The sequence below is a fragment of the Macaca mulatta genome, chromosome 5, assembly GCF_049350105.2.
Source record: "Macaca mulatta isolate MMU2019108-1 chromosome 5, T2T-MMU8v2.0, whole genome shotgun sequence".
NCBI lineage: Eukaryota > Metazoa > Chordata > Mammalia > Primates > Cercopithecidae > Macaca > Macaca mulatta.
The window spans coordinates 166,659,478-166,947,835 of NC_133410.1; the positions used below are offsets into that span (position 1 = coordinate 166,659,478).

The following is a 288,358-nucleotide window of genomic DNA, read 5'->3' on the forward strand; positions in this document are numbered from 1 at the left end:
GCCTGTGAAATGTCTGGCTAGAAGGTGTTCCCTGCTCATTCACAATTCAGCCCACTACTACTTTCAATTAGCAAAGCTGGAATTTTTACCCTGATTGAGTCAGCCTTTCCCCTTTAGGCTGGTTTTTGCATCCAGTCACAAGTTGTAAAACTAAGGTTACTGTCATCCAAGCAGGGACTGGGAATGTGAACAGTACCAAAGAGATGGCCAGAGATTCCTGCATTCCTTTTCAAAGCTCTAGCAGGTTTTTAGGAACTAATACTGCTCAAATTGTTCTCTGCTCTTGGTCAATTTCCAGTGTCATTAAATGATTGTCTTTGACAACTTTGTCAAGTTTTATGCACAATTTTTTGTGGAGATGAATCAGCATCCTATTCACACAAGTATTATCCCATTTATGTGTCAATCTGCGACATACAAAATCATAGAGACAAAAAATAGGTCACTGGTTTTCAGACCCTTGGGGTCACGAGAATTCCTCGACTACAAAGGAGGTGCAAGAGACCTTATCGAGATGATGGAAATGTTCTATATCTTCATTTTGGTGTTAGTTACATGACTATGTACGTTTGTCAAAACTCATACAATCACACACTCAAAAGGGTGAATTTTACTGTAGGTAATTGATATCTTAAGAAACCTAACTTTAAAATAACAATAATATAGTCCATTGAGTCAGACTACTCAGCTTCAATTACCAGTTCTGCCTGTGAACAACTATGTCACCTGGAACTAGTTACTTAACCCCTGTTTCCTATCCCAAGACTACCAAACAGGGATGATAATTGCATTAGTTTTCTGTTGCTGCTCCCACAAGTTACCATTAACTTAGTGTCTTATAACAACATCAATTTAATATCATATGGTTTTAGAGTTCAGAAGTCCAAAATGAATCTTGTTGGGCTACAATTAAGATGTCAGCAGGGCTGTGTCCTTTCTGGGACTCTAGAGGAGTGCTATGGTTCAAAAATATGCATTCCTTTGAAAATCATATGTTGGAATTTAAACTGCAAGGTGATGGTATTAAGAATTGGGGCCTTTTGAGAAGTGATTAGGTTATGCAATCTCTGCCCTTATGAGTAAAATTGATTTCCTTTTAAAAGAAGCTTCAGACAGCTGCCTTTTGCCCTTCTCTTCTGCCATGTGAGAAAACCAAGATAGTGCTATCTCTAAGGAACAAATCTTTACCAGACATCAAATTGGCAAGTACCTTGACCTTGGACTTACAGGCCTCTAGAATTATAAGAAATAAATTTCTGTTGTTTATAAATTGCTCAGTCTAAGAAAGTTTGTATGGTGGCAGAAATGGATCAAGACAAGCAGAATCTGCTTCTTTGTCTTTCTCAGCTTCTAAAGGCCACCAACATTCTTTGGCTTTAATCCCTTCCTTCATCCGCAAAGTGTACAGTGTAGCAGCATCTTCAAATACCTCTCTGACTCTGGCCTTCTGCCTCCCTCTTTCACATTTAAAGGACTGTTGTGATTACATTGGGCCCACCTAGATATTCCAAGATAATTTCTGTATTTAAGAGCTGATTAGCATCCTAATTCATCTGAAATTTTAATTCCCCTGTGCCATATATTATAACATTCACATTTTCCAGGGACTAGGGATGAGACATCTTTGAAAGGCTATCATCCTGTCTACCACAATAATAGTTCTGACTTCACTGGCTTGTTGTGAGGATTAAATGGGTTATAAATGTAGAACACTTAAAACAACACCAGCATATAACAAATAGCACATGAGCTTTTATCATTATTATTATCTACCTCCTCATCGTGCGGCCAGGCATGAAGTAAATAGAGAGAGGGAAAAGTAATGGGGAATGCATAGATCAACACAATCCTGTCATACATTCAATGAAACTGTGTGTGGTGGAAATGTCAAAACTAACAACTTTTACTCAAACAAGATCTGTCATGTAGCCCCGTATCCCTCTAGCTTTCTGTTTTATTGTCAAATCTCTATACAACAAAATCACAATACAAGGCAGTCAACTGAGTACACAGAAAATTTAAAATCCTACTTAACTTCCCAATCTTCAGGTTATCACCCAGGTGAATAAGGTGACCACATATCATAAAAATATAGGCTATTTTTTCTCATTCCTTTCAGAATTCCCACAAAATTCAATTTAACTACCTATTATGAATCCATAGACGTACATAGATTTCAAGTACCATGCAGTTCTAGTCATATCACAGTAGGAAACAGAATTCTCAAGCTTATGGACACGTGTGGACTGGAACAGGAACAAACCACTTGTATTTTCCAATTTTTAAGAGGTCAGTTAGACTAGAAGTTGTTATTCTCAGTCCACGGATATTCATGCTAGCCAAGCAAAAGAGAACAATAGTACATCAAACTTAGAACCTTGGTTTATTCGTTTTTATGTTATTACTGTTCCATGCAATAAAAATGCTTCCTTCTTTCAGATAGGGAAAAAAAATATTTCCCATGTATATATGTGGTACCCTACCACATTAGATGAGCACATTTTAATTTAGTAATTATATAGAGTCATTCCAAAGTAACTAAAGTACTTTAAGGCTAATTTGTTTCAGTAGAAATAATTATGCAAGTATATTTGGCATAAGGAAATAATTTCTAAAAGAAATTCAAGTTCATCATGGAGTAGCAAACTTTAAACAGACATATCGAATAAAACTGAAGCATTGCTTAGAAAATCCATAACTGTAATAAATAAAGAATTTAACTTGAGAGGTAATAAAAAATTAACAATCCTTTAGAAAATAAATGGAGTTAATAAACATAAAAACAGATTTTTATAGATTAAAAATTATTAAATTAACACAAATTTTAAATTTAAGAATTATTTGCTTTTAAATATAACAAAATAGATTAATCATTAAAAGTTAACCAAGTAAAAAGAGTAGAGGTGCAAATACAAAATATTGATATGTTTCTGTGCAAATAACTATGAACAGAAAAGAAATTACCAGAATTATGAGTAGATATTTTGCTCAACTCTGCTCAATGACAATGAGAACTTGTATAAAATAGGTTATTTTCTGGGAACATGAAAATTAAATCCAGAAACAGTCAAAAAAATTACTAACATTGATAATCTAAAAAATGTCACTATAAAATTATTTTTCCTGAAAATCCAAGTTTCAAACTATTTCTCAGGGTTTTCTACCAAACCTGAAAGGAAAAGATAACTACAATGAAATCTATGCTGTTTAAAAATACAGGGAAAAAAACATGAAAGAACTCACACAGTCTTTAGAAAATGATTATAATATGGATCCAGAACCCAAAAACAATAGCAGGAAAAAAGGCTAAGTAGAAGTCAGTCTTATTTCATATTATGAATATGAAAATAATAGTAAACAGAATCCAAGAGCACATTAAAATAATAATACAGCATGAGAAGTGTTATTTAGTCTAATGAGAGAATGGAAAAATGTTAGCATATCTATGTATATAATTTCAAATATTAATGAAGAAGTCATTTAAGAAAAATCATATACTAATTTTCATCTTATAGATACTGAAAGAGCATTTAACAGAAAGCTAACATAATTAGGAATATTGTCAATAATTTGGAAATAAGTTGACATCTCAGTTAGTTATGTAAATCATGCTTAATAGAGAAATATTAGCAACATTTTAATTGAAATAAAAAATAAGACAAGCATGTACTTTATTACTATTATAATTAACATTATTCTGGATGTATCCGTATAATTAGATTAGAAAAAAATATAAAATTTGAAAATTAGGAAAATAATATTATCATTATTTTTAAATTACATGGTTGGTTTTCAGGAAAAAAGAGTAAACAAATCACCTGGAAAATAACTACAAGTAGTAAGAATTTAATAAAGCTGTGTACATAATTGAATGTATAGAAATCAATAATCTTCACATCCCCAAAAACCTACCAGTTAGGAAGACTTAATCCATATTTCAGAAACAAAAGGAAATCAAATACCTAGAAATAAACTTAGAAAGTATGCTGGATGTACATACAGAAATACTTAAATGCCCCTGAAGGATGCAAAAAGAGATTTGAAAAATTGTGAAGGTACAATTTGTTATTGAAACTTCACATCATAACACGTAAATAGGAAGACTTCACATCATAGGATATTCATTCTATTTAGTCAACTTACAAATTTTTTAGAATTACAACCAAAAAAACCCACAAAATGATTTATTTTTGAAACAAAACACACTGACCCTAAGTTTCATTAAAAACATTATTAAGAGGGTTTTTCTTACACCTAGGGTTTAGAGAGCTATAAAGAAGGTTCTCTCATTCTAACATGAAAAAGCCAGATAAATACAAAATCATAAATTTCCTTGAACTTTTTGAAAAACTGATGCCACAGAGTAACCAAACAGCCTGAATATCCACTTTGGGGAGGGCTTCCACAAGGAGGGAGGGGAAGCATGAACTGTCTCATCTATGGCAGAATGCAGGGAAACAAACAGAGCCATCAAAGATGGTAAGAAGAAATCACCTAAAATTTTTATAAATAGCTAAAAATTTAATGCGGACCAGCACAACATTATATAGCAGCTGACAGCTCCAGATACAAAGGGAATTTAAATTTACTCGCAAGCTCTTTTCCATTGATCTCCAGTGGCTGTTCAAGAAAACAGCAGGATAAGAGACAGGAGGATCTCCCATGCTGGTGAAGGCATGGAGGAGGGAGTAGCTGCCATTGCAGAAAAAACAAAAACCCTCCTTCCCTGGCTAATCCCTTGTCTCATAAAGAAGTAAATGCTTCAAGGAGGAAAATAAAGCTGGTCAGCCCTAGGGCATAAGAAAAGATCCTTTGAAGAATTCCTTCAGCAGGTTCAACCATGGACTTGGCCTGGCTGAGGAAAGAATAATGAACTTGAAGATGGCTCAACAGACATCACCAAAGCTTAAACACAGAGGAAAAAGGAATGAATACAAACAGAACGGAGCATGAAAAAGCTACGTGACAATTTCAAATCATCTAAATACTTGTAACTGATGACCCAGAAGGAGAAGAGAGAGAGCACAAAATGAGAGAGATACTTGAAAAATATGAAAATAATGAAAGACATTTTAAAAAGATTCAAGAGGCTAAGTGATTGCAAAGAAAGATTGAAAAATACCATATACCTAGACATATCCTATTCAAAGGGCTGAAAGAGATAAAAAGACAATTTTGAAGGCAGCCAGTGAAAAAGACACATCACATTACAGAGAAACAAAGACAAAAATTATAGCCGCCTTCTCATCGGAAAGCATACAAATCAGAAGACATTGGAATCACAGCTTTACATTTTTGAAAGAAATAAAAAAGCCTGTCAACCCAGATCTCCATACCTAGAGAAAATATCTTTCAGCAATGAAGGTGAAATGCTTTTTCAGACAAATAAATGTAGTGGGAAATGATATCCTGAAGATTTCATTGCGATACTAACATTAAATACTTCTATTAAGACACTAGAGAAAGAAAAGCAAATTAAACCCAAAGTAAATAGAAGGAAGAAAATAATAAAGAATAGAAAATAAATCAATTATATTAAAAGTTTAAAAAATAGAATTGATGAAACTAAAAGCTGTTTTTTCAAAATTAATACAATTGATAACTTCTACCCAGATTGATAAATAATAAAGAAAAAGACATATGTAAATAACATCTACAGCCTACTGATATTAGGAAAAAAGAAAATATAATCATGTAGCTCAATAGTAAGGCACACAACATAGATATAAAATAAAAACTGTCCTCCAAATACAAACAGTAAAATTATGAAATGGGAAAAAGAGAATATTAAAAACTGACCCAGCTAGATAGCTTGTATGGTTACAGAGGGAGCCACAAAGCAGTGAGCAGAACAGTGATTGTTTAATAGTGGTGTTAAGAAAACTGCAACTTTATAGAGAAAGATAAATTTAAATTCTCATCTTGGGCCTTGCATAAATGAAATTTGGCATGTAAAGCATATAAAACTGTGAAATGTAATACCCTAAAGTTAATAAAAAATATAAAACATACAAAAATATTCAGCATAAAGTGAAATATTAATAGATATGAGTATATAAGAATTGAAGATATTTTGCTTTATAAAGAAGACTTGAGAGAAACATTAGGGGAGAACATTATGAGAAAAAAAACCAAGACAATGTTATCTAGGATATGAATATTTTTCAAATTTGGAAATCATTTGTATTTCGAGTTAAAACAATGGACCAAATATGTGAATAGGAAGGGAAATGTCGTATGTAAAATAATTATTTATTATTTTATATCTAGCAAATTAAAATAATTAGGAAGCTATATGATGCCAAGTTTTGGCAAGGATATGAAAAAATAGAAACCACTTCAGGTGAAAGCACAGCCTGATATAGTTGATATGTGGAACCATTTGCACTACATAATAATTATGAGAATGACCAGCAATGCTACACTTGGACGTAGAAACATCATGCATAGATCCATACAAGAGTATGTATTAATATGCTTATTACAGCATTATTTTGATCATGAAAGCTGGAAACATCCGATATGTATATTTCTGGGAAATAAATTTAGAGAAATTAATAAGCATGTGTGTTAAACTGGTTAAGTAAATAAACTATTGAAATAAACACATGATTTAAATCCAATAGACATGTATCATGGAGCAGTTCAGAAGCAGTGACCATCAAGTGTGGACTAGAGCAATAACATAATGCTATTAATATAATTTTAAAGACACACTCACAAAACAATATTTTACAGTTTACAAAAACACATACACATCCCAGAAAAAAAAATGATACATGTTAAAGTGATACTTACGGTGGAGGAAGAGTGAGGAAAAACTGGATTTAGGGATCAAAGGTGAAGGAAAAGGCAAATAAAATATAGCACTAGAGGTGACTCAGCGCAATAGGATAGTGTGACACAACCTGTGTAACACAGCCTCTGTATTTGAGCCCTCGAACACACACTCATACACACACACCACTCACACAAACACACAGATGCACAAAAAGTTAAAAAATTATGGTATATTTATACAATAAAATGTTATCAGGTATTAAAAATAATGAAGTGCTGGATAGACAAAAATCTTAAATGTATATTATTAAAGTAAAATATCAAAGTCCTGAACTGTGTGAAGAACATGGTATTATTTGCATTATTAAAAAGAACATATGAGAAAATGCTTGCATAACACAGTCTGACTCTGGAGGGACAGAGAAGAAAATGATAACAGTGATTACTTCCCGGAAAGATAACTAGATATCTGTCAGACAGCAGTGGGAGGCAAGATTTACATTGTACTGCATATTGTTTCTTTTAAATTTTGTGCTTCACTTGCCTAACCAATCAAACACATAAATAAAATGTGTTGTTAAAACTTACACCACTAAAGTAATTGTCTACTTGAAATCAGCAATGAGTTTATTCTAGGCTAAGTTACTTGCAGGACTAAAAAATATAAATACTTAAAAAGTATAGAAAATGCCCATGCTTTATTTCAAATTTATTTTGTGTTCAAATACAGCCCATTTTTATCTATGCCTACAACTCTACGTTTTATAATATTTACTATATTACAGTCCCTCGAAGTAAACCTTTGCCTTTGATGAGTCAGAATTTCACTTATAATTCAAAATAATTAGTAGGATAATAATCATTCCTTTTAAGATATACATCAGCATTTTCAATTTTAAATAGCCAAGGATCTCTAGATGCTAAGGTGCTCCAACAATTCCCCACGTCAATACCAAATGCATTGAAGTGCAGATGTGCAGGGAAGCTTACCAATGTGAGAACCAATTCCAATTACTGTCTCTCCCTGAAGTACTTTCATGCAGATATTCACTTTAATCTCAAAAGCCATTCACTTAAATTGTCTCTGATATGTCATTATTCATTGCTCTCTGTAACACTCTCAGATTTCCATCAACTTGTACTCAAAAAGCTCTAAGTCATTAAATTGGAGAAAAATTCTTTCTTAAGTCTCTCTATTCAACTCACTTCACTGATAGGGGCCATTTCTATCTTGGGACCAACTCACAAAAACTTCATTTTAGTCAGTATTTCTAGAGCAGAATCTATAATTAGTGGAGCCATCGAAGATTGCCTTTACTCAGGATTTGGACATTGATTTATTTTGATCATACCATCATTAGAAAAAGTGATTTCCCTATTTTACTCTTAAAGAAATGTACAAGAATAAGAAAAGAAAAATTGAGATCAATCCTAAAAGAGACTTATACTTTCCTAGATTTGCTTATCAGATTATTAAAATGATTAGAAAGATAAACTAAATTTTAGCTTAAAAAATAAAGTATTTTAACCTTTAGTATGTTAACAACTCCTTCCCATTGCTCTTAAATGCCTGTAATCCCAGCACTTTGGGAGGCCGAGGTGGGCAGATCACCCATCAGGAGTTCAAGACCAGCCTGGCCAACATGGCCAAACCCCATATCTACTAAAAATAAAAAATTAGCTGGGTGTGGTGGCAGGCACCTGTAGTCTCAGCTACTCGGGAGGCTGAGGCAGGAGAGTTGCTTGAACCCAGGAGGCAGAAGTTGCAGTGAGCCGAGATCGCACCACCGCACTCCAGCCTGGGTGACAGAGTGAGACTCTGTCTCAAAAAAAAAAAGAAAGAAAGAAAGAAAAAAAGACATTGATTACACAGTTGCGAATCAAACAAACAATACAATAGCTCATGTCATTTTCTTTCTTTGTGGAAGAAAATGCAATATGATTTATTCCAGGTTGTCTGTTTTGTTTAATTTTTATTGTTTTTATTATGTGAAAATTGGAAATAACATTGGGTTTCCAACTTATCTACTTCAACATATTTCCTTTTGAAAATATTACCAAAGTTAATGGTATTGAGTTTCTCTCCAAATTTTGTAAATAGCATAACAATCTCATTATAATCTAGTTATTATCTGTGTTAGCAATTGCCATTTCAATTATTAAGCAAAGAAATAGGCTGATATCTTTGTTAACATATTGCCAATTTCAAATATCAGCAAGTTTTCTCTATAAAAGGCCAGATATTAAATATTTCAGGTTTTGTAGGCCACTTGGTCTTTGTCATGACCACTCAACTCTGCCGCTATAGTGCAGAAGGAGCCACAGACAACAGGTGGACCAATAGGCATGGTTGGACTCCAGTGAAATTTTATCTGGAAAAACAGGAGGCAGGCTACATTGGCCTACTGGTGTATGGTAGTTTGCCTACTCTAATCTATTTGATAGGTTTAGCTACTTGATTAATCTATTTGACAGATCTTCTGAGGAGTGTTGGGCTCAGAAACCAATACCCCAAAATCTGGTGCTTTGACACCATAACTGAAGAAGCTTCAGGGTCTCTCTGATGACCCCCACCTCCAACCACTCTCCCAATCCTCTGTCTCTCCCAAAGCACAGGGCGAAGTTGTTCTCTGAAATTCCCTGATCTGCCTAAAGTTTGGACCTACCAAAGACAAACACAGTTACCTCTGGTCCCTTCCCTGAATTTTTATTAACTGAACTTACTGGAGGAAGAAAAATGGAAATCTGTCAACAAATCTGAACAGACTTTTGTCACAAACCATTGTCTGCGCTGAAAGTTCAACAGACTTTATCCCAGGCCACTGTATGTTGTTCAAGCCCGTCGAATTCCCCTAAAAATAATTTACTAGCTCCCTAAAAGAATCCATACATTCGCATCTCTATGTCCCCTAACTAGAAAGGTATATAACCATCTGGACCCCCATTGTGTGGTGGCTAATTACTCGATGATCCTCCTTTGTGCATGCTAATAAGTTTGTATGCCATTTCTCTTATTAATTTGCCTTTTGTGAGTTGATTTTTCAGTGACCTTTCAGAGGGTGAAGGGGAAGTTTTTCCCTTGGCCCCTACAAGAGCAAAATTATTCCAAAACTCCAAATCTTATTAGCAGTGTGCCTTCTGTAACTGAGATGCCCTTGATTCATGGGGGCAAAAGCACCCATCTGATATTCTGACATTATTTGTTTTATGTTTTATTCTTATGCATTAATCTTCCTCTCCTTTCAGATATACATCAGTTATAAGTGGTGGGTGAATAAATTTACTTTTTCATTTCACAATTTATTTTCTGATCTATTGTGAAGATTTCACAAAGAACACCATATGGTTAGAGCAAATATTCTACAACATTTCAGTTCTGTTTTTAAAATATCATATCATGAGGGGTAAATGTATGATAAAAATAACTGAAGGGAATTAGAGGAAAAGCGAAACTTTCATGGTTAAAGAAATATGTGCTAAATAAATTATGGAATTGGATTTAATTATATAAAATTCAATTAATAAACTAAATTGTTGCATTCTTGAATGAATAAATGAGTGATTGAATATTTAAAGAGAGCATGATAGAAAACATTAGAGTAAAAAAAGTCACACACAAAAAATAAAAATAAAGAGAGCATGCTTAAATTAAAAGGACTAGTAACAGCTGAAGGAAATTCAACACATTTTTCTGTTTTCCCTCTTTTACAACCTCTTTAGTTTTTTGGAAAACATACAGTGACTAAGTGTCATGAATGAGCAACAACCTTAAATCTATCTTTATTTCATTTGTTTTTACAGCCCTAGAAAAAAAAAATATATCAAGTAAATGAACGAAACCTCAGTGTCCACATTCTGTGTTTTGAATGTTCTTCTTAATGTCGTTTAATTCTGTTCTCTTTTGAGATTATGTGGAATACACAGAAATTGCCTAGATTGTAAATGGTACCTAACAGACACAAACACGTGTTAGTTTTATTTTACTCTTCCCGTTCCCTCTTCCTGGTACTTTCCCTGTTTATAACAAATAGCAATCTCCTTTGTTCTTATTATGCAGTTATGAATGTTTTCTCTACGCTCTATGTGACTAATAACCCTATTCAAATGGTTAAAGGATACAATGAGAGGAATTTAAATAACTCATATGTTGATTAATATTTTTGAGATATTAATCAGTTGATATTTTTGAAAATATCAACTATAGGAATAATTCTATGGCCCAGTACATTTTATTCAGGAATCTATCTATTCTAGACTAGGGCAAAATGATTGATTAGCAGTGGAAATTTTAATTGTATTTACATAGCATAATATTTCCAAATATCTTCATCATTATTGACACAATTTGTTTGTAAAATTTTTCTGAAGTAGAATAAGTAGTAATACATACATTTTGCAGATAAAGACATGGGGTCCCAGGTATTAAACGATGCATACAAAATCAGAAAATAGCTAATGATGGAACTTAGAGCCCAAATGTCCTTCATTTCTTATTGGATGTACAGTTTACTAAACCCCACAACAATTAATAGTCAAAGTGTACACATCATGATTCACATTATAAATGTGAATGCGAATTGAAACACTTCAAATTGAGGTATCTTCCAAAGTTGGGGAGAATGCTCAATTCAGAAGAGCTGGATTGGGACACAGCTTTAAAGACCAGGAGTGAAAATAAGGAAAACATAGGCAAGAAGAGGTCTTTTCAGGTGTTTTATCTAATAGCAACTCTAGGGAAAGAGAAAATAGGGCCTGACTCTTAAAATAAGGCTGGAAAGAATGAGAATGGTCCCAAACAGTAAATTGGGAGACAAACAGAGTTCTGTTGCCCCTGCTTCTATATACTCTAAAGAGAGCTATAGACAGTTCCCTGGATTCTCCAAAAACATATGTAATGAGAAGGCCCTACTTATTTTTTCTTCAATTTGGGCTTCAACTCTATAGTGGGAGAAAAGTCAAACTTATTTTCAGCTCCTACTGGCTATTTTTCAGCAAAGGGGAATGGCATTTATGTGTATATGCCATCCAACCTGATTTATTGAGTCCTGAAAAAAGGCAAGGCAGTTTGCAATTGTCTCAGGATTTATTCCTAACAATTAGGAAGGAGCTAGGATAGTGCTAAAAGAGAGAATGATGTTTATGAATGTAATTGTCAGTCTTTCATGAAAAGGGTTTTTTACTTTGAAATAGTCTTATCTAGTATATTCTGTGCCAAACACTCTAGCACCATTTGATTGATGAATTTATGAACATAGCAACTTCTTTAGAAGATCAGAAAAAATAGTTTTGAGCAAATATTAGGTCTAATTCTTAATCACTGTCCTAAATCATTTACATATATTATCTTATTTAATCCTCATGACAACCTTATGGTTCCCACGATTGTGTTACACATGAGGAAACTGAAGCTTCGAAATTATTAAGTGACTTCGAGATTGTACAGTTACGAAGCAGAAGAGCCAGGATTCAAAACTAAATCTATTTCCAAAGTCCAAGAGTTTGGTCATTATTCTATTGATGACATTTACTTTAAAAGTTAATGCTTAAACATAGAAAAATAAAACTAAGAGTATACAGCAGTATAGTTGTCAAATAAATAGCAGACTGTATACACAATTTCTAAGTAACAAAAGATGACACTGATGAAAAGGGGAGGGGAGTCATAGCAAAATATATTTCAGTTAAATCTTGAATTTTTTAAAAAAATGCATATAGGTCAGTCATGGTGGCTCACATTTGTAAGCACTTGGGAGGTTAAGGTGGGAGGAGTGCTTGAGGCCAGGAATTCAAGACCATCCTGGGCAACACAGCAAGACCCCATCTGTACAAAAAATAAAAATATCAGCCGGAATGGTGGTGAATGCCCACAGTCCTGGCTACAGAGGAGGCTGAGGCGATAGGATCTCTTGAGCTCAGAAAGTCGAGGCTGTAGTGAGCTATAATCATGCCACTGCACTCCAGCCTGGGTGACAAGCAAGAACTGGACTCTAAGAAAAAATATAAAAAATAAAAAATAAACCACCCAACTACTCCAAAACATGCAGATAGATGGAAGGAGTTGGGGCATTTACCATGGGGAAGTGTGAAGATGATGTGGAATGAATGCATGAAAGAAGGCAGAGATGTAGGAATGCCCAAAGCATGTTCAAGAACAGGAATTAGTCCAGTCCAATGGAAATAAAATCATAAAAATGTATGGACACACATATACAATGACAAGACACATATTAATGGATATAATCAAGGTTCCCATGTCACAGTTAAGATGCTTTATCTTGCTACACATAAAGCTTCTGTTACTCCTGTGAGTCCAGAAAATAATAAGCCCTTCTTAGGTGAGAAGAAAGATAATGGAAAGACATTGTGCTGAAATAATGGTTGCATTAGTGTAAGCATGAAAACAAATACTGTAATCATAATGAACTATGCTGGTGCATCACAGCTGGTCATCAATAGAGTCTAAATCAGGCTATAAGGTGAGAGGAAAAATGGCAAAGAGGTGTTAAAGGCAAGAGATCTGAACTGGTGTCAGGATGGCCAGATGGGCACAGGCCTTCCTGGGTCTCAGGTTCTACCAACTCCACTCCTTCTACTGGCCAAAGGGAAGATACCAGGGCTCTCATAAGAATGTGCTTTATCTTCATCAATGTACTTGAAACGGGAGATTATCATCACTATTTCTAATTCAATATCTTCTTCCTTCTGCCACATCTGGTGCTGTGATTCTTCTTAGGTATTCACAGCCAGCCATTTTAGGTATTGATCAGACATGAACACTGCAATCATGTCACTAAAAGTGGCCATAGAGGAAGAAAGGGGTATCAAAATCGGGGGACTGAGGATTCTTATATGAGCTGTCCTCTCTGCCAGGGAGCAAGGTTCCCTCCTCCCTTCCGAACATGGTTTCCCATTGTCCATGCATGTCTGTTTGCTAGAAACAAGAGAAAACATTTCCTCTCCTGGCATAACAGGAAACTATATGTAGAAAAAATTAAAATCTATTCTCCATGGAAAAACTGTTAACAACAACAGAGATTTGACATCTTTCCAGAAAACCATTGTGTGTGTGTGTGTTTCTCCAGGAACAAGGGTGGGAGTTGGATATTGAACTGTGTTCATGCCCACATATTATATCCTCAGATGTCATTCAGAACTTACAAGAAGAACATTTTTCAAAAAAACACCCAATATTCAGAGTTCTTACAGACACCACATGCATTATTATAAAATGCCTTTGGTGTATCATTACTTTTATAAAGACTAGATTTTTAAGTAGTTCTGTACAACTATGTAGAATATATAACCAAGACCATCATACATCAGCCTCACCTACTGGTTTAACCATGAAGGAGCATCTTCCTTTGTTCACTGCAGTCCTAGCTGTGCAGGTCCAGAGAGGAGAAGATGGTTCTGCATGAAAATAATGCAAATAAATTATCAAGCAAATCATTTCCTCAGCATCCAGTCTGTACAGCACCCTGTTTTTTCTCTGTATTGCTTTACATTATTACATTGTGCTCTAAACCTCTCTACATGGATATGATACCAATACCTGAAACTCAATAGATTTACAACCAAACCATTAATATTTCTCCCTAATCTATACCTTCCATTTCCTAGTTCAGATGATAACAATATCCTTCCAGCATCTTCACTTTCTTGCTCTTCTTCATTCTCCAAATTCAGATGATGGTCATCTTTTTCCGCTTTTTACTCCTCCTACTATGACCCTAATTCAAACTTTCAACATCTCTTACCTGAAAAATTACCATAACTTCATAATTGAGTCTCATAGCATCTACTGTCTCCTGTTTTATTGCCTCTTTCATACACTGCCACAGTCTGCTTTCTAAATCTTGGATTTGATCATATTAATTCCCGGTTTGGAAGCTCTCATAGATTCCTCATTGCTTAAAAGCACCATTTCCTGGGAAAATTAGGTTTGGTTTGTGCTAAGAGGTTTAAAACAGTTAGGAAAGAAGGAAGGCCAGAACATATAGGAAAGTATAAAAATATTTCAAAATGTACAAAAATATTTTTACATCATTTGACTTTGCAGGGTTTTTTTAATGGACTTATTGTATAAAACAATACTATGTAGGGAAGTAAGACAATATATCTATCTGCTTATGTTTTCAAAAACAATCAAGAAAGAATAAATCAGAAACGAATATAATTAGTTATGTGCAAGGGATAAAATGGAGATTAGATCAAAGTGTTAGCTTTCCTGAATTTGCTAACTGTACAGTGGTTATGTAAGAGAATATCCTTGTTCTTAGGAAATATATACTAAACTATTAATAGGTAAAGGAGCATGGTATACGTGATCTACTCTCAAATGGTTCCCATAAAAATAATAACTGTGTATGTATGTGTGTATGACTGAGAGAGAGAACAAAATAAAGCCAATTTGGCATGGTGTTAAAAACTGGTCAATGAAGGGTAAAAAGTCATTTTATTTTCCTTTACAGAACATCTATCACTTGCTGCTGAGGACAAACTAGAAGCCTTCATCCTCAATTCTAACCTTTTTTTTTTTTTAATTTTTATTTTTATTTTACCTTTTTTTTTTTTTTTTTTTTGAGACGGAGTTTTGCTCTTGTTGCCCAGGCTGAAGTGCAGTGGCGAGATCTCGGCTCACTGCAACCTCCGCCTCACAGGCTCAAGCGATTCTCCTATTTCATCGTCCTGAGTAGCTGGGATTACAGGTGCCTGCCACTACACCCAACTAATTTTCAGTATTTTTTTTTTTTTTTTTTTACTAGAGATGGGGTTTCACCATGTTGGCCAGGCTGGTCTCGAACTCCTGACCTCGGGTGATCCACCTGCCTCGGTCTCCCAAAGTGCTGGGATTACAGGTGTGAGCCACTGCGCCCAGCCTCTAATCTCTATTTCTAATCACTGATGAACTCGAACCCCTTTGAGTTTGGTAGTAATTCTGGAACAAGAAAGATTGGCAGTGCTTGAATAGAGTTCTTTATCTTTTGACCATAGGTTTGTGGCATATGTTTAGCAAGTGGTTATTTTTTGCATATTTTTCTTTTTGGTGGATGTGTTGCAGATAGTTAATTGTTACTGTAAGCTGTTTTCAGATTTATAGCCTGATTTCTCATGTATGTTCTTGTGAAATGAATGTTTCTGAGTTTAAATTTCCTCATCTGCAGAATAAAAGCAGTTGAGTAATCACTAGATTACATCTCTAAGGTCCTTTCTTCCAAAAAAAAATCCCTTCCATATTTTACTTTCTCAATCTTCTTTTTAATGCAGAGGAAATTTAGTTTTCTCACCCACAGCATATCTATATCATGAGGGGGAAAATGTTATTCGTTCATGACTGCGGTGAAGTAAGCTCTGTTGTTTTACTTGTTCCTTTCTGTATAATTTTAATTTCTTAATTGAGCCTAGAATTGAAAGAAGCTTATTACAACTAGGACTGTAAAAATAGTAACTCGTGCCTAAGATTGCTTGCATTCTTACAAGTAAAAGAAAATTGTTGAAATAATTGATCGGTTGCCAGTCAAATGCTTTTAATTTTTTATGATTTCTCAGCACTGGCCTGCATGGTCATTGTTACACAGGTTTGCTGAAGTGAAAATATGGCATTTGCTAAGAAAAAAAAGAATTCACTATCAGGCGTGATGTACAGAATAGATACTTTACACAATCTTTCCAATGATAATCAGCATTTGTTTTGTAAATTGTTGAGTAAATAACATAAAAGAATGAATAATTCAGAAATGAATATAATTTGTTATGTACAAGAGATAAAATGGAGATTAGATCAAAGTGTGAGCTTTGTATTTCCTTGTCCTTTTCTTTTCCTGGGAGAACGTGAATAGGACTGAACACACATGTAGCTGAGAAGTACCCATGGGGTAAGAATGTGACAGACACTTGGTCTTATTGGGATTCACAGGGTCTTGGGTTTAGATGACAGAAGCTCACAGAACACATCCCAATAACTGCAGGTCTCCCAGGAAAATCAGCAGACTAGCGTTTTATTTCCCTTTTCACCAGTTACTCTTACAGGTCCTGGGATCCTATGCTGTATCTAGAGAGGTTACCTCAGAAAAAAATTAAGACTTATTTTATATTTAATTCATTTATTCAATACCCATGTATTAAGTACTTATTATACTTAATACTATATACTTAAGTGTTTGTGTTTCTATGAATCACCAGACAGATTTCTCTTCTCAGGAAACTAATGATTATAAGAAACATTTTACACATTAATCATGATTTGTTTAAATAAAAAGAAGATAATCTGTAGTAATTAAAATTTTGTAATGTAGTATTTTTAGAATGAAAAGGATATGTATAAATGAGATAATGCCAAGAACATTTTTTTAAATTGTACTTTAGGTTCTAGGATATATGTGCAGAATGTGCCGATTTGTTACATAGGTGTACGTGTGCCATGGTGGTTTGCTGTACCCATCAACCTGTCATCTACAGTAAGTATTTCTCCTAATGCTATCCCTCCCCTAGCCCCCCACCCCTCAATAGGCCCCTTTGTGTGATGTTCCCCTCCCTGTGTCCACGTGTTCTCATTGTTCAGCTCCCACTTATGAGTGAGAACATGCGGTGTTTGGTTTTCTGTCCTTGTGATAGTTTGCTGAGAATGATGGTTTCCAGCTTCATCCATGTCCCTGCAAAGGACATGAACTCATCCTTTTTTATGGCTGCATAGTGTTCCATGGTGTATATGTGTCACATTTTCTTTATCCAGTTCTCATTGATGGGCATTTGGGTTGGTTCAAAGTCTTTGCTATTGTGAACAGTGCCACAATAAACATATGTGTGCATATGTCTTTATAGTAGAATGACTTATAATCTTTTGGGTATACACCCAGTAATGGGATTGCTGGGTCAAATGGTATTTCTAGTTCTAGATCCTCAAGGAATTGCCACACCATCTTCCACAATGGTTGAACTAATTTACATTTCCATCAACAGTGTAAAAGCATTCCTATTTCTCCACATCCTCTCCAGCATCTGTTGTTTCGTGACTTTTTAACAATCGCCATTCTAACTGGTGTGAGATGGTATCTCATTGTGGTTTTGATTTGCATTTCTCTAATGACCAGTGATGATGAGCTTTTTTTCATATGTTTGTTGGCTGCATAAAAGTCTTTTTTTGGGAAGTGTCTACATCTTCACCCACTTTTTGATGGTGTTGTTTGTTTTCTTCTTGTAAATTTGTTTAAGTTCTTTGTAGATTCTGGGTATTAGTCCTTTGTCAGATGGATAGATTGCAAAAATTTTTCCCATTCTGTAGGTTTCCTGTTCACTCTGATGATAGTTTCTTTTGCTATACAGAAGTTCTTTAGTTTAATTAGATCCCATTTGCCAATTTTGGCTTTTGTTGCCATTGCTTTTGGTGTTTAAATCATGAAGTCTTTGCCCTTACCTATGTCCTGAATGATATTTATGGGGAAATGTGTTTCTTCAAATCTGGTCTATTTTAATATTTTAATAAAGTTCTATGTAATATTCTCCAAAGTAGCATTTTATGGTTAATAAGTTTTAAGTCATTGCCTTTAGTTGACTCTTCTGTATGTCATAATATTTTAAATTAAGCACAATCTCACAACAGAAGTTGAGGCATCTGATAAACTCGGAACCCATAATATTAAAAGGAAATTTTTTTTGTATCAAAATGTGTAAATATTCAAGGTCATTTTTTTGCTTTCATTCTGAGTATATCTCATTAACGATTCTTTGTATGAGGCAAAATTTAAAGTATGTTTTATTTATTTACAACATTAATGTTTACCAAATATAAAAAGTAAATTAAAGATTTCCTAGGTCTGTAGCTGAAAGCAGGGAAGGATAATGAGCAACCACTAATGGGTACTGCATATGGTTTTATTTGGGGGTGACAAAAAAGTACTAAAATTGTTTGATTGCAAGGATGGTTACACAAGTCTATGACTCTACTAAAAGCCATTTAAGTTGTGCACTTTAAATGGGTGAACTCCATGGTGCGTGAAATTATATCTCAGTAAAACTTAAATATCTAAATTAGAGAACATTCAGAAAATACAGTTCTGTTATTTTAGTACATGTATTATCTCGAGAAAATTGGAAAAGTACTGTTAAATGAATAACCACTGAAGTTGCTTTAAATGTATAAGATTCACTTACAATCAATATACTCATTGAATAAAAATTATTCTATTGAAAAGCTAAAAATGATGTAATTTTATCCTTTAAAAAAGTTAAGCATTTTCTAAGACAGCACAGTATTAATTTGTTACCTACACTCTTTTCCCAGGATCATTAAATAATTATTAATTTAATGAATCTAATGAAGCCAGATTTAACACAAAATTTCATACAGTTTGTAGTATATAGTACTGGAGATCTATGGGAAAAAATTTCTAAATTCCTATTTAAATATTAAATTATTCATGTGCTTATTCTCTAAAGTTAATTTTACAGCATTGCAATTAGAATACTATTACCAAAAATATTAGAAACCCACCACATTCTCGGATAAAATTCTGAATACATGTCCTAGTAATTACAGATGTTAAAAATATTTTAAGAAAAATAAGTAATATGCTGCAGCCATAAACACATAATAAGGTCATATCCTTTGCAGTAACATGGATAGAACTGGAGGGCATTACTCTAAGCAAATTAATGCAGGAACAGAAAAATAAATACCACATGATCCACTTATAAATGGAGCTAAACATGGAGCACACATGAACACAAAGAAAGGAACAATAGATACTGGGACCCATTGAGGGTGGAGGCAGGGAGGAGAGTGAGGATGGAAAAACTATCTAGTACTATGCTGGTTACCTGGGTAACAAAGTTATCTATATACTAAATCTCTGTTACATGCAATTTACCTGTGTAAAAAACCTGCACATGTACTCCTTGAACCTAAAATAATAAAAAAAAAATACAAATAACTAGTGTGAATTAGATAAGTTAATATTCTAAAATACTTGATTTAAATACTTTGGTTATGTTTTATAAATAATAATGTTCTGCCAACTTAGCTTCATCTAAATTTTGCTATAAAAAAGAAAGAAAAATTAATTTCATGCCAAGAAGTTATTAGAAAAAGAGAAGCATCTTGGCTACATATGATGTTGAAAGGATCTTTGTCTATTTGCAATTCTGGGCTGAATAAATGTCAGATCAAGAATGGTCGCTTCAGAGACAGGCTGTGAAAACTGTTCAATGCTGTCACATGACTGCTTGAAAGGAAGCAGAGGAATTTGCAAAGGGTTAGTGAGATAGATAAAGCAAAAATTGAAAGCACATCAGTAACCAAATGAAAGAAACAAAAACTAAAAAAAAGGAAACTGGACACTGAATGTTAAGCGGAAAAAATTTCTACAGTTTTCACACACACGAAAAAATGGGGCTAGATGTAGTAGTGTGGGTCTGCAATCCCAGCTACTTGGGAGGCTGAGGCAGGAGGATTGCTTGAGTTCAGCCCCAGGAACATAGTGAAACCTTGTCTCTAAAAAACAAATAAATAAAAATAAATAAATAATTATAAACAAAATTCTTTTAAAAAAAAAGAAAAAATAGGTCATGAAGAGATTTATTTCATTCAAAGTTCGCTTCATCAAAGACTACAAATCATTCACAAACACTTAACTCACGGATAGTTTCCATAGTGACACAGAAAAACCAAAATGGAAACAGTTTTTATAAGTTCTTAACCCATATAATGAACAAAACTGTGTAGAACAGTGGTTACAATTCAGACTGTGGATGGCCACAAGCAATTCTATATGAAAAGTGATTGATAAGAAAATGATAACTCAGGATGTAGTGACTCATGCCTGTAATCCCAGCACATTGGAAGGCTGAGGAGGTGGATTGCTTGAGCCCAGGAGTTCAAGACCAGTCTGGGCAACATGGCAAAACCCTGTCCTTACAAAAAAAAAAAAAAAAAAAAGCCAGGCATAGTGGTGCATGCCTGTATTACCAGCTACTCAGGAGACTGAGGCACAAAGATCACTTAAGCCCGAGAAGTTGAGGCTGCAGTAAGCTGTGATTGCACCACTGCACTCCAGCCTGGGTGACAAAGTGAGACCCTGTCAGAAAGAAGGAAAGAGAGAAAAAGAGAAAGAGAGAGAGAGAAAGAGAGAAAAAGAGAGAGAGAGAGAAAGAGAGGAGGAAGGAAGGAAAGAAGGAAGGAAGGAAAGAAGGAAGGAAGGAAGGAAGGAAGGAAGGAAGGAAGGAAGGAAGGAAGGAAGGAAGGAAGGAAGGAAGGAAGGAAGGAAGGCTCACAATATTCTAAAGCAGTAGGCCACACATATTCATATATTGAAACATTCATGAATTACTATACAAAATAATACTTCTATATTTCTTAAAGTGTAGACGGTATTGAGGAAAATTGTTGATTCCACCGTCTTCCTCTAACAGGTTTAGTATGACCCGTTGTGGATGAATAATATCAACATAAGCTGTTGGTGCATTATTTATGTACACATTTCTAAAAAATAGCTTATGAAAATAAACGTATATGTAAACTTTATTTACATGTTTGTCTATACACACAAGGAATAAAAAGTATTATTACAGGGCACTGATGAAATGCTATTTGTCTCTAGTTGCTCTTAACCCTTATTAAATAATCACTACTGCTCTTTATACTTCACTCCTCTTTCATTTAGCAGAAAGAAAATTGCTGGGCTATTTTGTGCCACCAACATAGCCCTTACTAACTGGAGAACTGCTATAATTATGCTGCCTCATCTTTAGATTTCTCCAGCCTGTATCCCCTTTCTATACTGGAAAGCAAAGGCAGAACTCGAAGATTGGATTCTTTGAGTTGACGCACTGCACAGTTCTCTCTACTCTCCATCCCACCTTTAACAGCCTTGTGTGAGTTAAGAAGACTACGATTCTGATATTTCCTTACCGGAGTCCCAGTTACACTATCTATGAGCAGACAGGATTTTGTAGATTATTTCACTCTTTCATTAGCCACTGAAAATGAAAAGCTCCAAGGGTTAGAATTATGAAATAGCCTACATTTTCCCTGTTATTATTCTACAGCATCCAATGTAATCAGCAATCTCCTTATTATGCATTATTTTTATTAATTAAGGGGATAGTGAGTTTATTCCTATTATTACTTATTACATGCTAAATGTTAGGTTTCTTAATGTAAAAGCTGATCAATCATACAAGACACTTTAATAGAGGTTGTTGAAAGCAGAAACATTCTAATCGTCTGTTTAGCGATACACTTCTTCATCCAAAAGATATTTACTGGGTTGATTTTTTTAATCCAGAGACCATTACACTGCCTACTGCCCTCACTGACAAAGAAAGCTAATGGCAGCAAAAGAAGTGGATCTCCATGGCATTATGAATGCATTATTAGAATAACTACAAAAAGAGAAGTCAACAAAAAACTCATGGAAGGCAGAGAGTGAAAAACAAAACCACTGAAGATGAAAAGAAAGGTTCTATCTGTAAGTGAGTTGAAAAATTATAAAAACTTTGATGTGTGAAATAATTCAATTCAGATATTTTATTAATATTTAATAAGTATAAACATTTTTTACATGTTTTAGATTTTCCTGCACATACTTACATGCATTTAATCCTCACAACCCATACAGAGTGACATACGTATACGCCCACGAAGCTTATCACCACCATCAAAATATCGTATGTTTCCATCACTCATAAATGTGCAATTTCTTTCATAATCCCCCTACTCAGGTAAACATGAATTTCTTTTATGTTACTATGGATTAGTATGCATTCTGTAGAGTTATATGTAAATGGAATTATAAAGTATGTATTTATTTTCTGTCTGGTTTCTTCCCCTAATCCTAATTATCTTAAAATTCATCCATTTTGGTCTTTGTATTAATAGTTCATTACATTTTGTTGTTCAGTGATGTTACGTTGTATGGATATACTGCCACTTGTTTACCCATTCACATGTTGATAGGCATTTGGGTTGTTTCCAGTTTCTGGTTATTACAAATCAAGCTGCTATGACCTTTTGTGTACAAGTCTTTGAGTAATTCTCTTGTGCAGAAACCTAGGAACTAAATGGCTGGATCATCTGGTAGTTGCATATGTCACTTTCAAAGACACTGTCAAACTGTTTTCCAAAGTAGCTGTATCATTTCACAGTCCCACCATCAGCATGTGGGTATTCAGTTCCTCCACATCCTTGCCCATACTTTGTATGGTCAGTGTTTTAAACTTTAGCCATTTTTGCACAATCTGTAGTGACTTCTCATTGTGGTTTTAATTTGCATTTGCTTAATAATGAGTGAGTGAACATCTTTTTACATGTTTATTTGCCATTTGTAAATCTTCAAGCCTTTTGCCTATTTTTTTATTGGGTTGGTTCTTTATTATCATTCTTATTATTGAGTTTTGAGAGTTCTTTACATATCCCAGATACACATCCTTATATTTTCTTGTATTATTCTTTCACCGATTGTGCTTTTGCTGATATATTCTATCTAGGATTTCTTTGCCTAACATAAGATATAAGATTATCCTCTCTATTTATATCTAGAATTATTATCATTTTAGATTTGTCATTTAGGTCTGTGATTCATTTTGGTCTGTGATTCATTTTCAGTTAACTCCTTTGTATAATTAAATACAGTATGAACCAAAATATATGGGGTTTTGTGTATTTGTTTTTGCATATGAATATACACTTGTGCCAACATCAGTTGTAAAGAATATCTTTTCTCCATGGAATTTTTTCACCTACCTCAAAAATTTATTGTCCACATATGTGTGGGTCTATTTCTGGATGCTATTCTTTTCCATTGATCTGTTCATCTATCTTTATGGCCATGCAAAATGATTTGATTGCTGTAGCTTTATAAATGGTCTTGAAACTAGGTATTATAGCATTAGTCTTCCAAATTTGTTCCTTTTCTTCAGTTGTTTTGGCTATTCTAAGTCTTTTGTATTCCTATATGAGTTTTAGAATCAGCTTGTCAATTTCTACAAAAAAAAAAATATCTTACTGGGATTTTCATTAGGATTCCATTTAATCTATTTATGAATTTAAGGAGAACTGACATTTTACCCATATTGAATCTTCTGACCCATAAATAAGGTATTGGGGTATATACTGCCATTTATTTAGGTCTTCTTTGATTTTTCTCAACAATACTTTGTAGTTTTCAGTAAATGACTCTTTCACATCTTTTGTACTTTACGTTTTGATGCTATTGTAAATGGCACTTTTGTATCAACTTATGATTATTTATTGTTAGTATACAAATACAATAAATTATTGTCGACTATTAGCCTTATTTTCTGCAACATTACTAAATTTATTAGTTCTAGTCTTTTTTTTTTTTTTTTTGTAGATTCCATTGGAGTTCCTAAACAGATAATAATAGCATCTTCTAATGAAGACAGTTTTATTTCTTTTCCAATTTGAATGTCTTTTTTTTTCTTGCTAATGCACCGGCCACAATTTCCCATATAGTATTGGATAGAATTGGTAGGAGCAAACATTCTTTTTTATTCTCGATCTTAGGAGAAAATAGTTTATCAGTGTGAGGAAGTTCTCTTCTATTCCTCGTTTGCTGATAGTTTTTACCAGGAATGGATGACAAATACTGTTAAGTTCGTGTATTTATTTAGATGATTATATGGCTTTTTGGTAGTTTGTAATATAGTGATTACATTGACTGATTTTCAGGTATTAAGCAGATCCTGAATTCCTGCTATATACCCCACTTAATTATTTTGTATTATTCTCTTTATATATTGTTAGATTCAATTTGCTAACCCTTTGTTTAGAAATGTTGTGTCTATGTCAATAAAGGGTATGGTCTGTAATTTTCTTTCACTGGAATGCCTTTTTCTTGTATTTTTTTTTTCTTTCCTGTATTTGTACGAGAGTAATGATGACCTCAGTGACCTCCTGCTTTTCAATTACATGGAAGAGTTTGTGTAAGTTTATATTCTTCTTAAGTGCTAATGGAATTTATTATTGAAACCATTTGGGTCTACAGTTTTCTGTGTTGGAAAAAACCATTGGTATAAATTCTAATACTTTAATGGATATAGGGCTATTTAGTTTATGTCTTCTTGAGTAAGCATTAGTAGTTTGTGTCTGTCAAATAATCCTTTCATTTCATCAAAGCTCTAAAATTTGAATGTATAAAGTTTTTCCTAATATCTCCTTTCTATCCTTTTAATAGCTATTGGATACTCAGTGAAGTCAACTATTTCATTCCTGAGATTTCTGACTTCTGTCTCTTTTGCCTAATTAGTATGGCTAGAGTTTCATCCATTTTATTAGACTTCTCAGAAAATCAACTTTTGCTTTTATTGATTTTCTCTATTTAATTGTTTTTATTTCATTGATATCCACTTTGGTCTTTATTCTTTCTTTCTTACTTTGGGATTAATTTGTTCTTCTTTTTCTAATTTCTTAACATAGAAGCTGAGGTCACCAATTTGAGACCTTTCTTCTTTTCCACAGGTGTGACTGCCATTAATTTCTCATAAATACCACTTTCATGGCATCATGCAAATTTCAATATTCTGTTTTCATTTTGATTCGGTTCAAGCTACTTACTAATTTCCATTTTGATTTCTTATTTGACCCATGGCTCATTTACAAATATGTTATTTGGGTTCTCATTCAACATTTGGAGATTTTGCAGATAACTTTTCCTCTTGATTTCTAATATCAATCCATTGTAACCAGAGAAATATTTTGCTGACATGAGCCATTTTAAATAAATGAAAACTTGTGCTTTAGCTGATCATATGATTTTTCTTGGTAAATGTTTCATGTACAATTGAGACGAATGCATATTTTTCTGCTGTTGGGTAGAGTAGTCTATATATGTCAAATCAGTTGGTTGATAGTTCTTTTTATTTGGTTTGGTTTGGGGTTCTGTTGTTTTTGTTTTTGTTTTTGTTTTTGGAGACGAAGTTTCACTCTTGTCACCCAGGCTGGAGTGCAATGGCACAATCTCAGCTCATGGCAACCTCTGCCTCCCAGTTTCAAGCAATTCTCCTGCCTCAGCATCCTGAGTAGCTGGGATTACAGATGCCTGCCACCATGCCTGGAAAATTTTTTTGTATTTTTAGCAGAGATGGGGTTTCACCAGGTTGGCCAGGCTGTTCCGGAAGTCCTGACATCAGGTGTCCCACCCACCTTGGCCTCCCAAAGTGCTTGGATTACAGGCGTGAGCCACCGCACCCAGCTTGTTTGTTGTTGTTGTTGTTGTTGTTTTTATTGTGTCTTACTCTGTCACCCAAGCTGGAGTGCAATGGTGTGATCCTAGCTCAGTGTAGCCTCAAACTCCTGAGCTCAAGGGATCCTCCTGCCTCAGCCTCCCAAGTGGCTGAGACTACAGGTGCGCACAACCATGCCTGACGAATTATTTATTTATTTATTTATTTATTTATTTATTTATTTATTATTTTTGTAGAGATGGGATTATGCTATATTTCCTAGGCTGGTCTCAAACTCCTGGGCTCAAGGAATCCTCCCACCTGCACCTCACAGAGTTCTAGGATTATAGGCATGAGCCACCATGCCTGGCCAGTTGGTTGATGGTGTGTTAAGTATACTATATTCTTGCTACCTTTCTCTCTACTTGTTCTATAATTTACTGAGAAAAGAGTACTGAAATTTTTGACTGTCATTGAGGATTTTTTTTATTTCTCCTTGCAATTGTATCCGTTTTTGCTTCATGTATTTTGAAGCCCTGTTATTAGGAACATCAATGTCTAAATTCTTATATCCTTTTAATGAACTGACCTCTGTATTTGTGATTAAAATTTTCAGAAAGTTCGGAAAATTTTTTGCCATTATTTCTTCAAATATTCTTTTCTGCCCCTCCACTTCTCTCCTTCAGGAATTTGAATTACGTGTTCCTGAGATTGCTTGAAGTCTCCCCATAACTCACTGATACTTTTCACTATTTCAGTTTTTTTCTTTCTTTTTTTCATGTTGGATAATTTTTATTACTATATCTTCAAGTTCACTAACTTTTTTCTTCTGCAGTATGTAATCTGCTGTTAATTCCATCCAATATATGTGTTTTCACCTGTAAAACCTTGAATTAGGTCTTTTTCTATGTCCCTACTGAACACATTGAACATGTGGAATATGGTTATAATGATTGTTTTAATGCCCTTTTTGCTAATTATAACATCTGTAGCAGTTCTCGGTCAGTTTCAATTTTCTACATATTCTCTTGATGATGCATCATGTCTTCCTCCTTCTTTGCATGCCTTTTAATCTTCAATTTGATGAAAAACATTGTGAATTTTTTCTCCTTTGGTGCTTTATTCTGGGATGCAATTAGGTTACATGGACATAATTTAAGCTTTTTTTTTTTCTGCCTTTCTGATTTTTTTTTTTTTTTTTTTTTTTTTTTTGGAGAGCTGTTCAGTCTAGGGCTAATAATTTCCTACTTCTCAGACAGGACCTTCCTTGAATTATGAGTTTTTCCAGTCTGGCTGATGGAACTATTCTCAATCCTGTGTGAGTGCCAGGTACTGTTCCCTCTAATCCTTTTGGATGGTTGTTTTCTCAGCCTTGAAGTTTTTTCATCACACACATGTGCTGAATACTCAAGGGAGCCATCTTCAGCTCTCCAGGGATCTAACTCTGTGCAGCTGTTTTGTGTCCAGTACTCTGTCCTAAGGACACTAGCCTCCTCAGTCTCCCCAGTCCCTCAGATGCAACTCTTCAACTCAGGGAGTTTAATGAGCTTCCTTTGTATTCTCTCATCTTGTGCTGCAACCACTGGGCCATAAACTGGGGAAATGATAAGATAATCTTTACTTTTTTCTTTCAAGGATCATTATTCTTCAATGACTGAGGCCCAGTGTTTTGAAAACAGTTTTAATATATGTCTGATTTTTTATTTTGTTTTTTTGCCTTTTAAAATTTTATCAGGCAGGGGAGTGTTTTCAGTCCTTGTTACCATATCTTGGGCAAAAGAGGACGGCCTCTCCCACCTCTTATAAAACTAAAGGCCCAAAGGAAAAACCAAACAGACAGTTAAAGAAAACAGAGAAGAACTGAAAAATGTTCTCTTCTATCTTGCTGTGATGATGTTCAATAGCTGATGCATTAGCTTCCTGTTGCTGCTGTTACAAATTACCACAAATGTGGAGGCTAAAACAACATGCATTGATTATTTATAGTTATGTAGGTCAGAAGTCTGACACAGGTCTCAGTGGGCTAAAATCAAGATGACAGCAGGGATGCATTCCTTCCCTGAGGCTTCAGGAGAGAATCCACGTCCTCCCGTTTTCCAGCATCTACAGGCCACCCACATTTCTCAGTTTATGACCTCCTTGCTCCATCTTCCAAACCACCAACTTTGCATCTCTCTAACCATTTTTCTGTAGTCCTATCTCCCTCTGACCACAGCAGAGAAAGGTTTTCTGTTCTTAAAGAACTGTGTGATTCAATTATTTAAGTGTCCCCTTAGATAATCCAGAAAACAATCCCCATCTCAGGTTTTTAATCACATCTGCAAAGTTTCTTTTGCCTGGTGAGGTAACATATTCATAGGAGCTGGGGATTGGGATATGGATATCTTTAGGGGTCATTATTCTGCCCACCAAGGTTGACGTCTAATTGCTTAAATTTTACTGTTGTTTACTTTTAAGCAATGAAAATGACATTCGCAAAAAATCCTTTTGAAAACATTCATTCAAATACAAAGTTTTAAGAAAAGAAATATGCCAGTTTCTTCATCTAGTGGATAAAAAAATTAATTGGAGAGACTGCTTTCTCTATGCAACTCACTGGCAAGCTATTCTTTGTTAGCTCAGGATCTTAGTTCTTTCTCAGTTATCAAGACTAAAATAGTAAAGTCTAGCATGCAATGAGTTCTGTATGTTTCAGTGTTGTATCATGTGATTTTTAGCCTTTGCTCCTAAGGGTCTTCTCTAATTGTTTTTTATGTCGGTTAGTAATGTTTCTCAAACCAATTTTATAAGTAAAATACCAGTAAAATAATAATACCCAATATTTATCAAGCACTATTAATTCAAACAGTACATTTAACATTGTGATGTTTAGTTTTTTGTGTCAACTTGGGTAGGACACAGCATGTCCAGATAGTGGGTCAAATGTTATTCTGGGTGTTTCTCTGAGGTTTTCTTTGGATGATATTAACATTTAAATGGGTGGACTTTTGAGTAAATCAGATTGCCCTCCATTAAGTCAGTGGGCCTCATCCAATCATCTGACGGTCTAAATTAGAACAGCCTCCTCCAAGTAGGAGAGAGTTCTACCTCTGTAGCATTGGCACCTTCTGGTTCTATAAAAAGATGTCTACAGACTTCCTCTACAACAGTGGCTTCTGGACTGGAACTGCAGCATCACTGTCCCTGGGTCTCCTGGCTGCAGCTGCTCCTGCAGATATGGGTTTCTCAGCCTCCCTAATCATGTGACCTGATTCCTCATAATAAATAATAAATATAATCTCTTTATTTATAAAGCTATATATATTTATATATACTCTTTATAAATCTTCCTCTTAATATATAGTTATATTACATATGATATATCTATGCATCCCATTGATTCTATTTCTCTGGAGAATACTGTCTAATATAAACATGAATAGCTGCCTTGAGATATGAGATAGTTACTATCATCATCCCCATTTTTTATTAATAGAATTTTTAATCCTATAAATGCATGGGGTACAATATGATGATTTTATATGTGTATACAATATGGAAGCACTAAATCAAGCTAATTAATGTGTCCTATTACCTCATTTATCATGTTTTTGTGGTGAGACGTTTGAAATTTACTTTCTTAGTTATTTTGAAATATGCAATACATGATCATTGAGTACAGTCACCCTAGTATGCAAAACGTATTTGCCTTGTCTAACTGAATACCCTCTAACTGAGATATCCTAGTATCTCAAAACATATTGGTCTTGTGTAACCGAAACTTTGTACCTATTACCTTTATTTTATAAATGAAAAACGAAAGCAGGGAGAGAAGGTAATCTCCCCAGTGTTTTAGGGAGAATATGAGAAAAGGTAGGATTGAAGCCAGGAAAGCCTGACTTCAGGTCTACACTCTTGATCCCTCCTTTATATTGCATTTTAAATTCCTGAAAGACAGGGACTATGCCCTAATATTGTTTAATCCTTCAAAGAATCTGGCACAGAGCCGGCATATAGGCATGTAACACCTGGTTAACTAATGAATATTAATTGTTCTCACATCTTTATTAACCCATTTAGATAGACTCCATCCTCCAAAGACCCCCCCTGATTTGACTGGGGGGAGGTGAATATGGAAGAGGTAGTGGGCACATGTCACATAACTGCCATTACACGTTGGTATAATGGAAAAGTAGTGCCATATAATTGGAATGAAAGCTATTAACCCACCTGGGAGTCTTCCTTATAGCTCCCGGATGTTTGTAATTGTTTGCCCTACAAACACACACATACATATATAACGAAATTCAGAATACCAAGCATGATTTATGTCTTTTAATACTTAAATAATTAAACCTTATTTTTTTTCACCAAGAGACTAAAAGCCAGAATATCTTGCCATTTGAACAAATTGTTGATTGTGAGCTGCTGTGAAAAGCTTCTATATAAAAGGGGAAATAAGGACTCTCTTCCTATCATTGAGAATGCTGAGCTCAAGGCCACAATGCTCAGATTTCTCACAACTCTATCTCCCTCAATTTAGGAAGGAAAGTACCTGAGCTCTTTCCTATTACCTGAGCTCATTTCTATTACCAGAATGTGGTTTTGGTCCATCATCCAAGACAAAATGACTTATAAGAAGTTTTCTGCTTGTATTAGTTCCCTAGGGCTGCCATAACAAATCACCACAAACTAGGTGCCCCAAAACAGCAGAAATGTATTCCCTTACAGTTCAAGGGGTTGAAGTCTGAAATCAAGGCATCAACAGGATTGGTTTCTTCTGAGGGCTCTGAGGGAATATCTGCTCCACTCTCCTAGCTTCTGGTGATGGCCACCAATCCTTGGCATTCCTTGGCTTGCAGATGCATCATTTTAATCTCTGATTCCATCTTCTCCATGTTTTCCTCTGTGTGTGCATCTGTGTCCAAATTTCCCTCTTTTTGTAAGAATGCCAGTGACATTGGATTAATGTCCACACTCATCTTCACTTGATTAAATGTCCACAGATCCCTTTTCTAAGTGGGATCATATTCACAGGTGATGGTGGTGAAGATTTCAGTATATCTTTTTTGAAGGGAATGCAATTCATCCCAAGACACTACACCCCTCCCCTCATACACGCACCTGTTGAAGAACTTATTAGTTATGTTAAGAATCATTGAAGCAGAGATTCTACTTAGACCTGATTATCTGTATACTGTATAGAATTCTGTGATTCAGTTTCCCTCTGAAAACCATCATTTCAGGCATAAAAGTCTTGATAGAAATCAAGAAAAATGTTCAGACCAAGCATTGGCCATGAAATAAGAAATTTAGAATCCTTTCTTCCTCAATACCATTTACACATTATTCACCAACAATGTAAAGCTTATACAGTATCCCTTTTTCTTTCATACTATCTTGTTGAGTCCACATTCCCCTTTGTCTCATTCATCAGTCACTTAATCAGCAGCTATTTTATGGCCTCCTATGTGCCAAACACCTTACTAAGAGCTGTGAGGCCACCAAATATGCAATAAATATGATATCAGAAGAAATCAACAAATTCTATCTTTTCATTATGTTCAGAGGAGGAAACTAAGACCCACAGAGGTTAGTTTTTTCTCCAGTTAGTGACAGAGCCAAATAATCCTAAGTATTAATTGTAACTAACCTATTTTTATTTCTTAATTCACTATGACTTGGTGATGCCTGCATAACTGACAAAAATATACATGGTATAGTATCATTTCAATTTTAGCTCTCCATCCTTAATTATAGCTAAGTTCAAGGAGAGGGCTTCCAATTTTTTCTCCAGGTGAGGAATTCTCCCCTCTTCATGTCACTTTGAAGACCCAGAAGTACATTATAATATGTCAACTTGGCAAATGTTTGCAATTATTGCTCTTTACATAGTAAGTGAGAGTATAAGTGAAAGCAAAACCCTCTTCTAGGTTGTGTGCAGCAGCTTAACCATCGCAAATTTAACTTTCTTCAGACAACTCTCCTAGTTTTCAACATTCCAATTTGTGCAAATAAGTACTGAAGGGTTTGCTTGGGCAGCTGCTGATGCCTAGCTGTGAATATAAAATAGATAGCTACACATAGAACAATCATATTATTAATCAAATAAGGATTTATGCCCTCGTAATTGTGCAATAAAAATTCAGATGGACTTTTTTTGTAAGTTACACCTTTTTCACTGCAATTCATTCATCCTTTCTCCAATTCCCATTTTCTATACAATCAAATCTTAAGCACTATTGCAGCTTTATACTTGTAGAAACGAATTTCTAAAAGGAACATAACTGATTTTGCCTCAATCTGTTTTTTTAAAGATCAAAGGGGAAATATTTAAAGGATACAAGTATCTTTGCATCATTAAATACGTTCACTGTTTAAGTGAGGTATCCACAGTCAATGAAAAGAAAGGATTGAGGGACCATCTAGGGGAAGACAAAATGTAGTCAAACTAAAGGTAAAGCAATCCAGTTAAAAATATTTTAACTTAGTTACAAAGCCAAATATTCCTTAAGGATATTGCTAAATATTAATTCTGATAAGAATTAGATCAATAAATTTGCATAATATAATCAATCTACATAAAGTAGCGTGAAGCCCACAAATCATGTTTTTAACCAAAAAGAGTAGTAGCATTTTTTTTTCCTGGAAATAACCACATAATTTTATTTGCACTCTACATAAACTTTCCTGAGATACACTATAACATAACATTCAAATTAAGAGCTCTGAAGTCAGGTCCTGGATTCCAGGCCAGGCATTGCAATTTACTAGTGATATGACTTTGGACAAATTAATTAACCTTTCTAAACCTTTCCTAATTTTCTTGTCTATAGAAGAGAAATTATAAATAGTATCCACCTCACAGGTGCATTTGTGCCGATGTAAGGGGGTAATGCATGTAAACTATTTGGTGTAGTGAGTACTCCATAGATCATTGCTAATATCTGCTTGAAAATGCTCTGCTGTAGAAGTTATTTGGAGCACAAAATAATGGAAAATGAAAAATAATGGAAGGAAATGCAATAAAATGTTAACAGTGGTTAACTTCAAAGGAGTACAATTATGAGTGATTCTTTTCCTTTTTTTTCATTTTCCAAAAACTTTTAAATGCAACTGTACTGTATTTATCACAGAACAGTACTTTATGAAAGAAAGCTCAGGGCTAATACATTATTAAGTTGATGCAAAAGTAATTGTAGTCTCTGCCATTGACAATAATGACAAAGACCGCAATTACTTTTGCACCAAATGAACTTAAATTATTTTTATTATTTTCTCTGTGTATGGAAACTTCTAGTCATCAGAAACCAGCATTCATCCCCTTCACACATACCTCTTATCCCCAAATTAGGCTTTTTCCAAGTCTGAGTCCCACAGGGTGCATGCACAGAACTCACTGTATGACATTGATTCAACTAGTTCTTTACAATGAAAAGAATTCTGTTTAAAAGCATCCCTAACTGTAGAAACTCATATTCTGTAGAATTCAAACAAATAAAACTGATTCATTTGTGTAATATATGGTTTGGCGTTAATCTGTCAAAATGCTGGATATGCATTAAAATTTTTCTTGTAATATTTTGTCCTAATATGAGTTTATTAAATTACCTGGTATAGTTTGAATATTTTGTTCAGGAATTGGGAAAAATAGATATTTGTTTAATAGTTGCAATGATTTTTTTGACCATCAAGATTTTTCATGTCAAGTTCCATATCGTGGAATCCACATGGCTAACTAAAAAGGATGCCATGATTTTTGGTGGGGAAAATGTCACTTATTATTTGGTTCTTTTTGTTTGTTTATTTGTTTTTTGTTTGTTTGTTTGAGTTAGAGTCTCATTCTGTCACCCAGGCTGAAGTGCACTGGCAAGATCTCGGCTCTGCCCCCTGGGTTCAAGCGATTCTCCTGCCTCAGCCTCCCAAATAGCTGAGATTACAGGTGTGTGCCACCACACTCTGCAAATTTTTTTGTATTTTTAGCAGAGACAGGGTTGCACCATGTTGGTCAGTCTAGTCTGAAACTCCTGACCTCAAGTGATCTGCCCGCATCGGCCTCCCAAAGTGCTGGAATTATAAGCGTGAACCACTGTACCCAGCCAAATATCACTTATTTCTTAATAATAAGAAATTCAGTCCAGGCGCGGTGGCTCAAGCCTGTAATCCCAGAACTTTGGGAGGCCAAGACGGGCAGATCACAATGTCAGGAGATCGAGACCATCCTGGCTAAGACGGTGAAACCCCGTCTCTACTAAAAAATACAAAAAACTAGCCGGGCAAGGTGGCGGGTGCCTGTAGTCCCAGCTACTTGGGAGGCTGAGGCAGGAGAATGGCGTGAACCTGGGAGGCAGATCTTGCAGTGAGCTGAGATCCGGCCACTGCACTCCAGTCTGGGCGACTGAGCGAGACTCCTTCTCAAAAAAAAAAAAAAAAAAAATTCAGAAATGATTTAAAGTAACTTATATAAATACATTCAGTACAAAAACTATGTCCACATAAGGGAAACTTTTCTGACAACCCAACTGATAACTTACAATTAGTTAATTGGTTTACGAAGAACTCATTTTAAGAGTATGCAAAATCCATTCATAATCACCATGTTAAAGCGAGTTAAGATTTTTTATTCTATATAAATTTTAAGGCGACATCTTGTGAAAAGGAAAAAAATGTTTATAAAGAGGTAGGTAAGAAGCTTTTCATAAAATTTCATAATGAAGTTACAAAAGATGAGAAGTTGGCCATGATAACTAAAATTGAATCTGGGTTAATTTTATTTTTTTTCTTAGAAGCATTTCTAACAAAGCATCTCATGACTTCCCTGGAATTAAAAAGTATAAAATAACTGCATTTGGTTTGCATAACCCTCTCTGGAGATGTACGAGCAGGTAGGATACAAAGGACAATAGAGAGCACATCTGTGTCCCCTAACAACATTTCACAGGTGATGTCAGGTCAAAATAAGCATCAGAGATGTCAGGAAGTAAAAAAATAAATCATGAAAGAAATCAGGCTGCTGGGACTTCTTATACCTCATGCCAACCTCCTTCAATCTTTCAGAATCTGTATGGGAAAGAGGGGTGGCCATAGACACTTCTTAAAAATGGGAAGCGGAGATTTAAGCATTGGCTGCCCATAATGTTGACTTTTTTATCTCCTGAAAATATGGGCCATGTCCTTACCATCTTCCTGAAACATGTCACACCCAATAGTACCCACATCAGTACAAAATACAAATAACCCTGAAGGCCCATGTACTTAAGAGATACATTAAAATTAAGAACTATGAAAAAATAAGCTGCTGCTTACCTCTTTTGAAGATTTGCGTTACTATGCTAAATGAGAAATATTGTTTTGGCCATCATTCTGAAACTTCTTTTTTTTTCTATTTATTTTTTGAGATGGAGTTTCACTCTTGTTGCCCAGGCTGGACTGGAGTGCAACGGCGAGACCTTAGCTCGCTGCAACCTCCGCTTCCTGGGTTCGAGCAATTCTCCTGCCTCAGCCTCCCACGTAGCTGGGATTACAGGCATGCGTCACCAGGCCTGGCTAGTTTTGTATGTTTAGTAGAGACAGGGTTTCCCCATGTTGGTCAGGCTGGTCTCTAACTCCTGACCTCAGGTGATCTGCCCACCTCGGCCTCCCAAAGTGCTGGGATTACAGGCGTAAGCCACTGCGCCAGGCCCATTCTGAAACTTTTACGAGATCAAACGCAGACACCTCTGAGTAAGGAAAGTGAGAGGTGAGACAGGTAGAGATTTTGTGCCCATTCAAGAAGCAAATGTATAATTTATGAACATCTTCCATCTCCACAAATGGTGAACATGTTTTTCATTATTTTTTAACTGCAAAATATTCTCATTCTCATGAATTTGTTTAAGAGTCATTTACTTGCAAAATGTTAAGAAACCTGTGTTCTATTCTTGGCAAATAACCTCGGCATTAACAACTGCAGAAGCAGATGCTTGTCCACACTGTTATCCAGAAAGAAAAAAAAACAAAAAACACTCCAAGGTCAGAACTAGCTGAAAAAAATCCAGCAAACCACAGATGAAGAAAAATACAGAAAATGAATGATGAACAAGAAGGGTGGGAACCAGTGATTCTGCCTGAATTCCATTGAATTTAGTGGCGTGTATTACGCAGAGGAAGAAAGTACGGAGCACCCAGAAGCATTTATGATGATTAGCCTTTATCATGACAGTCTCACCTTGAATTGTAAAATTTCATTACACAGTTTTGTAATTACGCTAACGTCATCACACTAATGCCAGCTTTGTGAAATGTTGCAGAAGTTCTTCCTATTTTTCATTGAGATGAAATAATTTTTTGAAGTATGATTAAATCCAAGCTCCAATCAGAAAAGCCGACTATTGACCCTGATGATCAAGCAACAATAAAAATTTGTCCAACGTCAAAGAGCTGGAAACAAATAAGATACATCTGCTGTTATAAAAGAAATCTCTGAAAATTTTCATGTTTGTTTCATCTGCACAAAACGCATATCAAAAGAAATGCCACACAAATGCTGTACTTGTACAAGTTTGTTTCGGTATTTCTTCTTTCTACCTGTGTCAGAGGCATTGGAACTGGACTGACTCCAGGTTGAACAGGGGCTGGATAAAATGAGCTCAGACAAGCTGGGCTGCATTCCCGTGGGGTTAGGCATTCTTAGTCACAGGATTAGAAAGCAAGATACAGGTCAAAATGACCCTACTGATAAAAGAGAATGCAGTAAAGAAGCTGGCCAAAACCAAGATAGCAATGAAAGTGACCTGTGGTCATCCTCACTGCTCATTCTATGCTAATTATAATGCACCAACATGCTAAAAGACACTCCCACCAGCCCATGACAGTTTACAAATATCATGGCAATGTCTGGAAGTTACCCTAGATGATCTAGAAACATGGGAGGAACCCTCAGTTGGGGAAGCTCCCCACCTCTTTCTTAGAAAATTAATGAATAATTCACCCCTTATTTAACATATAATGAAGAATAACAACAAGTCTACAGACCAGAAGTCCATGCCACTGTTCTGTCTATGGAGTAACAATTCTTTAATTCCTTCACTTTCTTAATAAACTTGCTTTCACTTTATTCTGTGGACCTACTCTGAATTCTTTCTTGCACAAGATCCAAGAACCCTCTTCTTGGGGTCTGGATCAGGACCCCTTTCCACTAACACCTAGATTGATGGAATAGGTTAATCATTGGTAAAGGAAAAAAAAATGAGCATAATGTAAAGGTTATTCAGGATCAAAGCTGACATCTACCAAGTGATTAATTTGCTCTAGTTAGAATGAATTCTGTGGAAGCATTTGGAAATGTAATGGTCTGTAAAAGTAGTAAATAAATGCTTCCTGACCAACTATTACAGGTGATTGAACAGTGATTTGATTTCAGTACTTAGTAGTGCTTACTTCTGCCTATCTGACATTGCTTATGTCAGCTTGGTTACGAATATCCAAGTTAATTTCCAGGTTTCAGATGCAATCTCTGTGCTTGGAGATGGATTACAGAAAAGCATACATGGGGACCCACTGAACATGTCAATTAGCCTGAAAGGAAGCACAATTTTTATTCCCTCCTATCAAGTTCAGGCAGGCAAATATCCTGACAGAGATTTAAGAGTTCCAGGAGGTGGCTTCTGTCACAGGTCTCCCAGGCAAGGAAAGGTGCGAGTTTTCACAGCTAACTCAAATGCTCTGAAAGCTGACCCTGGGCTGTTTCTTAACGTCTCCTCCAGCAGAATGGGATTGGTGGGTGCTACCAGCACACAGGCCCAGGAGCAGAGGCAGGAGATGGTTATTGCTTCACTTCTTCACTTACCCAGACTGAAAGGAAAGCTCATTTTCTTCAGTTTGGATGATTGGAGATATTTTTTAAAAGATGAACGGCAATAAAATCTTCAATAAGGGGGCATTTCATAAAGTAAAATTTTAGATTCAAATTTTACTAATATTTTGGCTACAGATTACCCAGTTCCTGCAATAGCTATTCCCTAACTACTGTACTTTTATTAAGGAGCTGCTTGATGCTTGAATTCTACTTTTCACATGCCACCTAGTATGTACAAGATGCTAGACTTCTTAAGGGCGGACTTTATTTTATTCATCCATGTCATCTCCACAGCATCTGTTTAGCATAGAAACATAAACAATTGCTTGTTGCTGCTCTCGGGTCTCAGCACCACATCTCACTGATATTTCCTCACCTCTTGTGATGCGGAAATCAGATCCCATATTCCTCAGGATCCTATATTAGTTCCTATATTAGTTTATTCCATTAGTTTATTCCAGGATTTACTTATTTTCTTCCAGTCCCCATTTCCATCCATTTTCCCCAGTCCTATTTTTTTTCCTTTGGTCAGTCCTACTGCCTAATGATTAGACAGGTGACAGAAAGGATGCAAGTATGGAAGATCATCAATAAATATGCATCATTTGATAGACTGAAAGTCATCAGAGGAAGCAGAACAAGAAAAGTCAAGGATGGTATGACAGAAACGAAAAACTATATAGAACATAAGCCAAAGTGGTTCCTCAGGGATGTCTGATCATCCACTAAACACAGAACAAGAACTCCCTGTAAAATACAGTAATCTAAAATTTACCATACAATTTGGTCTTTGTGTTCTGTGAGTGGGAGACCTGCCATCATCTGTGATATTCACAGATTCTTGTCAGTGAAAAGAAAGAAGCCCCAGGCTTTCTGTTGGGAGCTTCACTAAAATATCCCACCAACACCACAGGCGCTTTCTCATTAAAGTCCCAGGAGTTTCTGTTTTTAAGGCCAGAAATCTTTTTTAAAGAAATTTTTTTTTTAAAGTTTACCTCTTCTCTTGACCAAATAAGAATATTCTCCCATAGGATAAACTGGAATATTGGCACGTTAGTCTCTGAGAAATGTATGAATCCTTCAGAATTAAGTCAAAAAGGCTAATGTAATTAAGTTAACCCCAAGTTGAGAAGGTTCATTAGGAAAATTATAAATTCATGTTGTTTATATTTTCGTTGTTAAATATGGCGCTTTATAATAATAAAATTCTGCACCATGGTGATAGGTATCATATAAAAGTACATAACTTATCTAATGGATCATTCCATAAAATATGATAGGAAATGAATTCAAGGAACTCTTGACTTTCTCATTGGTTTGGTCACAGAGCGTGTAAACAAGTCTTTAGGGTGTTAATTATTCTCCCTTGTCATGAATAGATCTTCCTCTAGGGCTGAGATAGGGAAAGATGCAGGGAAAAAGATATGGAGCATTGAAAATTGCTGTAAAAACCATCATTCTGAGCAAACTATCGCAAGGACGGAAAACCAAACACGGCATGTTCTCACTCATAGGTGGGAATTGAACAATGAGAACACTTGGACACAGGATGGGGAACATCACACACCAGGGCCTGTCGTGGGGTGGGGCGAGGGGGGATGGATAGCATTAAGAGATATACCTAATGTAAACGTAGAGTTCATGGGTGCAGCACACCAACATGGCACATGTATACATATGTAACAAATCTGCACGTTGTGCACATGTACCCTAGAACTTAAAGTATAATAAAAAATAGAAAAAGAAAATTACCGTAAAAATATTAGATTTTTCAGTTTAAGTGAATTTTAAAGTTAATTTCTTATCATCTTAAACCACATTTCAATATACAAAGTCATGTGGCAAATATGGACATTTTGCCAACACCAGACCACATACACAATGGTGGTCCCATAAGATTAAAATACCATGTTTTTACTATATTAAGGTCACTAATGAATAGTCATAGTCAATTCTCAGTCCTCAGACACAGCTTCCTCTGCTACGTTTTTTTTTTTTTTTCTTTTTCTTAAATTCCAGGATATTAAAGTATCTTGGTTTTCCACCTGTCTCATTGGCTACCCTTTTTTTTTTTTTTTTTCCAGATAGGGTCTCACTGTCTTGCCCAGGCTGGAGCACAGTGGTAGGATGACAGCTCACTGCACCCTTGACCTCCCAGGCTCAAGCAACCCTCCAACTCCAGCCTCCGGAGCAGCTGGAACTACAAGTGCATATCACCACACCAGGCTAATTTTTTTCTACTTTTTGTACAGACGGGGTCTCACTGTCTTGCCTAGGCTGGTCTCAAACACCTGAGCTCGAGTGATTCTCCTGCCTCAGTCTCCCAAAGTTCTGAGATTACAGGCATGAGACATTATGCTTGGCCAGTTACTCTTTTTCAGACTCCTCCATGACTAATAAACACCCCAAACTTAAAATGCCCAGAAGTAAACTTCTTCCCCCAACCCCTAGCCCCACAATACTTGCCTAACCTGTGTTATTTTCTGTCTTGGTCATTGTTGGCTCTTCTTTTTCTCCGAGGCCAACATACAATCTGTTAATTCCATCTTCAAAATGGATCTGGCATCTGACCACTTATGTTTACTGCCACTGCTCTCACTGTGGTCCAAACCACTGTCATCATTCACCTGGATCACCAAAACCGCTTCCTACCTGGCCTTTCTTGCTTCTGCTCTTGTTCCCTACAGTCTATTCAACACACATCAACCAAAGTGATCCTATTGAAAAAGAAGTTAGGTCCAGTCACCTCTTTGTTCAAAATCTATCAGAGTAAAAGCCCATTACAAGGAGACATAAGTCCCCACATGGCCTGTCCTTTGTCACTTCTCTGACACCATCCTTTGCAACTCTCACACTGGCTCCCTTTACTGCAGCCATGCTGACCTTTTGTTTTTTTCCAGAACAAAGCAGTGCACCTCAGGACATTTGCAGTGGATGTTCCCTCAGTTTGGAATGCTCTTCCCCCAAACGCATGTGTGGTTCACTTCCTCGCTGCTTTCCAGCATTTCCTAAATGTTCACCTTCTCACTGAGGTCTTCCAGAATCACCCAACTTACAATTAAATCCCTCCGCTGTAGCACTGCTGATCTTTCACTTCCTCACATTGTTTTATTTTTTTTCTCATTCCAGTTATGACCAGTTAACATTCTGTGTTATTATTTGTTCGGTTTATCATCTGCCTTTCTTCACAATAATGTAAGCTTTAGGCACATTTATAAGCTGTTATTTGTAAATTAGGCACTCATTAAATATATTTAATGAATAAGTGATTAGTGTGCAATAAGAACACAGTATTTTTCCACAAAAGGCTGAGAAAGGGTACTCTAAAATGTCCCTGATCTCTCTATATATTTGTTCTACTTTCTTGTCACCAGTTTTTCCCTTGCCTCAATTTTTCTTTCCCAGTGAGTGTCTGAGAGGGCATGCATCTTCAAGGCTTGGAAACTGCTGATCTACAGCCCAGCGTCAGATCCACTTCACCCATCTCACAAGGGATTTGGTCTCTTCTCGAGTGTCTTCAGAAGCAGAGAATTTATGTACACCTCTATTGTGAAAGGGTTTATAAAATTAACATGAAATTAGGATTACTATAACTTCCAAGTAACAGCTCTGTGTTTGTTTTTGAGGAAAGCTTTGAATAATTCTTTACCCTCTTCCACATGAAATCTCTTCAAGTATTAGAACAGAAAAATATTTTCCTTTTGATTCCAAAGTCTTCAAAGTAGCATCCATTCCTCATATTAATTGAATGATTTAAAATTTCAGAACATAAAATTTAATCTAGAGTAATTAGATCTCCCAATAAGATACAACTATAGAATTAGAAGAGGTGGAAGCTGTACTAACAGCTGTTCATGCAACATGAACAAAATAAAGCCTGCAGAAGTTGGGCTGACTTGCCCAAGGTCATCTGCAAATGGTCATGTTGACATCAGTTTCAGGTAAAGTGAATTTCCCCAACCCCCACCCCAAGCAGCGTTCTCTCCACTACACCATATTTCCTCTCACTTGATTACTTTAACCAAAGTTATTCTAATTTGTCAGTATAGCTAGTGGATTATAATAAAGACTGCTGTTTTTCTAGAAATATCTAAACCATCCTCTGCAAAGGCCAAGGTAATCCATCCATGGAAGCAGCATTGCCCCTCCCTTATTCTGAGGCATTGCTGAAATTCTTTCCATAAGCAGAAAGCTCAACTGATTAGAATTCTTCCGAGATTCAAGATCCAAACTAAAGTTATGAATAAAAATGCAGTATTATTCAAAGAAGAGGGCACATAGCAACCTTCTGAGTTAAACAAATTTTTTTTAAGGTTCAGGTTTTAATATTAATACAGTTAAAAACTACGTACATTTTCAGGAAAAATATTATAAAAGTTACTGATACATTGTCTTTGCATATACAAAATCTAAAACTAAATAAACACTCATGAAGAAAAGCCTGCAGAATCCAGGGACAAAAAGCTTAGAGGTAAAGAAATAATAAATAAACAAAGAACACATTTAAATCAAATACCAGGAGAATTTGATACCAATACTTGGTATCAAATACCAAGTACCTGATAATCAAATACCTATCAAATCTCACCAATATCCTGTGCATTCTCAGGATCTTAAATCTGAGCAAGAACCAAAGCTTTTCTTGAGTAGAAGAGATTCACCAGAGGGAAGCAATCAATAGAGGATAGGCGATGTGGAAGATGCTGGAGTACAGGAGTGTAGAAAATGCCTGCCTGAGGGGAGGACACGCTTCTATTTGTTTTTTAAAATTAACATTTATAGCGCTTTCTCTATGCTGCTGGCTGTGTTCTAGGTAATTTAAATGCATTATCCTATGTAATCATCACAACAATCCAATCAGCTAGGTATTGCTATTTTTATTCTCACTTTACAGATGAAGAACTTAGGGTTCAGTAGTTTGGCAACTTGTCCAAAGATACCAGGCAAGGAAGTGGCCTAACTGGGATTCAAACTCAGACCTTGTCTAGCCTCAGTATTGGATTCTTAACCACTATGCTTTGCTGTCTCTTGGTAAATTACTAAACAATTAAAACATCCACCTTCCCAATCATTTCCTAAGGAAACACTGAACCTCCAAATTTCCCAGTCATCCCTCAGGGACCAGATTCCCAGGCCTACTGCTCACTAGCTTTGTGAAACTGAGCAATGGCTGTAACTTCTCTGGGCACCATTTTCTTCATCTGTAAAATATAGTAACATCTCACAGAGTTATTATAAAAATTAGTTGCGTTAATATATGGGGGAGCGTAGCCTCCCAGTTAAGAACACTGGTTCTGGAGTCTGACATTTGTTTGAATCCAACTCTGCTTTCTACATTTTTTGTGATTTTAGGGGAGCTGCCTATTTTTCTCAGGCTTAGTCTACTTGCCCATACATCAGAGGCAATAATAGCACTTTCCTCACAGGTTGTTATATAAGGCTTAAAAGAGAAAATCTTTGCAAAGTATCTGGCACATAGAAAGTGCTCAATAAATTTTATTATATAAAAGTCATAGTTACCTGTCAACTACAAAGATTAGTTGTTATTAATATGAGTAAATAAAACATGGTTTACTAGGCAGATGATAAAATAGAAATGTGTAACCTAAAAAAAGTGACAGTATGAAATTAACATTATACCAAGGGCAATAATATTTATAATAAGATGACTAAAATGGATTTAATTAAAAGCAAAGACTCTCAAACTGAACTGCAAAACCAAATTTAGAGATTTGCTACTTATGGAGATGTATCTAAAGTCAAATGATACAGAAATATTAAAAATAATATGCTGACAATAAAATATGTGTCACGAGTAGAAGAGCATAGAAAAAGAATATAAAATAATGTCTATGTGAACTAAATTGGTAGTAATATTACTAAAGTGAAAAACATTAAAAATAAATCAGTCTATGGTCAGAAAAAAAATAAAATTTTAAAAGTCATTGGGAATTCTAAAAATAATTTTAAGAGATAACATTAACAGTTACATACAAAATTTTCTAAGATTCAGATAAAATATCAATTTCAACTACTCATGCAATATTTACCAAATGTAATAGCATGCAAAGAAAATAAAAATTACTATAAAGACCACATTTGATTTTTTCAGTTCTGATGCAGAGCAGGCAAGCCCCCAAATTGGGGCATAGCCTGGGAGGATTCTTGACTTCGCCCAGAAAAGAATTCAAGGGGGAGCCAGTGGTGTTGGACAGCAATTTTTACTGAGAGGGCAGTGCACAGCAGCAGCACAGATCCTGCTCCTTGTGGAGCAGGGTTACCCCACAGGCAGTGTGCTCAGTGTAGCACTCAGAGGCAGTTCTGCAGTCATATTTATACCAACTTTTAATTATATGCAAATTAAGGGGCAGATTATGCAGAAATTTCTAGAAAAGGGGTGGTAACTTCTAGGTTGTCAGGTCGTTGCCATGGAAAGGGGCAGTAACTCCTGCATGTTGCCGTGGCAATAGTAAACTGACATGACACTGGCAGTGCGTCTTATGAAAGGGTGTTTCTGCCCTATCCCTGTTTTAGCTAGTCCTCAATTTAGTGCAGTGTCCAAGCCCCTCCTCTAGAGTCACATTCCACCTATTACCTCAGTTCTATACATCTAAAAAATTATTTTTTTCACTTAACAGACTTGACACCTCGTCACTTTAATGGAATAAATCAAACTTAAAAATTAAGATAATGCATATTTCTTAACACTGAGTGAAATTTCTGGAGCTGAGGTTGAGTATCTTTGATTTGATCTGTGTTGTAATAGGGAGAGACAGAGGGTCCCAAGATCAAACTAATATATCAAGAAGCAGATTAGATTAGCTGTAACCCTCATGTTACATATACTGGGCATGTGCCCCAGAGAGAAAAAATTTTCTTTAGGTAGTTTGAGTTTTTTTCTTTTTCCACTTGCATGCAGTGAGTAGCAAAACGACATAGGAACAAATGTATTCACATATTAATTTCTATAATATTTTCATATGCTTAATTTGCCTTCTCTAATTGCTGGAAGTTTCTAGGAAATTGGTTTTAGATTCACTCCTCATCTGTCACTATTCTCTTTACTTAGAAAATCTCTCTTTTAAAAAACATTCTTAGTGTTCTGCAGTGTTTCTACACTGCACCTCTGCTGAATTATTTATCTTGATTGAAATTTTTGTTTTTTCTTCAATTTGAGAATGTACACCTTTGATCAATTTTGAAAATTCGTAGGTATTGTCTCTTCAATTACTGTCATTTCTCCCTTCATTCTATCCTATTTTTTTGGAATTCCTAATAGATTTGTATTAGTAATTCTCCTTCTTTCTCATAAAGAGATTAACTTTACGCTCTCTTTAATAATAGCCATCCATTTTTCTATAATCTGTGATATTTTCTTGGCTCTATCTTCCAGTTTCCTAAGTTTCTGCCTAGTAATAACCAATTGAGTTCCACTGTCTTTGTAATGCAACTTACTATAATTATTTCAAGAATTCCTTTTTTTTTTTTTTTTTTTGAGACGGAGTCTCGCTCTGTCGCCCGGGCTGGAGTGCAATGGCCGGATCTCAGCTCACTGCAAGCTCCGCCTCCTGGGTTTACGCCATTCTCCTGCCTCAGCCTCCAGAGTAGCTGGGACTACAGGCACCCACCACCTAGCCCGGCTAGTTTTTTGTATTTTTTCGTAGAGACGGGGTTTCACCGTGTTAGCCAGGATGGTCTCGATCTCCTGACCTCGTGATCCGCCCGTCTCGGCCTCCCAAAAGAATTTCATTTTCAATGGTCTGTTGTTGTTCTGTTACATATTAGTTTCTTTCAATATTTTTTATCATTTTCCATATTACCGTTAGAGTCTGCTTCAGATTATTTATTGGTTCAAATGATTACAGTGATAATTCTCCTGTTTATTGTGTCTGTAATCTTTGGTTCATGGCAAATGAATTCTTCACATGTTAATTTTTAATTATGTACTTCTTTCAGTGGGGCTTGTTTTTTTGCTGGTGTTTTCCATACCTAGCTGGTAGTGAGAATGACCATCCAGAGAAATTTGGCATTACTTCTATGTTTCCCAAGGGTATCCCAAGGGTCAACTTTTAAATTACTCTCTCAGTTGGAGGGTTCTGACCTTCTGGGGTATTGTAAATTTGTACTCCAAACCAAAATGACTTAGGTTCATTTGATTGCTTAGAGACTTTTTCCTAGACACTAGACAAATATGAGCTTCCATGTCAAATACTGGGTCAATGGGTGGATACTTAATGCCCACCTTTCACTGAAGCTTCAAATTACTATGGTACAGGCTTTATTGAAGTTTTTCATGAAGAGCTCTGAATATTTGCCTTGGACAGTCCATACATAGGTATTAAAATCCAAGCCTCATGGCTATTTCCAGGTGTAGTAACACTCCAACTCCATTACCAGGACTACAGAAGCATTCACTCCATGCTTACTAAATTTCATTCCTATATACACACACACACTAGGAAATATATATATATACATATATATATATGTAGAGAGAGAGAGAGAGATCCTGGGGATTTTCTTTCTTTCCTATGCTCTCAGCATTAGTTTTTTAATATTGTTATATTTTATCAATTATTTCAAAGGTAGTGAGGGACTTTCTGTGTTTATTTGAGATACCATTTTGATGTAACTGAAACTTCCTGAATGATTTCTTCCACTTTCACGAATTCTAAATTTCACCTATATTCCAACAACTTCCAAATTATATTTCTAAGCCAGTGGTTCTCAGCTGGTGGTGGTTTTTACCCCCAGTGGGTATCTGGCAGTGTCTGAAGATATCTTTGGTTGCCATAACACGAGTGGGTTACCTCTGGCTTCTAGTGGGTAGAGGCCAAGAATACTGCAAAACTTCCTAAAATGCCCAGGAGAGCACCCACACAAAGACTTATCTTGGCTCAAAATGCCAATAGTGACAAAGTTGAGAGGCTGTTTTTGAACCTCCATTTAACATATGTTAAACAGAGTTGTGTTTTTATTTTTATTCACCAAACCTGTTTCTCCCCTGACCTTTTCCCATCTCACTTAATGGCACCATGATGACGCTGACTGCTCAGGTCAGAAACCTGGTAGTTTTTCTTGAAACCTTGATAGCTTGTTCTAGTTGATTTTACCCCCTAATAACATCCCATTTTTTATCTCTACTACCTCTAGCATAGTCTACCATCTCTCACTAGGGCTACTGGATAGTCTTCTAGTCTGTCTCCACTTTTTCCAGTCTTGCCTGCCCCAGTTCATTTTCCACACAGACATCAAGCTGATCTTCTCATTGCACGTCTAATAAAATCCAAATTCTTTAGCAGGGTCTTCAGGGGAGGCATTCATGATGTGGGCCCCGCTGATCTCTTTAAACCCTTTTTGTGCTGTCATTCATTAAGCTTTAGAAAAGTTAGCAATTGTATTTTCTGGATGATATTGAACCTTCTTCCAGGCCCAGAATTTTTCACATGTTATTTCTTCTGTCTCTAATGCTCTTCCTGCACTTCAAGCTTCAGATCTCCTTTTAAATATGCCTGCCTCTGGGAAGCTTTGTTGACCTCTCAACCTGTAACACATCTGATATGGTTTGAATCTGTGTCACTACCCAAATCTCATGTCAAACTGTAATCCCCAATGTTGGAAGTGGGGCCTGGTGGGAGGTGATTGGATCATAAGGGCAGATGTTTCCCCCGGTATTGTCCTCGCAATAGTGAGCGAGTTTTCATGACATCTGGCTGTTTAAAGGTGTGTGCCACCTCCCTGCATCTTGCTCCTGCTCCCACCACGTAAGATGTGCCTGCTTCCCCTTTGCCTTCTGCCATGATTGTAAGTTTCCTGATGCTTCCCCAGCCATGCTTCCCATACAGCCTGCAGAACCATGAGCCAATTAAACCTCTTTTCCTTTTAAGTTACCCAGTCTCAACTAATACAACATCCTTTCTGTCAGCTTTTAGACTATACATTTTCTTTCCTAAATGTAAGCTTCAAAAAGTCAAGAACCATCTCTGTTTTGTTCACTACTTCTTATTGGGCCTGGAATATGTCAGGCATTCAGTAACAAACAACATTTGTTGAAGCAATTAGTTAACACCTATCAGAAGTTTTAACAGGAGTGATCACTAGGCTAACATCAGCTGAAAAGGTTCTCTTAGTCTTGAATTCATAAGGACTATAAGTTTAGATGCAGATGACTGAACATACACTATAGAATAACCTATATATAAAATTAAAAAATAGTTAATGCATGTATGCCTATAGTATACATACATATAAATGCATATATGTAAATTATATACATATTTATGCATATGTATATGCTCATATATATTTGATGAATTTATGTATATTATATATAGATATATGTATAACAATATATCTTATATAATGCATTAAAGCCATAGATATTATATCATGTAAACATATATATCATAATTTGATTCTAATATTCAAAAGTAATATTGGAACTGGTGAAACTTTTATGTAGCTGTGACACTGGAGACATCTTTCTTCTAGGTGCTTATCACATTTATTGTTGTGGTTCTGAGTGATTTGCTGGTTTTTCCACGTTTCAGTAGGTCCTTCATCCAATATGAAACTTCTTCAGAATAATCATTCTATGTCTTAGTCTCTTTTTTTCTATTGTCCAACATTCAAGTTTTTTGCTCATCATCAGTATTTTTATAGCTTAATATTTTGCTACTCTTAACTGGAAACTAGATGTTTCAAGTCTTTGGATTGAGATAGGGAAATACATTAATAAAAACAAATCAACTACGGTAGAAGTGCATATCTTGATAAATAGAATTTATGGAGGTTTGTTTTTCAGCAATAACATCTTGTAAAATGGCTTTTGTCCTAACCACTTCTTTGGGAACAGCTTCTCCCTCTCACTTCTATGTTATGTCAGTGGAATAGATTTAATAGATTATCTAGGCTTTATAAGAAAGAACACAGTATCCTGAAAAATCACCTCATTCTCTCAAAGAAAACTAGATTGAAGTCATGAATTTCCTATTACTTTGTGTGTCAAATTCTCAGATATCCCCTTGGCTACGAGCTTTGATGCTGCTTGATGTTCCTGATAAGATGGCAGCATGGAGAATCCCAGGATTCTTAGAAACAACTGTGCTTGCCCATAGAGAGAGACATTTATATTTTTAACTCTCAATCTTTTCCAATCCTCAGCATAAGAGTTCAAAACACTTATATAAGCCAAACAAATAGATATTGGGTTGTTGAATATATATTGGCGTGTTAGCGCTATTTTTAAGGATGTTGTCATCCCTACAACTGGTAACAAGAATGCAAAAAATAATATTCCAATCAAAGCAATGGTATTATATTTTATGAATTATCACTTTTTGTCATGAAAATAAACTTTTTTATATGACTCTGAATGAAAGTCAGGATTCTTTTCAGTACATAGCTGATTTTATATGAGTTTAAATCTGTTCTTTGTTTTTTCCAATCTCTTGCTTTAAAACACACTAACTAATCAGTTGACCAAGCTCTAGTGGCCATTATGTCTACTTGCAAACTAGCAAATTCAGTTTTCGACATAACAACACAAAGTAAAATGAAGTGGAATGCTGTGATTTTAAGGGGGCTTTGCCCGCCTTTGTTCTGTGAACTTTGCCAGCTTTCACATCATAGCAGTCTCACAGCCCTTTGTTCAAACTCACAACATCCAACATCGAATGTAAAGAATGGCTTTACATTGTCATTTTCTTACTGGAGGAATCCAAATGCATCAAGAAAAATGCTCATCAAGGCTTGGAACAAAAAGAGGTATTTATTTTACATGTGTCCTAGTTCTGTGTAACTCAGCATCATGACAAATGGGTTGGGACTGCAACTGAGAGTTGAAGTTCTGTTCACCGCCTATGAATCACGAAGCCCAAACGCATGGCCCAACATGATAACCCTTTTACATATTAGGTACTGATACTGGGGAACATTGATGATTACCACTATCTCATACACGTGAGTAAAGCCAGACCTGAGAGAGACATTGCAGACTTAGGCTGTTTGCTCTATCAGATGTCTATTAGTCAATCTTTCCACTTACACACCTGGCTATGGTTTCTATAATTTATCCGACTGTGGATAAGAAATACAAATGATTTCAGGGAAGCCAGTTTGACAGAGTAGAGAGAGCACTGGATGAACTTGGGAAGGTGGTGTGGCTCAGCTGTCATAAGCGTAAGTGGGGAAGTCCAGCAGATTTGGATCTGAATCCAAGGCAGTTTGGTCACTTCCTGGCAGTTTGACCTTGAGTAAATTATTAGCTTCTTTATCTTTCCATTTTCTCATTTTTCTGATAGAACTGTTGTGAGGAATAAAGTAGATGTTATTTTTGAAGTGAATTGTGCCATGCCTCTCTAACGGTAAGAACATGATACAAGTAGCTGTTATTAAGGTGGTACATCTGATACACGTTTTTCTGTCCACAACTCTAGAGCTCACATGCAATCATTTTCCCAATGTAAATGGAAAGTTTATACCAGATGAGTTCAAATAAACTGACCAAGTTTCCAGTTGTGTTGTTTTCTCTATTATTTGCCCCTTGCTCTTTTAGTTGATTTAATGGCATCCAATACTTACATAAGAAACATTTAAAGAGTTGAAAGATAAGATAGGCAAGAGGTTTGTGGAGGCAGTCAGCAAGGGTGACGCTATCATTTGCCTAGATAGTAGGAAAAAAGCTATGGAGTAACAATGAGGTAGAGGGAAGTGGGGAGGGCACTAAGGGGAGTGAGTGGGGAGCATGGGAAGGGTCAGAATATCAAAGGGTGTATCTCTGCATTCCAACCAAGAGCAGGAGAGGGTCAGCATCAGTGAGAAAGGGAAAGCTACACCAGTGACTTTACACAGATGATATGGCTGGACATTGCAGAAAAGTTACCTCAATAACTTGTAATAACTAGTCAGAACTTAGTTATTGCTAGTCAGAATAACTAGTCAGAAAGTGCCTTGAAAAGATTCCTAGAAAAAATAAATGAAGGTAACAATTTTGCAATACACTCAGAAATAAAGTGCAAAGAGAAGAAAAGAGGATTGCCAGTAATGGAGAAAGAGCTTGAGGATGCTGAAGGCCCTTGAAGGGGATTATTTTGCAACAAAGGAAAGCCAGCTCACAGGGGATGGCTTCTTGAACTTTCTCTCTGTTTCCCATTTCTCTTCCTCTTCAAAAAATGTCATCCGTTTTATTCAGGTCAGAACAATTTGCCAAATGTGCTATTTAAATATTGGTTTTAGAACATTTCCTTGATTTAAAAGTACACTACCAAGATGGGCAAAAATCCAAGCTATTTCTTTCTGTAGTCTTTGTCATGATTTATAGGGTAGTTTTTTTTTTTTTTTTCTACCAAGGATAAAATGGAAGAAGACCAGAATGTAAAATTGCACAAAATACACAATTGCTGACCAAAAAAAAAAATACATTGGCTAGAGCTATTGCAAAGGGTATTTTATATTATTCAAATGATTCTGATTATCTTTTCAAAGATGTCTGAAAACTACTGTTTCTTTTTTTAACAGGAACATTTGAAGAACAGAAGGGGAAGACTAAGGGAATTCTACATAAAATAAATTTCTCTCATGTATGAATAATATCTAGCTAATGTTTCTGATTCTGTTATATACACAGACATTAACTGTTACAGTTATGATTAAAGGCTTGAAGAAAGGAAGCTGCCACAGACGAATGCATTCAGATCTTGTTCCCTGAGCTATCCCAGGACCTAAAGCAATGCCTGCCATGTAGTTGGCACTCAATAAATATTTGTTACATGAAGGAAGAAATAAAGCCCTAGAGAAATCAAATTAGTAAGTGAATTCTTTAATCATCGCCAGCTGAGCGCTACTTGGGCCAAAAAAAATCCCAAAGTATAAATGGAATCTCACAGTTTGGGGTATCTCAGCCTGAGCTGAGAATCTTATCCTGGTCATCATAGTAGCTTGGTGTATAGGCAACTGTGAAAATAAATCAGTCTGCTCAATATGAAAAGAGAAAAAGAAAACAATCTAACTCCTTATATGGATTGGCTGTTCCGTGTGTGTGTGTGTGTGTGTGTGTGTGTGTGTGTGTCTAAATTTTTCTCAGTGATGTATCCTCAGGTGATCTTCTCTCTGGTTTACATCAGCCTCTTTAGAGAAGACTCCTGGTGTGGACTAAAGCTAAGAAAAGTATATCTAAAGCCTGAAGCACCTGTTTTGCATAGTGTTTCTAGAACGTAAAGCTGTTTCCCTTAGCAACGATATTTTTCTTAGAATGGTTAGTAAATTATCTTTGAATCTTAAAATATGTAATGGCCTACAATTATGTACAAAAACACTTCAAAATTAGAGCCATCCTACTTCATTCCCTGATTATCTCATACCTGTGTAACTCCTAAAGCTTCCTGAATTACTTCCCATGTCTTCCTTATTCCCTTCCACAACATACACACCAATCTACTCTAACAAATATCTTCATCACATGGCTGCCTTACTTAAGAATTTATAATAATCTCTCAATAAAACAAAATAGGAAAAAGCGCAGAACATTATTTGCTGCAAATCACTGAAATAAATAAAGAGGATGAAACTATGGGAAAGAATGCTGCATTTAGCATAAGACTAGTAAAATGACTACTACCAAAAATAGATCCTAGGAGAAACAGCAGATATATATAGTAGCATTTATGCCAATTGGATGAGAACCAAAAAAACTATGCATATTTCCCAGGTAATAAACAATGTGTAGCTTTTTTTTTTTAATTGGGTTCTAAGATATCCAAGAAGGATCTTTTATTGGTCCTTCCAAGACTGCAGATGGAAGGAAGGGGGTGCATATTTGTGGGGGCCTAGATCTGCAGCATGGAAAAGCACAGGAGGAGGGCTGACTTAGTGTTTCTAGAGATACTCTGTCTTGTTGTTCTGAGAACAAAGCCCTAACCTAGTATCTACAGATACTCTGTCTTATTATTGCAAGAACAAAGCCCTAACCTAGTATCTACAGATACTCTGTCTTATTATTGCAAGAACAAAGCCCTAACCTAGTAACTAGAGATACTCTGTCTTATTATTGCAAGAACAAAGCCTTAACCTAGTATCTAGAAATACTGTGTCCTATTATTCTGAAAACAAGGCCCTAACCTAGATATGCTTCTGGTAGGTAGGGAGGGAAGTTAGAACACAAGAACAAAACAGCAACTGCTGCTGAGCACAGAAAATGCATAGTATATCCCACACAAAAGTACGGAGCAATACCTGTGCTCTAGAGCGGCACTGGTCAACAGACATTCTACAGCGATGGACATCTGTATCTGTGCTGCTGATATGGTAATGCAGTATTCAATGTCAATTAATTTAAAATCAATTTTAATAGTTTCTGAAACTATTATCTACAATCTCCAAATAATTTAATTTCTCTGAAAACCTAGATCAAAACAAATATGAAAAATTTATAGCAAATAAAGCATTAAAAGATGAAAACTGAGCTGGAAAAGCAGAAAAGAAATTTGAAGATAATAAAGTAATTGGAGGAATTAAAACTAATTAGAAGCAGTAAGAACTAGAATAGATACTGCTGAAATAGAATGAGGTACATAAAGAAAACACTTGAGAAAATAGTACATATAATAAAGAAAAAAATAAAAGGAAGCAAAGAAGGAAAACACAATTGATTTGAAAGCAGATTCCATACACATATCCTAAGTTTTTCTTAACCTGAAAATAGAACAAACAAATAAAACCAAAAATATGTTCCAATACATATTGTAAAATCTTCCTAAAATAAAGTAAAACATAAATATGTTGATAGCATACTGTGTTTCAGGAAAATACAATACAAAATGACCAACTTTAAGACGAGTCCTGAGATTGTATTCTTCAAAGAAGATATGAAGGAAAAATAAAACTGAAAAAAAGGGGAAAAAAATCAAGAATAAAGAAAATTCGAAGAGCCTTAAAATTAGAAAGCAAGTGCCGGTCGGCAGAGAGCGCGGAGAGACGCAGAACGCAGCCAGCTCCTCCAAGGCCCTGCAGGCCCTCCGCCCCCGGGCCGGCGGGTGAACTGGGGGGCCCTGGGACAGGCCTACCCTGTGCCATGCAGATACCGGAGGCCTCTGCTGCGGCTGCCCACTGGCTGTGCCCAGGCCTTGAAGCCGCAGCGAACCTCTCTTCCCCACCCCACCTCGGTGACTGATGGCGGCGGCGGCCTCTCCCAGCCCGGACTCGGCCGGCCGCCGGGTCTTCCGGCCCAAGCCTGCCGGGCCTCAATGAAACCCCGGCAGAGCCGCCGGGACGCAGCGCCTTTGGGCGGCGGCGGGCGTGACGGGCCGGGAAGCATGGCGGCCGCTCGAACGCCGCGGGCGGAGACCATTAGGGCGTGTAGGGCCCTGGAAGGCGGCCTAAGGACGCAGGCAGGCTCGGCTGCCTCTTTAGGCCACAGAACCGCGCAGATCCGGTTCCCGGGTGACCACTCTGTCACCATTGGGCGAGACCTACCTAGTCCTGACGACAACGGACAAAGGGCTTAACGGGCCTGGGAGGTGAGCGAAGTCCCGAACGACGGCAGGTGGAACGATTAGCGGCCATCGGGCAGTTGGCCTTCGTTCTGCCAGACTTTGCTGTCTGGCAGAGAAGAGAGACATGGTAGAAGACAGGCCACGTTTGGCCCTTTGTAAATGCCCACCACCCTCTGGGAAGATTTACTGGTCGATTATGGAAGGCTTGCGTATATGATGTGAAAAAGCTGCTCTCAACTCCACCCCAACCTCTTAATAGAAAACATTTGTCACATCTAGCCCTTTTAGATGGAAAGAGGTTGCCGACGTATGATAGAGTTAGAAAGTCACACATCTTGTAAATTCTCATTTGTTTAAAAGAAATCATAGAAAATACATGTCTTCTGGAGATGAAGATCTTCTGGAGACGTGACTTTTGGAAATGAAGTTGTTAGACGGCCTCTGGAAGCGATACGTCCACGTTTGTTAAGTGGGTTAGATGACACGGAGCTGGAAGACGTGAGAAGGAAGAGAAGAAGGTTCTATGCTAGACTGGTCATATTTAGAAGACATTTTCATATTCTATCCATTGTTTTGTGTGCATTTTATTCCTCACTATTGTGTATATAGTTGACAATGCTAAGATTTTTTGAAATGTCTGTTCTTTTTAGATGTTCTGAAGTGCCTGATATATGTTAAAATTAGAGGTAGCAAAATAACATTTTGTAAATATCTTTTTGTTACAATTCATATTTTTGGGGGGGAATGACCGAATCACCTGTTGAGTAATACTCATTGTGTTTGTGCAGTGGTTCAGAGGAAGAGAGAGGAGGGGGAGGTGCAGAGAGTTCTATGCCATCCTGCTTACAGCGAGGCAAGATGAATTATTATCTCTGCATTTTGTTTTACTTATCTGTGTATATAGTGTACATAAAGGACAGACGAGTCCTAATTGACAACATCTAGTCTTTCTGGATGTTAAAGAGGTTGCCAGTGTGACAAAAGTAGAGTTTAAACTAATATATTTTGTACATTTTGTTTTACAAGTCCTAGGAAAGATTGTCTTCTGAAAATTCAATGTCTTCTGAGTTGATGGAGATGGGAAGGGTTCTAGGCCAGAATGTTCACATTTGGAAGACTCTTTCAAATTATAACTGTTGTTACATGTTTGCAGTTTATTCAAGACTGCTATGTACATAGTGGACAAATTAACTCCTTAATTGAAACATCTAGTCTGTCTAGATGTTTAGAAGTGCCCGTTGTATGTTAAATGTAGAGGTAGTAAAATACCACTTTGTAAAGATCTTTTTGCTAACATTCATAGGAAATACTTTTGGAAATTGAATTGCGAAGCTACCTTTGTAAGCAGTATAGTAATGTCTATACTTGTTCAGTGGTTTAGAGGAGGTGGGAGGGAAGAAATTGCAAAAGGTAATTTACCTTTTATATTTTATACTAGTGTGTTCATACTTGGACATTTTCAGACAACATTTTTCTGTATGTTTTGTGCATTTTGTTTTGCTCTGTATATAGTGTATATAATGGACAAATAGTCCTAATTTTTCAACATCTAGTCTCTAGATGTTAAAGAGGTTGCCAGTGTATGACAAAGTAGTAAAATTAGCATATTTTGTATGCTTTGTGTTGAAATTCATAGGAAGACTTGTCTTCTGTAAATGACTTTTGCATAGGAATTTGTTCAGCCATCTCTAAGCATTACATGTTCCTGTACTTGTCCCCTGGATTGAAGGCAGAGAAGGAAGGGAGGAGGGAATGATTCAAGGCCAAAATGGCCACATTTAGAAGATACCTTAGATGATAACCATTGTTATGTGTGTGCAATTTTATTTAACAGTGCTGTGTATGTGGTGGACAAGTTATATGAAATATCTAAGTCTTTCTAGATATTTGGAAGGAAGTGCTTGATGTATTTAAAAGTGGTAGTAGAATAACACTTTCTGTAAATAGCTTTTAAAAACTGATGGGAAATGTTGTTTGGAAGTGGAATTGTTGAACCACCTGGGAGGTGGGAGGGAAGAAATTGCAAAAGGTGTTTTGCCGTTGTTTATTAGAAAATTTCAGCTTAATCCATTGCCTGTATGTTACATGCATTTCATTTAACTTTGCTGTACTGTATATATTGTGTATATACTGGACAAATGAGTCCCGATTTTGTAATATCTAGTCTCTAGATATTAAAGAGGTTGCCAATGTAAAAACAAAACAAACAAACAAAAAAAATTGGAAAGCAAATCACCTAAACGTTAGAGGGAAAAAAACCAGAGTTGCCTAAGAAATCTTATCGCAGTGTTCAATGTCAGATGACAGTGCTAGAATGTGTCTATAGACTTTTGAGGGAAAAAAATACGAACTCCAGATTTTATATCAGCCAGATAATTTACATACATAAACATAGCAGAATGAGATTCACTAATGAACAAAAACTAAGTGAAGATGGAATTTATGAGTATGTGTGTAAAAATTGGTTGATAATGAAGCCAGTCAAAAAAATGAAATGCATGAAATAAAAACATCGGGAAGGAAGAAGCTGTAATTGATAGTGGGCATGAAATTCATTCAAATGTAGAACTAATGTACCTGAGACAGAGTAGGAAATAGAAGGTAAATATTAACGATAGTAACAATGTAAGAATGATGGTAAATATTTTAGAAGTTAATTTGTGAAGGAAGTAGGAAAAATTTAAGAGCACAAACTTTTTAATCTGTCATAGGAAGAAATAATGATATACTTTCTAAAATTCATAAATAAAAAACATTTCTTTAGAAATAAATTATAGATTCTCTGCTCATTGCAAGTATTAGAAGAATAATCCATTTAGATTAAGCATTAGCCAAAAGGTGAATTATAGAAAGGATTCTCAGTCATTTCACAGAAACCAAGAACTAGGAGGGAACTTTAGAACAACTAACAAAGAAATCAAAAGCCACAAGATTCCTTTCATATCAGATCCTCCTTGGGTATCTGTTTCCATATTTCTTCTCTCTCTGTCTCTACCTACAATTAAGTTTCTCCGGCTCACATAGAAGAAATCATGGCTAAAATCACTGGAAGATTATATATTATTACTTTAGTATTTGGTCCTGGTTTCTCTTCCTCATTTTCAGTTCTAATATTCTAAGGGAGTTATAGGTTATAACGTTAAGTGAAATAAGCCAGGCACAGAAAGACTATCACATGTTCTCACTCATATGCAGGACTTAAAAGTTATTTCATGGAGGTAGACAGTAGAATGATGATTACCAGATACTGGGAAGTATATGGGCGGGGAATGGGAGGGATGAAGAGAGGCTAATGAGTACAGACATACAGTTAGATAGAAGATGTAAGTTCTAATGTTCGATAGCAGAGTAAGGTGACTACAGTTATCAATATACTTTTAATTTATTATGTATTTCAAAATAGCTAGAGAGAAGATTTAAAATGTTTCCAACACAAAGGAATGATAAAAGTTTCCAGTCATGCATATCTTAGTAACTCTGATTTGATAATTACAGAGTCTGTATGTATCAAAATATACATACCTCACAAATATGCACAATTATTACATATCAATTTTTTAAAAGAGAAAATTACACCATTATAATAAAATTCTGAGGGAAGTATTCAGATTGGCCCACTTAGGTCAGGTGTTCAATTTTGAACCAATGAATTATGCCACGAGAAGGGCTGAAAAAGAAGATTGTGATTTGCCCAGCTTAAGTCACATGCACATCACTGGACCTATTCACTATGGCCTGGAATCCAGGGCAGAGGTGAGATGAGGGTGGATTGGGGTGGAAGGTTCCCAAAAGTAAAAGGTTATTGGAAAAACCATTATAAGTTTAAGTTGTGCTGTCTCAGATATAATGAGAGGCGCCATGTGTAACTTTCACCACACACTACAGTTAAACATCATTCACCAGATATTTCTAGTGTCCCTCCTTTCCTGGCTACTTTTGTCCGGTGAGTTGTGTGTGGAAGTGAAAGGCCCTTCAGAACTTTGTCCTGCTCAGGCACAGAGATGGAAGCATCCAGGCTGTTCCTTCAGCCCGGGTCTCTGGGAAAAGGGATCCTTGAGGAAGCCACATGAAGCTCAGGAGGAGGAAACACCTTCGACCATGAAATAAAATGTTTAGGTGAAGAATAAATGTTTGAGGTCATGGATATCTTAATAACCCTGATTTGTTCATTACAAATACATTACTTTGTATGTATGTATGAAAATATCACATGTACATCATCAATATGGAAAAGTATTAGGTATCAATAAAAAGAAAAAAGGCCACCATTTTAAGAAAATAGAGTGAAATTCTACAAAGCGTAAAAGTCTGCCAATCTGTGATGGATATGTGCTATGAGAAATCTTCCTTTGTGTTTGAAGCCACTGAGATTTAATGGCATTTTGTGACCATAGCTGTACTTAGTCTACCCTAACTGACACTGTGACTCTGCACTACTCCGTGGCTACTGACTATATCATGGCTAAAACAATTCCACTCTAGTGCATTTTGCTGTTCCTCCTCCTCTCCTGCCGGGAGGTAAACACCTAGTTTCCATTTCTTTGATCCTCTTTCAGAAGAGGCTCCCACAAGGTTCCTGAGGGGAATCAGCTTCTTTACAGTCCAGGTTATCTTCTTAAAGAATGCAGATACTGAGTCCTGGGACAGAGGATGGAACACACAGATTTGCAAGCACTCCTATCTGCAACAACAACCCATTAAAAATTTTTCACCCTGATACTTAATTTATCATATGCTCCCAGAGTTATGCTTCACCTCTACATTTTATTTCAGAACTCAAGATGCTTCTTCCTTCTGACTGTCATGTGGCTTTGCTCAAGGATCCGCTGGTTCAATCATCAGACCTCGTAGGGCTATTACCGACGTCATACAATGTGGCCATAAATTACAGTACAAGGAATTTGACAGAGAAAATCTTCATAAATGAAATGTGAGAGAACCAAAAAATGGTAAAAGTTTTACCCTTTATAAAGGACTATCGATGGGCTAAAGCAGCGGTTCTCAACTGGGAAATGATTGTGCCTCCCAGAGACATTTTGTAATGTCTAGAGAATTCTTTGCTGTCACACCTGTACAGGCTGCTACTGGCATCCAGTGGGTAGAGGCCAGGGATGCTACTGAACATCTTGCAGTCCACAGGACAGCTACCCGTGATAAAGAATTATCTGACTCAAAATGTCCCTAATTCGGGGATTCAGAAAACCCAGGCTAAAGTCAGGTTTTAATTAGAAATTTGTCCTTAATTAGGAATTTGCTTCTCTGGATGCTGCCACATCCCTCCTCTCTAAACATAGCATATCCTTTCTATCTGAGATAAAATTTTTGGTATTGCAAGCACTAAAGGAATACTAACAGTAATACACAATAAGAGCATTGCCATAGTAGCCACCAAAACTCTTGGGAAAGTCCTATCTTTTAGGACTTTCGTTTGTTACCTGATTAAAAGAGAAGAAAATTGACTCCCTCCTAGGAGAAGCTATAAATCATTTGCTCATTCTCTTTCAAAAGAACTGAATCTTGCAAGCTTAATCATAACGTATTCTCAGAAAGTTAGAGGGAATATCTGGATCAGAGTTGTTTCTTTTTTCTTTTCTTTTCATTATACTTTAAGTTCTGGGATACATGTGCAGAACATGCAGGTTTGTTACACACATGCCATGGTGGTTTGCTGCACCCAACAACCCGTCAGCTACTTTAGGTATTTCTCCTAATGCTATTCCTCCCCTAGCCCCTCACCCCTCGACAGGCCCTGGTGTGTGATGTTCCCCTCCCTGTGTCCATGTGTTCTCATTGTTCAACTCCCACTTATGAGTGAGAACATGTGGTGTTTGGTTTTCTGTTCTTGTGTTAGTTTGCTGAGAATGATGGGTTTTTTTAATACTCCTGAGAGCCTGAAATGAGTGTACAGAACACGATATCTTGTTCTTTTAAACAGAAGCAGAGCCAATAACATAGGGTACTTTATAAACCAAATAACGTCTGGTGTCCTGAAGCTAAAGACATTGTTGGCACATCTTGCAGAATCACAGCTGTTTCAGTCTCATTTAGTGACTTGTCCCACTCTCTCGCAGCCCAGTTTGCCTTTCGAAATATAGCACAGCTAGCTATTCTGCAGCAGTGATTAAAGCCACTGACAAGGAAGTTTTTTTATTTGTTAGCTCTTTGTCTCAAAAGCTTTAGAAATCTTGACAAGTACTCTTACAAAATACAGATAACTTTCTTAAAAGAAGAAGCATAGAGATTTCTTAATGTACACATGACTGTGCATATTTTTATCAACAAACTAAATACACTTTGGAATCATGAGAATAAAATGGTACCTTTCTAAGATGAAAAAAAAATATTGAACAAATTTAACCACATGCAATGTCGTTTTAAGAAAGGATTCCTGTGACTTCATTCGCTTACCATGTGCATTTTTAGTTTGCAAAACAGTCTGCCAGCAACCCTTCTTAGTCAGACCTTTCTTATGGCAAAGCCCTATCCCGGAGGACTAAAGAGCTTAAAAATTGGTGAATATGCCATATTTTGACATAAGACAGCTGTGTGTAAATTGGAAGTGGGGCAAAAGGTGACATGAGCATAGACACTTCAAACTCCTCTAACAGGCCAGAAGAACAGTAAGAAATGGTTACAGTTCTTTGCATAAATGTCAAGGAAATAATTCCTTTGGGAAAAATTCATTCATTTGTTTAGGAAGTTGTTTAATAAAAAGCAGGAGTATTATGGTAATGCCCAGAAAACCACTGGCAGGAAATCATTCAATAGCATACACTGACTGTATTTCTCCTATACTCCAAAACACAATTATTTTTTATTACACTTTAAGTTCTGGGATACATGTGCAGAACATGCAGGTTTCTTACATAGGTAAACGTGTGCCATGACGGGTTTGCTGCACCCATCAACCCATCATTTACATTAGGTATTTCTCCAAATGCTATCCCTCCCCTAGTTCCCTACCCCCAACAGGTTCCAGTGTGTGATGTTCTCCTCCCTGTATCCATGTGTTCTCATTGTTCAGCTACCACTTAGAGTGATAAAATGTGGTGTTTGTTTTTTTATTCCTGAGCAAAACACAATTTTAAAAGTGACTATCTGAGATCTTTTGTATTTCACAGCAAATAAAACAGGTAACTGGTAATTTTTAATAAATTAAAGATTGAAGTGAAAATAAACTCAAAGGTTTGTTTCTATAGTTGATTAAGTAAAGGGTAGTGAATTTAGAATTGATGGTATGGGCTGAAAATGTTTAAGAGTTGCTAAAGTAAATGGTCTCTCAACTTTCATTGGTAAATAATGTATCTCATTGAATATTCTTCACCAAAACCTAAGTTTTCACCTTTGCATAAAAACAAAGCTTTTAAAACATATTAGGTGAAGATCTTCTGAATGCAAATAATATAATTTCCCATCTTCTTAAGTACACTAGAAAGCAAACTTTCTTAACCTGGGAGACTATAGACCTGGGAGGGAAGAGCTCCATAAATAGGTATCTGCAGATCTGAGAGCCCCATGAAACTACACACAGAACTGTATAGACAGCTAAACTTTTAATCATCTTCTCAAAGAGATCCAGATCTCATAAAAGGTTAAATACCACTGGTACAACACAGAACATAAATTAATGCATTTTTGATTAATCAGTATATTCATTAAGTTGCAAAACAGTATTAATCTATTATTGTACCATAACACTAGAACATGGTGATGTCTGCAGAACATATTGAGGTGATTAGATCTATTCATTTAGCCACAATGTGACTATGAACTATCATTTCAAGCAGCAATCATTAACAATAAACTACAGATAGGCAAACTCTTACTGTGAGTACCGAATCCCCTCTCTAGTCTAATAAGAGTTCATTTCTGGACACTTCTCAAAAGAATTGTTTTCCTACGTTTTTGCTACTAAAGATATAACTTAAAGCCGAATTACAGGTTGATTGATGGTTAACACGTTAAAAATTTACTTATTAATTTGTGTATCTGCATTGTTTAACACAGTGTAACACTTGGTAAATTCTCAATCAACTTTGCAATGTAATTATCAAAAGTTTCATAATATAAGTAGCTTTCTTGTTCATTCTGCTCTCCAAATGTTCATAAAATAGTGCCCTAAAATTATTACTACATATGAATATGCCTATGTAAGATCTTCAAGGTGTATAAAGTGGGATTTCTTATTTTATCTTGGTAGATAATAAATCTCTGAGAAAATCTTGGCTTTCTAACTTTCTAAGTCAGTTTCAACATTGAAGATTCTCAGTCAACAGTTTGTATAGACTGGGGCAAGTCACTTTGCCTCACTAAGCCTTAGTTTCTCCATCAGGAGGATGAAGTTGTTGGACAGGATGCTGACTTCATGGTGCCATTCTATTATAAAATTGTGTGAGTCAGCCAAGCGCTGTGGCTCAAGCCTGTAATCCCAGCACTTGGGGAGGCCAAGGCGGGCAGATCACCTGAGGTCAGGAGTTCCAGACCAGCCTGTCCAACATGGTGAAACCCCATCTCTGCTAAAAATACAAAAACTATCAGGATATGATGGCAGGCACCTGTAATCCCAGCTACTCAGGAGGCTGAGGCAGGAAAATCCCTTGAACCCAGAAAGCAGAGGTTGCAATGAGCCAACATCATGCCACTGCACTCCAGCCTGGGTGACAGAGCAAGACTTCGTCTCAAAAAAGAAAAAAGAAAATTGTATAAGTCTGTATTTTGAAAGTTTATTAAAGTAAAATTTTCCAAAATGTAAAATCATGACTCTCAAGCAAATAAAATTATATGGCTCTATGGTCAAATGTTTATTAAAGCAAAATTTTCAACAGATGAAAAACTGATTCATATGAAAATGTTAAATGAATAGATTATAAAGATTTTATTCAAATAATCCATTAATGATGGAACCAGTGAGATGGTAAAAACCATTTAAAAGTGTATCTCAAAAGCTAAATATTTATAGGCAATATTGGGATAAGATTGTTGGACTAGATTAAAACTGGTTAATGCCCAACAAAGTAATAAATTGTAATCATTAAGTTTATCACTTCCACCAGAAAGAAATTATTTGCATCTCTACGGAACAAAAGTCTATAAGTCTTTGCCCTCCTGCATTGTTAAGTAGCCCGTGTAATAGAAAATTAAGCCCAGCATTGCACTGAAAAAACACACAAAACTCTTTTCTGGCTATTTCCAAGTTTCATTCTGACAAGTCAATTCTTTCTTTTTTTTCTTCTTTTTTAACATTTATTTTAGATTCAGGGGGTAAATGTGCAGGGCTGTTACCTAGGCATACTGCATGATACTGAAGTTTGGGATATGAATGATCCCATCACCTACGTACTGAGCATAACACCCAAGAATTAGTTTTTCAACACTTGTCCCCCTCTAGTAGTCCCAAGTGTCAATTGTTATCATCTTTATCTGACAAGTCAATTATAGTTCTTTCATGAATGAAAGTTCTTGATTATTGTTTATGATACTTAATTTTTTTAAAAAAGGTCTTTATCACCTTTATTTGACCCACGTTCGATTTCCATATAATTTTCAGATGAATGCTCTAAATGTGTGCTTGTTCTGTGCTGATATAAACATAAGAATTTCATAAGACAGTGTGTAAATAAATCTACATCTAGGTATTTTATTCATTATATATAAGGTAAAGTATATTTAATGGCACAATAGAATAAACAGGCTATGATTACAAGTCCAAAGATTACAAATATAATGATGATATCAAATATATGCACACACAAACACAATCCAACAAAATTCTTGACTCTATTTCTTTATTCAGGGCTAAAGGTAGCAAACATTCCTTTGTACCTAGCTTTTGAAAACACATCTACAAAAGCAAATGAACTCATCTGCAAAATAAAAAGCATGTATCTTTAATTTCTAATGTTTCATTATAGATTTTTAAGATACATATTTATTTTTATATTATTAGCTTAAAGAAAGTAAGTCACACAAGAATAAGTGTTTGCATGTCTGCTAAGGTAAATTATTACATTATAAATTTGTTATGAAGTTATAAATAAAACACATATTGTGCTTATGTGAATGAAACCGCAGCATAATCGGAGTGCATTTGAAATGCACAGAGTATTCTCATTGTTTCAATAAGACAAAAGAAGAGCATTACCTATTAGAATTAAAAGCCTGGCCTTCAGCTATCTATTAGTCAAAAATAATTCATCATGAATTACTCATTGGTTACAAAACAAAATTGTTAAAAAGCAAAGGTGACTAAAATAAACATGTTCCTGGGCCTTTCATTTAATAAGCATTTTGGAATAACTGGAGGCAAATAAACGAAGTTAAACCCTCACGTGGGAGGACCAGGCTACCCAACAGCATTGTAGCTTGAGACTCAAAAGTTAAAGCCAGCTTCTAAAAAGCCTGTTAGTCCTACCATCAATATGATAAATTTGGATAAAGATGGTAAAAAAAAAAATGTTTTAAGCAGTAAAAATGCAAATATGCCACCTTGGTAAGACAAGGTGTCAGGCAACTTGCCAAAAGAGTTATTTCAAATCAGTGGCTCAAAGTAGAATTCCAGTCTCCAAACTTTCGTTAGGCTAATTTTCATTAAGAGGATGATTTATAAGATACGAAAAGGATCTTAAAAATCCCAGAGACAGTGAGTAAAAGTGGAGACTCAAAAGAGCCAAGGAGTGCTGTAAATCTGTAGAAGCGAGGGAAGCACTCAGGTCAATAGAGGGAACATTGAAGAGGAAGATAGTCCAAAGCTCAACTGCCCAGGGGGCGAGCACAGCCCATAAGGGTGCTAAAAGTAGTACATGAATGTGAGCCTAGAAAAGCTACAATTAGATTTTCAAATGATCTCTCTCTCCTTGGTCCATCTTCTCTTATACTTAAAACATTATTTTGACATTTTGTTCTACACTTGTGTCAATTAGATCTACAGATTTTTTTTCAAATCTAGCGTCTATTGTAATGTTGTTAGTAGTTCTCTTTCACACAGATATTGAGTTACCCTTGAACAGAACAAAGAAAATGTGGTGTATTTTAGCAATAACAGACATAACTGTGAAAAGACAGGAGAGAATGTATTATAAACATTCTCAAATTGTATTTTTAAACTTTCAGGAAATGAAAAAGTCACAGATTGAGCTTTTAAATAAGAAGTAGGATGTGTAAGGGCAGGAGGGTAATGGTAATCTATTCTGAATTTGAAATTCTATGTGAGTATTTACCATATGTGACCATCTTGGGTATTGGCAAAGGACATAAAGATGCAACACACGAACCTCTTCCAAGCTAATTTAAGAAGTGTTGAGTTTGGAGAGGATTATTTGAGGCTTAATATTGTCCAAATTTACTGTGTTAGTTCTAGCCATGAGGAAAATTGATCAGAGGCAGGTTTTAACTTATTTTGTTCATATTACTCATGTTGAAATAAGCCAGATAATATATTGAAACACCCTCAATATCGGGACCAATTCTCAATATCTGGGCAGCAACCATTAAACCAAATTAAATATAATTACATAGAACAAATGTTAAGGAATTCACTACTATTAATAAAATATACATAAATTATATTACATTGTTTGTAAAAGTAACAAAATTTTTAAAGAGACATCCATTTTAAAATGATACTCTGTAAGTACATTTTCAGATAGGTAACTTCATACTTGAGAATTATTTAATTTCTCAGCCACTAGGCATGAATTGGACCGAAACAGAGAGAGTAAGACTCTTTAATATGTAAATTGTCAGATTTGAATGATTTCCATAGTGGCAACAAAAAAAATTTCTAAAAAGGAATGGAAAATATGATTCTTGCTACTTAAATGGCTGATTATTTATAGACACAATAGAAAATATACTGGTGATTTTGCAAATAAGTCAGCATTTCTGTTTAAATGTATGGTCAGTTCTGATGCTCTTGCAGGCTGTGAGCCTCAGTGTTCCAATGTAGAGTTGCCTCGGGGTAGTGTGGAGGCTGCTCTATGTTAACAATCAGCAACAGAAGAATGTCAAGAATCATTCCCATTAGTACTTGGTCAGAACAGTCAAAATGGCATAAAATATGCTTTATGAATGGAGTCAGTACCTCTGGCTTACACTTTTCTATTAAACAGCATGACAAATGTTTTCAAAACTTAGCTAGAATAATAACTGAAACTTCTGTTGTCAGATGTTCAGATTCACACATAGCATGATGTTACAGAAAAATATAAACAAATACTTCTTAAGTAGCTTGTTTTTAAAAACTTTTTTAAGTATGCATACAGTGCTCAGTTCCATTATAGCTACTTGGTTAAAGTCATTTATTTTATGTATTCATCTACACTGCCTCATTGCTAAACACGCTTGAGGTTGATGTGCTTGATTTAAAAACAAAACCAAAAATGCATATTTATATATAACATCCTAGCCAGAAAATTCTTTTGTCATTCATTCATAGGTAATACTTTGGCCCCGTGTGCATTGATATAGGTGATAAGAATTTTGGCTCTGTGTTCTATTACATCAATAAGCTTTTCAATTCCTTGTCTACCTCCTTGACTTTCCCAATACACTTTATCAAGAAACAGAGACTGAAGGAGTTTCTGCCGTAAGTGCTGGCTCTTCAAAACAGAAACTGCAGAAGCAGGAAACCTGAAAAGATAAAACATGGTATTTCAATCTTAGTAATTGCTTGGGAATAGTACTCCTTACCCAACTGTCCTGCCTTTCATTAACCTGTCATAAATCACACTATCAAATGGTATGTTTGAGAACCAAAACATTTTTGTCACTGCCAAGATGACACTTCTCTTAATAATAATATACTAGAAGAAAGTGTTTCCAGTGAACTGAATATTCTACACCATTCAGAACATGACAGACATCTTACTTAAGGTAATTCTGTACAGTCAAACAAAGGCATGGAATTGGAAAGGATTCTATTAGCCTGGCAGAAATACTTTTCTTAGTCTTAGGCTCATTTCAGCTGTGGAAACCCCTTTAATCTGTCAAGTAGAATGGTATCCTCTGACATATCAAGGTGGGATTTTATGCAAGAAAATATGAGAGACAAATTGATGATGACAACGTCAATAAAGTATTCTGCCTGAATACAAGTTACACAACTGAATTTATGTGAAATAATAAAAAATGTGTGTACTAAAATGAGACAAGAATCATTCAAACACATCAAATTAAAGAACGAATTGTCTTTGAGTCATATTATACCTCTGGAACTCTGAGGATTTAGGATCATTTTATTTAACTGGAGTACTAAGATGTTTTCAAATAAATTTAGCAAAACTCAAGTTTCAGAGAAAACTTTTAGTTCCACAATGAAAGTCTCTCTGGAAAACCTAAGACCAATTTAGAGGGGTCTTTGCTGAATTACCTTGAAAGAATGCATTGCGCTTGCTTTTCTTCATTTAGAAAGTAGAAAGCCAGGAGTCCAGCATATACATTATCTGAAGGACTTAGCAAAATTTCTAGGTCAAAAACGTAAGTAATATTTTGCTAAATCCCCAATCTGACGTTTCTCAGCTTTCATTACAATGCTGATAAAAGCACAGTAAAAATATTTTTTAAGAGTACATTTCTAATAAACTCAGTTATACCTCAAAAACTATAGTAAGAACATATATACTTGCTTAAAGAGTACACTTTGCCAGAAATTTCAGGCCTTCTAAGCACTTCTTCCAAATTTCAATGGAGCACAATGGAGATGGCACAGAGAGTGCCTGAAAGCAAGTATCAGGTGCTCTAGCAGTTCTGAGGCTGCAGCAAGTAAAAAGGCCACAGCGCTGGACAAGCTTACTGTATGTGAGGAAGTGTGGAATGAAAGAACGTTTATAAGATGCTCTTAGTTGCCTGAAGACATTACTATATAGTTGAGGGGCTAAACTTTAGGGGCTCTAGTATTAAGTAGGATTTTTGCTTTATGAAGTATTAATAGTTCATGAATTGTCAATTCTATAGCCTTTCAACTAATTTAGCTGGGGCAGGATGCATGAGATGAAATCATTAAAACCATTGGATCTCCTTAGTGGTTAATCCTTTTCATAAAGGAAAGCAAAAATATTACCTGTCTCTGCACTACACTGATATAATAGTCGGAATATTCAATGCATAAATCAGGGATTAGAAAAGTCTTCATTTTTGCTTTTCAATGTGTGAATTATATTTTCAGAGAAGATTTAACTTCAAATCCATTACTCCTCATAATGCATTTAAACGTAAATCTTCTTTGAAAGAAGAAATAAAGATATTCACATTTACATGAATGTATGAAATGGATGGACTGTATTCTTCAGGCACTCCTAAGTCTAAGAGGGAATTTAGGGATTTAAGAAGACCCTGTAATATCACCCTAGTAAGTGATGTCTTAGGAAAGTCGATTTTCCCATACATAAAATTTCCTTAGCTTAAAAGAGAAAACCTGCCACACGTCCTGCCTTCAATCCACAAAGAGATGGTGAGAAACAAGTATCAACCGGGCAGGACCCGGCAAAAAATTTATAAAATCGTGTCTCATAAAACTCTCACAGGAACAGTATTGCTCTTAATGCTTAAGTACACAAAATCCACACCATGTAAGTCATCGAGTTTAGGAAGAATGATTGAAATATGCTCCAGAATATTATTAACAAGAGTAATAGTAACAGAACACACCACAGTTATTACAGAAATAACACCACAGTTATTACAGAAAAAAAAAATACTGAACTTTGATTTGGAAGACCTGGGTTCTAACCTCAATTTTAGACTTGCTCGTGAGCTTTCCAGCAGTCACCTAGCTTCACACAGCTGGTTACCTATTTTACCAATGAACCCTCTATTTTTAGATCTCCACCCTACAGCAGTCTCTTAGTCAATCTGATTTCTGACTAAGGTGGGAAGTATGGAGAGTGGCTCTGCCCACTATGTGGTGGAACTTGAAATCCAGCCACAATTTCCACTGCTGGGGTTGAACAGCTCACGCTTTATAGCTGGGTTCTTGCCATTACTAAGTGTCTTAATGTCCTTTATTTCCAATAGATGTATGATCAAGTGTGCCATGAGCAACCACTGTGTTTTAACTTCTGCATTGCAGAGCTCCTTCTTTGGTTCCCTCTCCACTCTGCATTCTTTCTGAGTCTTGCCGGATGTCCCCAAATCTTTGAGATCTTTCTTGAATTCTTGGTCAACCCTCAGTAAATAAATAATTCTTCCCTAACTAGCCTCCATAAACCCTCTCTCAGGTGTTAGATACTTTTCCCCTTAATCTATGTCTCCTTGAAGGATTTCAAAATGCTGAAAAATCCTCCTGCTGAATTCAACAGCCAGCTGTCCTTGGAGACTATGCCTTACTTACCAGATTGGCTGTCATTTTCCACTGCATTCATAAAAGTCACTTGAGTTCATTATGAATTTGGACATTCTGCCATGTCAATATTTGCATGTCTATTAGTTCTTCCCATGTCCTATCTTATGCCTAATAGTGGAGCCTCCGCCACCTGCTTATCCCTGCTCTGCCAGATCCTATGCCAGAGGTCCCTGCACTCTTTCAACAAAACCCACATGGATTTTCCCAATGAGAACCAAGCAACATCATGAATGTGAAATGTAGTATGCGCTTTGTAGGCGGTTTGGGTTGGCGATAGAGGCGCTATGGCTGCACTCTTGTTCTGTTCTTCTTGGGTTTGTTTCCCTTCTTGGATCTCCATTCCCAGATTCCACATTCACAATGATTTTCAAGGGTTAAAATGATCAGATGTAAGATGTGAGTTTTCTCAGAACCTTGCTACTTATCTAATATAAATGTGATGTCCTGCAGATGTTACTATAAAACTTACTCTTTGATGCCTTCTAACAATTTGAAGTTTAAGTTATCTTCACTCCTGTCAAAGAAACCCTTGTTGTCTATAAAAACCAAATGCCTTGGGTCATGCTTTCGCTGGATAATGTGTGCTAGAGCCGCAGAACCTTGGTTGTCACATTTTGGCCTCAATCCATTCTGTACACAGGTATCTTCCTTGCGAGGTCTGAATCCACAGCAATTTGTATCTAAGCGATTATAAATCTGTAAATGGAAAACACAAAATCCAAGATGCTGAGTGAAAACAAAACTTGGGAAAGTTACAAGATTTTCAAAAACCAGTGCTTTCTCAACAGCTGACTTGCCAGAATCTAAGAGGGCCAGGCTCATTTAATTAAAGGCAACTGTCAGAACAAGTCCAAGGTTCATATCCTTCTGACTCAGTCATAGTTATGAGCATTTCCAGCTTCTGCTAATAGATCCAAAGTCAGATTATCCAAGTCAGGCATCTCCACCCTAAATATTCAAAGTTCCCACTGACATCACATACCGACACATGGCCAGCAGAATCTCTGACTCCATGCACGACAGAAGAAACACCATTGTACTTCTACGTGTCTGGAAGGCTCTGTCTTGTTTTCTCCCTCAGGTGGTTTATGGGAAACTGGAGTTACTTCATTGCCACAAAAAGTTTATTGCAACCCCTAGCCTACCTGGACTTCAGTATTACAGTAGTCTAACTCGAAATTACATAGAAGAAATCTATTGAAAAGATGTGAGACCCAATCATAAAAACTAAAAGCACTATCTAAATGGAGGCCACAGCTAGAATCTAAACAAGTGAACAAAATGGGCTTCTTGAAGTTTATTATGGGAGTTAAGGACACCACCCTATAGAAGAGGGTAACCAGATTAATTAGAAAAAGAAGAATTGCTTAATTCCATTTCCTTTGGGCAAGGAAAGAAATAATATTTAAGAATCAGGTAAAATAAAGCCTGGGCAAAGGAACTAGATAAATTTAAGTCAAATCTCTGCTTTCACACTTCTGAGCTCTGCAACCTTGTGCAGATTCCTTTTCATCACTGACCCTCAATTTAAACGCCTGAGTAAAAGGAATGATACTCTTTACCTTGAACACTTGGTAGAAAGATTGATGAAAATATGTGTACACCCTCCAGCCCTGTCCCAAGCATCTATAAGACACTCAAAAAATGAAAACTACTATTACTCTTGTGGAGACACACCTACATACTCTCCAAAGTTATTTACCTCAAAACAAGCTTCTAAGACAAAAAGTAATTTATCCATTTTAAATGAAGAAAAATTCAGCCTCAGAGACATTAAGTAACCTGCCCTGGGTAGAATATTAGTAAGTAAGTAGCAAAGTTAGGATTTAGACATAGATTTGTTTGTCTCCAAAATTTCACAATTTTTTTCCCCAGTATGTCATATTGAATGGTTTTAGGCTAACTAGTCAGAGTTTGTACGTGTGCTTACGAGTCAAAAGATAGACAGATACTGCCACTTTTATTCTTTTGGTATTAAATTCCCATCTTTTTCTCATCCTCCTGTGTTTCTGCAGCTCCCATGGAGCTGTTCAGGAGACCAACTGCTTAGAAAGGGATGCAGTAAAGCAGTGCCAAAGTTTAGCCTACTTTGCAATGATCATTTATTCACTTATCCAACAAACACTTATTGAACATCTTCTACATCCTATCAGTGAGCTAGGCACCAAGGTAAATGTTGCCCAAGGTCAGCACCTCTCCATCGTTACCACTTCCAGTGGAAATTGAAATAGTTATTTAGTTTTGCTTCGCTACCAGAGCAAGCTTCAAGAATTGGACAAAGGACTTTCTTCTCTGTTTTCTGTATGTAAATAGACTTTGTATCAAATACCATGCTTGAGATGAAGGATTGTAAGAGAAGTTAGCATAAGCCAATTTTCTATGAAGTTTATGTAAAGCTGGTCACAATGGGTGGGGAGCAAGCAACCAAGCATTTGCACCAGTCAAAGGGTACACTGCTGGACTAGAAACAGTCACAGAAAAGGAGGGCTCTGTCAAGATTGGTTCCAATCCCTGAGCCATGGGACCATAAATCTAACCCATAGCTTATCCAAAAAGTCACAGAGGCTGACTCCAGGGAACAGTACGTTACCACTGCTTGTTAATGTGCATTTGTTTGACATGAGCATAAGAAGGTTTCCCAAAGGTGAGCAAGAGTGCCCCGAGCAAATAACTGTAGGTTAGAATAGCACATGAAACGAAAAAAGCACAAATTAGAAACTTTTAGAAAAATTTATTGAGCTCTTTCTTCTCAATTTCAGTCATTTTATGCAGTACCTTCACTGACTTTGAATATAAGAGAAATAAAATGACATAAAAGAGACTGCATCTGATTGCCAATTATTTAAGTTAAGGTCAGAAAGAACATGAAAACTAACTTTTCTAAAAGCTGCTTCCCATCCAATCACCTCTTTTTTTTAAAATATACATTAACTAATGATTCTCAAAGAATCTGTGTACCATTTTATCATCATCCTTGTTTCATCTAGTTATATTAACATTAAAAATTTTAAAGCCTAAATCTTATTTAATTTTGACTACAATATCAAAGTCTGTTATATTGGACATATGTGTTTTGAATATAACCCTTAAAGAAAACTCTACCAAACATTTCTTAAATGCTTCTTCAAACCCTAAGTTCTTCCATCATTGTGGATTTCATAGTAGTGGGGAAAGGACTAAAATACATAACTACATTTGTACTGTTTCTATAACAAAACCATGAGTATTATATATTTATGTTAAATAATAAGCTCTTTAGAGATAAGGCCCTTTCAGTACTTCTGTAAACACTGTATTTTTCTATTTTTAAACTACACAAAAGCATTAAAAGTTAAAGGTGGAAAAGATTGATTTAGGTCATCTTCTTATTTCCTTACCAACATTAGATTTTTTGCTACAGTGTACTTTTAAAGTACTTCGTCTGATCCAGTTCTGAATGACTCAACAGTCTGTGATGATTTTGCCACTTCCCTGACAGATCGTTGTGCCATCCAGATCTAACAGACATTATTATTGAAAACAGGTGTGTGTGTTCAGCCCAACTTCTCTTCTAGAAAATGTTGCCACTCATTTTTTTCAGATCTATATACGTACTTGATGGCTCTCTCTATATATATAAAATATATATATATACATGCGTGCGCATGTGCACAAACACTGTGTGTACACCTACAGATGTAAAATCAACTGTAAGTTCTCAAATAATCTAGGTTTTACTTCGTTTTCCTTATCCTCCAACTATAGTAAATTATGTCTTTGTATTATTGCCTTTGTCTAGCAAGGGCTTATGTACCTCTTAATTCATGTTCTCTAGCTCTTCTCAGAATTTTGTTTATAGCCTTCCTTTTGAATTCACATTCAATATACCAAAAATAACTTGACCACAAAAACGTAATCTACTCCCTTAAATTCAGTGCCATTTTGTTAGGCAGTTAATTTAGTTATCTATTGAGCATATTTATGCTTACTTTTAAGACTGCTTATCTATTTTTTAAAGCCTAATAAAGCACATCCTACATAGCTATGAATCCATAATATGGTTTTAATATACTTGTTTAGTGCACACATTAAAACAATCACTTAACTACTGCATGATTAAGCACTGTAGTGCACATCTACGTGTCTATGTAGGTAATCATCCTAAAAGAAGGCTATTTGGGGATAAATTTTGTCAGCTAAGCAATGGTGAGTGTTAGTCCTCATTATTACTGCTTGTTCAAATTCACGTCTTCTCATTCTTTAAAACAGGAATATCTTTTGCAAAACTGATCTTCTTCATCTTAAAATACTGCCAACCACCATTTTCCATAAAACGACTTTTTCCTTTCTTAGGAAAATACATCTTTTCAATGTTTACCTAACTAAAATTGTACTCAGAAAAACCCAGGTGTTCCAGCCAAAATTTTGTTGGTGGTGGTGGGATATTTTTAGATATATTTCCTTCTTCTAAAGTTTTTTTTAAATTCCATTTTCCTTTGGTAGTGTTAGTTTTGCCTGTAGGAAAAAAGTATCTTATGAGTGATTCAGATTATGCTTGCAGCACCAACACAAGGGTGCCTCTGCTGCACTGTCCTAGTTCCCCAAAACCCATTAGAAATCTGCAAAAACCCAAAGATGTTCCATCCCTATGCACACTACCCACACCAGCCATGTCTTCAAAAATGGGTCTATCAAGAAATTGTGTCAGTTTCTTCATATCTTCTTTTTCCTCAAAACAATATGATTAAATCACTAATTTCAGGCAATGCTTGGATGAAGGCAATAAAAAGCACTATATTTTGGCCAGGCATGGTGGCTCATGCCTGTAATCCCAGCATTTTGGGAGGCTGAGGTGGGCGGATCACGAGGTCAGTTCGAGACCAGCCTGGCCAACATGGTGAAACCCCTGTCTACTAAAGTTACAAAAAACATTAGCTGGGCATGGTGGCATGTGCCTGTAATCCCAGCTATTTGGGAAACTGAGGAGAATCATTTGAACCCGGGAAGGAGAGGTTGCTGTGAGCCGAGATCACCCCATTGCACTCAAGCCTGGGCGACAGGGTGAGATTCTGTCTCAAAAAAAAAGTGCTATATTTTTATTTTATTTGTATATATATATAACGCTGTTAATATTAATAATAAAAATATGAATAGCAGTTTTATATTGAGTGTTTAGTATGTGCCAGGAACTGTATACTTAATGATTCACATGTATTATTTCATTTAATCCTCATAGTAACCTTAAGACATAGGTGATACCAATAGTCTCATTTGATAAATGAGGAAACTGAGGCACAAAAGGGCTAGTTGACCTCCTCAAGGCCCCTCAACTCTTAAATGACAGAACTCTAAGGATTCCAGTCCAGGTATCTACGGTTTTAAAGTCCATGCTCTTATCCATCCTGATTGTATCTCTCAGGTTTAGTCTCCAAAATGATACTGCAAAAAGCAAGCACATTTGTGTAGAATGTTAAATGATACTGAATTTAAAATATTAGTTATAAGGGTTTCATCAGAAATACAAAGAACTTCAGTAGGATTTCGGAGAAAAACTCATGAAGGAGATGACATTACAGTTAAATTTTAAGAGCCAGGCAGTATTAGCTAAATACCAGGAAAGGCATGGAAGTAAGAAATCCAAAGGCATCTTTAGAGATACAATGAGTGTATTTGGCCAGTGCTTCTCTATGTGGACTATTGTTTTGTTAAATAAATAATGATTAATCATTAGATAAATACAATTTTTTAAATGGAAAATACCAGATAGACATCTTGTTAGATTCAACAGACAAAATTATTCTATCAAATTATTATCAAAGTTTCTAATTGCTTACTTTGTATTATCTCATCATGAACTGGTATGAAGTGGCATGCGTCCTTGGATCATATTTTGAGTAGCACAGTACAAGACCACATTACTGAGAGTAAGGGGAACATTAGGGCAGGTAGTCAGAGAGAAAGGTGGAGAAGAGTATTGTTACCTAGGTGCAGTTATGTGCACCTACAGTCCCAGCTACTCAAGAGGCTGAGGCAGGAGGATCGCTTGAGCCCAGGAGTTCAAATCGAGCCTGGGTAACATAACCCCATCCCCTCACTCCCCAAAAAACGCACTGTGCCTATTAAAAAAAAAAAAAAAAAAACTAAAAATGTTTTATGTGTCTGCAAGTTTCATTTTTATTTTCTCATGCAGAGCTGGAAGAAAGGTTGAAGGCAAGGGAGCAGGTCATCAGGTGAAAACATTAAAAGAATGAAAACCAAAGGGAACACAGGCAGAACGTACTTGACAGATAAAAACAGGGTAAAATGAGGATGTTCTTCCTAACATAGGTAGGAAATTCCCAACATCGAAATGTTATTCTCATTCAAATCTGTTAGTTAAATTAGATAAACTTCTGTTTTTCCACCTCTGTTTTCCACCTCTTTAAGGGTCTAAGTGAGGGTATAATCACAAGCGTCTATGTAGGTGTGTGTGTTTCTGGTTTGGTAAGTCAGCATCTTAAGATCCGCACCATCTCTTTTCAAATGATTCGTTTTCAGCATTTAAAAACTGCATCTTTAGAAAGAAAAACGCATATCAGAGAGAAAGTATAAATATGCAATAAGACATATAATTGGTGGAATTTAACATTCACCATAGTAATTCACTCAATGCCTAGCACATAGTAGGCACTCAATAAATGTTTGTTATTGGATGAACCCTGCTAAAAGTTGGCACCCACTTTGTATATGGCTATTTACAATGCTCCTCCAAAGCACTGTCTTATATTGGGAAGAGTCAAATAAACAAAATGACGGTGGCTTATCAAAGTAATGGATTTTTTAAAATGTAGCATACACTGAATAAAATACAAAAAAAAATGAACAGGCCAAATAATGGAATGGCCTGTGCTTGTTATGTGCTTTTGGTTAGTTTCTTCATGTGGGTTTAAATTAACTAACCATGGATAATGAATTCTCGTATCTCATAGAGGGTCCGCCATAATGCCATGTATGTAATAGGCATTCGATAAATACATACTGGGCAGGTTGACAGAAATAACCAAAGGAAATTCTTTTCTACAATAAATAGTTTTCTGGAAGATTTCTTTCAATCCAAGTTACCTCATTGGATATCTCATTTAGAAAAAAGTTCCATTTACGACAATTATTTTAATTATTTCAAAAAGGGAAAAAGACAGTGAGAATTATCATTATCAGCACCCCTTCAGACAGACAGATACAAAAACATATGGACTTGTTTATCAGATAATAACTTACGCTGGAAAATCCCTTCACATGAATTTGCCTTGATGAAAACCATTGTATGGTTGCCATATTATCAACGGAACTAGAGTTGGCCCCATGTAGTCTAATGAGTGTATAAAGGGACACTAGATTGTAGAGAACGCAACCTCAGACAAATCCCATCATCCCCATGGCACTTGCTAATATAGACACAGCCTCTTACTTGGGGAGCTATACAAAGCAAAAGCCTACAGTATTCCCCCCGCTCCACCCGCTGCCAGCACCTGTATCACCTGGGAACTCTCACTGCATAAAATAATGAATTTCATTCTTGTTCTCTGCTGCCATGACAACAGGTGCCTGTTAAATTAGTGAGCATGCATACGTGACTTGAAGAGCAGTTGACGAACGAAGAGAAGTGTAAAAATAGTCTGCAATATAGAAATCTAACAATGGGCATAGGATCCCTCATGCCTCTGCCTCTGTAAGGAGCATTCATTGCTCTACTCCATCTTTACTTTCGAATTCCATGTTTAAAAATAAATATCAGTGTATCCCAATCCAGGGAGGAATCTCTAGTTTCTTCCACATTAATAAACAACACGTAACAACACAGTATTTCTTTATGTATGAGTAAAAATATTCTAAGGTTATTATACATTTGGATCAATTTCTATAGATGCAATGTTTAAAATCCATATACTGCACCTCTCAATAAGAACCAGAAGTCAAACATCACTATGCCACAGAAGACTGGAGTCACCAGGCAAGCAACAATCTATTTTTGGAGAAAGAAAATTTATGTTCTATAATTTGCACAAGCAGAGATACTTGAAAATAGTCTCTGTCGGAGACACATCCATTTTCCTGTAAAGATTTAAAAAGAACACTCAGACTAAAAAAAAAAAAATATTTTTAACATTTTATGAAATTCTGATTTATAGAATGAACCACTCTTAAGCAATAAATTTAACATGGAAATGAAATAACCTTATTGTAATGAAATTTTTAATTGCTTTTCTTCAGTGAAGTAAAGCACTACTATTTGGAACTAAATCTATAAAATAGAATTAGAAATGAGTAAAACATGTTCATTCACATCTGAAGGAATAGTATCAGTGAAAACCTTTTTTTTTTTTTTGCTTAACTGATGTGTATTACTTTTATTATTAATATAGAATTTCTATCAATTTTATTTCTTCTATAATATAGATTTTTAAAGGAAAATGACAAAAATACGTAAAGATAAGCTAAATGACTATATTAAAACCTAGTTTTGGTTATGGTTAACAGAACCCAATGTAGCAATCAAATCTAATAGCTATTTTAACATACTTTTTTTTATAAAAATCAGTTTTCTTTTAAAAAATAAATTAATTTTGACAGTCTAATTATTTTCTGGTCACTAAAAATAAATTATGCTTTTATGAATTAAACTTTTCTTAAAAATTACTTTTACATATACATATAGAATTTTCCATTCTATATTTCTATGCTTCTTGGGTTAGAAAATAGCTATAAAATGAAGCCCTTTATATAACCTGGCTAAAATATTTCAGAACACTGCTAAAGCACTTTACATTAAAAGTTCCTAATCATCAAAATAATCCAGAATGGTATGTATTTTTCCCCCATATTACAATTGAAGAAAAACGTTCAGAGAGGATAGCAACCTGCCTAAGGAGATAAAACCAGTGACTCGTGTGGATTTCAAAAGACATCTGCCTGCCTACCACGATGCTTCCCCTGCTAGAAAAGACAAAGTTCTTGCTTTCATGAAGATTATAACTTAATGCCTCTAAGTATGATTCGCTGGGTATTCTCTATAGCAACCAGCATCATACTTTATACAGTGCAGGTACTTTATAAATGATTGTTGAAAGAAATCAAAGAACGCATACCAGCTCCACTCAGCTCACCCATTGAAACAGAATGCAGATGGCTATGGACTAAAAGATCTGTTTTCCCCTACCCGTCCTTTTGTGAAAATGTCAAAATCTTAAAATCACAGAATCTTTTTTTTTTTTTTTTTTTTTTGAGATGGAGTCTCGCTCTGTCGCCCAGGCTGGAGTGTAGTGGCGCGATCTCAGCTCACTGCAAGCTCCGCCTCCCGGGTTCACGCCATTCTCCTGCCTCAGCCTCCCGAGTAGCTGGGACTACAGGCGCCCACCACCGCGCCCGGCTAATTTTTTGTATTTTTAGTAGAGACGGGGTTTCACCGTGGTCTCGATCTCCTGACCTTGTGATCCGCCCGCCTCGGCCTCCCAAAGTGCTGGGATTACAGGCGTGAGCCACCGCACCCGGCAATCACAGAATCTTAGAACCACAGAAATGGAATACCTTTGAAGTTACTGGATCTTATATAGACAAAAGGGAGTATATTTCAGAAAAGATAGCCTGGAATAGTGGTCCTCAAACTTTTGATTTCAGAATTCTTTCACACTCTTAAAAATTACTGAGGACCACCTAAGAGTATTCATTTCTGATTATTTACCATATCAAATGAAAAATTAAAGCCAAGAATTTAAAAAATAAGTATGCATTAAATTCATATAAAAATAACCTATCATATGTTAATACAAATTACGTATTTTAAAGGAACTTGCTATACTTTCCAAAGAAATGAGAGAAGTGGCATTGTTCTTTCAAGTTAAAATAGCATTTAATGAAAAAAGCAGCTAGTTCAGCTCACAATTCAAACATTATGTAAGTAGTTTCCTCAAGACAACCATTGCACTATGGGATAAGTTGATGTGCTTTACACATTCTCATTTTGTCACACAGGATATTAAAAAGACAGAGACTTACAAGTACAGATTTTTAAGAATTAATAGATTTTCACCGCTTCAAGAAAAATTTTAAGGGAATCTGGCATTTATTTCATGTGTTATTTTTCTTCCTGTGACTGCAGTGGCAGTGAAGGGTACAATGACCACTGGTACAGTTTGGTGCCTGCCTTTATTTATGCTAAAGCATCAACAGATTTAACAACTACTGCATATATCAACACTGAAAAAAGCGAAAAAACAAAGTCTCAGTATTACTGTGAAAATAGTTTTGCCCGTATGGACTCCCAGAAAGGCACACAAAAACCATGCCCCAAACAGTTTCATTCAAGTTGACCACACAACAGTAATAATTCTTGGAAGCTCCATATAACTCTTAGTGATACATGTCCATAAACATCATGAATATGGTTGGGAAGAGCATGAAACTAATAGAATACTTATCCTACTTTAGAACTGGTTGAAACAGCTCTCACTTAACCCTTAACCCTCTCTGAATCTACTTCTTCATTAGCCAATAATGAGTCATAAATTTTAAAAAATACATACAAAAACCATATACATTGAGCCCAATGAGTATCTGTCTGCCCTCTCAGATGTTCCTATGAAAACACTATCCTGTTCATTTTTCCAAAACAGTTATATTTGCATCCTACCAGACTTACTCAGAGGTTCAGTGCTTTGACCTCTTGCTTTGCTCGAACATACCCAACAAGGTTGGTTTCAGACTGTCTATGGTTCAATGGCACAGGCTTAGTGAAGAGGCCAATTCTAAAAGCTAGTCCCAGCAATACATTAAACAATGTTTGAATCTCAAATAGTTATTTATTAAATCACACAGGCTTCCTCAAATCTCTCATCTTTCTAGCCCAGCTATGTCTATAACTAGACTTGCCATTGAAGCATACTATGCACTGATCAATTTCAACATAGTCTAAAAAAATTCACCACAAGGGTGGAAATAAGCAAAAGAGACATAAAATTTAAAAATATATACTGCACTTTTGATTAATAATAAAATTAGAATGAATCCAGTAATGCTCAACTAGTTGTCACTTAGCAATTTGAAAATTATAAATATAACATATTTGATCAGACATTTCCTTCTTTAATTCAGACTAATTTAAGAGCACAAACTTATGTTAACCAATTTTCTAGTCTACCTGTGATGCAGATGAGGCTTTAGAACAACAACGCCAGCAATCTCTGAGCATGAATGCTAGATAGTAGATGGAAGGAATATATTAAGTTCTAGAGGCTTTCAGGTTGGAAGCAGACATGAGGAATCTATATATTTCTTAATGGAAGAGATATGATTTGAGACAAAGATCAGTCTGAAAAGGATGTGTACGAGCACATGTTATAATGACCCCTGTTCATCATAGAGGCATAGCTTATGAGCTATCGGGCCTCAATAACCAGAATGTATCAGAAAACATTCAGAAGTACATTCTGGTTATTGAGGACAAGTATCTCATAAGCTATGCCTCTATAATGAACATAGGTCAGGGTGGCTAGGCTATTCTTTTTCTTAAAGTTGCCATCATGAAAAAAATGCTTAAATTATGTGAAGTGAGAGAATGTGGTCTTAAAAGTCAAGTCTCCACTAGAAAAATGAGGTTAATGCCCAAAAGGGAGATTCATTGGTCAGTGTCCTTGTATTTGCTTTTTTTTTTTTCTTTCCTTCTTTCTTTTTTTTTTTTTTTTTTTTTTGAGATGGAGTCTCGCTCTGTTTCCCAGGCTGGAGTATAGTGGCACAATCTCGGCTCACTGTAAGTTTCGCCTCCCGGGTTCACGCCATTCTCCGGCCTCAGCCTCCCGAGTAGCTGGGACTACAGGCGCCCGCCACCATGCCAGGCTAATTTTTCCGTATTTTTAGTAGACACAAGGTTTCACTGTGTTAGCCAGGATGGTCACGATGTCCTGACCACCCGCCTTAGCCTCCCAAAGTGCTGGGATTACAAGCGTGAGCCACCGCGCCTGGCCGATGTTGTGGTTTCTTACAGCACCAAATACCATAATGAGCAGCTCCACACTGTGGAACATTCAAAGAAAGACCTATTCAGTCTCCACCACTAAAGGCAGTGGTGAAGAGACCATGAAAAAGAGTGTGGGGCATATTCAACCAGCAGTGGATAGACCAAACTACAACACACACACACACACACACACACACACACACACACACACCCCGTATGAGGAAATAGTGGCAGACAACATTGGAAAGTTAGCAAATTAGGTCATGGGATTTATTAAAAGCATGCTATTTTTTTTTTCTATATAAACTGTACCTTTGGATAACCACAAAGGACATAAGGTGAGATTTCTCTTTAAAGAAGTAGTCCAACTAATAAATGAAGAATTAATTATATAATTAATATCTCACCATTTTTCAATTCCCAGTGAACTGGTGGACCAATGTGAACATCAGTAGATGCTATTATCACAAAAAGGACTAACCAGATATGATGTCTTGTGATAAAAGAACACAACACTATCTACAAAGAAGACTTGACAAAATAAATCAAATCTAAATTTGATCATCAATTCAACACCAATCTACAGGGAATATAGACAATGGAAGGGCAAAAGAAAGGCACCGCAAAAGTACAACCAGCAAAATCTAGAGTGTGAACTCTACAAAACACATGATCTGGTTTCTTCAACAGGCTATTGAAATGGAAAAGAGAAGATATAGAGATGAAGTCCATAGATTAGAAGACACGTCAACCAATCACAAAGTGTGGGCATTATTTAAATATTGATTCAAACAAACAAACTGAAAGATATAAATGACATTTATGAAACAAAAATGTGGCCACTGATCAGATATTTGACTAAATCACTGCTCAATTTTATTTTGGGTGTGATCGTAGTAATGTGCTTATATGTTTTATCTTCTAGTGATATACACTGAAATATTTACAGATGAAATAATATAATGCCAATTATTTTCTTGAAATTAATGTGGATGTGGAAAGTAGATAGAGATAGAGATTTAACAAGATGGATAATGAGCTGATAATTGCTGAAGCTGAGTGACAGGCACATAGGGGTTTATTATAATATCCTGTCTACTTTTGCATATGTTTAATTTTCCATAATAATTTTTAATGTTCTAAAGAATTTAAACTTTATTTTCCAATCAAATGGAAGTCTTTAGAGATTTTATTTTGCAAGTGGCAATATGATTAAAAGGGAAATGGAAAGATAAATTCAGCAATGATTTGCACATTAATTGGCAGTTGGGGAAGACTAAAGACCAGGAGATTAGTTAAGAGTCTCTTACAGCAACTTGATCTACATTGACAAAAGTCTGATTGAGGTAACATTAATAGAAATGAAAAGGAAAAAGTGACAGGAATGATTTTGAGGAACATAAAAGTTCACTACTACTTGAATATGAAACACTAAGCAGAGAAAGATTAAAAGATGACACAAAAATCTCAAACCTGGCATATTTTAAAAATAGTAATGTCATGAATAAAAACAGGCCAGTCAAGATGACAAATTGCTAGGTGATGAGGTAACCAATTTTACTTTTGGACATCGAGTTTAATGAGGTAACCAATTTTACTTCTGGACATCAAGTTTGAAGAAGTGACCACTTGCTATTAAAGTAAATTATTGTTTAGCTACACATGCATAAAAAAAAATCCTTTTTGCTGTCTCCTGAAATGTGATGATGTGTAAAAATACAGTTTCATAAATTAAACTTAGCATAACAAAATAATTGAATAAAATAAAATATAAGTCAAACTTCCTTGTTACTAATATTAAAATAGCCCAAACTCTTCTTTGATAAAATTCTACATTTTTTGTCATGTTTTACCATTAGTTTACATTATTTCACTGCAAAAAATATTCATGTTCCTTGATATCATAAGTAGATCTGTATATGTACTTATTTTACATCATTTTCTCTGTCTCCATACATCTAAACATATAAAACAGTGAACACATCATAGGTGCCCAATAAATACCAAGTTTTCTGCCCAATATGCTCATTTATTGCAAGCAATACTCAGAAGAATAAGATTGTAATTTTGCCAGATAATTTGGAAAGTCTTCTGAAGCTTCCTTAAGTAAGATAACATCATTATTTTATTAAGTAGTATCATTAATTATCTTAAGTAACATCATCAATACTGAAATAATTTATCCTAGTGACAAACTATGGAAATATATATAGTAGAAACTGTGTCTAAGTCAGACTTTTGAATTTCATTTATGACAAACTTAGTTGTACACAATTAAAAGTCTACAATAACCACAATACTGTTCAGTGCTTAGCATGTCCATACCTGAAAGTTTGGAATTTGTCATTTTTAATGCCTAGCATCATACATTCCCTTATCCTTTACCTTAGTAAGTGATTCCTTGTGACTAAGCGAGCCACTCTAATTACCTCTATTTAAAAAATTGGGAAGATGCCTCAAAAACAATAAAAAGCAGAAATATATTGTTCTCTAAACTCTCTGATCCTTGACAATTTTTGCTCCCTAGATCCACCAATTCAGCATGCTACCCAATACTGACAACTAATCCCAGACTTTTTTTGCTACTTGAAGCCAAGACGACATTCAACTACATCATCTCTCATTGTTTACTAGAAAACTAATGCGAAACTGTTTCGTTCGTTTGCTTGAACTTGCCAATACATACATGGCTAGAGGTCATTTAGTTTGGCAGTATTCTGATTCAGCAAAACAATAAAACCAACCCAAACTATTCGAAATCCCAATGTCTAGGACCCTGGATCTCCATGTCTCTTGCTGTCATAGCACCTGCCTGTGAGTGTGTTTCCTCACTCGCCTCTGAAAGCTGGCAGCAAGACCCTTGACCATCAAGCAGGAGAAAAATCCTCATCATCTATCAAGAGGGCCATAGTTGGAATCTTTCTTTCTTATGCACATAGAATGTTCCTGCAGAAACAGATCTTTCCGTGAACAGTAATAAGTTCCCTCTTGTTTCAACAATGATTGGTTGGAATTTTTATTCTTACTTTTTTCACACCATTAAGTGGGAAAAAAAATGCACAGAATCAAAAACAGGAGAAGGTAGGACAAAGATGAACACCTCTTAATCTAATTCATTAGACTCAGGAAGTAATTCTTTAGAAGTCAGGTAAGAATTAGGAGGACAGAGTTAAATTGAAAGAGACAAATCTAGGAGGCAAGGCATACCAACTCATATTATTGTTGTCTGTTGAATTTATGAATATAAGTTTACTATAGCCATCTGAGAGAAAACCACCTTTAGGGAACAGGATATTTCTGTAAGCACCATTTCTCCCACTTAAAGAACTTTTGCATACATTCAATCCTTTGCTAAAATTCCTCTCTCTCATAAACTCTCTTCCCGTCTCTTGTACTCACCTAATTTCTGCAGGTTTTTCCATTTCTAGATTACACGTCACATTTTCTGTCTACACTCTTGAAATTTCTTTTTATAAAATATTACTCCTAATTATGGCACCTGCTATATTCTGCTGTGATTATCTGTCTCTTCTACTAGACTGTATAACTCTTGAGGGCTGGGAAATGGTCCCATTCATCTTTTATTACCAGCACTAAACCTACTCAGTGTCTGCAGCAAACAAGAGCTCAGAAAAGTCTCTTACAATCAAGTGAAAAGAAATGTATGCAGGCTTTTAATCTGATGGTAGAAAAAAATATCTCCCAAGACATATCTTTGTTGGTCCTCCCTTATGCTAACACCCATTAATTTATCATTAAATAAACAGTTATTCTTAGAAAATGTAAGTATATGAAGAACTTCATCAAACAGTAAAAATACTAAATATTTTTTACTTGTTTGATTCTTTTATTTTCTGAACTTCTAATTCTCTTCCTTTAACAAAGCTAAATATACATGTATTGTGAGAATAGTTTATATCTTTCATGTTTAACATTTTTAATCTGACACTTTGAACTTAATATTTTAATATAACTAAGTAGTTTTTTTTCTTTTTTCAGTAAACCATGCCCTGAGTAAGTGTGACATTTCCAGACACTCTGCTGCTAATAGAATTGTTACAAAGTTGAAAAAGACAGGGACTTGCCCTTGAGAAATTCACAGTTTGTCAAGACAGACTAGTCAAAAATAATTAAAGCTTAATAGGCGAAGCCCTATACGTATGAAAGTCCAAATGAAATTATTTGGGAATGGCTTATAATTTAATAAATAAAAATAATCATAAAATAGTTTATTTAATTCTTACTTATTTCTACTCTTATTTCTGGATGATCAGTTGCTTAATTCATAAGCAATAATTATTGAGCGCCTACCATGTACTAGGCATCATTCTAAATGCTTTATGTATATAAAAATATTTAATCATCTCAATAGCTCTCTATATATGCACCATTATTATTCCTATTTTACAGATGAGGACACCAATACAGACAGAGGTTCAAGCAACTTCTTGAGGTTAAATCAGTAGTAGCAGAAATGGGACTAAAATGTAGCTGACTGCAGAGTCCCAGCTCCTAACCATTACAATACAGTGTCTCTTTGGTCAAAAAGCAAGTTTTCTACCTCCTAAATGTGCTCCTGTTATGTTATATAATCTTTTGAGAGAAGTTTGACCAAATCTTGGAGACTCAAACACTCTCTAAAATACTTTTCTTTGTCTTCCTAATGGAGGTGACTTTTTGTCTAGGCAGTTTATACCCCACGCTTCAAGAATAAAAGATTACTTGTGTTTCTCTCACATTTTACAGACCCAGTAAAATGGCATACGCTTTGTGAATGTAGATTTGTTAAATGGGTAAAACAAAAAGAATACTGTGTACAGAAAATTAACAACTGGGTTCTGTATTCCATTGCTCTTGCTCTGGCATCATAGAGCAAGTGATTTTAGTTTGCTTCAGGCATAACTTTTCTAAGATTGTTCACAAATATCCATCCAATACATTTCTAAATACCATTTAACTGAAGCACTTATTCTGATTTAAAATAAAATTTTCAGTGTAATTGATGAGAAAGAATGTATAGATAATGATAACTATTTACTATGGCGTTCACGAAAAATGACCTAAGTTTGTCCATTTGTTTATTTATTTATTCAATACACTTTTTTGATTGATATTGTTCTATAAACATTTTATGGCCAGGTGTGGTGACTTATGCCTGTAATCCCAACACTTTGAGAGGACGAAGGAAGAACATCACTTGAGCTCCGGAGTTTAAGACCAGCCTGGGCCACATAGTGAGACTCCATCTCTATTGAAAATCAAAAACTTAGCCAGGCATGGTGGCGCATACCCATAGTCCCAGCTACTCAGGAGGCTGAGGCAAGATGATCACTTGAGCTGGGAGGTTGAGGCTGCAGTAAGTTATAATCATGTCAACACACTCCAGCCTAGGCAAAGAGCAAGACCCTGTCTCAAAAAAAAAACAATAATTAATTTAATTTAAATTTTTAAAAACTTTTATGATGGTGAATACAGGAAGTAAAAGAATCAAGATATGATTTTATTAAAAACTTATCTGGCGTAAGATCTACTGTAAGCGAAGCCAAAAGAAGAACAACAAAGTAAGAAAAAGTGTTTAAGACATAGGATTGACAAAGGTTAATTTTCATGATATACAAAAACTTTTTATCAATCAATAAGAAAAAGCTACAGAATGCAATAAAAAAGCACAATGATTTGAGTGAGCAATTCACAGAAAGTAAAATGTAAATAATCTATACATATTTGAAAATAGAGGCTGGGTGTGGTGGCTCATGCCCAGCACTTTGGGAGGCCGAGGCGGGTGGATCACTTGAGCCCAGGAGTCTGAAACCAGACTGCGCACAATGATGAGACGTGTCCCTAAAAAAATTTTTTAAGATTTTAAAAAGTGTGGTGGCGTGCGCCTGTTGTCCCAGCTACTCAGGAGGCTGAGGTGGAAGGATCACTTGAGCCCAAGAGTCTGAGGTTGCAGTGAGTTTTGATCACACCGCTGCACTCCAACCTGGGCAACACAGAGAGACCTTGTCTCTATTTTAAAAAAGGGAAAGAAAATATAATATCCTCAATATCGCTCAAAATGAAAAACTGAAAAATATAAATAATGCCCATTGCCATCTACAAGATTAGCAAAAATATAATTTGCTTTCGACTTCCCACAGTTGGTAAGAGAAAAGGAAAGAGGTAGTTTCATACTTTACTATTGAAATTGTAAAATGCTGCAACATCTGCAAGAAATTAGCCTCTTACTTTTTGCACTGTGGGAAATAAATAAATGTTGAATGAACAAAATATGCAAGTCCATTCTCTCAATTGCTATCCCTGTCTATATAATTTGACAAACAGTGTTACTTTTGTAAATACTAACCAAATTAACTTCTAATAATCAGATTAACTTCTGATTTTAGCTTTGTGCTTTAGCCATAGCTAAAATCAGGAGCTCCAATCTTGGTATTATAATTTGAGTAAGTTCTAGAAAAGTCTTGCGGAGACCTCAACCTTATGGAGTATCAAAAAAGAGAAAGGCCGTCCCACCCCAGGCAGAGGGGGCAACAGATTTTAAACATTGATCTTTGTTGAAAACTCCTAATAGTGATTTCACATGTTCAGATTCGTCCTCAAGACCACAGACAATAGGCACGATAATGATTAAAGCTGCTGATGCACTCAGAAGAAGACTGAGGATCAGCTGGAATTTGTTCTTGCTCAGTCAGGAACAAGTATGAACAGCAGAAAGTTACAAAGTAAACACACATCTTGGACAAACATCTCTCTTCCTCTATGTTGAATCGTATCTCTTAGAGGCAGCAAGCGTTACTACTCCCCTCAAAGAACTCTCTGCTTCAAATGGTATATTTAGAATGCCCTGAATGTCACAAGAACAGTACCAATCTTATATTCTTACTCATACTTGTCCCTATCCTCTCTATCATTGACAGCCTACAATCCTACTCAAACTCTTCCTCCTTCACTATTTTATGGCGAAGCGCTCTTCCTCTTTTGACCTCATAAAAATTAGAACTTATGTCATCCAGCAGTTCTTAGATGGAACTATCATTTGTTTCATACACTATGTTTCCTTAACTAAATAATTTTTAAAAAGCTTAAAGTGGGGCAGTGAGGATAATCACCTTGTACTACTTTGCTACCATTCTGGTTGTTTTCCTCACTATAACACATGGTAGATGTTGCATAAATTGAGCTTCCCTCAATAGAAGAAAGAATGATAAAGGCAGTTGGGTGGAATGAGATTTAGTTGAGGCGTTCAGAATTAAAACCCATGTCACTAGAGAACATAAAGGTTTGCCCTGTATTCACAATAGGTTAGCGCTTATGTTCATCAGCTTCAAATCTCAAGGTCCTTTCTCATAGACTTCACTGCCAGGTTCATAATTTACTTTCCATTGACCTAATCATTCTCAGGAACTTCCATATCTCTGCTTACCACTCCCCAAACACTTGACCTCATAGTGAGAACCTTTACCTACTTCACCCTAGGTACTTTCATTCCTTCTCCACTTTATCACTATGACATTTTATCATATGGACTTGTTTCATTAATCCAAGGATAACTTGGTAGTAGTTATACAATAATGGCTAAAAACATAGAATCTAGCATTAGCCAGATTTGATGATATCTCTGTTCAGGAACTTACTAGCTATGTAACATTGAACAAGTTAGATAATTGTTGAGAGACAATTCTTCATGGCATTTCTGCACATCTTACATTAGATTTTGTTCTGTATGTTTTGTTTTGTTTTTGGGGTTTTTTTGTTTGTTTGTTTGTTTGTTTTGGTTGATTGGTTTGTTTGTTTTGAGAGGGAGTCTTGCTCTGTCACCCAGGCTGGAGTGCAGTGGCATGATCTCGGCTCACTGCCACCTCCACCTCCCGGGTTCACACCATTCTCCTGCCTCAGCCTCCTGAGTAGCTGGGACTACAGGTACCCGCCACCACACCCAGCTAGTTTTTTGTATTTTTAGTAGAGACGGGGTTTCACCATGTTAGCCAGAATGGTCTCGATCTCCTGACCTCGTGATCCCCCCCACCGCCTCAGCCTCCCAAAGTCTGTATGTATTTTTAAGAGTATTAGCATACCAAACAGAGAGTATCTCCCTCTGAGATGAAGGGCAGATTTGTTTCCTGACAAAGATAATAAAGATAATGTATCCATCTGAGGCAAATATTTGGCAGGTTAGCTAGCAGCCCCTTATAGAATGGGGGGTTTCCTAAGCTTAGAGTCCCTCAGCAGTAACATAAACACACTATCTGAAGCATTCACCAAGGCCACTCTGTATTGCCCCAATAGAACTTGAGAGGCAAGGGAGCATAAAACTCATGGCACCTGCTATATCATGAGTAATAAAGTCATTTGTTTCTGACCCAGGAGTCTCATATCTTCTGCTAACATCTATCAACCTGTGGCAGACTCACCTGTTAGCTTCCAAGTAAAGTAAAATCCCAGACTCTTTATAGCTCTTGATAATAACTTCTCTGTGCCTCAGTTTTCCTGCCTATAAAATGGAGGATGCCTACTTCACAGAGCTAGTACATTAATAAAATGGAATAATGAGATAATGCATATATAATGCTTAAAACCAGTTACAGCCTTATAGCTGGACCCTTGAACACTCTTTAAGGAGGCAGAACTTGGTGGCTGCTGACCACCTCCTTGCCAAGTCAAATGTCCTACTCCCCAATTCAGTCCTTGCTGGTGTCTCTGCACCACTGACATCAGGGATCCTTTTCTCCTCCATCAACGTTCCTATTTTGTAGTCTGTGACTCTACTAAACTGGTTTTCTTCCTACATTTTTGTCCTTCTCCAATTTCTTCCTCCTGCTCACACTCACAAAACAATCAATTAACAAAAGGATAATGTTTTCCAAATGTCCTAAGGCCATTCTAAATTTCTACAAGATACTAGTTAACAATGCAACAACAGAAAAGTTTTTTTTCTAAAATGGGGGAAGGGAAAGGCAGTAATCAGAATGAGGTGCTGGAGAAAGTCCTAAGATATTTATCAAAGGGAGAAAAGAGTCATAAGAAAACCTTATAAAACGTGAGGAGTCACACAATTATGTAGATGATCAATATTTATTATTCTCTAATGTAGACTCTTCATGAAAAATTTGCAATAAATTTAACTGGAAAGAAGGAAAATAAGTTACATGGCCAAGTGACCATTGAAACACAGTGTGGAATGTTGGAAAGAAGACACTTTTACCATCAACAGATTCCAACAGATCCCAGCTCCAGACTTGAGTAGTTGTAGGAACTTGAGTGAGACACTGAACCTCACCAAACTTCAGTTTACTCACCTCCCAAATGGGGTAAGACTATTTCTCATAGCTCAACAAATGGTAGCTATGGCGAGTATGATTATTGCAGGATGATGTAAACCAAAAATAAAATTCTAAGCCCCCAACCAACTGAACTGATCTCTACGCCTGGGGCATTCTACAACCAATAGAAATAGAAAAGATCATTCAAGGGTAATATGAGCACCTTTACGCACACAAACTAGAGAACCTAGAGGAGATGGACAAATTCCTGGAAATATACAACCCTCCCAGATTAAACTAGCAAGAAATAGAAACTCTGAACAGACCAGTAACAAGCAGAAGGACTGAAACAGTAACTGTGATGGTTAATATTGAATGTCAACTTGATTGGATTGAAAGATGCAAAGTATTGTTCCTGGGTGTGTCTGTGAGGGTGCTGCCAAAGAGATTAACATTTGAGTCAGTGGACTGGGAGAGGCAGACCCACCCTCAATCTGGGTGGGCACCATCTAATTAGCTGCCAGCACAACTAGAATAAAGCAGGCAGAAAAGGTGGAAGAAGCTGACTTGCTGAGTCTTCTGGCCTTCAACTTTCTCCCACACCGGATGGTTCCCGCCTTCAAATATTAGATCCCAAGATCTTCAGCTTTTGGACTCTTGGACTTACACCAGTGATCTGCCAGGGTCTCTCAGGCCTTTGGCCACAGACTGAAGGCTGCACTGCCGACTTCCCCGCTTTTGAGATATGAGGACTTGGACCAGCTTCCTTGTTCTTCAGCTTGCAGACGGCATATTGTGGGACTTCGCCTTGTGATTGTGTGAGTCAACAATCCTTAGTAAACTCCCTTTCATATATACATCAAACCTATTAGTTCTGTCCCTCTAGAGACCCTAACTAATACAGTAATTTAAAAATTGCCAACAAAAAAAGTCGAGGACCCGATGGATTCGCAGCTGAATTCTACCAGACATTCAAAGAAGAACTGGTACCAATCCTATGACACTATTCCACTATAAGACAGGGAAAGAAGGAATCATCCCTACATCATTCTATGAAGCCAGCATCACCCAATAGCAAAACCAGGAAAGGACACAACGAAAAAAGGGAAACTACAGACCAATATCCCTAATGAACAAAGATGCAAAAATCCTCAGCAAAATACTAGATAAACCAATCCAGCGTATCAAAAAGATAATCCACCATGATCAAGTGGTTTCATACCAGGGATACAGGGATGATTTAATATATGCAAGCAAGTCAATAGATGTGATACACCACATAAACAGAATTTAAAACAAAAACTACATGGTCATCTCAACAGATGCAGAAAAATCATTTGACAAAATCCAGCATCAATTTTTGGTTAAAACCCATTGGCATAGAAGGGACATACCTTAAGGTAATAAAAGTCATCTATGACAAACCCACAGCCAACATTATACTGAATGGGGAAAAGTTAAAAGCATTCCCCCTGAAAACTGGAACAAGACAAACATCCCACTTTTCCCACTTCTATTCAACATAATACTGGAAGTCCTAGCCAGAACAATCAGAAAAGAGAAAGAAATAAAGGACATCCAGATCAGTAAAATGGAAGTCAAATTGTCACTGTTCACTGATTATATAATTGTATACCTAGAAAACCCTAAAGACTCCTCCAAAAAACTTCTCGAACTGATAAACGAATTCAGTAAAGCTTCAGGATACAAAATTAGTGTACACAAATCAGTAACTCTGCTATACACCAACAGCAACCAAGCTGAGAATCAAATCAAGAACTTAACCCCTTTTACAATAGCTGCAAAAAAAAAATAAATAAAATAAATTACTTAGGAATATACTTAACCAAGGAGGTAAAATATCTCTACAAGGAAAACTACAAAACACTGCTGAAAGAAATCATAGGTGACACAAACCAATGGTAACACATCTCATGTGTGTTTGGATAGGTAGAATTAATATTGTGAAAATGATCACCCTGCTAAAAGCAATCTACAAATTCAATGCAATTCCTATCAAAATACCACCATAATTCTTCACAGAACTAGAAAAAAAAAATCATAAAATTCACATAGAACCAAAAAAGAGTCCACACAGACAAAGTAGGACTAAGCAAAAAGAACAAATCTGGAGCCATCACATTACCTGACTTCAGACTATACTATAAGGCTATAGTCACCAAAACAGTATGGTACTGGTATAAAAACAGTCACATAGCCAATGCAACAGAATAGAGGACCCAGAAATAAGTCCAATACTCACAGTTAACTGATCTTCAACAAAGCAAACAGAAACATAAAGTGGGTAAAGGACACCCTATTCAACAAATGGTGCTAGGATAATTGGCAAGCCACATGTAGAAGAATGAAACTGTATCCTCACCCCTTACCTTATGCAAAAATCAACTCTAATGGATAAAAGACTTAAATATAAAACCTGAAACCATAAAAATTCCAGAAGATAACATCCGAAAAACCTTTCTAGACATCAGCTTAGGCAAAGGCTGCATGACCAAGAACACAAAAGCAAATTGCAACAACAACAACAATGAAAGATAAATAGATGGAACTTAATTAAACTAAAAAACTTTTGCATAACAAAATAAATAATCAGCAGAGTAAACTGACAACCCACAGAGTGGGAGAAAATCTTTACAAACTATGCATGACAAAGGACTATTATCCAGAATCTACAAGGAATTCAAACAAATCAGCAAGAAACAGAAAAAAAAAAAAAAAAAAAAAAAAAAAAACCATCCCATCAAAAACTGGGCTAAGGACATGATGAATAGACAATTCTCAGAAGATATACAAATGGTCAACAAACATATGAAAAAATGCTCAACATCATTAATGATCGGGGAAATGCAGGTCAAAACCACAGTGTGATATCACCTTACTCCTGCAAGAATGGCCATAATAAAAAATAATAGATGTTGGCATGGATGTGGTGAAAAGGGAACATGCTTGCACTGCTGGTGGGAATGTAAACTAGTACAACCACTATGGGAAACAGTGTGAAGATTCCTTAAAGAACTAAAAGTAGATCTACCATTTAATCCAGCAATCCCACTACTGGATATCTACCCAGAGGAAAAGAAGTCATTATACAAAAAAGACACTTGCACATGCATGTTTATAGCAGCACAATTTGCAATTGCAAAAATGTGGAACCAGACCGAATGCCCATCAATTAAGTGGATAAAGAAAATGTGGTACATATATACCATAGAATACCACTCACCCATAAAAAGGTATGAAATAATGGCATTTGCAGCAACCTGGATAAAATTGGAGACCATTATTCTAAGTGAAGTAACTCAGGAATGGAAAACCAAACATTGTATGTTCTCACTCATAAGTGGAAGCTAAGCTGTGAGGATGCAAAGTCATAAGAATGATACAATGAACTTTGGGGCCTCAGAGGAAAGAATGGAAGGAGAGTGAGGGATAAAAGACTACACATTGGGTACAGTGTACACTGCTCAGTTGATGCGTACACCAAAACCTCAGAAATCACCACTAAATAATGTACCCATGTATCAAAACACCACCTGTCCCCCCAAAACCTATTGAAATTAAAAAATAAAATAAAATTTAAAAATAAAAGTAAACCTGAACACTAGCTCAGGCCATGATGGGAAAGGGTGGTTGGGCATGCCTCCTTATACCTTTTTCTCTTTGGAATTCAGGCACAGTTGACCAGAATTAACATTAAAAGAGAACCTAAGATCGACAAAACAAACTCTCTTTGTAGCAATAAGATACCAGCATGACAGACAGTGGGCCCTGAAAGAAATCAAAGTATTTTACTCCAAGATGTATTTCCTTGATATATTTTGAAATGGCCCTGCCAAGCTCTCACTTGTGCGGAAAATCTACATTCTGTAGAGAATCCCCTTCCAGATCTTTTTTCCTGGTCCAGGAGAGATTAAGAGTCTGGTACCTCTTTAAGTCTGATAAGAAACATTTACAACCTCTTCTCTCTGAAGCCTGCTACCTGGAGGCTTCGTCTGCATTTGGCCATTATGGCCAAAACCACAATTACTTTTGCACCAACCTAATAGAAGGTATCACCAGCTTCATAAAAACTCCAGGTGCTGAACATTCCTTAGTGTCAGGCTAATATAAGTCAGTGCCAGTCTTAGGTAACTGTTTGCTTAATTTGATAAACTTACCTGTAACAAAAAATCAAAGAGTGCCATCTTGGACCACTCATGATGATGTATTTCAGTACAACCCGATTCAGGCTTGGGTACTCGGCCGTTCTGCCAGCATTTCTGTTTCAGCAACTGCTGATAAGTTCCCCAGGTGAGCTTAACGGAAGAATGGGTGTCATTACTTGTTGGAGATAAAGATGCATCCCAGAGAATGATGGGGCACGGGCGGCCATCTATGGAATCAGAAAAACAAACACACTTTCAGCACATTACTGACTCAGGGTGTGCCTTTGAGCAGGTCGTTCACTCTTCTCACAGTCTCACTCTCACCTATCAAATGTGAGAGTATGATTTGACAATATTTTATGATCCCTTTGTCTTCTGAAGTTTTAATACTTTCATACCTCAGTGCTTCCTGTTTGAAGTCTTATAAAGCAGAAAGTTATTGTTAGACAACGAAAAAAAATTTTTAACAAGATACTTTATAGATGTGGCAGGAATAGGCTACTAAGCACCAATAACAACGTCCTATGGTTAATGTGGTTTTATTCCACATCTAAAAGCAGCCACCACAAAAAGGGAAAGAATCCAGACATTTATAATTGTCTATTCAACGTCTGAGTGGAGCTGCTCTTTATCTGTAATAACAACTGTCTGATTTTCTGAGGCCACATTATGATGTCAGGAAGAAAAAGAATTTTTAGAAGTCGCAAATTTAAAAGTGAAATTGTATGGTTCACACCAATCACTATAATCTCCAAAGACGGGAAAAAAAGAGGCAAGAGGTTTTTTCTTTCCTGATAGAAACTGTGCAAGCACAACAGTGTTCTTGTTAAGGGATCATTTATTCACACACAACCTCAACAAAGTTCATTTAAGCAGATGTCAGTTCTTCAACTGCATATGCATAGATGATCTTTTTTAACCTGTCACTCAATTTGTTTTGTCTCACTTTTGGAAGTTTGGAAATGCAATTTCTTTCATTGTTAAACTGTACAAAGAATGATGGGCCCCAGTGAAATAATCATAAACAAGGAAGACCATGATCCAGACACATTAAACAACACTTCAAGCTTAAAACCAATAACATCATTCCCAAGCCCCCATTTCTGACCAATAAAGTCACAAGGAGATGGTGTTGAGCATTTTTGCTTATAACTCAAAAATCAGAATGATGCACCTGATAAAAACAACTAAATTACAAAGATCCGATAAAGCCCACTTAACTCATTCTTAACAGGCCTGAACAACAGAGGCCTCTGAAATTACAACTGGAATGTTCAGACTTGTCACAGGAATTTTTAAAACCTCTCTTAAATAGCCTCAGATGTTCTCAATATATAATTTTATGGTCTATTAGAAACTTTTATTTTGCCACCTTACTGTCTTGCCATGTTGTAGAGTTCTTATCTCCAGTCTTTAACACAGGAAACAGTCCTCTAACCACTCCTGAGTTTGGAGTTATACTAACCTTAATAGTTTTAGTAGCATTAACTTAAATCATTCTAATCACTTGCATTATAGTTCTGTTCAAAGAAAAATCTTTCTCCCTTTAGCCTTGCAATGTAGGCCAGGGCATGTGGAAAGTCTATTGGATTATGGAAAATATGCTACAATCATTCATACAAAACTAAGAGAAGAGTGGAGAAAGAAATGTGAGCCATAACAAAAGAGCTTCATTTGCAGCACGCTCTCTCTCCTTCCAATTTCGCTTTACCTTAGTAAATGATTTGGGGTTCCTGGGACCTAATTATATCTTCTTAGATATCAGATAATTTTAAATATGTATATCCCAAATACTATGCCAATTTATTTTAAAAGAATAAATTCCAGGTAAAAGCAATCCATCATGCTGTGGAAGACAGCACTGGGCCAGTATAACCAAATACAAATAGAAAATAGACACATAGCCTCCAAAGGTGTGCGCTTCAGGCGTCTAAAAATAAACACCAAGAAGCTCTTTCTATCAGTGTCTTTGAACCAAAGTTATACACAAAGAGCACTTAGCATGCTCAGGGCTAGAAAGTATTCAAAGGGAGTTGAAACCTAACAGTGAACTTCAACACACATCAACACACGGGTCAGAAGGACAGCAGTTTCCTCAGCAATTCATACAAGGCCTTTGGAGAAATATGGAAATGATCTACATAAACAATTGAAACCTGCTGGGCTGTTTTTCTTCCCTTTAGAAACATTTGTTTCTAATTGTAAAACTAATTAAAGGTAAATCCACTCATTTCATGAAATACAGAAAAACATAAAAATGTATAGCTAAGAAAATAAAAATCAACCATAACCTCCTCTCCCAGTAATTGGTTCTGTTATTTGTATATTTACCTCCAGTATTTTTCTATCCCTTTCTTTCTCATCTGAATAGGTAAACTGCTTCTAGAATTTTTTTAAAGAGTATAACTTATGATTAGAGCTCAGACTCTGGAATCCAACACAATTCTGGTCACATTATGTCTTAGTTTTGTAAAGTTAGAGAAGTTATGTAACCTTTTTAAACCTTGTTTTTCTCACCTGTAAAATGAAGCAATAACATACCTTCAAAACTGACCTTATTAGGAAGAAATGAGATCGTGCATCTAAAATTCCCAGCATGGTACCTAATATAAACACATGCCCCAGAAAGGTTTTGCTCTGATGACTATTACATATATACATCACATAATCACATAATTCATCAGGCTTCAACTGACCTTTACTATTTCTTGAGGATTTACTGTGCACTAAACACTATTCTAGAACCGGAAGCTACATACATGAATAGATAAATGTCAAGTTTTTTGCTTTCATGGAACTTACATTTCTACCAGGAGAAAGAGGCAAAATTTATGCAAAGAAAAAAAGCTATTTGGGATCATCTTGTATGTAGAGTTTGTCATAATTATTTCACTAAATATTATACTATAAATATTTATTTCAATTATTTTTAAATAGTGCCACTGTAATTGTAATGCAATAATCTAGCCCAGTGATCAGCAAATTTTATAAAAGGCAGATAGTAAATATTTTAGGCTTTGAGGGCCTAAAATATCACAACTATTCAACTATGCCACTGTTCAACTCCATTGTAGCCCAAAAGCAGTCATGGAAAATATATAAACAAGTGGTCGTAACTCTTCCATTAACATTTTATCATGTATGCCGAAACTTAAATTTCATGTGAGTCTCAAGGGTCATAGCGATATCACTAATCTTCTGATTTTTGTGAATCATTTAAAATTATAGAGACGATTTTTAGTTCACAAAATAAAAACAGGCAGTGGGCTATTTTTGGCCCACAGGCTATACATTAACCCCTAATTTAATTTATGAGTATACTGTATGACAGTCACCATTTCTCTATTTTAGATCAACAAATTTTTGGAATGATACATTTTCTATACTAATCATTAAAAAGGCATTCTCAAACTGCCAAAGAAAGTGTTCAACTGATAAGTATAATTGGTTTTCAATTAATAGCCTATGTTTTTCTCCCAATCCATCCCTTTCCCCTCAGCAAAATCTTCTGAATGCCGACTATCGCATAAAGACATTCTTTCCTGCCCTGCTAGAAATCAGTGCACCTCAGGAAAGGGGATTCCCAGAGAACCAGAAGAAAGCATGGTGAGCAGCAAGACTTAGACTGAGTCACAGATGGCTGTGGTTTCTTTCCACACACAGGTCTTCTTGCTACATATACATGTGTGGCCCTTGCAGGTAATAATAGTAGTCACTATAACTCCAGATCTCAGAGCAATGAGTACTTCTGTGAGGAGAATTCCACTTCTTTTAATATATGGCTTTTGAAAGAATTCAATGAACCTTGATGGATTTGAAGAGATGACAGAAAAATTGCCTCTGAAAACAGGAAACTGGTTAAAGCAACTTACCCTGAAGTGTTTCAGAGATGAGAAGCATTCATCTCTCCACATTCAGGTTTGTCAAAATGATGCAGTACTGAACTCACCAGAGAAATCTCAACAAGTGAAGAGATAAAATTCTGTCACAGTGGTGAGAAAGCGGGTTTTAAAAGATATGTGGGTGTTCATGTGAATTAAAGGTTATAGAGCTGTCCTAAAAAATGAGACTTGCCAGGAAAGCTTCTTTTTTTCTGAAATCTGAATATTTCCCCTGAATTTTGATGCTCTCCCAAGTCGTTTTTTATTCAAAAGCACAAAGAAGACATTCTTCTGAGAAGATGAACATGAAAATTCACTTAGAATGAGTGCTTTACACAATCTTCTTTGTCTAGATTTATTAAATGCCGTTCACTTTGAGCACTGGCTGAGTGGTTTTGTGGAATTACAGGTGAATGCTAAGCATGTTGGGTGGAGCTGTGAATGTCTGTGTGCATTTGTCACTGAGCAAAAACAAGAAGAAAAGTCTTGAGCTCTGAAATCAAAAGTTCTTTCTCTTGCACGGGCCATGTTCCAAGACTCCTTGTGAACAAGATAAAAAGCAAGTGACAGTCCAGCTCAAGTCCTTCATTAAAAACAATTCTACAATACCCACTGAAGAAAACAAAAGCCAGTCAGACTTGAGTGGCATCTTTGTTATAGGAAACAAATTCTCTTGGGCTCCATTGCAACTGTCAACAACACATTGAAGGAAAACTTTAATGCAAAAAGAAATAAACCTCTATAAGGTTTTCATGATTTTTAAAAACAGTAGGTGGGGAGGTAGGAGTCTGTAGATTACATAGGCATAGATTTTATATGGCCAAACAAGTCCTGAATCTAGGAATTTGTCCTAGAGCAAATTAAAATCACAATAAGATATGACTTCATCCCAGTCAGAAGGGCTATGATTAAAAAGACAAAAAGATTACAAGTGTTGGTGAGGGTTTGGAGAAAGCGGAACCCTTAGCACTGCCGGTCAGAATGTGCATTAATACAGCCATGATGGAAAACAGTATGGAAGTTTCTCAGGAAGCTAAAAATAGAATTACCATACTATCCAGTAATCCTAATTCCGGGTGTCTATCCAAAGGAATTGAAATCGGTATGCCGAAGAGATGTCTGTACTCCCATGTTCACTGCAGCACTATTTATAATAGCTAAGTTATGGAAGCAACCTAGGTGTCCATCATCAGAAAATGGATAAGAAAAATGTGCTATGTTACATATACACAATGGAATTCTATTATTCACCCTTTAAAAAGGGAGAAATCCTGTCATTTGTAACAACATGGATGAACCTGGATGACACTATTTTAAGCAAAATAATCCAGGCACAGAAAGACAAATACTGCATGACCTCATTTATATGTGGAATAAAAAAGTGGAACTCAAAAGTAGAGAGGAGAATGGTGGCTACCAGAGGCTGGGAGAGGGGGTTAAATTGGAAAAGGGTTGATCAACAGGTACAAAGTTTTGGTTAGACAGGACAGATAAGCTTTAGTGATCTATTGTACAGAATGGTGACTATAATAAATAATAATACAACGTATATATCAAAATTACTAAAAGAATATATTTACAATGTTTCACCAAAAAAAAAGATAATCCTATGATTCGAAGAAGCCTAAAAAATAAATTAATTAAAATTTAAATTTTTTTAAAAGTAAGGTGATGGATTTTTAAATTAGCATAATTTAATAATTCCACATTGTAAACATATATCAAAAATCACCTTGTGCCCATAAATATATAGAAATACTCAACTGAAAATTAGATTAAATAATAGAAAAGAAGTAGATCTCTGGGTGACTCAGAATATGTTTCATATATTTATTTATCTAACTGTTTTTCACTTCATAGTTTGTTTTCTCTAGGCCTGAGTTAAAATAATCTCCATACTTCCTCAGGAGTTAGCTAAGTGTGAAGTTAAGGAAGCAGGAAAGGAGAATGTCTTGTGACTTCATTCATCACCAACTACCTAAACAACCTAAATCGCCAGTTCTCCTCTGAAAACAAGCCTTCTTCTTTGTTCCAACGAATGGGCAGGAACTTCTGCTTTCTAGGTCTGCCCTGAACTTCTGCTGTATAAATGGAAACTCCAAGACCCTTCCTGTCTCAATATTCCACTTTAAAAAACAGGAATCAAATTTGACTTCAGAGGGTGGTGATGATGTGGTCACTGTGCCAGACTCTACAATCACATTTGGCAGATGAAGTCTTGGTCACATCAGGGTGACTCAGTCCTGGGGGATTTAGCATTTGTTAATCCAGTTAAATCCATGAATTCCTGACCTGAGTGACCCTCTTACTTCTTACAGTGCAAAGCCCATGACATCACCCCTTTCTTCAAACCCTTCAGTGACTCCCTATTTTCTTCAAGATAAAGTCCAGGCTCCTTACAGGACATAAAACACACTCACTCTTACTTACCACAGCTTAACTCACATCATGCCCCCCAAACCCTAATCTGTTGTTTTTCAGAACTATTTGCAATTTCCTGAACACACTCTGCTTTCACACGTTTTTCATAGTCTGTTCCCTCTATACTTTCTGCACCCATCCCATCTCTCACACCACCCACAGTGACTTTTAAGAACCAGTTCTGGCATTACCTCTTCCAAAAGTATTTATAATTTCCCACTCAACCCCCTACATACACAATCTAGGCTTAATTCTCCCTCTCTTTGCCTACAGGGCCTCCTAAAAATATCTCCGTTGATGTTTTTATCACACCCGTTCTGTAAGGTAGGTTTGCTTAACGGTCTCCTGTCTTCCAAGCTGAGAGCTCTGAAGAACAGACACTACTTCTTAGTCCTCTGGATCTCCAACTTTTGATGCAGTGTCTAGAACAAAGCGAGCACTCACAAGTTCTGAACGCATTTTTGCAGAATCCCCCAATGTTCATGTATAGCTCTTAGAGTCTAAGGAATGGTCCATGGACCCAGAATAAAACTTTGCCTGGCATGACATCCTAGTAAGGTGTAATTTCACTGTCTCCATTCAACATGAATTGGGAAGGATTAGAGAAAAACTTGAGAAATAGAGCCAGGGATGTGCAGAGGTTTTGATGCCCTCATTCTGTCCAGCTTGTGCTCAACTATCCACTCCGATGTATCTCTTATACACTGGGACGATGAAAATAGGGGTGGTGGAAGCACTACTGCCTCTCTCCTTCTGAGCCCAGATTACTATCATGAGAAGGGGAACAGTTAGGCATCATGGCTACATTCAGGAATCAGGAGACAAGGCAATGGGAAACGTGGTCACAATCTGGATGGATGATTAACAGGGAAAGCCCCAGGCTGCAGTCATTGAAGGCTCACACATGATGTGAAGGGACAGCGGGAGGCAGTAAGGCACAGTTTTGAGGAATGAGGCTATGGAGTCCTCTTGACCCATGTCTGTATCCCAGCCCTACTGCATGCTACCTGTGGGCTTTCAGGGAACATACATTATTCTTTCATCCTCCGTTTCCCCTCAGGAAATGTGTATAAGAACATCTGATGTAGGGGACTGTTGTGACATTTAATAAGATAATGGATGCAAACTGCCTAGCACCCCACAAATAAGAGATCTCGTTATTATCCTCTATAAGCTCCAAGGTCCTTCTCTAAATGAAAAATGTAGGTGCCCATTTATTCTACTCAAGTAAACATCGATCTGGATAAACCAACTAAGAAAATCTAAAGAAATACATCACAAAGAGCTACATCAGCTTAGAAATGGCTTAAAAAGGGTGGCATTCAAGAGCGCTAGCTGGGCACGGTGGCTCATGCCTGCAATCCCAGCACTTTGGGAAACCAAGGCAGGTGGATCATGAGGTCAGAGGTTTGAGACCAGCCTGGCCAACATGGTGAAACCCTGTCTCTACTAAAAATACAAAAATTAGCCGGGCGTGGTGACAGGCGCCTGTAATTCCAGTTACTCAGGAGGCTGAGGGAAGAGAATTACTTGAACCCAGGAGGCAAAGGTTGCAGTGAGCCGAGATCTCACCACTGCACTCCAGCCTGTCTCGGGAAAAAAATAAAAGAAAAAAAAGGTGTTAGTATGTGTTAAGCAATGTTATATGTTATACATACTAACTCATTTAATTCTCATGACAACTCTAAGGTAAGTAATGTTATCATCACTGTTTTTATTATCATCATCCCTATTATACTAATAAAATATAAAACACAGAAAGATTAAGTAACTTTTCCCCAGATCACCTAGCTAGCAAGTGGCAGAATCCAGATTCACCTGCAAGGAGTCTACATTCCCCGTCAACACCCCAAAATACAAAGCTATTTGAATTACAAACTGTACCACTTTCCCCTAGTACCTAGGGCAGTGCCTCACAGGTAAAAATGTCATTGAATTGAGTTGATTACAAACACATTGAAACTGTAACAATTCTTCTTTAACTTAGGTAGGAAGAGCTATCTAGCACCCCTGCACCTGTGTGATCCTTACAGCAACTCAGAGACAGCAGCTGATTCACTCCTACTGAAGAGCCCACCTCCTTGAGCTTGGGAAGGTGCTTAGTGAATCCTCACATCAGTGACAGGAAGATTTCCTCCAGAACACTGAACTCACACATGGCCCTGTAGTGTCAGCGCCACAAGAGCAGAGATTCCTGACTGTTTTGTTCACTGATGCAGCCCCAGTGACTAGAATAGTGGCTAGCACACAGCACGTGCTCAATAAATACATGTTAAAGGAAGAAAAGATAAATGTGATCCTATAGAAGACAATAGATTGCATGGAGTTAAGGCACATGCATCTCTTATGCTGTGAGTACTGTGGCAACCATTAATCACCCCTTTGATCCCAGCTGTGTGTGGGACCAAGGGACAAATTACACAGCAGAGAAGGTTGCCCGGTTCCCCGTTTGCCTATGAAGTTATGTAGTGAGCAAACAAGAGGACGCTGGAGCACAGCGCTGCTTAGAGCCGAGGCTCAGTAAACTTTTGTTCACTGATGAATGAATGTATTAAGCTGACCAGCTCAATTTGATTCATAAAGAAATAGCCTTAGGGCTTTTCTGAGGAAGAACACAACATACTTTCAATCCAACTTTTTAAAAAATAAAACATGATTATACACTCCTAAATAAATATTTCCACAAAGTTTGCCTATATGTCAAAGATTTCTAGGATTCGGAAGCCAGTATGTTCCCAGGTTGTGAGGACGTCTGTGTTATTCTCAACACTCCCTGCAAAATGACGATGTCCTTACCTGAGAGCCTGAAACAATATAAAATGCAAAGCTGCCATCCCTCTGCCTCGGCAACTGCACATTCACCCAGAACTCACAGTGCTGCTCACATAGGCTTGAAAAGAGAGTGAAAAACACACAACATATTTCTCCTCCTTTATAATACGAAGAGGCAATACAAGTTGGAAAACAGTGAGCAACTTGGGATCTACAATGAATTTAAATGGAAGTTTGTGGGGTGCCTGCAGTTTGTCATGTAAGCAGCCTTGACATACAGAATTCCTGGAACTGGCCTACCTTAATTCAGTCTGACAGCTCTGTGGAATAAAGCAGCATCCTAAAAATAAAGCATACATAATCTATCTTCCATGCTGGGCGTGAAAAATAGTACAATGCTTAAATGCTACCAAAATGGTGTCCCTTGAGATTCATTCACATTATACTGTGCAGACTACAGGGGAAGCTCTGGCAAAGCTGCTAAATCAGAGATCACAGAAGCATGCTGGGTTGTCTCTGTTTTTATTCTCTTGATTTTTACATGGACATAGTCTGCTTTGTCTAATCCTAGATAAATACTTTAGGATATTTTCGCTTTTTTAACTATCAAAATGTATCAGCATCACACAGTATCTGGTGACTTTTATAGTAATTTGAGACTCTTGCAAGGAAAATTTGGCAGAAAACAAATATGTTCCGTCACATTGATACACATGTGATTGTTTATGGTAAACAAGAAAATCTGGTAAGCACTGGCACCTTGGCTTGCACGAAAAAAACTTGTAGCAGTGTTCACAATGATACATCAGTACTGCACTTGAGTAAAAATATTATCAACGTTAGATTATTGAATTGAAAAAAGAAATTAAACAGAAATGTTGGCATAGTGGTAAAATCAGAAACCATCATGCTAAAATGTGTACATTTTTGACATTACCCCATGATTGTAGTAAGTTATATTTGTGAGGTAGTGTGGGTTAACAGAAGCAACATGAGGAAACTTCAGTGTCAGAGACAGAATTGGGCACAAATTCCAATTTCATTGCTCTCTAGGTAGGCGATGTAGGGCAAATTTTATAAGCTCACTGAGCCTCAGGATTCCCCTATTTAAAATAAGAGTAATATCTGCTGCGTAAAATTGTCAGGTGGTATAATAGACAACACACGTCAAATACAGTGTAAGTACTATATGATACATAACACTAGATTCTTTGTCACAATTGAAAAATACTTCCTTATTGCATACAAACATTTTAAGGCCCTTTGATGCTATATTTTAATTCATTTTAAGACTTCCTACACAGAAACATATAGGATGAAAATCTGCTCCAGTGGTAACTGCTGGATCTTATATTGTGGCACACTGCTGGCTCTGCCTACTTAATTACTATCTTGCCCTTCCTCAAGTGCACCCTTCTCATTTTCTAGGATATCTTGGAGCATAATCTGTCAGAAAATAGTCTGTTATAAAGTACAATACCAGTAAGTCCACTAATTTCACACATCTTTTTGTATTCAAGAAGAATCATCTAGAACTCATCAGGTCACACAATCAAGATCTTGTCTCAGACTAAACTGAGCTAGCTGACTGGATCACCCACACCAGTTCTGCCAATTTAGAAAAACCCTAAAGATGACCTTTATTAATTGGAACTCTTTGTCTTTTAACTAAATCAACAGAGAGCTTTATCTGAAAGGCTGGGGCAGGCAGATTAGTTAATTTACAGCATTTGATTCCTTTTTACATCTCCCTTTCCACATCACATATCCATTTTATAATTACTCTGGGCCTCAACTTCTATATTTGTTAAATGTTTGTCAGAGTCCCCAAACTCTATGTCACCTGGGTGCAGCTGGTAGATGATGATTTAATGAAATAATGCAAGCACAGTACTTAGAACGGTGCCTGGTATATATATCTAGGAAAATTGAATGACTCTTAGCTATGGTTAAGGTTGCTTTGTCTCCTTGAGGATAAAAAGGAGGTTCCCATAGCTACATCTGTGCATCAGTGTATAAGTAATCTGTTTCATTATATTAAATAACTATACTTCCTAATAGGCTGTGGTGATAGAGAAAGACGACTTACCTTAGGGCCCCTTAAAGGATTTGTTGAGGGAAGCAGATTTGTGAAAAGAGAAAAGACTTGGAAATTAGAAGACAAAAATTTTTGCTGGACAACTCATCACATGTCCTTGAGCATTCTTCTTGCCTTTCATTCATCTCTAAATTGAGGTTTAAAAAGTCTACTGCATAGGATTCTTAGAAAAATTAACTAAGACAGCTTAAATATCTAAATTCAACTTGCAACACAGACTAACCACTTCCTTGGTGCCAGATATAAATTTATTTTTGTAAACATTAATCAAAAGTCAGAACAGAAACAACATTTAGGGCAGATTACTTACAGGCTTTGCTGGCTTCTCACTCTCTCAAATATTAAAAGATCTACTCCCAGACCAAGCCTGATCATCAGAGAAATATATACCTAAATTAAATCCTATTGTTCCTCCTGCAGAAAACTCGTATCAAATTACACTAGAGCGTGATGCCAACACACCACATTGATAGTCCTCACAAGAATAAGCCCTGTAAACCTTTCATTTGCATTGTAAGGAGGCTACAAAAACATTTTTTATTACATCCACAATGAATTCCTTATGAGATCCTCCAGGAGAAAGTCTAGCCTGGACTTAAGACTAAAAATGTTATTACGCGTCCTAAGTATTAGAAGCTAGTGGCTTCCAGTATAGATTTACTGTTTAGAGTCCAAGGAACAAGCAATGAACGCATTCCTTCATTCGTTCAAAATATTTATTGAGTTTCTACTATAGGCCAGACTCTCCACTAAGATCCAGAAATGCAATTCTAAAGAAAATGGGAAGTATCTTTGACTTCAGAGACCTAGAGAGTAGTGGGAAGGAACAGATGATTAAGCAAATGATTATAATACAAAAATGTATTATATAATATAATGATATAGAGCAAGCTGAAAAAGATGCTAGGTAACTAGGTAAGATCTGTTGCCTCTCTGGGTGGACTGAGAGGCTCAAATAAAGTCAAACTTTGACTAACAGAATAGGAGGGCCCTAGAAGAAAGCTACACACTTCTGTGGAAATCAGGGAAGAAAGACACAGTGAGGAAAAGACTAGAAATAGGTGGATGGGTAGAGATACTGAGAACCTAATGCTGTCTATACCATGACCAGAAGTGTTCTATTTATGTACTTTGCATCACTATAACAGTCTGCTTGAGTAGAATTATATTGTGTAGAGTATTCATAACTATATGAAATCATTTCATGAGCCCCTGAAGAAACTGACCTGACTTTGTGACTCTAAATGACTAAGTTGAAGAAGGTATCAAAGAGAGAATGTTGTTTGAGATATAATCTTAGAGATTTTATTTATTAAATTGAGTCATACTAGTATAACCTTATTAGTTTATTTCCATCACCACTCCCATATGAAAGGAGAGAGAAATATCCAGGCTATACTGAGATTACAAACCCCTCCTTCAAATGAATTTTTGTTCTCAAAGATGCTGGAAATTCAGAGCAAAAAATTAAATACCTAAGAGGAATCGTGATTACAAAAGTTTAATTAAGCAGTTTTAGCCATAGTCTTATCACATAAGAAAATAATACATGAGACTTAGAGATTATGTGAGGAATTCAATGAACTTGGTACGTCCTGTGCTTGGTATAATAATAATAATAACCAATATTTATTGAAGGTTTATCTTGTGGCAAATCCTGGTTCTAAGTGTTTTCCATATATTAACTAACAACAGTCTCATATGGTAGGCAGTATTGTCATTTTACAGCTGAGGAAACTGAGGCATAAAGAGACATGGCAACATTTCCAAGTCATAAGATTGGTAAGTTCAAACCTAGTTAGTCCAACTCCAGGGCCCAGGCTCTTAGTCACTACTGTATTCTCCCAACTTCCATCCAAGAGTGTCTAAGGGAAGCTCAAAGGACACATCAGAGAACCCTGCCTCAGGATGTACCCAGGAGTTCATCTTCTCCTCTCTGGGGCCTTTATGACATGAAAATGAATGGGATTACAGCATAACAAGAGGGATCCTGTGCCCTACTCTGCTCAGAACAGTCGGTTGTGCCTATTGTCCCAATGCCCACCAGCAGCTCCTTTCATGCCACACAGTTCCAGTTTGAATAATAAGTTACATATTCACCTAAGTCCAGTGGCTAAGAAGTTATGTTCTGAAGTTTGCTGGGCCTACAATCAAAACCCAGTTTAGCCACTTACTAGCTGTGGGAGTTGAGGTCAATTACTTTGTCTCAATAAGCCTCAATTTTCTCACCTACTAAATGGAAATAATAATAGTCCCTACATAATAGCATTGCTATGAGAATTCTAGGAGCCAACACATATGAATTGATTTGTATAATCTTTAACAAATTGTGGACACCCAATACAAAATTCATTTTTATCAACATTAGATTAAATGTTTGAGAGGGTTTCTTACATTGGCATAATTGTGGTGGACTGTTTTGTAAACTTGAGACATCAAAGCATACCTGTGAATCTGGAGCACTTAGACAAGAACCACTATCAGTAATGAATGTCCAGTTTTTCTAAGTAAATCACTGGTACTTCAAGGATTATCCATTCTAAAACGAAATTATAATGCTAAAGCCATTGGAAATGCAGTCTGGGTCTCAGCCACTCCAAGGGATTTTAATCCATTCCATTGTAGGCTCCCTGGGAACCTCACTGAAATGCTAAATTTCATGGTGACATGGAGAAAGTAAGTATCCTTTCAGCTTTAATCTCTTTGGGGTACGTTGTAGCCTCTTGAGCCAATCTGGATTCAAAGTTGTAACTTCTGGCATCATTCTGCATTCAAACATAAGCCACTGACTCACTGTACTTTGTATTCAAACCCAGGAATAGCTTTAATATTCAGGGAATATCCTTTATATGGCATGGGCATGACCGCAGACCAATCCTTTTGCTGGCAACTGCAGTAACTGGCTACATATGTTAGAACCTGCCAAAATGTTTGTCACCCAAGAAGAGAGAATCTTGAAAGACTGGCTCAATAGACCATAGTCAGGGGCTTGATAAAACCACACAGCTAGTTAGTACACATACTGAACAAATTACCAATTTTTGCCTCATTCTTTTTTTGTTGTTAAATAAAGGGGTTAAATCCATTGGAAAAAAAATCAAGGGGTTGAACCTAACATGGTCAGGCTCTGCGCCCCTTAAGAAGATTCCATCTGCTCAAGAACGATAACTCGCTTCCCCCTTACTTTTAAAAACTTCTACTTCCTCCCATAGTAACCTATTTAATAGTATGCCTGACTATCAGCAAGTTCTTTGCCTCCAGCCTAGCTTCCTCTCCTCATCATGCAAATTGCCGTTGGCTTTAATTAGATTTAATAAACCACTGGGAAGTGCAGCGAGGGAAATGGAGAGCCAAGATTATACAGTATGGGCTTACTCTTGTATGTCCAATACAGCATTTTCCCTGGAACTCTCATATCCTCCCAGGCTGGGAAAATAAAGAATGCCAAGCGCATGGAAAGACAGGCTGCTGCGGCTGCTGCTGCTGCTGCTGTCCAAATGTGAACCGTGGGTGGAGAAAAATCATTTAGAAAAAGACAGTAAGGGAAAAGAGAAAATGAACCCGAATCCCCAACAGCTGCAAATAACGAAGCATGTGAATCTGTTACCTTGGATGAACTCTGCTTTCCTGCTCACAGACGGCAGGGTCCTGTTGAGCCCCAAGATCCTGTCTAGGTGGAAGGCGAACACCTCACTCATGTCCAAGGGCTGCTTGAGAAGCCCACAGGGGCTAGGGCCGCAGCGGAGCACAGCGCCAGGTGCGCCCCCCTCCAGCACCAGCAAACGGGCTCCGCTCTTAGAGGACACTGGCCGGAGCCCTGCCACTGTGCTGTCCGCCAAGAGTCGCATTCTTCGGATGTCATCTTTGCTCAGCCAGGAGGGGGCGCTCTCGCTGTAGATCCTAATGTTGCTTTCCCTGGAGCTGGGCTGCAGGAAGTCTGGGCCCCCGGCTCGCACTCCTGGACCCCGCACCAACCTCCAGGGTCGTTCTCCCATCTTAGCCAGGTTTGCTCCCTGAGCGTACCCAGGTGCTACAGCATCAGCTGCCCTTGCAGCTTCCTGCGGCTGAAGGGATGGTCCGACCAAAGCCTCCTGCCCTGGGGCAGCCGATGCCACTGCATGCTTTTTCCTGCGTTTGGGCTTCACGGTGCCACGGATATTGGCCGGCTTGCTGCGCTTGGAGCGTAGGGTAATGTACACCACATTGGGCTGCAGAGTGGACCCATTGCCCTGGGACTCTGGAGGCGCCAGGGTACCATCCAGGGGTATCTCAGGGAAGGATGCCTCGGCGGTGTCGCGGCTGCGATGTGGCCCCTTCTCAGCCACCTGTCCGTGCTGGAGAGAGGCCCTCCCCACCTGGCTCACCAGGAAACCCAGGTAGATGGCACAGGCAGTGCCCAGGAGAAGGTTTCTCCGGGTCCTTGGACGTCGGCTGCTCCAGAGTTTACACACCCGCGGGACGCACAGGGAGCAGATGAACCAGTTTATGAGCTGCCCCGGCTTGTCTGGACAGGTCATTTCTCTGCCGCATCCACATGTTGAACGGAGTTTAAAGTCTGCAGTTGGCTCCTGCTAATGTAATGCATGGTTTCCTGACTTCAGCTGTCGCGTCCGCTTCGGGACATAAATGGTCTCCAGTGGGTAGAGGTGGAAGGAAAGGGTTGGTAATGAAGCTGGGAATGTTTCAGACACAACAAACCTTTTAAACTATCAGTCTCCCCAAGGAGAAATGTGGCTGGTTTCTGGGAATGAATGGATACAGAGTTAACTGAGTCACAATCTCAAACCATTTAAGTTCCTCTACAAGAGTAAAGAAAAAAAGTCATCATTTCCTTTCATAAATATCACCACTAAGTGTTTTTAAAAATAAAAGTTAAAACCATGGAAACAAGATAGATGTATAGATTTGACAGTCACTTTAAAGTAGTGAAAACAAGACACAAAAAATCCAAGAGTGTTTTATAACTTGTACCTAGAGTCATTTAAGTTGACTCTGAAGCAAAAGCATTAAAATGTGACAAACCTGGGCTTTTCCTTTTTGAAATTCAGAAAGAACTTAAGACAAGTAATAGGTGATTTTTAAAAACTCTATAACTATACCATATTTACTTTTTAAAGTCCTGAATTAACCAAGTACAAGCAGCAAGTATTAACAATAAAATTTAGAAACATATTCTCTTACTCTAATGGTACAAATTTTTCTTCGTATTAATAATATGTTCCATTAGCTTACATTGTTAGTATAATACAAAGCCGTAAATGTCCATATATGTTGGAAACAGTTGCATTTATTCTGTTTCTCTCTCTCTCTTTCTCTCTTACACATACACACACACACACAACACAACACAACTCTGACTGCTTTTTATTTCTTTTCTTTCCACCGAAGTCAGCTGAAAGAAAATAAAAGCATCTCTAGTTCTGTTTTTTCACTATTAAAAAGAAAAAGAAGAAACTCGTAAGCAACCTTACTTACACAGCTGGCCCCATGCTTGGCTCCAGGAAGAATGTAATCCTTGACTCTAATGCAAAGAACTTTTAAAGGCTGAGGCATGTAAGTAGAACATATTTCATGGTCAAGAGTGTTCCACATTTCAAACATTTCAGTTCAGCTTTAAAAGCTCCCTTGAAAACTACTGATTACAAAGCAAAACTTGGAAACTGACTGCTGCATGGTTTTAAGAGATATAAGGCTTTTAAAAACAATAGTTAACAAAATAAACATTAATTTTAAATTCGGAAAAAAGAAATGCCGTAGAGAATCAGTTTTCATTCAAATAACTTTCCACTTATTTTTAACCCCTGGGAGCCCTCTAGTGTCGTGTTTGCAAAACAGACTCAGAAATGTCAGTCTCATGAAGTTCAAAAGATCGAGAGTGTTTGCTATCTTGGTGGAGCAGCCGCAGCCAAGGGAAGAACTTGTAAAATGAGGAATGCCATCACCCCTCGAGTGTCCATCCCGCATAACTTGGGGTTAGAGCACAAGCGTTCCCAGGAACTACTCACCTTACCATCTTGGCCGTTTCATTTGTCTTCCACCAGTTCTGGAAAGAGAAGGCCTAGAAGTTCAGGAAAAAAAGGTAAGAAAGAGTTAATATAAATGAGGGGGAAAAAATAGAACAGTGAGATAAGAGTGCACATAGATAAGGAAAGACATTTATAGTGTGCAGTTGCACAGTGCAACAGTTCACAAAAAGAAGTCATGGATTCTCTCTGATTGGAGGTTTTTAAAAAAAACAGGTAAGGGATTGGCCTGGGTGGTTTGCGTGTCCTAGCACAAAGGCAGGGGCTGATGACCTCGGGGTCTCAATTAGACTATGACAAATAGAATCAAAAGGCAAGAAGACAGAAAGGGAACAGGGATTTTTCCTCCCCACAGAGAAAGAAAGTTGTGATACTGAAGAGTGGGTAAAAGATTAGCATATGGTGTATATTCCTAAAAATACTATATTTTACAATGCAAAAAGAGCAAGGAGTTGGAATATATATGGAAGGAGAGAATAAACGTCCAAGTGGTAAATTGACGAAAATTATAATCAGGCTGTTATTTTAGCACTCTAAACTCAGTCCTTTTTTCCTCTTTAAAAGTCCTGCCACATGGAGGAATGAGAAGGAGCAATCCCAATATTGATAGTAGCCTGGAAGTACCTGGGTATTTTGGCTAAACTTTCTGAGAATTCAGGCCTCAAAGCAATTTTATTTGCACTCAAAAACTCTTAAGGCACATACTTTCATACACACAGAATTATTTTCTATATAGAAAATGTGAACTTCTTGCAGGAAAACCATATCAAAGCTGCATTTTATAATCATCTTATTATTTTCACAGTTAAAGGAACAACTGACTTGGATCTATAAAAATTAAAAGTAAGCCTTTGGCAGAGGCCAGTTATAATAACCAGAAGTCTCCTCCAGCTGTTTTTAGAGCTACTTTTTTCATGGAGAAATGTCTAGGAGATATTGCGAGTTGTGTGAGTTGGTAAATCTGGTTGACTACCTTCCTACCCCACTCCAAAAATGTCTCCTAGAAAAAGAACAATACACTGTCCCCTGCTATAGCCACAATAGGGATTAGTGGAGGCTCCACTCTCTACTCTGAACTATGATATTCAGAAAATGGGCTGAAGAGGGAGGAAGCCTGGCTTTAAATTCTTCTCATTTAACTCTTACGTGTGGTCCCCTGTGGCAAGTCATTTTACCCTGCCTCAGTTTCCCTCATGTGTAAGAGAAGAAAAATAATACCACTCACTCCATCGGTTTCTTGTGATGATTGAATGAGATAGCAGCCTTGGAATGATCATTTGAAATACCATGATGCCTCGTTAAACTGCTCGGAAGCCTGTCTCCTCGGCCCAGGCCTTGACACATAGTCACCATTGCACCACAGCAAAGCTATCACGGTAGAATTGAGGACAAGCACACTGAATTATTTGTAGTCAAGATATTGATGTAACCAATACACTGGATAAACGGGGCTTGTCAGATATAATCAGAACACAATTTTAGTGATTGCCCCCCTCTACTGCCCATTGAAACCTCTTCTGTGGCCCGATATCTCTTTTCAACTTTCTTAAACGGAAACTCAGGCAGGCCCCATGACTTTTCCAGTAATACGTAAATTTTTTTAAAAGTTCTCCAGTTGTTAGCCATAGACATACAGACATATAATATACATAAACTAATTAATATGTTTGATTCTATATCATAGTAAATTTTTTAAAAAATTTCTTTCAAATTTCCAGAATTTCTCCAGAAGATAGCAGTCCCTCAAAAAGCATAACCAAAATCTACTGAAAAGGGACAGAGGAGATCCATCGTAGATTCTTTTTTGTTCCTGCCTAGAGTTCTTGTTCCTTAACCACTCACCCAGCCACTCACCTTACTTTGAGCCTGGCTCTGGCTGTTCCAAGGTAGTGGAGAGAGAGAAGCAATAATGGCAGAAATGGTTTTGCTACTCCATTCATAATGCTGCGAATTGACTTATAAGCTCTCCAGGTTTGGCAGGTATGTAAAGCTGACTCTGCGATGAGCATCTTGTAGTCACTTCAAAGACACCACTATCAAAGCATCTCTCTAGCTGGCTGTCGATGGCCCCTCAGTCCCTTGGAACTTGGTAGCCCCCTGTTCTGTTGAGATCACCTCAACTCTCCAGGCTGTTCTCTTAGGCAGCATTTAGGCTGACTCGCAGGCTGGTTTTCTAACTTGGACCTCTGTGTACTGCCCCACAAGTGATCCAATGGACATGGTCACCATGATTTGCTCCAGTAACCTCAGACTTCCCAATGCAGCAAACCACTTCCCTCAGCACAGTGGATCCATACCTCATTTTGGAATGTGGAAGCAATTGCCATCAATTGCTCATGGTCTCTGTTGAAACCGAATGGAAAGGTGTTTTTTGCCATCAGGTAGCACGGGACACGGAGAAGTTTAATTTGGTTTTAGAAAAATAAAGCTAAATTCCTTGAACGAGTGTTAGTTTGAAAATTTGTTGCCACAATATAACATTCATTTATAACTTACAATATAATCTGTGCGTGCACATATAGAACTCAAAGCATTCGTTATTATTATTAGATTAGATCAGAGAGACATAATTCTCATGCCTAAAGTATTTTCTCTTCTTAAAAATAATGAGAGAAATAAAGTGAAAAAGTAGACAGTGAGATAATGGTAGAGCCCATTAGAATTACCTGGGGACCTTTCCATATCTTTTTGGAGGGGCAAGGATGGTGATGGAGAGAAAACATGAGTAGAGCAGGATTGTGGGAATGTTCTGTTTCTTCGTTTAGATGAGATTTACCTAAGTATGTTTATTTTGAGATAGCACATTGACTATACATTTGTGATTTCTGTACTTTTCCATATTTATATATGTCTTATCCTTCAATCAAATTGGAAAGGTGGTAGATAAATAGTTATTTATTTTATATTCTTTATACCTTGTATATATGTTATAAATCTATAAAGAAGGAGAGTAGGACAAATAATTTGTTTACAATTAAAAAATGCATATTTTTTCAGTCATTTAAAAATTAAGTTTAAATATTAAAGAACAGCAAAAACCCCTGAAAATTTTAAAAATATATGAGTGTCTAGGCCCCATCCATCTTCCCAGAGACTCTAAATGATCTAAAGTAGGGCCCAGGAATCCACAGTTTTAAAAGCTTCTAATGTGCAGAGTTATAATTCACTGTATTATGAGTTAAATACTTAGTTCTAGAAGCAAATTAACACCTTTTTACAATTAAATGATGTCTTAGGTTTCACTGGCAATGAAGTAATCTGTAAATCCTTCAAGGCTTCCAATAGTAAGATCCTAGTTTGATGAAGGCTATTTGCCTTCAGTCTGGGACACCTCCTGGACCAGATTAGATAGTGAATCGGGCCTCATTCTTCCACCCACAGCACTCTCATTTCTCCCACTTCTGTCAGGTGTGTCACTTGCTGTGACTGTGTGGCAACTTGCCCATCTCCTGAGAGCCCTTGGGAAAGTGAAGGACAATATATAAGGACTCCAATCACTGAAAAGCTAAGTACTGAGTTTTTCTTTGCCGTTGTTGACCCAGGCTTGTTGCACAGATTGCCGACCTGCAGATGGACACCTTGTTCCTGGTTCAGTGCTGCCCAGACTCTTCCACTGGGGGACCCTATCCCTTGCTCCTCATATTCCTGATTTCTAGGAACCATAACCCTACTATGATTATAATCGCGGCATTAGCATAGGTTCCTGGGTACAACCTTTGCCCTACTTATTGTATGGAATTTGCTAATATCTTTGCTATCCATTCCAACACCAGGCCTGGACTGCACCATGCTGCCCTGCCTGCCGCTGAAAAACTTTCAACTTTATAATCTTTGAAGTTTTGTCATAAAAGTGTTAAATAGTAGTCTATACTCTATCTGTCTTTTGACCAGTATGCAAAAGAAGTTATACTGATTATGTCATATTTTATAGAAATATGTGCACTTTTTATCTGACAGTTGATTGCTCACCCCTAAGGACATCATTCCTGTTGACCTAAACTAGTACATCTATATGCAGTAGGAGAAGTGCTTTTGGAGAAAATCACCTGTCTCCTCAGAGCTGGTATTACAAATCTATGAAGTAACACTATGTGCCATAGCCTAATCACTCATATATGACCCAGAGAACACCAAATAGGCATATTTCCAGCAGATAAAATGCCTGGCATTGTATTGTATTAGGTATTCTCTCCTCTGTCTACTATTATACCATGCACTTTCCTCCATTTTCCTGGTATGGAAATCTCCTGCAATAATGCATTTGCCTCATTTCCCTAGGAACGTTTATTCCATGATTTGATGTTGTGTCTGTGTTAGAATGGTTCTGCCACATGACCAGAAACTGGGCGATGTCTGCATGAACATACTCTGATATGGTAAACAGATAAAACATATGACAGCCAATTTGGCATCTATTTGAAATAATAGACATGTACAAAGTTATTATTTCACTTCTTAATAATTAGATAATTCATGCAGGTTAGAATAATTTCCATTTGTTTTATAGTTCTAAAACCTGATAATTCATAGAGTCATCATGGAATAAAGTAAGAATTAGGAAAATTGGAGGTTGCCCTGGGTTTCTTCAAAAAGCCCCCACACAATCTAGACAACTAAGCTTCTCTGTTTCAGAAATGGGCACTCAAGGTCCTGATACTCTGCTCCATCTCTGTCCCCAGGGCACACACACAGAGGAGAAACCAGGACAGACACACTGGCTCTAGGTCATTCTTGGCAGAGACAGAACAACTCACGCAGCAGTAGTTTTCTGTCTTTGTAAAGGAGTAAAGATTGGATAAAACTGTCTCAACCCTTGGGCTCCTTGCAGGAAACTAGTGCAGACCAACAGATTATTTTTTCTCTCCTCACCTAAGGTATAGTTTATGTAAAAGAAAAAAATCTACAGAGTACATTTAAAGAAAGGAAAGGCCCCTGGCTTCACTAGATTAAATTTGGAACATTAGAAATGCATTGGGATTATAAGTAAACACCTTAAACTGCAGGAGAAGAATGTAGAGAGAAATTTGGAATCGTTTATTCATTTGTATCTGGTAGTTTTGGAACTGAGTTGGATCACCTACTGTGATTCTGACATATGTAGCCTATCTGATACAATGTTGGGGTATGTAACTACATACCCACGTTTTAAGACTTGATAGTGAAACTGGATTGGAAAAGACAGACTGGGTTAATGTTACATACTCTACCCATTCACCCACTCCCACCTCCCCAGCACGGTGGATTCAAGCACCAGAAAAGAAGAACTACAGGAAGGCACTGATGGAGATATTTTCATATATTATTCTGTGCAATATCAATGCATCAGCAGCCATTGGCTTGCAAGGTGAAGAAATATGATGCAGGGTCAGGGAGCATCTCATCCTTTCCATTACCTCTCAGGTATTGCAACTTCTGGAGCACTGGTGGGTAGCTCCCATGGTGTGGACTTCAGGGTTGCCGTAGAAGGCAGCAACAGCAGCAGGTGAAGCAGTAAGTTGCCCATAAGTAGCTGCACAGAGAGAAAACATCCATGAGAGAGGCTTGTGTGTGGTAACCAGAACTACCTGGGTTATAAGCCTATGAACTACAAGACTAAGCATCCCTAAGACACAATAAGTGCTTTTCGGAGAGGTGCTGGACGTCTTGTTTTACGCAGGAGGGTAAAAGTCAGTACAGTTCAAGTCACTCCTGCCAAAGAATGCTAGGTAGCCATGGGCTAGTGAGACTTGGAGAAATGTACGTTGCACAACAGTTTAAAATTTATTGAAGACCTACTCAACGCTTGTCACTAAAGCTGGATTCTGTGGGGAGTACACAATGTGTAAGGCACTGCCTGGACATTAACTGAATTAACAAGTGCATGAATGAATGAACATATTAAGATGGTAAAACACATCCCAAGGCCAGTGGTTCTCAAAGTGTGACCCTGGACCCGCAGCATCAGCTTCACCTAGAAATTTGTTAGAAATGAAAATCCTCGAACCCCACCTGAGACCTACGGAATCGGAAACTGGAGGAGAGTCTTGTTTCAATACAGATATTGAAACAAGCCCTCCAGGTGACTGCCCTAGTGAGAAGCCCCAAAACGAATGGGGCAGGCCAGGAGGAAGACAGTAAGATGCCAAAAGAAGGTGGACAGAAAAGCAAAAAGTTGGGAGACGATTCAAAACAATATTTGCAGTTTATCTAAGGTTATTCTATTCTTTTTCCTGTCTTTATGAGAGTTCCATTTCCTTCCTGATATTTTATCCTTTGGATCAAAAACACAGAATGTGTTAACATCACATACCCTGCCCAGCCACCCACTCTCACCTACTCAGCGCCATAGATTCAAGCTCCTTCTCAAAGCAAGTTCACAGCATGTAGAAACTGGAAAAAGAAGGAATTTGAGAGAGACTACAGTTCACAGCCCATGGAATGAAAACCAGGAGCACTCATGGCTGGGTGTGGAGGGACTGCCTAAGGAAAAGTGCCAGAGAAAAATCAATCCTTGACAGCCCATCACCAGTTATGAATCCATAAAGACTCCTTTTATAGTAAAATCACACTGTTTTCCAAAGGGCAGTCATCGGGTTCCCATGGTCATGTAACATGTAGCATAGCCAAAAATTATAAGCCTAAAAGCTTTTGGTTAGAAGCTTGGAATGGGTTCTGAAATAAAAAGATGAAAAGATACCAAGGAGTATAACACAGAGAAAAAAAATTGAATATTTTTATAAGAATGAACATGTCGTTCTCTAAATATAACACACTCCAATTATTTTTCCACAGGAAATGACCAGTGCTTTGGTTAAGAATGCATATTATATTGCAGTTCTTTGGGGAATGAAGCCACCCTTGACTGAGGTAATCATCAGTTCAGAGGCAACTCCTTGTTTTATCTTTGCACTAATTGCTTAGAGAAATAACCAGACAATATAATTTATGACAATTAATCTGCATTTACCTGAGTTAACGAATTTGTGAACAAAAAGATTCCTATCTCAGGTAGGTGCTTTTGGCAAGATAATTAATTTAGCTTAGTTTCCTCATCTGAAAAGCTAAGATCATTATATCTAGTACACAGAATGGTTCTAATAATTAAATTGCATGTTATATGTAAAGCACTTAGCACAGTGCTTGATACATTCTAAGATGTAATTGCTCATTCATTATTTTCTCTTTTTTTGCAAGGATGATACTAATGGTTAGGCACTCTCTAAAGAGATATAAGACACTGTTGGTAAGATTCATTGATCAATACATGATTTCAGGTTCAAGAAACAGTTGTATTATTAAGTTACTAATGCAGCAAATTATCCAGAATTTGCTTCACTGTCTCCTTTTATACTTAACAAAAGACTTAAAAGATAATTAGGAATATATTCTGCATGCTACTTTGGATTCAAATCTTTGCCCATTTTTGCATTTGAAATTTAGAACTAGTCTATGGTAACCTATATGAGGCTATAGTGAGGTGATTCATAGCAATATAATTGAAATAGGGAGGTATCATAATTGAATACTTGTTTTACTTTTCTTAATAACGGCATCCATCTCATAGAGCTGGTGTGAGGATTAGATGAATTAATACATGCAAGCCCTTACAATATCAAAAAAAAAGTCAGTTTTGTTATTATCAGGTGGGGAAAAACAGACCTTAGAAATATTCATTTCTTACGGTCAAAATGAGATTCAGAGTTGGTCACGCCCATTTATACTTTGATCAAGGGAGAGGTCACCCAATTATTGGATGGATTTAGTCAGTTCTCCTGACAGGTATCTCCTTATTATGGAGAAACCTGTAATCGCTTATTAGAGACTGAAGTATTTGTTGCCATATCCTTAGACTCCTCTATTATGCTTTTATTTTTTCATTTAAAATATTTTTGGAGCAACTACCATGTGATAGGCGTTGTGAAATCACTTTGGAAGTAGCAGTTAAAATGATATACAATGGTCTAGCAGTCAAGGGACTTATAGGATCCTACCTTCTAGGCTGGACTCCCTTCTCAAAATTTCATCTCTATCCTGTTCTCCACCTTCTTCCTCATCTACCACCCTGAGAACCTGCCCAAACTGAGCAGAAATGTCTAGTTTCAGCTCTCAATTCTTCCCATTCTATCTGTCTCAATATAATTAAGTAGATCATGCCTACATACCTCAAATATGTCCATTCTAATCATACTAAATTTGTCTACCAAGTGACAGTATTGGACTGCTTTCGGTAGTTTTATAGATAATTCATTTTCATTGATAAATAATTCACTTACCAATCTGTCATAAGTTTCAAACTGACCCAAAGCTTATTTTCACTTATTCTATTATTGAATCATGGAAAAAAAAGACATTCTTCTTTTTGTTAAATAAGAAAAAAATGCTTTACAATTAATTGAATTTCAACTAACAGGTGGATAGATTTCTTTCTAAAATATATAGCTTTGTGAAATAAAAAAGTTTAATAAGTTGAGTTTGGAATTTCTGCAGCCAAACATATAAGTGTCTGAGAGGCTTGGTGAACAAAAGTTCATCACGAAACATTTTTATTTCTTTTCAAGTTTTCCATGAAGAGCAAAATTCAAAATTAAAATGTATAACTTTCTGTTTCAAGCAGTATATATTGTCAGGCTGGAAACTCTCAAAGGCCCTCTTACCTAAAACCTAGACCTAGAATAAATAAGGAAAAAATGCATATAATCCATTGTTTACAAATTTCCTAAAAATGAAAGATTCTCAAATTTAAAACTCCCATAAATGACATCAAGTTATCATCAAGTTATCTGTGGTTAATATTAGAAATCACAAGCATACAAAGAAAAAAAAACACAAAGAGAGAGAGAGAGAGAATTTTTGGAATTATTTGAATCCAAACGTAAATATAGATAGATAAACATAAACTGTTTAAAGGAAGACTAAGGGAACATGCAACAAAAGGATTTAAAAATGATTGGGTACACATCAAAAAAAATTTAAATAACATTTAGAAATGATAAAACTGTTCAAATTAAAATTCACTGAATAAAATGTTGGCCCCTGGAGTCAACTGTGTAGCTTACATTTAACTAAATCTTCTACCAAAAATAAGTTTAAAAATTGGAAAAACATATATCTAGAAAACAATCCTCTGAAAGCATTGGAGAGCCAGTGCAAGTAATATTGAGCAGCTAGAATCCTTGAGAAAGGGAAGCACACAAGATGTATTCAACATTCACCTCGGAATTTTCCTGGGGGCATTTTCCAAGTTGTGATGAAGGCGAAAGGAGCGCAAGAAGAAAGCAGGAGTCTCACACACCAGAGGAGACAAAGTCTGGTGTTTCAGGATGCCAAAGGAGCTCTGATTTGAGGAGCAAACTATTGAAAAAGACAGGAAGCTAAGAGAGTGTCTGCAAATCTGCACCCTAGTTTCCCTCAAATTGTGGGTAAATTTCTGACTTGTGCATGTGTAAGGCAAGCCTTCAAGATACATACTAGGAAACAGCAAACAGAAAGCTGGAGTGCTGAGCACAGATTTCAGCAGTTGAACAGCACTGAGGAGTTAAAGATTAAAATGAAATCCAGAGGGAGCGTGCTAAACTCAGGTCTAGGACTTGGGTAGAACTACTTTTTTAAATTTTCTTTTTTTTTTTTTTTTTTTTTTTTTTTTTTTGAGTCAGAGTTTCACTCTTGTTGCCCAGGCTGGAGTGCAATGGCGTGATCTCGGCTCACTGCAACCTCCGCCTCCCGGAGGTTCAGGTAGTTCTCCTGCCTCAACCTCCTGAGTAGCTGGGATTACAGGCACGCGCCACAATGCCCAGCTAATTTTTGTATTTTTGGTAGAGATGGGATTTCACCATGTTGACCAGGCTGGTCTCGAACTCCTGACCTCGTGATCCACCCACCTCGGCCTCCCAAAGTGCTGGGATTACAGACGTGAGCCACCGCACCCGACTCGGGCAAAGCTACTTTTTAAGATGTCACATCCTGTAAGTAACAAATTAAAAAGCTCATGTATGACAAAGCTTAAAACTAAGTCTCAACTGGATCAAAGTCATTCACTGAAGTGCTTTATAACTAAAAAACAAAAGCAACACTTTTGTGGGAACATCATATAGAGAATGTACAGTATGCCATCTATATTCTGAAAACCGACTGAAAATTATAAAACATGCCAAAAATAACAACAGCAAATGACCAACACAGAGGGAAAAGGCGGGAAATTTAGAAAGAAAGAAAGAAAAAAAAAAAAACTTCCAGGCTCCATCCTTCAGGAATATCGAGGAGGCAGGCATGCAGCTGCTACCACTGAAGCCTGAGCCTAAGCCTGAGGCATAAGCTCTGCGTCACTTCCTGTGCCTGCAGGCGCGCCCTGACTGCGTGCCCGATTTCCAGGCTCTGTGCTATTGGAGTCCCTGGCTCTTGCAGTTCACGAGCCTGGGAGGCCGCATGCATCCAAAGGCCTTTTTCCTGTGCTGTTTGCGCGAGCTGCCCTCTCCCTGCCTGCCCACCCGAGCATGACCAAGGTGGTAGGCTGCCAGTGGCCATCTCCATAAAAGCAACTGAAAGTTTCATACTGGAAGCTCTTTTGGCTGGCACTCCCACAGTTCTATGAAATAAACTTACTTAAAGTTCTATGAAGTATGAAAACTTTTCCCTGCTCTTTGACTTGCACAAATTTTGTTTGTATCGTACATTAGAAGAGAGAAAAGGATGCCTTGCGATGGCATTATTAACTAATGGGGCACTGCAATTTTTACCAGGAGGTGAACTATGCTTAGAAGACTCAGACTTTTTAGAAAATCATTTCTCCACTTAAAAAAAAAAAAAAAAAAAAAATTGAAGGAGGGCAAGAAATTTCACAACATAGTGATAAACAATCACCATCTTTATAGCATCCATATAACTATTCAAAAATAAAACATTTTTCCTAAGACCTGTGTGGTAAGTCGGTAGATAAGAGGCTTTTGTAAAGTGCTACTTATTGGTAGCTGACTTATATGAAGTAGTCCTAATGAATAATGAGGGTTAACTAGTATTGTTTGAAACTGTGCCTGTGAAAGTTGTAGCAGTCTTATTTAAAGTGTATAACAGTGTTCTCTTGCTTAATTTAATCTTTAACTTTATAGTATGCCACAACTATAAAGTATTAATGCTATTGTTACCCAAACAAGAAAAAAATTATTATTTTATTATGTCAAAAGTTTAAATAAGATGTTCTACTGCCATTGTTCTAGCTGTCCAGTGCATTAGCACTTCTTGATGTGCTTAGGAGGCGGATCCATGAATTCCTTAGACTTTCTGCCAGAATTAAAAAGTGTCTGATTAAATGGTGAACAGTAAGTAGACTGAGGCAAATTTCCAGTGATGATGTCATTTTTTATTTTGCTGTGCCTTTAGCTTGAGGATTACAACACAATTCTGTTTAAAACCAAACAGCATTAGTTCTTATCTATTTCCCAGATGGGAAATCTATTTTAAGTCAATATTTTAAAGAAATATGAAGCCATAACAAAAGCTATCATTTTTTCTCTGAAGTGCTAGTTAATGCATGCAAAGAAAATAGAGCGATTTAAAACTATTCATCGTTTAATGTTTAATGACACTTATTTTCAGTATATTTTATATGGGTAATTTTTTTTTACCTCCTGTAAAGAGGAGTAATGTTTATTGACTAAAGGTAAAAAATAATGGTTTAGACACCAATTCTTTTTCAAGATCTTTGACTATATTATGCATTGTACAATGGATTTTATTCTTCATGAAATTTTTTAGTTTCCCTACCTATAAGACAGAGATAATGACTTAGAGAGAGTTCTACAGGAGACTCAGACTTTAAAATACTTAGATTGATCGATAAAACAAAGTAAAGCAAAAGATAAGGAGTGTGAGAATTTCAACAGAAAATTAGAAGCTATAAAAAAATCAGTGGGGCCAGGCACAGTGGCTCATGCCTGTAATCCCAGCACTTTGGGAGGCCGAGGCGGGTGGATCACAAGGTCAGAAGTTTGGGACCAGCCTGACCAACATGGTGAAACCCCATCTCTACTAAAAATACAAAAATTAGCCACGTGTGGTGGTGCGCTCCTGTAATCCAAGCTACTCAAGAGGCTGAGGCAGGAGAATTGCTTGAACCCAGGAGGTGGAGGTTGCAGTGAGCTGAGATCACGCCACTGTACTCCAGCCTGGGTGACAGAGTGAGACTCTGTCTAAAAAAAAAAAAAAAAAAAAAAAAAAAAAAAAAAAAAAAAATTAAGTGGATATTCTTAGTCTGAAATTTTTTAGAAATCTGAAATTTAAAAAAATAATTTGATTTTAAAGGCAGATAGAACAAAGCAGAACCAAGGTTTATGAAATCAAAAACAGGTCCCTAGAAAATATTAAATATAAAAGCAAAGTATTAGAAAAATAAATAGAAAAAAAATCAAAGCAGAGTGTTTAAAATATGTATTGGACACAGTTAAAAAATCAAACATAGGTGTAACTGGATGTCCCAAAGAAAAGAGAAAGACGTGGTGGCAGAAACAATATTTTAAAAGACAATGATAGAATTTTCAAACTCAAAAAACACATCAATCCAAAGATTAAATCTTTGAATTCAATGCATGTACAAGGGAATTATCAATAAACACCTCATAGTTCACTCATTAAAAAACAAAATATATACAATTGAAAAGAGAATTTGTAAACTAAAAGGTAGGTCAGAAGAAGATACCCAAACTGACACACAGACAGTTAAGAGGATGGAGAATCCGGAAAGGGCGTGAGAAACTTACCAGACATGATTAAAAGGTTTACTCAAGGTACAGAAGAAGGGAGAAGAAAATGGGACTTAAACAGTGTTTGAAGAGAAAACAGCCAAGAATTTTTCAGATTTAATAAATGCTACAAACCCGCAGAAGGATAAGCACATTTCCATTTTATAAGAAGTAAGCAATATAAAGTTTGGATAATTGAGGTTGCATTGTATTTTTTTGGAATATTAGAACTGGAAGATGCCTAAGAGATAAAATAAATATAACCCACTGATTTTATAGAAGCAGCAGCTTAAGGGGCCTACCAGTAAATAACTTGAGAGTCAGACAGAATCAGAACTCTTAAATTCAAATTAAGTGATATTTTCACTATATAAGACTTTCCTATCTAATTTTCTTAAATTAAATCAACAGCATTATCAGAAGATATAGAGCATACTATCATTTTAAATATGGATTTTCCTAAACTACTTTTTAAATCTTTCTTGTTGACTTTCATAATGTTGGCATATTGATAGTGAGAAAGGGTAATGTCAGTCACTTGTTCAAGATCACATGTTAGAGGCAGATCAGGGACTAAAATTCAAGTCTCTGAACTTTCAAGCTCAGAGTGTTTTTCACATGTATTTTTTTTTCTTTTTTTTTTAGATGGCATTTGAGCACTGCAACTGAAACCGAAAACTGCTGTTCTTTTGCCTTCATGTTTAGCTTTAGCTATTATTTGTTGTGTGATCCATACAATTTTTTTTTTTCTTTTTTGAGACGAAGTTTTGCTCTTGTCATCCAGGTTGGAGTGCCGTGGCACAATCTCGGCTCAGTGCAACCTCTGCCTCCTGGGTTCAACGAATTCTCCTGCCTCAGCCTCCCAAGTAACTGGGATTACAGGTGCCCGCCACCTCACCCCGCTAATTTTTTGTATTTTTAGTAGAGACAGAGTTTCGCCATGTTGAGCAGGCTGGGCTGGAACTCCTGACCTCAGGTGATCTGCCTGCCTCGGCCTCCCGAAGTGCTGGGATTACAGATGTGAGCCACCGTGCCCGACTGATCCATACAATTTCTAATACAATTATCTGTACTATGTGAAAGGGGGGTGGAGGACTACAAGAGAGAATGGAAAAAGGAACTATGATTTATTGATAATAGACATCTACCTTTTCTCTACCTACCATTTCTTTCCTCATTTCTTCTAGGAATAGACCCCATCACTGTCCTGCATGTAAGAATGAATACATGGCTAAGCTGTGGCAAAAACAGTTTATCTCCCTGTTAGGACAGCAATTGGTCTAGGGTTGAGAACTTTACTCAAGCTTGGAATATTAGCCTTCTTCCAGGACTTTTAAATTAAGAACATTTACTGTCTAGTCATGAAGCGATGAGTTAATGATCCCAGGAAGAGGGATAGTGCACATCATTTCAGCCAGCTTGAGAAAATGAAGTCACTGTTTAGAAAGAACCACAGAAAGAGAAGGAAGAGAATAATACAGATTAGAGCCTCCAGTTCGATGTTCCATCTTCCCTGTCCTCACCATAATTAATGTGCCAATAAATTCACCCTTTTGCCTAACAAGCTCAAATTGAGTTTCAATCACTTTCATTTCAAAGATTTTTTATTGATGCAGAGATTTGTACAGATGGTCCCCAAGTTATGGCTCAACTTAAAATTTTTCAACTTTACAATGATGCAAAAGATACCTACATTCAGTAGAAACCATACTTTGAATTTTGATCTTTTCCAAGGCTATGGCTATGAGATGATAATATCCCATGATGTGGAGCAGCAGTAGTGAGCCACAGCTCCAAGTCATATGACCACAAGGACTGAAAAATGATACTGTACTCTATCATGTACTACATTCAATAAATTACATGGTATATTCAACACTTTATTATATAATAATCTTAAGGTTAGATGATTTTACCTGACCATAGGCTAATGTAAGTTTTCTGAGCATATTTAAAGTAGGGTAGGCTAAGCTATGATATTTGGTAGGTTAGGTGTATTAAATGCATTTTTGATTTAGAATATTATGAGTATATAATGGATTTATCAAAGAGGTAAGTCTAGGAGTATTTATACTTAGAACTGAAACCTTGTCAATTACAGTCTTTAAAATGTGGAACTTGATGAAACAAGATGGGATGGGGACAATGCAAATCACTCCATCCCCATCTGGGAGTACGATATGCCTGTTATGCAGTTGAGTGGTTTGAGTAGTGCCTTCCAAAAATTCGTATCCACCTGAAACCTCAAAGTATGACCTTAATTGGAAATGGGGCCTTTGCAGATGTAATTAAGTTGAGGTCATACTGAATAACAGTGGGTCCTAAATCAAATGACTGTACAAGAAGAGGAGAGGGCACACAGAGACACAAGGAAGAAGGCCATGTGAAGATGGAGGCAGAGACTGGAGTGATGCAGCTACAAACCAAGGAAGTCAAGGATTGCGAGAGCCGCCAGTAGCTAGGAAGAGGCAAGAAGTATTCTTCCCTGGAGTCTTCACCAGGAGCATACCCCGCTGATACTGATAGCAAAAGATTGCAGATTTTAACGTCTAGAACGGCGGCAGAATAAAATTCTGTTGTTTTTAGCCACCCAGTTTGTGGTAATTTGTTATGGCAGTTCCAGGAAACTGGTACATGTAATAACAAAACAGTTGGTTAAATCATTGCCGATTGCATTTAGGATTCAGACAACATGCCTGCTGTGTCTGAAATTTTAGGAAAAAGAAAAATAGGCAGTACTTCACCATGTTCGTACTTCTTATAGATTGCTGGAAGATGCTGGAGAGAAATAAGCTTTAGTTAAAACCGACTCATCTGAAGAAGACTGAGAATATTCGACTCATAAAACAGGTGTCAGATGTAGGGTTTGTGGGTCTGACAATGGTACACTTTTGTGCACTCTATTTAACTAAAAGAATACAAATTTACATACTAAAGAGAATATTTACTTAGAAAATACATAAAACCAAGTTACAACATTTTAAAAGTTGATAAATACCATAAACATCACAATTTCATAAACTCCATCCACAATGCAAAAACACCACCAGGCCTAAGAGTATAACCTTCAAGCTGGGGCAGCCCATTTGCTAATGTGCAGCCATGGCTGCTACTTCCTCCCCAAAGGGGCAGTGTAAGTAACAGGCACATGAGCTTAAGCTTCTTTAGGTTCGGGATACATCCACCTCTGCATAGAGCTTGGGCTAAGATAGGCCCATTTTGCCATTGATCGGCAGTCCTAGATAGTTGGACAGTCAGGAACTATGCTGACAACAAAGCCGAATTTTCTACCTTCACAGTGTAAGATGCTTCATGATCTTCTCTGCTCTCCTTTCTCTGAGATTGAGTTCATTGTTACCTCCTCTTTCTCCCTCTGATTTATTCTCTCCCTGTACATTCAATAGTTACCTCTGCTTATTTGCAATATTACACTTATTTCATGACATTGACATTTGTTATTAGCTGTATGCTTTTTTTTTTATTTTCAGGTGAAAAAAACATGAAAACCCAACTCAAGCATCCACAAAAAGAAATTTGGTGGGCTGTGATCTCTAGAACATATAGAGGTAGAGTAGTTTCCTGCAGTTCAATCAGGTCTGGCTGTGTTTCTCTGTGATTCTCCTGGCATTGCCCTTGTCCAAGGGCTGGTTTCATCCTCAGGCTGATTTTCCCCTAATCACAAAGTAGCTGCCTGAAGCAACAGACCTTACATGCCCCCTCTTTTATGTTTAAGTAAAAAAGATTATAAGCATCCCATCGCCGCTCAACATTTCTGAGCTTTGTGCAGAAGCCAGTCTTAATAAAAGAGTGTCATATAGGTTTATGCCTTGGTTGCATGCTCACCGAAGAACCAATAACTATACTAAATGATTTCGAATTGTCCCTGGACTTAGCTATGGAATTGATCCCACACAAATATGTAATCTCCTGGCTGCTACACAGTGGGAAATGGTTAAACGTTGGGTATGCAAACAAAATGTCCATCATAATCACGGTGGATTCTCTTTTTATAAAACTGTGAGATCCTAGAAGATAAAACCATGAGGTCCTGGAAGATGGAGACACTGTTGATTCACCCCTTTATCTTCAGGTCCTAATCTATGGCTGGCATATAATGAATATCGACAGCCACCTGAAAGAATGGACAAACAAAATAATAATTGATTCTCCCCAAAACTATTTTTGTCACCAGCCATTTCTATAATTCTTAAAGAATATTATAACTGTAACAATCTCACTCTCCACGGTTACAATTTTTATTAATTGCTTCCTGGCTCTTTCATTTGATTTCAATACATTGCCGATTATTTTTAGAGCTGCCATTAACACAGATTTCAATCACTGTCCTGTTTTCCCCTTGAGCAGTGAAGCGGTTGTCATGGAAACAGAATCCAGTGCCTCTTTCTAAAGCCTCACATCAATGCAATTTGATGAGAGGAACTAACACACTCTCTCGTACCTGTATTTTATACGTGTGAAGATCTATTGCCCGAAAAAGATGCAAGTCATTACTGGAGTAAAGCATACTTGATGATGCATGGATTTGACAACTTGTCCAAAAAGATGTATCAGAGCTCTCATCTGGAAATAATGCCCTAATCAGTGTAAGAGAAAGGTTTTAATGCTTGAATTCACTAAAAATGTGAAGTCACAAGGTAGATTTTATTTAAAGGTGGGAGGAAGAATAATTTTAATTGGCACCACTCATACAGCACCAAGTCACAGACTAGTAGCGTTTCTCAGAGAGCCCTATATGGTGATTATGTGGGAAGAAGCCTCATTTCCCTCAACTCCACCCTATACAAAAAAACTGGATTTGAAGTCTAATCCAGGTAGAATGGAGGTAGGGGGAGGGAGTAACTTCCCAAGCATCTCTGGATGAGGTCGCTCTGTCAGCCAAGGGAGACCCTTTGGAGAAAGTCTGGTCTAGGCCTCAGCTTCCGCACTTTCAGCAGCTGGGGGAAATGTATATTGGCTACATGGGCAACTCTGTAGTAAACCAACAGCATCAATTACGTATAAGTATAAAGGATTCATCACCAAATATTTTATCACCTTCATCAGGCCTTTATGGAAATGATTCAAAAGAGGGTCTAGTTACAGGAGGGTCTAGGACCAGGTCCTAAAATCTCAGCTAGGGCAAATTTAAATAGAACAACCTTTAACCTTGTCAGCATGCTGGAATATTTTATGTGGTGGCTGGATGTGCTATGATGAAATTTTCTATCATGTCATGAGATGTTTGCATAGAGTAGCCTGTGTATCTCTGAGGGTAGCCTGTTAACCCAAGGACATGGTCTAGAAGAAGCCAGGATAAGGCAGATACAGATGACAAAGGGGCCACGGGAGTTGGGATCGGAGAAGTTTATAATACTAAGGCCAACTATGCCCACAGGGACCTAAAGCACAGGGACCCAAGCAAAACAGATCTAATGAGTAGAAGAGCTACAGCCAAGTAATCATAGAAGCAGTATTGAATCCTAGAAACAAGCAGGTAGCAATGAGCTAATATGCCAGAAACAAAGCTGGAAAGGTACGTGTACAGACTGGAAAAGGATTCAGAAACTGAGATCAGTATCAGAAAAAGGGACGAGGCAGTTGATGAGGCTGGGCTGTAAGTTGGGATCCTACCCAGTAGATTTTGTTGCAGTAGATTTTTACCAGTACAATGTTTTAAACTGGGCAAACAAAAGTCTTCTTTTTGGTTTTGTTTCATTTTTTATTATCTGATTGTTTGGTTTACAATATGGCCCTGTCAAGACTGTATTTTAAAAGATAACAATCAGTATATCTGCTCTTGGTCTATGTGTTCTTGGTCTCTGAATAAAAGGAAGATTATCCTTGAACTAGATCACAGCCGATTCTCCCAGCTGTCCTGGCTGCTCCTTTTTTTTTTTTTTTTTTTAATTTTTGCTTGCCTTCATGTCAGCCACATCCCAGCTTTTCCCAAGGAACTTTCAGTTATAGTTATAGGAGCCATCCCATCACTTTTCTAGGAGAAAATCAGGTCAGTGTTATTACAGGAGTTGGTTCCACATACCACCAGGTTTAGAAATACTTTTTCTGTCAAAACATGCACAGGCTTCCTAACACCAAATACCACTACAACAAAGCCAGACCACATTTAGCCTAATTTTAGGACTCAAGGGTATTCAAGGCTGGCAAGATCTATGCCAGGCACTTGGAGTTGCTTTCTTGCCTTCTTCATACTAGGCCTATTTCCAAGGGGCTGGGTATAGATCTTGTTTTCACTTGTTTTGTTTTGGACAAAATTCTTGAACTGCTCCTACGTGGACTCTTCCTTTTTGATCTGTACCACTTAAACCATACACCCCACCCTGCACCACTTGCCCTCACTGTGCCCATTCTTGCTTTCTCACTCATTCTTGTTTTGACAATCCCACAACACTCCCCTCACTCACTCCGCGGTAGAATTCCAGGAGGACTAGATCTGAGTGAAGCAGTATTATAAAAGATGACGTCAGAGGAAAGCTCAGAGCTGGGCCAAAGCCTTGTAAGCCTTTGGAAGGACTTTGGCTATTACTTTTAGAAAAGTGGGAAACCATTAGAGCAAGCTTGTCCAACCTGTGGCCCAGGACGGATTTCAGCACAGCTTCACACAAATTCGTAAACTTTCTAAAACATTATGAGATTTTTCTGCAATTTTTTTAGCTCATCAGCTATTGTTAGTGTTACTATATTTTATGTGTGATCCAAGATAATTCTTCTTCTTCCACTGTGACCCAGGGAAGCCAAAAGATTGGAAGCCCCTGCTTTAGAGGTTTTTCAGCTGAGGAGTGGACATGGTCTAAAAATAATGAATAGGGATCATTCTGGTTATTATGTTAGAAATCAACAGCAGAGGGAGCAAGAGTGAAAGTAGGAAATCCAGCACAACAATTCAGATTGACATGATGGAGGCTTGATCCAAGTTGTCACAGTAGAAGTAGCAAGATGAGGTCAGACCCAGATACATATTTTGAAAATTGAGGAAAAAGGATTTTCTGACAGATTGGATATGGGGTATGAGAGAAATGATGGAGGCAAAGCTGACTCTAAAGGTTTGGGTCTGAGCAAATACTTTAAAACTTACATAGTATTTCCGGAAATAATGATTGTGCCAGACACAATTCTAAGCACTTTACCAATCACAATTCATTTAATCCTCAAAACAACCTATGAGATACATGCTACTAGTGGGCCCAAACTTGATGCACAGATTCCCTAAATGATTTGTGCAAGTTCCCAGTGAATGCTGTTGCCAGTAATTGAGATGAATCAGTACATGAGTAGAACAGATTTGGAGCAGAACTAGGAGTTTACTTTTAGACTTTTTAAGGTCTAGAGACTACTGACAACCCACCTGTCCAGGCTCAGTCCACTTTTGCTTTCAGCTGATATTAGTCCATGGTGTATACTTCTTAGCTGTAGTGTTATATCAGGTACTCCAGGCTGGCATCAGGGGTCCCACAGCTTGGTCGTCCACTGAAGCTAGTGATATGCTGGTAAATGCATTAACAACTAGCCCTCCAGGGGGAAAAAAAAAAAACTAGCATTTGCTGAGTATTTGCTGATTTGGGTGGCGTAAATATTCACACCATAGCCGATTTTACACAACTGCCATGATGTTATTGAAAATGGACGTTGGAAAAGGTGCATGCTATCTGCCCTCTGCTGTAGTGTGCCAATGACTGGAGCCACTACAATGATTTTAAAGCCCTGGTTAATATCTAGAAATGGTATGTCAGGGCTCTCAAGTGAGAAGGAGAATTTATAGTTGGAGACATAGCCAAGGTAGCTGGGAAAAATAATTTAGGCTTGAACTAGAGTTTTAATTATGTATGATAAAGAAAGTATAGACAGAACAAATTCAAAGAGATGGAATAATGGAGGGGCTGCATAACTACAGGAGAGCGAAATGATTGAAATAGCCGATTCTGCGTTAATGTCATGAGGGTAGGGAGCAGAGATGACTATAATGGTATCTGAAGAGATTTTAAAGTCAGGTCAACCAATCAGAAGAAGTCTCAGAAGTAGGTAAAGGTGCAAAAATGAATTTTATTGCTCCAATCAGTGATGAAAGGAAGCATTTGAGAACTCCAATATCAGGCAGTAGCAGAAACACTCAAGTGTTTACTAAATGACTGCTCCTACAAAACACCTGATCCAGGAGGAAATTTTTAAAATGTTTCCAATGCAGTGTGTCCAGGATAGGTCAAGGAAAAGCTCCATAAGTGATTTATGTATAATATAAGGTTTGGGAACCTGGTAAGTACCAAAGGCAGAAGGATTCAGGATATCAAGGAGTCCCAAGAGCAAATAAAGGACACCTAATGATGAGAGTAGAGTTTAGGGTCAGAACAGCACTGACTGAAAAGAATGGGATGAAGATGACACAGCAGTGACATACATAGGTGGGATACATAGGTGAGAACTGATGCTGAGACCTAAACACCAAGAGAGAAGTTAAGCATGCTTAACAAAAATTCAGAAAGGGTCCTGTACACATCACCAAGAAATTTTTTAGGTTTATTCTAAAGGCAATGGATGTCAAGAGAAAATACCATTCAGGGAAATAGCATGATGATTTACTTTTACAGTAGTGTGGAAGATAGAATGCAAATAAGCAAGACTTTTCAGTGAACTAATTAAGGGGCACATCATGCAAAAGATGATGAGGGTGTGAACAATGGTTGTGCCAATAGGAATGGAATAGTGAGGCTGATTATAGAGCTATTTTAGAGTTAGAACTGACATAGCAGGATATCTGGATATGGATATCTATTAATATAGAAGGAATAGGCAGAAATTAAGAATAATTCCCCCATTTTTGACTGTGGAAAGTGAAAGATAGAGAAAACTTGAGGAGGATTCCCATATTTTTAACTAGAATGATTCAGTAAGCAGTGTCATTCAGGGAGATAGGAATGTAAGAAGAAAAAGAGAAATGGGAAAATGTATGTTCATCAGGACTCTTGATTGCAAATGAGAGAAAACCCAGCTGCCTTAGCAAAAAATGGCTTTTATTGCTGCACTGAATCCAAGAAAGAATTAAACCAACAAACAATGGTATAGTGGACTGTGGTAGCTATAGTGTTGTCTTCTCAGAATGTATTATAATATGCTTTATAGTAACTGTATCCTCCTCTCCCCATGTTTTCTGCAAAGCTCTATCTGACTCTGACCTATCCACAGACACAGAAGTAGCGTATGAGCTGGGTCTAGCCAGAGTGATTGGTTCAAAGGTGGTCATGAGACCTAAGCTACACCAATCAGGAGGCTTCATTAGACTTCCCTTAGAGTGTTTGTCTTTGGGGTCATCGTTTAGGAGGGATGAAAAGACACTGGAGCAGCTTGCAGCCATCTTCCTCAGTGCCCTAGAAAAAACATAACTGCATGAAGTCCAGTTGAGACTGATGCAAAAGCTAAAATAAGCAGAAATGGGAGATATATAAAAAGAGAAAGCTAGCAGTCCTGAAGTGCCAGAAGCATAAATAGAGACCTGGTTACTGCAGCTATTTGATTATGTTAGCTACTTCGATGTCCTTCCCAATTAGATAAGAAAATGAATACTTTTTTCCTTCTTCGTATAGTTAGCAAGGGTATCCATAATATAAAGTACAAGATTCTTCATTAATACCTGTTGAAAGGATAGCCTATTGGGCCCCAGGAAAAACTAGATCTAGCCACTGGAACATCACCAGAATCTAGTTCTCTACCTTTCATTTGTACCTCTCTCTGGATGTCAGTTTTATTCTTTCTCACTGCAGACTGTTCTCCTTCTTGTAGTTGGAAATGTGATTATAAACAAATGCCAAGTTTTACTTCTGATAGGTTTCATCTCTGAAGGGAACTGCCTTTTATATTCTGTGCTTCCAAGTTCAAATATTCTAAGGAAGGATTGTAACTGACCCACCTTATGTCACATAATGGATCAACCAATTGTAACTAGGGTCTTAAAATACTATGATTGGCTTAGCTTGGGCCAGGTTGACATTCCTGAACCAATCAAATGGGAGCCAGGGTGGTGGGCTCATGTAAGAAAATGGCAATGCTCATGGAAGCTGTAAAATTAGACCAGGAAGAGAAAATGTTCTAAGAACAGAGGTTCTATTTCCAGAAGAAAGGCAAATATAGCTATAAGAGCCTCTTGTAGGAAAGATGGTATTTTAAACATGTTGAATTTGAGACCCCTGGAGGGTCAAAAGGAGGTCAAGGAAATGTGACCAGTTGAAATTATTACTCAAGCCTGCAAGAGACAATTTATGCATTTGGCTGATTTTGATCAAAGAGATTATTTCAGATTATAAATTTCAAATTCCGTATATGGCTTTACCCCAAATTTACCTAGGTCTCTAGTTTTCAAAACAACTTTGCACACGTGAAATGATAATGCCCTGTAATACAGTGGACATTGTCAATTAAGAGAACGGGTTGTGAATCACAGAGGCAAGACCTTAGGACAAAAAAAAATCCTGATCTATGTTTCTCCCCTATGAGGGAAGAGACAAAGCTATGGACTAGCAGAGCCTAAGGACACCAAGATTTTTGGTCTGAGAACCTGTAGCATTGCAACTGAGAAAGGGAAGATACGTCTAAGGCAGGTTTGGAGTAAGTTCGAGTTGTCTCTCAGACATCCAAGTGGAGATACTGAGTAAGAGATTAGATATATGGGACTGGATTTCAGAAGAGTGATCTGGGAACTCCAAAATTAAAAGGTTAGGAATAAAAGGAAGAGCCATCCAAGGAGACTAATGAAGAAGCTTTGAGAGTAAAGGAGAGTAACCAAGATAATATGGTGTTCTAGCAGCCATGTGAATGCAAAACATGAAAGAGAAAGGAAAAATCAATTGTGACAGATGCTGCTGAAGAGTGACACAAATAATGACAGAGAATTAACCATTGGATTTAGCAAACTGGCTGCCATTGGTGATTTTGACAGTTTCTATGCAGTAATAAGAGCAAAAGGCGAGAGTTACACTTTAGCCACAAATGCCAGCAGACAAGGCAGAAATTAGATGGGTCATTGTCCTGGAAACTAGAGTATTTATGAGACACAGCATCTAACATCTTAGGACTCTGACTCATCTATGTTCATAATGTTCTGTAAGCCCCAACCCTTCCCTCAGACAGAGGGACACCACCTGAGGGAGAGAACTCGGGGGTTGGAGGGCTGTGTAATAACTGAGCATTGTTTGTGTTTTACTTTTTGCCAAGGCAGACTTTTGATAAAGCTTCTGCCTAAATTAACAGTTCAAACTAAGCTTTAAATCAAAGTTAATATTTTTTCTTCTTACCAGCAGGTGTAGAGAAAGAACAAATCAACTATGACAAAACTAACAAAACTACATTTTATCCTCATGTTGGATGTGTTACCTGTGTTAAATCTTTGACCCTCATGTGGGTCAAATTTTTATTATGTTTTCACTAGTAAACTTCCCATATCAATTCATAGCTTATGCTTGCTAATTTTTTCAAGCATATCTGATTTTTTCTTACAATTGTTAATATTTGGCAATTGTTAAGCTGTATCTTACTGGTGATTTTGGTTCATGAAATTGAAAAATATCCAGGTAAAATCCTAAAGGTAAAAATCAGGATAAGTTTGAAAATGGGTCATCCACCTGAAAAGTGGAAGAATAATGGGAAGAGAGTCAAAATGAGAGGACTCAGGAGCTAGAAACAAAAAAGAGAGAGAGAGAGAGAGAAGGGGTAGTGGAGGAAGCAGGCTTAGATAGTTTTTGAAAGTGCGTGTAAAAAGACACGTTACAGTTTTCACCTTCTGTAGATAATTATTTGCATGTGTATTTCAGATCTAATTAAAAGTTTCAGAATAAGGTGCATATCTCACAATATTTTGGAAAGCATATTAAGAACTAATAACACAAGCACTGAAATCAGAGAAAATTTGGTTTAAGAACTAGCAGTACCACTTTTTAGCCACATGGATCTGAGGAAGTTACTCTTTGAGACTCAGAATCCTCATTCATAAAATGGAGGAAATAATAGTATGTAACTCAGCAAGCTGTTCTAAGAATTGAACAAGATAATGCAGATAAGGCTCTTTTTGCAGTGCCTTCCCAAATAAAGGCTCAATAATTATTCGTAGTTATGGTTAGTGTTATTATATATCATTGAGAAGTCTTTCTTTAGAAGCCTTTTCCATCAGTACCTTCTTTTTTTCTTACTTATTTCTCCAGCCCTATTAGGGCCCTTGATGAATCTCATCAATGATACTCTCATCTGCACCTTCAATGAGCTTTCTCCTCTGTCTTTTCATCACAGGTATTACGCCAACTCTCACCCTGTGAATCTACTGACTGGGGAACACTGCTTAAGAAAATCACACAGCTGTGTCAACAGGCAAGGTAGAAATGGCCATGTGCATTCACTGAGGGAGAGGGGGCAATTTGTAAGATTTGTAAGATTACTTATGCAAAAGGATGTCCTGGCTAAGATTGGACTCAAGAGTTTTAAAATTGTTGATGAGTAAAATCAAGTAGAAACTTTTATTTAAATGTAACCCTATGAGCAGTTTTTGCTCTCTAAGATAGAGATTTTGAATTACCTGGACAAGCTGTCTCCTGTTTTCTTTTTAAGAAAATCAACAGGCCGGGCGTGGTGGCTCAAGCCTGTAATCCCAGCACTTTGGGAGGCCGAGACGGGCGGATCACGAGGTCAGGAGATCGAGACCATCCTGGCTAACACGGTGAAACCCCATCTCTACTAAAAAAAAATACAAAAAAGTAGTCGGGTGAGGTGGCGGGCGCCTGTAGTCCCAGCTACTCGGGAGGCTGAGGCAGGAGAATGGCGTAAACCTGGGAGGCGGAGCTTGCAGTGAGCTGAGATCCGGCCACTGCACCCCAGCCTGGGCGGCAGAGCAAGACTCCGTCTCAAAAAAAAAAAAAAAAAAAGAAAAAAAGAAAATCAACAGATGAGGTCTTTAACTATATAATCTCAAGGCACTTTTGTTTTTGACAAAATTGCGGTAACCTGTGGGCTGAAGTTAAGTGTTGTGGTTTGATCATTGTGTAAGGTAGAATCAGAGCTGGATCTCAAAGAATGTTGACTTCATTTCTTCTTTTTTTTTTTTTATTAGTTGATTTGTTCGGTTTATTTATTTATTTATTTTTAATTTTTTTATTTTTTTTTTTGCTTTGGGTTTTGGTTTTGTTTGCTTTAAGTTTTGGGAATTCATTGCAGGAGACATGGCACAGAAGACAGAGGCAAAAGCAGCTTTACTGAAAAACAGAGTATGAGTAGAACGACTTCAAGTCCCATATGGCACCACAGTGAGAAGTGACTTCCTCTGAGCTTCTTAGAGAATCCAACAATGTCCTGCTCCCTTGGGGAGCTGCAGCCGTGGGCACATAGGAATAGGGCTTCCACCAAGAGTCCCGTCAGTCGCAGCAACAGGAGGTCTTCCTCAGACAGCTTTGATGATAGTGGTTGTTAGCCAGAGCAAGCTAGAACCAGAAAGAAAAGCTTTGAAGATGCCACAGTTGGAGTCTGAGCACCTTGAGGCTCCCTGTTGGAAACTGGCAAACCTGGTTGTGGGACACTTGGATGCTGAGTTCCAGTAAACATGCTGTGGGAGGCACTGTAATTTAGTCACTAATATTTAAAAACTGTCTAGTTCTATATACATATTCTATTGAAGACTTCTTCCAACCACCTTGTATTATAAATTTAAAATATGAAATACAAACTCTTTATATGTCTTGACTCAGATTACCTAGGAAGTGACAGTGACTTATTCATCAATGTTCAGAATCATAGTAAGTTATAGACTATAGTCTGAGAAAATTACTTGGACCAAGAAAGCAATGTCCCTAACATTTGTGAGTCTAGAACCAGAGCTGCCCATTAAGCTAGGTGCAAATTTATCAGAAAACAATATTTTTCCCAAATACATATTGCAGTCATAAAATGCCCTAAAAACCCAGTTCTTAGAGGGACTACTGCTTACTTACTGAGAAATTTTATTCTCTGAAATCATAGACTATCAGATGCATTGCTGTTTAAAATTATTGCAATAAGAATGAAACATCTCAGTCTTATCTGGAGGAGTTAAGTCATTGTGATCAGTGAAGCCTTGATTTACAGCCCCTGTGCAAAGCGTCAAAGAATGGGTCTCAGGACACAACATTTGTCATCTTTTTTAACTTCATTTCCAAGAAAACAGGACTGCTATGGTTTGAATGTTTGTCTCCTCCAAACCAATGTGTTGGAGGTGGAGCCTAATGATAGGTATTTGGGTTATCAGGGTGGATGCCTCATGAATATATTAATGCCCTCCCTGGGGTAGGGAGCAGTGAGTGAGTTCTTACTTTATTCGTTCTCAAGAGAGCTGGTTGTTAAACAGAGCTTGGAACCCCCCTCCTCCCTCCTTGCTTCCTCTCTCACCATATGATCTCAGCATACAACACCTCCCCTCACCTTCTACCATGAGTGGAAGCAGCCTGAGCCTCTCGCCAGGAGCAGATGCTGGTGCCATGCTTCTTGTACAGCCCGCAGAACAGAGAGCCAAATAAACCTCTTTTCCTTAGAGATTGCCCAGCCTCAAATATTCCTTTATAGCAACACAAAATGGACTAAGACAAGGACCATAGGTCCATTTCACAGTACAGAGCTGAGGTTGACCCCTTTTATACACAACCATACTTGCTTAGAGCCCATAGAACATCACCTCATTTACATCACACCTAAATTTCACTCTTCAGCAAAACCCTATGTTAACTCTATATTTTCCTTTGTTTGATGAGATACCTCACAGTTGCTCTGTTGTGCAGTCCCCACACTGCAATGAGTCAGTAAACTCGATTGGTTTGTTTACAGGTTGTCCCTGGTGGTTTTAGGCTGATCGGGCTAAGACAAACCATGTCTTATTTTTTAAAATGTCTCCTTTAAGCAAATGTTATTATCTGTATTTTACTCTATTCTATCAGCAGAAGTAACAAAGTTGTCTAATTGCACCAAAAGATGCTTATAGCATAAAACTTTCTATGCTGTAAACATAGAAAGTTCTTGAAATCAAAAAGAAAAAATTACTGTCCTTAAAATGAAAAATATATATATACACAGAGTTGGGGCTTTTTCACTTTACTAAAGCTCGGGCTGTGCTTCTTACAATAGAACAATGATCAAAAAATAGAACTTTTTTTCCTCCTTTATAATATGACCAAACAAGGGTTAGTGGCAATGAGCACTGCATCACTTAAAAGATACTGAAAAACTTGAAATACTGATGAATGTCTAGCAAACACCTTCTTCCCAATCCTCACTCTTGACCTAAGACCTTGTTTCCTATTTCACTGAGAAACAGAAAAAATTAGACGAGAATGTGCACAAGCTCCTACCATAAGATCTTCCTACCTTCCTCTAACTGCACCTCTATACTGTTACTATCAAATGCCCCTCTGTGTCCCTAACAAAGGCTATTTCCTCTCCTTTTGCACTAAATTCTATGTACTCATGCCTATGAGGAGACATTGTTCCAGTAATTATCTCCTTTCTTCTGCCTGAGTCAGCTTCCAGGATGGCTCCCAGTGATCCCCACCCTCCTGGTATCCACACCATGATGCCATCTGCTTACACTCTAAATCAGGGATGAACCGTGTGACTAATAGAACACTGCAGAAGGGATGATGTGTGACTTCAGATGCTAGGTCACAGAGGGCAAGGACACTGCCCCCTTCTTGGATTTCTCACTCTGTGGAAAGGCAGTAACATTCCATGAGACAAGCAGTCCTGTGGTGAGGCCCATGTCAAGAAGGCCTGAGATCTCCCAACATCAACTATAGCCAATTCGTCAGTCATGTGAGTAAACCACCTGGGACGTGGATCCTCTCGACTCAACCACCTTTTCAGGTGGCCAGAGCCCTAGCCCAGCTCTGACTGCAACTTGATGAGAAACCCTGAGTAGGAAGCCCTGCTTGAACTGCTCCCACATTACTGATCCCCAGAAACTATGAGAGATAATACATGTTTAGTGTTCTTTTAAGCCACTACATTTTGGATGGCTATGTTTATTACCCAGTAACAAATGACTAATACAGCTCCTGTGATCAAAACACTTCAGAGGTTCACCATTTCTCCCAGAGAAATATCCAAAGTCCATAAGGCCCATGAGGCCCCTCACATTCTTCCCATCCCCCATTATCTCTCTAACTCCATTTTCTACCCCTCTCCTTCTTACCACCTCAACCCCAGCTACAGTGACTTCTTTGCCCTTCCTCAAATCTGCCTCAGGGCCTCTGTACTGGACACACTCTCCCAACTCCCACTCCCTCCTCCAGGCCTTCACTCAAATGTCTCCCTCTCAGTGAGGACTTCCTTTCCTAAAATGCAGTACCCCCAACCTTCACACCCACACACACACACACACACACACACACACACACACACACACACACACACACAGTCTCTAGTCTTCCTGGCTCCTTAATTTTTTTTTTCCTTAGGACATTTCACTATTTCATATACCATATATGTCATCTATTATCTGGTTTCCCTTTCTTAGATGTAAGTTAAGTTGGTGCAGGGGTTTTTGTCTGTTCCCAATGTCTAAAAGAGTGTCTGTTTTACAGTAGATACTCCATGAAATTTGTCAAATGAATACACCAGTGTTAAGAGTATAAGAGTGTAATAGTACCTTCAAAAATGCCTCAGAGATAAATCTTTTGATTTATCTTTATCTTTAGATCTACCACCACTTTAGCCAGTTCTAAAATTTACTACTAGAAAAACCTTTTCTTTCCTGAAGAACTGTCTCACAAAAATAGCAGTTAAATAGGAAGCTAACCTAACCCACTGTTTGCCTTTTCTCTTGTGAAACTCAGACCAAAATTGAAAATCCTCTATAGTAACTATGTGTTCTTGCCATCTAAACTCTGTTTGGTTTCATCTTGACTTTCTTAATTTCCTAGGTTTTTCCCTTTGTTCCTATTATTTTATTGTTTTTATTCTATATTGCTTCAAAGACTTTATGAAATTAAGTAGATTATAAATACAAATATAAGTAAGTATACTAGTGTTTTCTTAAACTCACAATAGATTATTATAGTTATCTTTGATTCAGTTTATTATAATTACAGAATTATAAACTTTTCAAGGAATAAATCTTTAATTTTTGTGAACTCTCCTTTTAAAATCAACAAAGATAATATTTTTATTATTTATTGGGGTATGCTTTTTTTTTGCTTTTTTTTTTTTTTTTTTTTTTTTTTTTTTTTTTTTTTTTTTTGCTTTTTTGAGACAGAGTATCGCTTTGTCACCCAGGCTGGAGTGCAGTGGCTCAATTTCAGCTCACCTCCCAGTTTCAAGTGATTCTCCTGCCTCAGCCTCCCGAGTAGCTGGGATTACAGGCGCCGCCACCGCATCTGGCTAATTTTTTGTATTTTTAGTAGACGTGGGGTTTCACCATGTTGGTCAGGCTGATCTTGAACTCCTGACCTCAAGTGATCTACCCACCTCAGCCTCCCAAAGTGCTGGGATTACAGGCGTGAGCCACTGTGCCTAGCCTGGGGTATTCTTACTGTAAAACATTTTACATGGAAAATATACTTTGAATCAGGAGAGAAACATTTCAACACAGCATCGTTATTTCTTAGTAAACTGGCACATTTTTCCTAATTTCAGATTATTCTTAGAAATTTTTGTTTGCTTCTATGATATAATAAAATTCTACTTGAAAATTATGTGTTAAATTGATTCCTTCTCCATTTCCAAAAAACAGAGGAAGGGTTATTTTAAACAATAAAGTGGTTGATTATGTTATCCAATGAGTCAGCAGGTTTTTTTTCTGCCTTCACCAGTCATCATTTCTCATTATACACAGAGATCCTCAAAACGAGGAGCAGATACATTCAGTCTATAGGATCATTTAGCAACTGGAGGAAGGAGAGTAAGTAGCCTAGATTTTTTTAAAGTTCCCAAATCTAAACATCCTAAAAGATCATAAAAAGATAAACAAGTGTTCAGAGATTAAATATGGAAAATATTGGTATTGGTTTTGATTCTATAGACAAGAATAAAATGCCACTTGACAGTAGATTTCTCACTTTATAAGTAATCTTGTATTTGGTGAATGGCTAAAAACATAGTCAAATGAATTAAATATACATTTAAATAAATGGGCAAATATATATCATCAATTATCAATTATCAACCCCATCAATTACTTCATCATATCTAAATATATATATGTATTTCTCAGCCTGGTGAAGTAAGCCAACCCCATCACTAATCTCATCGTATTTAAATATATATTTAATATATATTAATATTCTGCATTAATATATTTAATATTTAATATGTTGATATATATTAAATATATAAATATATGTGCAAATATGATGAGATCATTTAGGGGACTGGTTTCCTTCACTAGGCTTAGAAAATAGTTTAACTGCCATAAAATAATCACAAACTTAAAATTATAATACTTTCGCATACTATTTTCAGAGCAGTTTTAGATTTATGAAAAAAATTGAGCAGATAAGAGAAGAGTTCCCATATAATCCATCTCTACTCTCTCACAGTTCCCCTATTAGTAACATCTGCATTTGAGTTGTACATTTCTCACAGTTGATGAACCAGTATTGGTACATTATTATTAACTAAACTCCATCGTTTACATTAGAGTGCACTCTGTATGTTGTATAGTAGCTCTATAGGTTCTGGCATATGTGAAAGACCGCAAATGTAGTGTATCTAGGTTAATGTTCTATACGAGGTTGAGAAGAACGTGTATTTTGCTGCAGTTGAATGAGATATAACCATCAATTAAACCCAGGTGGCGATAGTATTATTCACTCAATTACATTCTTACTGATTTTCTGCTTGTTCAATTTGCCAGTTACTAATAGAGGAATATTGAAGACCGCAACTGCAATAGTCTATTTGTGTCTATTTCTCCTTGCAGTTTTACCAGATTTTGCCTTATGTATTTTGACACTCTGTTGTGAGGTGCATACACAGGATTGTTATGGCTTATTGGACAGTTGGCCCCTTTATCATTATGTAATTGCCTTCTTTATTCCTAATAATTTCCTTTCTGAAGTTTGCTTTGTCTGAAGTTAAAATAGTTATTTTAACTTTCCTTTGATTAGTGTTTGAAAAATATATCTCGTTGGGCATGGTGGCTCATGCTGTAATCTCAGCACTTTGGGAGGCTGAGGGAGGAGGGTCTCTTGAGTTCAGGAGTTCAAGACCAGCCTGGGCAACATAGTGAGACCTCATCTCTACAAAAAATTAAAAATTATCTTGTTGTGGTGGCATATGCCTGCAGTCCCAGCTACTCAAGAGACTGGGGTGGGAGGATCACTGGAGCTCGGGAGTTCGAGACTGCAGTGAGCCATGACTATGCCACTGCACTCCAGCCCAGGTGATAGAGTGAGATCCTGTTTCAAAGGTAAAAAAAAGAAAAGAAGAGAAAAATATATCTTTCTCCATTCCTTTTGTGTCTTTATAATTAACATGGATTTCTGGTAAACAACATAGAGTTGATGCCTGTATTTTATTCATTCTGTCAGTCTTTGTCTTTTAATTGGTAGGCCATTTATATTTAAAGTGATTCTTGATAGAGTTGGATTAATATCTCCCATATACTGTTTTCTGTTTGTTGCCCTTGTAATTATTTCCCTTTTTTGTTTTCCCCTCTTCATATGGTTTGGCTCTGTGCCCCCACCCAAATCTTGAGTGGAATTGTAATCCCCATAATCCCCACCTGTTGAGAGAGGGACTTGGTAGGAGGTGATTGGGTCATGTGGGTGGTTTCCCCCCATGCTGTGCTCATGATAGTGAGTTCTCACGAGATCTGATGGTTTTATAAGGGGCTCTTTCCCTTCGCTTCTTCTCACCTGCTGCCATGTACGACATGCCTTTGCTTCTCCTTCGCCTTCTGCCGTGATTGTAAGTTTCCTGAGGTCTCCCCAGCCACGCAGAACTGTGAGTCAATTAAACCTCAGCTTCAGGTAGTATCTTTACAGCAGTGTGCAAATAGACTAATATACCTCTTTTGCTCCCTTTTCTAGTTTTAATTGAGCATTTTATATGATTATATTTTCTATCCTCTCTTAGCATATCAATTATACTTAAAAATATGTTTTTAGAAATTGCTCTAGAGTTTGCAGTACACATTTACAACTAAGTCCACTTTTCAATAACACTATACCATTTCACAGTTAGTGCAGGTACTGTATGAAAGATTATTCCCATGCCTCGCTCCTGTCCCTTAAAGCATTGCAGTTATTTATTTCATTTATTCATAAACTAATATGACCCAATATATTACTGATATTATTATTTTGAACAGTTATCTATGCGATCAATTAAGAATAGGAAAAAAATTCTAGGTTGGTGGATTTTTCTTTCAACACTCTAAATATTTCACTCTACCCTCTTTTTGCTTGCATGGTTTCTGAGAAGTCTGATGTAATTCTCATCCTTGTTCCTCTATAAGTAAAGTGATAGTTTTTCCTCTGACTCCTTTCAATATTTTCTCTTTGTTTAATTTTCCACAATTTGTATACAATATGCCTACATGTAGTTTTTTAAAAAATTTATCTTGCTTGGTGTTAACTGATCTTCCTGGATCTGTGGTTTGATGTCTGTTATTCATTTTAGAAAGTTGTCCACTATTATTAGATACCTAGATATCTATTATTTATGTATCTTCCGCTGCTTTCTTTTTTCTCCTTCTAGTATTCCTATTACCTGTATTTTATGTCCTTTGTAATTTTCATACAGTTCTTGGAAATTTTGTGGGTTTTTTTTTTTCATATTCTGTTTTCTGTTTCCATTTAAGTTTGGGAAGTTTCCATTGACATACCTTCAAGCTCACTGATTCTTTTGCAGTTGTCAAAAGCATTTCTCATTTCTATTATAATGTTTTTTGTTCTCTAACATTTCCTTTTGATTCTTTGAGTTTTCATCTTTCTGTTTATATTACACATTTGTTCTTGCACTTTTCCCGGTTGATCTCTTAGCATATTAGTCATAGCATATTTTAAATATCCAGTCTCATAATTCCCACATCCCTGCCATATCTGAATCTGGTTCTGATGCTTGCTTTGTCTTTTCAGAGCTGTGTTTTCTCTTGCCTTTTAGCATGCCTTATAATTGTTCATTGAAAGCAAGGCATGATGTATCAGATAATAGAAAACAAGATAAGTAGACCTTTAGTTTTTATCAGGCCAGAAGTTAGACTGCGCTTAATGGTGGTTGTAGCTGTAAGGATCGGAGGCTTCTATTTTCTCTAATATCTTTATTTTTGTCTCCCCTATTTGTTGTTTTTGGGTTTTCTTAGAGACTCATTCTTAAGCAGAGTCTGTGTCTTGCAACTCTCTCTAGTTGTGATCCACAGTTATTATACCAGAGCACTATTTATGTGGTCATAAGATATTGGAGAGTTGATACATTCTATAATGTTATGATAAAAATCTCTATTTTTTTATTATTATTTCTTTTTTAAAATTTTTAGATTCAGAAGGCACATGTGCAGGTTTCCTACATGGATATATTCTGTAATGGTGAGGTTTTGGCTTCTAGTAAACCCATCACCCAAACAGTAAACATTAGAGCCAATAGATAATTTTTCAACCTGCTCTCCTCTCCCACCTTTCTCTGTTTTGGAGTCCCTAGTATCTATTATTTCACCTTTATATCCATGTGTACCCATTGTTTAGCTCCCACTTATAAGCGAGAGCGTGCAGTACTTTATTTTCTGTCTGAGTTATTTCACTTAGGACAATGGCCTCTAGCTCTATTCATGTTGCTGCAAAGGACATGATTTCACTGCTTTTTATGGCCACATAATATTCCATAGTTTATATATACCACATTTTCTTTATCCAATCAACTACTGATGGACACTTAGGATGACTCCATGACTTTGCTATTGTAAATAGTACCCCAATAAATATATGAGTGCAAGTGTCATTGATATAACAATTTCTTTTCCTTGGAGTAGATACCCAATAGTAGGATTGCTGGGCTGAATGGTACTTCTATTTTCAGTTATTTGAGAAATCCCCATACTGTTTTCCGTAAGGGTTGTTCTAGTTTACATCGTCATCAACAGTGTATATGCATTCCCTTTTCTCTGTATCTTCGCCAACATCTAAAACTTTGTTTTCTAGTTGTCCAAAATCCCTGAGTTGTGAACTTACTTCATAAGAGTTTCTTCTTTTGTTTTTCTCCTTATGTGAGAAAGAAAGTGTAGAAGGTGTTCAGACTGTCTAGTTGCCTTTTCTCTAATTCAGATAAAGCTCTGGGGTAAAGTTTACCTTGAGGGCAGGCTTTTGTTTCTGAATATATTTCAAGTAGTTATTTTTTTCCTCCCACATGCCAGAAAAAGAGAGGAAAGTTTTGTCCTATCTTCTGAAAGTAAAACTCATTAATGTGTGGATGCTCCTATATGAATGATTCCCTCTGTCTCCGAGTTTTCAACTCTCAAGTTAGTCCACACTCAGGCTTCAGCAATATACCAAATACTGTATAAATGGCCCCCTACCCTTTACTGGCTCCAATAGTTTTTGCTGTCCTGATAAGCTGTAATTCTCTGTATTCATCTATCTGTTCAGTTTGCAAAGAGGTGGCATGTCCTATGACATCAATTCTCTGCAGATCTAAAAAGAGTTGTTGATTTTTGATTTGCTCATTTTTTTCTTGTTGTGATGATGGGAGTGGAGACTTTCACACCTTTCAAATGTCAGAGCAGAAACCAGAAGTCCTAGTAATAATGTTATATATACATAACGTTATATATACATAATGTTTTTTATATATATATATATATATATATATATATATCTTCTGACCATATAAAAGGGGGAGGTGCACAGGTCTTATTATTATCATTTTACATGTTAAGAAATTGAGGTTTAAAAAGACTAAATGAGTTTCCCTGAGAAATATTGCTAACAGATGAAGCTAAAATCAGAACCTGGATCTTCTAGTGTCTGCCAGGACTCTTCCAATACTGACCATTATGTTTAGGCATTAATGTATAGGAAACAATTTGAAAGAAAAATTTCAGTTTAAGAATAGAGTCATCCATGTTTGGATTTGCTCTGTGGCATAATGTAAAAAGCAATGGCCTGGCATATCCCTTAATGAATCTTCTCAGGCCTAATTCAGCACCCAACTCACTTTCAGACTTCAGAAATTCTCAACAAATGCTGACACAAGCTTTAACTTCTTCATGTGAGTCTGAAGCAAGAATAAATCACATGATCTTGTGACAATGAAGTGAAATAATTCTAGGTTGGATTTAGGCCCTATATTTTTGGAAGCGAGTTTGTATATGTGTGTATGTCTTAAGTGTGCATATGTGAAAAGGGGAACTGATTTCTTCAAAATCTTTCTGAACTGCTAAATTAATTCTCTTCCTTAAGTGAAAAAGTTTTGCTGCTTTAATTCTTTAAATGAAATGTTATTTTGCCTTCCCATCTGCTCAGCTGACATGATAGTTTATGAATGTGATTAATGTTTAAGGCAGAACTTCCTTTTAGGAAATGTCATCTTTTAACAGTCCTTGTGTTTTCTCCTTCCTGTGAATGCTACACCCATTACCAACCACTGGATGGTCTCCAGTTAAATATCACTTCCTCAGAGAAGCTTTCTTTGAACTCAGACTAGCACAGAACCTGCACTTCCCCTTTCCAACTTAAAGTTTGCATCCTCCGCCTCCGGGTTCAAGTGATTCTCCTGCCTCAGCTTCCCAAGTAGCTGGGATTACAGGCATGCACCACCACGCCCGGCTAATTTTTGTATTTTTAGAAGAGACAGGGTTTCACCATGTTGGCCAAGCTGGTCTCCAATGCCTGACCTCATGAGCCCCCCGCCTCAGCCTCCCAAAGTGCTGGTATTACAGGCGAGCCTGTATATATCTCTTCCGACTGAAGAGATGATTTTATCTGGGTAACCTTTGTACTTCCATGGCTAACAGTCTAGAGCAGTGTTTTCCAGTAGAACTTTCTGCAATGACAGAAATGTTCTATAATCTGCATATCTGGCTACTGAGCACTTGAAAGGTGTCCAGTGCAAGCGAACTACTAAATATTTTATTGTGATTTAATTTTAAATAACCACATGCTGCTAGTGGCTACGTATTGGACAGTACAGAACTAGAACAATGTTCCTCAAAATCTAAATAAAGATGTTGGGAACCTGCATTTTAACCCATTCCTCAGGTTATTCTTACTGGCAATACAGTTTGAAAAGTATTGATTAGAATATGATTCTTGAGCCTAGCTTCACATTAGAGTCAGCCCAGGAAGACTTTTGAAAGGAAATGATTCCTGAGTCACATACTCAGAGATTCTATTTTAATTGCTTTGGTATTGGATCCAGATATTAGTTTTATTTTGTTTTTTAAAGCCACTTCCCTCGGCCATTATGTGCAGTCAAGCTTGAGAAACCTAGAACATATATTCTCATGTGACACTAAGTACATATTAGATAAAAATACAGGCCTGGAGCAGCGGCTCACGCTTGTAATCCCAGTACTTTGGGAAGCCGAGGTGGGCGGATCACAAGGTCAGGAGATCCAGACCATCCTGGCTAACACGGTGAAACCCCATCTCTACTAAAAATACAAAAAATTAGCCGGTTGTGGTGGTGGGCGCCTGTAGTCCAGTTACTCGGGAGGCTGAGGCAGGAGAATTGCTTGAACCCAGGAGGCGGAGCTTGCAGTGAGCCGAGATCGCGCCACTGCACTCCAGCTCGGACGACGGAGCGAGACTCCGTCTACAAAAACACAACAAAACAAAAAAATACAGATAAATGGCCTGTACAGATAAATGGCTTGGTTGCATCTATAGTTAGTGATTACAAGTGAAATCTTGTGATGTCACGAGAGATGTTACTGACATCCGTGGTGCAGATGAATTTCTTAATACCAGATGGAAAAATTCACTTGAGATAATCTTTTACAGTGGTGCGAAATTCCTCAACCTTTTGTTTTATCCATAAACTGCACAAATAATACCTCCCTCTGTGACACTTAGAGAGGGTGACATGCTGAGAGTTCCCTGAATAATCACCTCTTGAAATACACAAAACTCTTCTAGTTTCCTGGTTGACCCACCCAAGGTTGACGACTCCTCATGAGCCACCTGACAATTCACTCCAGGACAGCAACTGAAGGAAGGCGTTCCCCAACCTGCTGTCCTGTGAAGGCCTCTGGGTCACCGGTGCTAAAGCCCTCCCCTCTCCACCCTCCTTAGGGAGGTAAACGTCCCAGCAGGAAGTCAAGGCTGCATTGGCGCTCTTCGCGAGCACCCTGGGAATGGGACTTTGGGTCACGGGTGCTAGAGCCCTCCCCTCTCCTCCCGGCCGGTGTGTGGGAAATTGTTCCCGCAGAAAGTAAAGGCTGGCCAGACCGCCCACAGCACGTAGAGGGAATGAGTCAGGCTCCGGCTCCACGCAGGCATGTAGGGGCGGATCGCGCCGGCGCTGAGTAGGAAGGAGTTTCAGCCGCCAGCCCGGAACGCAGTGAGTACAGCCAGTCAAAGGAAAGCAAAGTCGCTTTGCAGGGGAGCGTCTCATGATTTTTCAAAAACGTGCTCATGGTTAAAAAGAAAAATCAAGGCTCAGAATAAATACATTCAAGCACTGTTAATTTTAGCCCAAAGACAGGCGGTACTTGCCGGGAGATTTGGGGAAATCAACATGAAACTAAAAAGGAAATTTTAGTTGGAGTGGAGCAAACAGTATTGATCAGAACATACCAAATACGAATTTTTTCCAAGTCTGCGTAGAAGTTTAAATTACTAGGAAAAATGTAAAGGAGAAGTATTTACTAATAAATGAAACAAAAGTAATAAAATAAAAATGAATTAATATAGTTTGACAAAATATCAGCGGACTCTGAAAAGAAAACATTAAAATAATGTTTGAGACTTTTTAGGTTTTGTGCAGGAAGAATTGGAAAAAACGTGCTGGATGGAGTGATACTCCTTTTCTTTTCCACAAAAATTTCATTGTTTTAGAGCGAGGTAGAGCCTTTTTAAAGACAGTAAGTTATTGCCAATTCACAATGAAATAAGATCACATGCTCTGAAATGTACAAGAGCTGCATGCAATAAACTTCATTTATCTGTAGGTAATAACTGACTGATGTTTATTCAGTAGTCAAAATGCAGCTCATGCACTCTAATTAGCATGTCAAATTATTCTCTCCGTTTCAGAGGTGTAGGGCCTTTGTGGAGCCTTCTTTTCAATAAATAATTTGCCACTCTTGAAGGTTAGACATTCTCTTTTTATGAATGTACACATAAAGGTTTTGCTTTGCTTTGCTTGTTGTTAATTAAAATGAGGAGGAAAGAATGCGTTATCACCCAATCATGTGTCTTTTTAGTCATAGGTTAGCTTTTCAAGACACTTCCTGCATCTCTGACCTGTTGCACCTCTGTTATCTTAGCAGCAAGCACCTGCTTCAGCTGACCTTTGAGTCATAACCCATGTAAGTCTCTGCAGGGCTGAACCTCTCTTTGAGCCTAACAGTAGAATTATTCTTATATTTATTGAATAGCATTATTGTGTCAATGTTGAAATGTGCCTCAGTGTCTCTTTCTCAACCACATCCCTATAGAGGATGTTTTCTTAATAGCAATGTGTTTTTGTTTTTGTTTTAAGAAAGTCCACACAATTTCAAATACACATTTTCTTTACTAAAGTTTATGACCAGTTTTGAAGTGATCCTTGTTTTCAGTTAAACTATCTTTAATAATGGTAAATAATATATTTTGTAGGTTGTTGTATATTTAATATTCTCTGCAAGAACACATCAGGAACAATACATGGACCTTTAAATGTTTGTCATTGTGAAATAAAATAACAAGGAAAGGTGATTTGATTTCAGGTGTACTTTATTCAATACATATATACAAGAAGTTATTAATATAACATTAAATTTGCAGGGAAAAAGAAACCACTGGATTATTCTGATTCTATTCCAGGGGGCTTATTCCAAAGGGCCAGTGTGCTAAATATGAAAGAATCCAAGATGGCATTGTGGAAAGACTCTGCACCCTGTGATAAAATTACTTTGGTGGTGTTTTTTTTCTCCTATATCTCAGGAAACTAAAAATCTGAATTGTATTCAGTGGCCTTTTCTAAATGCTAACTTTATGAAAAAATGTCTAATTCTTGGTTATTTGTGGTTTTAGTCCTTTTCTTCAGAGAGGAGCTAGAGCTGTTAAATAAGTTTAGCTGTGTTGTTCACTAAAACTTTATGCAGTGGTGGAATCTACACAGGAAAATTTTTTTTTTTTTTTTTTGTAATGTACTAAAAATTGTCTTCAGCTCTTAGAAGAAGTTAGGCTTTCAAGCCCTGAAGACAAAGTTGTTCTTTTTAAATTGTAGGCTAGTGATCAAAAATATTTGCTGATAGAATAAATGAGCATGAAGTACAAGCATAATATATACTTCTGTCATGTCCTAACTATCCACAGAAAGGAGTCTTAGCATACTTTTGAAAAATTTGATAAATATGTGAATCACAATTTGTTCACAGATTCACATCTCAATTGTTTCTTTTTTTTTTTTTTTTTTTTTTTTTTTTTAATTTCAGAAGCTCCTGAAAAGTACATCAAGTCTAAAGTGAACCAGCTAAACTCATCAAGACTGGAACCATGAGCAATAATGGAGCAGACCTAACCTTTGGTTACATCTCCTGTTTTGTAGCTATCCTTTTGTTTGGCTCAAATTTTGTGCCACTTAAAAAATTTGATACTGGTGATGGTAATTATTTTTCCTTGATTGTTAACGTTATATTATTTTTAAAAATGAAGTTCCTTTTTTGGTCTTTTAAAAGTACAGCTACAAAAATAAATCATGTTGATCTTGATACCTAATGAATAGAGCTTAAAATTAATCATTTGACAGTGCCCATACCAGTTTGTCTGCAAGTCAGAATAGGAGAACCACTAAGGTTGTTTCATGGTAAAGCTAGGGAGGTTACTGTCAGGAAAGCTCTTGGGCCATTATATGAATGGAAGAAATTTATAGTCAGTTCTACTAATAACACTTGTTTTGAAAACATGAATCTTCAACATGATTGATATATTGGAGAACAATTTAAGCATAACAGATTTTTGGCTGGCTTATGTGCAATTTTGTGTGTGAGAAAGCTCTAGATAAACACAGAAAACTGCACCTAGATGAATAAAGATGTGTGATAATGCACACAATGCACGCATATACCCGCACGTCCTTCAAATATCGACCAGCTCCCTTAGCTCACCACATGTGGTCATGAAGTATTCCATCCAACCACATCTGCTATCAGAACTCCTCACCCAACACCTTCACAGTAACTTTTAAGCCGCAATCCTTTGGATACCCACTTCCAGGAGCAAACTTCTGGACTTTTTCAATTAAAATGCCCTATTTATTACAGCATTCATGTAATTAACCAGTTAACCAGTTAAAACTGTACTACCATTTTAATTGGGTTGAGTGTTGTTCCCCTAGTCCCATTTTCCCCATATGCTCTGTAGTTTTTACTGCATGATTTTGCATAGTGCAGTGATTTCAAGGAATGCACATGTTACATCATAGCAGAACTGACTAATGTGAGTTTTGGAGAAGGAGAAGCAAGAGTTATTTTATTTACCTGACTTCCATATTGAAGCCGGGAGAAGGAATTGAGATTGATGGTGAACACATGTTGAGATTACTTCTTTGGTAGTATTTATTACCTGACCACAGTTGTGTTATTTCCCCAATTCTTTGTCTTCGTGCACTTAGAAAATACGATTACAAATTGTTTTGCTCCAGGGCCTTTCTTCTCTTTTCCTCTGGAGTTAGGACAAGAATAGGAACTACCTGAGGAACAAAAAAAAAATGGGTAGAGGATCTAGCTTTTAGTCTTCCACAATTAGCTTTGTGATCCTGGGCAAATATTACCAGCTCTGCTGTTTTCAGTTTCTCATTTGTAAAGCGAACAACTTATAAAATGAAGTTTCTTTTCATCTCTGTGATTCTACTCTTTTTATTTTTTATTTTTCATTTTTTTGAGGGGACAGAGTCTCACTCTTGCACCGAGGATGGAGTGAAGTATCATAATCTTGGCTCACTGCAACCTCCGCCTTTAGGGTTCAAGTGATTCTCATGTCTCAGCCTGCCAAGTAGCTGGAACTACAGGCACACACTACCACACTCGGCTAATTTCTTGTAGTTTTAGTAGAGATGGAGTCTCACCATGTTGTGCAGGCTGGTCTCGAACTCCTGAGCTCAGGCAGTCCACCCACTTCGGCCTCCCAAAGTGTTAGGATTGCAGACGGGAGTCACCACACCTGGCTGATTCTACTCTTTTGTCATAGAGATTAGCAGCCATTTTTTCTCTCTCCTCCACCATGAGATTGAATCCAAGAAGGGCAACAATCTTCCAAAGTTAGTGCCAGAAGTAATCCATTGAGTTTTAACTGCCTCAGTATTTCTTTCAATGTCAACTATTTGCTCATCCTTTTAATCTTTAAATCCTTAGTGATGCAGAAGCCTCAAAAAGGTACAGATACACCTCATCACCAGCTTATCTTCAGATAACTGGAAAATGGCAACTCAAAGTATAGAAAGTAGAGTAACCTTGACCTAGAAAGCTAATTCTCAGGTTTATAATGCCTGACTCATCATAGGCATTGAACTCTAACTGTATGAGGCCTATGTATGACCATAAATGATTTTATTTTTATCCCAGAGCTGGCATAAATGGTCACTGAAGGTTTAAATTACTGTCATGCTATTCTGAAGTACTTACTACCAGGTTTTGGGGATGCAAGAGTACTCAGTGTGGCATCTGAATGAGAATATGCACTTGGTCTTGCCATCACTCTTTGGCTGAAAATTCTTGATTTGTCTAATAGAAAAAAATAATATTAAGCCAGAGCACACCGTGTCTAAGCCTTGGAGTCAACCTGGGTTTAAATTCCAGCTCAACAAACTACTACCTGTTTGGACACATTGCTTAATTGCAGATTCATTTTCTCTATCTTTGAGCTGGGGTTAATTATGATGCAGAGTAGTCATAAGAATGAAATGTGCAAGTCCATGGCATATGGCATTCAATAAATTGTGACCATTCCTATAATACCACCTCATAGATATTCCTGAGCACAAATTTATTCAATTCAATTTGAACCACTAACACCGAGTTTGTTTATTTCCAGGAATGTTTCTCCAGTGGGTCCTTTGTGCTGCCATATGGTTGGTTGCCTTGGTGGTCAATCTGATATTGCATTGCCCAAAGTTTTGGCCTTTTGCAATGCTTGGAGGCTGCATTTGGGCAACAGGTAATGTCTGATATAATTTATACTTTTATTATGTAACATAATGATCAAAATAATTCTCGCTCACAGTAGGAGGAAATAGCACAAACAGTGATTCTGAATAACCCTTAGTCATAGATACTAGAAATTAACTACTTTCTTGCCTTCACATGCTCAATGAATATTTTTGGTGCTTTACCTGATTTGTTCCACCTGATTTATTCCTCTAAATGATTTACTTTTAAGTTCGTGGTAGAAAATTATTACAGTAAAAACATTTTAATTATTCTCCATCTATTCAAGCATAACTCATTTATTATTTTAGTGTGTTCTGCCCCTTTTTTCCAGCATGTTTATCAGAAAATATTTATTAAATAGTAATCTCTACTAATATCATTTTTAGGGCTTAACTTAATTAGGCCAATGTGAAGATACTTCATTTCAAAAGGGCTTGTTAACAGAAAACAAAGTAAACAAAAATCTTTCTGTTGCCTTATCAGTACCTGAAACTATATAATTAGAATTCGTAACTTGGCTTGGTCAATCAAGAAGTGTTTCCCTTCAATTAATATAAATACACCCCAGGAGGTCTTTTTTCTTCAGCAAAGAGAATTCCAAGTATCAATGATCTTTAGAAATAATTTCATTAAGAGCAAATACATGTGAAAATGTTAAAAATTTATTTAAAAAATTAAAATTAAAATTTATTTATTACCCACTTAATTTGAGTGTCTGAGGAGTTAAATGATTTAGTGAAGTTCATAAGTTAGAAGACAAAAGAGCTAGCTTTTAGATTTCCACAAGGATTTACATTATTATACCTCACTTATACCTCAGTATGATTGCTTGTCATATCTAATAGAGGGACAGGAACAGATGAAACATCCATCCATCCTGCAGATCTTTATAGCCACGAGAGCATTTCTGTTCACCCAGCAGATTCCACTGAGTTTCCGTGGGGAAAGAGTCCAATTTGAGATATGTTGCAAATGTGGTGCCATAGGTTGGAGCAACTGATAGCATATAGGACATAGCAGAACGGGAGGGGCCAATGATAGCGTAGAGATTTGATTACAGGTGATTAGGAGGGTGGTGGTATTGACACATGTGAGGAAAGGAAAAAGAACATGTTTGAAAGGGAAAAGGATGGGTTCAGCTTGGCCCTTTCTGAGCATGAACATCCTGATGTTTCCACCATAGAAAACATCTGGTTGGAGATTTCTTCTTGATGGTTTGGAGAATAATATTAAAACTCTAAAGTAGGTCCAGGTTAGAGCTGTAGCACTGGGAACATGCACCTTTAGCTGGTAGCTGAAAACATGAAATTAGGTCAAGTACCCAAAGGACAATAAAGCAAGGGGACAAATACGCTCAAGGGAAAATCTTTAGGAGGTACCTTATTCTAGAAGGAATGATGAAAAATAGCAGCTAGAGAAAGAGCTAAAGAGAGAAACAGGAGGAGAATCAAGTGATGAAGACATCATGGAATCCTAAAGAGGTAACCTTTCAAGAAGAGATTGTAGGACAGACCAAAAATATATATGTATATGGATTTGGCCCTCAGTGACCCTCAAAACATAAAAAAATGAATGTGGAAATCCAGAAATCCAGAAGACAAATCAGCAATCATGGAAGAGCAAATTCTGAGCCTGTTTTATGGCCAAAGACGTCTGCCAGTAATTGGCCCTAGTTCAAGTCTCAGAGGATGGTCACTGATAATTTATCACTGACAGCTTCCATGAAGAGTCACAGAATAGAGAGCTATGCTAAGGGTGAGAAACCTCTGTACAATTAGGAGTTCAACATTTTTCTTTGTAGACTTTTTCCCTGAGCCTAGTTCTTTTAGCAATCATAATCATAAATTTAATGCCAAAAATATGGTTATTTTACTTAAAAAATAAGGAACTGTGCTTTACTAAATTTGTCCAAATCCCATACACTTCAGTTGAAGTTAGAATAAAAACTAATTCTATTTATAAATGTATTTTCTATATTGGAAGTAACATGTTTCTTCTGTATATTACATCTACAGGGAACATTGCTGTTGTCCCAATTATCAAAACCATTGGATTAGGCCTTGGAATCTTAATCTGGGGATCATTTAATGCCTTAACTGGCTGGGCAAGCTCAAGGTAATTCAAGTCAAATTAGTTCAACTAAGATTTCCCGCACCCATATTCTTCGTAAGGCAAGTGCTTACTGAGAGGAATAACATGTGATTCTTATTCTCACAGAGTTTATAGCTGGTAAAACATACACATCAAATATGCCACCTTCTATTGCTATTTGCCCCAAATTCTTAATATTTAGAATATGTAGAAATTAAATATATTTACAGGCTCACGCCTGTAATCCTAGCACTTTGGGAGGCCAAGGCGGGCAGATCACAATGTCAGGAGATTGAGACCATCCTGGCTAACACGGTGAAACCCCGTCTCTACTGAAAATACAAAAAATTAGCCGGACATAGTGGCGGGCACCTGTAGTCCCAGCTGCTGGGGAGGCTGAGGCAGAAGAATGGCATGATCCCCAGAGGCGGAGCTTGCAGTGAGACAAGATCACGCCACTGCATTCCAGCCTGGGCAACAGAGCGAGACTCTGTCTCAAAATAAATAAATAAATAAATAAATAAATAAATAAATAAGTAAATAAATAAATAATCTAGATATTTGATCAAGATATAGTGTAGCATTAAATCTGGGAAACAGAGGTAGAGAGAGAAAAAGGAAACTGATGTTTATTGTCCCTTTCTATTGTGTCACAGTTTGCTGGACATGTTCTATGCATCATTATCATCTCACTTTCACAAATACATGAAGTAAGCACTATCTTAGAGTAGATACCCAAAGAGGTTAAGTAATTTACTGTAGGTCACAGAACTAAGAAGCTAGGATTCAAACCGAGGTCTTCTAGTTCCAGAGCACATATTCTTCCCTCTAGAGCAGGGTTGGCAAACCATGGTCTGGTTTCCCAGCCATTTCTATAAATTACGTTTTATCAGAACACAGCCAAACCCATCCATTTAAGGACTGTCTATGGCTGTTTTTCTATCACAGTGGTAGAGTTGAGCAGCAAGGGAATAACTGACCCTCAAAGCTTAAATTATTTACAGTCTGGCCTTGAGAAAAAGTTTGCCAGCCCCAGCTCTAGCGTTGCGCTGTCCAATAGAGTAGCCAGAAACCACAGGAGGCCGTTTATATTTAAATTTAAATTAATTTAAATTGATAAAATTAAACCTCCAGTTTCTGGGTTGCACTAGCCACTTGGGTGTGCTCAGTAGCTACATATGGGGAGGGGCTACTCTTTTGTGCAGTGAAGATAGAGAACAGTCCCATCATTACACAAAGTTCTATCAGACTGGTGCCCTTGGTCAGCATTAAGATTAACATTCAAATCAATTTTGGAAAAATGAGTAGAATGTAGGGTGTTATTCTCATCTTGCCTTTTGGACTCCCTTTCCACTCAAAGCATTATAACCACCTCAAAACAACAAAACAAACCAACTTACTAACTTCCAATACATTGTCTCCCATCCTTTCCCCATTCCCCACCTCCTGCTATTTTCTTTTTCTTTTCCTTCTTTTCTCCTTTCCTCTTGCCCCTGGATGGTTCTCAGTGATTCTTGGTGATGATCACAGCAATGTCAAGGTAGGAAAAAAAAATCTGTGGTAATGACAGAGTAGGGATATTTAACCTAGAAGTTTTTTAAAAGTCTACTCCAAACACTATACAATATTGTATACAATACAATATTGTAACCAATTATATACAATACAATATTGTAACCAATTAATTAACCTTCCATGAGTCAGGTGAACTATTTTCTCCTACTTCTTCTTTTTTAGTCTTAGTAAAGAGACACTCACAAGTACTTTTATGTATACTAACTCATTTAATCTTTGTAACAAACTTATAAGGTAGGTACAATAATTATCCTATTTTAAACATGGGAAGCTGGGCACATTGGCTAACGCCTGTAATCCCAGCACTTTGGGAGGCCGAGGTGGGTGGATCACTTGATTTCAGGAGTTCCAGACCGGCAAAACCCTATCCCTACTAAAAATACAAAAATTAGCCAGGCTTGGTGACAGGCACCTGTAGTCCCAGCTACTTGGGAGACTGAGGCAGGAGAATAGATTGAATTCAGGAGGCAGAGGTTGCAATGAGCCAAGATCATACCACTGTACTCCAACCTGGGTGACAGAGCAAGCCTCCATCTCAAAAAAAAATAAAAAATAAAAAAATTGGAAATTGAGGTACAGCGAAAATAAATAACTTACCCAAAGTCACAGCTAATAAGTGAGAGAGCTGGGATTTGAACCAGGAATCTGGCCCCAAGTCCATGCCCTTAAACATTATGGTGAAACATCTTAACAATATTTAATTTAATGTGACTTTCTGGATTTTCAGGTTTGGTTGGTTTGGATTGGATGCAGAAGAAGTGTCAAATCCACTGCTAAATTACATTGGAGCCGGGCTCTCAGTAGTAAGGTACACAGTCATTTCTAGTGATTTTGCTGTTCTTTAAAACATGGAGAGTGCTTTTTTAAGGATCCTGATATGTTTACATTTTTTAAACCTACATTTCATAAAATCCACACGCTTGTTCCTCAGATTCGTCATTTACAATGACTGGTTTTAGAGGACAAAAAGTGCCAGATTTGGGGGGCAGGAGCCCCAGCTTTAGCTCTCCAAAACTCTGAGAACCTGGAAAATCATTTAACTGCTCTTAAGCTTAGTTTTATCATCTGTAATATGTAGAAAATCATAACACATATCTTATCAATGAGAATCAAATATTTTACAAACTAAAACATGCTATTCAAAAAAAGCATTCTGCTGGCTTCCTGATGCCCCTGGAGTAGTCACCGATTCTCTCTTCTACGTACAACTCACTTCCTGTCTCACCTAGTTTCCACTTCCCTGTCTCCTCACTCACTCTTCTCAACCTAACTAGACAGCCACTCTTTCACCTGTGAGAACACATACTCTTTTGAATGCCCATGTTTGGTTGCATTTGTGTCTAGCGGTATGCACTCTATGAATAAGGGTGAAAATGTCTTTAAATCTCTATATGGCAGTGTTCAGTCCATAAAACTTAACAGGAACTGGGTCACCTTAAATTTAGTCTTCTTTCCCCTCTGGATTCCATTTATATTCCCTGTCAGTTCTTCGCATAATGGATAGTACTGTCTAGAAAGATTTTAGTACTTTTTTATTCTTCAGGGAAAGAACAGTATATTTGCCTTCCTTCAACAATGATGGCTTTTCCCCAGCCACATTCAGGAACAATCTCTTTGTCATTGAAATGTTGCCTTAGAGAGTAGTCCCAGGCCAATTGGAGAAAAAAAATAACATAAATTATTCTAAAATAGCAGATTTCTGACTTTTTTTGGTGAGAGGCAATTTTATGTATTTTGTACAGTTCACACAGAATTCTAACTCTGAATAGCTCTCTCAAAAACAATTTCTTTACACACCAAAACTGTAACATAGCATGGCTTAGTTTTGACTTAATGACAACTTAAGGTCAGTTTACCCAGTCTATCAGGCATTGTTTTCCTCCACATTTCTTCTTTATTTAGAAAAATACATTCTCCAAAATTGCAAATCAATTATTCATGTTCTACCACTTCCACCTATGTGGCCATGGGCAAATAACTTCAGTTCTCCAAGCTTTGGTTTCTCCATTTGTAAAGAGGGATAATAATAGCACCAACCTCATAAAGTATTTTGAGGGTTAAATGAAATAAAATATGTTTAGTGCTTCATATAGTGCTGATTACATGGTTAATGCTCTACGTATTAGTTGCCATTACAATTATTTTATTAATAACATTTATGTTCAATTACTGTTTCCCTGTTGGGTATTTGTTGCCCCGCTTTATGTTCCACTAGGCAGTGCACCTAAGGAACCCTGTAGCTCAATTTGAACTTGGTCTGTAGCAAGGAAATTCAAGAACTCTTCCTGTAGTGCATCTAGGCTCCCTTCTATGTTTCTCTGCTACGAGGAGTTTCTGGACTATGTCATTTCATTATTTTAACTCGGTTAAATCAGTTTGTTCTGAAGGGTATTCACTGAATAAACTTGGAGCTTCATGGTCCATGTAAAGACACTTGAAATACGGTTGCATCCGTTTAGGATATTGCTTTTCTTTTTAAAATTAAAATTATTGCTTCTATCCCCTGTATAGTCTAATTTTTTTGTTTTGTTTTGTTTTTTAGAGATGGAATCTTGCTCTGTCACTCAGGCTGGAGTGCAGTGGAGCGATCTCGGCTCACTGCAAGCTCCGCCTCCCGAGTAGCTGGGACTACAGGCACCCGCTGCCACGGCTGGCTAATTTTTTGTATTTTCAGTAGAGACGGGGTTTCACGGTGTTAGCCAGGATGGTCTCGATCTCCTGACCTCATGATCCGCCCGTCTTGGCTTCCCAAAGTGCTGGGATTACAGGCGTGAGCCATTGCGCCTGGCCAGTCTAATTTTTAAAGGTTGCTTAATTTCTAGCCTTACATTTTCTTTATGTGATATACAAAGTGTCTGTCAGTCAGTATACCAAAACCACTCCGGGTATTTTAAATAGGAGAGGATTTAACACGGGGAACTGTTTACAAGACCCAATTAAATAAGAAGAAGAAAGGCGGTGTCACCCATAACCCGGAAGCCCACACAATACTGCTGAATTGCCTCTGCCTGACTGACTGCTCCTGCTGAAACTACTGGAGGCACCACCAAAACATAATGTCTTCTCCCATCTTCTCAAATGATGCAAGTGCCTCCCACCGGCACAACCTAGCTGCCAATAAAGTTTGGGAAATGTAATTTTCAGTCTTCCATGTTCCATGGTTCAGGAGAGAGTGCGTAGGGTGAGAGCAGAGCTGACACCAAGAAACAATATTCAGGACACTCTGTTAAACATTTGCTTCCTTGAAGATCCAGGAGCCAGAGGTCTATAACAAGACCAATGTCCCTTTCAATTCAAATAATAATAATATGATTTGGATTATCTTTAAGGATCTGCTCTCCATTCTTTTGTCTTCTCATTTTACGTGCCTTCCCTGGAGGGTTATGTTTACTCTACAGCTTCATCTATTATTTTACATTGTGAGGAAACCCAAATCATTGTTTCTAGCTATCACCTTTCCTCAAGCCACAGCCCTTATTTCTTTTTTTTTTTTTTAATTATTATTATACTTTAAGTTCTAGGGTACATGTGCATAACGTGCAGGTTTGTTACATATGTGTACTTGTGCCATGTTGGTGTGCTGCACCCATCAACTCATCAGCACCCATCAACTCGTCATTTACATCAGGTATAACTCCCAATGCAATCTCTCCCCTTTCCCCCCTCCCCATGATAGGCCCCAGTGTGTGATGTTCCCCTTCCCGAATCCAAGTGATCTCATTGTTCAGTTCCCACCTATGAGTGAGAACATGTGGTGTTTCGTTTTCTGTTCTTGCGATAGTTTGCAGAGAACGATGGTTTCCAGCTGCATCCGTGTCCCTACAAAGGACACAAACTCATCCTTTTTTATGGCCACATAGTATTCCATAGTGTATATGTACCACATTTTCTTAATCCAGTCTGTCACTGATGGACATTTGGATTGATTCCAAGTCTTTGCTATTGTGAATAGTGCCGCAATGAACATACATGTGCATGTGTCTTTATAGCAGCATGATTTATAATCCTTTGGGTATATACCCAGTAATGGGATGGCTGGGTCATATGGTACTTCTAGTTCTAGATCCTTGAGGAATCGCCATACTGTTTTCCACAATGGTTGAACTAGTTTACAATCCCACCAACAGTGTAAAAGTGTTCCTATTTCTCCACATCCTCTCCAGCACCTGTTGTTTCCTGACTTTTTAATGATTGCCATTCTAACTGGTATGAGATGGTATCTCATTGTGGTTTTGATTTGCATTTCTCTGTTCATATCCTTTGCCCACTTTTTGATGGAGTTGTTTTTCTCTTGTAAATTTGTTTAAGTTCCTTGTAAATTCTGGATATTAAACCTTTGTTAGACAGGCAGATTGCAAAAAATTTCTCCCATTCTGTAAGTTTCCTGTTCACTCTGATGATAGTTTCTTTTGCTGTGCAGAAGCTTTTTAGTTTAATTAGATCCCATTTGTCAATTTTGGCTTTTGTTGCCATTGCTTTTGGCATCTTCGTCATGAAGTATTTGCCCATGCCTATGTCCTGAATGGTATTTCCTAGATTTTCTTTTAGGGTTTTTATGGTCTTGGATTTTACATTTAAGTCTTTAATCCATCTCGAGTTAATTTTTGTATAAGGTGTGAGGAAGGGATCTAGTTTCCATTTTCTGCATATGGCTAGCCAGTTTTCCTGGCACCATTTATTGAATAGAAGATCCATTCCCCATTGCTTGTTTTTGTCAGGTTTGTCAAAGATCAGATGGTTGTAGATATGTGGTGTTGTTTCTGTGTTCTCTGTTCTGGTCCATTGGTCTATATGTCTGCTTTGGTACAGTTTTGGTTACTGTAGCCTTGTAGTATAGTTTGAAGTCAGGTAGCATGATGCCTCTAGCTTTGTTCTTTTTTGTTTAGGATTGTCTTGGCTATATGGAGTCTTCTTTGATTCCATATGAAATTTAAAGTAGTTTTTTTTCTAATTCTGTGAAGAATGTCAATGGTAGTTTGATGGGAATAGCATTGAATCTATAAATTACTTTGGGCAGTATGGACATTTTCATGATATCAGTTCTTCCTGTCCGTGAGGATGGAATGTTTTTCCATTTGTTTGTGTCCTCTCTTATTTCCTTAAGCAGGGGTTTGCAGTTCTCCTTGAAGAGGTCCTTCACATCCCTTGTTAGCTGTATTCTCTGGTATTTTATTCTCTTTATAGCAATTGTTAATGGGAGTTCATTCATGATTTGGCTCCCTGCTTGTCTACTGTTGATGTAAAGGAGTGTTTGTGATTTTTGCACATTGATTTTTGTACCTGAGACTTTGCTGAAGTTGCTTATCAGCTTAAGGAGTTTTGGGGCTGAGATGATGGCGTTTTCTAAATATAAAGTCATGTCATCTGGAAACAGAGACAATCTGACTTCCTCTCTTCCTATTTGAATACCCTTTATTTCTCTCTCGCCTGATTGCCCTGGCTGGAACTTCCAATACTATGTTGAATAGAAGTGATGAGAGAGGGCATCCTTGTCTTGTTCAAAGAAATCCTTCTCAGTCTTCAAAGGGAATGCTTCCAGCTTTTGCCCATTCAATATGATATTGGCTGTGGGTTTGTCATAAATAGCTTTTATTATTTTGAGATATGTTCCATCAATACCTAGTCTATTGAAAGTTTTTAACATGAAGGAATGTTGAATTTTATCAAAGGTCTTTTCTGCATCTATTGGCATAATCATGTGGTTTTTGTCTTTGGTTCTGTTTATGTGATGGATGATGTATACTGATTTGTATATGTGGAAACAGCCTTGCATTCCAGGGATGAAGCTGACTTGATCATGGTGCATAAGTTTTTTGATGTGCTGCTGGATTCAGTTTGCCAGTATTCAGATTCAGTTTGCCATTACTGAGGATTTTCACATCAATGTTCATTAGGGATGTTGGCCTGAAGTTTTCTCTTTTCACTGTGTCTCTGCCTGGTTTTAGTATCACGATGATGCCGGCTTCATAAAATGAGTGAGTGAAGAGTCCTTCCTTTTCAATTGTTTGGAGTAGTTTCAGAAGTACTGGTAGCAGCTCCTCTTTGTACCTCTAGTAGAATTTGGCTGTGAATCCATCTGGTCCTGGGATTTTTTTTTTTTTTTTTTTTGGTTGGTAGGCTATTAATTACTGCCTCAATTTCAGAACTTGGTATTGGTTTATTCAGGGATTCAACTTCTTCCTGGTTTAGTCTGGGGAGGGTGTATGAGTCCAGTAATTTATCAATTTCTTCTAGATTTTCTAGTTTATTTGCATAGAAGTGGAGTTTTTTGTTTGTTTTGTTTTGTTTTGAGATGGAGTCTCACTCTGTTGCCCAGGCTGGAGTGCAGTGGTGCAATCTCAGCTCACTGCAACCTCTGCCTCCTGGGTTAAATGATTCTCCTGCCTCAGCCTCCTGAGTAGCTGGGATAACAGGCACCTGCAACCATGCCTGGCTAACTTTTGTATTTTTAGTAGCGATGGGGTTTCACCATGTTGGCCAGGCTGATCTCAAACTCAAGTAATCCACCCCCCTTAGCACCCTCCACAAAGTGCAGGGATTACAGGTGTGAGCCACTGCACCCAGCCTGCATAGAAGTGTTTATAGTATTCTCTGATGGTAGTTTGTATTTCTGTGGGGTCAATGGCGATATCCCCTTTATCATTTTTTATTGTGTCTATTTGATTCTTCTCTCTTTTCTCCTTCATTAGTCTAGCTAGCAGTGTATATATTTTGTTAAATTTTTCAAAAAACCAGCTCCTGGATTCATCGATTTTTGGGGGGATTTGTGTGTGTGTGTGTGTCTCTCTATCTCCTTCAGTTCTGCTCTGATTGTAGTTATTTCTTGTTTTCTGCTAGCTTTTGGGTTAGTTTGCTCTTGCCTCTGTTGCTATTTTAATTGTGACGTTAGGGTGTCAATTGGAGATCTTTCTAGTTTTCTGATTTGGGCATTTAGTACTATAAATTTCCCTCTTAACACTGCTTTAGCTGTGTCCCAGAAATTCTGGTACATTGTCTTTTTGTCCTTATTGGTTTCAAAGAACTTCTTTATTTCTGCCTTAATTTCGTTTTTTTACCCAGGAGTCATTCAGGAGCAGGTTGTTCAATTTCCATGTAATCTTGTGGTTTTGAGTGAATTTCTTAATCCTGAGTTCTAATTGATTGCACTGTGGTCTAAGAGACTGTCTATGATTTCACTTATTTTGCATTTGCTGAGGAGTGTTTTACTTCCAATTATGTGATCAATTTTAGAATAAATGCTATGTGGCACTGAGAAGAATGTATATTCTGTTGATTTAGGGTAGAGAGTTCTGCAAATGTCCATTAAATCCACTTGATCCAGAACTGGGTTCAAGTCCTGAATATCCCTGTTAATATCCTGTTAATTTTCTGTTTTGTTGATCTGTCTAATATTGACAGTGGGGTGTTAACACCTCCCATTATTATTGTGTGGGAGTCTAAGTCTCTCTGTAGGTCTCTAAGAAATTGTTTTATGAATCTGAGTGCTCCTGTATTGGGTGAATATATATTTAGAATAGTTAACTCTTCTTGTTGAATTGTTCCCTTTACCATTATGTAATCCCCTTCATCTTTTTTGATCTTTGTTGGCTTAAAGTCTGTTTTGTCAGAGACAAGGATTGCAATCCCTGCTGTTTTTTGCTTTCCATTTGCTTGGTAAATTTTCCTCCATCCCTTTATTTTAAGTCTGTATGTGTCTTTGCATGTGAAATGGGTCTCCTGAATACAGCACACTGATAGGCCTTGACTCTCCAATTTGACAGTCTGTGCCTTTTATTTGGGGCATTCATCCCATTTACATTTAAGGTTAATATTGTTATATGTGAATTTGATCCTGTCATCCTGATGCTATCTGGTTATTCTGCACACTTGTTGATGCAGTTTCTTCATAGTGTCATTGGTCTTTATATTTTGGTGTGTTTTTGCAGTGGGTGGTACCGGTTTTTCTTTTCCATATGTAGTGCTTCTTTCAGGAGCTCTTGGAAAGCAGGCCTGGTGGTAACGAAATCTCTCAGCATTTGCTTGTCTAGAAAGGATTTTATTTCTCCTTCACTTTGAAGTTTCGTTTGGCTGGATATGCGATTCTGGATTGAAAATACTTTTCTTTAAGAATATTGAATATTGGCTCCCAATCTCTTCTGGCTTATGGATTTTCTTCTGAGAGATCTGCTATTACTCAGATGGGCTTCCCTTTGTAGGTGACCTGGCCTTTCTCTTAGCTGAGCTGCCCATAACATTTTTTCCTTCATTTCGACTTTGGAGAATCTGATAAGTATGTGTTTTGGGGTTGATTTCTCATGGAGTATCTTAGTGGTGTGCTCCATATTTCCTAAATTCGCATGTTGGCCTGTCTTGCTGGGTTAGGGAAGTTCTCCTGGATAAAATCCTGAAGTGTGTTTTCCAGCTCGTTTCCATTCTCCCCATCTCTTTCAGGTACTCCAATCAATCATAGGCTCAGTCTTTTTACATAGTGTTGTATTTCTTAGAGACTTTGTTGATTCTTTCTTCCTCCAATCTTGTCTGCATGCTTTATTTCAGCAAGGTGGTCTTCAAACCCTGCTATCCTTTCTTTTGCTTGTTTGATTTTGCTACTGATACTTGTGTATGATTCACGAAGTTCTCATGCAATATTTTTCAGCTCCATCAGGTCATTTATGTTTCTCTCTGAACTGGTTATTCTTCTTAGCAGCTCCCCCAACCTTTTATCAAGGTTCTTGGCTTCTTTGCATTGGATTAGAACATGTTCCTTTAGCTCAGCAGAGTTTTTTATTACCCATCTTCTGAAGCCTACTTCTGTCAGTTCATCCATCTCATCCTCCATCCAATTCTGCACCCTTGCTGGAGAGGCATTGTGATCATTTGGAGGGGAAGAGGCACTCTGGCCTTTTGGGTTTTGAGCATTTTTTCATCAATTCTTTCTCATCTTCATGAGTTTGTCTAGTTTCGATCTTTGAGGCTGCTGACCCTTGAATGGGGTTTTTTGTGGGGACATTTTTTTGTTGTTGATGCTATTGTTGTTGCTTTCTGTTATTTTTTCTTTCAATGGTAAGGTTGTAGCAGGACGAGCTGCAGACAAAACTCCTCAGACACCGAGTTAAAGAAGGAAGTGGTTTATTCGGCCTGGAGCATTGGGCAAGACTCCTGTCTTAAGAGCCAAGCTCCCTGAGTGAGCAATTCCTGTCTCTTTCAAGGGCTCACAACTCTAAGGGGGTTCACGTGAGAGGGTCGTGATCAATTGAGCAAGCAAGGAGTATGTGACTGGGGGCTGCAGGCACCGATAATCAGAACGAAACAGAACAAGACAGGGATTTTTACAATGCCTTTCCATACAATGTCCGGAATCTATAGATAACATAATCAGTTAGGCCGGGGGTCGATCTTTAACTACCAGGCTTAGGTCAGGCAGGCCCAGGCCTGGTTTCAGGTCTGGTTCCTTGGTTTTGGGTCTGGTTCTTAGGTGCTGGGCTACCTGCCTTTAGTTTTGCTTCTCTTTCCTTTTCTGAATATAAAACAATATAAAACAATATGAGAGGGTCTGTCTCTCTTCTCTCGTTTCCTCCCTTTAAGACTCTCACTTTTTATTAGTGGAATTCTCACTCTTATTTTTGCTTCTTATGTCTTCCTGTGCAATAGATTGATAGTGATTCATATAGTACATTTGTGCTGAAGCATTTTGGTGAACTAAGGTAGTGATGAAGCTTTTTATCATTTAGAAGTACAGGTAGCAAACAAGGGAGCAGTAAGCAGGTTCTTATTACTATTATAACTCCTATTATAAGAGTTTTAAATCCTCTTAGTACTGGGAACTAATTTCTAAACATGGTCTCAGGATCAAATCTATGCCACACTTGCACGGGCACATGTGCCAGTTTCGTTATATCTTTAACTATGTCTTCAACTACTTGCCCTTGATCATCTGTGTGTAGACAGCAATTAGTAAGGTTAAATTTTCTACAAAATTATCTTTCAGCTGCTAGCAAGTAGTTGAGAGTCAATCTATTTTGACAGATAGCATTTCTCATCTGAGTTTCTTGCCGGGCCAGAACAGTCAAGGTTTTACCGGTTTTATTAGTGATGATCTTCAAGACAGCTTGCAACCATATGATTTGGTTGAGCAAGTAAATGGGGGTCCAGTATCCTCACACATCATCTTGTGCCTAAGTGGCAGGCCTATAGTATTGTATAATTTTTTCAGGAGGCCGTTTATCATCTTTTTAATTATCTATGGCTACACTTTGCTTTTCGCGGGAAGCATAGACGAGAAGCTTAGGAGTTTACCTGTTGTTATGGGCATTAGGAAGAAAGATGGTTTAATAGTGCCTATAACACAACTACCTGTCCACCGCTCAGGTAGCTTAGCATAGGCCTTATGTCTACATATCTAGTATAACCTAGTGGGGGCTGTCCAGTCCCAGAGGGATACTGGGTGGGCCTAAACGGTCTGCAACTTTGGGAATTTACTAAATGGATTTTCTTAGTATGGTTTGAATTGTACTAGGTAGCTGTTTTTGTAGTACTATTATACAGTTTTTGCCTAAGGCAGCTGAATCTTTCTATAGGAAGGGTGAAGTCCTTCCCCACTCTTGCTATATTGTATTGTCTAATGATTGAGGCTTTTAGGTCTTAGAAGCTATCAGGGTGATTTTTTTTTTGAGCCAGGAATTTATCAGGAACTGGGTCTGTAGGTACTAATTCTTGGGCTTCCTATGGCCATTGATCTCCCTTTATAGTTTCTCTACATATATAGCGTGAGGTGACATTGAGAGACTGGGCTACATGCTCGGCTAATTGCAAAAACGAATTTCTTGTTTTTCCTGGAATTTCTGGTACTGGCACATTCAGTTCATCATAGAAGGTTTGAAATACTGGCTCAGGAGAGCGTTTATAAACTTTTCTTCAAACTGTAATATTTACTTGAAGATCCAGTACAGCCTCATCAATTTTTAGGGTTACACCTTCCCCTTTTTTCCAGCGAGGATTAAGGGGGTTAGTTATTACTGGTTCTAAGGGGTTCCACTGACTACTGGTACAGGAATGGCCACTTTTCTCTTTTTTGAAGGTGGACAGGATTTTTTTTTCATTTTTTATTTAAGTAGCCGAAATGACACAAGACCAGTATGTACATTTATTTTTACACAGTCTTAATTTATGATAAATGTACTTATTTTCTGTCATATAGCCTCTTTCTTAATTAAGAGAATTACATTTTATTTTTAACTTATTATTATTAATGACAGCACAGGCATCAAATTTTAAGGTGACTTGTTTGAGCACCTCTCTTTTTTTCTGGTTTGGCTAACACTTTACTTGTATCGTTTAGGAGCCTTCACCAGTCTTCAGTTTTTAATCTTATTTTAAAAACTGGTCATGCGAGGCTCAAATGGGTCATAACACATATCAGGTTGGTCATTTCTCGGGCTACATACCTTGTATAGAATAATATTATGCAAACAAGTTTTTTTTAGAGTTCCAGTACACTATAATAACCATAAAATAATAGGACCGTAGCAACCTTTTGTCCTACCTCAGTGACTTGATGTATACACTGGGAATAGCCTTCAGTTTGAGGAAGGTCAGTTGAAGTCCTTACTGTACAAGTTCAAATATTAAGGAAAATGAGTCCTGCAATGAGTTTCCTCATGCTTCAGCCGTGCGTGGACCAGTCAGCCTCCAAGTATGACTAGAGCAGGGCTTGTCGTCTTCTTCAGAGTCACTTGGCAGGGATTGGTGAAGCTGCTCTCATCCACGTACGGCTCCCGGTCTACTGATGTTTAAGGGTGGTCTCGGAGGTTGGGCCTACTAGAATAAACTGAGTCTAATACCTCTATACAGTTATGTTCAACTGGGCTCTCTGATACTGGGAGCAAGGTGATGGGGTTTAGGGTATTGTAAACTTCAATGGTTATGTGGGGATTTTCACAGAGCAAGCTTTGGTATCTAGTTAGTCTAGCATTTGTTGGCTAATGATGTCCTTTGGTATTTATTAAAGTCACCACAGCATGGGGGGACTTTATGTTTAGGTTTTGCCTAAGAGTTAACTTATCTGCTTCTTGTGCTAACAGGGCTGTTGATGCCAGGGCCCTTAGACATGGGGGCCAGCCTTTGGAAACCCCATCTAGTTGTTTTGCAAGATAGGCCACTGGCCTTGGCTAGGACCCTACAGTCTGGGTTAAAACTCCAACTGCCATTTTTTTTTTCTGACACATGGGGTGTAAAGGGTTTTGTCAAGCCAGGTAGCCCCAGGGCTGGGGCCAACATGAGTTTTTCTTTTAACTCATGAAAAGCTTGTTGCTGTTGGTTGTAATAGATGTAGTTTATCTAATCTACATTTTTATTAACTGTCACCTACTAAAATATTGACTTAAATCCTGTAGCTATCTGATTTTAAGCTTTAAATTGATCTGGTATTCTTTGTGGGGCCCCAACTGCATCTAAATAGATGTGAGAGTTGAAAGACCTATAAGGGGCTTCTCTCACTTTACAATGTCTTATTTTTTCTCCTTCTGGTTGATGAAATGCCAGGGTGAAAGGGATAGCCAAATGGACTAAAGCACAAGTGCCAGTCTAGTTATTTGGCAGAGTGCCCAGTAAAGGGCCACCACAATACCACCACACGTCTGCTCGGGGATGAACAAGGGCTGACTGATGGATAAGCTCTTGAAAATTCTTAAGCTCATAGCATCCCTTCAGGTCTCCAAGGAATGCTAAGTTTCCTGCCTGTCATGAGAGACACAAAGTGAACTTAGTGTTGGGAGATGGAAGCTGAATGGCCCTCAGGGGCTGACCCGCAGGGTGCCAGACTTCGGGATATAGCAGAGAGAGCTTGCCATGACTTATTACTCCAGGCTATAGAATCCTGGAAAAGAGCTACCATGCAGCCTATGCCTGGTTGACTGGAGGACACCTTAGTGGGGAGGGGGACAATCTGGGCCTCTGGCCTGCCATGTGTACAAGCATAACAATTGCTTTTGTTTAATGTGCAGATGGAATATTTGATCCATTTTAACCAGGCATTTGCATCTTGGTATCCTGTCTTAATTGCTAAAGTTTAAGTCTTTAACTTCTATGATCCTCTAGCAAAATGAATGTATGATTTTTATACCAGATAAGCTAAATCTTACCTTTATATTAGTGTGTCATTAATGTTAAACTTAATTTTAATAAAATCTTGTAGACATATTTATCCAATTTTTAATGTTTGACCATAAAGTAAGATTTTATAGACTTTTTTTAACCTTTTATAATTTTTGCAAAGAGCAGATTGGTGCTTTAAAAAAAGCCTGCTATGCTTTTATTTTAATATCCAGTTTACAGAAAAACTGGATGATACCTCTATAACTTTAGCCAATGTTTACACACAGAATTTTCTCTCTAATATTTTAAAACGTGATTAAACCTTTAAAACAAAATATACATATTTTTAACCTTTTAATGTAGATAAACATTTATATTATTATGCCTCCTTATTGTTTTATCAAAAGTATATTTTATTTTCTTTATACACCTTGCACATAAACTTTTATTATTTTTAGTTTAACATTCAGGAGGCCTAGTTACTTTTAAATTATACTACATTTCTTGCATAAATTCTTTTTTGTAACATTTTTCTCTTTCACAGCTTTCACAGACAATTCTTTGACATGCTTTAACTTTCTGACTTATTACAAATATTTTTTTCTTTAAACAACCAGTTAATTTATTTCAGGACAAGAATTTACCATATAATACTCTTTTTACATAAATTCCGCCCCCACTTTTTTCTTTTCCTTTTTTTTTTTTATTTTTTTGGAGATGATAACTATTCTCTTCTAAAGTGAGCTTCTTTTATGTCTATGAGCTAGACTGCCTAAGGCCACAAGAATAGAAGTTAGTATAATACATGTTACACTGTTAACTTTTAGCAAACCTTACTTTTGTTGAAAACCTTGTAAGTTTGGGATTTTAATTGTCCTTTGCTATTAATAAGACCTTGTTTTGTCCAGATTAATTTAGAATTGGTATAGATGGCTTTTTATTTTTCCTAACAGAATAGCCTCATACCTTAAGATTTTTGAGTTAATAAGTTACTTTTTTGCTTTTTTGATTTAGGATAGTTCTGAACTGAACTAGTGAGGTGTGCTCACAATGAGGTTTCTCCTAAAAGTTATTTATTTTTATTTTTTTTTTTCTGTTAACAAAGCAGTTGCCACTACAGATTGAATGCTTTTGGGCCATCCGTGGATTACTGGGTTAAGGATTTTTGATAGGAAGGCCTCAGTGCTTTCAGGATACGCCCTTGTTTATATTGACAACAAAGTGGTATTGGAGCAGTATAGGGTTACAGAGAACACTTTCAATTATCAATTACAGGTTTTAAATTTACTTTGGCTTTTAAAGGAATAGGGTACACTTTTTTTTCTTAACTACTTGTATATATCTCTCTTTCTCTCTTCGACTATGTCTCTCTTTCTTTGACTTTCCTTTTGCCTTTGTCTCTCTTCCTCTCTCTCTTCTCACTTATGCTGGAGCTCTCTCAACCACTGTGGAGAGATCTAAAACCAGCTGTAACCAAGCATCTATGTACAGAAACTGGTCTGGGTGCCCTGGATTTACAGGTTACCTTGTGCCATACCTTTGAAACAAGGGATCTGTCCAGGCTTCCTTCTGATGGCCAGCCTACCTTTAATGCTGGCCAGTCTACTTTACACAAAGTTTTAAGTTTTCCTGGTGTCATAATACTCCATAGTCTCCTTTAAATCCTTTCTTGAAATTTTTCAACATAGTTCCTAGTAGGGTGGGCTTATTTGTGCCTGACCCATCCTTCTTCGAGACGAAACATCAAGCTCACACCACGTGCACACCACAAAACAAAGAACGGGTAAAGAGGACACACACACACTTTTGAAGTCTACACCAAACCAAAATCAAAACCAAAACCAGAGTATCCAGAAATCCAAGCCAGATCAAAACCAAAACAAAGTATCAAGCAATCCAAGTCAGGTCAAAAACAAAAACCAAAGTGCCAATACAGGCACACCATGGGTGATCAGGCCACGCTTGCACTCAAATGGAGTAGGCAAGTTCCCAAGACCAGCCCTGTCAAGCAATTCAAACCAAGTCAAAACCAAAACCAAAGTGCTGATAAAGGCACTCCGTGGGTGATCAGGCCACGCTTCCACTCAAATGGAGTGGGCAAGTTCCCAAGACCAGTCCTATCAAGCAATTCAAACCAAGTCAAAACCAAAACCAAAACTAAACCAAAGAACCGATAAAGGCACGCCATGGGTGATCAGGCCAAGCTTCCACTCAAACGGAGTAGGCAAGTTCCAAAGACCAGTCTTACCAAGTTTTAGATGTCGGGACCCCAAGTACCAGTTCCTTCCCGGTGTTCAGCCACTGCGTTGATCCTCCATAGAGGCCTGCCACACACTGCTCTGGTGAGGCGTCCCACCGGGGCAAATGCCTACCCGGGAGTGCTCTCAGGATCCGCCTCGCTTGGGCTGGTCAGAGTCCCCTGCAGGGATGTTCCACAGGGCAGGCTTAGGCCGCCTAAGGAGCTGCCTCGACCTTCTGCCAATCACCTCGCCTCCCGGTCAGGGAACCAAAAAATGTAGCAGGAGGAGCCGCAGACAAAACTCCTCAGACACCAAGTTAAAGAAGGAAGTGGTTATTCAGCCGGGGGCATCCGGCAAGACTCCTGTCTTAAGAGCTGAGCTCCCCAAGTGAGCAATTCCTGTCCCTTTGACGGGCTCACGACTCTAAGGGGGTCCGCGTGAGAGGGTCGTGATTGATTGGGCAAGCAGGGGGTACATGACTGGGGGCTGCAGGCACCAGTAATCAGAACGAAACAGAACAGGACAGGGATTTTTACAATGCCTTTCCATACAATGTCTGGAATCTATAGATAACATAACCAGTTAGGCCGGGGGTCGATCTTTAACTGCCAGGCTTAGGTCAGGCAGGCCCAGGCCTGGTTTCAGGTCTGGTTTCTTGGTTTTGGGTCTGGTTCCTAGGCGCCGGGCTACTGCCTTTAGCTTTGCTCCTCTTTCCTTTTCTGAGTGTAAATCAATATAAAACAATATAAGAAGGTCTGTCTCTCTTCTCTCAAGGTCACTCATCTGTAGGGCTGCTGTGGTTTGCTGGGGGTTCACTTCAGGCCCCGTTCATCTGGTTCGCTCCCACGCTTAGAGGTGTCACTCAAGGAGGCTGAAGAACAGCAAAGATGGGTGCCTTCTCCTTCATCTGGGATCTCTGACCCCGAGGGGCACCAACCCGATGCCAGTAGGATCATTCCTATACAGGGTGTCTGACAACCCCTGTCAGAGGATCTCACCCAGTTGGGTGACATGGGGAACAGGATCCATTTATGGAAGCACTTTGACTGTCCCTTTTGGAGGGGGTGAGCTTTGCTGGGGGGAAACCCAATCATCTGGTCTATCCAGATTCCTCAGAACTACTGGAGGGAAGGCTAACTCTGCTGGTCTGCAGAGACTGTGGCCAACCCTCCCCCTAAGGGAGGCCCAGGGAGGCTCGGGTTCTGTCCCTGAGCCTCGGGCTAGAGTTGTTGGAGTTCCTGCAGGGAGGCCCCGTCCAGTGAGAAAGGATGGGTCAGGGTGAGGCCTGAACAGGTGCTCTGGCCACAGTCTGCCACAGCCAGTGTGCTGGGCTTTGGGGAACACTTCTTGGGGACCAAGCTCTCCAGCCTCCCTGGCTCCAGCAGTGAAAAAGCATAGCCTGGAGCTATAGAGCTGGATGCTACCCTTCCCCCACCCAGGGAGCTTAGCGTGTTAGACAGTAATGAGTCCCAGTGCTGGCTGTTGCCCCTTCCCCAAGGAGCTCAGTTGGTTTAGGCAGCAGGCAGCTGCAGCTGTGGTGCTAGTCACCCCTCCCTTCGGGAGCTCAGCAGGCTTAGGCAGATTCCAGCAGAGAGGCTGTTGAGAATCCGCATGGCTCCAGTGTTGGGACCCTAGGCCCCAGTGGCGTAGCTTTGCAAGTGGGATCTTCCAATCTGTGGGTTGCACAGTTCCATGGAAAAGCATGGTTTCCCCAGCTGGGTAGCATGCTCACTCACCAATTCCTTGGCTGGGGGGTGGGGGCCCTGAAGCCCTGTGTGGCTCTCAGGTGGGCCACTAGACCACACTGCTTTTCCTTCCTGACCGGTATTACATCAGCCACCTAGTCAGTTCTGATGAGAGAATCTGGATACCTTGGTTGCCAGTGAAGGATTCACACACTGATTATCATTCTTTCTGATGTGACCCTCTGATTGCTGCTGTTGCTAGTTGGCCATCTTGGTCCCACCTACCCTATCTGTGGCTTTCAAGTATTTTCTAACATATCATTCTGTATTGTTTATTAGAAAAATGCACAGATCTATACAGAGTAGAGGATTGTCATTGTATAATTTTGAGAACAAAATGCCAATTAATGTCTAATATTAACCTTACAAATATATGTATATAATATGCACGCACAGAAATACACACATATTTACACAAATATATGTGTGCAAATATATATATATAGAATACATATAAAACACCCACATATATAACTCATTAAAATATACTGATATAATTAGGCTTTATGCATTCAATTTTACTACGTGTTAAATATCTTGAGGACCCTGAAGGAGATATGTGGTTTCCACTGTAGGGCAGGAAAGGCGTGATACCTTTCTTCCCTATCACAAAGGTCATGGCTGACACTCCTATAACAAAAGACAGGTTGATGAGACAAAAACATAACAAAATTTAATCAAAGTTCTGCATGACATGGGAACCTGAAGACCCAAAGACGCAGGGAAAAAAACATCTGTTTTCCTGCTTAGATTTGAAGATTTGACAGCCATGTAGAAATGTAATTACACAAAGGGTGTGATCTAATGGTAATAGACTGAGGGGAGAAACACAGCGAAACCTGCCTGTTCAGATTCTTCTTGGTCTCTTTGTGTAGTATTTCTTCCTCCTTGATAGGCAGCAGGACCCCTCTGGAATGAGAGTCTTATGATCTAGACAAGGTAGGTCAGAGAATTTCTGTATAGCCAGCTCCTACACAGAAAGTGGAAGGTTGGGAGTTGTTAGAGTAACTGATCTAGGTTTCATGGCTGGCTTTGAGAAAGAGGGATTCTAGTGTCCATGACTTATCTTGGAGAAGAGGAATTCTAATTTCTGTGGTCTGCTTTGTGGGAGAAAGGTGAGTGGAAGCCATCAAGGCATGAGGAAGTCAGAGAGAGACTTGCCTTCTGAGGTTGCTTCTAAGGCCTTCCAATCTCCTATAGTTCAAAGCACTCAGCATGCCAAAGTGCCGTAATTTGGGGTATCATTTTTGGACCCCAACACTGGCTTCTATTGAATTAGAAAATCTTTAGAGAAAAAAGATTACATTGTGGCAAATGGTCTAGATTGTGTGGTAACTATTCTTAGTGTTGTGGGGATTCAAAAAGGAAGATTCAGTGAGGACTGGCCCAAGGGAAAGTTTTTTTTTTTAAAACCACATTCAACACTTCAACTCTTGTTTAGTTTGGATAGGACACAGAGTATGTAGGGTGTCCAGCTAGGGAAGAAAGAGAAGCAGGTGCAAGTCATTGTGAAAAATTGGGGAGGGGGTTGGTAGAGAGCTTGGAGCAGGCAGTGGTCAGGCATAGAAGCCCATACGAGGATTTATGTTGAGATACGTTGAGTGGAACATAATGCAGAGAGCCATAAAAATCAAAAAGGAAAGTTAAATCTCATATGGAAAGGAATAGGAAACTATTCATGTTTTAAAGCAAGTAGGAGATTGAACAAAGAAACCTAACTAGAACATTTTAATTTTTACACAAAAGATAGCACATGATAGACACTCTTCTGTACCTAGCTACCTACTCTATTTCAGTGTCATATATGCTTTGAAAGCTTATTTTGTTTGAAATGTTGAACCATGCAAATGTATTTTAAAAGTATTTCAAAAGAGATGTTAAAAGTATCCCAACGTTGTTCATCTTCTCAAGTTAATTTAATCTTTTGACGCATTTTAACAAATTTGCAAGGCTTAAAAGCCAAGAGTAAGTGAGGCATTTGTTTCAAAGATACAGGACATCAATAGCATATTATGAGAGAGATGTTAAAGGGAAAAATGTCACTAGACTTAAATGTATGTTTTTATCTCTTAAACTATATCCTGGAGATCTTTCCATATCAGAGCATAGATATCATCATCATTCCATTTTTACAGCTGCATAGTATTCCATTATATGACCATGTAGGCCACCTCACCTGAGTTTGCGTGTACCTGTGTGAGTGGTCCTGGGGCAGGATTGGTAAGGTGAAGAGTGGACACACTGGTGGCCTCAGTAGATCACCCCAGATTCTCCTCTGTGGGAGTCATACAGTTCTGCACTTCTACCAGCAGTATCTAAGAGTATCTGTCCCCTAGCATTTGTCCAACTGAGGATGTTCAACTTTTGAAGTTGGTCAATATAATAGCTAAGAAATATTATTTCAATGTAGTTTTCTTTCTTTCTTTCTTTTTTTTACTTTTTGGTGTTTTTTTATATTATTATTATACTTTAAGTTCTAGGGTACATGTGCATAACGTGCAGGTTTGTTACATATGTATACTTGTGCCATGTTGCTGTGCTGCACCCATCAACTCATCAGCACCCATCAACTCGTCATTTACATCAGGTATAACTCCCAGTGCAATCCCTCCCCCCTCCCCTCTCCCCATGATAGGCCCCGGTGTGTGATGTTCCCCTTCCCGAGTCCAAGTGATCTCATTGTTCATTTCCCACCTATGAGTGAGAACATGCGGTGTTTGGTTTTCTGTTCTTGCGATAGTTTGCTGAGAATGATGGTTTCCAGCTGCATCCATGTCCCTACAAAGGACACAATGTAGTTTTCATTTGCGTTTCTTTTACAATGTGATTTCAAAGTTAAGGGAAAGATCTGATGTGGAAGGAAAGCTTATGAGTTTAGCCTTTAGCCCGTTGTAATTAAGGAAAATGAGAAACATCTGAGAGAATAGGAGTTCTGGCAAAACGGCAGGACCACTGAAGGGGCAATTTGAAAGTAATCATTGTATCATTAGGATCCGATTATTTAAGATGTGTGTTTTTTTCTTAAAAATCAAGCAGCTTGATATAAACCAGTATTATGACAAATATCACTAAACTTTATTTTCCTTGCAGTGCTTTCATATTTTTGTTCATCAAAAGTGAAATACCAAATAACACATGTTCCGTGGATACCACTCCATTAATAACAGAGCCTGTGAGTATAGTATGAGAGACAACTTGATTTGAAACATAAAATTAAGATAAATGGAAAATACATAAATTTCAAACACAGATGAAAAAGTGGTATTTGCTCATCACTCCTGGCTATGTAAAATATCTAAGCTTATTTATTGTGGCTAGGTCTATGTAGCAATCAATCAGTATTTCCACAGTTGAGCGTCTCAGCTAGCACACAGGTTTATTTAACAGATCTCTACTAGGTGATATATATATATATATATATATATCCCCATGTTTTGTAATAATTTAAAGATTCATGCAATAGAGGAACCCTAAATACTGCAGAGGAATGTGAAAGTAACTTTAGAAAGGAGGAGGAAGGAGGTTTGGAAGTTGGTCCAGGGCAGAATAGACCATAGGAAGCCCATGAAAGGTAAGTGAAGTCGTATGAGAGTAGGAATTGGTATCCCATTCCACCCAAAGTGAAAAACAGAAAATATGATAGGAGTCACTGTTTTGACCTTGAAGAATCTAAATTAGTCTGGAATAGTAAATCTGAGTGAAATAGGAGCAACTTTTTAAAGGGACCTGATAAAGCACAAGTGTCAGCAGCTGCATATACAAAAGTGACTTCAGGGCAAAGCCCCATTACCATGAACCCAGGCCCTAATCCTTCTCATCTCAAGAAATCGCTCCTGTCTGCCCTGGGCCAGTTTTATCCAGCTGCCCTCTGAATCCAGCGCTCCTCAGCCCCAATGGGGTATTGCCCCTTCACAGGGTGCTTATCTTCAAAATTAATCTTTCCTCCTTTCCTTCTTCCCCTATCAAAACTTTTATCAACTAAAGCCTTAGTTAAATTGATGCTAAAGTTGAATAGTAATTAGCTTAAGTGTAAAGAGAAGACGCTTATTAATCCACAGGCATCTCTAATCAGGGAAATGTTTCAGGCAGAAGGGAGGATTTGGCTTTGGGAAAGGGCTCCTTGCCTGCTTCAGGGATCCAGACACCTCCTGCCCGACCATCCTCCAAAACAATGGAAGAAAATAATAAAACAAATGCATTTTGGTAAAAGATACACAGTAGGTTAACTGCCTGAGATTTTTCTAGGCAATAAGTTTAAAGATCCATAAACAGCATGATTTATGGGTACGCAAACACGTATCATGAGCTCCTTACGGTGAAAGAAACCGTTATTGCCAAAGGAAAACTTGACTTAGCACATAACAAAGAATTCAAACCTACTTTCTTGTCTCTTACAAAAACAGTAAGAGTATATTATCAAGAATACTTCAGCTGGCCAGGCATGGTGGCTCATGCCCGTAATCCCAGCACTGTGGGAGGCCAAGGTGGGCAGATCACCTGAGGTCAGGAGTTCAAGACCAGCCTGTCCAACATGGTGAAACTCTATCTCTACTAAAAATACAAAAAAAAAAAAAATGAGCTGGGTGTGGTGGCATACACCTGTAATCCCAGCTACTTGAGAGGCTGAGGCAGGAGAATCACTTGAACCTGAAAGAAGGAGGTTGCAGTGAGTCAAGATCACACCACCGCACTCCAGCCTGGGCAACAGGAGTGAAACTCCATCTCAAAAAAAAAAAAAGAAAAGAAAAGAAAAAAAGAACACTTAAGCTAAGAGGCAGTATTATAATATACTCCCCTTATCCACAGGGGATATGTTCCAAGACACCCAAGGAATGCCTGAAACCACAGATAGTACCAAACCCTATACATACTATTTCTTTGTATCTGATCACTAAGACAGCTACTAAGTGACTGGGGGGCAGGCAGTGTATACAGTATGGATAGGCTGGACATAGGAATCCTTCACATTCCAGGTGAGATGGAGAGGGACGATGCAGGGTTTCATTACACTATTCAGAACAGTGTGCAATTGAAAACTTATGAAATATTCATTTCCAGAATTTTTCATTTAATATCTTTGGACTACTGTTGACAGTGGGTAACTGAAACCACAGAAAGCGAAACTACAGATAAGGGAGGGATACTGTAATTCCATAGTAGAAATATGAATTTGCTCATAATTTTTCCTGACTTAGAATATCAGCCTCATATTGAAACATGGCTTGGAATATTTTATTAACTAATTAGGTAAAAAAAAAATCAGTATAAGAAATGCTCATTGATCTTAAGCGTTCCATAGGAGGACAGTCTAATTTCCTTACAGATTATACAGACCATTAAAATATGCAAATGAAACATGAGTGAATAAGTTTTATTAGTTTTTATAGGTGTATCACAACAGTCACATATTAAATGTGAGAATTTGAAATGGAGGATTTGCCAACTGCCAAGTCATCCTAAATGAAAGAGGAAAGAATTATAAATAGTTGAGTTTAGAGATATCAGAATACATAGGTGACATGTTTATTATATTTTAAAGCATGTTTGAAAGAGAAGAGAAAAACACTAGAAATATTATCACCAGTGTGATTATCAATTGAATGCTCTTTTTGTTTTAATTTGGGTCAATGTTTTCTATAGGTGATCAACAAAACTCAAGACCCCTGTTCCTGGGTGGATAAACTTTCTACAGTACACCACCGCATAGTGTAAGGAGAAGTTACTTCTTTGCTCTATTATTCTGCTTCATATTTGGTTAAAGCAGTGATTACCAGCATGAAGTAATGTTCATCTCAGTTCAAGAAGAAAATAGTAATGCAAGCTTTGACTTCTATCTCCATGCGACAAGGTTTTGTTTGTCCCCTGCTGAATTTTAGGTACAGATGCCCTTGAGCTCAACTGCTTTGAGTAATTACTAAATCATTGCATTTCTCTCCAAATGATAAGTAGATAATAAAAGCAACCTAATTTTGCATGACTTGTGTAGCTAAAGTAAAAGAGGTAGTATTGTGACCAACCCGCTCTCAGCAGTCACAATCAGATTAGGCAATAAGCTTGTCTAGCACTGCACCACCCGGGATGTCCACCCTGCTCTGGGAATCCCCACACTCCTGTATTTAGACAGTTACATAATTCCAGACATTCATTGTCAAACATAGTGGAATATTCTGTGTCCGTGTGAGTCCTACTCCCCCTATCTCCTTAAGGACTCAGAAAGTTGGGCTCAACATCAGCCCCTCTACTTTATAGTGTGTTTTTTTTTTTTTTTTTGGTCATTGTTCTGTTTTGGTTTTTGGACTTCCAAATAAATATGAAAATACACACTAGTCTATAGCTTGCATTTTACATTTGATGGCTGCTTTAAACTTCATGTGGTGGCATCTTTTGACTCAAGAATAGAAAACCTTCTTTTTGATAGTGTATATACTATTTTTACAGGGGGAAAGAGCAGCACCTGACACATAGTAGATAATATATATTTGAATAATTTGAATGAATGAAAGAGTAACCACCTTTGGAAGAAATAAATATGTTGCTGGTTTTGCATCAGAATAAAACCAATCTTTAAAACAAAAAATTTTTTCAAATTTTTTTCACAAAGCCTCCCCTTCATTAAGATATTTGTTAAGAAAAATATTGTTAGTTGTCTTGTAATTAGCTAGGCCTAAAGTCTTCTCTGTGTTTGGGATGCTCCACGGCTATGAAGTCTAGACCTCACGTGACACAAGGATTTCCACTATGAGTAGAACATGTTGCCAAGGTGGTCTTGTGAGTTTGTACAGGTTCATATTACTTATAGTACTGTTTAAATTGACTAAGTTAGTTTTTAAGCTTTGGAGGGAATTGTTTTTGCCTGCAACTGTTTTCGTTTGGAGGGTTTTTTGTGTGATTTTTTTTTTTTTTTTTTTAGAGACAAGGTCTCACTCTGTCGTCTGGGCTGGAGTGCAGTGGCAAAGTGCTGGGATTACAGGCGAAAGCCACCACGCCTGGCCTGTTTTCTGTCTTCTGTCATCGTCCTTTGTGTTAACTTCAAGGAACTGTTCCAAAATATGAATCACCTCCCCCTACAATCATTGGAAATGCTTGCTTCATGCAGATACGGCCCAATTCTAACTCCAGTGCTGAAAATGAAACATTTTCTTTTTATAAAAAGGAATGTTTTGTCTGAAATACCCAGATTATTTAATTAAATCAGCACTTCCTCTTGACCATGGCATTGTCAACTAAGGCATAGGCAAGTTCATGGATTTCAATAGCTGTTTTCAACAAACATGCATTTAGTACTTAGTCTGTCCTAGTTCTGTGCTGGATAGGATGGCCTGTTAAAATTTTTAAAAAAGCATAAAGCATGGTGTCAGTATATAGATATCTCAATTTAATTAGAGTGCCAAGTTTATTTATGTAGACCGTACAATATAACTGTAGCAATATTCTCATCCATGTAATAACAATTTATAATCCATTTTAATTTCTATAAATCATGTACTTCTAAAATTAGACACTGGTGGACTAAAGCTGTCCTCCTAGTCCTGATGCCACTTTAATAGTGCAGGGTATTTCTGTGACTTCTGTCAGTCACAGAGCTTGAGATAAATGGGTGCTTTTTGCCTGTTTGTGATTTGCCTTTTGAAGCATGTTTATGATTCCGTTTGTGCGTTTGTGAGAAATATTGCTTTGGGCCAAGATTAATAGTGATTTGTTTGTTTTGTAAGGGGCTGCAGTCTTGCAGTGATATCTGGAGTACTCTATGGATCTACATTTGTGCCAATCATCTATATCAAGGACCACAGCAAAAGAAATGATAGTATATATGCAGGGGCAAGCCAATATGGTGAGAATAAAAAGTTATCTTACTTTATTAATATATATTTGTATGAATATAAAAAGAATTGTGATAATAGTAAATATTGATGGGTCGATTCGATCTTTCTTTGTCATTGTAAGTGATGAATTAGAAAGGCACTGAAGACCAAAAATAATAAAGGATTGAGTATTTTCATATGATCTTTAACATACAAATGCAACCAACTTTAGTCAGGACTCTTTTCAACTACTTGGATCTTAACACATGGCTTCTGACTTTCCAGTAACATTTGGAAATTATGTTTCAGTTAGATGATCTCTGGGAAAGTATGTATATTTCTGCTCTTTTAAAAAGGCTAAAGTATAGTGCATAGTACTTTAAAATCAGGTAAAGGTTAATGTATAGCCTATATGGTCAGAGGATATTATTTTTCAAGCACAGAGTCGTGCACTGGAAGGCCCAGCGTAATGTTTCCTGTTAATCTCTGAGTTTCCATTGATAGAATTAATCTCTAGGAGTAAACTCAATACTATATGCAATAGCCTTGTACAGGTTCAAAAGGAGATGAATGAGTGTTTACTTTGGGGATCCTCTGATTATGTTGCAGCATGACTTACACCCATGAAATGATAAGAGAATAAGATTATTCATAAAGTTCTAAATCAGATGGCACAGAAAATTAATGTGACCTCTGTTCAGATAAAGGAGAATTTGGAGGGCAAAATTCATGGGGGAATAATTACTAAAGAATTTCAGATTTGAACTCAACTTTAACAGAAAAGATAGACTGAGTAGATGCCATAGTTTCCATCTTCCTTTTTGTAGTTATCCCCATGTATATCATCCAAACCTTTTATTGATTTCTTTCTCTTGTTAAAATTTTACACAAATCCTTTTTTGCATTTTTACAAAAAGATAAAAACTAACAAAAATAGAATAACATAGGACAAATTAAAATAAGGTCTCACTAAAGAAAGAAAAACAAGAGTGGGTGTATAAAAGGAACCAGAAATGAGTCTAAAATCCTTGTACTATATTTGCATACTTGCTAGAAAGGAGGCGTAAATTTGGCTCTTAGAGTCCTTGTAGGCACAAGGGAAATCAGATCAGCCTCATGATTCAATGAGCACAAGATAAAAAAAAACTAATTGTTCAGGAGCACAGATGTTCTTGGTACAGGGACATAATAAACAATGTCCTCAACAATCTCTACACAAAGAGAACAATGGCTTCTTAGGGGTCTTGCTTGTGACAACTCTGAATGTAATGTGATGGGGACACTTTATCCCAGTTTATTCAAAAAAAATTAGGGGGGATTATTTTTTATTTCATTTATTTAACAACATATATGTAGTATGTGGTCTGTCCTAAGTATTTTATAAATACTCGGTTAATTCTCATAGCAACTAATACCCTTATTATCTTAGTTTTACAATGGAGAAAATTAAGACAGAGACATGAGATGATTTGTCCAAGCCCCAAAGTTAGTGAGTATTGAAATGAGGATTTGTACCCAGATGGCCCATGCTTTTAATCACTGTATTTTGCTTTCCTTTGTGGTGGTCCGTATACAGATGTATTGCCCTTACATGATCCAGAAGTAGGATTTAAGACTTAGAGCAACAGACAAACTCCCTGTCTGTTAAGCTTTACTTCCTAAACATGGCCACTCATCTTTGTCAAAATTTTAGGGGACAGAAACATTGAGTCCAACATGGCTTTCCCAGCCAAGAACCTGTAGTGCACCCATCTGTGTGGCCACAGTCCCATCTGCTTAAACAGTCAGTGGAGTTGGAATTTTTCCGAGATTGGGCTACCATCATGTGATATTAACTCCCCCATGTACTTAGGTTTATAATCAACAATTGAATAAAACCCTCTCTGGATTAACTTCCTGAATAGCCTTCTGTACAGCTGTCATCTGCAACAGAGATGCTGGTCTCCAGATTGATCAATGGATCCTATAAAATTAGCACCCCCAGTTTTTTTCATTCACATCCTCACTGTGGTCATCCTGAGGATTTGCTATAATTTCTATTGTCATTAGTAAAATTAGGCCTGAATGCCTATTTTAAAAGGGAGGTATTAACATCATAGTTACATAATTCATTGTTTCTTATTTAGCTTTACCAGATGATCATAAAAACTAGCCTTTAGTTTTGATTATAGGAACAAATTTACTACTTAATGTATCTAGATTTTAAATATATTAATTAAAATTCTATATGAACAGCATGTAGAAAACTAAGATGAGTAAATATAATTAATGGTTTTTTGGGGGGGTTTTTTTTGGTTGTTTTTTTTTTTTTTTGAGACAGAGCCTCGCTCTGTCACCCAGGCTGGAGTGCAGTGGCATGATCTCCCCTCACTGCAAGCTCCACCTCCTGGGTTTACACCATTCTTCTGCCTCAGCCTCCCAAGTAGCTGGGACTACAGGCTCCCACCACCACACAAGGCTAATTTTTTGTGTTTTTAGTAGAGGTGGGGTTTCACCGAGTTAACCAGGATGGTCTTGATCTCCTGACCTCATGATCCGCACACCTCAGCCTCCCAAAGGGCTAGGATTACAGGTGTGAGCCACTGCGCCCAGCCTGATTAATGGTTTCTTTACCTTTAAGGTTAATTTTGGTGAGTTTATTTTCAGAAATCTAAATATATCTGGAATGATGAAAATGGTGTTTGAGAGGTTTTAATCTCTATTTTCAGATTTAGACTATGTTTTTGCACACTTCAGTGGCATCTTTCTTACAAGTTCTGTCTACTTTCTGGCCTACTGCATAGCCATGAAAAATAGTCCTAAACTATATCCTGAAGCAGTCCTACCAGGTAAGAATATGTACTACAGATCTTACTATGTGAAAGTATCATCTACAACTCATTTAACTTGAATACGTTTCTTCTGGAAACAAAGCCATCCTCTGTGTGTATGTGTGGTGTGTTTGTGTGTGTGTGTGTGTGTGTGTGTGTGTGTTCATTCCCCCTAATTACTTTTGCCCAGTTCACCACCAAATATGAAGTATTTTAAATCCTTGAAACTGAATATGAAATGTTGGCCATTATTACAGAACCTAAAACTTAAACAATAAGTTTATTAATAAGGTATTTTCCTGTGCCAAATATCTTCTGTATTGATCATCGTTCTTTACTATTTCTTTTTCACTATCTAAGGGTTCATATATCAACAAATAGGATTATGCAGTAACTTGGGAAAACTGTTTCTACAAAATGTAAGAAGAGATTGTGATGACTTCAAAAAAGACATATGTTAAACATACATGCTTTTGGACTTCATTCATTAGGCATTGATCTTTTTTAAAAAAAATCTCATTTAGGAGTTTATTATAATTCAATTTGGAATGTAGGTCCACAAGTAAAATTTTTTAAAGGCAAAAATAAAGCATAAGTCAGAGACTTATTCTGAATGCCTAACAGATTTATGCTAAAGAATGCCACCATTTGGAAAATGCTAGAATACTTTACCGAATGCCTAGCTAAAGTACTGTGAAAGTTTTAGCTGGTATTTTTACTTAAATACTATAGGGTTTTTGTTTGTTTGTTTTGTTTTGTTTTGTTTTCTTGGCTGTAGCATCACTCTGATTCACTTTATTAATATCTATGGTTTATAGTAAATGATATTTGCAGAGAATGTTTGGGTTCAGTATGTCCCCTAGGCCCCTTTTCACCACCCAATCTCTACCTCTTTGACTACTATGGATACTTTAATGCCGATAATGTGAAAGCATCAATCGCTCTACCCATAGCAGGCAAGAGTAGAGAAATTACCTGGTTCTAAAATAACAATAAAACACAGCTCAAAATTCCATATTGGCCAACAACATTGATCGGAATGTATTTATATGTGCACTTTGATATTCCTGTTGTAGCTTAAGTGTGAGTTCTTCAGGAGGGGAACGTGGTCTGCAAATGTGTGTTGTCTTTGTATTTCAGGATTCCTGTCAGGAGTACTTTGGGCAATAGCTACCTGCTGTTGGTTCATAGCAAATCACTCTCTGAGTGCTGTGGTCAGTTTTCCAATAATCACTGCTGTAAGTAGCTGAACTGTTTCTCCAAATTTTCATTTTATAAATGTAATCCTGATTTTTCTGAAGCACTGTTAGGGCATCACTAAAGACTGTCATGGAGTTTGATTTTTTAGGAGTGCAATTAATGGATTCGGATAGACAAAGTGACCCTATTGAATCTTCATGTGCTTGATTGCTAAGGAACATTTCTCACCTCATTTTAGCAGGGCTATTAATCCTTAATCTTTAATATCCTTGCAGTTTTTGGTTTGATTGGTTTATCTAATGTCATGTTAGAGACATTGTAATTTGCTATTTGTAACTATTACTCTCTCCTTATATAAAAGTTTATAAATATAAAAAATGATTTTATGCCTATTACCACATCAATGTCTTGACAATTTTGTGAGATTGAAAGTACTTCAGACACCTCTTCCTATGGTACTTCACTGTGTTTTTCTTTTGTTTTGTGTGTGTGTGTGTGTGTGTGCGTGTGTGTTTTTTTGTTTGTTTGTTTTGTTTTGTTTTGCCCACGCTGGAGTGCAGTGGCACAATCTCGGTTCACTGCAAGCTCTGCCTCCTGGGTTCATGCCATTCTCCTGCCTCAGCCTCCTGATACTTCACTGTTTTTAAGTAAAACTTTCTGAAAGTGCTAAACCAAGGTGTTGTCTCTGGATGATACCACTTATCACAGCATACTTAATACAATTTGCTTCATCCATTTTTTTAGGTGCCAATTATATAAAACATAGATAATAGAAAAACTATTTTTTACGTAGGCAAAATAAGTACTCATAAGATTATTCCCATTTTGAAGATTAGAAAATTGAGGCAATAGCTAAGAATATATCTGAAGTCACATAGCTAGGGAAAATCTGAAGACTTTTAAGTCCAAGGTTCCCAGTACACAGTGCTACTTTCTGCCATCAGCATGGAATCTAATTTAGAATTTGTTTCAGGTTCACTAAGGTACTAGGACTGATATATACACATAGGAACTGCTTTCATGTTGGACTCTTAGGTCTACCCTAGATATTGTAGATTGCTAACCAGCATTCAACTGCATCCCCTGCTTCCAAAATCATCATCACTAACAAAATTTATCTAAAACATGTTAGTGTTTGCATACCTGTGTAAAGCTAGAAAACTGATTTTTAGAAATAATATCTAGTCTAAAAACCATTGATAAAATTTGATATAAACCCTGGGTATCAAACAGTATATTTTGACAGTTCTACTCTGTAAAATAGTTAACTTTCAAATGCAACTAAATTCAAATAATAAAGGGTTTTTTCTTTAAAATTTAAAGAACCTACATTTTAACATTTTTAATCCTGCTGAGGGAAAATCTAGCAAGTTATGAAGAATTTCTGTAGGTCTAAACTCTTCACAATTGAAATGGCAAAGGACCCAAATTCTTTCCAACAAGGGACGTGTTCCTCCTTATTTCAAGGACACTTAATGTTAGAAGTGACAGGCAGTGGGTATAAAGTTTACCTGTTAAATGCACAAAAGCAAATTTGTAGAGAAAAGTATACAGTATGATGTGTCCCTTGGCTATAGATGCAAATGTTATTTGAAAATATTAAATTCCACCACATAAGGGGGAATAATATTTATTAAAATAGAACAAGCCATTATTTACATCAAATGTAAACTTTTATCTTTATCATATGATAGTGATTTTTTTTCTTTTACTCAAATTATAGTATTGAGCAGATGTGAGTTCTCCAAGAAGGTTTTGAGGCAATTTTTTCTAAAATACACAGATGCAATTAAGCCACACAGACAAATAGAAATACAAACAAATAAAAAATAAAACCGTGGTAAAGACAAGAAAGGGAGCAAATAGTGTAAACGGCAAATAGTTGCTGTGATTAAACATTAAACTTTACTTACTGTTTTCAAAAGGATAATGCAATGGGGTAAGTAATTCTTATTATTAGCAGCATATTATGTCCTCAGAACAGAACAATTATTTCTTTTTTTGCATTGAATTCTTAGTAGAATGTATCATATGGGATCTCTTAAAGGCAACATTGAAAAACAAATAAACAATATCCTTCACAAAACTTTTATAGTAGACAGAGAGTTGGTTTTTCTACCATTGTTTCTTGTTTTGAGTTAGTATAAAGACTGAGGACAAAATGAAAGGCTAATTCAAAGGAAATAAACCACTGAAGTAGGTGGGTGTGGGCAGAGGATCAGTGAGAGTGGTCACTGTGGCTTTCGGCGACCTGCCCATCACAGAGATTATTCTTGAAAAACTGTAATGGAAGCAGAGCCTTCTCACTCACCACGTGTAACTTTCTTACCTTGTGCGCTTGGTGCTTGTTATCTGGGAAGGACAGGTATTTGGAGTTGGTGAGGGAGTAGGTCCCTATTGCTACCAGGCCTTTGCTTGGTTTTATTTTAGTCACTTTATCCAAGAACAACCTTATCTACAGACAGAAAAGATTTAGTCCCTACCCTCAACAATCTTACAGTCTTCATCATTTTATTTTTTTGGAAGGGCTAGATTTTTAAAACTTTTTTAAACATAAAATGTCAAACTAACCTATCACCTAGTTTCAACGATTATGAATATGGTCAATCAATTTTATCAGAATACATTTTTAATATCCCAGCAGTACTTTTCTTCCCAGGTATACATATTCCCATAGTTATATATCCGGTGGTAACTAGAACTGAGTTTCCTGAAAGTAGTATCCATTTTCTTTATTAGCAAATAACATTCCATTAAAAAGCCAAAAGAAAAAAGAAAGAAAGAAAAAAGTTACCTAGCAGGAGCTGCTCCATGTCTTCCTTGAAAATTCTAAACTGAATCAGCTTATTCTCAAGATAGGAGCGAGTTCACTTTGTTTTCAAAAGCTGATTTACACCTAACATACATTAATTTACAAAAGGAAAATATACAATCCAAATTACCAACTGTTGTATCTCCTATTAAGATATCCTTCCTATTTGGCTCTCCGTGGCCTGAATCAAAGAGTCAGTACATACCTTGACCTATGCTTGCATTACTTTTACCAAAGCACCCTTCCTATAACCACATTACTCACAATAACTCTTAGGCCATGCCTAAACTCATATTTAGAAAACAATCAGACAAGAATCTTCAAAGGTGAATGATACCCCCTGGTATTGTCCTGTACCATGTTCTCTGAAGGGAAATGGATTTTCAGATTAAAAATTATTGAGTGATTAGCATAACATTCATATGGTATCCTGTTCTATTGTTTCCTCCTATTCTGCTGAAAGTTAGTGTGGGGTTGCCCAAAAGACCCATATGCTTCTTGTTTGATTTGGATTTTGAGGCTTAGGAACTTATATCATTGATAAAAGGCAGTTCCTTTGACCTATTTCTCTGGCTCTTTTGGTGTTGACTTTCCAGATACTGATAAACAGAGAGGAGTGTATTCTTTTGCTTCACTTACATACCAAGAGTGGAATCAAACTTCGTTGACTCAGTTCTTTAGACAGTTGGAGTAGTGATAGGGGAAAAACATTTTGGAATCTATTTGAAACTCTTCCAGAGTTTCTCGGGGTTTGAAGAGCAATCATAAAAATGCTAATACAATACACCTTCTCTACAAAGACCACAATTAACCCACATTCCAATTTTCTTCTTCTCAGCTAAGAAGAATTACCACCAAACTTGAATAGCTTAAAGTTTATAAATTGCAGAATCATTCCTTTTCTTTACCTGTTTGTTCTCATTTCCTCTGTCCTATGTTATTTCATTCTTTTCTTTGTCTCCTGCCCAGAAACTCCTGTTGTTTTTCCTTACATGTTTATTTTAACCTTCCCATAAACCTTTTTTTTAGCATTCGTTGGTGTTTAATGCTAGCCAGACTTGATTGCTCTGCAGTAATATCAGTTAAAATTTTTTTTAAAGCACGAGCTACTTCCACATGTACATTATTTGTTAGGCCAAAAATAATATGCCAAAATTTCTTCAGTTACGAGATTATCTCATGCCAAAGAAAGTTAGAAGCTTGTGCACACTTTTTCTTATTAATCCCATTTCTACTATCCTAAGGAACTAGGCCAATGGAAAAAATAAGCTATGTGCTTATAAAAATAATTTATGTCAAACATATTAAAGTATTATGTGGCACAAAATATTATAGTATCATCAAAATAATAAAAATGAAGACCACGAAGAAAAGAAAATGAAAAAAAGTCTTCATTTTTTTACTTAGTATCACCTAATGTTTAGCTTAGTGTGGAGTTAGGGTTGATATTATGGGTAGATTTCCCTGAAAACATTTTTATATTGTCTTTAACTTACTATATTTATATAGAATCTAGTCATAGGTAAATATCCAATTTAATTAAAGTTTATATTTTTATTTAAGGGTCCAGGATTTATAGCTGCAATGTGGGGCGTCTTCATGTTTAAGGAAATAAAGGTATGTACGAGAAAGGGCAGACAGAAAATGGGAATGGGGTAGGCCAGGCGCGGTGGCTCATGCCTGTAATCCTGCCACTTTGGGAGGCTGAGGCAGGTGGATCACGAGGTTAGGAGTTCAAGACCAGCCTGGGCAAGATGGTGAAATCCTGTCTCTACTAAAAATACAAAAAATTAGCTGGGTGTGGTGGTGTGTGCCTGTAATCATAGCTACTTGGGAGGTTGAGGCAGGAGAATCACTTGAACCCAGGAGGCGGAGGTTGCAGTGAGCCAAGATCGCACCACTGCACTCCAGTCTGGGCAACAGAGCAAAACTCCATCTCAAAAAAGAAAAGAAAATGGGAATGCGTCCAGGTAAGTAAAGTATTTAATATTATGTTTGCATTATTTTCTGAAAACTGCCTGTGGTACCCAGGTCCAGGGCAGACAGCCCATGAATGGATCTGACAGGTAAAATGTTCAGAATGTGATAATGCCTAATTAGGAAAGAAAATACTAGAGCTATGATAATTATAATTATCATTATAACATCGTGTCTCTCTCCACCCCATCTCCAATGGAAAAATGCTGTCGTCGACTTAAATTTCCCGGAAGTGATTTTAAATAACCCAATGAAATATGAGACTGGGAAATTTGTTTAAAATACGGTAGATAAACAAGATGAAAGATTTTTTTTTTATCCTAAAGGTTAAAGTATCCCCTGAGGTAGATCGTCCTTGGGAATAGATGTTTATATTGGTTCCTACTCTCCCAAAGGCCTCCATGTCAAACCAGCAATTTGAAAACAGCATGGTAACAGGCAGCTATTGCCATTTCCTTTTCAAATGCAAATGATGGGAATTTAAAATTGCATTCATCAAATAGTTCTAGTAAAAGCGTGTGTGTGTGTGTGCGTGCGTGTGTGTGTGTGTGTTTTCTTTAAAAATCACTTTGCCAAGCATGGTGACATGCATCTATAGTCCCAACTACTCAGGAGGCTGAGGCAGCAGCATCACTTGAGCCCAGGAGTTTGAGGCCAGTCTGGGCAATAACAACAACAACAACAAAAGGTATAGTCTCAGGAGTCCAACTGGGTTCAAATCCTGGCTCTGTCACATACTAGCTGTGTGACCTTGGCCAAGTTTCTTAACCTCTCTGTGCATATAGTCGTTATCTGAAAATGGGGATAACCAAGAGAGCTGTGAGAATATGAGTAAAGTGCTAAGAACACTACCAAGAACACAATAAATGCTCAGTTAATTTTGGGGGTGAGGGTCATATAACCTAGCCCAAACTGTCGATAGAAAAATAAAACAGGTTAGGAGCAGTGGCTCACACCTGTAATCCCAGCACTTGTGGGAGGATTGCTTGAGCCCAGGAGTTTGAGACCAGCCTAGGCAACATAGCGAAACCCCTATCTCTACATAAATGATTTAAAAATTAGCCAGGTGTGGTGGTGAACACTTGTAGTCACAGCCACTCAGGAGGCTAAGGAGGGAGGATTGCTTGGGTTCAGGAGGTCAAGGCTGCAGCAAGCCGTGATCATACCACTACACTGCAATCTGGACAGCTGAGTGAAACCCTGTCTCTTCAAAAAAAGAAAAAGAAAGAAATAATAAGAAAACACAAAATCAGAGAACTTCTCCCCTTCTAGCCAGGCATGGTGGCATCTACCTGTAGTCCAACTATGTAGGAGGATCACTTGATCCTAGGAGTTCAAATCCAGCCTGGGCAACATAGTGAGACCCTGTCTCCTTAACAATTTAAATATTTTAAAATGTTTAAACTTTTTCTAAAAAATTGCTTTAGAACTTTTCCCAGTTACCTTTACTTGTAGAAAAAGTCTTCAGTTGAGGAATATATGCAAATAAAATTCTGTTATTCTTTTCTAAGAATTTTTATTAAAGACAATATTGATCCAAAGACCTCTCCCCCTGTCAAGGCATCATAGACTTGTCTTAATATGCAGTTGTAGTAGCAAAGAATTCCTGGTTCTAAGGAGATTAATGTTGCTAATCTCTAAGAACCATAAAGTGAATGTACTTCTACCTGATCTTTAAAATGATTATTCAATTTTAGATTTAAAACATCATTTCAATCATTGTAAATGAAATATTTTGATTTAAAATCCATTATTTGATAATACAATTAACATTCGCAGATTTAAAAAATAAATTTGTTTCAAAAATATGTGGACTGTGATCAGAATTTTTATTTTTTTAAATACCTAAGAACAACTTGAAACATTTATAAACCTGTAAGTTACTTTCGTGAACATTTCTCATTTATTGTAGTCGGAGTTTCGTTCTACAAAAAGTAACTCTGTGCCCAAAATATGTTGTAAATCTCTCTACACATATTTCATCTACCTCACAAAAAATGATTTGTTTACGTTAACGAATTGGTTATTATCTCATGTAAGATGCTGAAGCCTTAGAAAATCACAAATTAGTGATCACAGTTTATCAGTAATTATAGGTATAAAGAAGTACATATTTTATAAGTCTGTAATATAAGTACAGACTTATATTAAAGCATTTGAAAATTATTTTGGTCTTGACTACAATGATAATACTGAATTGAAAATCCTGTTAACTACATATAAGAACCCTGTTCAAAGAGAGAATCCCTAACCAAAAAGTCTAGTATTAATTCTTTACAGTCCTTTATTTAAAGGAGTACTGAAAAACAGTGAGGAATGTTTTGTTTTATTTTTGGTAAAGACATCTTTAAAAAGACACCTCAGATCAAATAGGAAAGTAAGTTTTAAGATTAATGTACTATGACCCAATAGGGTTTAATTCAGGAATGCAAGGATCGTTCATAATATGTAAATTAATTAATCTCATTTACTCTACCATATCAAATATGAAAAGGACATGATAATACTATACTAACCCCTTAATAAGCTAGGAAGTTTTTTTAATACTAGAACTATTTGATGAATGCAATTTTAAATTCCCATCATTTGCATTTGAAAAGGAAATGGCAATAGCCGCCTGTTACCATGCTGTTTTTTTATACAGTATGTCTATCAAAACAAAATAGCAATTATATACCTGAGTTTCATGAAACGTAAGAGTTCTCTGTATATTGGAAGTCAAGGATTTCTCCATACTATTATACAATATTTTCTGTAGATCTAGCTAGTTTGGAAACACATGAATAAGAAATGAAATGAATAAATGTAGGAAAAGAAATGAGAAGATTATCATTTGCAGATTACATTTTTTAAAAAATGTAAGCATTGTGATTTCAATTTATTGGTGACAAATATTAAAAATTAAAATAAAAATTTTAAAGAATCAACTGAAAAATTTAAGATCCAATAAGATCATTCAGTAAGGCTTGAGATATAAAATAAATATGAAATCAATTGCCTTCCAATATTGTCACCAAAAACCAGTTAAAAAGAGGAAAATAAATGCTATTAATAGTAACCACAAAAATTACATAAATCTAATTAAAAAATTAACAAGTAATGTGCCAGGTTTTTAAAATACTGTATTTTACTTTGCTACAAACATTTACTAGAGGACATAGAAGATCAGAAAAATATGGGAGACTCACCACATTTCTGATGGAACACCTCACTGTTATAATTAGGCAGTTCTCTCCAATTACCTTCAGTATAATTCCTGTAAAATCCCAGTGAAGCTCTGTCTAGATTTTTTAGAGTAGGTTCTAAAGTTTGGCTAATTATTTATGTAAAAATAGGCAAAAAAAAAAAAAAAAAAAGCACGACAGCACATGTACCATATTTCTGAATTGTGCAATTTAGATTAGCTAGGCCAGTTTTCTTATAAAATAAGGATTTCTAAACCTAAGAAAATGACTGTTTGCTCTTTTCTATTTAAAAAAACGACTAAGATAAGATTACAAGTATTAAAAGAAGAGAGAGGGCCAAGATGAAAGCAAAGAGTTAAAAAAAAAAAAAAAAAAAAAAAAAAACCTGGGGCCAGACATGGTGACTTATGTCTGTAGTTCCAGCACTTTTGGGAGGCTAAGGTGGCCAGATCACTTGAGCTCAGGATTTCAAGACCAGCCTGGGCAATATGGCAAAACCCTGTCTCTACAAAAATACAAAAATTAACCTGCTGTGGTCGTGTGTGCCTCTAGTCCCAGCTGTTTGGGAGGCTGAGATGGGAAGATGGCTTGAACCTGGGAAGTGGAGATTGCACTGAGCACCCTGGCCTGGGCGACAGGGCTAGACTCTGTCTCAAAATAACTAACTAACTAACTAACTAACTAAATAAATAAATAAATAATCTTATATGTCATCTACAAACAAAATTTAAAGGATGTCTAGTGGTACTTAACATTCACTGCAGACACCTAATTGCCTCTTGACAGCTGATTTAAAGAAAAATTGTAAATGCTTACATGCCAATCAGTTTAGAAAAGCATCATCAACTAAACACTCAATCTCATAGGAATAATTTTTAAAGTATTTTTGTAGAAACAAGACAAAAACCCCTAAACTCTAAAGAAGAAAACAAAAGCAAACCTGTTATCGCAGGACTTATAGGTGCTGTCAGTTATATATCTGAAAGCAGTCCTTGAAGATGCATATTTAAGAATCTACAACCTACAGCTGCGAGGAATAAAGCTGAGCGCCAAGCACCTTTTGTGTGAAGAACTTTAATGATTCCATTTAGTTTTAATGCCATCAGTGCTTCAGTTGAATGTTTTCATACTTCTGATACTCTTTTTTGTTGTTTTTTTGTTTGTTTGTTTTTTGAGACAGAGTCTTGCTCTGTTGCCCAGGCTGGAGTGGAGTGACGCGATCTCGGCTCACTACAACCTCCACCTCTTGGATTCAAGCGATTCTCCTGCCTCAGTCTCCCGAGTAGCTGGGATTACAGGTGCCCGCCACCACACCCAGCTAATTTTTATATTTTTAGTAGAGACGGGGTTTCACAGTGTTGGCTGCACCCGGCCCTAATATTCTTTTATATCTGATCTCCATTACTCATTGGGAAATTCATTTTAGATTGTTACATTTTTAAGCTAGATATAAATTATATTTTTACCAACACACTTTAGTCAGTATGTCTACAGTAATGCCAACACAGGCAGTTATTACCACAACAATGTATAGGTCAGTAAGCTACTCCCCAGTGAAGAATGAGATGGTCTATTATCTTAGTAGCTACTTCAGAAATCCAAGTTGAAAACCTTTCTGCTTTGGGAAGAATGTTAGCGTGCTCTTTCCAAGAGTTAACATCCACCTTTGATGAAGGAAAAGCATTGCTGTGGCCCAACTACAATCAGTCTTTTTCTCGAGGAGACTGGGCAGTTTGGGCAGAATCTTAACATTGAAGGGGAAAAACATTTTTCGTTCCCTGAGAACATTATTCTTCTGTCTACATAGGTAATAAAATAGCACTTAGCAATGTATTTATATAATTAGATTGTAGAGTGCTTGTAACTGAAGACCCATTTTTTTAATTTAAGTAATTGCATCAATTTCAAATTCACAAAGTATATGTGGAAATCACCTCAGTGTATTTATTGTTTGAACAAATATTTATGGAATACCTATTCTGCATTAGTACCAGGATCTAGGTGAGAATTGCAGTCTTAAAAACTAAGAAAAAAAAAGGTGCTGGGAAATCCAAAGCCTACCGCCAGGGGTGTGTGTGTGTGTGTGTGTGTGTGTGTGTGTGTGTGTCTGTGTGTCTGTGTCTGTGCATGTTTAAATAAGCTGTTCTGCACTTGGCAAGGTTTTAGGGTACTTCTTGTAGAATTTGGGATTTGAGTGGCTTCTGTTAGTGCTAAGGGTCACACTGAATCAAACAATTCAACTGGCCCCAACCTAACTTACGAAGACCTATCTCTGGTCATCAAACAAAGGCAAATTAATCTACTCTGATTCTTTAAGTTGAAGAAAGGGAATATATATATATACACACACACACACACACACGTGTAAAATATTAGTAACATTTAATTTTGTTAATTAATACATAACATATATGTATGTTACATATTAGTTAGCATTAATCTTACGAACTAATAATACAAGAGAACTTTCCTTGACGGTTTTCACATTCCCTCCATCCTGGACTTTGTTTCTGTTCTGTTCAGATTTATTATACAAATTTACCTCTGATCTCTGCATTCTTCCAGTAAACTAGAAACACAAGACCTTTAAGGAAGTGTGAGAGAAGTAGACAAAATGAAACCAGACAAAAGTCCATTCTTTGAAGGGAGAATTTCATTGTGGAGCCAGGAGAGTCATGTGTTCCTATTGTCAATCTGTCTATCCTGCCCCAACCCTGTCTCCTGCGGGAGCCCACTCAGAGCTTCCCTTTCTGGGCTTCCCTCAAAGCTGATCTGGCTGCAAGGCAGCAAAGACAGAACCACCCGCCACCCTCTAAGCGCTTGCATCTCTGCAGGGGGAAATGAGTCTCCCTAAGCCTACACTTTGCATGGCCTGGCTGTAGGAACCCAAGTTTTGGCGCATGTTCTTCACTGAGTCCTTGAGTGAGCATTAGGAGAGATACTCATGAATCCAGATTAGCCCTGAGGATTAGCCTCTAACAGAGCCCAGGGTCCTGCTTTTATGAACCCACTCCTCCCAACAAGTCAGTCAACTCTTGCCCCAAAGACACAGCATTCTCTTCCCACTACCTTTCCTGAAGTTTTGCCCAAATTTGGGTAGTGTGAGGCTGTTAACCTGTCGGACCCCAGTGGCCAGAATTTTCACCAGAGAGGGAGGCCACCAGCCCTGTTCCTTGCAGATTTGAAGCAGGCAGGATGCCAACTGCTGCCTAGAGTTGCCTCCTCTCCATTCCTTTTTACTTTTTCCAGAACCCTTATGTGTCTTCTACAATGACTTACCCATAAACCATTGTTATTTTTCCTTCTTAAAAGGATCTAATAGTATTATTAAATAGTATTATTAAGTTAGATTATCTGATTGTAATCTTAGATATACCTAAAATTAGAGAGGTGCTAGTCTTGTTTTACCTTGTAATGTTCAAACTTTCCCTTAGAATACTGGGGTCTTCTGCCTTGGATTCAGACTCTCCTGATGACCCATGCTTAGGACCCTTAGACCAGGCAGCCAGAGATTGCCATGCCCTCAATGGCAGAGCCAGTACCCTTAATCAGCAGGAAGTAGAGGCAGAAGACTGACTTCCTCCCACATCAAGCCTTAAGGATAAGGGATGGAAATCTTTAAGTGGCGGGGAGATGAGACAGAAATAATACAGGGTGGTCACGGATTAGGAAAATTCCAGGCAGCAGTTTCACATGACTAGCCAAAGGAAACTTCAAATAGCTGCAGAGGCCATGAGCTGATAACACCCTGAAAAACAGGGTGCGGATCAAGCTGGCTAAGACCAACTGAGCCCAACGTGGTGCTGGATTTGCCCTAGGTTTCACCTAGGACCTCATTATACACTCATTAACGTACAAATCACACACCCACCAGCACCATGACAATTCCGGGAACACCCATATTTGCTGTAAAAATTAGTGACACCACAGTTCTGAGAAATTGTTACCTTTATCCAGGAATCTTCATGAATATTCCACCTGTCGGTTAAAGAAATCATGAAAATAGGAACCACAACCCCCTTGTATGATTCTCTCTTGAGTATGTCCGTGTTCCCCTTTCTCAAGTGTGTACTTTTCACTTTGCAACAAGTCTCTGTACTTTCACTAAAAAAAAATAAATAAATTGGACTCTTTAAACATAAAGAAGGATATAGACAAAATGGCAGTCATTCAGAGGGGAGCAGCCAGGACAGTAAGGAAGCTTGAAACCATTCCATATGAAAAATGGTCAAAGAGCTAAAATATTGACCAGGAAAAGAGATGCCTCCGGGGATATACAAGAGTTATTTTTCAATGATTGAGGATTTATCTTGTGGGAGAGATATTAAAATCGATCTGTCTGTACTCCTAGTGATGGAACTTATAGGAAATGAAATATTTCTACTTAACACAGGAAGATATTTCTTTGTTAATTCAAAGATGGGCTGGGCAACCCAGGGAAGTGGTTCCCATCTTTAAGAACAGTGACCCCATACATAACTGGGCAAGTCGAACTAAGTCATTCTTCACATCCTCTCTGCATTTCTTCCTCACCCTTGAGATCCATCTCCACCTCTCCATCTGCCCTTCATCATCTTTTCCCTGGAAGACTACAGTCACCTCCTAACTGGTCTCCTTGCATCCATTCTGGCCCCTCCAGTCTGTCTGCCATCCTGCAGAAAAGTGTGAGCTTTACATAGTGCAAGTCTGAAATTTTAACACAGCCAGCTGCCTGTTTTTTTAATGTCTTCCTCTTTGTTTGGAAAAAACAGGACCCAAATTTGAGAGGCAGCGGTGGGCAGATCACTTGAGGTCAGGAGTTCAATACCAGCCTAGCCAACATGGTAAAACCCTGCCTCTACTAAAAATACAAAAATTCGCTGGGCATGGTGGTACATGCCTGTAATCCCAGCTACTTGGGAGGCTGAGACAGGAGAATCACCTGAACCCAGGAGGCTTAGGTTGCAATGAGCCAAGATCATGCCACTGAACTCCAGCCTGGGAAATGGAGCGAGACTCCGTCTCAAAAAAAAAAAAAAAAAAAAAGGTGACCCAAAGGACCCAAAGCATAACAAGGGCTCAGGTCCATGGTCTTCCAATCTCATCTTGCTCCACTTAACTTTCATTGCTGCAGTCACACTGACCTCCCTTCAGTCCCTGGGAAATATTTTGCTTTTTCTTACAACAGGACGGTGCACATAAAATTCCTTCTACCTGGAATCTCTACTTGCTGCCGTATTCCCCTGGCCAATTCACTGATACTTGTAGTTAGAAGCTCCACTTCCCGTCCTCCAAACCAGCATCATTAAGATTCCTGCAACGCACTCTCAAACAACCATGGTGGTTTGCTTTATTATTAACACCTCTCTCACATAATAACATTCTTTTCTGTGATTACTTCCTGTCTCCCATATTATATGATTGGCTGCATAAAGGTACATGTTGAAGCTTAGTGGGTGTCCACATTTATTTACCGAATGGGTGAATTCATAAGGCTCTGCAGGGTTTTGTAAGAATCTGATTACTTGGAAGGGGTAGCAAAAAAGCATACAGGTGGCTAGAGCAGATGGTTAGTCAGGTCCCTAGCAATCTTGAGAGTCTGTCCATTTTGTATAGTTGATTCAGGCTTTATTCATCACAGTTACTGTTTTTTTCTTATTCAGGGTCTACAAAACTACCTATTAATGATTCTTGCATTTTGCATCATCTTGACTGGAGCCTTATGCACTGCTTTTTCTAAAATGTAACAATGACAAGACCAGCAGATGGCAGCAGTGGTTAAGCGAATCTGTCTATGGGACCGCAGAGAGATTATGCTGAGAGAAGAGTGCATTTTCATACAGCAAATGGATCTCAACCACTGTTGCAGTGGGTAAATGATTTTTTCCCCAAAAATGTGAGAATGAAGGAAGACTGAGTTTCATTCAAGTATAAAAATGAAAATTTCTTCTGATGAACTGTTTATGAAGGTAGTACTTTACTGGGTGACTAAAATGTCTACATTATTATAACATTACATGTGAGGATGCTCATTTTACCACAATATGTATCTCGTGTTGCATAATCTAGAACACAGTATACAGTCCATATGCAAAGAAGTTACAGTCCAAATTTCTCACCTATTATCCCAGTGAAGTGAGGCAGAAATACCTTGGGCAAGGAGGGAGAGCCTTACCTTCTAATAGAAGTAGATTCCATAGATATTTGGATCCTTTGTTTAATAAAGTAAATGCATAGTTGGTAACTAAATGTTAAAAAGGCCATTTTGTTATTTCTACCCAAAACTTACGTTTATTTCAAGTTAATATTGCCCAACTCTACATCATCTACCCATTTTAGCTCATAATGCTTTTGATTATCGCCAGATAAAGTCCATTCTCAGAGAACAAAAATTTTTCATCATTGAGAATATGTGCATAACATAATACATACATACACAAGTATATGCACGTACATAAATACACACAGATATGTTGCTAAAATGAGATTCTAGGTTATCAGTAACAATTTAAAGGAACCAACCACTCTTTTGAATGTACAATTATTTTTTTTCTGAAATACACTTTTCTAAAACCCTCTTAACTGGAGATTTTCCTGTTTTCTTCTTGTTTTAACTGGTGGTTTCCAGTAGGCAAAATAAAATGACAGGCATGCTAGTATTATTTGTTTGTTTGTTTGTTTGTTTTTTAAGAAAACTGAAATTAAGCCAGACAGGGTGGCACACCCCTATAATCCCAGCTACTGGGGAGGCTGAAGCAGGAGGGTCACTTAGCCCAAGAGTGCAAATCTGCCAGCCTGGGCAACATTGCAAGGTCCCATCTCTGAAAAATAAATTTAATTTAAATTTGTAAGAAGAAAGAAAACTGAAACAGAACTGCTAGTACAATGTTTGCTGCAATTATTTGTAAAACTTTGAAATAACATAACCCCTATTCAAATGTAAATTTTACCCATTCCCACCTGATAGTACTGTTTATTACTTTGCTATGCAGGAGAAACAAAACAGCATTCTATTTGTGTGTATACCCTGAAGTCAATGTGCATGGGTTAAATCCCACCTCTGCTTCATTTTATTTGTGTGACTTTGGACAAGTTCCTAAGCCCTCTGTGTCAGGCCCCTCATTTACAAAATCGACTTTATGATGGCATCTACCTCACATGGTTATTGTGTTGTTAAAGTTAGTTAAAATCTGTAAAGTATGTTGATGAGTATCTGATACTTCGCAAACACTATGTAATTGTTAGCTTTTATTATGTGTTGTTTGAAGGGGAAAAAAGTTTTTGTAGATTGTAGAATACCACTTAAGAGCTACTGAGCTCACCACCTTCCCATCCAAACAATTATTACTCCTCTAAATGAATACTACTTAAAAGTGGAGCTTATGTTTGTTTATTGACTTGCTAATACAAATAAATATTTGATTATAACTTCTTATACTCATTTCAATTTTAATCTGAAATGTCATTAAATTATGCTGATAAACTGAATAAATCGTGATACAAAAGCTATTGTTCTCATTTAAATATATTTTAGAATTTTACATTGGATAACTTTTATTTATTCTTTAGATGGGATTTCCAATTCATATGCAAACTTTTAAATGTGAAGCAAAGCAGTTGCAGAAGAAAAATGAAAAATCAATCGTATTACCTGTATATAGTTTCTGGTACCAGACAAGCTTTTTCAAAATGGTACCAAAAAAGCCACTTATTATTTAGAGATTAGTCTAAATTAGCAATTGTTTGCTCACCTTACGAAGTGAATGCCTAACTCCCTTGAGGTTTTCAGGTTTTATTTTTCCTAATCTAGTATGGTTAAATTCTAGTGTTTATTTTACCTTTTTCTGGCGTGGCTTTCTGTCAAATGGCAACCCCATCTGTACTAAACAGATGCTGCCATCTTGTGTACAGAGATGGCACTACATTCAGTAGAAGTAGCAGCCAAAAAGGCCGGTATCAGATTATGGGAATTTTCTACCATAGGAACAGAAAATTCTAATAAATTTTAAAGGATTAATAGTACAGCATCTCCCTGAGCTACCAAATCTCTTTTTATTCCTATTATACTGATTTATTTATATTCAGAATTACTAACTACTAGACTTATATGTCTCAATATTGATAGAGCTAAAAAACACATTGATCGCAAAAAGGTAAGTTGTAGAACCATGTGCATAGCATGATAACATTTAGGTAAATTTTTAGTAACCAAAGTAATAAATATTTTCTATAAATACGTGTTTATGTTTTTAAAAAAAGGAATTTAGCTACTAATAGTCTACTGTTGACCAGAAACCTTACCTGTAACATAAACAGCACGTTTTGTATGTTATATGTATTACATACTATATTTTTACAGTAGAGTAATCTAGAGAAAAGAAAATATTGTTAAGAAAATTATAGGGAAGAAAAAGTACATTTACAGTACTGTACTATATTTTTCAGTACTGTAAGTTTGCATCATCTGATTACAAGAAGAATCTTCTGAAATGTTGGGCAACGGCATCTGTAGACCACAAGCAATTCAACTTTTTCTAATAATATCATGACTTTTCTCTGCTTCTTGGGAGCACTTCCAGCATCACTAGTCAAGCTCTGCATGGGTCCCATAGTGTTATCCAAGGTTTACAAGGTTTATTTTTATTACAATAAAAATGATGAAAAATATACAAGAACTGTAAGAGATTATAACCACCAGAGGCAATTGATCAGAGAGATGGTCGGCTCACCTGAAGATGATTAGCATCACATGGTGCTTTAAGTGGATAGTTGCAACACTAGAGCTCACCACGATAGCAACAGGAGATTTTATAATAGATTTATGTAAATTTTATGGTAGTAAATGATAAAATAGACTAGTGTATATATATATGTGTGTGTGTGTATATATAATGTTATATTTATATTATATAATGTATTCATCACATACACAAAGAGAAGGGTTTACCTCACTTGGCAAAAGGGACTTGCATGTGTCAATAAGGACCTTGAGATGGGAAGACCCTGGATTATCCAGGTGGTCACAGTGTAATCTCAAGGGTCCTTGAAAGTGGAAGAGAAGAATCAGAGTCGAGAAGGAGAGATGATGATGGAAGCGGAGGTCAGAGTGATGTCATATGAGAAGGACTAAACCCATGCATTGTTGACTTTCAAGATGAGGGAAGGGACCACAGGCCAAGAAATGTGGGCAGCTTCTGGAAGCTGGAAAAGACAAGGAAATAGACTCACCCCTGCAGCCTCCAGAAAGGCACAGCCTTGCCAGTCCCTTGGTGTTAGCCCATGTCAGACTCCTAACCTACAGAACTATAAGAAACAAAATTTGTGTTGTTTTAAGCCACTAAATTTGTGATAATTTGTTGCACTAGCAATGGAAATACAGAGTTACATGACTTTAATAACAATTTTCAATGTAAATGTAATATTTTTACATCTTATAGAAACTTAGAAAGTTTCAAACTCCACATATCACTTATTTATCTCATCCCTACCCCTCTTTTTCCTCTTCTTTGGGCACGTTAGAAGGAATGCAACTTTTGTTCTGGATTTCTACAAAGAAACAAACTTGGTGTTTTCTCATATTATTCCCACTCTTAGAGTCTTAGAAGGTTTCAAATTTGCAAATAGAGATGGATTGGATATGATAATGAGATTACTGATCTGAGAGACAAAAAAATTCGATGATCCTCCTGTCCTTGGTAGGTAACATCACTTTGTGAGGTATTTTAACTTCCTCATATTTGTAAAATGGTTGTTTTCAACTAAAGGATTCTAAATTTATGCAAACATAAAACGTTGTTACTATGGACACATTCTAGTGGTATAATTTAATAGTATCCCAAGTTGCTTCAAGGTTCGCCTTATATATTTGTATCCCACTCCTGAAGTACATAATGGGATGGGACCCACCAAACATTGACTAGAGTCACCCATTTGCAAACTGATAAGGTAGTCTGGCACTCTCTTTTTTGAAATCCTAAGTGTGGGCACTTACAACCCTTTAAATTGAAGACCCCAATACTGATAAAATAAGAAAAGTCTCATTTTAACATGTAACTCTCAAAGTAGGTCCACACTTTTTTGTGTGGGTTCCCTACTCACATATGGACTGGTAAAATCCACATACACTTACCTTAATTCAACAGTATCACCTGTGTTATAAAGGTGTTCAAGTTAAGTATTTCACATGTGTAAATGCATTTGATATTCATTTTAAAATCCATATTATTTTGTAGGTAAAGGAACTGAGCCTCAAGAAATTGCAGTGCCTTATTTGTAGCCATGCTGCAAGTATGTGACAAAATCAGTCAGGATTTTCTACTCTAATCATTTAATATTCATGAAATGTCAACCATGTGTGAGGCATGGGGGATAGAGAGAGAACTACAGAGACAGTGCTCTACGCTACCCCTCAAAAGGAGCCTACATTCAGCTTATGATGTCATTTCCTTGATTAAGCTTCTCCTCCTTTTGTCTATCTCCTACAATACTAGCCCATTTCTGCACTTCACACTCTTTTATTTTAAACACGTTTATCTCTCCTCTGTGCTACAGGTTTCTTGATCTCACAGTACATTTCTGATTTACCTTTGTAGTTTCCCTTCACTGATTTAGGTAGCCAAAATAACATTTTTGCAAAATAAGTACAATGAGTATTTACTGAATAAATGAAAGTAAGCTAAATCCTAAAGGCCTCATTTGGTTCTAAAATTATCCTGTGTCTCCTATTTAGGTTTCACACTGAAAAAAAGCAGTTTGAGAAACTGCTTAATTAAAAGACATTCAAATTCAAGACAATTTACACTTCCACTCTGTAATCATTTTCATAATAGCTCACATCCAATTAATACAGTGGATAAAACTTAAAAAGTGTAATGGGAAACCCTTTTAAATACTCTTCAGTTGTCAAAAAGAACAAAAGTAAAACTTGTAATTCCTGTCACATCTTACTCAGTTAAAAGAATATTTTATGGTTAGAATAAAAAAAGGAGCCAAATAAAATTAGTGACATTTTTCTTTTTTTCTTCGAGACTCAAGGAGTACATTCACGAAAATAAATTGTATTGGCTCCCATATGAAATTATCAGGGATGACATTAAAACTAAACAGCCAAGAAAAACATGTCGGTGCAGGCTTTAGTTTTTCTCTAAATAGAAAAATTAATATTCTAAGTAATTTTGAAATTTAAAATATTAAATTTATTAAAGCTGTAATTAAGTATACATTGCTCCCTTAAGGAAAAAAAAAAAAATCAGTACCTGTAAGATGTATCTGACATTCACAAACAGTAACCACCCAAAAACACCAGGTTTGGTTGCTGGGTTAAGATTCTAAAATCTGATATTCGGATAATAATGTATGTCTCTATGTTCCTAAAATTTTTATTTTAATGTGCATGACACAATACAGCATGAAATAATTCATAGACTACTTTTTAAAAATTTAAGTAGTTTAAGAAATCCAGGAAAATATTCTTTCCTATTATTTTTGCATAAATTATAGCATAAATGAATATCCACATCCTAAGTATATAATTAGTGCCATGCAATACAACTTGCTATGTATAGTCCCTGCCACAGGTTAGGAAAGTTTATGAGAATGGGGACCTCTCCACAGAAGAGTCATTCAACTTTAATAACTAGGGGAAATGTTGGAGTGAGGTAGTTGGTTAAAATGGAATCTTCACACAAAATGACGTATCTGGTTGTCTTACCTTTAGTTATTACTGTTTATTCATCTTTCATTTAATTCATCTTTAAATACATTTTCACAAAATGTATTTTCAAATTCAAAAAATTCAAAAAATTCAAAATTCAAATTCAAAATTCAAAAAATAAATTTGACCACCAGAGGGAGGTATAGGGTTAATTATGATCATCTGTGGCGGTCTATATTATAAAATGTAAACTTCTTTTAAGTTTGGGCTCTCTCCCTCTCTGTCTCTCCCTCTCCTCCCCTCCCTCCCTTCTTCTGTCTCTCCTGTATCTCTCCTCTTATATGACCATATTTTGCCATTTATAGATTTTTTAAATCTGAACTACAAAAAAGAAACCTATTTGCTACTTCCTGTGCTATCAGTCTAATTGTCAATGTGACGTCTGCTTTTCAGTCACTGAGTTTTCAACACTCTTTTACTTTATTATTATATTTGGACTTTATCATTTCCTAGAAGTTGAAGACATTACAAAACAATTCGATTTTTAGAATTATTTAAACAGAAGAGTCTGTTCTTGCCCTAGAATATTCAGGACATAGAAGAAGGCTCACAGCCAGTGCTACCAACATTAGTGAGTGTTGCTGAATAAATATTAAGCTAGAAGCCACATTATTCTCTGACCTAAAAACAAAGACATCATCACTAAATCATTAGGCTGAATGGCCTCGGGTTTCTCTAAGATGCTCTAGTAATTCTTTGGCTTCGTTAGACTTTTTAGGTCACAGAGACCTGGAACTATTTGCCCTGTTATTTTTGAAGACCTTTTGCAAGCACAAGGCAAAAATGTTTTCCCAATAGCCTACTATGTCAATCATCTGTGGTAATTGGATGTTCACTGAATACAGATTCTTACAGAATTTGTCATCACTTGTAGACTGGATTGAGGAAGATGCATTCCTATTTTTTGAGCACAGAATGATGTTTTACTACGTTAAAGGTTTGACATAAAGTGGGATAGCACATGAGCCTGTTGTTTATTTCAGCTCTGAAATGCCTAATGGAAAATCACTATGAGATAAATTCCACAAAAAAAGGAAAATTGGACATGTCTAACATGTTCAAATCATAAGCTGAGATATTTTGCAGAATTTTTATTTCTCTTTATTTATACACTAAAGGTCATTTAGAATCCTGTCCCCTCACTTATATCATCTTACTCCCGATGCTTCTTATTGAGGATCTCAAGTCTGAAATTCAAAATCCTATTATGTATGTGCTGTATTGGTAATAAAACCATCAACTTTAATATGGGAATGTGACATATTAAATACGAGGTCAGAAAATATGTAAAACTAAATCTCACAATATATTTTAATATATTTTTTGTGTATTTTATGAGGAGTAGAGAGAAGGGAAAGCAACTTGGTATTGGACACTTTCATATGAGGGATTTTTTTTCAGACACCAGACTCTACATGCTGTACTATTTTATGTAAATATGTACCTTTTCTATGGCTATAGCAAAAATTCTAAATACCTAATCACTGCTTAACTTCGATGCTTTATAAGATTGATTTATCCTCCCACAAAGATGATTCAAGATCATAAATAAAAGGAAGAAAATGTCATTTTCCTCAGTTTTTGTGTGGTTTTCCTGGATTCTGCAGCCCCCGCTGTTTGACTTACTATTCATTTAGGCAAACTTTTCAGAAAAGGCTATGGGAAATCCAGCAGGGCCTAAATGGCCTATTCTTATGCAATTTACTTGTCCATGATACAGAAAAGCACATCAACAAAAATGCATTCATATTGGTCGAAGTTCAAAATTACATTAAAAGAAAGTTCCTTAGAGAACAAGATGCTAGCGCTTTTTAATTTTTTATTGTTAATTTATGTTCTCCATCCAAATTCTCTCTAGAATGCACATAGATTTTTAAAGTAGGTTTGTTTATTGTTTATCAGTGAAACAAGTTTGTTTTAAAAACAATGACAAAAACAAAAATAAAACTAAAAATTAAACACCACACTTATTCTCTTCCAATCTCTCTCAATTTCTATCTTTCTTACACACACACACACACACACACACATGCTTGGTCTTAGAGATTGTTTTCTATATTTCATTACCAAAATTAAAAATGCTTATACATCATATGAGTATTGAAACATCACCGTGTGCCCCATGAATATGTACAATATTTGTCAATTTAAAAAATAAACTAAATGCTGCCATTAACATCTTTGCATATATATTTTATACACATGTATATATTTACAAGGTAACTTGTTAGAAGTAAAATTGTTGTATCACAAAATGATACACATTTTAAATTTTGATAGGTATTGCCAAAATGCCCTGCAAAAAGTTGTAACTAAATTTTTGTTCTGCTAACAGATTATTCACACACTTGCCAAAATGATTTTTAAAAATTATTTCCCAAAGTGATGTGATTTAAATGGCATCTGAGCACCTAAGTGTGTCTATATGTTAATTTGTGAGCAGAATCATCAATTCTTCCTATGTGTATCAGGTCCTTGTATTTCCTTTTTTTGTAACTTTTTGGGTCATCTCAAAATTTTTTTCTAGAAAGTTCTGGAATGTACACTTATAATTTGTAAGATCTCTTTGTATATTAAAAATAATTATTCCTTTACCTCTGATATGATTTTTTGCAAATATTCTCCCAGTTCATTTTTTATTTTGGTTCTATTGATGATTACCATGCATTTAGTTCTTATATGGTAAAATGTATCAAATGTTCCTTTTTAACAGGTTTTGATCACACTCTTGAGATAATTATGTTTTTAATCTCTATTATTTTGTTCAAATACTTTTATTTTCATGTTTTATATTTAAATATTTAATCCATGTGGAGTTAATTTTAGAATAAGGAATAAAAGTTTACCTTTATTATTTTTCCAAACTCCTAGTCAGTTAACCAAGCATCATTTATTGAATAACTCTGCTTTTTTTCAGTGTTGTAAAAAATGTTTTTAATGTATTTGAAATTATAATAGGTACTTGAATCAATTTCTGCACTGTGTAATTTCATTTGTGCTAAAATCATACAGTTATAAATATTCTGTCTCTTTCTCTCTTTTTTTAAGAGGCATCTTGCTCTGTCACCCCAATATAAAGTACAGTGGCATGACCATTGCTCACTGCAGCCTCGAACTCCTGGGCTCAAGTGATCCTCCTGCCTCTACCTCCCAAGTAATTGGGACTGTAGGCACACACCACCACACATGGCTAATTTTTATTTTAAGAGATTAGGGTCTCACTTTGTTGCCAAGGATGCTCTTGAACTTGTGACCCCAAGCAATCACCTCAGCATCCTGAGTAGCTAGGATTACAGGTGCAAGCCACTGTATTCGGCTCCTATTGTGTCTTAATAATGTCTTAAAATTGTTTACCTCTTCCACTATCATTATTCTTCTATTTCAGGTTATTCTAGGCTACTATTTCTTTGCTTTTCCAGATGAATTTAAAATAAGACAATTACATTTCAAACAGACAAACATAAGAGCAACTGAACATCTGTTGGTTTTTTGACAGGACATCATCTGAATTTGCAAATTTAACTTAGGGACAACTGACATCTTTCAATTACTGAGTCTTCCTATTCAAAAATACTCAATATCTTTCCACATTTTTGTTAGTTTTTTTCATTATACTATCACATAGTTTTCTATTATATTATTACCATTGTTTGAAAACACCAGTTCTTTTTTTTTTTTTTTTTTTTTTTTTGAGACGGAGTCTCGCTCTGTTGCCCAGGCTGGAGTGCAGTGGCCGGATCTCAGCTCACTGCAAGCTCCGCCTCCCGGGTTTACGCCATTCTCCTGCCTCAGCCTCCTGAGTAGCTGGGACTACAGGCGCCCACCACCTCGCCCGGCTAGTTTTTTGTATTTTTAGTAGAGACGGGGTTTCACCGTGTTAGCCAGGATGGTCTCGATCTCCTGACCTCGTGATCCGCCCATCTCGGCCTCCCAAGAAAACACCAGTTCTTGATTTCATTTGTCAGTGCAACTGTTTATCGAATTTTTATATTTCTGTTCTAATTGTCATGTGAAAGGGTTCATTGAACTCCTTAGCTGATGAAGAAACCAGGAAGATCCAGTTGACGGTGACAATTCAAAGAGTTAACATATATAGAAAAAGGAAAACTGATATAAATGTATACATACCTTAGCAGCAAAATTGATCAATAATCATTGGGCAATAATCAACTACATCTCCACCAGATGCACTTTATTTGCATCTCTAAAGATAAGAATCATTTGTGTTAATATCAGTTTTCTGCAACTTACAGAGCTATAAAAGACCACTTCAGCTCAAAGACCATGAAAAGCACAGGCCCCAAAAGTGTTGCAGGAAGTCAGGGACCCCGAACGGAGGGACTGGCTGGAACCGTGGAAGAACATAAATTGTGAAGATTTCATGGACATTTATCAGTTCCCAAAATTAATACTTTTATAATTTCTTATGCCTGTCTTTATTGCAATCTCTGAACATAAATTGTGACAATTTCATGGACATTTATCACTTCTCTAATAATACTCTTATAATTTCTTATGCCTGTCTTTAATCTCTTAATCCCATTATCTTCATAAGCTGAGAATATATGTCACCTCAGGACCACTATTATACAACCTGATTGTAAAACATGGGTGTTTGAACAATATGAAATCAGTGCACCTTGAAAAAAAAAGAATAACAGCAATTTTCAGGGAACAAGGGAAGATAATCGTAAGGTCTGACTGCCTGCAGGGTTGGGAAGAATAGAGCCATAGTTTTCTTTTTGCAAAGAGCCTATAAACAGACATGCAAGTAAGAGAGATGTCGCTAAATTCTTTTCCCAGCAAGGAATACCCTGGGGAAGGAATGCATTCCTGGGGGGAGGTCTATAAATGGCCGCTCTGGGAGTGTCTGTCCTATGTGGTTGAGATAAGGATTTAAAAACACCCTGGTCTCCTGCAGTACCCTCAGGCTTACTAGGATTGAGAAATTCCAGCCTGGTAAATTTTGGTCAGACTGGTTCTCTGCTCTCGAACCCTATTTTCTTTTAAGATGTTTATCAAGACAATACATGCACAGTGAGACATAGACCCTCATCTGTAATTCTAATTTTGCCTTTGCCTTGTGATCTTTATTACCCTTTGAAGCATGTGATCTTTGTGACCTACTCCCTGTTGGTACACCTCCTCACCTTTTAAAATCCCTAATAAAAACTTGCTGGTTTTGCAGCTCAGGGGACATCACAGACCTACCAATATGTGATGTTACCCCTGGAGGCCCAGCTGTAAAATTCCTCTCTTTGTACTCTTTCTCTGTATTTCTCAGACCAGCTGACACTTAGGGAAAATAGAAAGAACCTAAGTTGAAATATTGGGGGCTAGTTCCCCTGATACAACAGAATCAGATAAACTGCAGAGCGCACTAGAAAGGACACCCAACATCATCTCTTTTTCTTTCCATTTCAAAGTCGTATAAAAATTTTCTAACAAAAATATGGGGATTTTTCTAAGGTAATATATTTAAAATAGTCATTGCAGTTCTTGGCACATCGTGGTTAATGCTAAAAAATCCTCTTCCCTTTCAGTCTAATGATGTTACAGGAAGAGAAATGTCTTTCATGCCAATGAGTTGGAGAAGTGTGTAAAATAGGCTGTAGGGTTCAGAGGTGAGAATATTCACATCTGGCGGGGAAGGTCTTCCTGGTAAAAGGAATCTGGTCACCTCAATCCTATCTCTTTTGCTTGCAACACTTATCTCAGAGAAAATCACGAAGTTCCAATACCCATACCAATATTTCTCTGTCATTTTACAGCATATACATGATTACCACTTTGGTGTCTCATTTGATAATTGAGACTCAGTACTGTAATTACTCCCATTTTTTGAAAGACTATTTTTTTAGAGCAGTTTAAGTTCACAGCAAAATTAAACAGAGGCTACAGAAATTTCCCATATACTTTCATTCTCACATATGTGTATCCTCCCCCACTGTCAACATCTCTCACCAGTGTTAAATTTGTTACAATTAATTGGTGAACCTACATTACCAAATCCTAATCCCCCAAAGTCCATAGTTTACATTAGGGTTCGCTCTTAGATGTGGTACATTCTATACGTTTGGGCAAAGTTATAATGACATGTATCCACCATAATACAGAGAGTAGTTTCACTGCCCTAAAAATCCTCTGCGCTCTGTCTATTCATCCCCTTCCCTGCCACACACCCCCTCACCCCAAGAAACCACCCATCACTAACTTTATTGCTTTGTTTTTTCCAGAATGTCATATCATTGGAATCGAATAGTATGTACTCTTTGCAGATTGCCTTTTTTCACTTGGTAATATGTATATAATTTTCTCCATGTCTTTTTATGACTTGATTGCTCTTTTTATAAGTGCTGAATAATATCCCATTATACCACAGTTTATTTATCCACTCACTTATTAAAGGACATTTTTGGCAATTATGAATACATCTGCAATACATATCCAAGTGCAGGTTTTTGTGTGAACATCACTTTTCAACTCATTTGGGTAAATATCATGTAGTGTGATTGTTAGATCACATGGTAAGAGTATGTTTAGTTCTGTTAGAAACTGCCAAACTGTCTTCCAAAGTGGCTGTTCCATTTGGCATTCCCACCAACAATGAATGAGAGTTCCTGTTACTCCACATCCTCACCAGTATCTGGTGTTGTCAGTGTTGTGGATTTTGGCCATTTTAATAGGTGTGTGGTGATATATCACATTGTTGTCTTTATTTGCTTTTCCCTGATAACATTTGCTGTGGAGTATCTTTTCATATGCTTATTTGCAATCTATATATCTTATTTGGTGAGGTGTCTGTTCAGGTGTTTGGCCCATATTTTAATTGTGTCATTTGTTTTCTTGTTGAGTTTTTAATATTTCTTTATATTTTATATATATTTTAATATATTTTAAATATATATATATTTATATATATAATATATATATTTTAATGTTTCTTTATATATTTGGATAGCTGTTCTTTGTCAATTATGTCCATTGCAAATATTCTTCCAGTCTTTGATTTGTCCTTTCATTCTCTTGACAGTGTCTTTTGCAAAACAGAAATTTTTAATTATAATAAAGTCCAGCTTGTCAATTGTTCCTTTCGTGGTTCATACCTTTGGTGTTGTTTCTAAAATGTCATCACTAAATGCCAGGTCATTTGGACTTCTCCTATGTTATCTGCTAGGAGCTTTAGTTTTGCATTTTACATTTGCAAAATAGTCTATGATCCATTTTGAGTTAATATTTGTGAAGGGTAAGGTCTGTATCTAGATTCAATTATTTTATGGATATCTAGTTGTTCTAGCATGATTGTTGAAAAGATCATCTTTTCACCATGGTATTGATTTTGTGTCTTTGTCAAAAATCACTGGACTACATTTAAGTGGGTCTATTTGGGGACTCTCTATTCTGTTCCATTGATCTATTTGCTTATTATTTTGCCAGTACCACACTGTCTTGATTACTATAGCTTTCTAGTAAGTCTTGATGTCAGGTAGTGTCAGTCCTCCAACTTTGTTCTTTCCTTCTTTATTGCATTGACTATTCTGGGTCTTTTGCTTCTCCATATAAACTTTAGAAGCCATTTGTCAGCATCCACAAACTAAATTGCTGGGATTTGGGCTGGGACTGCATTGCATCTATAGATCAAGTTAAGAACTGACACCTTAATTTTATTGACCTTTCTACTGATGAACATGGAATATCTCTTCATTTATTTATTTGATTTTTATTTCTTCAGAGTTTTGTAGTTTTCCTCATATAGATTTTATACATATTTTGTTAGATTTGTAGCTAAGTATTTCACTTTCTGTGGCATGGGGGAAGGCGTTAATGTAAAATTTACTGTTTTTATAATTTCAAATTCCACTTGTTTATTGCTGGCATATAGAAAAGTGGTTGACTTTTGAATATTGATTTTTATATCCTGCAACCTTGATATTATCACTTATGAATTCCAGGAGTTTGTTTTTGTTGATTCTTTTGGATTCTCTGCATAAGTGATGGTATCATTTGCAAACAAAGACAGTTTTATTTCTTTCTTTCTAATCAGCATATTGTTTATTTCCTTGTCTTGTGTTATTTCATTAGCTAGACCTTCCCATAGGTCTAGCTTTGTTGAAAAACAGTGCAGAAAAAGGATACTTTGTTCCTGATCTCAGCAGAAAAATTTGTTTCTCATGATTATTATGTGAGCTGTAGGGTTTCTGTGAATATTCTTTATCAAGTTTATGAAGCTCCCCTTGATTCCTAGCTTACTGAGAGTTTTTTATCATGAATGGGTTTTGGATTTTGTCAAATGCTTTCATCTATTGATATGATTTTGTAATTTTTCTGTTTTAGCCTGTCAATCTGATAAATTACATTAATTGATTTTCATGGGTTGAACCAGCCTTGCATATCTGGGATAAATCCCACCTCGTTGTGGTATGTAATTCTTTTTGTACATTGTTGGATTCAATTTCTTAACATTGTGTTGAGGATTATTGCATCTATGTTCATGAGAGATACTGACCTGTGATTTTCTGTTCTTGTCATTTCTTCTCAGATTTTGGTATTAAGGTAATGTTGGCCCTATGGAATGAGTTAAGAACTATTCCTCCTGCTTCTATATGCTAAAAGAGATTGTAGAGAATTGGTATAATTTCTACCTTAAATGTTTGGTAAAATTCACCAGTGTATTCTCTTGGGCCTGGTGCTTTCTGTTTTGGAAAGTTATTATTTATTAATTCAATTTCTTTAAAATACATACAGACCTATTCAGGTCTATTAAATACATATATATAACATATTCAAATATATCAAGTAGATATTCAAATATTCATATCCTTGTGTGAGTTGTGGCAGATTATATATTTCAAGGAATTAGCTATTTCATCAAGGTTATCAGATTTGTGGTCGTAAGAGTTGTTCATATTATATTCCTTGGTATCATTGTAATGTCCATAGGCTCTGTAGTTATGACCTCTCTTTTATTTTGAATATTGTGTCCTCTTTTTCATAATTAACATGGCTAGCCACCTATCAATATTATTGATCTTTTCAAAGAACCAAATTTTTATTGATTTTCTCTATTGGTCTTGGGACTTCTTTTTTTTATTTTTGATCTACCTGGGTTAAGTACTTAATTCAATATTTTATTCCATATTTTAGTAAACGTGAGTACTTAGGTCTATTAATTTTTCTACAAATATAGTTTCAGACATGTTATTAGTTTTGGTGTCTAGAGTTTATTTTCATTTTCTAGATATTCTGCATTATTACTTTTAATATCCTGCTTTATACAAGAATAATGAAGATAGCATTAAAAAATTCCCGGTGGCTGGAGATTTTAAATTTTTATTTTTATAATTTCTATTTTTCATATAATTAATATATTTTTATTTATTTAAATTTATTGAAGCAGCTTTTGCGCACTAAGATAAGTTTCTACAAATGTTTAATGGAAGCTTAGAAGTAAAGTTATCTTGTGTTCTTAGATTATTAAACTTAGCACATGCCCTTTAACTTTGTTCATTGTCTTTTTCACATGCTTTAAACCAAACTTTTTTCAATTTAATCTGTCAGTTAATATTTCCTGAATTTTTAAATTTGCTTTTGTATTCCCTGTAGGTTTGCTTCTTGAATTTTTATATTATATTACTTAGTCTAGAAAGATTCATCCCAATTAAATCTTCAATAGAGAGGGCAAAATTTATCGTTATCAAGTTCCACTCTTTGTCCATTGTCATACCTTTTTTTTCCACTTAACTTTAGATGAATTTCTTGTTAGCAGTAAATAGCTTAGTTTTGGTTTTTGATCTAATATGAGTCTATTTATTTAATAAATGAATTTTTCTTATTTATACTTATCCTTATCAACAGTATGTTTGATTTCAATTCCTCCATCTTATTTTATCTTTTAATTTTTAACCATTTCCTTTTCGCCTTATTTTTAAATTTGATCTGTGTTTTCTAATCATCTGTCTCACATTTGTTTTTTTTTAAAAAAAGGAAAGCGTATGAGCTTATCTTAATGTTTATAATGTAGTATTTCTAAAAGTGTGGATGATGGATGAATAGAGTCACTTTTAGCTCATGTTACACAAGTAGATCTTGGATCCACTACTAAATCAGTATCTCAGAGGTAGAGAAGACATGGAGTTGCTCTTTAACAAGGTTGCCAGGGGATCTTTTGAACCCCATCAAGTTTTATTTTGTTAAATTTTAAACCTATTAAAATTTTGTGCACAAACCCAGGTTTGAAAATTTGAAAAAGCAGTAAATAAACATTGTATCAACTGGTAGCATTTTGCTTCCTTTACTCATCTCCCTCTCCCTCCTATCTCTCTCCCTTCCTTCCTCCCTTCTTCCCTTTCTCACTCCTCCCCACTCTCCCTGAGATAACCTGAAAGTAAATCTACCCATCATGACACATTACCTTTACCTACTTCAGCATTTATTGCTTAAGATAAGGATACTCTCCCCTTCACAATCACAATGTCATTATTACATAAAAGAAATTTAATATTGATTAAAAACTATTATCTAATATACTCTCTATGGTTGGTTGCTACATTAATGGCCTTGACGAATATCTCATCCCACTATCCAACCCACTATGAACAAAGGAACATGCTTCAAGTAGAGACTAGATAAACCTATGCATATTGAAGCCTGTGCTCTTAGAAGAATGCTCTTACCAGAGGACACCTGGGCCAGTCTCCTTGAGACTATAAGAATGCTCTTACCAGAGGACACCTGGGCCAGTCTCCTTGAGACTATAAGAGCACACAAACAGGGAAACCCAGCCATTCAGCCATCCCTCCAGCTGCATGGTTAAGTGCAGGTGAAACCAGAAGAGAAAACCATCAGCACCTGTTGCAATTTATTATTTCCAGAGAAGCAATAAAGTATTTATTTTAAGCCACTGAATTTGAGTGTATCAAACAGTAATGGATACCTAATTGGTAGTCTATTTAAATTAACTTAGTTGTTAACATAATGTCCTTTCTAGCTGTTTATCTTTTTGATCCAGGATCAATTCAAGACTTAACACACTGAATTTTGTTATCACAGTTTTTTAGTTGTTTCTTCAATACCTGTCTTAATTTTTTTTTTGTCCCTAATGATACTGCCTTCTTAAAAGTAGAATTCAGACCTGTTGTCTTATAAAATATCCTATAATTTTCATTTATTGAAGCAGCTTTTGTGCACTAATATAATCTCCTACAAATGTTTAATGGAAGCTTATAAATAAGATTATCTTGTGTTCTTAGGTTATTAAACTTAGCACATACCCGTTAAATTAACTTCATTCATTGCCTTTTTCACATCCTTTAAACCAAACTTTTTTCAATTTTATCTGTAGGTTAATATTTCCTGAATTGTTGTATACTTCACATTACATCACATTAAGAGGTATATGTCCCATTTATACCATTACTGGTGATACTCAGTTTGATAATTTGATTAAGGTGGTTTCCACCAGATTCATTCATTATTAAAAAATACTTTGAGAGCATACTAATATCCTATTCCCCAACCAGCTTTCACCCAATGGTTTTAGCACCCACTGATGATTCTTGTCTGATGAATTATTTTTTCAGTAGTTGCAAAAATGTGATCTTGTACATCTATCACTAATTGTATATTTATTATCCAGCATTTTTCTGTAAAAATAAGTTTTTTCTTCTGTCTTCCCTCTCCTTTCCCAGAGACTTGTGGAAACCATTTGACAATGGTGTTCAATGTGTTAAAATCCATTGTAATTCATTTTTAATTATATTTTAATTTCTCAGATTTGAACAGTAGAAGCCCCTCAATGCCTCCATTAGTCTTTATGCACTTCCTGGCTTTCTTTTACATTTACTCATTTTGTACATTCTCTCACCCCAACATTTAATCAATTCTTTCTTCAAAGGACTGGGAAATGATATTTAAAACTAAGATTGCCTAGCTCTCTGGTTTACAAAATTATTCCATTTATGTCACATTTTATAGACATGGGTTAAACTCTAGCTCTGCCACTTGTTATCTGGGTAGACTTTGCCACATTATAGTTCCGAGCTTCAGTGTATTCTTAGCCTTTACTCACTATGGTTCTTTTCTGTTGTTTTATAGCATCTAGAGTTCACAAGAAACTGAATATCATGTTTGAGTATAGAGTGAGCTCAAAACATTGTAGGGGAAGCACTGGGGCTAGTAATTTACAGCTTTAATTCTAGGAATCTCAGAATCCTTTTCAATTAAATCTACTGTGTTCCTGTCCTAGTGGGTTGTCTCTTTTCATCTTTTGTTGTTTCTTTTTTCAGAGAGAGAAGATATCTTTAGCAAAAGATGGACATGGCTCAGAGAGAAAGCTCGTGGTCCTCATTCGGTAATTATTTCCTGTTCTGACTTTGCTCAACAGTCCGCTTCTCTGGATTAAGAATTTGATCAGATAAAACAAAGACGACACATCTGCACCATTTTTGTCCTTCTGTGGCAAAGAGCAGAGATGTTTCCAACTTCCTCTGTGGCTAGCCCCACCCCATTTCTCACTCTTCCTAGTAAAGAATTGTTAGTGAAAATTGTGTGGCCAATAATATAAGACCTCTCTTTAAAAAAGAAAAATATAAAATCAGAAATATGAGTCTTTTATTCAAAGAACTGACTAAAAGTTATTTTTAAAATGACTAAGATGAATAGCTTTGGGATTTGGTGTTGGATACTGTATGGAGCTTGTCCCTCGCGTCATCCTCTGATGCAGCTCTCCTAGTCATATGCCATAACAGGGCTTCATTCCTGTCCTACTAAATCCATAAGCAAGAGGAAAAAACAACACGATCAAGGGACAAACTACATGGTGTGAGGCCAGCTCAGGATACATACAGGGTATACTCAATATATCTTTGTTATTTCTTAATTGCTGTGACCATGTCAACCTGGCACATTCACTATAATAGTAATGAACATTTTGAGTGCTTACAAATATGCCAGGGTGTGTCTCAAATGCTTTTCTCTTATTAATACAATCTTCACAATAAGCCTATGACATAGCTACTTTCATCTTCTCCATTTTACAGATTAAAAATTGAGGCACAAAAAGGTAAGTTGCCTGGGCACATACAGCTAATAAAGCCCAGAGCCAGCTAGCCTGGCTCCAAAGTCTATGCTTTTACCCTTATATTGCTCTTGGCATATAGGCGTTATGGATACATAATATCTATCATACTTAATAAAATCAAATACGCTATTGCCCAAAATGCCTTTAATAAAGGGCAAACCAACTCTGTCTCTTCAAAAAAATTTTAAAATTAGCTGGGCATGATGGCACGCACCTGTAGTCTAAGCTACTCAGGAGGCTGAGACAGGAGGATTGCATGAGTCCAGGAGATCAAGGCTACAGTGAGCCATGATGGTGCCACTGCACAGAGCCAGCCCCTGTCTCTGAAAAGAAAAAAAGGGAAAGAAAGTCAACCCACACACGAATAGAACTAGCGATCAGATCATTCGCTATAGCACTTTTCTTCACAGAACATAAGCCTAAAAGACTGACAGCTTTTTACAAAGAACAGCCTTTAACTTCTACTGGGTGAGGCAAATAGCAGCAGTGCTTTGTGGTATCTGTCCTGCTCAAGTAGTTTTTCTCTGCAGGATTTATGAAAGTTGTGTTTGATAAATATTTCAAAGCTTTGCTCTCAGGGGATTGTTTTATTAAAGCTATGTCACTTTCTCATGTGAAATGTGTGTTTGGTGAGTAGAGTATACTGACTGACCCTTTTACTCTGTAGTTTTCCAAAGCACAAAACTAATCTGCACAAACTTGACTCAATATGAAGCCAATCACAAGGAAAATCAAAGTTTTCGAATGGGGATCAAACTTCTTCGGAGTAGAAAAAATATTTGAAAAGAGAACTATGTTTCTGTAATATGTAATTCCAAAAGCAGTACTGCTAACATTTTGAACACTTAAAAGATTTACAAAAAGAAAAAGAAAAATTAAGTGTCAGGGGAAATTAATTAATAGCACTTATTTGCAGACATCTTGTTTCACTGTAAGTACATCTTCCTTTAGCAATAGGGTTGCCTACACTGTATGTTCTGCGTTCATCTGTATTAGGCAAAAACCTTGAACTACTCCATGTTGTGGTGATATTTCAAACTCCTGAGGAACCAACTAGCGAGAAAGCAAATGATCCTTGGACTCAATTTAGAATGTTGCTTTGATGATGTACTAAATCTTACTGTTCTCTGTCTTTGACATGAAAAAGTTACAGCTGAGGATTTGGTTGAACTCTGGAAGCATCATTATTAGAACTAATACAAGGCACCATGCAGACAGTCCTGTTCAAGACCTTGAACACCACTATAATTTGCAGTGTAGTTAATGAGAAGAACACAGGGTTCAGTGTCAGAGAAACAAAAGCTAAAGTCCCAATCCTCTCACCTATTAGTAGTGTGTCACTAGATAATTTAATTAACCTCTTTCAGCCTTGGGTTCTTCATCTATTATGAAGGTGCAGTATTTGCCAGACAGCTGAAAAGAACAAAAAGGAGAATGGGAAAGTTCCAGAGACTTTTCATATAAACAGGGAGAAGATGAGTGCTTAAGCTGGGATCCCAGAAGACAAAAGGCCAGATCCCAAATTGGGTAAACTGCATTGCAGGAACAAAGCAAAAGCAACAGCTGAAATGATAAAAATATGTCGAATGCATGTTAAAGTCACAACAGAAGAAAGACGATGTACTTGTCAGTACTCAAAAAAATTTTTCAGACTGCCTTGTGCCATATTCCACATCCGGGTTTCTTTAAAGGGTCTGAGAACAATTTCTGACACTTTAAAACAGTTTTTACAATGTAAAATGAAAATGAAAAATACCAACCCTGCCTAGCACCCAGGATTATTTGGAGTAACAAGGGAAATAATGCAAATGAAAGCATTGTTATGTTAATTAATGTGTTGTAGCATCGAGCACTCATTAGTGTGTGCTCATTGCTCTAATCAAGTATACTTAGGAGAGAGGCTTTACTTACTTCATTATCCTAGAAAATATAAACATAAGTAGCACAACTTAATGGTTACTCTAAGCAATTTTCTATCTTTGCTGCATGTATTGGGATTAAGCATGAAGCCGTAGCATCTGTGTTTGTATTGCTTAGGATTTTTTATATTATATTTTCTCTGATGAATATTCACTTCGATTTGTTTATAATATATAGTAACTGGGCTTTTCTTATACTCGATAAAGATTAATAAGGTATGACAAAGTTGGCCACATTGAATAATACTTCGTAGTGATGTAAAGCCGTTTCCTGCTTCTGGATACCTCAGTACCATTTATGGAAGGGTGCACAGTGTAGTGACTGATAAGAATAGGCTCTCGCATTTTATAGACATGGGTTAAACTCCAGCTCTGCCACTTGTTATCTGGGTAGACTTTGCCACATTATAGTTCCGAGCTTCAGTGTCTTCTTTGTCTGTAAAATGGAGAAAGTCATACCTATAGAAGTTCAAAGAAAGAGTGAAATAAGACAAAAGGAGTCATCACCAGGTCAATCCTCACCAACTTCCCCCTTAGGTATCCACAAGTGGCTTTGACCTCAATGATTCTGCTATACTCAAGTTCTGACCTTCAGTCCTGGAAGCTCAGAAAGGAAAAATCACCGGGGCCCCAGAGTAGACTGGCCTCAGCAATCCTGAATCAAGCTATCAAAACACAGTAGACAAGTATACATTGCTGTACATTAAGGTTTTTTCCCCTTTTAATATTAATCTTTTCCAGCTTTATTGACATATCATTGACAAATAAAAATTATATATATTTAAGATATACATAGTACTGTTTGGATATATGTACACATGGTGAAATTATTACTGCCATCAAGCTAATTAATAGGCAAAACCATTGAAATAGTCCATGTTGTGGTGATGTTTCAAATTCCTGAGGAACTAACTAGTGAGAATGCAAATAATCCTTGGACTCAATTTAGAATGTTGCTTTGACAGTTTACTAAATCTTACTGTTCTCTGTCTTTGATATGAAAAAGTTACAGCTGAGGATCTGGTTGAACACTGGAAGCATCATTATTAGAAGTAATACAAGGCACTGTGCAGTCATGTTCAAGACCTTGAATGTAACTGTAATTTGCAATGTACTTAATGCCATTAATCAAAAGTAATGGCAAAACTACAACTACTTTTGCACCAACCTAATAACATATGCATCACCTCACATTGTTACCATTTGTGTGTGTGTGTGTGTGTGTGTGTGATGAGAACATTTAAGATCTACTCTCATCAAATTTCAAGTATGTAATACACTATTATTAACTACAGTCACCATGCTATGCATTAATTTTAAGGAGAGCTTTCTGCCATGTGAACTTGTCTGCTGCAATCTCTCCCTGAAGGTGAGCTACATGGAAAGCCAACTGAACAGAAAGGTTCTTGCTGAGTGAGGAATTTGAAAAGGAAAGTTGGTTATTTACTTAGGTGTATAACATAACTCTAGCTTTCTCCACATAGCTACATTTGTCATATAGACATAATACTCTGGACAGTCTGGAGGGCTCCTGCTTAAGAGTATTAGATGGGCATTCTCGATATTTGCCTCCATGTTTTGTCTTCCTCTAAGCCCCAACTTTTATGAGCTTCCCTATTGATGGACACAATATTTGAAGAAAGGCACATAACTTTCTTTTTTTTTTTTTTTTTTTAACATCAACAACATCCCTTTTATTTATGCCTATTTAGGAAATGATTACAGTTTTAATTAACAGTAGTTTGAAAGTCCTCAGCTTTTCTTTTTTTAATTTTTAAATTATTATTATTGTTTTTAAAATTATACTTTAAGTTCTAGGGTACATGTGCACAACGTGCAGGTTTGTTACATATGTATACATGTGCCATGTTGGTGTGCTGCACCCATTTACTTATCATTTACACTAGGTATTTCTCCTAATGCTATTCCTTCCCTCTCCCCCAATCCCACGACAGGCCCCGGTGTGCAATATTCCCCACGCTGTGTCCAAGTGTTCTCATTGTTCAATTCCCACCTATGAGTGAGAACATGCGGTGTTTGGTTTTCTGTCCTTGCGATAGTTTGCTTAGAATAAAAGCATATGACTTTCAATTATTTTACAACCAAGTCTTGTAGGCCTATTCTTTTTAGGATTATTTCTTCAATTGTGTTGCGTAGCTCTCAAAAGGCAGACTTATCTCTCTCCCTTTGTGGTTTTTGGTGCGCTTTTTGATGACATGGTCAAGAATTGATAAAAAATAGCTACTTCACATTACCTGGCTATTAGTAATTATTCAATAGATGTTAGTTCATTAATTTTATTTTCCCTTGCCATGAATTTATCTTAGGCTATATCCCTACTGTACCCTCAAAGAAATAAAAGTCAAATTTTGTCTAACATCTCATGATAGTCTTCCTACTGATGTCAGTTACTACTAAAACTGCCCATTTCTCTGCAGCTGCTACTACTCTGTCAGCCTAAGAGAAGAATCTCTGAAATTTTGACAGCATGTGGAAATATTCCCACTGATTATAGAATTATGAAGATGGAGAAGAGTATTTTAAAGGAGTTTTGCAGGAGCTACAGGAGAGGATTCAGGTATATTTATATTCATAGTATATGTGTAATGCTTTGTTCCTGCTCCTTCATTACTTTTTATTAAGAAGAGACAAGGAGAGAGACATGGAAATGACTAAGGCACCAAAGGAAAGGCATTTTTTACATTTCAAAGTCACAGGTAAAAAACATCATTTTCATGTGGAAACATTCTTCCAAGCTGTAACTAATAATGGTCTCTCTTACTATTTCCTCCCACTTCTGCAGCTGCTAAAACACCTTTGCCACCAGCTCCCACACCCAAACCATGCCTTTGGATTTCTTCAGTTTGTAAATGGGAACATCTTCTTTTTAAAGCCTTTGCTGTATTAATTAATAGTTAAGAATCCAGGGCCAAGCCCGGTGGCTCACGCCTGTAATCCCAGCATTTTGTGAGGCCAAGGCAGGCAACTCACCTGAGGTCGGGAGATTGAGACCAGCCTGACCAAAATGGAGAAACCCCGTATCAATTAAAAATTAGATAGGCATGGTGGAATATGCCTGTAATCCCAGCTACTCAGGAGGCTGAGGCAGGAGAATCACTTGAACCTGGGAGGTAAAGGTTGTGGTGAGCCGAGATTGTGCCATTGCATTCCAGCCTGGGTGACAAGAGCGAAACTCTGTCTCAAAAAACAAAAACAAATATAAAAACAAAAAATAAACAGTGGCTGGCATAGAGGCAAGAAACTCTATGAGCAGAAGATAACTATCTTATCAGCAGCAGAGTGAGCCTCCAAAAAGAAGCAAGATCTTTGAAAATGGCTGGGAGAGCTCCCAACTGAGTAGGCTTCAGCCTCCCACTGTCAATACTTAAGGTGCAAATGCCTCAGCCTGGGGGTGGATTACACTAGGCAAGGATACAGAGAATGGAATAATTAGGATGAAATCTGCCCAGTAGGAATCAACCAAACTAGTGATATGTGGCAAACAATGACTTTAGTGGAACCTAAGAAATAAGAATCAGCAGAGGAGCAGCCACTCACACGTACAGAAGTATGAAATTTTTCTTCATGCAAAGCCATTGGAGGATATTCTCTATGATGCATCATAAAATATTTTTGAATTTTAAGTTGTGGTACTTTTTTGTGTTTTGAAATACACATAACTCATTTTTTTATTTGATAAAACTTTCTGTTATTAGTACTGGGAATTTGGAAAGATAATATCAACCAATTATACTATGCTGGAAGGAACATTCTGCCCAAGTAGCAATGGGGCATGTTTGGAAAACACTGATTTAAAATTATCTAGGTTATTTTATTTAGACCCCATTTTAATTAAAAGAGCACAGTCTTGGTAAAATCACTTAGCAACTCTGGATCTTGAGTCCCTTTCATTGGAATTATGGAACCATACAAGAAAATCCAATTCGAGGATTCTATAACATTTTTCTTCCAGTGAATTTACTGATGAAATAAAAGGGTGTGATGGTAGGTTGGAGGAATGAGAGCGCCATTTTGTTTTCAATCCTGAGAATAAGGTTGGTGGCACCAGTAACCCAAAAATGACTTACTCATTTAAGACTTCACTCATGTTGATCCAGATCATGTTTAATGGATCCCTGAATGTCACAAAAAGGCCAGAGCAGGTTGAATTTGAATCTACTTTTCCTTCAAAGTCAGTAAGAACTGGAATAGAGTTCTCAAACAGGAATGGATTAATAGAATAATAAATTCACCAGGTAAATGACAAAGCGAAGCACAACTTCCTAAAACAAATATTTTTTTAGGACTGAGAATTATTCCAGTATTTATAATCACCAAACTTGCCCTGAAGAACAGCAATTGTGTCCATCCTGTCACCTGAGATGACCCTAATCAAGGGGCATTTTTAGAAGAGTAAAATCTAAAGTCACAAAGCTTACTGCATGAGAAATTGAAAGAGAAGTGAAGAGAAAAAGGTATAGCAAAAACAGACCTGAGTTTCAACCTTCAGATTTTTGCTATTAGTAATATCCTGCAATGTTAATACAGTGGTTGTTTGTAGTTTTTTACAGAAAGCATTCATCTACCTTATGTTATTTAATCCTCACAACAGTCCTGTAAGTTATGTTCAGCAAGAACTAACTTGTAAAAGAGGAAACTGGCTTTCAGAAATGAAAATGGCTTGTGTAAATGATGGGGAAAGCCACAGTATAAAGACAGTATGCTCCTTTGTATCACATTAGTTCCAACTGCCACAGAGATTTTAGGCTGACTTCTCATCTAGAGCAATGGTTCCCAACCTTTTTGGCACCAAGGATTACTTTTGTGGAAGACAATTTTTCTACAATCTGGGGATGTGGCAGGGGGGATGGTTTGGGGATGATTCAAGTGCATTACATTTGTTGTGTACTTTGTTTCTATTATTTTTACTATTATTATTATTGTTTCTATTATTTTTATATATATGTAATATATAAAGAAATAATTATACAACTCACCATAATATAGAATCAATGGGAGCCCTGAGCTTGTTTACCTGGGGGTAATGGGAGACAGGGAAAGATCATCAAGCATTAGATTTTCATAAGAAACACACAACCTAGATCCCTCACATGTGCAGTTCACAATAGGGTTTGCCCTCCTATGAGACTCTAATGCCACCCCGATCTGACAGGAGGCGGAGCTCAAGCGGTAATGTGAGCAATGGGGAGTGGCTATAAATACAGATGAAGCTTCATTGGATTACCTGCCACTCACCTCCTGCTGTGCAGCCTGGTTCCTAATAGCCATGGACTGGTACTGGTCCGTGGACCTGGGGTTGGGGTGTAAATGTGTGGCTCTAAACTTTTTTTCAGCAGATAAAAACACAGATGCAATAGTTGCAAGTGCAGTGTAAAAGGCCTAGAATCCTGTCTGTTGGACCTTCCTTCCAATCCCAAACATGTTCCCACCTGGGCAACACTTGAAGCTATTCATTTGATTACATATAAATATAAAATTCTGGATTATAAACTCTGAAATGCTTATTTCCCTTCCCAACCCCGAGGCATTTCTTTTGATTCCAATGGGCAAGAAATCAGACACCTTCCCTTTCTCTTCCCAAAAGGCATTTGTTTACATTAGGGAGATAGGGTTTCTCTTTGTCTTTCTGGAGAGAAGGAGGAGCTGTCCTGCTCCCATGTAGCCTTCAGGGTTTCAGTTTCTGAGGTTCCCTTCCCATGGTGAAAAAACACCCCTTTGCCTATACAGGCCTGTCCCTCTACGGCAATGTGATGAGAAAGGGAAAGAACTGCAAAGCAGAACTGATTGCTTTAAGTAGTAATAATCTGCCTTTGCCCAGAAATGCATACTAAGAATACAGGTATTAAAAATGTGTTACAGATATCCTAGATAATGATGCAGATGCAGATATAGATATAAAAAATAGTAATGTATATTGTGATAATACCCTTTAGTCATAGTGTGTGAACATGTGAAATGTTTGGTTATTAAACTTTCCATCATGAGTATTTGAAAGTAGAATAATGCATAGATAATAGCTCTAAAACCGTGATGATTCTTCAAAGGACTTGATCCACATACACGAGTTTTTGCACTGGAAGCCAAAGCTACTTGGTTGGGTCTATAGAGAGAAGCCCTTACCACCCAAGATAGCCTTGACAATGGGCTTGGGCGGCTCCTCGGCAGGCGGTGGTGGTGGCCGTAGTGGTTCCTCCTGGCCCTGTCAATGTGGGCGCCAGGCCCGGGGAGGATGGCGCCCTAGAACCCGGCCTTACTGGGGTAGGCGTGGGAGGGGACGCGGTGGGGACCGGCCATGTCGGAGGTGACTTGGAGTCTGCTGCAGCACTGGGGCGCCAGTTTTAGGAGAGGCTCCGACTTCGACTCTTGGGGCCAACTGGTGGAGGCGATAGATGGGATCAGATATTCACAAGACATCTACAAAAAGAGGCCCAAGCTCAACACAATAATTCTGAATTTACAGAAGAACAAAAGAAAACCATAGGCAAAATTGCAACATGCTTGGAATTGCGAAGTGCAACTTTACAGTCCACACAGTCTCAAGAAGAATTTAAACTGGAGGACCCGAAGAAACTAGAACCAATCCTAAAGAATATTCTTACATATAATAAAGAACTCCCATTTGATGTTCAGCCTGTCCCATTAAGAAGAATTTTGGCACCTGGTGAAGAAGAGAATTTGGAATTTGAAGAAGATGAAGAAGAGGGTGGTGCTGGAGCAGGGTCTCCTGATTCTTTCCCTGCTAGAGTTCCCAGTACTTTATTACCAAAGTTGCCATCAGAACCAGGAATGACATTACTCACTATCAGAATTGAGAAAATTGGTTTGAAAGATGCTGGGCAGTGCATCGATCCCTATATTACAGTCAGTATAAAGGATCTGAATGGCATAGACTTAACTCCTGTGCAAGATACTCCTGTGGCTTCAAGAAAAGAAGATACATATATTCATTTTAATGTGGACATTGAGCTCCAGAAACATGTTGAAAAATTAATCAAAGGTGCAGCTCTCTTCTTTGAACTCAAACACTACAAGGCTAAAAAAAGGTTTACCAGCACCAAGTGTTTTGCTTTCATGGAGATGGATGAAATTAAACCTGGGTCAATTGTAATAGAACTATACAAGAAACCCACTGACTTTAAAAGAAACAAATTGCAATTATTAACCAAGAAACTACTTTATCTTCATCTACATCAAACTTTGCACAAGGAATGATCCTGACATGATGAACCTGGAACTTCTGTGAATTTTACCACTCAGTAGAAACCATCATAGCTCTGTGTAGCGTATTCACCCTTTAACAGGCAGGAAGCAAGCCATACGCAGACCAGTAGGCCAGAGGGAGTCCAGTGCAAGGTTGTACCACAGAATTCAAAGTCCAGCACATCACTGATGTATAGGACTCCTTTGGATACAGGTTTATTGTAGATTTTGAAACATGTTTTTACTTTTCTATTAATTGTGCAATTAATAGTCTATTTTCTAATTTACCACTACTCCTACCCTGCTTCCTGGAGTAATACTGTTGTGGGTAGGACGTGCTCATCTTCAAACTTAATACAGCAATAAGCATGTGCTAGAGTTTACACATCTGTTCACTTTTGCTCCAATATCCTCTTTTCACTGAACTTCAAGCTTTGGGCTGATGTGGTTAAGGCTGTGTCAAACTGCTTTGAGAGGAATTGGACCAGTTCTGCTGCCTAAGAAGGTCTGTTTGGATGTTTATAGGCAGCTCCTCCGAAGTGGCCTAAATTCACCCTGATGTGATAGTTTTCCTGCTTAGAAAGTGGGCTTGGCCAGATCAGTATCCCATATGGGAGTGTTCCTTAGGTTGTAGCTCTGATTGTTTCCAGATGACCAGATTGTTTTTCTGAAAATGAGCATATTTTAGTCATGTTGATTAGCTGTTCTTCTACATCACATTGTTACTCTTTCTGACGATGATTCTAGGGTTAACATTGAAACCATCTCAAAATAATTACAAAGTTTTAGATGGGTTTACAATGTCTTCTAAACAATGTAATCTAAAAATAACTTAGTCAGATGCTAACGAGATACTGCAGGCATAACTGCTGTTTTTCTGACAACTGATTGTGAAACCTTAAAACCTGCATACCTCTTCTTATAGTGAGGAGTATGCAAAATCCGGAAAGATACTCTATTTTTTTATATAGGTAGATAAGATCACCATTTATTTCCTATTTAGATATACTGACCTTCATCCATATGAAAATATGCAGGTCATTAGCATACTATAATTTGACTATTTACTTTTGACTTAATGGGGCATAAATAAAACTTTCATAGTACACATGAGGTGGATATTTGATACACAGAACATTTGTGGTGGGCTTTCTGTGGGTTAGATGTAAAGCCCACATATTTTAATATTCACTACTTTAAATGAGCAATGCATGAGGGGAATGCAGTGTCAGTACCTGGCCTATTTTTAAACTAGTGTAATCACCCTAGTCATACCATTCAGTGTGTTTGCTTTTTAAAATAAGTAACCACAATTAAGTAGTTTTAGCCCTTGCACTTCAAGAGATCTAGTCTTTACTTTCAGTTGTCTGTTAGGTCCATTCTGTTTACTAGATGGATGTTAATAAAAACTCTGCGAGCCTGAATGAATTCTCGGCCAAATTTAGTCTTGTCTCTCATCTCGATTGCATTAATTCCAAATTCTAAAATGATTCAATCCACAATAGCTCTAGGGGATGAAGAATTTGCCTTACTTTGTTCTTCACTCAGTTCCTAAGACTGCGAGTTGTCAAATCCCTAGACTGTAAGTTCTTCAAGGAGCAAGAAGTGCATTTTCTCCATGTCATGTAATTTTTCTGAGGTGCTTGGCAGCATTCTGTACCCTGTGGAGTACTCAGTTTGTTTGATGTTGCTGACAAGACCTAAAAAACAATCCCTTAAAAAAAACCCCATTGAAAGGGAGCAAAACCGATATATTATTTTTTCTCTTTTCTCATAAACCATAAGATATGTATATCAAAGTGATAATTTATATGAAGCATCTGCTATCCTTCACATAAGTATGGTTTATATGAACTGCAAATACCTTTCATCAACATTAAAGAAGCTTAAATTGAAAAAAAAATGGAAAAATACTGAGGTTATCTACGATATTAAAATTGCCAATCATGTTTAGGCATGGGCCACTAAATTCTAAATTTTTCTTTTGCTTCTAATAAATATGGGCAGTGTCTACAAGCGTTATTGTTCCATCCTGACTTTTTGCACAAAGTCTTGGCTTGTCTACTAAGGTATCAGGATATTCAAGATTTTTCTGGACAACACATTAAACTTCAGAGATCACAAGCTTGGTTAACACTGGCTTGGTATTTTATAGACCAACCAAAATTTAAAGTGCATCAACTCTTCCTAAGTACATGTGATGATAACATTGGAAACACGCACGCACTTCCTGATGATGGGATGTTGGGTTTCGTCTCTTGTGAACGACCTGCTCCTGAACAACTTTGGGGAACAACATGAAAACATTTTGAATATTATGAAGAAACACTAGGAAGACAATATAAAATCTTTATAAGATTTTTTTTTTCTTAACTTGAAGGCAGCAGTTAGTAGAAAAAGAACACGTTAAGAACATTACCAAATAAGTTGATAATTACAGAAAAGTACATTATGGACTATACTTCAGCAAGCCTCTCAAACCAAAAATCTGTTGAATAAAAATTACTGAAGATTTTGATTTGAAATTAATGTGATTTGAGATGTTCCATGCTAGTTAATATTTTTAAAAACTGAAATTATCTTGAGTTGAATTTAATTTTCCTTTGAAAGTCAGTCATTAAGTTACATATACTTTTATTAGTGACAGCTCATAAAGAATTTCATTCTTCTCATTCCAGAATGCGTTTTATACATTGATTAAATTTAGTATACTTTTATTTTATTGATTTGTTTAAATATAAAATATATTTAAATTATTTTGGTTTTCATTGTGTTTATTTTTACTGTTACTTTCCATTTATAACTGCTAATAATGGTTTCCTATTCATGATAGGGACATGTCATTTTTTTTCAAAGTATAATTAAATTAAATTTTGAAATGATTGCAATGTGTCCCTGATTATGTTACCTGGCAGATTCTGTGGGCATTTAAATTTGGAACTCCTGATTTAAAGCATATGAAAGGAAAAGAAAAGTAATATTTCAGCACAAATAGACTATTTCTTTTGCTGCTCCTTTAGCCTGGAATTCCCTTTCTATTTGGCATAACTCAGTTCTGTCTTCAAGGACTATTTTAAGTAGAAATCTTTTTTTTTTTTTTTCTGAAGATACTTCCCCCAGGCACTAGAGAAAGAATTAATTACCTATCCAATAATGCTTGGTTCTTTTCACCAATCTGGTACTTGTCTCATAGTTTGGTTGTGTTTGAAGATGGCTGCTACCTACGCTGGGAGCCTTTTGGTACAGGGACTACCTTTCTTATGTACCTTTTTATCACCAGGGTATAACAGATGTTTAATAAGCCTTTGTTAATTTTGAAACCGTTAATGCATTTTTTTAAAGCATTTGTAGTTTTACCGATGGCAAAAATACTATTGGACAATGTTAGACGTATATCTGAAATACATTAATCTTTGTAAGTCACACAAGTACAAATTAATTTAAAGATAAGAAATCAATTTTATTCAAGCCACTTCATGGCCCTCAAGACAATTTCAGGATCATTCTCACAAACTCCTCTAGGTTGTATATTCTTTTTTTCTTACGCCACATACTCTTTATGATTATTGTCCTTTATACTATTTCTGTTTTTTCTTTTCCTTCCCTGAGTCCTGCCAGTTGAGCATGGGGAAGAGCAGCTCTCTGTTGGCATTCAGAGCTACCACTTGCTGAGCCCTAATTTAAACACTGCTTTGTTCTAAAATGGTTAACATAGCTCCCATTAGAATTAGACATTGAAGAGACTATTGCCCAAAAATAGTAATGGTAGTTATCTCTGTATGATATTTTCCTATACTTTCATCTCTCTAGAAATACAGCCTAATGATCTATAATTCATTGCAATGTATAGTGCTCACTTAGGCAAAATGTATGACTTTGAGTCTGATTTTGAAAAATCATGTTCCTTTTTGACATTTTATTATAACTAGCCCAAACAATTAACTTTCTGCAAAAACGTCTCTGAAGATAGATATAAACGACATACGTAAGTAGTTCTAACGTTTGAAAGCTGTTGGAAGACATGTTGTTGTATGAAAAGAAGTGTTTCTTTTCAGTTTATTCTCAGTAATTTGAACAATAAGCAAGCAGTTTGTCAACATTTAGACAGGCCAGTGGAGCTATCAGTAGTCACTGTGGGAGCACTTCACAAAAATTAGATTTGGTAATAATTAGGCAGCTGTATGGGATGAGGCTGGGGCAAAGTCGGAGGATAAGCAATAGTCCCCTGGCTAGAAATTAGAGACGTGTACTCGCTTAGGATTTGGGGAGGGGAATAAGACTGAAAGAAATTCTACATTTTAAACTTTAATGTCATTTAAAATACCCTTTTAAATCATGTTGAACTCCTGGATACTGGAAAAATATGTTACACCTTTTCATTATTCTAAGACCAAGTTCATTATAAATCATTTGTATTGCTTCAGTAAAAACTTAGGATCTTCAAATATTTCGTCAATAATAGTATGTGCAAGTCCTATATTTTCCCTTTTCAAACATTTCTATCAATTGCTTCATTTCTAAAATTTTTTTATTTTATATGACCTAAGTTATTAAGACAAAATGAGGTATTTAAAAATAAAACAGAATGTATGTAACTTATTTGGATTTCCCTCAACATTAAAAAAAAAAAAAAAAGGTTCTATAGCTACCTGAATACTGTACTCAGTTCAGTTTTTTTTTTTTTTAAGGTGGATACCTTAAAAAAGGTATAAATACCTTTTATATATTAAATTAGAGTTACACTAAATTAAAAGTTTTAAATAACCTATAAGTTATTACTTCAATTGCAATCTATCAAGGAGTGTGAAAGCAAAGCTTAAGCTAACTTCCAACCCCGACGATCCTTCTTAGGTTCTAGAAAGTTTAAATGATTTAGATAGAATTTTTTCTTAACTAGTATTCTAAAATCCAAAAAAGTGGCATCATTGGCAAGCAAGATTATGAAGAATGTCATTGAAATTAATTAGCTATTGATCAGAAGATATGCGAACAGAGAATAGTGGAATGTTCTTCCATTGTTCTTCTCTTCCCAATGGAAGAGAAGAAAAGGTGGAATTGGAAGGTGAAATGTTACATAGTAGGACAACCAGCTTCAGAGGAAGCAAAGTTCATGTCTTGATTTTGAATTTGGGGGTTACTTTAGACCTCATTCCAAATAAGAGTGAGTAAGTTATATAAATAAAGCCACCACTCCACCTCATCTGTAAATCTATAATGTGAGGAAATTGGACTATACTATACTTGTGAGCCTCCCACCAAAATATACCGTTATTAATGAATTTTCTTTCACATTTATCCGTATCATGAGGCTTTCATATTGGCCCTGAAGTTCAGAGCTATTATAGCTTTTATGCTGAAATCTGCCAAAATAATTTAAAAACATGCTTTAGTCTTAAGTTTATTGAAATGTGTGTAAGTTACAATGATAGAAGAATTAAAGAAGATATTCAGCTCCGGGGACAAGAGAAATGTCCCATTAACAGACCTAGCAGGTTCCTGCTTTTAAGAAAGAAGTCCAGTTATTGGGAGAAATTGGTCAGGCCCGTGTTAGCAGGAAGGCTAATGCAATCATGAGCCACTGTGACCCTCCTCTAGGACTCATAGCCTATGATTGTCCCAGAGTCCGTGGCTGGGTTGAAGTCAGGGAGAATCAAGTGGCCTGCACTTAGTTTAGAGTGTCCCTGCAGCAAAAAAAGTCAGGAAGATTTTCACTTGTACTCTGTGTTCTATCAAAGTCAGGAGTTAGCTGACTACATTTGAAAATACATTTTGGGGAAAATTTTACCCTTGCCAAAAATACTCATTGGAAAAGGGAATCTACTTTTCATATGTCTAAACAGATGTCAAAGGTGCCATGAATCATATTAGCATAATTACACTTTTCAAAAATTCCAAGGCATTAGTCTCCCATAGAAACACATCGATGAAAATAGATGCTTGAGCAACAAATATAAATGGAATAAGCAAATCTTACCTGTCAATTTTCATTATCAAAGGTATATTTTTATTAAGTTGGTAAACTGTTTTGCATTTATTAATGTAGAATAAATTAGAACTAGCAATGGCATTAAAAGCAAAAAGTATATATTTAACTATCCTATATCTTTATTTTCTAAATGTACAATGGCCTGAATTTTTTGGGGAAAAAAGGTATCATTTTCTCCCTCGATAAGTTAGCCATGATAAACACACACAAAAAAATGAGTATTATTAAGCTAATCAGAATCTATAAGACTTTCAAATATAAAATATTCTTATTTTACCAATTATTTTAAATTTTAATAATTACACAGAATATTTTTAAAGTTTTTTCTTAGAGGTTGTCTCTCATTAAGAAATGTGCAAGCAGAGTAAATGTGAGATCAGTCATGTACAGCAATGCTAAAATAAATGTAAGATTTTTTAATGGATGACTGACTAATAACCACAAAACAATTTCTAAATATGATTATCCACTAAAAAGGAACCAAGTAGTCTTAAAGAAACAGCCGATCCAAAGTTGGGCAGAAAAAGTACAAGATTAACCTTGGCCCACTTGTGCCAAGAAATAAGGAAATTCTCAGGAATGATGGGGACCTCTGAAAAGGACACAGAAGACAGTTTGGAGAGAGTTTAACTGGCCGAATTAAGCTAATTTGAGAAGCAAATTAAATAACATAAATGAATCAGAACTCATCACATAAAATAAAAATCCATGAATCCATACTGATATAAATAATAAAGAAAAAATGCTTTCTCTTAGAGCTCTACTAATAAATATAGAAAGAATGATAAAATTAGAATTACCTAAATGAACAAATTGCCATTGGGCAATTTTCATAGTAATAATTGATTCAGATGAGAAACACCAATGGGTGAAAGTTTAATGAGAACAGATATTGTATATTACTTTCTGGGCACAGTGGTTCACTTATGTAATCCCAGCACTTTGGGAGGCCGAGACGCACAGATCACCTGAGGTCAGCAGTTTGAGACCAACCTGGCCGACATGGTGAAACCCCATCTCTACTAAAAATACAAAAAATTAGCATGGTGGTGGGTGCCTGAATCCCAGCTACTTGGGAGGCTGAGGCAGGAGAATCGCTTGAACCCAGGAGGTGGAGGTTGCAGTGAGCCAAGACCATGCCCCTGCACTCCAGCCTGGGTGATAAGAGCAAGACTATATCTCAAAAAAAAAAACCAAAAAAATGAATATTGTGTATTACTGAGAGTATGCATGTAAATATGACATAATATTAATAACTGAGGCATTTGGGTAAAGGGCATACAGATTTCTATGTACTCTCCTAACTATTTTTGGAAATGTAACAGTATATCAAAATTTTACTTATCCAAAAATCTTCCACGTCAGACCCATACAGCCTCCTATAGAGTATTTTTATTTATTAACTATGTTTTATTCTTAAACCTATTATTTTATTCAGGATTTATATAGACTTCCTGTGGGTATATTTGAAATACAAGGGGAAACATATTTTTAAATAGTTCCAAATATTGGGTAAAGATGAAAAATAATAAATACAGTTAAATGCTGTATTTTAGTCAATGAAGTTTTAGTCAATGAAGACTTCACATAATCAACTTTGCATAATGAAGGTTTAGTCAATGATAGACTGCATATACAACACTAGTCCCATAAGATTAGAATGCCATATTTTTAATGTACTTTTTCTATGTTTTGATATGTTTAGATGTACAAATACTTCCCATGGTGTGACAATTGCCTACAGTATTCAGTACAGTAGCATGCTATGCAGGTTTATAGCCTCCGAACAATAGGCTACCAGGTAGCCTAGGTGTATAGTACATCTGGGTTTGTGTAAATACACCCTATGATGTTGACACAATGACAAAAATCACCTAATAGTGCATGTTTCAGAAAGTATCATCCTCGTTAAGTGACACATGACTGTTCCAGAATTTATTTTTCCAAATATTCAACAGTCATTTATTGCAAGTTTACTCCGTGACAGATGCAACTCTACACTTTGGGTTTAAAATGAGATTTGTCAGGAAGAAATGTCCAAATGGTATGAATTTGTGAAGGCAAAAGGATACCGCACACTTTCATGCATGGAGAAAGAACCATTCCCTTCTTTGACACATACCTGTGTGCTCTACCAGTATAAATTACCAGGTTTTTGTTGACCATGTTTAGTGGGCAAAGCCTATGCTTGAGCTCTGAGTGAGAAGGAAATACAAATAACATTTAAGCCCTGTCTTCCAGAAACTCAAATTCAGGGAGAAGATATAAGGAAGGGGAAAAAATAACTAATGATAAAAGAAGATGTTTTAGAATGGATACCAAAAAAGAATATGGAAACATAAGAAATAGATGAATCCTTGCCAACAGATACATTTTTTAAAAAAATGCTCAGTCAGGCACGGTGGCTCACACCTGTAATCCCAACACTTTGGGAGCCTGAGGCAGGCAGATCACCTGAGGTCGGGAGTTCGAGACCAGCCTGAAGAACGTAGAGAAACACCACCTCTACGAAAAATACAAAATTAGCCAGGCGTGGTGGTACATGCCTGTAATCCCAGCTACAGGGAGGCTGAGGCAGGAGAATCACTAGAACCTGGTAGGTGGAGGTTGCAGTGAGCTGAGATTGCACCATTGCACTCTAGCCTGGGCAACAAGAGCGAAACTCCACCTCAAAAAAAAAAAAAGAAAGAAAAGAAAATGCTCAATATCACTAATCATCAGGGAAATGTAAATCAGAACCACAATGACATGTCATCTCACACTTGTTAGATTGGCTATTATTTGGACAAGAGATAACAAGTGTTGGTGAGAGGGAGTGCCAGGTCTATTCATATGGAGGTGAGACAGCTGCAGAAGAGGCATGAGCAGGAATGATTATTTCAAACTGCTAAGGAGTCAGGTGTGTGGAGAAGAGGCAACTCTTGAACACAGCTAGTGAGAATGTAAACTAGTACGGCCATTACCGAAAACAGTATGGAGGTTCCTTAAAAAACTAAAAAAACAATTAACATATGATTCAGCAACCTCAAGTCTGGATATATATCCAAAGGAAAAGAAATTAGTATTTCAAAGACATAGCTGCGCTTTCATATTCATTGCAGCAGTAGTTACAAGCCAAGATACAAAAGCAATGTATAAATACTTTCTGAGAAATGCCTCGTACGTGATTTTGTCGTTGTGCGAACATCATAGAGTGTACTTACATAAATTCAGATGGTATGGCCTACTACACACCTAGGCTGCATGGTACAGCCTGTTGTTCCTAAGCTATAAACCTGCACAGCATGTCACTGTACTGAATACTGTAGGCTACTGTCATCCAATGGGAAGTATTTGTGTGTCTCAACATATCAAAACAGAGAAAAGATACCACAAAAATATAATATTCTAATCTTATGGAATCAGCATGAGTTCTAGAAATCTAATGTACAGCATGGTGACTATAGTTAATAAAACTTTATTGTATACCCTCAAAATTTGCTAAGAGCATAGATCTTAAATGTTCTCGCCTCACATACACAAATAACTATGTGAGATGATGGACATGTTAATTAGTTTAATTGCTGTGATCACTCACATCGTTTGTTTTATTTTCCCCCTAACTCCAAGTTTAGAATCACCAGATGAAATTTTGCAACCACGACGACTGAGGCTTGGTGATCATTCTCCTAATAAAAAGTAAATTTTATTAGACATGAACTTGGAACGTATCTGGAATTCAAAATAATTGTTGCACCAGAGTTAAGGAAATTACATTTTGGTTTATTTTATGTGAACACATGCATTTCTAATCTGTATTAATATAATATTAACTGCAACGACAACAAATCATAAGATTATTTTTTGCCTTGCTTACGAAAATGTAAAATGATTTCTGATTTTGGTAGTTATTCAGAATCTTTTATAAGTGACTTTTATCGTATGAAACTTTAAAATATCTAAACATAGACGATGTGATAGAAATATACAGTAAGTTTTCATTTAGATGCAGAGTAGTTAGTGATTGAAAACCTCTAATTAGAAGCTCACATTCCAGAGATGGTTACAGTGAGTGTTTAAGCCCTCTTTCTCTCAAGTATTAAAGGGTTTGTTATTTAATGTAAGGATGTAAGACTTTTTTTTTTTTTTTTTTTTGAGATGGAGTTTCGCTCTTGTTGCCCAGGCTGGAGTGCAATGGCGCGATCTCGGCTCACTGCAACCTCCGCCTCCCAGGTTCAAGCGATTCTCCTGCCTCAGCCTTCTGAGTAACTGGGATTACAGGCATGTGCTACCACACCTGGCTAATTTTGTATTTTTTAGCAGCGATGGGGTTTCTCCATATTGGTCAGGCTGGTCTCAAACTCCCGACCTCAGGTGATTTGCCCGCCTCGGCCTCTCCAAAGTGCTGGGATTACAGGTGGGAGGCACCAAGGATGTAAGACGTTTTTATCCATTGCTAAAGTAAGTGGTGTTTAAGATGTGAGTCAATTAGAAATGTTACACAGGCGCCTTAATTTTTATAAGAAGAAAAGTATGGAGGTAGGCTAACAGTTAGTACCCTTCAGAGTTATTTTTTAGACCTAAAGATTAAGTCTTTTGCATAGCCATTTTCAAAAAATTATGTTGCCTGCTCTGGCTTAAGTTTGGCTAAATGATGCTGCTGGCATATTGTAACAACTATCTTAAATGAATGCTCAGAATGACAGTAAGCTGGGACTTCAATGAGATTAAAAGTTTTGTGACATTTTTTGCCTGTTTGGTAATAAATGTTTATATATGTGATATAATATGTAAACCTGAGATAACAGGTGTTGTTATATCTCACCTGTAAGCAAGGTTAGTGGCAACTGTGGCCCACAATGACCATTAACTGATGGAGGTTACCAATATCTATAAACCCGCACAGCATGTCACTGTACTGAATACTGTAGGTTATTGTCATTCAATAATTCTGAAAGATCAAATTGGCTTAACGCAGTTTGTAATCAAAGCTGCTAGTGAGAAAGGGAGACTCATACCCATGAGACAATGAACAGACAATTGCACAGGCACACACCTAGTTTTTAGAGTACAGGGGGCCTTTTGTCCCTTCTATGCATGTGTATGTGATACTTGTCAATCAAAATGTTTAGTTTAGATACACTGAATAATTTTATGTGGGATAAGGTCTTATGTTGAATTATCCTATAATAAACATAAACAATTGTAAAGTTTATGCTTAATTGGTTTCCACTTTTTATGGCAAAACCAGTGGAGCGAATGTATTGCAGTCCCTATCATACTGTATCTTTCATAGCTGGTGGATATTATGAAAATTAAACATGTTTAAAAGTTTGAATATCAGAAGTTTTATAAAATTGAAACATTTTAAGGTCTTCCTTTTGGAATAGTGTGGCTTTTTTTTTTTTTTTAAGGGAAGTTCATAAATTTTGCTTTTAATCTACCGTAGAATTTAAAGGAAGAGGCCAGGCAGTGGCTCACACCTATAATCCCTGAACTTTGGGAGGCCAAGGCAGGTGGGTCACCTGAGGTCAGGAGTTAGAGATCAACCTGGTCAACATGATGAAACCCTGTCTCTACTAAAAATACAAAAAAATAGCTGGGTGTGATGGCGGGCGACTGTAATCCCAGCTACTCGGGAGGCTGAGGCAGGAGAATCACTTGAACCCAGGAGGCAGAGGTTGCAGTGAGCCGAGATTGTGCCATTGTGCTCCAGCCTGGGCAACAAGAGCTAAACTCTCTCCAAAAAAAAAAAAGAAAAAAGAAAAAATTAAAGGAAGACAATAGTATATAGAATTTTAAAAAAAAATTCTGGTCTTGTCCCAGAGATTCTGAAAATTTATGGAACACAATTTACAAAGACAAAGCACCTGGTAATTTCAAGAAACAGAAACATAAGAAAGGTGGTGTAAAGAATATTTTGCTTTTATTGTCCACTGATACAATGGAAACAGCAAGACTTAAGCTTTGCGTTTATTTTTTGGCAGTGATGATGGTGGTGGTAGTGTGATTTGCAGGCAAGGAGGACGCTTACCGATTTTCAGCACAGTATTTACTGTGAAGTAATAGTAAACATTTTGCTAAAGTTTCTCATATTCTATCACATAGCCAAGTTTTCTATTATTATTACATGTTAAGATAAACATTAAATGATAAAGCACATTGTAACTACTAAAGTCTGTTAAAAGTCATTGTACAAACTTGCTACTTTCATTCCCTCCAGGTTTTTTCAGGCTTAGTAGAAAATAGTCTTAATTCAATCAAGAAGGATAAAGATGTCAAAACACTGTACCAATTTAGATGTGGATTTACTTAGGTTTCACAAATGTTTTGAAGATGCCTGATTTATTTCCATATGTTGAAATATTTAAGGTCTAAAATTATGTTCAGTTTTTAGAAGAAACTTTGTGCATGATAAACTCTGAAATCTTGTCCACACAGAGAAAGGCTCTGGTTTGAAAACTGATTAAAATATACATATCAAACTAGATAACTCAAATAATAATAATTTTGTATTTTTAAAGTATTATTGAATTCTTGGCATAAAATGAAATACGTCCCAAGCATAAATGATCAAACACATTGATTCGATTGAGACCAATATTACTCCTGAACATTTCTCTGTGTTAGATAGGAAGAACCAGTGTTGACTACCCACTCCTCAAAAGGCACCGTGCTAGCTGTCACGGAATACAGCAACCCTAGCCTGCTGTGCATTTCAGGGAGCTAAGTGATGACCTTAGCCCAAGTAGTATTCTCCCTAGTGCCCGGATACTGATGCACCAGGCCAAATCATTTCACTCCACTTGTTCATTTCGTTTCCTTAAAAAAAAGAAAAGAAAAAGTAGTACATTAATGCAGGACTTAATTTCCTAAGAAAGCTACAAGTTCTGAAATTAGTCCAAGAACAAAATTTTCCTAATATTATGAAAGGTCGTTTTTTTGATATACTGTTAGGAAGATGCCATGGAAGGATTGGAGATTTATTTGATGCTTTAGTAAAAAAATTATTTCAAAGAGACTTCGTTGATTTTTTTTTTCTTTTAAATAGGATACTCAGTATATTGGAATAGATAGATTTGGCCAAACCAAGGTGATGTCTTAAGTTGGAGACTATCTGTAAAATTTTGGTAGGAATTAAGTAATTTCTTTTAAGGTACACGGCATGCATTGCTTAATGACAAGGATACATTCTAAGAAATGCATAGTGAGATGATTTTGTCACTGTAGAAACATCATAGGTTGTACTTTCACAAATGGTATATAGCCTATTGGTTCTAGGCTACAAACCTGTACATGTTACTGTACTGAATACTGTAGGCAATTGTAACACTATGGTAAGTTTTTGTGTATCTAAATGTAGAAAAGGTAAAGTAAAAAGTAAAAATACAATAATATAATCTTATAGGACCCTCATCATATATGCAGTCTGTCATTGATCAAAATGTCCCTCTGTGATGCATGACTGTAAATAAAGTCAAATATCTAAGCTAAAGGCTATACAGTTACATTTTTATAATACAATGGATTAAAATGAACAATGTAATGAATAACCACTGTGATTTCCTAAGATCATAAAAATACAACATTTTGAGTAAAATTTTAGTTTCTTTGGAAGCAACTAGAATATAACTAGAAAATAGAAACTACTGATAATCTCAGCATTCTTACGATATTTTTACTTTTCTAGTAAATTGACTAGTGTAAATTATAATGGAACTCTTTTTCTTTTTCTTTTTTTTTTTTTGTGTGTGTGTGTGTAAGTTGGAGTCTTGCTTTGTCACCCAGGCTGGAGTGCAGTGGCACAATCTTGGCTCACTGCACCCTCCACCTCCCAGGTTCACGGCATTCTCCTGCCTCAGCCTCCCAAGTAGCTGGGATTACAGATGTGCGCCACCACGCCCAGCTAATTTTTGTATTTTTAGTAGACACAGCGTTTCACCACGTTGGCCAGGCTGGTCTTGAATTCCCGACCTCGTGATCCACCCACCTTGGCCTCCAGAACTCTTTTTTTAAACTTTTAAGTTCAGGAGTACAAGTGCAGGCTGGTTACATAGGCAAACTTGTGTCATGGGGGGTTGTTGTACCAATTATTTCATCACCCAGATATTAAGCCTAGTACCCATTAGGTTTTTTTCCTGATCCTCACCCTCCTCCCATCCTTCACCCTCTGAAAGTCCTCAGTGTATGTTGTTCCCCTTTATGTGTCCGTGTATTTTCATCATATAATGAAACTCTTGATGGTAACCATGATTCCTGTTACGGTATCATATGCTGAAAATATATAGTTATATACTCAGAGGAAGAAGCATAAGTTGGGGAATCTTTTTTTTTTTCACCTCACTAAAGAATATTCATTTATTTATAATTATTGCTAAGTAAACTTCTCTTTTAAACAGGAACGTAAAAACACGGTAGGGCTTTGCAGAAGTGAAATCTCTAAACAGTTGGTTTGTATACATGTCAAAATAAGTTAGAATGGAATTTGTCCAGGAGTTTCCAAGTCACCCGAGAGGCTGTGCACCTCTTTTGAGAAGGTTAGGGAGGGGTGCAGACAGGAGCCTTGTTGAGACCACCCCCCCAGCTCAAACTATGAGTTGTACTGTTTCCTCCTCCTAGCTTTGCCCATCAGGCCCAAGGCACAGGGCAGGGGTTGTTCAAGTATAGAACCTCACAGAGGGCCAGTGACGGTGGCAGGGCTCGGGGAGGGAAAGGAGAGCCCCACCCCGAGGGCCAGACCTTCTCCAAGACCAAGGCCACTGAAATGGCAGGAGGGAGGAGGAGGAGGAAGTACAGGGTTCTTTTTGCTACCAGGGGAGAAAGACGTTGTGGGAAGAGGTAGTTGCGAGGGATGATGCCTTCTGCTCAGCAGGAGAAAATGTCTTGTGCAGTGGCGGTGTCACTGCCACCTATCTAAGGATCATCATAGCGGGCACCTGGGAGGCCATGGTGCCTTGGGATCTGGGAGCCACACTTGGGCCACCTTGTCCACCCCTCAGTCCTGATCACAGTCACCATGAGGCCTGACTTGGTCCTTCACTTAAGGATTCAGCCTTGGGGGTGGCTGCACTGCAGATCAGTTCCTCCCACCCCAGGCTGTTCCCCTCTCCGGGTTTCTGGACTGAAACTAGTGGTTTCATCTGTGCGTTTGGAGATGGTCCCTGCCTGCCCCTCCCCACTGAAGCCTCAGGAGGCAAGTGGGTGGGGGTCCTGGTGCCCTAGAGTTCCTGAATGTGCTATTTCACTGCCCTGGGCCTGTTGTCTCTGGTTCCAAGGGCAGGATCTGGCATGGGAACAGAGGGGAAGAGTGCAGGCAAGCAAGGGAGCGAGCTGTTGGCTAAGCAGTCAACAGCCCTGGTGGCCACAAATGGGACATGGGATGGAGCAAGTCAGTGACTCCAGGGGCCAGGCAGGGGTGGAAGGCTTCCCAGCTCTGCTTTCTCCTGCCTCCCACCCCAGCCTTCTGAGACTGTTGCCAGTGGCTCCCCCTCCAGGGCCAGGGTGACAGTCCCCATGGAGACCTAGTCCTGCCCAGCCAGGCTGCTCAGGATGGGTGGGTAGGAAGCACACACAGCACACAAGGAAGCTTACACTTGGAGAAAGAAAATGCATCTCCATCAGAAAAGGTCATAGATGACACAGAGTTGGAAAGAAAAAAATAATAAGTTACCTTCAGAAGACCCTGTTTGCTCAAAAAAAACCCTGTTTTTCCTCTGTGGGCTTCGATTTCCTTTTTTAAATATATTGCTCTTTCCAGGGAGCTGCTGACTCATGACTGTCCCCATTGGAAGGTAGACACTGAGGAATAAGAAATGACTGCAGTCCCCCTCACCCACAGGTGTTCCTGGGCCTCCCCCAAGGACAGCCCTTCTTGGTCCCCCATGGTACCCTCACTCTGCCCTGCCCTGCCCCCGCTTCTGGTTTTGTTAGTGTGTGCCTGATGCAGGGCCTGTCCTGGCTTTGTTCCTGGTGGGGGCCCCCTGGTGTGGAGCTCCAGCTAGGGTGAAAGTGGATGACGTGTTGCAATCCATTTTAGGGACACCCAGACAGAAGTTGGGGAATCTTTAAAAACAAATCAACTTAATTGTACCTGGCCTATAATTAAAGGTCAAAAATGAACCGAGTTTATTATTTATGCATGGTGATTATATTTTATTTAAAAATAATTTTAAAATTACAAATGTATTATTTGTTTCTTATATAGTTTTTCTCTATATATATTTCTGTATAAAAAGACAAACTTTCAAACAAATAAATAACAACCACAACAAAATTCTCCCAACCATTTAATTCTTTACTTTGAAGAGTTTTTAAAAATAGTGGCAAGTGGCCAGGCGTATGTAGGCGATCAGTTAGGGTGGTGGGAGAAATTATAAGAAAAAGAAGCAAACCTTCTTGGAAGGCTGGGAGGTTTTGCAAAAGCCTCAAAAGAGAATTTAGCTGAAGGCAGCTGAATTCTCTCAGGGTAGATAACAAGAAAGTGTAAGGGAATTGATCTAGATAAGTTAGTTTGTTTAGGCCATGGAGCCTGGCCTTTAATCGTTATGCACAGGACTACTCTCTTAGGGTAGGGGAAGGGTGCGAACATGTTAGTTACCCACAAGTTGCATTAACTCAAAGCCTTTGTCATTAAATCTGTACTAAATAAATGCCCGCAGTGCTGGCTTGTTGGGGCTGTGGCTGCTGTGACTCTTTACAGCACCCTCCTCGGTGTCTGTGAGCAGCCTGGTCCCCTAGCTGCAGGCCTAGGCAAAAACCTGTGTTTTCATACATGTTTTCATCCGGCACTTGGCCACGGTCTGTGGGGCAGACCTGGCAGGTGATGCCCTGTGTGAGGGATGCTGCAATGGATTGCAATAGAACCCTTGAAAACAAAGGTAAAGAGACTGTGCAGTCAGTAAGTCATTGATGTCTGCTTGGGATTTCCAAGTTCGAGGGAATTGTTCAGGCTAGGGTTTCATCATGGGACAACAGTTACCAGCTCAACAGATAAAAGTATTGAAACAACTACTTAAAGCTAGTGGAGCCTTGGTTTTGCAGGCTCAATTACGTGACCTAATGCAAACTTGTTTCCCATAATCCCTGGTTCCCAGAAGAAGGCATGCTAGACATGGAGCTCTGGGAACAAGTGGGGAGAAATCTTAAACAATATCATGCACAAGGGCAATGAGTCCCATAACATCTCTAACATTATTGGCTTTAGTTAGGGCTGCTTTGGTCCTGCTCTACATGTAAGAACCTAAAATGGGAAGGGAGGAAAAACCATCACCTACCTTAGTGCCTCCTCCTTCTCCCTCAGCCCAGCCATTACCAGGTAAAAATAGCAAAGAGGAAACAAAGGTTTTGCCTGAGTCCCCTCCTCCAATAAATTGGAAAAAAAGTGAGAGATATACTATAGCTATGGGTCTGTCTTAGGCAAGCACCATTAGAAGGGGAGCTCTTAGCCTGCCTGGTAATGCAAGATCACAAGGCAATCAGGTATATGAACCCATTTCTTTTGACACTTATAAAGAGATAAGAAAAAGCATTAGAAAAAATGGAGCTGCTAGCCCATTTACAAGAGGGTTAATTGAGGTCATTCTGCAGACCTCTTGCTAATAATGGCCACTGTTATCATCCCTCCCCTAACCTTGAGGTGGCTCTCTCAAGATGCAATTTGGGTAGAATAGTAGCCTTTAAAGGGAGAGAAATTACAACGAGGCCATGAATTAGCTGAGGAGCAATTAAAAGCCAGCCATATAGAACCATCAAACAGCCCTTGGAATTTGCCCATTTTCATCATTTCCAAAAGGTCTGGCAAGTGGAGACTTTTGCATGACTTACAAGCTATCAGTGCTAATTTGCAACCTGTGGGGACCCTTCAACAGGGTCTCCCTTCCCCCCCGGTGATTCCTCAAGATTGGCCTATAGTCATTATTGACTTAAAAGACTGCTTTTATACTATTCCCCTCGCAGAACAGGACAGAGAAAAATTTGCATTTACAATACCAGCTATCAATAATGAAAGGCCAGCTCACCAATTTCACCGGAAAGTGCTTCCTCAAAGAATGCTAAACAGTCCTACGATGTGTCAGTACCATGTAAACCAGGCTTTGCTCCCCAGTAGAAAAGGATTTTCTAATTGTAAGATTATTCATTTGATGGATGATATTTTACTGGCGGCCCCAACAGAGCCAGTACTTTTAAGTTTGTATGCCTCTATCATAAAGAATATACAGTTAAGAAGTTTAATCATGGCACCTGAAAAAGCACAAATGTCCTCTCCTTGGAAGTATCTTGGGTACATACTAAGATATTACCAGTCAGTAAGACCTCAAAAGGTTAAATTAAATACTAGCAACTTACATACCTTAAATGATTATCAAAAATTACTGGATGATATTAACTGGCTTCATCCTACCTTGGGCATAACTACTGATAAGTTGCAAAATCTGTTTTCTATCCTAAAGGGCAATACAGCCCTAGACTCTCCCAAGTATTTAACTCCTGCAGCAAAAAGAGAAATTGAGGAAATAGAGCAAGCTATTTCTCAGAGGCAACTAGATTGCATAGACCAAAAATATTCAATTCAATTGTTTGTTTTTCCTACTAAACATTCCCCAACAGGATTAATAAGGTGGAGGCCTCAGGGCTACACTTCCTAGAATAGGTTTTTTGCTCACATACCGGGACTAAAACTCTATCTCCCTATATCCATCTAGTTAGTAAAGTCATCTATTCAGGCCACAGATGATGCAATCAGTTGCTAGATTATGACCCGGATGTCATCAGAATTCCTTTAAGTAAAAAGCAATTTGAAGCAGTATTGCCCCTGTCTCTAGATCTTCAGATAGCACTCTCTGATTACACAGGTCATATAGAGCATGCCCTTCCTCCTGATAAACTTTTCAGTTCTTACCTCATACTCCTGTAGTTGTGCCTACAAAAGAAGTTCACTCCCTCATATCTAACACTTTAATGCTTTTTACTGATGGCTCTGGTAAACATGGAAAAGTGGCTTTTCTGGTGGAAACCACATACTTCCCTCATTCGTTCTGGATTTACTAGCCCTCAGAGAGCTGAGGTTGTAGCCTTAATATTGGCCCTGGAAACATTTTCCACTTAGCCTATCAACATTGTTAGCGACCCTGATTACTCTGTTTATTTATTGCAGAACCTTAAAACAGCCCTCATTAAGCCCACTCTCAAGCCCACCCTGTGTGCACTTTTTCTACGACTTCAGCAATTGCTAGGTCAAGGTACACATTCTATTTTTATTACACACATTCGAGCCCACAGCTCACTGCCTGGCCCACTAATTCATGGCAATAATCAAGCAAGCCTGCAAGTTATGCATCACTACTTGACCAAGTCACCCAATAGCATCAATTTTTCCACCAAAATTGGAGAAACTTATCCAAAGACTAGCTAAACAAATTATCCTGCAATGCTCAGATTGCCAGCTCACAGGCACATCCCCTCCTTCAACAGGTGTTAACCCTAGAGGATTAGAACCTAATCAGTTATGGGAAACATATCCTTGAATTTGGAAAACTAAGATATGTACAGGTATCCCTTGATACCAATTCTCACCTAATTAGTGCACATGCTTTTCCTCGAGAGTCCATTCAATATGTTATTAAACATCTTCTCTTAACTTTTGCATTTATGGGGCAGCCCACAAAAACTATAACTGATAATCATCTGGCTTATGCCAGCTCACAATTTCAACAATTTTGTCACACATAGAACATCCAACATTCTGGAGGCATCCTGTATAGCCCTCAAGGACGGGCCATATTAGAACATGCCCAGTCCCCCATTAAAAATATGCTCAGAAAACGAAAAAGGGGGAATATGAGTAAGGACCCTGCAACACAACTAGCACAAGTCTTATTTATCCTTAATATTTAAAATTTAGATGATAAATTTCAATCAGCCATAGAAAAGCACTTTGCTAAGATTTCTCAAGACACAAAACCTGCAGTTTTATGGAAAGATGTAAATACTAATGTACGATGTGGTCCAAATGATTTGCTAAAATGGGGAAGAGGATATGCTTGTGTTCACACCCCCTCAGGTCCTCTTTGGATTCCAGCACAATGCATCAAACTTACATATCATGGCATGGCTAGGACCCAACCTGGTACCAGAAATGAAGGAGTTAACCCTACAAGACCCAGAGCCCCGGACGATGCTGCTTCCACCGATAACACAAGCCCCGAACATCACCTGGGGGATGCTGAAGAAGATGACTTAGGAGGCTGAGCAAATCTTGCTCCAGACACAGACACCATTCACTGCAGATAATTTGTTCCTTGCTATGCTTTCTGTTGCACATCGCAACTATTGTACGATATTAACCCTTTTTATTCTCTCACTTTGCCTGCAACCTGTACCTTCTACAATCTATTAAGCCCATCTTCTAAATCCTCCTTTTTTCTGCCCTGTTACTTGGGCAGATACCCCCTTCCCAGCCTCTCATAACAAAACTGCTTGGCTGGAAGGGATAGATTTACCCCCATTGGGGTCCCTCATTAATGGCACACATTGGACTAACGTGCCAGGTAACACTACATATCACTCCACTATCCTCCCAGTGTGTGTTAGTTATAAGAGTTCTAACCCTTCACCTGCCCAAACACAATTATGGCTACATCATGGCAAAGGAAATGGCTTAACAGTCTTAGTTGCAGGTAGCCTCAAACCAGGCAACACAATTAATGCCACTTTCCCAAACATTCCTCCCTGTGCTAAAGAACAAAGTCAGGAAAGTAATGGATTCCACTTTAGCTGGGAGGTCTGTCACGGGGACAAGACCATAGCCTCCAGTTAGGCAATTACAACATCTTAGACTGGAGCCCCCACACCATTTGCAGGGCAATAGTACTGATGTCCACTTCTATCGTGGCATCAATGACAGTTTTGTAGCCACATCCCGTTCCCCTATAATTTGGGCCAATAGGGGAATGAGACATCCCAGACCCCATGTAGAGTCCATGCCACCCCAGGACACTTTATGGCACCTAGGACATCTTAGCACGTCCCTTAACACTTGGCATGGGATCTATCATAATTCCAGTCACAATTATATTCTGACCTTTTTTCATTATCACACTCATCAGTGCCTGATTTGCACTACTCATCCACATGTTTTCCTTATGGGAACCAATATTTCTATTACACCTCAAAACTCCTCATTAGTGACCCAAGTGCAGGGACAGGCTTGGTTCACCTCTTGTATCACTAATTACAATATATCTAATTTAAATCTTACTAGTGCCATGATATTGAGGAGACAATCTGAGGCATTCCTATCAGTCAATTTAACATGCAATTGGTAAGGTTCCTCTGCCCTTGCCACCTTTGAACATGCCCTGTCCCAGGTGAGACACAAAAGATTCAGTTACACTTATAGCCTTTATAGTCTCAGCCATAGTCATCCTAGCAACTACTAGTGTTGCTGTAGCCATCTATTACTGAATCAGTACAAACAGCTACTTTTGTAGATAATTTGGCCAGAAATGTGTTTAATGAACTTCTCTTACAGCAGGGTATAGATCAAAAGATTCTTGCATGTCTGCAAGCCCTCAGGGCTTCCTTGGAATATGTGTGGGAGCGACAAGATGCACTGGCATTTCGACAGCAATTAAACTGTGACTAGGAGCATAAGCATATCTGTCACTTCTCTGCCTTGGAATCAATCGATACATAGTTGGGATGAGGTGAAACAACACCTCTGGGGAACCTTACACGATAATTTAACAGCAGACATAAGGCAACTTAAAACTAAAATTCTGGAATCCCTAAATGCTATAGATCTACATGCCCAACCAACAGCCATATGGAAGGCCATAAGGAAGGATGTGTTAGAACATCTCTCCTGGATAGACCTGCACTCCTGGGGGTCACTCCTTAATTGGAAAAGAATGTTACTAATTATACTCATGTTTGTTTTATGTTATTTACTAATTCTAGGATGCAAAGCCAGAACATGAGCAGTGACTTCTGCACCAGACAGACTTGTTGCTGCACACATCTGTGCTCTTCAGTTAACAAAACCTGATGCAAAAACAAAAAAAAAAAACAGAAAGGGGATAGATGTAGAAGATTGGTCAGGGTGGTGGGAGAAATTATAGGAAAAAGATGCAAACTTTCTTGGAAGGCCAGGAGGTTTTGCAAAAGCTTCAAAAGAGGCTTTGGCTGAAGGCAGCTGAATTCTCTCAGGGTAGATAACAAGGAAGTGTAAGGGAACTGATTTAGATAACTTAGTTTGCTTAGGTCTTGGAACATGGCCTTTAATCATCCACACACAGGACTGTTCTCTGGGGGTCAGGAAGGGGGAGGGTCTGGGGCAGGGGGTGACCATGTTAATTACCCACAAGTTGTATTGACTCAAAGCCTTTGTCATTAAATCTGCACTAAATAAATGCCCGCAGTGCTGGCTTGTTGGGGCTGTGGCTGCTGTGACTCTTTATGGCACCCTCCTCGGTGTCTATGAGTGGCCTGGTCCCCTAGCCGCGGGCCCACGCAAAAAACCTGTGTCTGCATACATTTTTTCATCTGTCGCTCGGCCAGGGTCTACGGATCAGACCTGGCAGGCATGGTAGCTCATGCCTGTAATCCCAGCACTTTGGGAGGCCGAGGCGAGTGGATCACCTGAGGTCAGGAGTTTCAGATCAGACTGGCCAATATGGTAAAACTCTGTCTCTACTAAAAATACAAAAATTTGCCAGGTGTGGCAGCATGGACCTGTAATCCCAGCTACTTGCGAGGCTGAAGCAGGAGAATCGCTTGAACCTGGGAAGCGGAGGTTGCAGTGAGCCAAGATTGCGCCACTGCACTCCAACCTGGATGACAAGAGGGAAACCCCGTCTCACAAAACCAAACCAAACCAAACCAAACAAAACAGAAAAATACAGGCAAGTTCAGAGAGTAATGTAATAAATATTTCTCTATCCAACATGCAGAATGAACAAAGGTTAATGTGTAACTTTTGTTTCAGATGTTTTCATACAAAATAGATGTAACACTTGGTGAAAATAGAGTTACCTTGCAGCTGGACTGAAACAGCACTATGCATATCTGCAAGGATGCATGGAAGTCTGGTATGACCCTTGGCCATAGTAGGATTAGGTATACTAGTTAATGATTTATGCTGTTTAAAATCTGAAACTCTTTTGGAAGGACTCTGTACTGACTTGCTTACTTAGTTTAAAAATATATAAATTACTAGTTTGCACCTAGTTTAACCAATTTTACAGCCTGGCTTTAGCTGTGTGGCTTGGAGTATATGAAAGACCTCTCTACATATTTTTTTTCCTGGGCTCCCCTAAAACTAGGATAGCCTGTACATATCTTGGCGGTTCATTATCTGAAACTGACATATGCTGTGCAACTGAGAAAGGACCCTACGGCTGTATTTGGAAGTTTTCAGACCTCCCTATGATTGCTTGCACTTTCTTGCTACATGTGTATTGAGCCGGGTCTTTTACCTTTACCACCTGTTTGTTGCTGCTATATAGAAATGCAATTGCTTTTGGTACATTTATTTTGCATGCAAGAAAACTGATCAACTCATAATTTCTAAAATAGAGCTACAAATCTTTGGGATTTTCTAACTACACACACATATTATCAGTACATAATATTTTTTATTTTTAATCCCTGTTGGGTTTTTTTTTTTTTATTGCACTGAATAGAAATTCCAGGGAAATGTTAAACGAAGTGACGTTAGCAGTTACTGTTGTCTTTTTCCTGTTGTTAAAAGGAATGCTTTCGATATGTCACCATTATTTATGGTGTTTACCTTTCAACAGATTAAGGAATTTCACTTTGTACTTGATTTTTGTTTGAGGTTTTGCTGTTCCTTTTTAATCTTAAAGACTTTTTGTATTTTATAAATTATTTTTCTGTATCAGAAATAATGACGTGATTTTACTTTTTTATTCTTTTAGTGTGGCAAATCACATTAATTTTCTAGTGTTAAACACCTTCTTGGGAAATACGCTCAATTTGTTGTGCATATATATATGTACACATACATACACATACATTGGTTTTAATACATTGCTAGATTCAATGTATTAATATTTCTGTTTAATATTTTTGCATTTTAATAGACAAGTGTGACTTGTGATTTTCCCTTTTCCTACTGTACTCAGTAATTATCAAGAGAATACTAAAATATATTTCAGGTGCTCCTCATTGCATCTGATGGTTTGGTGTCTATCCTCTGCTATTCTAGAATTCTACCATTTGCATTGTGAGTCAGGAGCCTAGTTCTTTCTATAACAGCCCCAACCATTCTCTCTAACAGAGAAAACAGCCATTTTTGATGTTACCAATGATCCTCATGTCCCACTTCACAGTAGATTGTTATTGACGTGGTGAGCAGAATGTCCTCTATCGGTCTTCCTGAGGAAAATATTAGCATTCCCAATTCTCTGAACCTAGCCCTTCTTTCTAATTGTCCACAACAGCTCTTTGCCTCTTCTTTGATTGCAGGTCATACCTAGATTGGCTTCTGGGTGCCAATCTAGAAAGTATTACCACTGCTCATGCCTGAGTGTTAAAAACTGTGTCACATAGAATGCTCCCTATTGACAAGCTTCCCTTTGTTTAGCAGGAGGCCTCAAGACAGTCTCATCCAACACAAGGTAACCACATTTTGCAGTTCCTTTGTCCTTCAATATTTCCTCCTTTGATAGGCCCATCACATTCCTCATCAAGATATGCTGAGATTTGACTTGCTATGGTTTTGTTGGTCAGTGGTGAATATGACAGCAGATTGCTTTTTGACAAGCATTGTTTTTGAGACTTCTATTCTGGAACATGAGAGAATGAACCACTTTGCAAAAGATTCAAGGGAAGCTGGATTCAAGGTTCTCAAATGCATCACCTTAGGTCTCAAGTTTCAGGGTTCCACTCCTCTCCTAGCAGTGTCCTCCCTTCAGCATGGGAGACTTACCAAGACTGAAAATTCAGCCTCCCTTGAAGCCTCTTCCACTTCTACAATTAAGTCGTGGGCCTAAATCATCAGCTCTGTTGGCCCTCTGACTGTATAAGATGAGAGTTTTGTGAAATACTGTCAAAAAGGTCCTTTGAATGTCACTCTAAACTTTAAGTTGTTAATATATGTAAGCCTGTAATTTTCTCTTTTCAACAAATCATTTGTGATTAGCAGCAGACATCCAACTCCATAGTCCTTATAGTTACTATTTCCCCAATCTTCTCAAATGCTCAAGATATTACACTATCTCGTGTATCTTCTTTCATCTTTATTCCATCCCAGCTCATCACAAGGGAAAGTCGTAGCAATCTTACTGGTCCAACATGCTAGTCACTATTAATATTCCACCTACCACCAGTAACTGGATCCTTTTTACAATCCAGCTGAGAGGAGTCAAACCCTACCCTTATGGTCTGTTTCATAGGCCCACTCCTGTCACAACTATCCAAGATGTGGTTCCCTAGAAGCAGAGCCTGAGAAAAGGATTCTTGTTCAAAATTTATTCAGGGAGTGGAGAAGGAGAGGAAAGAAAGCAGCTTAGGGGAGGGAAAAAAAATGACGTGAAAATACAGTTTCAGCTGGAGACTGTTTTCAACCTGATCTTACAAGAGAGCTCTAAGCACAAGTCACCCCCATAGAGCTGGTTACCTTTGAGATAAGGAGACTGGCTTTTTATACCCTCTTGTCATTCAGACATTGGCTGAGGGCTGTCCCTGGAGGATGGTGCATAATTTTCCAGGTGATCTGCATACCATCATCTCAGGGCATTTATTCAGAGAGAAAGAACAGTTATGAGCTGTTAGTAGCCAACACTAATAGCGCCTGGGGCATGGGCGTTCTGACCAAATGAAAGGAATCTGGGCAAGGCACTGCAGCATATTTTATGGCCACACTTCATAAATGGGTTACAAAAAGTGGCTACGTCTTCTATAATCAGGAAGTCACTGAACAGAACCACCCTTTCACAGCTATAATTTGTCACTACAATAAGGAAAGGACCATACACAAGGAACCACCATAATCATAAAATCACTGTAATTGCGCTATCACTGTCTCAAGATCTAAGCCAAATTGTTCCAATCTACATAAAAAAAAAAAATAGATGCTCTCCACCCTGCCTTTCAATATTCATGAAAAAGTAGCACATGGTCCCTGGGGCCTCTGCCAAAATTCCAGAAAGAGGAAGAATGTTCTATAACTTTGCTTGCCAAAAGGAGCAAAACCAGCATATCCTGATTCTGCATGAGCACATCCGATTGTTTCTGAATCATGCTGGAATTTCACTGCCAGGAGCCTGGGAACCATGGTTTTATGCTCCTATACGGTTCTCATTCAGGAAGTCGCACCAGAAGGAGAGAGAAATGGATGGTCAGCCCTATCCACCAAATACATCTCCATCCACTCTTTTGTTATTCAGCATCTATCTCTCAATATTAAAACTTGCAAACAAAGACATTAGCACCAACAAGAGGCTAATTTGTGACTTATGCTTCTGAAACATATCCTCTTAGTCTTCATATGACCAAAAATATCTTAATTTTACCTTAACTCTCAGGTTATAGTTTAGCTGCACAGAATTATAGGTTGATAGTGATTTTGCTTCAGAACATAGAAATTACTGTTTCACTGTTTTGTAACATTCATTGGAGCTACTGAGAAATCAGCTGCCAGTCTAATTTTCATGACTGTATAAGTTTTCTTTTCTTTTCTGTCTGGTTTAAACTAAGTTTTGTTTTGTTTTGTTTGTTTGATATTCTGCAATGTTGCTTTGGGTTTTCTAGGTATAACTGATTTTTACTTTTACCATTAGGTCTTGATATACTCCTTCAGCCTGAGGCCCATCTTCAGTTCTGGGATGGTCTGAGCCATTATCTCTGTTAGCACCTCCCTTTACCTGATTCTTTTTTTGTCTCTTTCCCTGGAATTTTATCAGCATTTATCAATGGAATTCTTTTATTTTATTCTCTATGGATCTTTCATACTTTTAATCTCTGATTTATCTCTTTGTGTTTTTCTCTTTAATCTTCCAATTCAGTAATTATTCTTCATTGATTTCTTCTGATCAATCTTTTAGTTGCATTGTTAAAACTTCAGTTGCTGTAAATTTTACTATTCTTAAAGTTTCCTCTTTAGTTTGTTTTCAGACTTACCTGTTCTTTTATATGTTGCCTAGTTGTTACCCCTATGGTCTGTCAGATACTTTTGTGTCTGCAACATTTATGCAGAAGCTTCCATTTATTGTTTTACCTGACTCTTATTCAAGTCACGTGTTCCTTCATGCTGTTTACCTGCAGACATAGGGCCCACTACTAATCCTTATTCTCTTGTCAGGCCCTTACATTCCCTATTATTCATTGCCCTGACTTTTAATTTCCTCTTCATTTATTTATCCAATGATTCCCTTTTTTTGGAGTTCAAGTATATATTTCAGGGTTTGTTGCTTTTGTTGTTATATTTTCTTTCTAAATTTATATGTTGAAATTGAGAAGGATTTCTCACATCTGCTCAGTCTGTCATAGCAACAAAAAGTATTCAGACATTGATTTGTTTTCTATACACTAAAGAAGAAACAAAAAGCAGTTTCAGCACCTCTCTGGTAATTTAATGATACAAAATTATTCGCAATAAGGCACTGTTTAAGATGAGCTTACCTTGTCACTTTGTAGGGAGGAGATGGATGCTACCTGGAGAAGATAGGGAGAGAATCCATTACACCTCACTTCCCATTAATATACCCTCCATTGTTACTGGTACAATCTCACTTGCAAGAGGAGGTTAAAATATCTGTCAACATATTTGCAGTTAGAATGCAGATATGCTATTTTGGTAGATAAAATAATTTCTTTTTATTATATAACCAAGGTCTTTGATAAATAAAAAGCTAATGCAAACAAGCTCAGCTGCTGGAATCTCTAATAACTTGAAAACATATTTCTCATGGAGGATTGCTTCAGCATCTTTTCTTGTTTCAGCACTTTATCTCATCCTCCTCTCCATCTTCCTCAGTCAACACAAAAGTGGCACCATGCAAAGCTGCTTCATCATCACAGAACCTTGTCTTCCCAGTCTCACAATGGCAGCTGATCAAGACAAAGCAGGCAACCACAGGATGTGATGAGTGAAGGTGCCAATTTCAGGGCCACTGGGTGCTTAATGGGACTCACTGAGATTCTCCCCTGACATTACATTGTCTGAAGCTGAGAAGTATGGCCATCCCAGATGGGCAGGGACCTCTCTAAGGTATAGAAACCCAAGGAAGGGGGCGAGTGGAAGGTTTTCTTCCACATGATATCAAGTGGTCATTATTAGTTTCCCCTTCAAAAAGGAGAAAGTGTAAATAAGTTAGACCATCATGGTCCCAAGAGTTCCTTCTACTAGTTAGTTGTATGTGTGCAGCAAGTTATACACAGTACTAAGGTTTTGAATTATAGAGTTTCCCTTCTCAGTTTCTATTCTGATGAAGTGTTGTTTATTCTTTGTAACAGTCACCTGTCTGTTTTCTAATATTCTAAAACTGCCATACTAGGATGAAATAAAGCTATTAGCACATACAAGGATCAAAAGATTACTGTTCCAAAATTATTTTCTTTGTAGTGACACCAACCAGTTACAGATCTATGGTGGATGTGCTGACATTCAAGAAAAATATTAACAAGTATGGTTTAGCACCCTTTATAAAGTACTAAATTAAGAAAACCACCAACACAAATACCTTGAAAAGCAAAATGGCAGTGTTTTTGTTGTTGCTTAATATCAACCATTACCTAAAGAATTAAGTAATCCTTTTTTAAATTTTCAACTTTTATTTTAGATACAAGGAGTACATGTGCAGGTTTATTACATGGATATATTGTATGATGCCAGGGTTTGGGGTACAGATCCTGTCACCCAGGTAGTGAGCATAGTACCCAATAGGTAGTTTCTCATCCCACTCTCCCCTCCCTCCTTCCTACCTCTAGTAGTCTGCAGTGTCTATTGTTGCATTGAGAACATCCCTATATGCGCTCAGTGCTTGACTCCCACTTAGAAGTGAAAACATGTAGTATTTGCTTTTCTGTTCCTGCATTAGTTTGCTTAGGATAATGACCTCCAGCTGCATCCATATTGCTGAAAAGGGTACTATTTTGTTCTCTTTTTTTTTTTGAGATGGAGTCTCACTCTCTCGCCCAGGCTGGAGTGCAGTGGCGCGATTTCGGCTCACTGCAAGCTCTGCCTCCCAGGTTCACGCCATTCTCCTGCCTCAGCCTCCCGAATAGCTGGGACTACAGGCACCCATCACCAGACCCAGCTAAATTTTTTTGTATTTTTAGTAGAGACAGGGTTTCACCATGTTAGACAAGATGGTCTCAATCTCCTGACCTCGTGATCCACCCATCTTGACCTCCCAAAGTGCTGGGATTACAGGCATGAGCCACTTGCATCCAGCCAATTTTGTTCTTTTTTATGGCTGTGTAGTATTCTGCAGTATATATGTGCCACATTTTCTTTATCCAATCTACCCATTGATGTGCACCTAAGTTGATTCCATATCTTTTCTATTGTGAATAGTACAACATATGAGTGACTGTGTCCTTTTGGTAGAATGATTTATTTTCTTTTGGGTATATACCCAGTAATAGGATCACTGGGTCAAATGGTAGCTCTGTTTAAGTTCTTTGAGAAATCTCCAGATTGCTTTCCACAGTGGCTGCACTAATTTGTATTCCCACCAACAGTGTATAAGCATTCTTTTTTATCTGCAGCCTTCACCAAAGATGCTTTTTTTCTTCTTTTTGACTTTTTAATAATAGCCATTCTGACTGGTGTGAGATGGTATCTCATTGTATTTTTTATCTGCATTTCTGTGATGATTAGTGATGTGAATAATTTTTTTCATATGTTGGTTGGCCATTTGTATGCCTTCTTTTGAAAACTGTCTGTTCATGTTCTTTGCCCATTTTTTAAAAATTATTATACTTTAATTTCTGGGATACATGTGCAGAACATGCAGGTTTGTTAAATAGGTATACACATGCCATGGTGATTTGCTGCACCCATCAACCCATCATCTACATTAGATATTTCTCCTAATGATATCCCTCCCCTAGACCCCCACCCCACGGCAGGCCCCAGTGTGTGATGTTCCCCTCCCTGTGTTCATGTGTTCTCATTGTTCAACTCTCATTTATGAGTGAGAACATGTGGTGTTTGGTTTTCTGTTCTTGTGATAGTTTGCTAAGAATGATGGTTTCCAGTTGCATCCATGTCCCTGCAAAGGACATGAACTCATCCTTTTTTATTGTTGCATCGTATTCCATGGTGTATAGGTGCCACATTTTCTTTATCCAGTCTATGATTGACAGGAATTTGGGTTGGTTCCAAGTCTTTGGTATTGTGAATAGTGCTGCAATAAACATATGTGTGCATGTGTCTTTATAAAATGATTTATACTCCTTTGGGTATACGCCCAGTAATGGGATCGCTGGGTCAAATGGTATTTCTAGTTCTAGATCCTCAAGGAATTGCCACACTTTCTTCCATAATGGTTGAACTAATTTATACTCCCACCAACAGGGTAAAAGTGGTCCTATTTCTCTGCATCCTCTCTAGCATCTGTTGTTTCCTGACTTTTTAATGATCCCCATTCTAAATGGTGTGAGATGGTATCTCATTGTGGTTTTGATTTGCATTTCTCTAATGACCAGTGATGATGAGCTTTTTTTCATATGTTTATTGGCCACATAAATGTTTTCTTTTGAGAAGTGTCTGTTCATATCCTTTGCCCAGTTTTTGATGGGGTTGCTTTTTCCTTGTAAATCTGTTTATGTTCTTTTAGGTTCTGGATATCAACCCTTTGTCATATAGATAGATTGCAGAAGCTCTTTAGTTTAATTAGATCCCATTTGTCAATTTTGGCTTTTGTTACCATTGCTTTTGGTGTTTTAGTCTTGAAGTCTTTGCCCATGCCTATGTCCAGAATGGTATTGCCTAGGTTTTCCTCTAGGGTTTTTATGGTTTTAGGTCTTATGTTTATGTCTTTAACCCATCTTGAATTAATTTTTGTATGAGGTATAAGGAAGGGGTCCAGTTTCAGTTGCCTGCTTATGGCTAGCCAGTTTTCCCAGCACCATTTATTAAATGGGGAATCCTTTCCCCATTTCTTGTTTTCGTCAGGTTTGTCAAAGATTGTAATTCATCACATAAACGGAACGAATGACAAAAACCATGATTATCTCAATAGATGCAGAAAAGGCCTTTGATAAAATTCAGCACCCTTCATGCTAAAAGCTCTCAATAAACTGGGTATTGATGGAACATATCTCACAATAATAAGAGCTATTTATGACAAACCCACTGCCAATATCATACTGAATGGGCAAAAACTGGAAGCATTCCCTTTGAAAACTAGCACAAGACGAGGATGCCCTCTCTCACCACTCCTGTTCAACATAGTATTGGAAGTTCTGGCCATAGCAATCAGGCAAGAGAAAGAAATAAGGCATATTCAAATAGGAAGAGAGAAAGTTAAATTGCCTCTGCTTGCACATGACGTGATTGTGTATTTAGAAAACCCCATCATCTCAGCCCAAAATTTCCTTAAGCTGATAAGCAACTTCAGCAAAGTCTCAGGATACAAAATCAATGCGCAAAAATCAAAAGCATTCCTATAAACCAATAATAGACAAACAGAGAGCCAAATCATGAGCAAACTCCCATTCACAATTGCTACAAAAGGATAAAATATGTAGGAATTCAACTTACAAGGGAGGTGAAGAACCTCTTCAAGGAGAACTACAAACCACTGCTCAACGAAATAAGAGAGGACACAAACAAATGGAAGAACATTCCATGCACATGGATAGGAAGAATCAATGTCATGAAAATGGCCATACTGCCCAAAGTGATTTATAGATTCAATGCTATTCCATCAAGCTACCATTGACTTTCTTCACAGAATTAGAAAAAAAAAATACCTTACATTTCATATGAAACCAAAAAAAAGAGCTTGTATAGCCAAGACAATACTAAGCGAAAAGAACAAAGCTGGAAGCATCACACTATCTGACTTCAAACTGTACTACAAGACTACAGTAACCAAAACAGCATGTTACTGGTACCAAAACAGATATATAAACCAATGGAACAGAACAGAGGCCTCAGAAATAATGCCATACATCTTTGCCCACTTTTTAATGAGGTTTTTTTTTGCTTATTAAGTTCCCTATGGATTCTGGATACTAGGCCTTTGTTGGATGCATAGTTCGCCAATATCTTCTCCCATTTATTTTGCTTTTTACGTTGATCATTCATTATACTGTGCAGAAGCTGTTTAGTTTGATTAGGTCCTACTTATCTAATTCTGGTTTTGTTACAATTGCTTTTGGGGACTTAGAAATTATTTGCCAAAACGAATGTCAAAAAGAGTATTTTCTAATTTGTCTTCTAGAATTTTTCTTTTTCTTTCTTTTTTTTTTTTGACTTGCACTGCAAGCCTGAGTTTTCTAGGATTTTTATAGTTTGAGGCCTTACATTTAAATCTTTGATCTATTTTGAGGTAATTTTTGTATATGGTCAAACGTAGGAGTCCATTGTCAATCTTCTGCCTATAGCTAGCCAGTTATCCTAGCACCATTTATTGCGTAGGGATCCTTTTCCCCATTACTCGTTTTCATTGGCTTTGTCAAAGGTCATATGGTTATAGGTGTGCAACTTTATTTCTGCATTTTCTATTCTGTTCCCTTGGTCTATGTGTCTGTTTTTGTACTAGTATCACACTGTTTTGGCTAATGTAAACTTGTAGTATAGTTTGAAGCTGAGTAGTCCGAAATCTCCAGCTTTGTTCTTTTTGCTTAGGATTGCTTTGGGCTCTTTTTTGGTTCCATATGAATTTTAGAATAGTTGTTCCTAATTCTGTGAAGAATGGCATTGGTAGTTTGATAGGAATAGCATTAAATCTGTAATAGCATTAAATCACACTACTTTGGACAGTATGGCCATTTTAAAAATATTGATTCATCCAATCCATGAGCACAGAATGTTTTTCCATTTATTTGTGTTGTCTGTGATTTCTTTCAGCATGTTTTGTAGTTCTCCTTGTTGAGATCTTTCACCTCATTGGTTAGCTGCATTCTTAGTTATTCTATTTTCTTTGTGACTATTGTAAGTAGGATTGTGTTCTTGATTTCACTCACAGCCTGGACATTGTTGTTGCATAGAAATGCTACTGATTTTTGTACATTAATTTTGTACCCTGAAATCTTACTAAAATCATTTATCAGTTTTAGGAGTCTTTGGCTGGGTCTTTAGGATTTTCTAGGTTAGAATCATGTCATCAGCACAAAAGAGGTAGTTTGACTTCTTCTTTTCCTATTTCGATGCCATTTATTTCTCTTGCTCTATTGCTCTGGCTAGGACTTCCAATACTATGTTGAATAGAAGTTGTCAGAGTGGGCATTCTTGTCTTGTTCCAGTTCTCAACTGGAATCGTTGGAGCTTTTGCTCATTCAGTATGATGTTGGCTGTGGGTTTGTCATAGATGGCTCTTATTATTTTGAGGTATATTCTTTCAATGCCTTTTCTGTTACTATTTTATTTTACATCAGTAATTAATGTTGCATTTTATCAAAAGCTTTTTCTGCATCAATTGAGATGATCATATGTCTTTTGCTTTTAATTATTTTAGGTAGTGAATTTAGGTAGTGAATCACGTTTATTGCATCATGTATGTTGAACTAGGCTTGCATCCCATCAATAAAGCCTACTTGAACATGATGTATTAACTTTTTGGTATGCTGCTAAATTCTGTTTCCTACTATTTTTTTGAGGACTTTTGCATCTATGTTCATCAATAATACAATAATATAGGCCTGTAGTTTTTTGTTTTGTTTTGTTTTTTGTTTTTTATGGTTGGATCTCTGCCTGGTTTTGGTGTCAGGGTAATATTAGCCTTACAGAATGAGTTGGAAAGGAGTCTTCTGCCTCAATTTTTTGGAACAGTTTTAGTAAGATTGGTATCAGTTCTTCTTTGTACTTTTAGTAGAACTTGGCTGTGAATCCATCTGGTGCAGGGGTTTTTTTGGTTGGTAGATTCTTTATTACCAGTTCTGTTTCAGAAGTTGATGCTGGTCTATTTAGGGTTTCAATCTCTTCCTGATTCAATCTTGGGAGATTGCATGCTTCTAGGAATTTGTCCATTTCCTCCAGATACTCTAATTTGTGTGCACATCGTTGTTCATAGTAGTCTCTGAGGATCTTTTCTATTTCTGTGAGATCAGTTGTAATACTGCTTTTGTCATTTCTGATTGTGCTTATTTGTATCTTCTCTGTTTTCTTTGTTAATCTAGCTAGGGATTTATCGATCTTTTTTTTTTCTTTTTTCTTTTTTGGAGAAACAACTCTTGGTTTCATTAATCTTTTGTATGAATTTTGGCATCTCAATTTCATTAAGCTCTTCCCTAATTATAGTTATTTCTTTTCTTCTGCTAGTTTTGGGGTTAGTCTGTTCTCTTTTTTCTACCTCCTTTAGGAGTAAAGTTAGATCGTTAATTTGTTATCTTTCTAACTTCTTGATGAAGGCATTTAGGGTTATAAGCTTTCCTTGTAGCACTGCTTTGGCTGCATCCCAGAGATTTTGGTAAGTTGTGTCCCCATTTTCATTAATTTCAAAGAATTTTTTTATTTCTGCCTTAAATTCGATGTTCACCCAGGAATTATTCAGGAGTAAATTGTTTGATTTCCATGTATTTTTGTAGGTTTGAGAGACCTTGATATTGATTTCTATTTTTATTGCACTGTGATCCAAGAATGTACTTGGTATAATTTTGAGCTTTTTTAATGTATTGAGACTTGCTTTATGACCAAGTATATTGTTGATCTTAGAATATTTTCCATGTGCAGATAAGAATAATGTATATTCTGTGGTTATTGGGTGGAGTGTTCTGTAGATATCTTTTAGATCCTATTGATCAAGTGTCAAGTTTAAATACAGTATTTGTTACTTCTCTGCCTCAATAATGTGTCTAATGTGGTCAGTGGGGTGTTGATGTCTCCCACTATTATTGTGTGTTTTTCTAAGTCTTTTTGTATGCCAGGAAAAACTTGTTTTATCAATCTGGGTGCTTTAATGTTGGGTGTGTACATATTTCTGTTAATTAAGGCTTCTTGTTGGATTGTAGCCTTTATTATTATGTAATGCCCTTCATTGTCCTTCTTAATTTTTATTGGCTTAAAGTCTGTTTTATCTGATACAAGGGTAGTAACTCTTGCTCTTTTTTGTTTTCCATTTTCATGGTAGATTTTTTTTCCATCCTTTAAATTTGAGTCTGTGGGTATTACATGTGAAATGGGTTTCTTGAAGATAACAGATCATTGGGTCTTGTCTTTTTATCCAACTTGCCACTCTGTGTCTTTTAATTCGGGAGGTTAGCCCATTTACATTCAAGGTTAATACTAGTGTGTGATTTTGATACTATCATCATCTGGTTGTTATGTAGACTTGATTGTGTAGTTACTTTATAGTGCCAGTGGGCTATGTGCTTATATGTGTTTTTTGGGGTAGCAGGTGTTAGTCTTTCAATTCCACGTTTAGCACTCCCTCAGGACGTCTTGTAAGACTGGTCTAGTTGAAAAATATCCCATCAGCATTTGCTTGTCTGGGAAGGATTTTATATCTCCTTCACTTATGAAGCTTAGTTTGCTGGGATATGAAATTCTTGGTTGGAATTTCTTTTCTTTAACGATGCTGAAAATAGGCCCCCAATCTCTTCTGGCTTGTAAAGTTTCTGCTGATAGGTCTGCTGCTAAACTGGTGGGGCTCCTAATCTGATGATTATGTGCCTTGAGAATGGTCATCTTATAAAGAATCTCACTGAGGTTCTTTGTATTTTCTGGATGTTAATTTCAACCCCTCTGGTGAGATTAGGGAAATTTTTGTGGACTATTTTGTCAAATATATTCTCTAAGTTTTTTGTTTTGTTTTGTTTTTTTTTTTTTTTTGAGACAGAGTCTCACTCTGTTGCCCAGGCTGGAGTGCAGTGGTGCGATCTCGGCTCACTGCAAGCTCCACCTCCTGGGTTCACGCCACTGTCCTGCCTCAGCCTCCTGAGTAGCTGGGACTACAGGCTGCTGCCGCCATGCCCAGCTAATTTTTTGTATTTTTAGTAGAGACAGGGTTTCACCGTGTTAGCCAGGATGGTCTCGATCTCCTGACTTCGTGATCCACCTGCCTCGGCCTCCCAGAGTGCTGGGATTACAGGCATGTGCCTCCGCACCCAGCCTCTCTGTTTATTCTTTCTCAGTAATGTCATTGAGTCATGGGTTTGGTCTCTTTACATAATCCCATATTTCTGAGGTTTTTTTTTTTTTCATTTTTCTCAATTATTTTATCCTTTTTTTTGGTCTAAATTTATTAGAAGAACCAGTCTTCAAACTCTGAGATTATTTTCTGAGCTTGGTGTATTTTGCTGTTAGTATTTCTGATTGTGTTAAAAAATTCTTGCAGTGAATTTTTCAGCTCAAGAAGTTTAGTTTGGGTCACTCTTACAATGGCTATTTTGTCTTTCAGCTCTTGAATTGTTTTACTGGATTGCTTGGCTTCCTTGGATTGGGTTTCAACATTTTCCTGGATCTTGATGAACTTCCTTGTTACCCAGATTCTGAATTCCATGCCTGTCATTTCAGATATTTCAGACTAGTTAAGAACCATTTCAGGGGGATAGTGGACTCCTTTGGCGGTAAGGGGACACTCTGGCTTTTTGAATTGCCAGAGTTCTTTGCTGATTCTTTTTTAACTTGGAGGGTTGGCGCTCCTTTAACTGTGGTATAAGTTGAGTATAGTCAGTTGGTTTTGTTTCTGGAAGTTTTCAGAGGGACGGCTACATACAAGGTCTTTGTTGTTGAATTCTCGTCCTTAGTTTCACAGGAAGGAAAATTAACAAAATGTTTTTTGGTGGTGTAGTTTTTGGGCTGTGATTCAGTAGATGGCACTTGAGAGCAATGAGCAGTAGACAGGCTCTTGCTAAGCCATGCGACTCCTTTGTGTATCCTCACATTTGAAGCTGTGCTCTGCAGTGGGAGGGGAAAGAGGTGACCCCCTCATCAGATTTGCTCCTGGGCAGTGAGGAGCCACTTTCAATCACTGGCACTGTGCCTGCAATTTTTGTTGTGTTGTTAGGTGTTTCCAGCTGTGTTGCTCCCTTAGGGCTAGGTCCAATAGGGGAATGGGCCACACTCTTACTGGACCAGTCCTGTGGAAGAGGCACGCCTAGGACCCACACCAGACTGCAAACCCGTACAACTCACGAGTCTCAATTTTCTCCCCACTCAGGTGCTGAGCATTGATCTTGGCTTGGCACTTCCAAGATGCAGGCCACAGCCCCGAGTCACCAGGACCTGGTCATGGCTCCCTCCTCCGGAACCTCAGAGTTGGGTTCCAGATATGCTGTGGGATCCAAAGCCCTGCCAGACTGCTAAAACACACTCAGGTGGAACAAACACCCAGGATGGGCAGTGGGGGCTCCACTGTGTACACACTATTATGGGGCAGCCAGGCAGGGACCCTCAGAAGGGCTGGTGGGCAGGTGGGCCCACAGGACAGGCGTGACCTAGTCCTGTGGGGAAGCAGGCCCTGCTTTTTCCCCAGCAGTTAGCTGGTGCCAGAGCCTCTCAGAGGGAGACTGAGAGCCCTGGGGGATGAGTGTTTATGACTGGGTTCCCCCAGAGCAGTCTCGCGCACAAAGGTTCCCAGGTCTGTAGCTGCTGGAGCTCCATCTCTATCTAACCCCTGGGAAGATCCCCTGCCAGCTCAAATGTCCGTGGGTAGCATGGGGTTGCCTGCAGCTAGGATCTCAGAGGACCAGGGTGAGAGTGAGCAGTCCCCTGGTCCCTTTACTCACCCCTTCCCCAGGAGCCGTTTAGGGCCAGAAACTAGTCCTAGTGTTCAGGCACCCCATGAGAGTACCAGCTTCTCCCTCTTCAGTCTCATCAACTGCATCTTATCTCCATCCACATTCAGCATTTTGTCTCCAAAGATCTGTTCAAATGTTGTTGTTTTAGTCAAAATCCCCATCTTTCTTTGTGAGAACTGCGCTTCCCAGCTGCATCTAGTCAGCCATCTTGAGATTTCTCCCAATTAATCTTTTAGAAACAAAATTATGCCCTGACTGAGAGTGGAACACCAGGAGTTTTTCTTATGTTTTTCTCTATCCTAAAAGAAAGCTTTGAAGTAACTTTTTTCTCTATTCTGGGGAAAATGTGAACTAAAATGTGAACGTGGGCCACTTACAGATGTTTTAGAGAATAGGTGTTCTCTTCAAAAATGCAATTTGAATATGTGTTTCAACCAAGCTATAACTCTGCTGCTTGTTTTCAAGATTGTTTTTTCTAAGTGGATTTAGCCACAATGTGACTCTATACTAAATTTCATCTTCTTGAAATGTGTGCATGTGATTAGCCAAGAAATTTATTCATAGACATATTTCAGAGGCTGAGTCCTCTACTTGATTATTTATTCAAGCTGGAAGAAAAACTTCAAGAGAACACTGCACTGGGTTTGGCTACATTTAGCATGCATGACTCACAGATCATTCTAAATAGAGTAATACAATTGGTCTCATGCCAAACACTATTCTAGGTTCTGGGTTCAGTGTTTTAGTCTTAAACTTGGTCTCAAGGGGCCTACTTTCCAGTAAGAGAGAGAGAAAATAAATAAGTAAACAAATGAACACGCACAGAAAAAGCATGTCAAATAGCTCTAGGGTCTATGAAGACAAGCAGACAGATAATGTGATGGCAAAAAGATAGATGGAAGTAAGAGGCTATTTAAAATGAATAGTAAGGGAAGGTCTTTTCTGAAGACAGGCTATTGAGCTCAGGCTTAACTGCCAAGAAGCCAACTCTAAAAAGCTCCAGTAGAACATTCCAAGCAAAGGGAACCACAAACGCCTAGGCCCCAAAGCAGAAACAAGCTTAAACTATTGAGGAATAGAAAGAAGATAATGTGAGTAGAGTGTGAAGCAAGGGAGAAGGTAGTAGGAAATCAAGATTGGACAGGCAGAGGCAACAAAACCATTGAGAACTTTGTACGTGTTGGTTAAGTGTTTTGAACTTGATTGAAGATGTAACAAGAAGTCGTTTGGGGATTTTAAGCAAGAGGTCTCCTTGATTGTATTCATACAATCCCATTATAAGAATCTTCCACTAGAATCATGTCTTATGCTTGTATTTTTTCACAGCTTTTATGTAATGTGTTTATTTGTGAGAGTTTTTATAATACATGCTTCTTTTTTTACATAAGCTCCATGAGGGAAAAGACTTTTATTTACCACTGAATATCCAGAGGCTAACTCAGTGTCTACTAGATACACAGTCTGTGCTGAATACTTAATAGTTGAATGAATAATTGAATAGTAAATGCTTATTTACAATTCTTTTTAAAGTCACAGGATAAGGAAATAATCCCCTCCTTGTAATAACAAGGAATATCTGACAGTTGCACTGAGTGAATCAATTCCAGGCATCAGCTCAACTTTCTCAGTGTGACTGCATCCACTAAGCCCAGAAAAAAACGTGTGGTTACACAGTTTTCAATATTTGAAGTCCGTGTACTTGTTTATAATAAAACACAGAAAGCTCAAAGGATAAAAAATTCCAAACACAAAAATGAAATAAAATAGTATCAAGAGCTCCACGGGCAGGATATTCATATCTATTGTTTTGTATGATAGAAGCTCTAAAATGGTTTTTGTCTGTACGCTGCAGTTTAGTAGATTTGATGGCTAAACTGCATTAGTAAATGAGAGAACTGAAAGGACTTTATGACCATTTTCTTCAAGTAATTCTGTCCTGGACAGAAACATCACAGACTAAAATTTTGAAACAGTAAACTTATAGTGGCTTTGTCCAAAGAAAGACTGCTTGAAAGGTATTCAGAAACATTTCAGCAAATCAAATCTGGGTATGTCTTCCTAGAAAGTGAGCATTTATAGTAATTATTTCCATGGCCACTGCCCAGCCTCTCTCCTCAAATGGCTCCAAACTGACTCTGTCCAAACCTCTAATCTCCTTGTGTGTGTGACTGTGTGTTTCTGGGTTGGAATGGTACATATGATTTCAGTTCCTTATTTTTTAAGTACCACCAACTCACATTTGAAATTTCCCAGGGTAACCACTAAAAACAAATAACAAGTCATAAGCATATGCACTGAGCATTTACCTTTTGTGATTTCAGGGAGGTAGGGAGAATTTTAATCACCAAGAATGTATATCCAGTAGCTGAAGTTCTCTTAATAGAATCATAGCTTTCCATTTGTCCACTAGGGTCAAAACAAATTCAAGTGGAAAAGTTGATATAATTTCACATATTCACATATTCTTACTGAGGTGTCAATAATTACCTGACATGATGATATCAGAGCCTTCCCTGCAAGGAAGTTTGGTTATGGAGGAAAAGATATACAGTCTTTGAAAGGGGGCTTGCCTGGGATAGAGGAGAGTTTGAAGGCAGGCAAAATAAAATCTTCCTCACAATTTTCCTGGGACCATCTCTGCTTAGAAGTTACATTTCTTCCTAGAAATAATAGCGTGATGCCTGAGTTACTCAGAAGAAGTGATAAAATAATAAAAATGCTAAGAAAGAAAAAAAAATGTAACGATTGGTTTAGGACACAAGATCATTGGATTATTTAATTACTTCAGATTACAGGGAAAACTTGAAACAAGGATTTTCCTTTGGATACTATTATAAGGTTATTCATTAAATAATGAAAAACCATCCTGTTTCTGCTGTGGGCCAGACACTGCTTGGTACAGGTGATACAAAAATAATTAAGACAGAGACCCTGCTCTCAAGTTGTATACCCTCCAGTGGGGAGACAGAGGGTACATTAACAATTGCAATACAATTAGGCTCCTCAAGTGCAGAAACTGTTGATATGTTTTATTTAATTTCCCATCCCCAGTGCCTAAAATACTGGCAGTCTTGCAATATGCACTCAGTAAACATGTGTGGAGTATTAATATTATAATTGCTGTAATGGAGATAAGTTCAAAGGGCTGCACTAACTTCTTAACAGCTACACATAGAAGATGGTATTTGGATTAAGACTTGCAACATTAATTGGAAATTGCCAAGCTGGCAGGACATAAATAGAGAGGACACAGGAGTATGGAGATAGCATAGTGTATTCTGGAATATAGGTAGTTTAGTAGAGATGAGACATTAAATTCAGAAGAATACGTGGCAAGAAATGAAAGTGAAAAGGTAGGAAGAAACCATATAGAGGAGGGAGGGCCATAAAATTACTGAAGAAGACTTGAAGTTGTATCTGCACATAATGGAAAACATGGGAAAACTTTAATCAAAAAACAGTATATGATAGTTAATATCTATTAAACATGGCAGTCAGGCAAGAAAAGGCCTAGTCTAGAAAGAAACTAAAATGCCAAGTAGAGTGACTTCAAATTTTAATGTAAGGAATATCACATTTTAAAAAATTGGCTTTAGGTAATAATTAAGAAAATATTCAGCTATCTATATACTCTTTTTAATTTATTAACTTCTTTACAATACTTTAGAATAACTTCATTTGACATAATATTAAAAACACATAATTTTTAAAACAGTCATCAATTTGCTTTTTTTCAACTAGACTGGTGATTTGTAACTGAAGGTATATATCAGAATCTCCTGAGAAGTCTTGGTTTGGTTTGTTCATTTAAAATACACATATCCAGCTGGGCACGGGGGCTCACGCCTGTAATCCCAGCACTTTGGGAAGCTGAGGGGGGAGGGGTGCGGATCACCTGAGGTCAGGAGTTTGAGACCAGCCTGGACAACATAGTGAAACCCTGCGTCTACTAAAAATACAGAAATTGGCTGGGTGTGGTGGCGGGTGCCTGTAATCCCAGGTACTTGGGAGGCTGAGAACTGCTTGAACCCGGGAGGTGGAGGCTGCAGTGAGTCAAGATCGTGCCATTGCACTCCAGCCTGGGTGACAAGAGCGAAACTCCATCTCAGCAAAACAAAACAAAACAGAAAGTAAAATACCCACATGCACTAAGATTTCCGGAGACAGAGTCTGGGTATGACTGTTTTAAACTTTTCGTTTTCACATAATCTCGAATTTACAAGAATCTGCATGAATGAATATTACAAAGAACTGCCATGTTAATTTTATTCAGACTTGTGGTTATCTATTGCTGCATAAAAAACACCCAAAAATTAGTGACTTAAAATAACAACAGCTGTTTCTTAGTCACATATCTGCAACTTGGGCATGTCTCAGAATAAAGGTTCACCTCTGCTTCATGCAGCATCAGCGGGTGTAGTGGCTTAACTGGGGCTTGGAGTATCTAACTCTGAGACAGCTCCTCCTACTGCTAGCAAATTAGTGCTGGTCATCGATTCAGGTCTGCAGTGCCAAGAGTTGTGGACCTCAGTTCCTTCCCATGTGGACCTCTCCAAGAAAGTTCCTATAGGGTTGCTTGAGCTTCCTGTGAGCATAGTGGCTGGGTTCCGAGAGTGAGCATGCTAAAGAAGCAGGCAGAAGCTATGTTGCCTTTTATTATCAGTCTGGAAAGTCATACAGCATAATTTGTGCCATACACATGCCCACCCACATTCAAGGACAGAGAAAATAAACCCCTACTTAGTAAAAGAGCTATGAAATGTGATACATTATTGTCAGCATTTGTACAAAATACAATGTGCCACACCCAGAGTCACCAATTGCTTATATTTTTCCTCACGTATTATTTTGTCTATCTAGCTCTACATGTATATATAGATAGAGAATCTAGATATGGAGAGATATATTTAAATGTATATTTCCTAGGAAACAAGTAGATTATCTTATACAACCACAGTATGATTACTAAAACCAGGAATTTTAATACTGTTGCCTTACTAATATATAATCCATAATCTATATCTGAGTGTTAACAATTGTCCCCCCCTGCCATAGCTCATAAAGGATATTACCAGGCATGTGGATTTTTCAGATCTCCAAAGGTGCTGCTGGTGGGCATTCTTAGCAAAGAATAATATACATAGACTGAAGACAGATCCAGGTTCAAATTCCAGCTTTGTCACTGACCAGAGGCATAACCTTTGGCAAATTCAGTTTTCTATGCCTCAAATTCTTCATTAATAAAAATGAGGTGGCTCACACCTGTAATCCCAGCAATTTGGGAAGCTAAGGCAGGAGAATCTCTTGAGGTCAGGAGTTTGAGACCAGGTTGGGCAATACGGTGAGATGCCATCTCTACCAAAGACAAAAGTAAAAATTAGCTGGGCATGGTGGCATGTGCCTGTAGTCCCAGCTACTCAAGAGGCCAAAGTGGGAGGACTATATGAGCACAGGAGCTCAAGGTTACAGTGAGCTATGATCATACCACTGCACTTTGGCCTGGGTATAGAGCAAGACACTGTCTTGGGGGGAAAAAAAGAATTTTTAGCTACAACATAGAATGGAAAAAATGTGTTATGCGCCCAATTCTCAGCCAAGTCATTTTGTGCTGTTTCACTCTTTAGAATTACCACACAACTGAAACAGGAAATTTTCTCTGACCTCTTCACAAGTGGGAACTGGAATGCGGACACTGGAACTGGCTGGCCGCTTTGGCTGGCTTCACTCACTCAGATCTGCTGTGCTCTACCCATCACAGGAGGAGGAGCACAGCTGAGTGGGCGCAGAAGCTGGGGCAAGTGGTTCTGGGTGCCAGCAGGAGCTCCGTGTGGGCCCTGCAGCAGCGTCTAGAAGGGCATACCCACGACCCCCAAAGCCCCAGAAGTAGTGTTACAAGCAGCGCTCTTTTAGCTTTGCCATCTGCAGACAGCTTAAGTGTTTAATAGTTCAGTGAACTCTCTTCCTTTTTGCAAGGACAGAGAGTCAGTGTGATGGCCTCTGTATCCTGAGCTCTTATCCAGCATCCAGGAAAAATCAGGTCACAGGAACAAATTGAAGGACAGTACATGTGGGGGATTTTATTGCTGATGGAAGTGGCACTGAGTGGGAAGGGGAGCTGAAAAGGGGATGGAGCAATAATGTATTCTTCCCCTGAAGTCTGGCTGTCTCCAGCTGGACTCTTCTCCAAAGTCCTGCCATCAAGCTGTCCCTCTGAAGTTAAGCTGCTTCTCTCTGACATTCAGCTCCTTCTTCTCTTCTCCCCTTCTGATACAGTTTGGCTCTGTGTCCCCACCCAAATCTCATCTTGTAGCTCCCATAATTTCCAGGTGTTGGTGGAGGGACCCAGTGAGAGATAATTGAATTATGGGGGCAGGTCTTTCCTGTGCTGTTCTCATGACAGTGAATAAGTCTCACGAGATCTGATGGTTTTAAAAATGGAAGTTTCCCTGCACAAACTCTCTCTCTCTCTCTTTACCCACTGCCATCCATGTAAGATGTGACTTGCTCCTCCTTGCCTTCTGCCATGATTGTGAGGCCTCCCCAGCCACATGAAACTGTAAGTCCATTAAACCTCTTTCTTTTGTAAATTGACCAGTCTCGAGAATGTCTTTATCAGCAGCATGTAAACAAACTAATACACCTTCTCTGATTTCTGCCAGTGGAGCCTCTGGTTTTTATGAGTACAGGATAGTGGGTGGGGTGGGCCAGGGGTGATTTTGGCAGGGAACACTCAAGCAGGAAAATGAGGATGCAAAATTCTCACTTTGGGCAGTAGTTCCAGGCTTGAGGGTGGGGCCCTCACCAGGGACCCTACCCTTTTCTGCCTAGAATTTTTCTGCCTCCTGTCCCTATCACAACCACAAATGTTGCAGTGCTGGGGGTGGCAGTGTCTGTATAGCTCTTGCTCCTCCTCCACTGGATTTTAACTACATATGAAGCAATCAATATAAATTCAAACATGCTTTTACTGAGGTCACTGTTACTTATTTGGGGCATATTGTTTTGATTCAATTAGTTCATGGATTCAATCCACAAAAGCCTCTGTTCTCTGTTCTCAAACAACAACAGCTTGCTTTCATGAACAGGCAACTGAAGCTAGGGAAAAGCAACTGAATGAATGATGAGGAAGTCATGCCTGACCTCTTTCTTTTTTAGGACATGCTCCTTACCTTATGATGGGGTTATATCCCTATATACCCATCATTAAGTTTAAAATATTGTATGTCAGAAATGCATTTTATACACCTAACCTACTGAAGGTCATAGTTTAGCTTAGACTACCTAATGTGCTCAGAACATTTACATTAGCCTACAGTTGGGCAAAGTCATCTAACACAAAACCTGTTTTATAATAAGGTATGGACTATCTCTTGTAATAATTTGTTGAATACTGTACATTACATCAAGATTACAATGGTTTTGCACCATTGTAAAGTTGAAAATTTTTCAAATTATTGTAAGTTGTAAAGTTCAAACTATTGTAAAATTTTTCAAACTATTGTAAGTCAGGGAGCATCTGTACTTATCAAATAGAAATATCTTCCAATGAAGATGATTTTTCATGGTGTTAAGTACTAAAAAGAAGAATACAGGTACAACTTCCTAACTGGGTCTTTCATTAGTATGTAAATGTAAGCTACTGAAAGAAAATATGCCCCAGGATACACACAACTATTGACTCTGCTATTTGATCATAGTTCATTAGATATCTCTGGGTTTGTTTTGCCTGAGATTTCATTCAAGGTGACTTTATTAACTTTTATAGCTCTCATAGTTTTCCCCATCCTTTATGATACCATCACTAAGTAATCCTTTTCATAATATATAAACGTTTTAGCATAAAAATCCTTCAGCAACTTGGTTCACTTTATCAAGAGCCACCAGACTTTGGAATCCCTTTAATGTATTATTTGCCTTGCTTTTTTGACATATTTAATAGCTGGTGAATAATTCCTAGCAAATTGCTTCAGTCTGGTTTTAAGAAGTATGAGTCCATTTACATGCGTGTGTGTTTAGATAGCATAATACCATTCAGCGCCCAAACCCATCGCCAGATTTGGTTGCTGGGAGATAAAAGGGATCCCTGGAGCTAATCAAACTGTTATCATTACCACAAGGGACAATGTCACAGATAAATGTGGCTAGACTCATCATAGCATTGCTAATAGATCCCAGCCTAGAATGATTTACCTTAGTAGTAGAACCAAGAAAGTTCAATCAATCCTTTGAAAAATCTAAATATGTATAAACTTTGATGATACGAATATTATTGTCAGTGCTGGTCTAGTCTCAGAATCAAAGATCTTTATGTCCTAGCTATTTCACAAAGCCACAGGAGCAATACAGAGTGACAGATGAAACTTTGCTGCAATTGTTTCTGATTTTGCCATAACATATCTTGAAGCCGCAACTGCGTCTTGACGCTAAGCTCAGAACTGTGACATAACAGAAATCAATGTTATTATTTAGCATACAAACACATCGGGATAGCCTAAGGCACCCTTGAGGAGGCCCTGTGGAGATCCAGGATGTCTCTATCATCCCCATACTGAGTCAGGTTGTACCCTTCAGAGTTTGTGTGACAACTTAGAGTTTGCTTCACCAATGACAGAATCCTAAACTAAAGTTACACAACATGCTTGAGATGAAATAGTTAACTTTTTGCAAAGGTAGTCATAGCTCAGCCTCATATTTATATAGTGTGTGTGTTTTAAGGTAGACTATAACCCTTTTACAGATAAAAATATGAAAGTCACATCTTCAATAAAGATGTAAAGTGATTAATCTTTTGTGATGATCCACACTGCAGATTTTTAGTCATCTGCAGTATTGCAAAATATTTATCATCCAGTAAAACCAAAATATTCTTTCAAGAAATAAATGTAGCTTATTCTATTTACCAATTAAAAGCCACCAAAGCTTCAGATTTTAAAATCCCCAAATTTGAAATCTATCCAAGACTTTTTTTTTTTTTTTTTTTTGAGACAGAGTTTCCCCCTGTCACCCAGGCTGGAGTGCAATGGCGCGACGTTGGCTCACCGCAACGTCTGCCTCCTGGGTTCAAGCGATTCTTCTGCTTCAGCCTCCCGAGTAGCTGGGATTACAGGCATGTGCCACCACGCAGGGCTAATTTTGTATTTTTAGTAGAGATGGGGTTTCTCCATGTTGGTCAGGCTGGTCTCAAACTTCCGACCTCAGGTGATCCACCCGCGTTGGCCTCCCAAAATGCTGGGATGAGAGGCATAAACCACCACACCCAGCCCTATCCAAGACATCTTTAGCATTAGCTGTCTTTTTCTTTACTCTAAATTACAATATCAGGAGTATATAAACTTTCGGAAACAAGTATTTATTCATTTGAGCCACCTGCTTTTTCCTTGAATAGCTGCAATGTTTTTGCTAACCTGCAAACGTAAAATATGCAATACAGGCTGGATGTGGTGGTTCATGCTTGCAATCCCAGCACTTTGGGAGGTCAAGGTGTAAGGATCACTTGAAGCCAGTAGTTCGAGACCAGCCAGGGCAACATTGGGAGACCCCGTCTCTGCAAAATAAATAAATAAATAAACTAAAAAATTACTGGGGCATGGTGGTGCATGCCTGCAGTTCAAGATACTCAGGAGGCTGAGTCAGGAGGATTGCTTGAGCACAGGAGTTCAAGGTTGCAGTGAGCTATGATCAAGTTACTGCACTCCAGCTTGGGTGACAGAGTAAGACCCTATCTTGAAAAATATAAATACATATACTCAATACGTAGAATAACAAAGAAAATTGGAATATACATATAATAAAAATGAATTATTTTTTTGCTTTATTTATGTTGAAGGTGTTTATCTAATCAATGTAGAATTAGTAACACAATAGATAATTTGCTAAGCACAATGCCAAATGATTCTCTTAAATTTTTTTTTACAAAAGTAAACTCCAACTATTAAATTTTAAATAAATGAATGTTTAGACTCAAGCTTATTTAGTCACATATAAGCCATCTTATCTTAAAGACAAAGTTGTAGAATTTTGACCAAGACCACTTACAGCTGTATATTAAACTATTCCAAATGGTCTGAAGAAAAAAAATTACATCAGTGAACCCCAGTGCGCAGATATTATAAAATTTTAAGGCCAGAAAACTTTTATATTTACAATAATTGTTGTGAAAGTAAGTGGAAGCTCTAAAATGCAAGAAATATTATAACTGAGAGATTCAAATTGCCCTCTGGTGGAAAGGGCAGTCTGTTTAGAACTCAGTATCTTTTTGTTTGCTAGATGAGCTCACTTCTCATACTAGATGGACCCAACAAGCTGCTAGTTGGTTGTACTTATACTCCTAGGGATGCCACAGGAGCCTGCCCCATCCACAGGCTTCTGAGTTCAGTACATGTGACCAGGTCACAGTTGACCAGAGCAGGGTTGGATGTCTGACCCAAAGGAAGCCCAGTCATAGAGTGGCCTATGCATGGCCTATGTGGTAATTGATGATAGAGGCCTGCTGAGAGTTCAATCAAGTGTTTTTTTTTGTTTTGTTTTGCTTTTTTATGTGCCTTTGTACCAACAGCAAAAGTAAGAAGCAGCCAGTAAGAAATGTTTTTTGTTTCTTTTTTTATTTTTTGAGACAGGGTCTTGCTCTGTCACCAAGGCTGGAGTGCAGTGGTACAATCACAGCTCACTGTAGCCTCGACTTTTGGGCTCAAGCAGTCCTCCCACCTCAACCTCCTGAGTAGCTGGGACTGCAGGCACATGCCACCATGCCCAGCTAATGTTTAAAAAAAAAATTTAGACTGGGTCTCACTGTGTTATCCTGGCTGGTCTTGAACTCCTGGCCTCAAGTGGTCCTCTCACTTCTGTATCCCAAAGTGCTGAGATTACAATCATTACAATCATGAGCCACCATATCTACCAATTAAGAGCATTTTAGATGACCTTCATCTATTAGCTACAATAAGCACCTGATTAGCTGTGCAATGTTGTTGCCTCTGCCTTGCACAACAAGGGAATCACCACTTGTTCCGCAGTGGGCAGCCAGTCTATGCTAACCTGCCCCAAGTCCAAGGAAGCTAAGAGGCCTAAGAAAAAGGCTAACAAATCCAGTTTCTTAGAAACATTTAATAGAGACTTATGAACAGAAGCCATGTCTGTGTCTGAGGCAGCAGCAAGACAAGATGCCATTGCACCCCCAGACTCAGGGCTTATATACCATAGAAAAAGCGTGACTTGGAGGGAACAGGTAGGACAATTGAAATACAATAACATCAAAGCTTGTTTTGACCTAAAGCGTCAGGTTTTACAGGAAGTAGGTGCTCTTGCACAAGCAATGATAAAGTAGGTATCTTAGAGGCCTTCACAAAACTGAGATTAATCAGATGTCAATATGGTGGATTAGTTTGCAACATGAAGTTGCTTTGGCCTCCGTGTCACTCACCACTGTAAATCTTGTTTTCCCAGATTTATTATTATCTACAATAAAAGACCTGGTCTTTTGTCATAAAAACTTGGTATATGTAAAGAATACATATACATAATATATGTACATTAAGAGCAATAATATAATGAACATCCATGAAGTTATCACCCAACCAAGAAACAAAGTGTCATTTGTTTACCTCTATTCATAACTTCTCATCCCGTTGCCCTGCTTCCTGCCCCACTCAGCACAGATCACTACTGTAAATTTTGTGTTTATCATTCTTTTAATGTAAACAATTGTCTGGATGACAGAGCCTTGGCAGAAAAATAAAATAAAATATAGTAAAAAATAAAAAATCGTTGTTATAAAATATGTATGCATTCAAAATTAAGCATCCACAATTTATCTAAGTAGTTATATGCTACTATATTTTCACAACTGTATCTTTTACTGTTTTAATCCTCCAAATTTCTTATTCCATTCTACTGTTAAAAAGCTATTTTTTTATAGTAGGAAAAAAAGCAATACCATGATCTGTGCTGCCACGGGCTTTCTTCTAATGGTTCCTGGTAAAAAAGTACAAAATTTTCTTTATGGCCTGCCTAGGAGTGAAATCACTGGATTGTATGGTATACAAATGTTCTACCTTTTAAGATAATTCCCAATGGTTTTCCAACATGATGGTACAAATCTCCTTTTCATGGAGTTCAATTGTGAGACAGTGAGTTAGTGCCAGCATAAGACACAGGCCAATGTCAGTATAAGCAGAAGCCCTGAAGTAGAGAAGAGAATGCTGTTCCTGACAGATGCAGAAATAGCAACATCAGAGATCCAGAGCTATTGCTAGGTCCTGAAGATATTCCAGTTGCTAAGGTTGGCACTGGGTAGGACTTCCAGTAATGTGGTGCATAGAAATGATGGTATTCAGCATTGTTTTCTCCTTCTCAATCACAGGAGGAAAGCTTTTGTCACTTTAACATAAAGCATGTTATTTCTTGTAGGTTTTTTCCTGCATTAAAGAAGTTCCCAATGAATACTAGTTTCCTGGAGGATTTACTTTTTGAGTCAAAAAATGGATGTTGGATTTTATCAAGTGCTTTTTCTGCATCTATCAAGATTATTATAGTTTTTTTCTCTACTTTTTGCCACTAATGCAGTGAATTACTTTTTCATATGTTAAAGCAACATTGCATTCCAGAATACACCTAAATTTACGGTGTTATTTTCTTGAGGATTTCTGCATTTTTATATATATGAGACAAACTAGACTTTAATTTTTCTTTTTTGAAATCTCCTAGACAGAGTTTGACATCAGTGTTACACTGGCCTCATAAAATGAATTGGATGTTTTCTTTTTTTCCTATTTTTGGGGAAATTGTGTTTAAGGTGTTAATGAGTCTTCCTTAAATGTTTGTAAGATTTTATTATTGAGTTCTGCTGGGGCTGGACTTTTCTTTGTGGAGGTTTCATTTTGTTTTTGCTGTTGTTTTATTATAGACTAAATTTCTTTAACAGAAAGTAGATTTATTCAGATTTCCTATTTTCTCCTATATCAGTTTATATATTTCACCGAAATTTTCAAAGGTATTGCAATAAAGTTGTACATCATATCCTCTTATCATTTTAATGTATGTAGAATCATGATGATAATATTTACCTTCTCTTTTCCTTTTATCACTCTTGCTAGATATTTATAAATATTATTAATGATACAGGAGTTAAGAAGAAATTAGGCAGATAGTAAGAGTACGAAAGTCCTGGGTAAGGTTTTCCTTTTAATGAAAAGCAGCCCCAAATTATTTTCGTTTCTAACAAACAGCTGCCTGTATAATTGAGCTGCAGACACAGATGCCGGCAGTTGTGCCAATCATGTTCAAGATGGCAGCTCCATCTTCCCTTCTCTTTGTCAGCCACGCCTATTGCAAGGAGAAGACAAGTTGGCTCAGGTCAACTGAAAACCCATTTGCATAATAAAGTTAGGGTGGGGTAGTCAGCCTTCCCTGTACAATATGTAAATGTCATACCTGTTCGAACCAATCTGTAAGCCCTATGTAAATCAGACACTGCCTCCTCAAGGCTGACGATAAAGTCCAGCACATCTGCCACCAGCACGACTTTCATCTGGGCAGTCTCCCTCTCTCACTAGAGAGTGAGCTTTTCTCTCTCTTTCTTTTGCCTATTAAACTTCTGCTCCTAAACTCCTCCTGTGTGTCTATGTCCTAAATTTTCCTGGCACAAGACGACAAACCCCAGGTATTTACTCCAGACAACGTAGCCACTTCATTAGTACTAATTTTCCTGGTGTATTTTTGTTTTCAATTTCTTTAATTTCTATTCTCTTCTTAATTTTTTCCTTTATTCTAGAATATTTAGTTTAATTTGCCATTTTTATTCTAATTTTTTTAGATGAATACCTACATAATAAATTACCAGACTTTCTTCTCTTCCAATATATGCATTTAAAACTGTAAGTTTTCCTCTGAGCACTGCTTTAGCTGAATTCCATAAGTTTTTATGTGATAGTTTCATTATATGTACACTAAATATCCTCAACATACAATTTACCCATGTAACAAACTTGCACGTGTACCCCTTGAATCTAAAAGTTGGAAAAAAAGTAAAATATAAAAATAAATTTGCATATTCCTAATAGCTAGCGATATTGACCATCTTTTCATGTGTTTTTTTGCCATTTGTATATCTGTTTTGATAAGATCTCTTTTCAAATCTCTTACCCATTTTTAAAATGTTTTTTTGGCTTATTAATGAGCTGTATAAGTTGTTTATATCTTCTAAACAAGGCCATTTATCAGATATATAATTTGCAAATATTTTCTCCCATTCTACAGTTTGACTTTTAATTTTCTTAACCATGCCTTGAAGGTTCCCCCTCTGGTATCATGCTCATTCATTCATTCATTTAGCCATTCATTAATTCAGCCATTCATTCATTCATGCAGCAAATGCGTGTTTGGTATGTACTAGGTATTGCAGTGCAATAAAAAAGTTTTCAAAACCTTTTCTCTCTTTCCATCAGAAAATGACCTTGAGTTAACCTTCTAACATTGTTTCCCTGGAAATGTGAAATGCTGACTTCGTTACTAGTCAACATTACTTATGGCAAAAAATGATGCCTGACCGGAAACAACATCAGCACTGGGAAGACAGAGAGTGAACCTTAAAGATTTGGTGGGAAGCCATAGCTTTGGGGCTTCCCTGAGGATATTGATCTTGTAATGGGTGTACACGTCATGTGGATTGCTAGTAGACACCACCAGGGAATAAATACAATATTATGGGGCAGTAGACCTTCTAGGTAAGGGTGGTATCTTCACCCACCAATGTGATCTCCTTCTTTAAACATGGGCTATTACTTGGAGGGCTAGAGAAGAAAATCCTGGACTGTTGTCTGGACTCCTGCTGATGACACACCTGATGCTGTCCTTCTGTCATCTCCTACCCGTGTCCTGTAAAGCTGCATGAGTCTGATGCCACAAGTCCAGTTAAGTCCATGAGTATAACTGGCTAGCTGAACCCAAGACCACTGCTTCTGGTCAAGCAAAGTGGGTGATTTATGCTTCCAGACATTTATACAGAAAGATGCATGATCCAAAGAGCCTGCTTTGGTCTCAGGTACCTTACATTCTAATAGGAAGAGGCAGAAGACAAATAGATTTAAAAATCATGCCAGGTGGTAGTGCTCTGTTGAAAATCAAGCAGCAGGTGGAAGACAGAGAAGGACAGTGAGGAGATGTTGACATTTTATATAGAGTGCTCAGGGCAGGTTCTGTGAAAAAGTGACATTTGAGCAGATATTTCAAAGAAATGAGGCAGCAATCTATGTAGATATCTGCAGGAGAAACAAGTGTAAACTAGTCAGAGGAAACAAGTGTAACAGTCCTTAGCAGAAACGCGCTTAGCATGTTCAAAAAGCAGCAAGGCAGCCAGTGTAAAAAAGCAAAAAGATGAAGAAACGAGGCCACAAAATGTGTGGGAAGCCAGACCTGATAGTTCTTTGTAAGCTACCTGAAATGAATGAGAGGTCTTAGAAGTTCTAGGCAGGTGGCACAACAGGAGCTGCTGTGTGAAGAGCAGGCAGTGAGATCAAGGGTGGAAGCAGGAAAACCAGTTAAGCTGTTGCAATAATGCAAATGAGAGACAGTAGGGTTGACAACTAGAATGCTGCATGGCAAGTGGTGCGAAGTGGTCAGATTTTGAATCTGTTTTGAAGGTTGGGTTTGTTTCTGGGTTGACTTTCTGATATGAGGAAAAAGAAAAAGGAGTCAAGGTCAAGTATATGTCTTGTGGTGTAAGTATCCAGTTAAATAAGTTGCCACAAATTGAAATGTGGAAAATTGAAAGGAGAATTTGAAGGGATGGGACATCAAGAGTCATTTTTGCACATTTGTTGTAAAACACTCTTAAGACATCTAATTAGAGATGTTGTATAGTTAGATGTGAAAGATTCTGGAAAGTTTGAGAATAAGGTGTAAATTTGGGAGTGGGATGATACAGATAATATTTGAAGTCAAAGAAGGAGTTCAAGGACTGGGCCCAGATATTCAGGAAGTGTTTCATTTAATTGAGCATAAAAATTTCAAGGGATTTACAAATCTTTCAGGTTTTAATTCTTAAGAAGTTCATGATTTGCCATTAAAGTGTCATGACACCAAGGGTTCTATAAAAAGCACATGTGGCACACACAAACTGACTTTGTTTTGCATATGGGCAACTAACAAAAAGATAACTCCAAAAATGCAGTGTTGGACAAGGATCTTAAAATCTTTTTTTTTTTCTCAATTTGCTTCAAAGAAAAAGACACAACTTTCATTCTAGAATGCTTATATTTATGGCCAAATATAGTCCACATAAAAATGAACTATTATTCAACCCAAAACATTTTGCCTAACTTAATTTTTGTTGTCTCCATCACCTGTTATGAAACAAAAATAAAGTGCATATACATGTCATGGGGTCATCATGGCCAAAGTGATTTAATTTATATTCTTTATAAAAACAGTCAGAAGGAAATCTGCTTACAACCAACATACTTAGAGTCAAACATAATAAGGTAAAAGTTCTCAGGCTACACAAAGAAAGAGCTTCCAGTGTTTGCCTGAGCAGCAGGGAACGTAGGTCTAAGAATAAAGAAGTCTTACTTTTTACTGTATTGTATTCTCTTTGTGCTCATTGTGCATATTTGCCCCTTTTAAAGAAAAATATTATCTGGTAAAAAAAAAAAAAAGTTTAGTTAAATTAAATTAAAATCAAGCATAAGATTTGAATGGGAGTGGAAATATTGAGGTCATCAACTACTAAAGAGCCAAGAATTCCCAATGACTTCTACTAAGTCCCAACACTACTACTGCTTTAGGTTCTAATAACCATTTTTCCCCCTTTCTATTGCCCCTTTAAGACAACTTTATTGCTTTAGGTTCAATTTCCCCCCAACCACCAATTTTTTTTTTTTTTTTTTTTTTTTTTTTTTTTACAGAGTCTCCCTCTGTCACCAGGCTGGAGTACAGTGGCACAATCTCAGCTCGCTGCAACCTCTGCCTCCTGGGTTCAAGCGATTCTCGTGCCTCAGCCTCCCAAGTAGCTGGGATTACGGGTACACACCACCACACCCAGCTAATTTTTGTATTTTTAGTAGAGACAGGATTTCACCATGTTGGCCAGGATGGTCTCAATGTGCTGACCTCGTGATCTGCCCACCTTGGCCTCCCAAAGTGCTGGGATTACAGGAGTGAGCCACCACGCCCGGCCAAGCTAATTCTTTTATACCCTTGCCAGCATTTTCCCCCTCTTTTATTAGTCCCAGAAATGCAAGCTTCTAAGTAGCAGATTAAGAACATTAGAGAACATAAACAGTTGAAAGATTGTTATTTCATACAACATACAGTTAAAAATAAAAGTGATACGAAGCAAATATATAGTGAAATTTTAAAACCAAACAAAACATACATGTATGGAGATATTTACAGTTTCTTTCTAATTACCATATTATTCTTTTGGGGACCATTTTTTTTTGCAAAATGCTTTAAGTACCTGCTTAACAATCCATTACATACACCAATGCCATTAGAGTCATTATCTGAGCATTATTTTCTCTCTCTTTCCTACATCTTCTCCCTTTGCTTAGTCTCTAGTATTCAGTACAGATTCTCTCATGCACCTCATCCTGGATAATTATTTGTCAGAGAGCTAAGGGAGAGCTCTTATCACCCATGCTATATGAAAACAGCCATCTGCCAATCAAATGGTATGGCATAGAGCATTAAAAATGAGGAAAATATTGGCTGGGCGCCGTGGCTCATGCCTGTAATCCCAGCACTTTGGGAGGCCAAGGCGGGTGGATCACGAGGTCAGGAGATCAAGACCATCCTGGCTAACACGGTGAAACCCCGTCTCTACTAAAAATACAAAAGCTTAGCCGGGCGTGGTGGCGGGCGCCTGTAGTCCCAGCTACTCGGGAGGCTGAGGCAGGAGAATGGCGTGAACCAGGGAGGCGGAGCTTGCAGTGAGCTGAGATCGCACCACTGCACTCCAGCCTGGGCAACAGAGCAAGATTCCATCTCAGAAAAAAAAAAAAAAAAGAAAATATTTCATATAAGTATATAGCAGATAAACCAGCTTATCTCCACCAACTGATTAGTTAAATTATTGAGTGATAATATATTTATATATATTTTTAGGAATCCTGATATGAATCATAAGTTTAAGACATGGACTGGCTTGTTCCTCCCCGCCACCTTGGCTAGAATGCCAAACATATTTGCATTAGATTTCCTCGTTTTTTCAAATTTTCAAGATAATTGTTTTAGAGCATCCTTGCTGACAGCCCATGTCTCTTTTGTCTGTAAAATCTTTTTGCTCCGTTCTGTGAATATTGGATAACACGGGGTCTACACAATTGAGATGTTACGGTAAGCTGATTGTGACACGATGACTTTAGCTTTGCTGTTCTCTTCTCAGAAGTATTTCCCCAACCCCAGTTCTACCCCCTGATGTTTATATTTGGATGTTGTTATGGAAAGGGACATTTTAAACTTTAAAGCATATAAAATGTTTGTGAAAGCTTCTCTGTCTCTTTCTCTTTCTTTCTCTGAGCCAGAATTGGATTAGAACTTGGCCAGACTCCTATGACAGGGGGCTTTTATGAGACAAAATATTCCAGAGTATTCCCAGTAAACAGTCTGTATATTTCTTTAAGTTAGAAGAGAAACTCAAAAACTGTCATAGCTACATATTGTCTAGATTCTAGTTTTCATGATAGAACACATCCCTGAATCTTTTCTATCAGATTTGGCCAGTTTTTATTGAACATCCAGAGAACAAAAGCCCTACGCAGACTCATTTTCCGCTTAGAAATCACTTGTTATGCTCCAAAATGCAAAGGGAAGATTTTTTCCTTTGTAAATAACATGTATGTATATAAAGCATTTTAAAACTGGGACTAAATATTTTTTGTAATTAGAAATAAAATTTGGTGACAATCTAACATTTACAGGGGGAAGTTTCCTTTAACAGACCTTTTTTCCATAAAATATATAACTATAATTTACTCACTTATTATTTAGGAAACAATGTATTTATTTACATCAGAGAATATTCTTTCTTTGCTTTAAATTGGCTTTATTAAGTTATTTAATCTGCACAGTTGGATATGTTTTAAGCTATGTATACACCTGAGAAGCCATCTCCACAATTAACATAAAGAATATATCCATCAATCCCCAAAGGTTTCTGGTGCCCCAGTGGTAATCCCTCCCTCTTGTTCCATCCCACTGGTGTCTCCTTTGTCTTTAGGCAACCAATGATCTGCTTTTCTGTGATAGATTAGTTTGCACTTACTAGACTTTTATATCAGTAGAATCATACAATATGTATTTTGTTTAGTCTGAGTTTTTTCACTTAGAATAATGACCTTGAGATTCATCCATTTGTTGCATGTACCAGTAGTTCTTTCCTTTCTATTGCTGAGTATTATTCTATTGTATGGACACACCTCAATTTGTTTATTCATTCACCTGTTGATGAACATTTAGTTTTGGGCTATTATAAATAAGCTGCTGTGATATCGTTCATTACTCTTGGGTAAATACCTAGGAATGGAAAGGCTGGGTTTAAGGAGATCTATGTTAACCTGTAACAAACTGCCAAACTGTTCTCATACACAGTTGTACCATTTTCCATTCCCACCAGGAGTCTGGTTGTTCCACATCCTCACCAACACACAATATCACCCTTCTTTATTATGGCAATTCTGGTAGATGAGTTATCATGAGGTAGTTTTAATTTACATGATGTTGAGCATTTTTTCATATGCTTACTTGACATCCATAAATCTTTGATGAAGTGTCTATTAAATCCTTTGCCTATTTTTATTGGACTGCTTATTTTCTTATTTTCAAGCATGGGACACTTTTTTTTTTTTTTTGAGACAGAGTTTCACACTTGTTGCCCAGGCAGGAGTGCAATGCACGATCTCAGCTCACTGAAACCTCCCCATCCAGGGTTCAAGGGATTCTCCTGCCTCAGCCTCCTGAGTAGCTGGGATTTAGAGGCATGTACCACCACACTTGGCTAATTTTGTATTTTTACTAGAGACAGAGTTTCGCCATGTTGTTCAGGCTGGTCTTGAACTCCTGACCTCAGGTGATCCATCTGCCTCGGCCTCCCAAAGTGCTGGGATTACAGGTGTGAGCGACCGTGCCAAGCCAGAATACTTTTTATATATTCTGAGTAGATGTACTTTATCAAATATGTGTTTTGCAAATATTTTTGCAGTCTTTGGCTTACTCTTCATTCTATCAAGATTATCTTTTGAAGATCAGAAGTTATTCGTTTTGATGAAGTCGAATTTATTTGTTTATAGGTGATGCTTTTGGTGTTGTATCTAAGAAATACTTAGTCACCATCTTTGCTGTCATATCTAAGAAATCCAGGATCACAAAATTTTTTCCTTAAAATTTTACAGATTTAGGTTTTATACTTAGGTCCATGATCCCTTTTAATTTTTGTATATTGTGCCAGGTATGGATCAAAGTTTATTCATTTGCACACAAATATTCAATTATTCTGGCACCATTTGCTGAAAAGACTATTTTTTCTCCTCTGAAACTGCCTTGGCATCTTTGCCAAAACTTAACTATTTATGTGTGAGCCTATTTCTGAACTCTGGGTTTCATTAATGTATCTGTTTCTACACTATTACTACAGTGTCTCGGTTACTATAAATTTATGACAAGTCTTAAAGTCAGATCATGTATGTCTTTCAATGTTATTATCTTTTCCAGCATGTTTGAGCCATTATAGCCCTTTTGCATTTCAATGTAAATTTTAGAATCAGATTGTCAATTTCTACAAAAATGCCTGCTTGGATTTTGATTGAAATTGCCTTGAATTTCTAGGTCAGTTGGGGGAGAAATTACATATTAACAGTATTAAGTTTCCAATCCATGACCATGGTATATCTCTTTAATTATTAAGGTTTTCCTTAAT

General features: G+C 37.3%; 2 protein-coding genes and 1 pseudogene across 37 annotated transcripts; 2 read left to right on the forward strand and 1 right to left on the reverse strand.

Moving 5' to 3' along the window:
- Positions 1 to 63,875: 63,875 nt before the first annotated feature.
- Positions 63,876 to 113,558, reverse strand: GASK1B (golgi associated kinase 1B). Of its 3 annotated transcripts, XM_078001636.1 has the most exons (6): positions 113,416 to 113,558; positions 112,173 to 112,225; positions 109,775 to 110,908; positions 95,008 to 95,222; positions 70,071 to 70,297; positions 63,876 to 66,891 (listed from the first exon to the last, which is right to left on the reverse strand). In XM_078001636.1, exons 3-6 carry the CDS (start codon positions 110,682 to 110,684, stop codon positions 66,684 to 66,686), a joined length of 1,560 nt encoding a protein of 519 aa, XP_077857762.1. In that variant the 5' UTR covers positions 110,685 to 110,908; positions 112,173 to 112,225; positions 113,416 to 113,558; the 3' UTR covers positions 63,876 to 66,683.
- Positions 111,976 to 203,184, forward strand: TMEM144 (transmembrane protein 144). 34 transcript variants are annotated; one of them, XR_013417165.1, is made up of 16 exons: positions 111,976 to 112,246; positions 118,962 to 119,036; positions 137,186 to 137,268; positions 151,329 to 151,370; positions 152,481 to 152,650; positions 155,077 to 155,199; positions 157,208 to 157,307; positions 159,586 to 159,666; positions 179,005 to 179,086; positions 181,555 to 181,622; positions 182,825 to 183,148; positions 183,627 to 183,745; positions 186,425 to 186,544; positions 187,667 to 187,764; positions 192,102 to 192,155; positions 201,343 to 203,184. XR_013417165.1 is itself a non-coding variant. In XM_078001678.1 (15 exons), exons 5-15 carry the CDS (start codon positions 152,542 to 152,544, stop codon positions 201,424 to 201,426), a joined length of 1,038 nt encoding a protein of 345 aa, XP_077857804.1. In that variant the 5' UTR covers positions 111,976 to 112,246; positions 118,962 to 119,036; positions 137,186 to 137,268; positions 151,329 to 151,370; positions 152,481 to 152,541; the 3' UTR covers positions 201,427 to 203,184.
- Positions 203,185 to 228,687: 25,503 nt separating this feature from the next.
- LOC700994 (axin interactor, dorsalization-associated protein pseudogene) lies at positions 228,688 to 231,513 on the forward strand (annotated as a pseudogene).
- The last annotated feature ends 56,845 nt before the right edge of the window (positions 231,514 to 288,358 follow it).

Bases quoted from the DNA above. Each gene is read 5' to 3' on its own strand.
- GASK1B (XM_078001636.1), bottom strand. From the start codon at position 110,684: ATGACCTGTCCAGACAAGCCGGGGCAGCTCATAAACTGGTTCATCTGC. The intron at 95,223-109,774 runs GTAACAGATTCA...CTGATTCCATAG, and splicing joins GAAAGCAGAGTTCATCCAAG to ATGGCCGCCCGTGCCCCATC. The intron at 70,298-95,007 runs GTAAGTTTATCA...TTCCATTTACAG, and splicing joins TCTTTGATTTTTTGTTACAG to ATTTATAATCGCTTAGATAC.
- TMEM144 (XM_078001670.1), top strand. From the start codon at position 152,542: ATGAGCAATAATGGAGCAGACCTAACCTTTGGTTACATCTCCTGTTTT. The intron at 155,200-157,207 runs GTAATGTCTGAT...TTACATCTACAG, and splicing joins AGGCTGCATTTGGGCAACAG to GGAACATTGCTGTTGTCCCA. The intron at 181,623-183,626 runs GTAAGGAGAAGT...TTGTTTTGTAAG, and splicing joins ACAGTACACCACCGCATAGT to GGGCTGCAGTCTTGCAGTGA.